General features: G+C 44.6%; 1 protein-coding gene across 8 annotated transcripts; it reads left to right on the top strand.

Moving 5' to 3' along the window:
- The first annotated feature begins 102206 nt into the window (after positions 1 to 102206).
- MEF2D (myocyte enhancer factor 2D) lies at positions 102207 to 277752 on the top strand. Of its 8 annotated transcripts, none has more exons than XM_069727734.1 (12): positions 102225 to 102465; positions 174061 to 174130; positions 234023 to 234248; positions 253779 to 253982; positions 266786 to 266923; positions 268858 to 269068; positions 269153 to 269209; positions 270928 to 271118; positions 271562 to 271582; positions 272101 to 272236; positions 274260 to 274413; positions 276631 to 277752. In XM_069727734.1, exons 3-12 carry the CDS (start codon positions 234195 to 234197, stop codon positions 276953 to 276955), a joined length of 1491 nt encoding a protein of 496 aa, XP_069583835.1. In that variant the 5' UTR covers positions 102225 to 102465; positions 174061 to 174130; positions 234023 to 234194; the 3' UTR covers positions 276956 to 277752. The 8 variants fall into 8 exon arrangements, with proteins under 8 accessions (XP_069583891.1, XP_069583835.1, XP_069583863.1 ...); XM_069727762.1 differs by lacking the exon at positions 266786 to 266923 and adding an exon at positions 267096 to 267230 and having other exon boundaries at positions 102280 to 102465; XM_069727744.1 differs by having other exon boundaries at positions 102280 to 102465; positions 272104 to 272236.
- The last annotated feature ends 10606 nt before the right edge of the window (positions 277753 to 288358 follow it).

Here is a 288358-nt window from a genome sequence, read left to right as displayed (position 1 = left end):
GGCAAGCGAGCTCCTGTAATGCATATTCTGCCAATTCAGGCAAGGTGTCTATTTTAGATGCCCAGTAATCAAAGGGGAATGACCTGTGAGGGAGAACATCAATAAGGGAGGAAAAGTAGTTCGGAACCATACTGGACAAATGCTGTCTCCTGTTACTTTGAATCGATGCAGCACTACCTGTCGTGTCAGCGGTCATTGTGAAATCACTCCACAACCTGGTCATAAAACCCCTCTGTCCAATGCCACTTCGGATTTGTGCACCTCTAACACCTCTGCCATGTTGCCCCCTACGGCTCGTGTGAGAACCATCACCGCCGCTGTGTGCTGGGAATGCCTGAACCAAATGGTCTACAAGAGTTGCTTGTTTGGTAGCCAATATTTGCTCATGGTTCTCATGTGGCATGATATTTTGTAATTTTCCTTCATATCGTGGATCCAGGAGGCAGGCCAAGCAGTAATCGTCAGCGGTCATCATTTTGATAATGCGGGGGTCCCTTTTTAGGATGCGCAAGGCATACTCAGCCATATGGGCCAATGTCCCTGGTGTCAATTCACTACTTGTGCTGGGTTGAGGAGCACTTTCATGCAAATCAACATCACTTTATTATGATGGAATATAGGCTGAACTGGATGGACAAATGTCTTTTTTTCGGCCTTACTAACTATGTTACTATGTTACTATATGTTACTTGTGTCCCGCAAAAACCTTGTACCCCATCATCCTCCTCCTCCTCCTCTTCGTCCGCCACCTTGTCCAGGAGAGTTCCCTGAGCAGACAATGGCTGACTGTCATCAAGGCTTCCCTCCTCCTCGGCTGCAGATGCCAGCTCCTTAATGTGCGTCAAACTTTGCAACAGCAGACGCATTAGTGGGATGCTCATGCTTATGATGGCGTTGTCTGCACTTACCAACCGTGTGCATTCCTCAAAACACTAAAGGACTTGACAGAGGCTTTGACCACTGCACACCAGACAACTCAATGTCTGCCATCCAACTGCCTGCCCGTGTATTATGTGTATCCTCCCACAAATTAATTACAGCACGCCTCTGTTCGCACAGCCTCTGAACCATGTGCAGTGTGGAGTTCCACAGTCGATTATTAGGCGGTGCTGGGGAAGATTCAGCGATCGCTGATGGTTCAGCATACGGCTGGAGTGTACGGGCGACTGGCGGATGTGCGAGCAAAGTCTTTGCACCTTCAGGAGCAGGGCTGGTAACCCCGGATGATTTTTCAGGAAGCACTGCACCACCAGGTTCAAGGTGTGAGTCAGGCAAGGTATGTGTTTAAGTTCTGAAAGGGCTATGGCAGCCATAAAATTCCTTCCGTTATCACTGACTACCTTGCCTGCCTCAAGATGTACACTGCCCAGCCATGACTGAGCTTCTTGCTGCAAGTACTCGGCCAGCACTTCCGCGTTGTGTCTGTTGTCGCCCAAACACTTCATTTCTAACACAACCTGCTGACGCTTACCACTAGCTGTTCGATAATGGGACACCTCGTGTGCAACACTGGCAGCTGCGGATGGAGTGGTCGTGCGACTGCGCTCTGTGGATGAGCTTTCGCTTCAGGAGGAGGAGGAGGTGTGGCGAACACCTACAGCCAACTGTTTCCTAGACCGTGGGCTAGGCAGAACTGTCCCACTATGGCTGTCCCCTGTGGACCCTGCATCCACCACATTAACCCAGTGTGCCGTGATGGACACGTAACATCCCTGGCCATGCCTACTGGTCCATGCATCTATTGTGAGGTGCACATTTCTACTGACTGATTGCCTCAGTGCATGGACAATGCGGTCTTTGACATGCTGGTGGAGGGCTGGGATGGCTTTTCTCGCAAAGAAGTGTCGACTGGGTAGATCATAGCGTGGTACTGTGTAGGCCATCAGGGCTTTGAAAGCTTCACTTTCAACCAACCGGTAGGGCATCATCTCTAATAAGATTAGTCTAGCAATGTGGGCGTTCAAACCCTGTGCACGTGGATGAGAGGATGAGTACTTTCTTTTCCTAACTAGAGTCTCTTGTAGGGTGAGCTGGACTGGAGAGGTGCATATGGTGGAACTAGTGGTGGTGGTGGTGGTGGACATGGCGGATTGAGAGAGGGTTGGTGATGGTATTCTCGATGTTGGCCGACATACAGTGTTTCCTACCAATAACCTTGTGATTCACTGACTGCATTGGCCTTGCGACGATACCTCCACATTTGCTGCTGGTGGTGTCCTAACCAGTGGGCTTACAGTGAGGGAAGCAATGTAGCGTTGCTAACTACCTTCATTCTGAGCAGGTGCACCAACGGTACGGGACGTTTGGTAGTTAGTCCAGGCTTGCAAGTGCATGCTGGTTAAATGTCTAAGCATGCACATTGTATTTAAATTTTGAAGATTCTTCCCTCTGCTAAAGGTCGTTGAGCATTTCTTACAGATAACTTTTGACTGATCATTCGGATCTTGGTTAAAAAATTGCCACACTGCACTCTTCCTACTATGGAATACCTTTTCAGGCATTGCACGCTGTGCTACTTTCACCGGATGGCCACGCTGTGCTAAAACTGTTTTTGTTTTCGACAAACATTTTTGGCCTGATACGGGCCTGCCAGATGACAGCTGTTGCGATGTAGATGGCTGCTGCGGATCATCCTCCTCCGCTTCTGAGCTACTGGCAGCGGCACCCTCTTCCCCCAATGGCTGCCAATCTGGGTCAACAACTGGGTCATCTATCACCTCCTCTTCAATGTCATGTGCACCTTCCTCTGTGTCACCGTGTAAGGTGCTATAGCGTTTGGGACGGGGCACCATAGTCTCATCAGGGTCAGATTCTGGCTCAGTACACTGCAAGGGCAATGTAGTGATCTGAGTCAATGGAACAGCATTATAATCTAGCTGTGGCTGTGCATCTGTGCACTCCATGTCCGATTCATCTTGCAATGGGCACTTAACAATTTCCCATTCTAACCCAGGCACGGTATGTGTAAAGAGCTCCATGGAGTAACCTGTAGTGTCGCTTGACGCATCCTTCACTTTTGGTTTGGGTGAAGGACACAAAGAAATGTCTTGTTCCTGAACGGGAGCATCCACTGATGACTCATTGCTTTTATATTTGCAACTTTCTGAAGAGGAAGTGAAAGAGCTAGAGGCTGAGTCAGCAAGGAAAGCCAAAACTTGTTCCAGCTGCTCCGGCTTTAAAAGCCATTTTCCTACTCCCAGATAAGGGAGCCTTCGAGGCCTTGTGTAGCCAGACGATGACGCTGGCTCAACACCTCCAGCCTTAGGTGCTATTGTGCTTTTGCCACTACCACCAGATGCACCACCACCACCATCAGTACCAGCTCGCAACCACCGCCCACGGCCTCTTCCACCTGACTTCCTCATTTTTTGGAAAATCTAACCAAAATAACAATCGTTATATGGTACTGTAAAACAAGGTAGAAGTTGTATATAAATGTGTTGAGATTTTAAATCTCCCTTTTTTTTTTGGAAACTGAACCAAAAATCAGGCCCTGTGCAAAAAACAACACAAAGTAAGTGGCTGAAAGTGGCTGGCTGATATACGACAAACTAACAGGACAGAAGTATATCCACTTTGTGAGAATTTGAATCTCCCCTTTTTTTGGGGGAGGCTGAACCACAACTTAGGCCCAGTGTATATAACAATGCTATCTAAGTGGCAGAAAGTGGCTGGCTGATATACAACAAACTAACAGGACAGAAGTATATCCGCCTTGTGAGAATTTGAATCTCACTTTTTTGGGGGGAGACTAAACCAAACCTCAGGCCCAGTGTATATAACAACGCAATGTAAGTGGCAGAAAGTGGCTGTGGCTGATATACCACAAACTAACAGGACTGAAATATATCCACTATGTGATCATTTGAATCTCACTTTTTTGTGGGGGACACTAAACCAAACCTCAGGCCCTGTGCATAAAACAACACAATGTAAGTGGCAGAAAGTGGCTGGAAGATATATGAAAAAACACAAGGACTGTAGTACAATTTCAATCTCCCTACAATGATCTCAGGACAAGTATGGCAGCAATAAAAAGGACTGCTGCACACAAAAGTGTGGACAAATAAACAAGATAACTGTGCAGAAAGGAGCAACAGGATTTTTGCTTTTAAAAAAGCAGTTGGTTTGCACAGCGGTGTGTAAACAGCAATGCAACTATCAGGGAGCCTTATAAGGCAGCCTAATAAGCTACAGAGCTGATGCACAAAAATGTAGCCTGCACTGTCCCTGCAAACAAATGGTGGTGTTGGACAGTGGAAATCGCTACAGCACAAGCCGTTTCGGGGCTTAATCTTCCCTCCCTAACTATATCCCTTCTTCTGATGCAGCTGCAGCAACCTCTCCCTATGCTAAGATCAGCAGAAGTAAGATGGCGACTGGCGTGCATGCCCCTTTATAGCCCCTGTGACGACGCAGAAAGCAAGCCAATCACTGTCATGCCCTTCTCTAAGATGGTGGGGACCGAGACCTATGTCATCACGATGCCCACACTCTGCGTCTTCCTTCATTGGCTGAAAATTGGCGCTGAAAGCGTCATACGAAACGCGACATTGGCGTGAAGATCGCTGACCTCATGGCCGATCCCACACTAGGATCGGGTTTCATGAAACCCGACTTTGCCGAAAATTTGAATTTGTCCGATCCGTTTCGCTCAACCCTTCATGGAACTTGAAGAGAAAATCTTATCTTTGTAGAAGGAGGAACCAAGCATACTTGGTTTTTAGGGATCAAAGTGAAACTCATCAACAGAGACTAAGTTTATCCTTTGGAGCATCCCCTTAATATTCTCAGAATGATGTGTGATTTCTAGGATGGATAACATTATTGATTCCATAGAATAATAGATAAAAGTGTGTTTTTTTAACAATCATACTAGTTCTCCGTGTGATTACATCTGTCACCCCGTTCCTTACACAACTCCCCTCCTACACACTCATGGAGGCGAGCTTTGATCTACCACCCAACATGATTTTTCTACAATTTTTCCGGAAGTGCAGATGCTAAATTTTCTAAGAACTAGAGAAACAAGCCAAGCAAGGTGCCATATTGTCAAGGTATTGTAGATATAGAGGAAAAGAATGTCAGTGACCTTTCAATCCTGCATAAGCAGTGAAAACAAAGTCTCGCCCCAGGATAGTTCCTCTTTATGGAGAGACAACCGTGTTTATCCAGTGAACACCAGCTACTGTTATGTGGTCAGAGGTCATTGTCATATGACTATTGAATAAAGTTATTTTGTGTTCTCTCCCACACATTCAGTAGTATTCGACCAGAGCCTAGAGAGGACATCTGGAGAAGATGCAACCCTACAAGTCTTGTAGGATGATGCTATCACCAATAACACCAGATTACCAGACAATACATACAGTGGCTTACGAAGGTATTCACCCCCTGAGCTTTTTACCTATTTTATTACATTACAACCAGTGTTTACATTTTTTTGTAATCCGATTTGTGTGTGATAGTCTAAGGGTATGTGCACACGTTGCGGGTTTCCTGCAGATTCGCAGCGTTTTTTTGCCTTGCGGATCTGCAAGTGATTTACAGTACAATGTAAATCAATAGGAAAAAAAAACACGCTGTGCTAATGGTGCGGAAAATTCCGTGCAGAAACGCTGCGGATTAAAAGAAGTAGCATGTCACTTCTTTTGTGATGATCTGCAGCGTTTTTGTACCCATTCCATTATAGAAATCCGCAGGGGTAAAAAACGCAGTAAATCCGCAGTAAATCTGCAGCAAATCCGCACAAAAAAACGCGTAAAATCCACACCTGTGTTTTCTGCCAAGAGATGCTAATCCGTAACGTGTGCACATAGCCTAAGTTAGTGAAGTGAAAAAATATAGGCATAAATTAAATTTATGCTATCAAATATAACTAAAAATTGGAATGTGCATATGTATTCACCCTTTGCGATGAAGCCCCTACAAATTTCTGGTACAAGCAATTCCCTTCATAAGTCCCATGCTTAGTGAAAGGACGTCCCCCTGTGTGCAATCTAAGTGTCACATGTCTGTCAGAATATACACTTTACCTTTTCTGAAAGGCCACAGAGACTGCAACACCATTAACAAGAGGCATCACTAACAAAACACCATGAAGACCAAGGAAATCTCCAAACACCACCATGAAGACCAAGGAGATCTCCAAACAACACCATGAAAACCAAGATCTCCAAACAACATCATGAAGACCAAGGGGATCTCCAAACACTACCATGAAGACCAAGGAAATCTCCAAATAACACCATGAAGACCAAGGAGATCTCCCAACACCACCATGAAGACCAAGTGGATTTCCAAACACCACTATGAAGACCAAGGAGGTCTCCAAACAAGTCAGGGACAAAGTTGTTGAGAAGTACAAGTCAGGGTTGGGTTATAAAAAAAAATCCCAATCTCTGATGATCCCCTGGAGCACCATCAAATCCATTATCATCAATTGGAAAGAACATCATACCACAACAAACCTGACAAGAGCGGGCCGCCCACCAAAACTCTCAGCCCGAGCAAGGAGGGCATTAATCCCCAACACCTCCGACTATCAACCACATTCGGATCCTTCAGACGGAACCTGAAAACCCATCTCTTCAGGAAAGCCTACAGCCTGCACTGACCCCGCTGCCTCCTCATCACTACCGGAGCTCCTGCAACCCTCAACCTATTGTCTCCTTCCCCACCATCATGTAGAATGTAAGCCCGCAAGGGCAGGGTCCTCGCCCGTCTGTATCAGTCTGTAATTGTTAGTTTGCTTACTGCAAGTGATACCTGTAATTTGTATGTAACCCCTTCTCATGTACAGCACCATGGAATCAATGGTGCTGTATAAATTAATAATAATAATCAGAGAGGCAGCTCAAGTACCAAAGGTAAACCTGGAGGCAGAGGAGTTGCTAGGGATTTGGTTCGGGGAAGGGGGAGGGGGGGCGAAAATTCTGAGTGGGCACCTAACCAGGTAACCTTGATTACAACTTGGTTATGCACCCTAATATTGGAGGAGAACCTCAGCAGATGACCAAGCTGTTGCTAAAAATAATCTCTTTATAAAGATCAACATGGATATTACCGCCATATGGTCAGTGGTAGATAGCAGTCCTACGGAACATATAAGAGATCACAGAACAGTTATAGATGGTGACTTACAGCTGACGTTCTTTCTGATGGAATCATTCATTTTCCCAATTTTTCCATTTGACCCAGACCGACATGACAACTTCTTCCAGCCAGGGCTCGGCTGCAGAGGATACAAAAAAGACATATTTCACTTCTCATATCTCAGCCCCATCATCATCTATTCCCAACCTGCACAAACTCCTCATCCTGCTTATTCTCCAAATACTGAGCCGCTGCTGCCGTATGTGTCCCTATTACTGCATCTGCTCTGTGGAACAGTGTGCCTCTAGATCAGGGATAGGTAATTAATTTTCCCGAGGGGCCACATGAGAGTCCGTGATGTGGAGGGCCGAACCAATAGGCTGAAATTAATTCTGCTCAATATTAAAATTGATATATTATAATTATTGTATTATTGATAATTATATTAATATTAATTTTATCACTTAATATTGAGCAGAATTAGGTATGCTGGCCCTTATATATCATTTTAACCCAAGTACAACCCCATCTGTATATTGTATGAACCCCAAATATACTGTAAGAGGCCAACACAGCTTCCCATATACTGCGTGAGGCCGACACAGCCTCCCTATATACTGCATGATGCCCACACAGCTTTCCCATATACAACATGAGGCCCACACAGCCTCCCCATATACTGCATGAGCCCCACACAGCTTTCCCATATACAGCATGAGGCCCACACAGCCTCCCTATATACTGCATGAGCCCCACCCAGCCTCCCTATATACAGCATGAGCCCCACACAGCCTCCCCATATATTGCATGAGTCCCACACAGCCTCCCTATATACTGCATGAGCCCCACCCAGCCTCCCTATATACACTGCATGAGCCCCACACAGCCTCCCTATATACTGCATGAGCCCACACAGCCTCCCTATATACTGCATGAGCCCCACACAGCTTCCCTATATACTGCATGAGCCCCACAGTCTCCCCATATACGGCATGAGCCCCACACAGCCTCCCCATATACTAAAAAAGAAGAGAATGTCCAGCTTCACCGAATCCGTAAAAAGAGTTTTCTTTATTCACAAACTTTAAACATGGAGGATACAGACTTCACCACAAACCATATGGGTAAGAATCTCAACGCGTTTCTGAAGACTAAAGCTCCCTTAATCATGACATTCCAAAAGACCCATGTATCCCACTTAAATAGCCATAAACCGAAAACACACAAAACCAAAAAAACAAACTGAAAACACACCGGTGGGGTAAATGATCGACCTACGGGACCCGTAGAAGCGCTGAGTGCGCAAAACGGCCGTCGTCCTGCTGTTCACTCCCCGCACCCTCACTTTTTACCTGCCGATTCCAAGAAAAATGTCTGTTACCTTGATATGGTAAAATAAAAGACACCAATTTCACTGCAAACTGGGTGAGTGCCACATTTCTCTTTTTATTTTCTATAGACCATATAGGATACTGCACACCCACCCTCCCCATAGGCAGGCCCCATAGTATATTGCACACACCCTCCCCATAGGCAAACAGTCAGACTCTATATAAGATAAAGAGCCCCATAAAAACAATAAATCCAATATTCACCTCTCTTCCTCCTGCTTCCACCGCTGCTCTGAGCGCCTGAACACCTCTGGACAGCGGGCGCCGAGCAGTGACATCATCACGCCTGCTGTTAGTGTTGGCGTCGGTGATGTCAGACGCTGACAGAGGGATGATGGGAGAGGGAGCGTTTTGCTCCTTCTGTCATCAATGCGCGGTCAGCTGTATCGGCATCTAGCCAATACAGCTGAACCTGCGATGACGGGCGGGGGGCCCACTGCTGGCACCGGGCCCCCCACTGCCTGCTCAAGGGCTCCATAGTGGCAGGGCAGCAGTGCAGGGAGAGCATCATGTACTCATTCACTTTATGCAGTTAATAGCCCTCTGTGTCTGTACTGCTACATATTTAGGCAGTTAACTGGTTCATGCAGCTTTACATGAACACCCGAGCCTTACACTATGGCTGGCCCGAATAACTATAGCATTTGTTACCATCCACCTCTCGTGTCTCCCCTTTTCCTCATAGTGTGTAAGCTTGCGAGCAGGGCCCTCATTCCTCCTGGTATCTGTTTTGAACTGTATTTCTGTTATGCTGTAATGTCTATTGTCTGTACAAGTCCCCTCTATAATTTGTAAAGCTCTGCGGAATATGATGGCGCTATATAAATAAAATTATTATTATTATTATTATCAATTCTCCTTGCTCTGCTGCAGAATGTAACTGTAACTGTGTAGCTCAGCGTGAGCCCCGTTAGAGCGCGGGGCACGGGGCCGCCGCCCCCCCTGCCTCCTCCCTGGTAGCTACGCTACTGCCTGGAGGAGCTGCAGATTTCCCAAGCAAAAGACTGGAGTATCTGTCCATACGAGCACAATAAACCGTATGATCCATAGAGATGGCCTATCTGGAAGAGTGGTCAGAAAAAAGCCATAACTTACAAAAAAAGTAAGGCTTGTTTCAAGTTTGCCAAAAGACATGTGAGACACTTCCCAAATGTATGGAGAAAGGTGCTGTGGTCAGATGAGACCAAAATGGAACTTTTTGTCCACAACTGTAAACGCTATGTCTGGCGCCAAACCAACACAGCTCATCACCCCAAGAACACCATCTCCACAGTGAAACATGGTGGTGGGATAATGCTGTGGGAATGTTGTTCAGCAGCAGGGGCAGGGATAATGGTCAAGGTCGAAGGGGAGGATGGATGGAGCGAAATACAGGGATATTCTTGAGCAAAATGTGTTTCAGTCTGTCAGTGATTTGAGACTAGGTCAGAGGTTCAACTTCCAACAACACAATGACCCAAAGCATACTGCTAAAGCAACACTCAAGTGGTTTAAGGTGAAACATGTAAAAGTTTTGGATTGGCCAAGTCACAGCCCAGGCCTTAATCCAATTGAGAACCTGTGGTCAGACTTGAAGATTGCTGTTCACCAGAGGAAATCATCTAACTTCAAGGAGCTGGAGCAGTTTTGCCTTGAGGAATGGCGAAAAATTCCAGTGGCAAGATGTGTAAGGTTGATAGAGACTAATCCAAAGAGACTTCCAGCTATAATTGCCTTAAAAGAGGCTCTAGAAAGTGCTGACTTTAGGGATGTGAATATTTATGTGCACTGAAGTGTACAGTTATTTTGTCCTATTTGTTGTTTACTTCACAGTCAAAAGAAAACCAAATGTGCCCAGTTGTCGGCATGCTCTTTACTCACGCAAACCCTCAAAAAACTGCATAATTCCAGGTTGTGAGGTAGCAAAACATTGCTCTGAGACACCCTCGTCAAACCTAAGCAAAACAGTTTATGCCAACTTTTATCTTCTTGGCCCTAGGACGTAAATACTGCTCTAGCTGAACTTGACGAGACCTCCTGGTCTCTGTTATCTTATTAGAACCTCATTAGAGGCTTTGGTGAACTACATACGTCCAGTACAGACCAAAAGTTTGAACACACTTTCTCATTTAAAGATTTTTCTGTATTTTCATGACTATGAAAATTGTACATTCACACTGAAGGTATCAAAACTATGAATTAACACATGTGGAATTATATACTTAACAAAAAAGTGTGAAACAGCTGAAAATATGTCTTATATTCTAGGTTCTTCAAAGTAGTCACCTTTTGCTTTGATGACTGCTTTGCACACTCTTGGCATTCTCTTGATGAGCTTCAAGAGGTAGTCACCGGAAATGGTTTTCACTTCACAGGTGTGACCTGTCAGGTTTAATAAGTGGGATTTCTTGCCTTATAAATGGGGTTGGGACCATCAGTTGTGTTGTGCAGAAGTCTGATAGCTGATAGTCCTACTGAATAGACTGTTAGAATTTGTATTACGGCAAGAAAAAAGCAGCTAAGTAAAGAAAAACAAGTGGCCATCATTACTTTAACAAATGAAGGTCAGTCAGTTTGAAAAATTGGGAGAACTTTGAAAGTGTCCCCAAGTGCAGTTGCAAAAACCATCAAGCGCTATAAAGAAACTAGCTCATATGAGGACCGCCCCTTGAAAGGAAGACCAAGAGTCACCTCTGCTTCTGAGGATAAGTTTATTTGAGTCACCAGCCTCAGAAATCGCAGGTTAACAGCAGCTCAGATTAGAGACCTGGTCTGTCATGATCCCAATGGCAGGGGATCACAAAAGGACAAGCACAAAAAACAAAACAAGCTCTAGGGTGATGGAAACTGAGCTGACCGCGATCCTGAACCTCAACACACAACTAGCTGTAGCCGGGGAACGTGCCTACGATGATTCCTAGACGTCTCGCGCCAGCCGAAGAACTAACTTTCCCTATTAGAAGAAACACAGACCTCTCTTGCCTCCAGAGAAACACCCCACAGAAATAGCAGCCCCCCACATGTAATGACGGTGAAATGAGAGGAAAGCACATACGTAGTTATGAAAATAGATTCAGCAAAATGAGGCCCGCTAAAGCTAGATAGCAGAGGATACAAAAGTGAACTGCGCGGTCAGCGAAAAACCCTACAAAAAACCATCCTGAAATTACTTGAACTCATGTTCCAACTCATGGAACATGAGGAGTAATATCAGCCCACTAGAGCAACCAGCAAAAAGGAATCACATATCTGCAAGCTGGACTAAGACAAAAATTAAGCAAAACGTGGAACAGGAAAATCAAAAACTTAGCTTGTCCTGAAGAATACAGAAGCGGGAAGCAGAGGTAACAAGACACACTGATTACATTGATAGCCGGCGAGGAAATGACAAGAAAGCCAGGTTAAATAGGAAACTCCCATATCCTGATAGAACAGGTGGACACCAGAGACAGCAGAGAACACAAGTCACCCAGTACCATCTGTAACCACCAGAGGGAGCCCAAAAACAGAATCCACAACAGTACCCCCCCCCCCTTGAGGAGGGGTCACCGAACCCTCACGAGAACCACCAGGGTGACCAGGATGAGCCCTATGAAATGCACGGACCAAATCAGCAGCATGAACATCAGAGGCAACCACCCAAGAATTATCCTCCTGACCATAACCCTTCCACTTGACCAAATACTGGAGTCTCCGTCTGGAAACACGAGAATCCAAGATCTTCTCCACAACATACTCCAATTCTCCCTCCACCAGCACAGGAGCAGGAGGCTCAAGTGAAGGAACAACAGGTACCTCATACCTCCGCAACAACGACCGATGGAACACATTATGAATAGCAAACGATGCCGGGAGATCCAAACGAAACGACACAGGGTTAAGAATTTCCAAGATCCTATAGGGACCGATAAACCGAGGCTTGAACTTAGGAGAAGAGACCTTCATAGGAACAAAACGAGAAGACAACCACACCAAGTCCCCAACACGAAGTCGAGGACCCACGCGGCGACGGCGATTAGCAAACTGCTGAGCCCTCTCCTGGGACAACTTCAAATTGTCCACCACATGACTCCAAATCTGATGCAACCTATCCACCACCATGTCCACTCCAGGACAATCAGAAGGCTCCACCTGACCAGAGGAAAAACGAGGATGAAACCCCGAATTACAAAAGAAAGGAGAAACCAAGGTAGCAGAACTAGCCCGATTATTAAGGGCAAATTCGGCAAGCGGCAAAAAGGTAACCCAGTCATCTTGATCAGCAGAAACAAAACACCTTAAATAAGTTTCCAAGGTCTGATTAGTTTGTTCCGTCTGGCCATTCGTCTGAGGATGGAATGCAGACGAAAAGGACAAATCAATGCCCATCTTAGCTTAGCACAGAACGTCCGCCAAAATCTAGACACAAACTGGGATCCCCTGTCAGAAACGATGTTCTCCGGAATCCCATGCAAACGAACCACGTTCTGAAAAAACAGAGGGACCAACTCAGAGGAGGAAGGTAACTTAGGCAAGGGTACCAGATGAACCATCTTAGAAAAGCGGTCACACACAACCCAGATGACGGACATTTTTTGAGAGACAGGGAGATCCGAAATAAAGTCCATGGAAATGTGCGTCCAAGGCCTCTTCGGGATAGGCAAAGGTGACAACAATCCACTGGCCCGAGAACAGCAAGGCTTAGCCCGAGCGCAAACTTCACAAGACTGCACAAAAGAACGCACATCCCTCGACAAGGAAGGCCACCAAAAAGACCTGGCCACCAAGTCTCTAGTACCAAATATTCCAGGATGACCTGCCAACGCAGAAGAATGGACCTCGGAGATGACTCTACTGGTCCAATTATCCGGAGCAAACAGTCTTTCAGGCGGACAACGATCAGGTTTATCCGCCTGAAACTCCTGCAAAGCACGTCGCAAGTCTGGGGAGACAGCCGACAAAATCACCCCATCCCTAAGGATACCAGTGGGCTCAGAATTTCCAGGGGAGTCAGGCACAAAACTCCTAGAAAGAGCATCCGCCTTCACATTCTTTGAACCTGGCAGGTATGAAACCACAAAATCGAATCGGGAGAAAAACAGTGACCAACGAGCCTGTCTAGGATTCAGACGCTTGGCAGACTCAAGGTAAATCAGATTTTTGTGATCAGTCAAGACCACCACACGATGTCTAGCACCCTCAAGCCAATGACGCCACTCCTCAAATGCCCACTTCATGGCCAAAAGCTCCCGATTACCAACATCATAATTCCGCTCAGTCGGCGAAAACTTTCTAGAAAAGAACGCACACGGCCTCATCACTGAGCAATCGGAGCTTCTCTGTGACAAAACCGCCCCCGCTCCAATCTCGGAAGCATCAACCTCAACCCGAAAAGGAAGCGAAACATCTGGCTGACGCAACACAGGAGCAGAAGAAAACCGGCGCTTAAGTTCCTGAAAGGCCTCCACAGCCGCAGGAGACCAATCAGCAACATCAGCACCCTTCTTAGTCAAATCCGTCAAAGGCTTAACAACACTAGAAAAATTAGTTATGAAACGACGATAAAAATGAGCAAAGCCCAAGAACTTCTGTAGACTCTTAAGAGATGTAGGCTGCGTCCAGTCACAAATAGCCTGAACCTTGACGGGATCCATCTCAATAGTAGAAGGGGAAAAAATATACCCCAAAAAAGAAATCTTCTGGACTCCAAAGAGACACTTTGAACCCTTTACAAACAAAGAATTGGCCCGCAGGACCTGAAACACCTTCCTGACCTGCTGAACATGGGACTCCCAGTCATCCGAAAAAACCAAAACATCATCCAAATACACAATCATAAATTTATCCAGATATTCACGGAAAATATCATGCATAAAGGACTGGAAGACAGAAGGAGCATTAGAAAGTCCAAAAGGCATCACCAAATACTCAAAATGGCCCTCAGGCGTATTAAATGCGGTTTTCCACTCATCACCCTGCTTTATCCGCACAAGATTATACGCACCCCGAAGATCAATCTTAGTGAACCATTTAGCCCCCTTAATGCGAGCGAACAAATCAGTCAACAATGGCAAAGGATACTGATATTTAACTGTAATCCTATTCAAAAGACGGTAATCTATACAAGGCCTCAAGGAACCATGTTTTTTGGCCACAAAAAAAAACCTGCTCCCAAAGGGGACGAAGATGGACGGATATGTCCCTTTTCCAAGGACTCCTTAACATAATCCCGCATAGCAGTATGCTCTAGCACTGACAGATTGAACAAACGACCTTTAGGAAATTTACTGCCAGGAATCAAATCTATAGCACAATCGCAATCCCTGTGAGGAGAAAGCGAATTGAGCTTAAGCTCCTCAAAAACATCCCGATAATCAGATAAAAATACTGGAACCTCAGAAGGAGTAGATGAAGCGATAGAAATCGGAGGTGCATCATCATGAACCCCCTGACATCCCCAGCTTAACACAGACATCGTTTTCCAGTCCAAGACTGGGTTATGAGTTTGTAACCATGGCAGACCAAGCACTAAGACATCATGTAAATTATACAGTACCAGGAAGCGAATCACCTCCTGATGAACGGGAGTCATACGCATGGTCACTTGTGTCCAGTACTGAGGTTTATTCATAGCCAAAGGTGTAGAGTCAATTCCTTTCAAAGGAATAGGGACTTCCAGAGTCTCCAGACTAAACCCACAGCGGTTGGCAAATGACCAATCCATAAGACTCAGGGCAGCGCCTGAATCCACATAGGCATCGACGGAAATGGCTGATAATGAACAAATCAGACAGAATGAACTTAGACTGTAAAGTACTAATGGCAACAGACTTATCAACCTTTTTTGTGCGTTTAGAGCATGCTGATATAACATGAGCTGAATCACCACAATAAAAACACAACCCATTTTTCCGCCTATAGTTTTGCTGTTCACTTCTGGACTGAATTCTATCACATTGCATTGTCTCAGGTGCCTGTTCAGAAGACACCGCCAAATGGTGCACAGGTTTGCGCTCCCGTAAACGCCGATCAATCTGAATAGCCATAGTCATAGACACATTCAGACCTGTAGGCGCAGGGAACCCCACCATGACATCTTTAATGGCCTCAGAAAGGCCATCTCTGAATCTTGCAGCCAGGGCGCACTCATTCCATTGAGTAAGCACCGACCATTTCCGAAATTTCTGACAATATATTTCTGCTTCATCTTGCCCCTGAAAGAGAGCCAATAAAGCTTTTTCAGCCTGAATCTCTAGGTTAGGTTCCTCATAGAGCAAACCCAATGCCAGAAAAAACGCATCCACATTGAGCAACGCAGGATCCCCTGGTGCCAATGCAAATGCCCAATTCTGAGGGTCACCCCGCAAGAAAGATATAACAATCTTGACTTGCTGAGCAGGGTCTCCAGAAGAGCGAGATTTCAAAGAAAGAAACAACTTGCAATTGTTCCTAAAATTCAGAAAACTAGATCTATCTCCAGAAAAAAACTCTGGGATAGGAATTCTAGGTTCAGACATAGGAGCATGTACAACAAAATCTTGTATATTTTGAACCTTAGCAGCAAGATTATTCAGGCTGGAAGCCAAACTCTGGACGTCCATGATAAGCAGCTGAGGTCAGAGCCATTCAAGGATTAAGAGGAGGTAAGACGCAGCCAGGCTGCAATTAAGGCTATGCAGCAAACTCTGAGGGAAAAAAAAAAAAAAAAAACTTGCTCAGACTACTTTTCCTCCTACTTCAGCCAATACGATTACCACTTTTTGGCCGGCTATACTGTCATGATCCCAATGGCAGGGGATCACAAAAGGACAAACACAAAAAACAAAACAAGCTCTAGGGTGATGGAAACTGAGCTGACCGCGATCCTGAACCTCAACACACAACTAGCTGTAGCCGGGGAACATGCCTACGATGATTCCTAGACGTCTCGCGCCAGCCGAAGAACTAACTTTCCCTATTAGAAGAAACACAGACCTCTCTTGCCTCCAGAGAAACACCCCACAGAAATAGCAGCCCCCCACATGTAATGACGGTGAAATGAGAGGAAAGCACATACGTAGTTATGAAAACAGATTCAGCAAAATGAGGCCCGCTAAAGCTAGATAGCAGAGGATACAAAAGTGAACTGCGCGGTCAGCGAAAAACCCTACAAAAAACCATCCTGAAATTACTTGAACTCATGTTCCAACTCATGGAACATGAGGAGTAATATCAGCCCACTAGAGCAACCAGCAAAAAGGAATCACATATCTGCAAGCTGGACTAAGACAAAAATTAAGCAAAACGTGGTACAGGAAAATCAAAAACTTAGCTTGTCCTGAAGAATACAGAAGCGGGAAGCAGAGGTAACAAGACACACTGATTACATTGATAGCCGGCGAGGAAATGACAAGAAAGCCAGGTTAAATAGGAAACTCCCATATCCTGATAGAACAGGTGGACACCAGAGACAGCAGAGAACACAAGTCACCCAGTACCATCTGTAACCACCAGAGGGAGCCCAAAAACAGAATCCACAACAGTACCCCCCCCCCCCTTGAGGAGGGGTCACCGAACCCTCACGAGAACCACCAGGGTGACCAGGATGAGCCCTATGAAATGCACGGACCAAATCAGCAGCATGAACATCAGAGGCAACCACCCAAGAATTATCCTCCTGACCATAACCCTTCCACTTGACCAAATACTGGAGTCTCCGTCTGGAAACACGAGAATCCAAGATCTTCTCCACAACATACTCCAATTCTCCCTCCACCAGCACAGGAGCAGGAGGCTCAAGTGAAGGAACAACAGGTACCTCATACCTCCGCAACAACGACCGATGGAACACATTATGAATAGCAAACGATGCCGGGAGATCCAAACGAAACGACACAGGGTTAAGAATTTCCAAGATCCTATAGGGACCGATAAACCGAGGCTTGAACTTAGGAGAAGAGACCTTCATAGGAACAAAACGAGAAGACAACCACACCAAGTCCCCAACACGAAGTCGAGGACCCACGCGGCGACGGCGATTAGCAAACTGCTGAGCCCTCTCCTGGGACAACTTCAAATTGTCCACCACATGACTCCAAATCTGATGCAACCTATCCACCACCATGTCCACTCCAGGACAATCAGAAGGCTCCACCTGACCAGAGGAAAAACGAGGATGAAACCCCGAATTACAAAAGAAAGGAGAAACCAAGGTAGCAGAACTAGCCCGATTATTAAGGGCAAATTCGGCAAGCGGCAAAAAGGTAACCCAGTCATCTTGATCAGCAGAAACAAAACACCTTAAATAAGTTTCCAAGGTCTGATTAGTTTGTTCCGTCTGGCCATTCGTCTGAGGATGGAATGCAGACGAAAAGGACAAATCAATGCCCATCTTAGCTTAGCACAGAACGTCCGCCAAAATCTAGACACAAACTGGGATCCCCTGTCAGAAACGATGTTCTCCGGAATCCCATGCAAACGAACCACGTTCTGAAAAAACAGAGGGACCAACTCAGAGGAGGAAGGTAACTTAGGCAAGGGTACCAGATGAACCATCTTAGAAAAGCGGTCACACACAACCCAGATGACGGACATTTTTTGAGAGACAGGGAGATCCGAAATAAAGTCCATGGAAATGTGCGTCCAAGGCCTCTTCGGGATAGGCAAAGGTGACAACAATCCACTGGCCCGAGAACAGCAAGGCTTAGCCCGAGCGCAAACTTCACAAGACTGCACAAAAGAACGCACATCCCTCGACAAGGAAGGCCACCAAAAAGACCTGGCCACCAAGTCTCTAGTACCAAATATTCCAGGATGACCTGCCAACGCAGAAGAATGGACCTCGGAGATGACTCTACTGGTCCAATTATCCGGAGCAAACAGTCTTTCAGGCGGACAACGATCAGGTTTATCCGCCTGAAACTCCTGCAAAGCACGTCGCAAGTCTGGGGAGACAGCCGACAAAATCACCCCATCCCTAAGGATACCAGTGGGCTCAGAATTTCCAGGGGAGTCAGGCACAAAACTCCTAGAAAGAGCATCCGCCTTCACATTCTTTGAACCTGGCAGGTATGAAACCACAAAATCGAATCGGGAGAAAAACAGTGACCAACGAGCCTGTCTAGGATTCAGACGCTTGGCAGACTCAAGGTAAATCAGATTTTTGTGATCAGTCAAGACCACCACACGATGTCTAGCACCCTCAAGCCAATGACGCCACTCCTCAAATGCCCACTTCATGGCCAAAAGCTCCCGATTACCAACATCATAATTCCGCTCAGTCGGCGAAAACTTTCTAGAAAAGAACGCACACGGCCTCATCACTGAGCAATCGGAGCTTCTCTGTGACAAAACCGCCCCCGCTCCAATCTCGGAAGCATCAACCTCAACCCGAAAAGGAAGCGAAACATCTGGCTGACGCAACACAGGAGCAGAAGAAAACCGGCGCTTAAGTTCCTGAAAGGCCTCCACAGCCGCAGGAGACCAATCAGCAACATCAGCACCCTTCTTAGTCAAATCCGTCAAAGGCTTAACAACACTAGAAAAATTAGTTATGAAACGACGATAAAAATGAGCAAAGCCCAAGAACTTCTGTAGACTCTTAAGAGATGTAGGCTGCGTCCAGTCACAAATAGCCTGAACCTTGACGGGATCCATCTCAATAGTAGAAGGGGAAAAAATATACCCCAAAAAAGAAATCTTCTGGACTCCAAAGAGACACTTTGAACCCTTTACAAACAAAGAATTGGCCCGCAGGACCTGAAACACCTTCCTGACCTGCTGAACATGGGACTCCCAGTCATCCGAAAAAACCAAAACATCATCCAAATACACAATCATAAATTTATCCAGATATTCACGGAAAATATCATGCATAAAGGACTGGAAGACAGAAGGAGCATTAGAAAGTCCAAAAGGCATCACCAAATACTCAAAATGGCCCTCAGGCGTATTAAATGCGGTTTTCCACTCATCACCCTGCTTTATCCGCACAAGATTATACGCACCCCGAAGATCAATCTTAGTGAACCATTTAGCCCCCTTAATGCGAGCGAACAAATCAGTCAACAATGGCAAAGGATACTGATATTTAACTGTAATCCTATTCAAAAGACGGTAATCTATACAAGGCCTCAAGGAACCATGTTTTTTGGCCACAAAAAAAAACCTGCTCCCAAAGGGGACGAAGATGGACGGATATGTCCCTTTTCCAAGGACTCCTTAACATAATCCCGCATAGCAGTATGCTCTAGCACTGACAGATTGAACAAACGACCTTTAGGAAATTTACTGCCAGGAATCAAATCTATAGCACAATCGCAATCCCTGTGAGGAGAAAGCGAATTGAGCTTAAGCTCCTCAAAAACATCCCGATAATCAGATAAAAATACTGGAACCTCAGAAGGAGTAGATGAAGCGATAGAAATCGGAGGTGCATCATCATGAACCCCCTGACATCCCCAGCTTAACACAGACATCGTTTTCCAGTCCAAGACTGGGTTATGAGTTTGTAACCATGGCAGACCAAGCACTAAGACATCATGTAAATTATACAGTACCAGGAAGCGAATCACCTCCTGATGAACGGGAGTCATACGCATGGTCACTTGTGTCCAGTACTGAGGTTTATTCATAGCCAAAGGTGTAGAGTCAATTCCTTTCAAAGGAATAGGGACTTCCAGAGTCTCCAGACTAAACCCACAGCGGTTGGCAAATGACCAATCCATAAGACTCAGGGCAGCGCCTGAATCCACATAGGCATCGACGGAAATGGCTGATAATGAACAAATCAGACAGAATGAACTTAGACTGTAAAGTACTAATGGCAACAGACTTATCAACCTTTTTTGTGCGTTTAGAGCATGCTGATATAACATGAGCTGAATCACCACAATAAAAACACAACCCATTTTTCCGCCTATAGTTTTGCCGTTCACTTCTGGACTGAATTCTATCACATTGCATTGTCTCAGGTGCCTGTTCAGAAGACACCGCCAAATGGTGCACAGGTTTGCGCTCCCGTAAACGCCGATCAATCTGAATAGCCATAGTCATAGACACATTCAGACCTGTAGGCGCAGGGAACCCCACCATGACATCTTTAATGGCCTCAGAAAGGCCATCTCTGAATCTTGCAGCCAGGGCGCACTCATTCCATTGACTAAGCACCGACCATTTCCGAAATTTCTGACAATATATTTCTGCTTCATCTTGCCCCTGAAAGAGAGCCAATAAAGCTTTTTCAGCCTGAATCTCTAGGTTAGGTTCCTCATAGAGCAAACCCAATGCCAGAAAAAACGCATCCACATTGAGCAACGCAGGATCCCCTGGTGCCAATGCAAATGCCCAATTCTGAGGGTCACCCCGCAAGAAAGATATAACAATCTTGACTTGCTGAGCAGGGTCTCCAGAAGAGCGAGATTTCAAAGAAAGAAACAACTTGCAATTGTTCCTAAAATTCAGAAAACTAGATCTATCTCCAGAAAAAAACTCTGGGATAGGAATTCTAGGTTCAGACATAGGAGCATGTACAACAAAATCTTGTATATTTTGAACCTTAGCAGCAAGATTATTCAGGCTGGAAGCCAAACTCTGGACGTCCATGATAAGCAGCTGAGGTCAGAGCCATTCAAGGATTAAGAGGAGGTAAGACGCAGCCAGGCTGCAATTAAGGCTATGCAGCAAACTCTGAGGGAAAAAAAAAAAAAAAAAACTTGCTCAGACTACTTTTCCTCCTACTTCAGCCAATACGATTACCACTTTTTGGCCGGCTATACTGTCATGATCCCAATGGCAGGGGATCACAAAAGGACAAACACAAAAAACAAAACAAGCTCTAGGGTGATGGAAACTGAGCTGACCGCGATCCTGAACCTCAACACACAACTAGCTGTAGCCGGGGAACATGCCTACGATGATTCCTAGACGTCTCGCGCCAGCCGAAGAACTAACTTTCCCTATTAGAAGAAACACAGACCTCTCTTGCCTCCAGAGAAACACCCCACAGAAATAGCAGCCCCCCACATGTAATGACGGTGAAATGAGAGGAAAGCACATACGTAGTTATGAAAACAGATTCAGCAAAATGAGGCCCGCTAAAGCTAGATAGCAGAGGATACAAAAGTGAACTGCGCGGTCAGCGAAAAACCCTACAAAAAACCATCCTGAAATTACTTGAACTCATGTTCCAACTCATGGAACATGAGGAGTAATATCAGCCCACTAGAGCAACCAGCAAAAAGGAATCACATATCTGCAAGCTGGACTAAGACAAAAATTAAGCAAAACGTGGAACAGGAAAATCAAAAACTTAGCTTGTCCTGAAGAATACAGAAGCGGGAAGCAGAGGTAACAAGACACATTGATTACATTGATAGCCGGCGAGGAAATGACAAGAAAGCCAGGTTAAATAGGAAACTCCCATATCTTGATAGAACAGGTGGACACCAGAGACAGCAGAGAACACAAGTCACCCAGTACCATCTGTAACCACCAGAGGGAGCCCAAAAACAGAATCCACAACACTGGTCAATGCCACTCAGAGTTCTAGCAGCAGACACATCTCTACAACAACTGTTAAGAGGAGACTTTGTGCAGCAGGCCTCCATGGTAAAATAGCTGCCAGAAAACCACTGCTAAGGACAGGCAACAAGCAGAAGAGACTTGTTTGGGCTAAAGAACACAAGGAATGGACATTAGACCAGTGGAAATCTGTGCTTTAGTCTGATGAGTCCAAATTTGAGATCTTTAGTTCCAACCACTGTGTCTTTGTGCGACGCAGAAAAGGTGAGCGGATGGACTCTACATGCCTGATTCCCACTGTGAAGCATGGAGGAGGAGGTGTGATGGTGTGGAGGTGCTTTGCTGGTGACACTGTTGGGGATTTATTCAAAATTGAAGGCATACTGAACCAGCATGGCTACCACAGCATCTTGCAGCGGCATGCTATTTATTTTTCAGCAGGACAATGACCCCAAACACACCTCCAGGCTGTGTAAGGGCTATTTGACCAAGAAGGAGAGTGATGGGGTGCTACACCAGATGACCTGGCCTCCACAGTCACCAGACCTGAACCCAATCAAGATGGTTTGGGGTGAGCTGGACCGCAGAGTGAAGGCAAAAGGGCCAACAAGTGCTAAGCATCTCTGGGAACTCCTTCAAGATTGTTGGAAGACCATTCCCAGTGACTACCTCTTGAAGCTCATCAAGAGAATGCTAAGAGTGTGCAGAGCAAATCAAAGCAAAAGGTGGCTACTTTGAAGAACCTAGAATATAAGACATAATTTCAGTTGTTTCACACTCTTATGTTAAGTATATAATTCCACATGTATTATTTCATGGTTTTGATGCCTTCAGTGTGAATGTACAATTTTCATAGTCATGAAAATACTGAAAAATCTTTAAATGAGAAGGTGTGTCCAAACTTTTGGTCTGTACTGTATGTAAAATATGCCATATTTTAAAACATTCTGAGTAACTTAAGGTGGTTGTCTAATTTAGACAACCCATATCCATGTTCAGTAGGGGATAAGGCTGTGATAGAATGGGGGTACTCCACTAGCAATTCACAATTTTCTATCATTGAGGGGTCAACTTCTTTCAGTCCTTTACTGTTAGTAGTAAACTGGGAGCTCTTAATAGGGTTTCCATGGACAGGTTTAGGAATAGCCATTCTTTCTATCCAGAACCCAGGAGCTGCTCTGGCTTTAAGCCCTATTGAGGTATATGAATATAGACAGGGCCTCCTGGGTAACATTCATGGAGTGGCTGCTAGCTGATAGAACAAGCTGGAAGAAAGAAGGGTCGACACATGGGGTCATTCACAGGAGATCAAAATCAGGGACAGAATCAGAAATCAGGATAATCATCAGTAATCAGGCTGAGGTAGCGAGAATCGAGTATAGACTATAACTGGCAACTGGTCTCGACATTTGTATCACCAGTGCTGCCCAGAGAATGAACACAGATCTGTAACTGCAGGGCTTACCACTAACCTTATTAATTTGGGAATGTCCCAACTTGCACCATTTATTTAAAGGGGAAACTCACATAAAAAGGTTCCCTTTGAAGAATTTGGACTTCCTAATAAATAGTGAACCTATAGGGGTAGCAAAGTTTTTATTGGCACCTGGGTAAAGTTGCCAACATTTCTGTAGGAATTTAAGTCCCACCCACAATCCCATTACCCTCCTCTGCGGTACCAAGTTGAGCCCGTAGTGCATTGTGAGTGTTAAGACAACAGTACATCACATTAAGTCACATGTCGGAAGGGATTGAGCAAAATTGTTTTCTGTTTAAAACAATAGCTAACAGAATTTTGAATGCAGCTCTGGAGGTGAATGGTGAAACTGGCATAAAATTACTGCAAAAATGTACAAAATGATTCTACATTTATGAAATGAGCGATTGCACATAAAGAAAAAAAAACTTCTCATCTCCGTCCTCCACTGTCATGTCTGCTGAGAGCACACAGGGAAATTACCTGTCGATACGATGATTGCATTTCTGCTGTAAACGTATTCTTAAGTGGTCGGCCTCCATAGCGATGGCATCCCCAAGACAGGACTGAGGAGGGAGGGCGATCCTCGCAGACATAAATAGGGTTAGAGGTGTCTATCGTGTGTGATAATAGGACGTCTTATGGACTGCTTTCCTGGAAAGACCAAGCGTGGCTGATCTCTGACTTACCGTAATATCAGAAGTCGGCTTCAATAACGCAAATTAGCTAGCAAGTCTGCGAGCTTAGTGTCATGCGTGCTAACCCTCTGTCTGCCACGTCTGAAAATCTGCCGCTCGCAGATCTGACATCTTTTTAAATTGTCTTGTATCTTTAAGAGAAAGGTATCCGAAATGACTGCACCATAATGATATAATAAATTAGTGCGGCTGGAGCTGTTGGTTATTGAGAGAAAAATGGCGCCATATGTGGTAGATATGGCGGGTGAGTTTGCTCTGGTTAATAAATTGTGTTAGCTCTGGCTAATAAAATGCACTTACTCTGGCTAATAATAAAGTGTGCTTGCTCTTACTAGTAGTATAGTGCACTTGTTCTGGTTAATAGTAAAGTGCACTTGCTTTAGCTATTAATAAAGGGCACTTGTTCCGGCTAATAAAGTGTGCTTGCTCTCATTAATAGTAATGTGCACTTGTTTTAGCTAATAATAAAGTGTGCTTCCTACAGCTAATAAAGTGTGCTTGCTTCAGCTAACATTAAAGTGTGCTTGCATCAGCTTTTAATAATGTGCACTTGCTCCGGCTATTCGTAAAGTGTGCTTGATCCTGTTGATAGTAAAGTGTGCTTTTTCTGGTTATTAGGAAAGTGTGCTTGCTACTTTTAATAGTAAAGTGTGCTTGCTCTGGCTATTAGTAAAGTGCACTTGCTCTGGTTAATAGTAAACTGTGCGTCCTGAGGTAAGTAATGAAGTGCAATTGGTTTAGCAATTAGTAAAATGTGCTTACTCTGGTTAATAGTAAAGTTCACTTGCTCTGGCTATTGGTAAAGTGTGCTTGCTCTGGCTATTGGTAAAGTGTGCTTGCTCCTTTTAATAGTACTTGATTTAGCTGTTAGTACAGTGCGCCTGCTTTGTTTAATAGAAAAGTGCACTTGCTGTAGCTATTAATAAAGTACGCTTGCACTGGTTAATAGTAAAGTGCAATTTTGTTCAGCTTTCAGCAATCTATGCTTGCTCCAGCTATTGGTAAAGTGCACTTGCTCCTGATATTAGTAAAGTGCACTTTCTCCAGCTATTAGTAAAGTGCACTTGCTCTTTCCATTAGTAAAGTGCACTTGCTCTGGCTATTAGTAAAGTGCACTTGCTCCTGCTATTAGTAAAGTGCACTTGCTCTGGCTATTAGTAAAGTGCACTTGCTCCTGCTATTAGTAAAGTGCACTTGCTCCGGCTATTAGTAAAGTGTGATTGCTCTGGCTATTAGTAAAGTGTGATTGCTCCTGCTATTAGTAAAGTGCACTTGCTCCTGCTATTAGTAAAGTGCACTTGCTCCTGCTATTAGTAAAGAGCACTTGCTCCTGCTATTAGTAAAGTGCACTTGCTCCAGCTGTTAGTAAAGTGCACTTGCTCCTGCTATTAGTAAAGTGCACTTGCTCCTGCTGTTAGTAAAGTGCACTTGCTCCGGCTATTAGTAAAGTGTGATTGCTCTGGCTATTAGTAAAGTGTGATTGCTCCTGCTATTAGTAAAGTGCACTTGCTCCTGCTATTAGTAAAGTGCACTTGCTCCTGCTATTAGTAAAGTGCACTTGCTCCTGCTATTAGTAAAGTGCACTTGCTCCAGCTGTTAGTAAAGTGCACTTGCTCCTGCTATTAGTAAAGTGCACTTGCTCCTGCTATTAGTAAAGTGCACTTGCTCCTGCTGTTAGTAAAGTGCACTTGCTCCTGCTGTTAGTAAAGTGCACTTGCTCAGGCTATTAGTAAAGTGCACTTGCTCCTGCTATTAGTAAAGTGCACTTGCTCCTGCTGTTAGTAAAGTGCACTTGCTCCTGCTGTTAGTAAAGTGCACTTGCTCCTGCTGTTAGTAAAGTGCACTTGCTCCGGCTATTTGTAAAGTGCACTTGCTCCTGCTGTTAGTAAAGTGCACTTGCTCTGGCTATTAGTAAAGTGCACTTGCTCCTGCTATTAGTAAAGTGCACTTGCTCCGGCTATTAGTAAAGTGCACTTGCTCCGGCTATTAGTAAAGTGCACTTGCTCCAGCTATTAGTAAAGTGCACTTGCTCCTGCTGTTAGTAAAGTGCACTTGCTCTGGCTATTAGTAAAGTGCACTTGCTCCAGCTATTAGTAAAGTGCACTTGCTCCTGCTGTTAGTAAAGTGCACTTGCTCCGGCTATTAGTAAAGTGCACTTGCTCCGGCTATTAGTAAAGTGCACTTGCTCCAGCTATCAGTAAAGTGCACTTGCTCCGGCTATCAGTAAAGTGCACTTGCTCCTGCTGTTAGTAAAGTGCACTTGCTCCTGCTATTAGTAAAGAGCACTTGCTCCTGCTGTTAGTAAAGTGCACTTGCTCCTGCTGTTAGTAAAGTGCACTTGCTCCTGCTGTTAGTAAAGTGCACTTGCTCCTGCTATTAGTAAAGAGCACTTGCTCCTGCTGTTAGTAAAGTGCACTTGCTCCTGCTGTTAGTAAAGTGCACTTGCTCCTGCTATTAGTAAAGAGCACTTGCTCCTGCTGTTAGTAAAGTGCACTTGCTCCTGCTGTTAGTAAAGTGCACTTGCTCTGGCCATTAGTAAAGTGCACTTGCTCCTGCTATTAGTAAAGTGCATTTGCTCCGGCTATTAGTAAAGTGTGATTGCTCTGGCTATTAGTAAAGTGTGATTGCTCCTGCTATTAGTAAAGTGCACTTTCTCCTGCTATTAGTAAAGTGCACTTGCTCCTGCTATTAGTAAAGTGCACTTGCTCCTGCTATTAGTAAAGTGCACTTGCTCCAGCTGTTAGTAAAGTGCACTTGCTCCTGCTATTAGTAAAGTGCACTTGCTCCTGCTGTTAGTAAAGTGCACTTGCTCCGCCTATCAGTAAAGTGCACTTGCTCCGGCTATCAGTAAAGTGCACTTGCTCCTGCTATTAGTAAAGTGCACTTGCTCCTGCTATTAGTAAAGTGCACTTGCTCCTGCTATTAGTAAAGTGCACTTGCTCCTGCTATTAGTAAAGTGCACTTGCTCCAGCTGTTAGTAAAGTGCACTTGCTCCTGCTATTAGTAAAGTGCACTTGCTCCTGCTATTAGTAAAGTGCACTTGCTCCTGCTGTTAGTAAAGTGCACTTGCTCAGGCTATTAGTAAAGTGCACTTGCTCCTGCTGTTAGTAAAGTGCACTTGCTCCTGCTGTTAGTAAAGTGCACTTGCTCCTGCTGTTAGTAAAGTGCACTTGCTCCTGCTGTTAGTAAAGTGCACTTGCTCCGGCTATTTGTAAAGTGCACTTGCTCCTGCTGTTAGTAAAGTGCACTTGCTCTGGCTATTAGTAAAGTGCACTTGCTCCTGCTATTAGTAAAGTGCACTTGCTCCTGCTATTAGTAAAGTGCACTTGCTCCTGCTATTAGTAAAGTGCACTTGCTCCTGGTATTAGTAAAGTGCACTTGCTCCAGCTATTAGTAAAGTGCACTTGCTCCTGCTGTTAGTAAAGTGCACTTGCTCCGGCTATTAGTAAAGTGCACTTGCTCCGGCTATTAGTAAAGTGCACTTGCTCCAGCTATCAGTAAAGTGCACTTGCTCTGGCTATCAGTAAAGTGCACTTGCTCCTGCTGTTAGTAAAGTGCACTTGCTCCTGCTATTAGTAAAGAGCACTTGCTCCTGCTGTTAGTAAAGTGCACTTGCTCCTGCTGTTAGTAAAGTGCACTTGCTCCGGCTATTAGTAAAGTGCACTTGCTCCGGCTGTTAGTAAAGTGCACTTGCTCCTGCTGTTAGTAAAGTGCACTTGCTCCGGCTATTAGTAAAGTGCACTTGCTCCGGCTATTAGTAAAGTGCACTTGCTACGGCTATCAGTAAAGTGCACTTGCTCCGGCTATCAGTAAAGTGCACTTGCTCCTGCTATTAGTAAAGTGTACTTGCTCCGGCTATTAGTAAAGAGCACTTGCTCCTGCTATTAGTAAAGTGCACTTGCTCCTGCTATTAGTAAAGTGCACTTGCTCCTGCTGTTAGTAAAGTGCACTTGCTCCTGCTATTAGTAAAGAGCACTTGCTCCTGCTGTTAGTAAAGTGCACTTGCTCCGGCTATTTGTAAAGTGCACTTGCTCCTGCTGTTAGTAAAGTGCACTTGCTCTGGCTATTAGTAAAGTGCACTTGCTCCTGCTATTAGTAAAGTGCACTTGCTCCTGCTATTAGTAAAGTGCACTTGCTCCTGCTATTAGTAAAGTGCACTTGCTCCTGCTATTAGTAAAGTGCACTTGCTCCAGCTATTAGTAAAGTGCACTTGCTCCTGCTGTTAGTAAAGTGCACTTGCTCCGGCTATTAGTAAAGTGCACTTGCTCCGGCTATTAGTAAAGTGCACTTGCTCCAGCTATCAGTAAAGTGCACTTGCTCCTGCTGTTAGTAAAGTGCACTTGCTCCTGCTGTTAGTAAAGTGCACTTGCTCCGGCTATTTGTAAAGTGCACTTGCTCCTGCTGTTAGTAAAGTGCACTTGCTCTGGCTATTAGTAAAGTGCACTTGCTCCTGCTATTAGTAAAGTGCACTTGCTCCTGCTATTAGTAAAGTGCACTTGCTCCTGCTATTAGTAAAGTGCACTTGCTCCTGGTATTAGTAAAGTGCACTTGCTCCAGCTATTAGTAAAGTGCACTTGCTCCTGCTGTTAGTAAAGTGCACTTGCTCCGGCTATTAGTAAAGTGCACTTGCTCCGGCTATTAGTAAAGTGCACTTGCTCCAGCTATCAGTAAAGTGCACTTGCTCTGGCTATCAGTAAAGTGCACTTGCTCCTGCTGTTAGTAAAGTGCACTTGCTCCTGCTATTAGTAAAGAGCACTTGCTCCTGCTGTTAGTAAAGTGCACTTGCTCCTGCTGTTAGTAAAGTGCACTTGCTCCGGCTATTAGTAAAGTGCACTTGCTCCGGCTGTTAGTAAAGTGCACTTGCTCCTGCTGTTAGTAAAGTGCACTTGCTCCGGCTATTAGTAAAGTGCACTTGCTCCGGCTATTAGTAAAGTGCACTTGCTACGGCTATCAGTAAAGTGCACTTGCTCCGGCTATCAGTAAAGTGCACTTGCTCCTGCTATTAGTAAAGTGTACTTGCTCCGGCTATTAGTAAAGAGCACTTGCTCCTGCTATTAGTAAAGTGCACTTGCTCCTGCTATTAGTAAAGTGCACTTGCTCCTGCTGTTAGTAAAGTGCACTTGCTCCTGCTATTAGTAAAGAGCACTTGCTCCTGCTGTTAGTAAAGTGCACTTGCTCCGGCTATTTGTAAAGTGCACTTGCTCCTGCTGTTAGTAAAGTGCACTTGCTCTGGCTATTAGTAAAGTGCACTTGCTCCTGCTATTAGTAAAGTGCACTTGCTCCTGCTATTAGTAAAGTGCACTTGCTCCTGCTATTAGTAAAGTGCACTTGCTCCTGCTATTAGTAAAGTGCACTTGCTCCAGCTATTAGTAAAGTGCACTTGCTCCTGCTGTTAGTAAAGTGCACTTGCTCCGGCTATTAGTAAAGTGCACTTGCTCCGGCTATTAGTAAAGTGCACTTGCTCCAGCTATCAGTAAAGTGCACTTGCTCTGGCTATCAGTAAAGTGCACTTGCTCCTGCTGTTAGTAAAGTGCACTTGCTCCTGCTATTAGTAAAGAGCACTTGCTCCTGCTGTTAGTAAAGTGCACTTGCTCCTGCTGTTAGTAAAGTGCACTTGCTCCGGCTATTAGTAAAGTGCACTTGCTCCGGCTGTTAGTAAAGTGCACTTGCTCCTGCTGTTAGTAAAGTGCACTTGCTCCGGCTATTAGTAAAGTGCACTTGCTCCGGCTATTAGTAAAGTGCACTTGCTACGGCTATCAGTAAAGTGCACTTGCTCCGGCTATCAGTAAAGTGCACTTGCTCCTGCTATTAGTAAAGTGTACTTGCTCCGGCTATTAGTAAAGAGCACTTGCTCCTGCTATTAGTAAAGTGCACTTGCTCCTGCTATTAGTAAAGTGCACTTGCTCCTGCTGTTAGTAAAGTGCACTTGCTCCTGCTATTAGTAAAGAGCACTTGCTCCTGCTGTTAGTAAAGTGCACTTGCTCCTGCTGTTAGTAAAGTGCACTTGCTCCGGCTATTAGTAAAGTGCACTTGCTCCTGCTATTAGTAAAGTGCACTTGCTCCGGCTGTTAGTAAAGTGCACTTGCTCCAGCTGTTAGTAAAGTGCACTTGCTCCAGCTATTAGTAAAGTGCACTTGCTCCGGCTATTAGTAACGTGCACTTGCTCCGGCTATTAGTAAAGTGCACTTGCTCCGGCTATTAGTAAAGTGCACTTGCTCCGGCTATTTGTAAAGTGCACTTGCTCCTGCTGTTAGTAAAGTGCACTTGCTCTGGCTATTAGTAAAGTACACTTGCTCCTGCTATTAGTAAAGTGCACTTGCTCCGGCTATCAGTAAAGTGCACTTGCTCCTGCTATTAGTAAAGTGCACTTGCTCCAGCTATTAGTAAAGTGCACTTGCTCCTGCTGTTAGTAAAGTGCACTTGCTCTGGCTATTAGTAAAGTGCACTTGCTCCAGCTATTAGTAAAGTGCACTTGCTCCTGCTGTTAGTAAAGTGCACTTGCTCCGGCTATTAGTAAAGTGCACTTGCTCCGGCTATTAGTAAAGTGCACTTGCTCCAGCTATCAGTAAAGTGCACTTGCTCCGGCTATCAGTAAAGTGCACTTGCTCCTGCTGTTAGTAAAGTGCACTTGCTCCTGCTATTAGTAAAGAGCACTTGCTCCTGCTGTTAGTAAAGTGCACTTGCTCCTGCTGTTAGTAAAGTGCACTTGCTCCTGCTGTTAGTAAAGTGCACTTGCTCCTGCTATTAGTAAAGAGCACTTGCTCCTGCTGTTAGTAAAGTGCACTTGCTCCTGCTGTTAGTAAAGTGCACTTGCTCCTGCTATTAGTAAAGAGCACTTGCTCCTGCTGTTAGTAAAGTGCACTTGCTCCTGCTGTTAGTAAAGTGCACTTGCTCTGGCCATTAGTAAAGTGCACTTGCTCCTGCTATTAGTAAAGTGCATTTGCTCCGGCTATTAGTAAAGTGTGATTGCTCTGGCTATTAGTAAAGTGTGATTGCTCCTGCTATTAGTAAAGTGCACTTTCTCCTGCTATTAGTAAAGTGCACTTGCTCCTGCTATTAGTAAAGTGCACTTGCTCCTGCTATTAGTAAAGTGCACTTGCTCCAGCTGTTAGTAAAGTGCACTTGCTCCTGCTATTAGTAAAGTGCACTTGCTCCTGCTGTTAGTAAAGTGCACTTGCTCCGCCTATCAGTAAAGTGCACTTGCTCCGGCTATCAGTAAAGTGCACTTGCTCCTGCTATTAGTAAAGTGCACTTGCTCCTGCTATTAGTAAAGTGCACTTGCTCCTGCTATTAGTAAAGTGCACTTGCTCCTGCTATTAGTAAAGTGCACTTGCTCCAGCTGTTAGTAAAGTGCACTTGCTCCTGCTATTAGTAAAGTGCACTTGCTCCTGCTATTAGTAAAGTGCACTTGCTCCTGCTGTTAGTAAAGTGCACTTGCTCAGGCTATTAGTAAAGTGCACTTGCTCCTGCTGTTAGTAAAGTGCACTTGCTCCTGCTGTTAGTAAAGTGCACTTGCTCCTGCTGTTAGTAAAGTGCACTTGCTCCTGCTGTTAGTAAAGTGCACTTGCTCCGGCTATTTGTAAAGTGCACTTGCTCCTGCTGTTAGTAAAGTGCACTTACTCTGGCTATTAGTAAAGTGCACTTGCTCCTGCTATTAGTAAAGTGCACTTGCTCCTGCTATTAGTAAAGTGCACTTGCTCCTGCTATTAGTAAAGTGCACTTGCTCCTGGTATTAGTAAAGTGCACTTGCTCCAGCTATTAGTAAAGTGCACTTGCTCCTGCTGTTAGTAAAGTGCACTTGCTCCGGCTATTAGTAAAGTGCACTTGCTCCGGCTATTAGTAAAGTGCACTTGCTCCAGCTATCAGTAAAGTGCACTTGCTCTGGCTATCAGTAAAGTGCACTTGCTCCTGCTGTTAGTAAAGTGCACTTGCTCCTGCTATTAGTAAAGAGCACTTGCTCCTGCTGTTAGTAAAGTGCACTTGCTCCTGCTGTTAGTAAAGTGCACTTGCTCCGGCTATTAGTAAAGTGCACTTGCTCCGGCTGTTAGTAAAGTGCACTTGCTCCTGCTGTTAGTAAAGTGCACTTGCTCCGGCTATTAGTAAAGTGCACTTGCTCCGGCTATTAGTAAAGTGCACTTGCTACGGCTATCAGTAAAGTGCACTTGCTCCGGCTATCAGTAAAGTGCACTTGCTCCTGCTATTAGTAAAGTGTACTTGCTCCGGCTATTAGTAAAGAGCACTTGCTCCTGCTATTAGTAAAGTGCACTTGCTCCTGCTATTAGTAAAGTGCACTTGCTCCTGCTGTTAGTAAAGTGCACTTGCTCCTGCTATTAGTAAAGAGCACTTGCTCCTGCTGTTAGTAAAGTGCACTTGCTCCGGCTATTTGTAAAGTGCACTTGCTCCTGCTGTTAGTAAAGTGCACTTGCTCTGGCTATTAGTAAAGTGCACTTGCTCCTGCTATTAGTAAAGTGCACTTGCTCCTGCTATTAGTAAAGTGCACTTGCTCCTGCTATTAGTAAAGTGCACTTGCTCCTGCTATTAGTAAAGTGCACTTGCTCCAGCTATTAGTAAAGTGCACTTGCTCCTGCTGTTAGTAAAGTGCACTTGCTCCGGCTATTAGTAAAGTGCACTTGCTCCGGCTATTAGTAAAGTGCACTTGCTCCAGCTATCAGTAAAGTGCACTTGCTCCTGCTGTTAGTAAAGTGCACTTGCTCCTGCTGTTAGTAAAGTGCACTTGCTCCGGCTATTTGTAAAGTGCACTTGCTCCTGCTGTTAGTAAAGTGCACTTGCTCTGGCTATTAGTAAAGTGCACTTGCTCCTGCTATTAGTAAAGTGCACTTGCTCCTGCTATTAGTAAAGTGCACTTGCTCCTGCTATTAGTAAAGTGCACTTGCTCCTGGTATTAGTAAAGTGCACTTGCTCCAGCTATTAGTAAAGTGCACTTGCTCCTGCTGTTAGTAAAGTGCACTTGCTCCGGCTATTAGTAAAGTGCACTTGCTCCGGCTATTAGTAAAGTGCACTTGCTCCAGCTATCAGTAAAGTGCACTTGCTCTGGCTATCAGTAAAGTGCACTTGCTCCTGCTGTTAGTAAAGTGCACTTGCTCCTGCTATTAGTAAAGAGCACTTGCTCCTGCTGTTAGTAAAGTGCACTTGCTCCTGCTGTTAGTAAAGTGCACTTGCTCCGGCTATTAGTAAAGTGCACTTGCTCCGGCTGTTAGTAAAGTGCACTTGCTCCTGCTGTTAGTAAAGTGCACTTGCTCCGGCTATTAGTAAAGTGCACTTGCTCCGGCTATTAGTAAAGTGCACTTGCTACGGCTATCAGTAAAGTGCACTTGCTCCGGCTATCAGTAAAGTGCACTTGCTCCTGCTATTAGTAAAGTGTACTTGCTCCGGCTATTAGTAAAGAGCACTTGCTCCTGCTATTAGTAAAGTGCACTTGCTCCTGCTATTAGTAAAGTGCACTTGCTCCTGCTGTTAGTAAAGTGCACTTGCTCCTGCTATTAGTAAAGAGCACTTGCTCCTGCTGTTAGTAAAGTGCACTTGCTCCGGCTATTTGTAAAGTGCACTTGCTCCTGCTGTTAGTAAAGTGCACTTGCTCTGGCTATTAGTAAAGTGCACTTGCTCCTGCTATTAGTAAAGTGCACTTGCTCCTGCTATTAGTAAAGTGCACTTGCTCCTGCTATTAGTAAAGTGCACTTGCTCCTGCTATTAGTAAAGTGCACTTGCTCCAGCTATTAGTAAAGTGCACTTGCTCCTGCTGTTAGTAAAGTGCACTTGCTCCGGCTATTAGTAAAGTGCACTTGCTCCGGCTTTTAGTAAAGTGCACTTGCTCCAGCTATCAGTAAAGTGCACTTGCTCTGGCTATCAGTAAAGTGCACTTGCTCCTGCTGTTAGTAAAGTGCACTTGCTCCTGCTATTAGTAAAGAGCACTTGCTCCTGCTGTTAGTAAAGTGCACTTGCTCCTGCTGTTAGTAAAGTGCACTTGCTCCGGCTATTAGTAAAGTGCACTTGCTCCAGCTGTTAGTAAAGTGCACTTGCTCCTGCTGTTAGTAAAGTGCACTTGCTCCGGCTATTAGTAAAGTGCACTTGCTCCGGCTATTAGTAAAGTGCACTTGCTACGGCTATCAGTAAAGTGCACTTGCTCCGGCTATCAGTAAAGTGCACTTGCTCCTGCTATTAGTAAAGTGTACTTGCTCCGGCTATTAGTAAAGAGCACTTGCTCCTGCTGTTAGTAAAGTGCACTTGCTCCTGCTATTAGTAAAGTGCACTTGCTCCTGCTGTTAGTAAAGTGCACTTGCTCCTGCTATTAGTAAAGAGCACTTGCTCCTGCTGTTAGTAAAGTGCACTTGCTCCTGCTGTTAGTAAAGTGCACTTGCTCCGGCTATTAGTAAAGTGCACTTGCTCCTGCTATTAGTAAAGTGCACTTGCTCCGGCTGTTAGTAAAGTGCACTTGCTCCAGCTGTTAGTAAAGTGCACTTGCTCCAGCTATTAGTAAAGTGCACTTGCTCCGGCTATTAGTAACGTGCACTTGCTCCGGCTATTAGTAAAGTGCACTTGCTCCGGCTATTAGTAAAGTGCACTTGCTCCGGCTATCAGTAAAGTGCACTTGCTCCTGCTGTTAGTAAAGTGCACTTGCTCCGGCTATTAGTAAAGTGCACTTGCTCCGGCTATTAGTAAAGTACACTTGCTCCGGCTATCAGTAAAGTGCACTTGCTCCGGCTATCAGTAAAGTGCACTTGCTCCTGCTATTAGTAAAGTGTGATTGCTCTAGTTAATAGCAAAGAGCGATTATAATAGTATAGAGAAAGTCTCTGGCCCACAGGGAGGCTGCTTGCTATGAAGGCTAATAGTAGAGCGGTTTCTTGCTTGGGGAATTGAAAAGTGTGCTTGCTCTGGCATACTTACTATGGCTAATAATAAAGAGTGTGTTTGCTGTGTCTAATAGTAGAGAGGGTGATTCCGATGCGTAATAGTTATGTGTGCTTCATAAAGCTAACAGTAGAAGAACGCTTGCTCCAGATATAACTAGAGAATTTGCTCTCTGACTGTGGTTAGATCAAGTGACTCCTCTAGTTAGCAGTAATGCGTGCTTGCTCTGGACACTAGTATTGTGCGCTTGCTCTAGGTAATAGCAGACTGCACTTGCCATGATAATAGTAGGGCAGACTGACTTATCCTAATAGTATAGGCTGTGCTTGCTCTGGCAAATATTACACACTGCCTGTTCTGGGTTAAAATGTGAAATGTGCTCGTCTGGCCAATATTGATACAAGGTGGTGCTCACCTCCTTAAAGTGTGGTTTAAGATATCAGATCTAATATGAAAGTTCAGGGTTAACTTCACTGCATTTAGAAGTTCTGCAGCAGCTGAGGTACCTGAAAACACCATATTGTATGATTGTAGCCCATATTATTGGCGACAGTTCCCTGACTCTCCAGTAGATGGTGGTGATGATCACATGGAGTGAGGACCAAAGTAAAGACAAGAATATCCTGCAATGTCTGTCCTGGCAAGTTACAATATGTAATGTCTACACAGACACCGGAGTTTTGTCCTACATCTGTAGCATAAGATTATTATATATTATATAGATAATTGGGGTACAGGATAATGACACTGACACTGGGGGTACAGGATAATGACACTGACACTGGGGGTACAGGATAATGACACTGACACTGGGGGTACAGGATAATGACACTGACACTGGGGGTACAGGATGATGACACTGACACTGGGGGTACAGGATAATGACACTGACACTTGGGGTGCAGGATAATGACACTGACACTTGGGGTACAGGATAATGACACTGATGCTTGGGGTACAGGATAATGACACTGACACTGGGGGTACAGGATAATGACACTGACACTTGGGGTGCAGGATAATGACACTGACACTTGGGGTACAGGATAATGACACTGACACTTGGGGTACAGGATAATGACACTGACACGGGGTACAGGATAATGACACTGACACTTGGAGTAAAGGATAATGGCACTGACACTTGGGGTACAGGATAATGACACTGACACTTGAGGTACAGGATAATGACACTGACACTTGGGGTACAGGATAATGACACTGACACTTGGAGTACAGGATAATGACACTGACACTTGGGGTACAGGATAATGGCACTTGGGGTACAGGATACTGACACTGACACTTGGGGTACAGGATAATGGCACTGACACTTGGGGTACAGGATAATGACACTGACACTTGGGGTACAGGATACTGACACTGACACTTGGGGTACAGGATAACGACACTGACACTTGGGGTACAGGATAATGGCACTGACACTTGGGGTACAGGATAATGACACTGACAATTGTGGTACAGGATAATGACACCGACACTTGGGGTACAGGATAAGGACACTTTGGGTACAGGATACTGACACTTGGGGTACAGGACAATGACACTGACACTTGGGGTACAGGATAATGACACTGACACTTGTGGTACAGGATAATGACACTGACACTTGGGGTACAGGATAATGGCACTGACACTTGGGGTGCAGGATAATGGCACTGACACTTGGGGTACAGGATAATGACACTGATACTTGGGGTACAGGATAATGACACTGACACTTGGGGTACAGGATAATGACACTGACACTTGGGGTACAGGATAATGACACTGACACTTGGGGTACAGGATAATGGCACTGACACTTGGCGTACAGGATAATGACACTGACACTTGGGGTACAGGATACTGACACTGACACTTGGCGTACAGGATAACGACAATGACACTTGGGGTACAGGATAACGACACTGACACTTGGGGTACAGGATAATGACACTGACACTTGTGGTACAGGATAATGACACTGACACTTGGGGTACAGGATAATGACACTGACACTTGGGGTACAGGATAATGACACTGACACTAGGGGTACAGGATGATGACACTGACACTTGGGGTACAGGATAATGACACTGACACTTGAGGTACAGGATAATGACACTGACACTTGGGGTACAGGATAATGGCACTGACACTTGGCGTACAGGATAATGACACTGACACTTGGGGTACAGGATACTGACACTGACACTTGGCGTACAGGATAACGACAATGACACTTGGGGTACAGGATAACGACACTGACACTTGGGGTACAGGATAATGACACTGACACTTGTGGTACAGGATAATGACACTGACACTTGGGGTACAGGACAATGACACTGACACTTGGGGTACAGGATAATGACACTGACACTTGGGGTACAGGATAATGGCACTGATACTTGGGGTACAGGATAATGACACAGACACTTGGGGTACAGGATAATGACACTGACACTTGGGGTACAGGATAATGACACTGACACTTGAGGTACAGGATAATGACACTGACACTTGGGGTACAGGATAATGACACTGACACTTGGGGTACAGGATAATGACACTGACACTTGTGGTACAGGATAATGACACTGACACTTGGGGTACAGGACAATGACACTGACACTTGGGGTACAGGATAATGACACTGACACTTGTGGTACAGGATAATGACACTGACACTTGGGGTACAGGACAATGACACTGACACTTGGGGTACAGGATAATGACACTGACACTTGGGGTACAGGATAATGGCACTGATACTTGGGGTACAGGATAATGACACTGACACTTGGGGTACAGGATAATGACACTGACACTTGGGGTACAGGATAATGACACTGACACTTGAGGTACAGGATAATGACACTGACACTTGGGGTACAGGATAATGACACTGACACTTGGGGTACAGGATAATGACACTGACACTTGGGGTACAGGATAATGACACTGACACTTGGGGTACAGGATAATGACACTGACACTTGGGGTACAGGATAATGACACTGACACTAGGGGTACAGGATGATGACACTGACACTTGGGGTACAGGATAATGACACTGACACTTGGAGTAAAGGATAATGACACTGACACTTGGGGTGCAGGATAATGGCACTGACACTTGGGGTACAGGATAATGACAGTGACACTTGGGGTACAGGATAATGGCACTTGGGGTACAGGATACTGACACTGACACTTGGGGTACAGGATAATGACACTGATACTTGGGGTAAAGGATGATGACACTGACACTTGGGGTACAGGATAATGACACTGATACTTGGGGTACAGGATGATGACACTGATACTTGGGGTACAGGATAATGACACTGACACTTGGGGTACAGGATAATGACACTGACACTTGGGGTACAGGATAATGGCACTTGGGGTACAGGATACTGACACTGACACTTGGGGTACAGGATAATGACACTGACACTTGGGGTACAGGATAATGGCACTGACACTTGGAGTAAAGGATAATGACACTGACACTTGGGGTGCAGGATAATGGCACTGACACTTGGGGTACAGGATAATGACACTGATACTTGGGGTACAGGATAATGACACTGACACTTGGGGTACAGGATAATGACACTGACACTTGGGGTACAGGATAATGACACTGACACTTGGGGTACAGGATAATGGCACTTGGGGTACAGGATACTGACACTGACACTTGGGGTACAGGATAATGGCACTGACACTTGGGGTACAGGATAACGACACTGACACTTGGGGTACAGGATAATGGCACTGACACTTGGGGTACAGGATAATGACACTGACACTTGTGGTACAGGATAATGACACTGACACTTGTGGTACAGGATAATGACACTGACACTTGGGGTACAGGACAATGACACTGACACTTGGGGTACAGGATAATGACACTGACACTTGGGGTACAGGATAATGGCACTGATACTTGGGGTACAGGATAATGACACTGACACTTGGGGTACAGGATAATGACACTGACACTTGGGGTACAGGATAATGACACTGACACTTGGGGTACAGGATAATGACTCTGACACTTGAGGTACAGGATAATGACACTGACACTTGGGGTACAGGATAATGACACTGACACTTGGGGTACAGGATAATGACACTGACACTTGGGGTACAGGATAATGACACTGACACTTGGGGTACAGGATAATGACACTGACACTTGGGGTACAGGATGATGACACTGACACTTGGGGTACAGGATAATGACACTGACACTTGGGGTACAGGATAATGGCACTGACACTTGGGGAACAGAATAATGACACTGACACTGGGGGTACAGGATAATGACACTGACACTTGGGGTACAGGATAATGACACTGACACTTGGGGTACAGGATAATGACACTGACACTTGGAGTAAAGGATAATGACACTGACACTTGGGGAACAGAATAATGACACTGACACTGGGGGTACAGGATAATGACACTGACACTTGGGGTACAGGATAATGACACTGACACTTGGGGTACAGGATAATGACACTGACACTTGGGGTACAGGATAATGACACTGACACTTGGGGTACAGGATAATGACACCGACACTTGGGGTACAGGATAATGACACTGACACTTGGGGTACAGGATAATGACACTGACACTTGGGGTACAGGATAATGGCACTGACACTTGGAGTAAAGGATAATGACACTGACACTTGGGGAACAGAATAATGACACTGACACTAGGGGTACAGGATAATGACACTGACACTTGGGGTACAGGATAATGACACTGACACTTGGGGTACAGGATAATGACACTGACACTTGGGGTACAAGATAATGGCACTGATACTTGGGGTACAGGATAATGACACTGACACTTGGGGTACAGGATAATGACATTGACACTTGGGGTACAGGATAATGGCACTGATACTTGGGGTACAGGATAATGACACTGACACTTGGGGTACAGGATAATGACACTGACACTTGGGGTACAGGATAATGACACTGACACTTGGGGTACAGGATAATGACACTGACACTTGAGGTACAGGATAATGACACTGACACTTGGGGTACAGGATAATGACACTGACACTTGGGGTACAGGATAATGACACTGACACTTGGGGTACAGGATAATGACACTGACACTTGGGGTACAGGATAATGGCACTGATACTTGGGGTACAGGATAATGACACAGACACTTGGGGTACAGGATAATGACACTGACACTTGGGGTACAGGATAATGACACTGACACTTGAGGTACAGGATAATGACACTGACACTTGGGGTACAGGATAATGACACTGACACTTGGGGTACAGGATAATGACACTGACACTTGTGGTACAGGATAATGACACTGACACTTGGGGTACAGGACAATGACACTGACACTTGGGGTACAGGATAATGACACTGACACTTGTGGTACAGGATAATGACACTGACACTTGGGGTACAGGACAATGACACTGACACTTGGGGTACAGGATAATGACACTGACACTTGGGGTACAGGATAATGGCACTGATACTTGGGGTACAGGATAATGACACTGACACTTGGGGTACAGGATAATGACACTGACACTTGGGGTACAGGATAATGACACTGACACTTGAGGTACAGGATAATGACACTGACACTTGGGGTACAGGATAATGACACTGACACTTGGGGTACAGGATAATGACACTGACACTTGGGGTACAGGATAATGACACTGACACTTGGGGTACAGGATAATGACACTGACACTTGGGGTACAGGATAATGACACTGACACTAGGGGTACAGGATGATGACACTGACACTTGGGGTACAGGATAATGACACTGACACTTGGAGTAAAGGATAATGACACTGACACTTGGGGTGCAGGATAATGGCACTGACACTTGGGGTACAGGATAATGACAGTGACACTTGGGGTACAGGATAATGGCACTTGGGGTACAGGATACTGACACTGACACTTGGGGTACAGGATAATGACACTGATACTTGGGGTAAAGGATGATGACACTGACACTTGGGGTACAGGATAATGACACTGATACTTGGGGTACAGGATGATGACACTGATACTTGGGGTACAGGATAATGACACTGACACTTGGGGTACAGGATAATGACACTGACACTTGGGGTACAGGATAATGGCACTTGGGGTACAGGATACTGACACTGACACTTGGGGTACAGGATAATGACACTGACACTTGGGGTACAGGATAATGGCACTGACACTTGGAGTAAAGGATAATGACACTGACACTTGGGGTGCAGGATAATGGCACTGACACTTGGGGTACAGGATAATGACACTGATACTTGGGGTACAGGATAATGACACTGACACTTGGGGTACAGGATAATGACACTGACACTTGGGGTACAGGATAATGACACTGACACTTGGGGTACAGGATAATGGCACTTGGGGTACAGGATACTGACACTGACACTTGGGGTACAGGATAATGGCACTGACACTTGGGGTACAGGATAACGACACTGACACTTGGGGTACAGGATAATGGCACTGACACTTGGGGTACAGGATAATGACACTGACACTTGTGGTACAGGATAATGACACTGACACTTGTGGTACAGGATAATGACACTGACACTTGGGGTACAGGACAATGACACTGACACTTGGGGTACAGGATAATGACACTGACACTTGGGGTACAGGATAATGGCACTGATACTTGGGGTACAGGATAATGACACTGACACTTGGGGTACAGGATAATGACACTGACACTTGGGGTACAGGATAATGACACTGACACTTGGGGTACAGGATAATGACTCTGACACTTGAGGTACAGGATAATGACACTGACACTTGGGGTACAGGATAATGACACTGACACTTGGGGTACAGGATAATGACACTGACACTTGGGGTACAGGATAATGACACTGACACTTGGGGTACAGGATAATGACACTGACACTTGGGGTACAGGATGATGACACTGACACTTGGGGTACAGGATAATGACACTGACACTTGGGGTACAGGATAATGGCACTGACACTTGGGGAACAGAATAATGACACTGACACTGGGGGTACAGGATAATGACACTGACACTTGGGGTACAGGATAATGACACTGACACTTGGGGTACAGGATAATGACACTGACACTTGGAGTAAAGGATAATGACACTGACACTTGGGGAACAGAATAATGACACTGACACTGGGGGTACAGGATAATGACACTGACACTTGGGGTACAGGATAATGACACTGACACTTGGGGTACAGGATAATGACACTGACACTTGGGGTACAGGATAATGACACTGACACTTGGGGTACAGGATAATGACACCGACACTTGGGGTACAGGATAATGACACTGACACTTGGGGTACAGGATAATGACACTGACACTTGGGGTACAGGATAATGGCACTGACACTTGGAGTAAAGGATAATGACACTGACACTTGGGGAACAGAATAATGACACTGACACTAGGAGTACAGGATAATGACACTGACACTTGGGGTACAGGATAATGACACTGACACTTGGGGTACAGGATAATGACACTGACACTTGGGGTACAAGATAATGGCACTGATACTTGGGGTACAGGATAATGACACTGACACTTGGGGTACAGGATAATGACATTGACACTTGGGGTACAGGATAATGGCACTGATACTTGGGGTACAGGATAATGACACTGACACTTGGGGTACAGGATAATGACACTGACACTTGGGGTACAGGATAATGACACTGACACTTGGGGTACAGGATAATGACACTGACACTTGAGGTACAGGATAATGACACTGACACTTGGGGTACAGGATAATGACACTGACACTTGGGGTACAGGATAATGACACTGACACTTGGGGTACAGGATAATGACACTGACACTTGGGGTACAGGATAATGACACTGACACTTGGGGTACAGGATAATGACACTGACACTTGGGGTACAGGATTATGACACTGACACTTGGGGTACAGGATAATGACACTGACACTTGGGGTACAGGATAATGACACTGACACTTGGGGTACAGGATAAAGACACTGACACTTGGGGTACAGGATAATGACACTGACACTTGGGGTACAGGATAATGGCACTGACACTTGGGGTACAGGATAATGGCACTGACACTTGGGGAAGAGAATAATGACACTGACACTGGGGTACAGGATAATGACACTGACACTTGGGGTACAGGATAATGACACTGAAACTTGGGGTACAGGATAATGACACTGACACTTGGGGTACAGGATAATGACACTGACACTTGGGGTACAGGATATTGACACTGACACTTGGGGTACAGGATGATGACACTGACACTTGGGGTACAGGATAATGACACTGACACTTGGGGTACAGGATGATGACACTGACACTTGGGGTACAGGATAATGACACTGACACTTGGGGTACAGGATAATGACACTGACACTTGGGGTACAGGATAATGACACTGACACTTGGGGTACAGGATAATGACACTGACACTTGGGGTACAGGATAATGGCACTGACACTTGGAGTAAAGGATAATGACACTGACACTTGGGGAACAGAATAATGACACTGACACTGGGGGTACAGGATAATGACACTGACACTGGGGGTACAGGATAATGACACTGACACTGGGGGTACAGGATAATGACACTGACACTTGGGGTACAGGATAATGACACTGACACTTGGGGTACAGGATAATGACACTGACACTTGGGGTACAGGATAATGACACTGACACTGGGGGTACAGGATAATGACACTGACACTGGGGGTACAGGATAATGACACTGACACTGGGGGTACAGGATAATGACACTGACACTGGGGGTACAGGATAATGACACTGACACTTGGGGTACAGGATAATGACACTGACACTTGGGGTACAGGATAATGACACTGACACTTGGGGTACAGGATAATGACACTGACACTTGGGGTACAGGATAATGACACTGACACTGGGGGTACAGGATAATGACACTGACACTTGGGGTACAGGATAATGACAATGACACTTGGGGTACAGGATAATGACACTGACACTGGGGGTACAGGATAATGACACTGACACTGGGGGTACAGGATAATGACACTGACACTTGGGGTACAGGATAATGACACTGACACTTGGGGTACAGGATAATGACACTGACACTTGGGGTACAGGATAATGACACTGACACTTGGGGTACAGGATAATGGCACTGATACTTGTGGAACAGAATAATGACACTGACACTGGGGGTACAGGATAATGACACTGACACTTGGGGTACAGGATAATGACACTGACACTTGGGGTACAGGATAATGACACTGACACTTGGGGTACAGGATAATGACACTGACACTTGGGGTACAGGATAATGGCACTGACACTTCTGATACAGGATAAGGACACTGACAATTGGGGTACAGGATAATGACACTGACACTTGTGATACAGGATAAGGACACTGACAATTGGGGTACAGGATAATGACACTGACACTTGGGGTACAGGATAATGGCACTGACACTTGGGGTATAGGATAATGACACTGACTCTTGGAGTAAAGGATAATGACACTGACACTTGGGGAACAGAATAATGACACTGACACTGGGGGTACAGGATAATGACACTGACACTTGGGGTACAGGATAATGACACTGACACTTGGCGTACAGGATAATGACACTGACACTTGGGGTACAGGATGATGACACTGACACTTGGGGTACAGGATAATGACACTGACACTTGGGGTACAGGATAATGACATTGACACTTGGGGTACAGGATAATGGCACTGATACTTGGGGTACAGGATAATGACACTGACACTTGGGGTACAGGATAATGACACTGACACTTGGGGTACAGGATAATGACACTGACACTTGGGGTATAGGATAATGACACTGACACTTGGGGTACAGGATAAGGACACCGACACTTGGGGTACAGGATAAGGACACTGACACTTGGGGTACAGGATAATGACACTGACACTTGGAGTACAGGATAATGACACTGACACTTGGGGTACAGGATAATGACACTGACACTTGGGGTACAGGATAATGGCACTGACACTTGGGGTACAGGATGATGACACTGACACTTGGGGTACAGGATAATGACACTGACACTTGGGGTACAGGATAATGGCACTGACACTTGGGGTACAGGATGATGACACTGACACTTGGGGTACAGGATAATGACACTGACACTTGGGGTACAGGATAATGACACTGACACTTGGGGTACAGGATAATGGCACTGACACTTGGGGTACAAGATGATGACACTGACACTTGGGGTACAGGATAATGACACTGACACTTGGGGTACAGGATAATGACACTGACACTTGAGGTACAGGATACTGACACTGACACTTGGGGTACAGGATAATGACACTGACACTTGGGGTACAGGATAATGACACTGACACTTGTGGTACAGGATAAGGACACTGACAATTGGGGTACTGGATAATGACACTGACACTTGGGGTACAGGATAATGACACTGACACTTGGGGTACAGGATAATGGCACTGACACTTGGGGTACAGGATAAGGACACTGACACTTGGGGTACAGGATAATGACACTTGGGGTATAGGATAATGACACTGACACTTGGGGTATAGGATAATGACACTGACACTTGTGGTACAGGATAATGACACCGACACTTGGGGTACAGGATAAGGACACCGACACTTGGGGTACAGGATAAGGACACTGACACTTGGGGTACAGGATAATGACACTGACACTTGGGGTACAGGATAATGACACTGACACTTGGAGTACAGGATAATGACACTGACACTTGGGGTGCAGGATAATGGCACTGACACTTGGGGTGCAGGATAATGGCACTGACACTTGGGGTACAGGATAATAACACTGACACTTGGGGTACAGGATACTGACACTGACACTTGGGGTACAGAATAATGACACTGACACTTGGGGTACAGGATAATGACACTGACACTTGTGATACAGGATAAGGACACTGACAATTGGGGTACAGGATAATGACACTGACACTTGGGGTACAGGATAATGACACTGACACTTGGGGTACAGGATAATGGCACTGACACTTGGGGTACAGGATAATGACACTGACACTTGGAGTAAAGGATAATGACACTGACACTTGGGGAACAGAATAATGACACTGACACTGGGGGTACAGGATAATGACACTGACACTTGGGGTACAGGATAATGACACTGACACTTGGCGTACAGGATAATGACACTGACACTTGGGGTACAGGATGATGACACTGACACTTGGGGTACAGGATAATGACACTGACACTTGGGGTACAGGATAATGACACTAACACTTAAGTTACAGGATACTGACACTGACACTTGGGGTACAGGATAATGACACTGACACTTGGGGTACAGGATAATGACATTGACACTTGGGGTACAGGATAATGGCACTGACACTTGGGGTACAGGATAACGACACTGACACTTGGGGTACAGGATAATGGCACTGACACTTGGGGTATAGGATAATGACACTGACACTTGGGGTACAGGATAAGGACACCGACACTTGGGGTACAGGATAAGGACACTGACACTTGGGGTACAGGATAATGACACTGACACTTGGGGTACAGGATAATGACACTGACACTTGGAGTACAGGATAATGACACTGACACTTGGGGTACAGGATAATGACACTGACACTTGGGGTACAGGATAATGGCACTGACACTTGGGGTACAGGATGATGACACTGACACTTGGGGTACAGGATAATGACACTGACACTTGGGGTACAGGATAATGGCACTGACACTTGGGGTACAGGATGATGACACTGACACTTGGGGTACAGGATAATGACACTGACACTTGGGGTACAGGATAATGACACTGACACTTGGGGTACAGGATAATGGCACTGACACTTGGGGTACAAGATGATGACACTGACACTTGGGGTACAGGACAATGACACTGACACTTGGGGTACAGGATAATGACACTGACACTTGTGGTACAGGATAAGGACACTGACAATTGGGGTACAGGATAATGACACTGACACTTGGGGTACAGGATAATGACACTGACACTTGGGGTACAGGATAATGGCACTGACACTTGGGGTACAGGATAAGGACACTGAAACTTGGGGTACAGGATAATGGCACTGACACTTGGGGTATAGGATAATGACACTGACACTTGTGGTACAGGATAATGACACCGACACTTGGGGTACAGGATAAGGACACCGACACTTGGGGTACAGGATAAGGACACTGACACTTGGGGTACAGGATAATGACACTGACACTTGGGGTACAGGATAATGACACTGACACTTGGAGTACAGGATAACGACACTGACACTTAGGGTGCAGGATAATGGCACTGATACTTGGGGTGCAGGATAATGACACTGACACTTGGGGTACAGGATAATGACACTGATACTTGGGGTACAGGATAATGACACTGACACTTGGGGTACAGGATAATGACACTGACACTTAGGGTGCAGGATAATGGCACTGACACTTGGGGTACAGGATAATGACACTGACACTTAGGGTGCAGGATAATGGCACTGACACTTGGGGTGCAGGATAATGGCACTGACACTTGGGGTACAGGATAATAACACTGACACTTGGGGTACAGGATAATGACACTGACACTTGGGGTACAGGATAATGACACTGACACTTAGGGTGCAGGATAATGGCACTGACACTTGGGGTACAGGATAATGACACTGACACTTAGGGTGCAGGATAATGGCACTGATACTTGGGGTGCAGGATAATGACACTGACACTTGGGGTACAGGATAATGACACTGATACTTGGGGTACAGGATAATGACACTGACACTTGGGGTACAGGATAATGACACTGACACTTGGGGTACAGGATAATGGCACTTGGGGTACAGGATAATGGCACTTGGGGTACAGGATACTGACACTGACACTTGGGGTACAGGATAATGGCACTGACACTTGGGGTACAGGATACTGACACTGACACTTGGGGTACAGGATAACGACACTGACACTTGGGGTACAGGATGATGGCACTGACACTTGGGGTACAGGATAATGACACTGACACTTGTGGTACAGGATAATGACACCGACACTTGGGGTACAGGATAAGGACACTTGGGGTACAGGATACTGACACTTGGGGTACAGGACAATGACACTGACACTTGGGGTACAGGATAATGACACTGACACTTGGGGTACAGGATAATGACACTGACACTTGGGGTACAGGATAATGGCACTGACACTTGGGGTACAGGATAATGACACTGACACTTGGGGTACAGGATAATGACACTGACACTTGGGGTACAGGATAATGGCACTTGGGGTACAGGATACTGACACTGACACTTGGGGTACAGGATAATGGCACTGACACTTGGGGTAGAGGATAATGGCACTTGGGGTACAGGATAATGGCACTGACACTTGGGGTACAGGATACTGACACTGACACTTGGGGTAAAGGATGACAGTGACAATTGGGGTACAGGATAATGACACTGACACTTGGGGTACAGGATAATGGCACTTGGGGTACAGGATACTGACACTGACACTTGGGGTACAGGATAATGGCACTGACACTTGGGGTACAGGATACTGACACTGACACTTGGGGTAAAGGATGACAGTGACAATTGGGGTACAGGATAATGACACTGACACTTGGGGTACAGGATAATGGCACTTGGGGTACAGGATACTGACACTGACACTTGGGGTACAGGATAATGACACTGACACTTGGGGTACAGGATAATGACACTGACACTTGGGGTACAGGATAATGACACTGACACTTGGGGTACAGGATAATGACACTGATACTTGGGGTACAGGATAATGACACTGACACTTGAGGTACAGGATAATGACACTGACACTTGGGGTACAGGATAATGACACTGACACTTGGGGTACAGGATAACGACACTGACACTTGAGGTACAGGATAATGACACTGACACTTGGGGTACAGGATAATGACACTGACATTTGGGGTACAGGATAATGACACTGACACTTGGGGTACAGGATAATGACACTGACACTTGGGGTACAGGATAATGACACTGACACTTGGGGTACAGGATAATGACACTGATACTTGGGGTACAGGATAATGACACTGACACTTGGGGTACAGGATAATGACAATGACACTTGGGGTACAGGATAATGACACTGATGCTTGGGGTACAGGATAATGACACTGACTCTTGGGGTACAGGATAATGACACTGACACTTGGGGTACAGGATAATGGCACTTGGGGTACAGGATACTGACACTGACACTTGGGGTACAGGATAATGACACTGACACTTGGGGTACAGGATAATGACACTGATGCTTGGGGTACAGGATAATGACACTGACACTTGGGGTACAGGATAATGACACTGACACTTGGGGTACAGGATAATGGCACTTGGGGTACAGGATACTGACACTGACACTTGGGGTACAGGATAATGACACTGACACTTGGGGTACAGGATAATGACACTGACACTTGGGGTACAGGATAATGGCACTTGGGGTACAGGATACTGACACTGACACTTGGGGTACAGGATAATGACACTGACACTTGGGGTACAGGATAATTACACTGACACTTGGGGTACAGGATAATGGCACTGACACTTGGGGTACAGGATAATGACACTGACACTTGGGGTACAGGATAACGACACTGACACTTGAGGTACAGGATAACGACACTGACACTTGGGGTACAGGATAATGACACTGACACTTGGGGTACAGGATAATGACACTGACACTTGTGGTACAGGATAATGACACTGACACTTGGGGTACAGGATAATGACACTGACACTTGGGGTACAGGATACTGACACTGACACTTGGCGTACAGGATAACGACAATGACACTTGGGGTACAGGATAACGACACTGACACTTGGGGTACAGGATAATGGCACTGACACTTGGGGTACAGGATAATGACACTGACACTTGGGGTACAGGATAATGACACTGACACTTGGGGTACAGGATAATGACACTGACACTTGAGGTACAGGATAATGACACTGACACTTGGGGTACAGGATAATGACACTGACACTTGGGGTACAGGATAATGACACTGACACTTGGGGTACAGGATAATGACACTGACACTTGGGGTACAGGATAATGACACTGACACTTGGGGTACAGGATAATGACACTGACACTTGGGGTACAGGATAATGACACTGACACTTGGGGTACAGGATAATGACACTGACACTTGGGGTACAGGATAATGACACTGACACTTGAGGTACAGGATACTGACACTGACACTTGGGGTACAGGATAATGACACTGACACTTGTGGTACAGGATAAGGACACTGACAATTGGGGTACAGGATAATGACACTGACACTTGGGGTACAGGATAATGACACTGACACTTGGGGTACAGGATAATGGCACTGACACTTGGGGTACAGGATAAGGACACTGAAACTTGGGGTACAGGATAATGACACTGACACTTGTGGTACAGGATAATGACACCGACACTTGGGGTACAGGATAAGGACACCGACACTTGGGGTACAGGATAAGGACACTGACACTTGGGGTACAGGATAATGACACTGACACTTGGGGTACAGGATAATGGCACTGACACTTGGAGTAAAGGATAATGACACTGACACTTGGGGTGCAGGATAATGGCACTGACACTTGGGGTACAGGATAATGACACTGATACTTGGGGTACAGGATAATGACACTGACACTTGGGGTACAGGATAATGACACTGACACTTGGGGTACAGGATAATGACACTGACACTTGGGGTACAGGATAATGGCACTTGGGGTACAGGATACTGACACTGACACTTGGGGTACAGGATAATGGCACTGACACTTGGGGTACAGGATAACGACACTGACACTTGGGGTACAGGATAATGGCACTGACACTTGGGGTACAGGATAATGACACTGACACTTGTGGTACAGGATAATGACACTGACACTTGTGGTACAGGATAATGACACTGACACTTGGGGTACAGGACAATGACACTGACACTTGGGGTACAGGATAATGACACTGACACTTGGGGTACAGGATAATGGCACTGATACTTGGGGTACAGGATAATGACACTGACACTTGGGGTACAGGATAATGACACTGACACTTGGGGTACAGGATAATGACACTGACACTTGGGGTACAGGATAATGACTCTGACACTTGAGGTACAGGATAATGACACTGACACTTGGGGTACAGGATAATGACACTGACACTTGGGGTACAGGATAATGACACTGACACTTGGGGTACAGGATAATGACACTGACACTTGGGGTACAGGATGATGACACTGACACTTGGGGTACAGGATAATGACACTGACACTTGGGGTACAGGATAATGGCACTGACACTTGGGGAACAGAATAATGACACTGACACTGGGGGTACAGGATAATGACACTGACACTTGGGGTACAGGATAATGACACTGACACTTGGGGTACAGGATAATGACACTGACACTTGGAGTAAAGGATAATGACACTGACACTTGGGGAACAGAATAATGACACTGACACTGGGGGTACAGGATAATGACACTGACACTTGGGGTACAGGATAATGACACTGACACTTGGGGTACAGGATAATGACACCGACACTTGGGGTACAGGATAATGACACTGACACTTGGGGTACAGGATAATGACACTGACACTTGGGGTACAGGATAATGGCACTGACACTTGGAGTAAAGGATAATGACACTGACACTTGGGGAACAGAATAATGACACTGACACTAGGGGTACAGGATAATGACACTGACACTTGGGGTACAGGATAATGACACTGACACTTGGGGTACAGGATAATGACACTGACACTTGGGGTACAAGATAATGGCACTGATACTTGGGGTACAGGATAATGACACTGACACTTGGGGTACAGGATAATGACATTGACACTTGGGGTACAGGATAATGGCACTGATACTTGGGGTACAGGATAATGACACTGACACTTGGGGTACAGGATAATGACACTGACACTTGGGGTACAGGATAATGACACTGACACTTGGGGTACAGGATAATGACACTGACACTTGAGGTACAGGATAATGACACTGACACTTGGGGTACAGGATAATGACACTGACACTTGGGGTACAGGATAATGACACTGACACTTGGGGTACAGGATAATGACACTGACACTTGGGGTACAGGATAATGACACTGACACTTGGGGTACAGGATTATGACACTGACACTTGGGGTACAGGATAATGACACTGACACTTGGGGTACAGGATAATGACACTGACACTTGGGGTACAGGATAATGACACTGACACTTGGGGTACAGGATAATGACACTGACACTTGGGGTACAGGATAATGGCACTGACACTTGGGGTACAGGATAATGGCACTGACACTTGGGGAAGAGAATAATGACACTGACACTGGGGTACAGGATAATGACACTGACACTTGGGGTACAGGATAATGACACTGAAACTTGGGGTACAGGATAATGACACTGACACTTGGGGTACAGGATAATGACACTGACACTTGGGGTACAGGATATTGACACTGACACTTGGGGTACAGGATGATGACACTGACACTTGGGGTACAGGATAATGACACTGACACTTGGGGTACAGGATAATGACACTGACACTTGGGGTACAGGATAATGACACTGACACTTGGGGTACAGGATAATGGCACTGACACTTGGAGTAAAGGATAATGACACTGACACTTGGGGAACAGAATAATGACACTGACACTGGGGGTACAGGATAATGACACTGACACTGGGGGTACAGGATAATGACACTGACACTGGGGGTACAGGATAATGACACTGACACTTGGGGTACAGGATAATGACACTGACACTTGGGGTACAGGATAATGACTCTGACACTTGAGGTACAGGATAATGACACTGACACTTGGGGTACAGGATAATGACACTGACACTTGGGGTACAGGATAATGACACTGACACTTGGGGTACAGGATAATGACACTGACACTTGGGGTACAGGATGATGACACTGACACTTGGGGTACAGGATAATGACACTGACACTTGGGGTACAGGATAATGGCACTGACACTTGGGGAACAGAATAATGACACTGACACTGGGGGTACAGGATAATGACACTGACACTTGGGGTACAGGATAATGACACTGACACTTGGGGTACAGGATAATGACACTGACACTTGGAGTAAAGGATAATGACACTGACACTTGGGGAACAGAATAATGACACTGACACTGGGGGTACAGGATAATGACACTGACACTTGGGGTACAGGATAATGACACTGACACTTGGGGTACAGGATAATGACACTGACACTTGGGGTACAGGATAATGACACTGACACTTGGGGTACAGGATAATGACACCGACACTTGGGGTACAGGATAATGACACTGACACTTGGGGTACAGGATAATGACACTGACACTTGGGGTACAGGATAATGGCACTGACACTTGGAGTAAAGGATAATGACACTGACACTTGGGGAACAGAATAATGACACTGACACTAGGGGTACAGGATAATGACACTGACACTTGGGGTACAGGATAATGACACTGACACTTGGGGTACAGGATAATGACACTGACACTTGGGGTACAAGATAATGGCACTGATACTTGGGGTACAGGATAATGACACTGACACTTGGGGTACAGGATAATGACATTGACACTTGGGGTACAGGATAATGGCACTGATACTTGGGGTACAGGATAATGACACTGACACTTGGGGTACAGGATAATGACACTGACACTTGGGGTACAGGATAATGACACTGACACTTGGGGTACAGGATAATGACACTGACACTTGGGGTACAGGATAATGACACTGACACTTGGGGTACAGGATAATGACACTGACACTTGGGGTACAGGATAATGACACTGACACTTGGGGTACAGGATAATGACACTGACACTTGGGGTACAGGATAATGACACTGACACTTGGGGTACAGGATAATGACACTGACACTTGGGGTACAGGATAATGACACTGACACTTGGGGTACAGGATAATGACACTGACACTTGGGGTACAGGATTATGACACTGACACTTGGGGTACAGGATAATGACACTGACACTTGGGGTACAGGATAATGACACTGACACTTGGGGTACAGGATAATGACACTGACACTTGGGGTACAGGATAATGACACTGACACTTGGGGTACAGGATAATGGCACTGACACTTGGGGTACAGGATAATGGCACTGACACTTGGGGAAGAGAATAATGACACTGACACTGGGGTACAGGATAATGACACTGACACTTGGGGTACAGGATAATGACACTGAAACTTGGGGTACAGGATAATGACACTGACACTTGGGGTACAGGATAATGACACTGACACTTGGGGTACAGGATATTGACACTGACACTTGGGGTACAGGATGATGACACTGACACTTGGGGTACAGGATAATGACACTGACACTTGGGGTACAGGATGATGACACTGACACTTGGGGTACAGGATAATGACACTGACACTTGGGGTACAGGATAATGACACTGACACTTGGGGTACAGGATAATGACACTGACACTTGGGGTACAGGATAATGACACTGACACTTGGGGTACAGGATAATGGCACTGACAATTGGGGTACAGGATAATGACACTGACACTTGGGGTACAGGATAATGACACTGACACTGGGGGTACAGGATAATGACACTGACACTGGGGGTACAGGATAATGACACTGACACTGGGGGTACAGGATAATGACACTGACACTGGGGGTACAGGATAATGACACTGACACTTGGGGTACAGGATAATGACACTGACACTTGGGGTACAGGATAATGACACTGACACTGGGGGTACAGGATAATGACACTGACACTTGGGGTACAGGATAATGACAATGACACTTGGGGTACAGGATAATGACACTGACACTTGGGGTACAGGATAATGACACTGACACTTGGGGTACAGGATAATGACACTGACACTTGGGGTACAGGATAATGACACTGACACTGGGGGTACAGGATAATGACACTGACACTGGGGGTACAGGATAATGACACTGACACTGGGGGTACAGGATAATGACACTGACACTGGGGGTACAGGATAATGACACTGACACTTGGGGTACAGGATAATGACACTGACACTTGGGGTACAGGATAATGACACTGACACTTGGGGTACAGGATAATGACACTGACACTTGGGGTACAGGATAATGACACTGACACTGGGGGTACAGGATAATGACACTGACACTTGGGGTACAGGATAATGACAATGACACTTGGGGTACAGGATAATGACACTGACACTGGGGGTACAGGATAATGACACTGACACTGGGGGTACAGGATAATGACACTGACACTTGGGGTACAGGATAATGACACTGACACTTGGGGTACAGGATAATGACACTGACACTTGGGGTACAGGATAATGACACTGACACTTGGGGTACAGGATAATGACACTGACACTTGGGGTACAGGATAATGGCACTGATACTTGTGGAACAGAATAATGACACTGACACTGGGGGTACAGGATAATGACACTGACACTTGGGGTACAGGATAATGACACTGACACTTGGGGTACAGGATAATGACACTGACACTTGGGGTACAGGATAATGACACTGACACTTGGGGTACAGGATAATGGCACTGACACTTCTGATACAGGATAAGGACACTGACAATTGGGGTACAGGATAATGACACTGACACTTGTGATACAGGATAAGGACACTGACAATTGGGGTACAGGATAATGACACTGACACTTGGGGTACAGGATAATGGCACTGACACTTGGGGTATAGGATAATGACACTGACACTTGGAGTAAAGGATAATGACACTGACACTTGGGGAACAGAATAATGACACTGACACTGGGGGTACAGGATAATGACACTGACACTTGGGGTACAGGATAATGACACTGACACTTGGCGTACAGGATAATAACACTGACACTTGGAGTACAGGATAATGACACTGACACTTGGGGTACAGGATAATGACACTGACACTTGGGGTACAGGATGATGACACTGACACTTGGGGTACAGGATAATGACACTGACACTTGGGGTACAGGATAATGACACTGACACTTGGGGTACAGGATGATGACACTGACACTTGGGGTACAGGATAATGACACTGACACTTGGGGTACAGGATAATGACATTGACACTTGGGGTACAGGATAATGGCACTGATACTTGGGGTACAGGATAATGACACTGACACTTGGGGTACAGGATAATGACACTGACACTTGGGGTACAGGATAATGACACTGACACTTGGGGTATAGGATAATGACACTGACACTTGGGGTACAGGATAAGGACACCGACACTTGGGGTACAGGATAAGGACACTGACACTTGGGGTACAGGATAATGACACTGACACTTGGAGTACAGGATAATGACACTGACACTTGGGGTACAGGATAATGACACTGACACTTGGGGTACAGGATAATGGCACTGACACTTGGGGTACAGGATGATGACACTGACACTTGGGGTACAGGATAATGACACTGACACTTGGGGTACAGGATAATGGCACTGACACTTGGGGTACAGGATGATGACACTGACACTTGGGGTACAGGATAATGACACTGACACTTGGGGTACAGGATAATGACACTGACACTTGGGGTACAGGATAATGGCACTGACACTTGGGGTACAAGATGATGACACTGACACTTGGGGTACAGGATAATGACACTGACACTTGGGGTACAGGATAATGACACTGACACTTGAGGTACAGGATACTGACACTGACACTTGGGGTACAGGATAATGACACTGACACTTGGGGTACAGGATAATGACACTGACACTTGTGGTACAGGATAAGGACACTGACAATTGGGGTACAGGATAATGACACTGACACTTGGGGTACAGGATAATGACACTGACACTTGGGGTACAGGATAATGGCACTGACACTTGGGGTACAGGATAAGGACACTGAAACTTGGGGTACAGGATAATGGCACTGACACTTGGGGTATAGGATAATGACACTGACACTTGTGGTACAGGATAATGACACCGACACTTGGGGTACAGGATAAGGACACTGACACTTGGGGTACAGGATAATGACACTGACACTTGGGGTACAGGATAATGACACTGACACTTGGAGTACAGGATAATGGCACTGACACTTGGGGTGCAGGATAATGGCACTGACACTTGGGGTACAGGATAATAACACTGACACTTGGGGTACAGGATACTGACACTGACACTTGGGGTACAGGATAATGACACTGACACTTGGGGTACAGGATAATGACACTGACACTTGTGATACAGGATAAGGACACTGACAATTGGGGTACAGGATAATGACACTGACACTTGGGGTACAGAATAATGACACTGACACTTGGGGTACAGGATAATGGCACTGACACTTGGGGTACAGGATAATGACACTGACACTTGGAGTAAAGGATAATGACACTGACACTTGGGGAACAGAATAATGACACTGACACTGGGGGTACAGGATAATGACACTGACACTTGGGGTACAGGATAATGACACTGACACTTGGCGTACAGGATAATGACACTGACACTTGGGGTACAGGATAATGACACTAACACTTAAGTTACAGGATACTGACACTGACACTTGGGGTACAGGATAATGACACTGACACTTGGGGTACAGGATAATGACATTGACACTTGGGGTACAGGATAATGGCACTGACACTTGGGGTACAGGATAACGACACTGACACTTGGGGTACAGGATAATGGCACTGACACTTGGGGTATAGGATAATGACACTGACACTTGGGGTACAGGATAAGGACACCGACACTTGGGGTACAGGATAAGGACACTGACACTTGGGGTACAGGATAATGACACTGACACTTGGGGTACAGGATAATGACACTGACACTTGGAGTACAGGATAATGACACTGACACTTGGGGTACAGGATAATGACACTGACACTTGGGGTACAGGATAATGGCACTGACACTTGGGGTACAGGATGATGACACTGACACTTGGGGTACAGGATAATGACACTGACACTTGGGGTACAGGATAATGGCACTGACACTTGGGGTACAGGATGATGACACTGACACTTGGGGTACAGGATAATGACACTGACACTTGGGGTACAGGATAATGACACTGACACTTGGGGTACAGGATAATGGCACTGACACTTGGGGTACAAGATGATGACACTGACACTTGGGGTACAGGACAATGACACTGACACTTGGGGTACAGGATAATGACACTGACACTTGTGGTACAGGATAAGGACACTGACAATTGGGGTACAGGATAATGACACTGACACTTGGGGTACAGGATAATGACACTGACACTTGGGGTACAGGATAATGGCACTGACACTTGGGGTACAGGATAAGGACACTGAAACTTGGGGTACAGGATAATGGCACTGACACTTGGGGTATAGGATAATGACACTGACACTTGTGGTACAGGATAATGACACCGACACTTGGGGTACAGGATAAGGACACCGACACTTGGGGTACAGGATAAGGACACTGACACTTGGGGTACAGGATAATGACACTGACACTTGGGGTACAGGATAATGACACTGACACTTGGAGTACAGGATAACGACACTGACACTTAGGGTGCAGGATAATGGCACTGATACTTGGGGTGCAGGATAGTGACACTGACACTTGGGGTACAGGATAATGACACTGATACTTGGGGTACAGGATAATGACACTGACACTTGGGGTACAGGATAATGACACTGACACTTAGGGTGCAGGATAATGGCACTGACACTTGGGGTACAGGATAATGACACTGACACTTAGGGTGCAGGATAATGGCACTGACACTTGGGGTGCAGGATAATGGCACTGACACTTGGGGTACAGGATAATAACACTGACACTTGGGGTACAGGATAATGACACTGACACTTGGGGTACAGGATAATGACACTGACACTTAGGGTGCAGGATAATGGCACTGACACTTGGGGTACAGGATAATGACACTGACACTTAGGGTGCAGGATAATGGCACTGATACTTGGGGTGCAGGATAATGACACTGACACTTGGGGTACAGGATAATGACACTGATACTTGGGGTACAGGATAATGACACTGACACTTGGGGTACAGGATAATGACACTGACACTTGGGGTACAGGATAATGGCACTTGGGGTACAGGATAATGGCACTTGGGGTACAGGATACTGACACTGACACTTGGGGTACAGGATAATGGCACTGACACTTGGGGTACAGGATACTGACACTGACACTTGGGGTACAGGATAACGACACTGACACTTGGGGTACAGGATAATGGCACTGACACTTGGGGTACAGGATAATGACACTGACACTTGTGGTACAGGATAATGACACCGACACTTGGGGTACAGGATAAGGACACTTGGGGTACAGGATACTGACACTTGGGGTACAGGACAATGACACTGACACTTGGGGTACAGGATAATGACACTGACACTTGGGGTACAGGATAATGACACTGACACTTGGGGTACAGGATAATGGCACTGACACTTGGGGTACAGGATAATGACACTGACACTTGGGGTACAGGATAATGACACTGACACTTGGGGTACAGGATAATGGCACTTGGGGTACAGGATACTGACACTGACACTTGGGGTACAGGATAATGGCACTGACACTTGGGGTAGAGGATAATGGCACTTGGGGTACAGGATAATGGCACTGACACTTGGGGTACAGGATACTGACACTGACACTTGGGGTACAGGATGACACTGACAATTGGGGTACAGGATAATGACACTGACACTTGGGGTACAGGATAATGGCACTTGGGGTACAGGATACTGACACTGACACTTGGGGTACAGGATAATGACACTGACACTTGGGGTACAGGATAATTACACTGACACTTGGGGTACAGGATAATGGCACTGACACTTGGGGTACAGGATAATGACACTGACACTTGGGGTACAGGATAACGACACTGACACTTGAGGTACAGGATAATGACACTGACACTTGGGGTACAGGATAATGACACTGACACTTGGGGTACAGGATAATGACACTGACACTTGGGGTACAGGATAATGACACTGACACTTGGGGTACAGGATAATGACACTGACACTTGGGGTACAGGATAATGACACTGACACTTGGGGTACAGGATAATGACACTGATACTTGGGGTACAGGATAATGACACTGACACTTGGGGTACAGGATAATGACAATGACACTTGGGGTACAGGATAATGACACTGATGCTTGGGGTACAGGATAATGACACTGACTCTTGGGGTACAGGATAATGACACTGACACTTGGGGTACAGGATAATGGCACTTGGGGTACAGGATACTGACACTGACACTTGGGGTACAGGATAATGACACTGACACTTGGGGTACAGGATAATGACACTGATGCTTGGGGTACAGGATAATGACACTGACACTTGGGGTACAGGATAATGACACTGACACTTGGGGTACAGGATAATGGCACTTGGGGTACAGGATACTGACACTGACACTTGGGGTACAGGATAATGACACTGACACTTGGGGTACAGGATAATGACACTGACACTTGGGGTACAGGATAATGGCACTTGGGGTACAGGATACTGACACTGACACTTGGGGTACAGGATAATGACACTGACACTTGGGGTACAGGATAATTACACTGACACTTGGGGTACAGGATAATGGCACTGACACTTGGGGTACAGGATAACGACACTGACACTTGAGGTACAGGATAACGACACTGACACTTGGGGTACAGGATAATGACACTGACACTTGGGGTACAGGATAATGACACTGACACTTGGGGTACAGGATAATGACACTGACACTTGGGGTACAGGATAATGACACTGACACTTGGGGTACAGGATACTGACACTGACACTTGGCGTACAGGATAACGACAATGACACTTGGGGTACAGGATAACGACACTGACACTTGGGGTACAGGATAATGGCACTGACACTTGGGGTACAGGATAATGACACTGACACTTGGGGTACAGGATAATGACACTGACACTTGGGGTACAGGATAATGACACTGACACTTGAGGTACAGGATAATGACACTGACACTTGGGGTACAGGATAATGACACTGACACTTGGGGTACAGGATAATGACACTGACACTTGGGGTACAGGATAATGACACTGACACTTGGGGTACAGGATAATGACACTGACACTTGGGGTACAGGATAATGACACTGACACTTGGGGTACAGGATAATGACACTGACACTTGGGGTACAGGATAATGACACTGACACTTGGGGTACAGGATAATGACACTGACACTTGAGGTACAGGATACTGACACTGACACTTGGGGTACAGGATAATGACACTGACACTTGTGGTACAGGATAAGGACACTGACAATTGGGGTACAGGATAATGACACTGACACTTGGGGTACAGGATAATGACACTGACACTTGGGGTACAGGATAATGGCACTGACACTTGGGGTACAGGATAAGGACACTGAAACTTGGGGTACAGGATAATGACACTGACACTTGTGGTACAGGATAATGACACCGACACTTGGGGTACAGGATAAGGACACCGACACTTGGGGTACAGGATAAGGACACTGACACTTGGGGTACAGGATAATGACACTGACACTTGGGGTACAGGATAATGACACTGACACTTGGAGTACAGGATAATGACACTGACACTTGGGGTGCAGGATAATGGCACTGACACTTGGGGTGCAGGATAATGGCACTGACACTTGGGGTACAGGATAATAACACTGACACTTGGGGTACAGGATAATGACACTGACACTTGGGGTACATGATAATGACACTGACACTTAGGGTGCAGGATAATGGCACTGACATTTGGGGTACAGGATAATGACACTGACACTTAGGGTGCAGGATAATGGCACTGATACTTGGGGTGCAGGATAATCACACTGACACTTGGGGTACAGGATAATGACACTGACACTTGGGGTACAGGATAATGACACTGACACTTGGGGTACAGGATAATGACACTGACACTTGGGGTACAGGATAATGGCACTTGGGGTACAGGATAATGGCACTTGGGGTACAGGATACTGACACTGACACTTGGGGTACAGGATAATGGCACTGACACTTGGGGTACAGGATAATGACACTGACACTTGGGGTACAGGATACTGACACTGACACTTGGGGTACAGGATAACGACACTGACACTTGGGGTACAGGATAATGGCACTGACACTTGGGGTACAGGATAATGACACTGACACTTGTGGTACAGGATAATGACACCGACACTTGGGGTACAGGATAAGGACACTTGGGGTACAGGATACTGACACTTGGGGTACAGGACAATGACACTGACACTTGGGGTACAGGATAATGACACTGACACTTGGGGTACAGGATAATGACACTGACACTTGGGGTACAGGATAATGGCACTGACACTTGGGGTACAGGATAATGACACTGACACTTGGGGTACAGGATAATGACACTGACACTTGGGGTACAGGATAATGGCACTTGGGGTACAGGATACTGACACTGACACTTGGGGTACAGGATAATGGCACTAACACTTGGGGTACAGGATAATGGCACTTGGGGTACAGGATAATGGCACTGACACTTGGGGTACAGGATACTGACACTGACACTTGGGGTACAGGATGACACTGACACTTGGGGTACAGGATAATGACACTGACACTTGGGGTACAGGATAATGGCACTTGGGGTACAGGATACTGACAATGACACTTGGGGTACAGGATAATGACACTGACACTTGGGGTACAGGATAATTACACTGACACTTGGGGTACAGGATAATGGCACTGACACTTGGGGTACAGGATAATGACACTGACACTTGGGGTACAGGATAACGACATTGACACTTGAGGTACAGGATAATGACACTGACACTTGGGGTACAGGATAATGACACTGACACTTGGGGTACAGGATAATGACACTGACACTTGGGGTACAGGATAATGACACTGACACTTGGGGTACAGGATAATGACACTGACACTTGGGGTACAGGATAATGACACTGACACTTGGGGTACAGGATAATGACACTGATACTTGGGGTACAGGATAATGACACTGACACTTGGGGTACAGGATAATGACACTGACACTTGGGGTACAGGATAATGACACTGACACTTGGGGTACAGGATAATGACACTGATGCTTGGGGTACAGGATAATGACACTGACTCTTGGGGTACAGGATAATGACACTGACACTTGGGGTACAGGATAATGGCACTTGGGGTACAGGATACTGACACTGACACTTGGGGTACAGGATAATGACACTGACACTTGGGGTACAGGATAATTACACTGACACTTGGGGTACAGGATAATGGCACTGACACTTGGGGTACAGGATACTGACACTGACACTTGGGGTACAGGATAACGACACTGACACTTGAGGTACAGGATAATGACACTGACACTTGGGGTACAGGATAATGACACTGACACTTGGGGTACAGGATAATGACACTGACACTTGGGGTACAGGATAATGACACTGACACTTGGGGTACAGGATAATGACACTGACACTTGGGGTACAGGATAATGGCACTTGGGGTACAGGATACTGACACTGACACTTGGGGTACAGGATAATGGCACTGACACTTGGGGTACAGGATAATGGCACTTGGGGTACAGGATAATGGCACTGACACTTGGGGTACAGGATACTGACACTGACACTTGGGGTACAGGATGACACTGACACTTGGGGTACAGGATAATGACACTGACACTTGGGGTACAGGATAATGGCACTTGGGGTACAGGATACTGACACTGACACTTGGGGTACAGGATAATGACACTGACACTTGGGGTACAGGATAATTACACTGACACTTGGGGTACAGGATAATGGCACTGACACTTGGGGTACAGGATAATGACACTGACACTTGGGGTGCAGGATAATGACACTGACACTTGGGGTACAGGATAATGACACTGACACTTGGGGTACAGGATAATGACACTGACACTTGGGGTACAGGATAATGACACTGACACTTGGGGTACAGGATAACGACACTGACACTTGGGGTACAGGATAATGACACTGACACTTGGGGTACAGGATAATGACACTGATACTTGGGGTACAGGATAATGACACTGACACTTGGGGTACAGGATAATGACACTGACACTTGGGGTACAGGATAATGACACTGATGCTTGGGGAACAGGATAATGACACTGACTCTTGGGGTACAGGATAATGACACTGACACTTGGGGTACAGGATAATGGCACTTGGGGTACAGGATACTGACACTGACACTTGGGGTACAGGATAATGACACTGACACTTGGGGTACAGGATAATGACACTGATGCTTGGGGTACAGGATAATGACACTGACACTTGGGGTACAGGATAATGGCACTTGGGGTACAGGATACTGACACTGACACTTGGGGTACAGGATAATGACACTGACACTTGGGGTACAGGATAATGGCACTTGGGGCACAGGATACTGACACTGACACTTGGGGTACAGGATAATGACACTGACACTTGGGGTACAGGATAATTACACTGACACTTGGGGTACAGGATAATGGCACTGACACTTGGGGTACAGGATAATTACACTGACACTTGGGGTACAGGATAACGACACTGACACTTGAGGTACAGGATAACGACACTGACACTTGGGGTACAGGATAATGACACTGACACTTGGGGTACAGGATAATGACACTGACACTTGGGGTACAGGATAATGACACTGACACTTGGGGTACAGGATAATGACACTGATACTTGGGGTACAGGATACTGACACTGACACTTGGCGTACAGGATAACGACAATGACACTTGGGGTACAGGATAACGACACTGACACTTGGGGTACAGGATAATGGCACTGACACTTGGGGTACAGGATAATGGCACTGACACTTGGGGTACAGGATAATGACACTGACACTTGGGGTACAGGATAACGACACTGACACTTGAGGTACAGGATAACGACACTGACACTTGGGGTACAGGATAATGACACTGACACTTGGGGTACAGGATAATGACACTGACACTTGGGGTACAGGATAATGACACTGACACTTGGGGTACAGGATAATGACACTGATACTTGGGGTACAGGATACTGACACTGACACTTGGCGTACAGGATAACGACAATGACACTTGGGGTACAGGATAACGACACTGACACTTGGGGTACAGGATAATGGCACTGACACTTGGGGTACAGGATAATGACACTGACACTTGGGGTACAGGATAATGACACTGACACTTGGGGTACAGGATAATGACACTGACACTTGAGGTACAGGATAATGACACTGACACTTGGGGTACAGGATAATGACACTGACACTTGGGGTACAGGATAATGACACTGACACTTGGGGTACAGGATAATGACACTGACACTTGGGGTACAGGATAATGACACTGACACTTGGAGTACAGGATAATGACACTGACACTTGGGGTACAGGATAATGACACTGACACTTGGGGTACAGGATAATGACACTGACACTTGGGGTACAGGATAATGACAATGATACTTGGGGTACAGGATAATGACACTGACACTTTGGGTACAGGATAATGACACTGACGCTTGGGGTACAGGATAATGACACTGACACTTGAGGTACAGGATAATGACACTGACACTTGGGGTACAGGATAATGACACTGACGCTTGGGGTACAGGATAATGACACTGACGCTTGGGGTACAGGATAATGACACTGACACTTGAGGTACAGGATAATGACACTGACACTTGGGGTACAGGATAATGACACTGACACTTGGGGTACAGGATAATGACACTGACACTTGGGGTACAGGATAATGACACTGACACTTGGGGTACAGGATAATGACACTGACACTTGGGGTACAGGATAATGACACTGACACTTGGGGTACAGGATAATGACACTGATACTTGGGGGACAGGATAATGACACTGACACTTGGGGTACAGGATAATGACACTGACACTTGGGGTACAGGATAATGACACTGACACTTGGGGTACAGGATAATGACACTGATACTTGGGGGACAGGATAATGACACTGACACTTGGGGTACAGGATAATGACATTGACACATGAGGTACAGGATAATGACACTGACACTTGGGGTACAGGATAATGACACTGATGCTTGGGGTACAGGATAATGATACTGACACTTGGGGTACAGGATAATGACACTGACACTGGGGGTACAGGATAATGACACTGACACTTGGGGTACAGGATAATGACACTGACACTTGGGGTACAGGATAATGACACTGATACTTGGGGGACAGGATAATGACACTGACACTTGGGGTACAGGATAATGGCACTGACACTTGAGGTACAGGATAATGACACTGACACTTGGGGTACAGGATAATGACACTGATGCTTGGGGTACAGGATAATGATACTGACACTTGGGGTACAGGATAATGACACTGACACTGGGGGTACAGGATAATGACACTGACACTTGGGGTACAGGATAATGACACTGACACTTGGGGTACAGGATAATGACACTGACACTTGGGGTACAGGATAATGACACTGATGCTTGGGGTACAGGATAATGACACTGACGCTTGGGGTACAGGATAATGGCACTGATACTTGGGGTACAGGATAATGACACTGACACTTGGGGTACAGGATAATGACACTGACACTTGGGGTACAGGATAATGACACTGACACTTGGGGTACAGGATAATGACACTGACACTTGGGGTGCAGGATAATGACACTGATACTTGGGGTATAGGATAATGACACTGATACTTGGGGTACAGGATAATGACACTGACACTTTGGGTACAGGATAATGACACTGACACTTGGGGTACAGGATAATGACACTGACACTTGGGGTACAGGATAATGACACTGATGCTTGGGGTACAGGATAATGATACTGACACTTGGGGTACAGGATAATGACACTGACACTTGGGGTACAGGATAAGGACACTGACACTTGGGGTATAGGGTAATGACGCTGACACTTGGGGTACAGGATAATGACACTGACACTTGGGGTACAGGATAATGACACTGACACTTGGGGTACAGGATAATGACACTGACACTTGGGGTACAGGATAATGGCACTTGGGGTACAGGATACTGACACTGACACTTGGGGTACAGGATAATGACACTGACACTTGAGGTACAGGATAATGACACTGACACTTGGGGTACAGGATAATGACACTGACACTTGGGGTACAGGATAATGACACTGACACTTGGGGTACAGGATACTGACACTGACACTTGGGGTACAGGATAATGACACTGACACTTGGGGTACAGGATAATGACACTGACACTTGTGGTACAGGATAAGGACACTGACAATTGGGGTACAGGATAATGACACTGACACTTGGGGTACAGGATAATGACACTGATACTTGGGGTACAGGATAATGGCACTGACACTTGGGGTACAGGATAAGGACACTGACACTTGGGGTACAGGATAATGGCACTGACACTTGGGGTATAGGATAATGACACTGACACTTGTGGAACAGGATAATGACACCGACACTTGGGGTACAGGATAAGGACACCGACACTTGGGGTACAGGATAAGGACACTGACACTTGGGGTACAGGATAATGACACTGACACTTGGGGTACAGGATAATGACACTGACACTTGGAGTACAGGATAATGACACTGACACTTGGGGTGCAGGATAATGGCACTGACACTTGGGGTGCAGGATAATGGCACTGACACTTGGGGTACAGGATAATGACACTGACACTTGGGGTGCAGGATAATGGCACTGACACTTGGGGTACAGGATAATGACACTGACACTTGGGGTACAGGATAATGACACTGACACTTGGGGTACAGGATAATGGCACTGACACTTGGGGTACAGGATAATGACACTGATACTTGGGGTACAGGATAATGACACTGACACTTGGGGTACAGGATACTGACACTGACACTTGGGGTACAGGATAATGGCACTGACACTTGGGGTACAGGATACTGACACTGACACTTGGGGTACAGGATAATGACACTGACACTTGGGGTACAGGATAATGACACTGACACTTGGGGTACAGGATAATGACACTGACACTTGGGGTACAGGATAATGGCACTGACACTTGGAGTAAAGGATAATGACACTGACACTTGGGGAACAGAATAATGACACTGACACTGGGGGTACAGGATAATGACACTGACACTTGGGGTACAGGATAATGACACTGACACTTGGGGTACAGGATATTGACACTGACACTTGGGGTACAGGATGATGACACTGACACTTGGGGTACAGGATAATGACACTGACACTTGGGGTACAGGATAATGACACTGACACTTGGGGTACAGGATAATGACACTGACACTTGGGGTACAGGATAATGACACTGACACTTGGGGTACAGGATAATGACACTGACACTTGGGGTACAGGATAATGACACTGACACTTGGGGTACAGGATAATGGCACTGACACTTGGAGTAAAGGATAATGACACTGACACTTGGGGAACAGAATAATGACACTGACACTGGGGGTACAGGATAATGACACTGACACTTGGGGTACAGGATAATGACACTGACACGTGGGGTACAGGATAATGACACTGACACTTGGGGTACAGGATAATGACACTGACACTTGGGGTACAGGATAATGACACTGACACTTGGGGTACAGGATAATGACACTGACACTTGGGGTACAGGATAATGACACTGACACTTGAAGTATAGGATAATGGCACTGACACTTGGAGTAAAGGATAATGACACTGACACTTGGGGAACAGAATAATGACACTGACACTGGGGGTACAGGATAATGACACTGACACTGGGGGTACAGGATAATTACACTGACACTGGGGGTACAGGATAATGACACTGACACTTGGGGTACAGGATAATGACACTGACACTTGGGGTACAGGATAATGACACTGACACTTGGGGTACAGGATAATGACACTGACACTTGGGGTACAGGATAATGACACTGACACTTGGGGTACAGGATAATGACACTGACACTTGGGGTACAGGATAATGGCACTGATACTTGGGGAACAGAATAATGACACTGACACTGGGGGTACAGGATAATGACACTGACACTTGGGGTACAGGATAATGACACTGACACTTGGCGTACAGGATAATGACACTGACACTTGGGGTACAGGATAATGACACTGACACTTGGGGTACAGGATAATGACACTGACACTTGGGGTACAGGATGATGACACTGACACTTGGGGTACAGGATAATGACACTGACACTTGGGGTACAGGATAATGACACTGACACTTGAGGTACAGGATACTGACACTGACACTTGGGGTACAGGATAATGACACTGACACTTGTGATACAGGATAAGGACACTGACAATTGGGGTACAGGATAATGACACTGACACTTGGGGTACAGGATAATGACACTGACACTTGGGGAACAGAATAATGACACTGACACTGGGGGTACAGGATAATGACACTGACACTTGGGGTACAGGATAATGACACTGACACTTGGCGTACAGGATAATGACACTGACACTTGGGGTACAGGATAATGACACTGACACTTGAGGTACAGGATACTGACACTGACACTTGGGGTACAGGATAATGACACTGACACTTGGGGTACAGGATAATGACACTGACACTTGTGATACAGGATAAGGACACTGACAATTGGGGTACAGGATAATGACACTGACACTTGGGGTACAGGATAATGACATTGACACTTGGGGTACAGGATAATGGCACTGACACTTGGGGTACAGGATAAGGACACTGACACTTGGGGTACAGGATAATGACACTGACACTTGGGGTACAGGATAATGACACTGACACTTGGGGTACAGGATAATGGCACTTGGGGAACAGGATACTGACACTGACACTTGGGGTACAGGATAATGGCACTGACACTTGGGGTACAGGATAATGGCACTTGGGGTACAGGATAATGGCACTGACACTTGGGGTACAGGATACTGACACTGACACTTGGGGTACAGGATGACACTGACACTTGGGGTACAGGATAATGACACTGACACTTGGGGTACAGGATAATGGCACTTGGGGTACAGGATACTGACACTGACACTTGGGGTACAGGATAATGACACTGACACTTGGGGTACAGGATAATTACACTGACACTTGGGGTACAGGATAATGGCACTGACACTTGGGGTACAGGATAATGACACTGACACTTGGGGTACAGGATAACGACATTGACACTTGAGGTACAGGATAATGACACTGACACTTGGGGTACAGGATAATGACACTGACACTTGGGGTACAGGATAATGACACTGACACTTGGGGTACAGGATAATGACACTGACACTTGGGGTACAGGATAACGACACTGACACTTGGGGTACAGGATAATGACACTGACACTTGGGGTACAGGATAATGACACTGATACTTGGGGTACAGGATAATGACACTGACACTTGGGGTACAGGATAATGACACTGACACTTGGGGTACAGGATAATGACACTGATGCTTGGGGAACAGGATAATGACACTGACTCTTGGGGTACAGGATAATGACACTGACACTTGGGGTACAGGATAATGGCACTTGGGGTACAGGATACTGACACTGACACTTGGGGTACAGGATAATGACACTGACACTTGGGGTACAGGATAATGACACTGATGCTTGGGGTACAGGATAATGACACTGACACTTGGGGTACAGGATAATGGCACTTGGGGTACAGGATACTGACACTGACACTTGGGGTACAGGATAATGACACTGACACTTGGGGTACAGGATAATGGCACTTGGGGCACAGGATACTGACACTGACACTTGGGGTACAGGATAATGACACTGACACTTGGGGTACAGGATAATTACACTGACACTTGGGGTACAGGATAATGGCACTGACACTTGGGGTACAGGATAATGACACTGACACTTGGGGTACAGGATAACGACACTGACACTTGAGGTACAGGATAACGACACTGACACTTGGGGTACAGGATAATGACACTGACACTTGGGGTACAGGATAATGACACTGACACTTGGGGTACAGGATAATGACACTGACACTTGGGGTACAGGATAATGACACTGATACTTGGGGTACAGGATACTGACACTGACACTTGGCGTACAGGATAACGACAATGACACTTGGGGTACAGGATAACGACACTGACACTTGGGGTACAGGATAATGGCACTGACACTTGGGGTACAGGATAATGGCACTGACACTTGGGGTACAGGATAATGACACTGTCACTTGGGGTACAGGATAACGACACTGACACTTGAGGTACAGGATAACGACACTGACACTTGGGGTACAGGATAATGACACTGACACTTGGGGTACAGGATAATGACACTGACACTTGGGGTACAGGATAATGACACTGACACTTGGGGTACAGGATAATGACACTGATACTTGGGGTACAGGATACTGACACTGACACTTGGCGTACAGGATAACGACAATGACACTTGGGGTACAGGATAACGACACTGACACTTGGGGTACAGGATAATGGCACTGACACTTGGGGTACAGGATAATGACACTGACACTTGGGGTACAGGATAATGACACTGACACTTGGGGTACAGGATAATGACACTGACACTTGAGGTACAGGATAATGACACTGACACTTGGGGTACAGGATAATGACACTGACACTTGGGGTACAGGATAATGACACTGACACTTGGGGTACAGGATAATGACACTGACACTTGGGGTACAGGATAATGACACTGACACTTGGGGTACAGGATAATGACACTGACACTTGGGGTACAGGATAATGACACTGACACTTGGGGTACAGGATAATGACACTGACACTTGGGGTACAGGATAATGACACTGACACTTGGGGTACAGGATAATGACACTGACACTTGGGGTACAGGATAATGACACTGACACTTGGGGTACAGGATAATGACACTGACGCTTGGGGTACAGGATAATGACACTGACACTTGGGGTACAGGATAATGACAATGATACTTGGGGTACAGGATAATGACACTGACGCTTTGGGTACAGGATAATGACACTGACGCTTGGGGTACAGGATAATGACACTGACACTTGAGGTACAGGATAATGACACTGAAACTTGGGGTACAGGATAATGACACTGACGCTTGGGGTACAGGATAATGACACTGACGCTTGGGGTACAGGATAATGACACTGACACTTGAGGTACAGGATAATGACACTGACACTTGGGGTACAGGATAATGACACTGACACTTGGGGTACAGGATAATGACACTGACACTTGGGGTACAGGATAATGACACTGACACTTGGGGTACAGGATAATGACACTGACACTTGAGGTACAGGATAATGACACTGACACTTGGGGTACAGGATAATGACACTGACACTTGGGGTACAGGATAATGACACTGACACTTGGGGTACAGGATAATGACACTGACACTTGGGGTACAGGATAATGACACTGACACTTGGGGTACAGGATAATGACACTGACACTTGGGGTACAGGATAATGACACTGATGCTTGGGGGACAGGATAATGACACTGACACTTGGGGTACAGGATAATGACATTGACACATGAGGTACAGGATAATGACACTGACACTTGGGGTACAGGATAATGACACTGATGCTTGGGGTACAGGATAATGATACTGACACTTGGGGTACAGGATAATGACACTGACACTTGGGGTACAGGATAATGGCACTGACACTTGAGGTACAGGATAATGACACTGACACTTGGGGTACAGGATAATGACACTGATGCTTGGGGTACAGGATAATGATACTGACACTTGGGGTACAGGATAATGACACTGACACTGGGGGTACAGGATAATGACACTGACACTTGGGGTACAGGATAATGACACTGACACTTGGGGTACAGGAAAATGACACTGACACTTGGGGTACAGGATAATGACACTGATGCTTGGGGTACAGGATAATGACACTGACCCTTGGGGTACAGGATAATGACACTGACACTTGGGGTACAGGATAATGACACTGACACTTGGGGTACAGGATAATGACACTGACACTTGGGGTACAGGATAATGACACTGACACTTGGGGTACAGGATAATGACACTGACACTTGGGGTGCAGGATAATGACACTGATACTTGGGGTATAGGATAATGACACTGATACTTGGGGTACAGGATAATGACACTGACACTTTGGGTACAGGATAATGACACTGACACTTGGGGTACAGGATAATGACACTGACACTTGGGGTACAGGATAATGACACTGATGCTTGGGGTACAGGATAATGATACTGACACTTGGGGTACAGGATAATGACACTGACACTTGGGGTACAGGATAATGACACTGACACTTGGGGTACAGGATAATGACACTGATGCTTGGGGTACAGGATAATGATACTGACACTTGGGGTACAGGATAATGACACTGACACTTGGGGTACAGGATAAGGACACTGACACTTGGGGTATAGGGTAATGACGCTGACACTTGGGGTACAGGATAATGACACTGACACTTGGGGTACAGGATAATGACACTGACACTTGGGGTACAGGATAATGACACTGACACTTGGGGTACAGGATAATGGCACTTGGGGTACAGGATACTGACACTGACACTTGGGGTACAGGATAATGACACTGACACTTGAGGTACAGGATAATGACACTGACACTTGGGGTACAGGATAATGACACTGACACTTGGGGTACAGGATAATGACACTGACACTTGGGGTACAGGATACTGACACTGACACTTGGGGTACAGGATAATGACACTGACACTTGGGGTACAGGATAATGACACTGACACTTGTGGTACAGGATAAGGACACTGACAATTGGGGTACAGGATAATGACACTGACACTTGGGGTACAGGATAATGACACTGATACTTGGGGTACAGGATAATGGCACTGACACTTGGGGTACAGGATAAGGACACTGACACTTGGGGTACAGGATAATGGCACTGACACTTGGGGTATAGGATAATGACACTGACACTTGTGGAACAGGATAATGACACCGACACTTGGGGTACAGGATAAGGACACCGACACTTGGGGTACAGGATAAGGACACTGACACTTGGGGTACAGGATAATGACACTGACACTTGGGGTACAGGATAATGACACTGACACTTGGAGTACAGGATAATGACACTGACACTTGGGGTGCAGGATAATGGCACTGACACTTGGGGTGCAGGATAATGGCACTGACACTTGGGGTACAGGATAATGACACTGACACTTGGGGTGCAGGATAATGGCACTGACACTTGGGGTACAGGATAATGACACTGACACTTGGGGTACAGGATAATGACACTGACACTTGGGGTACAGGATAATGGCACTGACACTTGGGGTACAGGATAATGACACTGATACTTGGGGTACAGGATAATGACACTGACACTTGGGGTACAGGATACTGACACTGACACTTGGGGTACAGGATAATGGCACTGACACTTGGGGTACAGGATACTGACACTGACACTTGGGGTACAGGATAATGACACTGACACTTGGGGTACAGGATAATGACACTGACACTTGGGGTACAGGATAATGACACTGACACTTGGGGTACAGGATAATGGCACTGACACTTGGAGTAAAGGATAATGACACTGACACTTGGGGAACAGAATAATGACACTGACACTGGGGGTACAGGATAATGACACTGACACTTGGGGTACAGGATAATGACACTGACACTTGGGGTACAGGATATTGACACTGACACTTGGGGTACAGGATGATGACACTGACACTTGGGGTACAGGATAATGACACTGACACTTGGGGTACAGGATAATGACACTGACACTTGGGGTACAGGATAATGACACTGACACTTGGGGTACAGGATAATGACACTGACACTTGGGGTACAGGATAATGACACTGACACTTGGGGTACAGGATAATGACACTGACACTTGGGGTACAGGATAATGGCACTGACACTTGGAGTAAAGGATAATGACACTGACACTTGGGGAACAGAATAATGACACTGACACTGGGGGTACAGGATAATGACACTGACACTTGGGGTACAGGATAATGACACTGACACGTGGGGTACAGGATAATGACACTGACACTTGGGGTACAGGATAATGACACTGACACTTGGGGTACAGGATAATGACACTGACACTTGGGGTACAGGATAATGACACTGACACTTGGGGTACAGGATAATGACACTGACACTTGAAGTATAGGATAATGGCACTGACACTTGGAGTAAAGGATAATGACACTGACACTTGGGGAACAGAATAATGACACTGACACTGGGGGTACAGGATAATGACACTGACACTGGGGGTACAGGATAATGACACTGACACTGGGGGTACAGGATAATGACACTGACACTTGGGGTACAGGATAATGACACTGACACTTGGGGTACAGGATAATGACACTGACACTTGGGGTACAGGATAATGACACTGACACTTGGGGTACAGGATAATGACACTGACACTTGGGGTACAGGATAATGACACTGACACTTGGGGTACAGGATAATGGCACTGATACTTGGGGAACAGAATAATGACACTGACACTGGGGGTACAGGATAATGACACTGACACTTGGGGTACAGGATAATGACACTGACACTTGGCGTACAGGATAATGACACTGACACTTGGGGTACAGGATAATGACACTGACACTTGGGGTACAGGATAATGACACTGACACTTGGGGTACAGGATGATGACACTGACACTTGGGGTACAGGATAATGACACTGACACTTGGGGTACAGGATAATGACACTGACACTTGAGGTACAGGATACTGACACTGACAATTGGGGTACAGGATAATGACACTGACACTTGTGATACAGGATAAGGACACTGACAATTGGGGTACAGGATAATGACACTGACACTTGGGGTACAGGATAATGACACTGACACTTGGGGAACAGAATAATGACACTGACACTGGGGGTACAGGATAATGACACTGACACTTGGGGTACAGGATAATGACACTGACACTTGGCGTACAGGATAATGACACTGACACTTGGGGTACAGGATAATGACACTGACACTTGAGGTACAGGATACTGACACTGACACTTGGGGTACAGGATAATGACACTGACACTTGGGGTACAGGATAATGACACTGACACTTGTGATACAGGATAAGGACACTGACAATTGGGGTACAGGATAATGACACTGACACTTGGGGTACAGGATAATGACATTGACACTTGGGGTACAGGATAATGGCACTGACACTTGGGGTACAGGATAAGGACACTGACACTTGGGGTACAGGATAATGGCACTGACACTTGGGGTATAGGATAATGACACTGACACTTGTGGTACAGGATAATGACACTGACACTTGGGGTACAGGATAAGGACACCGACACTTGGGGTACAGGATAAGGACACCGACACTTGGGGTACAGGATAATGACACTGACACTTGGGGTACAGGATAATGACACTGACACTTGGAGTACAGGATAATGACACTGACACTTGGGGTGCAGGATAATGGCACTGACACTTGGGGTGCAGGATAATGGCACTGACACTTGGGGTACAGGATAATGACACTGACACTTGGGGTACAGGATAATGACACTGACACTTGGGGTACAGGATAATGACACTGACACTTGGGGTACAGGATAATGACACTGACACTTGGGGTACAGGATAATGGCACTGACACTTGGGGTACAGGATGATGACACTGACACTTGGGGTACAGGATAATGACACTGACACTTGGGGTACAGGATAATGACACTGACACTTGAGGTACAGGATACTGACACTGACACTTGGGGTACAGGATAATGACACTGACACTTGGGGTACAGGATAATGACACTGACACTTGTGGTACAGGATAAGGACACTGACAATTGGGGTAGAGGATAATGACACTGACACTTGGGGTACAGGATAATGACACTGACACTTGGGGTACAGGATAATGGCACTGACACTTGGGGTACAGGATAAGGACACTGACACTTGGGGTACAGGATAATGGCACTGACACTTGGGGTATAGGATAATGACACCGACACTTGGGGTACAGGATAAGGACACCGACACTTGGGGTACAGGATAAGGACACTGACACTTGGGGTACAGGATAATGACACTGACACTTGGGGTACAGGATAATGACACTGACACTTGGAGTACAGGATAATGACACTGACACTTGGGGTGCAGGCTAATGGCACTGACACTTGGGGTGCAGGATAATGGCACTGACACTTGGGGTACAGGATAATAACACTGACACTTGGGGTACAGGATAATGACACTGACACTTGGGGTACAGGATAATGACACTGACACTTAGGGTGCAGGATAATGGCACTGACACTTGGGGTACAGGATAATGACACTGACACTTAGGGTGCAGGATAAGGACACTGACACTTGGGGTACAGGATAATGGCACTGACACTTGTGGTACAGGATAATGACACCGACACTTGGGGTACAGGATAAGGACACCGACACTTGGGGTACAGGATAATGACACTGACACTTGGGGTACAGGATAATGACACTGACACTTGGGGTACAGGATAATGGCACTGACACTTGGGGTACAGGATAAGGACACTGACACTTGGGGTACAGGATAATGGCACTGACACTTGTGGTACAGGATAATGACACCGACACTTGGGGTACAGGATAAGGACACCGACACTTGGGGTGCAGGATAATGGCACTGACACTTGGGGTACAGGATAATGACACTGACACTTAGGGTGCAGGATAATGGCACTGACAATTGGGGTACAGGATAATGACACTGACACTTGGGGTACAGGATAATGACACTGACACTTGGGGTACAGGATAATGGCACTGACACTTGGGGTGCAGGATAATGGCACTGACACTTGGCGTACAGGATAATGACACTGATACTTGGGGTACAGGATAATGACACTGACACTTGGGGTACAGGATAATGACACTGACACTTGGGGTACAGGATAATTACACTGACACTTGGGGTACAGGATAATGGCACTTGGGGTACAGGATACTGACACTGACACTTGGGGTACAGGATAATGGCACTGACACTTGGGGTACAGGATAATGACACTGACACTTGGGGTACAGGATACTGACACTGACACTTGGGGTACAGGATAACGACACTGACACTTGGGGTACAGGATAATGGCACTGACACTTGGGGTACAGGATAATGACACTGACACTTGTGGTACAGGATAATGACACCGACACTTGGGGTACAGGATAAGGACACTTGGGGTACAGGATACTGACACTTGGGGTACAGGACAATGACACTGACACTTGGGGTACAGGATAATGACACTGACACTTGGGGTACAGGATAATGACACTGACACTTGGGGTACAGGATAATGACACTGACACTTGGGGTACAGGAAAATGACACTGACACTTGGGGTACAGGATAATGACACTGACACTTGGGGTACAGGATAATGGCACTTGGGGTACAGGATACTGACACTGACACTTGGGGTACAGGATAATGGCACTGACACTTGGGGTACAGGATAATGACACTGACACTTGGGGTACAGGATAAGGACACTTGGGGTACAGGATACTGACACTTGGGGTACAGGACAATGACACTGACACTTGGGGTACAGGATAATGACACTGACACTTGGGGTACAGGATAATGGCACTGACACTTGGGGTACAGGATAATGACACTGACACTTGGGGTACAGGATAATGACACTGACACTTGGGGTACAGGATAATGACACTGACACTTGGGGTACAGGATAATGACACTGACACTTGGGGTACAGGATAATGACACTGACACTTGGGGTACAGGATAATGACACTGATACTTGTGGTACAGGATAATGACACTGACACTTGGGGTACAGGATAATGACACTGACACTTGGGGTACAGGATAATGACACTGATGCGTGGGGTACAGGATAATGACACTGACGCTTGGGGTACAGGATAATGACACTGACGCTTGGGGTACAGGATAATGACACTGACGCTTGGGGTACAGGATAATGACACTGACACTTGGGGTACAGGATAATGACACTGACACTTGAGGTACAGGATAATGACACTGACACTTGGGGTACAGGATAATGACACTGACACTTGGGGTACAGGATAATGACAATGACACTTGGGGTACAGGATAATGACACTGACACTTGGGGTACAGGATAATGACACTGACACTTGGGGTACAGGATAATGACACTGACACTTGGGGTACAGGATAATGACACTGACACTTGGGGGACAGGATAATGACACTGACACTTGGGGTACAGGATAATGACACTGACACTTGAGGTACAGGATAATGACACTGACACTTGGGGTACAGGATAATGATACTGACGCTTGGGGTACAGGATAATGATACTGACGCTTGGGGTACAGGATAATGACACTGACGCTTGAGGTACAGGATAATGACACTGACACTTGGGGTACAGGATAATGACACTGACACTTGGGGTACAGGATAATGACACTGACACTTGGGGTACAGGATAATGACACTGACACTTGAGGTACAGGATAATGACACTGACACTTGGGGTACAGGATAATGACACTGAAGCTTGGGGTACAGGATAATGACACTGACATTGGGGGTACAGGATAATGACACTGACACTTGGGGTACAGGATAATGACACTGACACTTGGGGTACAGGATAATGACACTGACACTTGGGGTACAGGATAATGACACTGACACTTGGGGTACAGGATAATGACACTGACACTTGGGGTACAGGATAATGACACTGACACTTGGGGTACAGGATAATGACACTGATACTTGGGGTATAGGATAATGACACTGATACTTGGGGTACAGGATAATGACACTGACACTTGGGGTACAGGATAATGACACTGACACTTGGGGTACAGGATAATGACACTGACACTTGGGGTACAGGATAATGACACTGATACTTGGGGTACAGGATAATGACACTGATGCTTGGGGTACAGGATAATGATACTGACACTTGGGGTACAGGATAATGACACTGACACTTGGGGTACAGGATAAGGACACTGACACTTGGGGTACAGGGTAATGACGCTGACACTTGGGGTACAGGATAATGACACTGACACTTGGGGTACAGGATAATGACACTGACACTTGGGGTACAGGATAATGACACTGACACTTGGGGTACAGGATAATGGCACTTGGGGTACAGGATACTGACACTGACACTTGGGGTACAGGATAATGACACTGACACTTGAGGTACAGGATAATGACACTGACACTTGGGGTACAGGATAATGACACTGACACTTGGGGTACAGGATAATGACACTGACACTTGGGGTACAGGATACTGACACTGACACTTGGGGTACAGGATAATGACACTGACACTTGTGGTACAGGATAAGGACACTGACAATTGGGGTACAGGATAATGACACTGACACTTGGGGTACAGGATAATGACACTGATACTTGGGGTACAGGATAATGGCACTGACACTTGGGGTACAGGATAAGGACACTGACACTTGGGGTACAGGATAATGGCACTGACACTTGGGGTATAGGATAATGACACTGACACTTGTGGAACAGGATAATGACACCGACACTTGGGGTACAGGATAATGACACTGACACTTGGGGTACAGGATAATGGCACTGACACTTGGGGTATAGGATAATGACACTGATACTTGGGGTACAGGATAATGACACTGACACTTGGGGTACAGGATAATGACACTGACACTTGGAGTACAGGATAATGACACTGACACTTGGGGTGCAGGATAATGGCACTGACACTTGGGGTGCAGGATAATGGCACTGACACTTGGGGTACAGGATAATGACACTGACACTTGGGGTGCAGGATATTGGCACTGACACTTGGGGTACAGGATAATGACACTGACACTTGGGGTACAGGATAATGACACTGACACTTGGGGTACAGGATAATGGCACTGACACTTGGGGTACAGGATAATGACACTGATACTTGGGGTACAGGATAATGACACTGACACTTGGGGTACAGGATAATGACACTGACGCTTGGGGTACAGGATAATGGCACTTGGGGTACAGGATACTGACACTGACACTTGGGGTACTGGATAATGGCACTGACACTTGGGGTACAGGATAATGACACTAACACTTGGGGTACAGGATACTGACACTGACACTTGGGGTACAGGATAACGACACTGACACTTGGGGTACAGGATAATGGCACTGACACTTGGGGTACAGGATAATGACACTGACACTTGTGGTACAGGATAATGACACCGACACTTGGGGTACAGGATAAGGACACTTGGGGTACAGGATACTGACACTTAGGGTACAGGACAATGACACTGACACTTGGGGTACAGGATAATGACACTGACATTTGGGGTACAGGATAATGACACTGACACTTGGGGTACAGGATAATGGCACTGACACTTGGGGTGCAGGATAATGGCACTGACACTTGGGGTACAGGATAATGACACTGATACTTGGGGTACAGGATAATGACACTGACACTTGGGGTACAGGATAATGACACTGACACTTGGGGTACAGGATAATGACACTGACACTTGGGGTATAGGATAATGGCACTGACACTTGGGGTACAGAATAATGACACTGACACTTGGGGTACAGGATACTGACACTGACACTTGGCGTACAGGATAACGACAATGACACTTGGGGTACAGGATAACGACACTGACACTTGGGGTATAGGATAATGGCACTGACACTTGGGGTACAGGATAATGACACTGACACTTGTGGTACAGGATAATGACACTGACACTTGGGGTACAGAACAATGACACTGACACTTGGGGTACAGGATAATGACACTGACACTTGGGGTACAGGATAATGGCACTGATACTTGGGGTACAGGATAATGACACTGACACTTGGGGTACAGGATAATGACACTGACACTTGGGGTACAGGATAATGACACTGACACTTGGGGTACAGGATAATGACACTGACACTTGAGGTACAGGATAATGACACTGACACTTGGGGTACAGGATAATGACACTGACACTTGGGGTACAGGATAATGACACTGACACTTGGGGTACAGGATAATGACACTGACACTTGGGGCACAGGATAATGACACTGACACTTGGGGTACAGGATAATGACACTGACACTTGGGGTACAGGATGATGACACTGACACTTGGGGTACAGGATAATGACACTGACACTTGGAGTAAAGGATAATGACACTGACACTTGGGGTGCAGGACAATGGCACTGACACTTGGGGTACAGGATAATGACAGTGACACTTGGGGTACAGGATAATGGCACTTGGGGTACAGGATACTGACACTGACACTTGGGGTACAGGATAATGACACTGATACTTGGGGTACAGGATGATGACACTGACACTTGGGGTACAGGATAATGACACTGATACTTGGGGTACAGGATGATGACACTGATACTTGGGGTACAGGATAATGACACTGACACTTGGGGTACAGGATAATGACACTGACACTTGGGGTACAGGATAATGGCACTTGGTTGCAGGATACTGACACTGACACTTGGGGTACAGGATAATGACACTGATACTTGGGGTACAGGATAATGACACTGACACTTGGAGTACAGGATAATGACACTGACACTTGGGGTACAGGATAATGACACTGACACTTGAGGTACAGGATAATGACACTGACACTTGGGGTACAGGATAATGGCACTTGGGGTACAGGATACTGACACTGACACTTGGGGTACAGGATAATGGCACTGACACTTGGGGTACAGGATAATGACACTGACACTTGGGGTACAGGATAATGACACTGACACTTGGGGTACAGGATAATGACACTGACACTTGGGGTACAGGATACTGACACTGACACTTGGGGTACAGGATAACGACACTGACACTTGGGGTACAGGATAATGGCACTGACACTTGGGGTACAGGATAATGACACTGACACTTGTGGTACAGGATAATGACACTGACACTTGGGGTACAGGACAATGACACTGACACTTGGGGTACAGGACAATGACACTGACACTTGGGGTACAGGATAATGGCACTGATACTTGGGGTACAGGATAATGACACTGACACTTGGGGTACAGGATAATGACACTGACACTTGGGGTACAGGATAATGACACTGACACTTGGGGTACAGGATAATGACACTGACACTTGAGGTACAGGATAATGACACTGACACTTGGGGTACAGGATAATGACACTGACACTTGGGGTACAGGATAATGACACTGACACTTGGGGTACAGGATAATGACACTGACACTTGGGGTACAGGATAACGACACTGACACTTGGGGTACAGGATAATGACACTGACACTTGGGGTACAGGATAATGACACTGACACTTGGGGTACAGGATGATGACACTGACACTTGGGGTACAGGATGATGACACTGACACTTGGGGTACAGGATAATGGCACTGACACTTGGAGTAAAGGATAATGACACTGACACTTGGGGAACAGAATAATGACACTGACACTGGGGGTACAGGATAATGACACTGACACTTGGGGTACAGGATAATGACACTGACACTTGGGGTACAGGATAATGACACTGACACTTGGGGTACAGGATAATGACACTGACACTTGGGGTACAGGATAATGGCACTGACACTTGGAGTAAAGGATAATGACACTGACACTTGGGGAACAGAATAATGACACTGACACTGGGGGTACAGGATAATGACACTGACACTTGGGGTACAGGATAATGACACTGACACTTGGGGTACAGGATAATGACACTAACACTTGGGGTACAGGATAATGACACTGACACTTGGGGTACAGGATATTGACACTGACACTTGGGGTACAGGATGATGACACTGACACTTGGGGTACAGGATAATGACACTGACACTTGGGGTACAGGATAATGACACTGACACTTGGGGTACAGGATAATGACACTGACACTTGGGGTACAGGATAATGACACTGACACTTGGGGTACAGGATAATGACACTGACACTTGGGGTACAGGATAATGGCACTGACACTTGGAGTAAAGGATAATGACACTGACACTTGGGGAACAGAATAATGACACTGACACTGGGGGTACAGGATAATGACACTGACACTTGGGGTACAGGATAATGACACTGACACTTGGGGTACAGGATAATGACACTGACACTTCGGGTACAGGATAATGACACTGACACTTGGGGTACAGGATAATGGCACTGACACTTGGAGTAAAGGATAATGACACTGACACTTGGGGAACAGAATAATGACACTGACACTGGGGGTACAGGATAATGACACTGACACTTGGGGTACAGGATAATGACACTGACACTGGGGGTACAGGATAATGACACTGACACTGGGGGTACAGGATAATGACACTGACACTTGGGGTACAGGATAATGACACTGACACTTGGGGTATAGGATAATGACACTGATACTTGGGGTACAGGATAATGACACTGACACTTGGGGTACAGGATAATGACACTGACACTTGGGGTACAGGATAATGACACTGACACTTGGGGTACAGGATAATGACACTGACACTTGGGGTACAGGATAATGACACTGACACTTGGGGTACAGGATAATGAAACTGACACTTGGAGTAAAGGATAATGACACTGACACTTGGGGAACAGAATAATGACACTGACACTGGGGGTACAGGATAATGACACTGACACTTGGGGTACAGGATAATGACACTGACACTTGGGGTACAGGATAATGACACTGACACTTGGGGTACAGGATAATGACACTGACACTTGGGGTACAGGATAATGACACTGACACTTGGAGTAAAGGATAATGACACTGACACTGGGGGTACAGGATAATGACACTGACACTTGAGGTACAGGATAATGACACTGACACTTGGGGTACAGGATAATGACACTGACACTTGGAGTAAAGGATAATGACACTGACACTTGGGGTGCAGGACAATGGCACTGACACTTGGGGTACAGGATAATGACAGTGACACTTGGGGTACAGGATAATGGCACTTGGGGTACAGGATACTGACACTGACACTTGGGGTACAGGATAATGACACTGATACTTGGGGTACAGGATGATGACACTGACACTTGGGGTACAGGATAATGACACTGATACTTGGGGTACAGGATGATGACACTGATACTTGGGGTACAGGATAATGACACTGACACTTGGGGTACAGGATAATGACACTGACACTTGGGGTACAGGATAATGGCACTTGGGTGCAGGATACTGACACTGACACTTGGGGTACAGGATAATGACACTGATACTTGGGGTACAGGATAATGACACTGACACTTGGAGTACAGGATAATGACACTGACACTTGGGGTACAGGATAATGACACTGACACTTGAGGTACAGGATAATGACACTGACACTTGGGGTACAGGATAATGGCACTTGGGGTACAGGATACTGACACTGACACTTGGGGTACAGGATAATGGCACTGACACTTGGGGTACAGGATAATGACACTGACACTTGGGGTACAGGATAATGACACTGACACTTGGGGTACAGGATAATGACACTGACACTTGGGGTACAGGATACTGACACTGACACTTGGGGTACAGGATAACGACACTGACACTTGGGGTACAGGATAATGGCACTGACACTTGGGGTACAGGATAATGACACTGACACTTGTGGTACAGGATAATGACACTGACACTTGGGGTACAGGACAATGACACTGACACTTGGGGTACAGGATAATGACACTGACACTTGGGGTACAGGATAATGGCACTGACACTTGGGGTACAGGATAATGACACTGACACTTGGGGTACAGGATAATGACACTGACACTTGGGGTACAGGATAATGACACTGACACTTGGGGTACAGGATAATGACACTGACACTTGAGGTACAGGATAATGACACTGACACTTGGGGTAGAGGATAATGACACTGACACTTGGGGTACAGGATAATGACACTGACACTTGGGGTACAGGATAATGACACTGACACTTGGGGTACAGGATAACGACACTGACACTTGGGGTACAGGATAATGACACTGACACTTGGGGTACAGGATAATGACACTGACACTTGGGGTACAGGATAATGGCACTGATACTTGGGGTACAGGATAATGACACTGACACTTGGGGTACAGGATAATGACACTGACACTTGGGGTACAGGATAATGACACTGACACTTGGGGTACAGGATAATGACACTGACACTTGAGGTACAGGATAATGACACTGACACTTGGGGTACAGGATAATGACACTGACACTTGGGGTACAGGATAATGACACTGACACTTGGGGTACAGGATAATGACACTGACACTTGGGGTACAGGATAACGACACTGACACTTGGGGTACAGGATAATGACACTGACACTTGGGGTACAGGATAATGACACTGACATTTGGGGTACAGGATAATGACACTGACACTTGGGGTACAGGATGATGACACTGACACTTGGGGTACAGGATAATGGCACTGACACTTGGAGTAAAGGATAATGACACTGACACTTGGGGAACAGAATAATGACACTGACACTGGGGGTACAGGATAATGACACTGACACTTGGGGTACAGGATAATGACACTGACACTTGGGGTACAGGATAATGACACTGACACTTGGGGTACAGGATAATGACACTGACACTTGGGGTACAGGATAATGACACTGACACTTGGGGTACAGGATAATGACACTGACACTTGGGGTACAGGATAATGACACTGACACTTGGGGTACAGGATAATGACACTGACACTTGGGGCACAGGATAATGACACTGACACTTGGGGTACAGGATAATGACACTGACACTTGGGGTACAGGATGATGACACTGACACTTGGGGTACAGGATAATGACACTGACACTTGGAGTAAAGGATAATGACACTGACACTTGGGGTGCAGGACAATGGCACTGACACTTGGGGTACAGGATAATGACAGTGACACTTGGGGTACAGGATAATGGCACTTGGGGTACAGGATACTGACACTGACACTTGGGGTACAGGATAATGACACTGATACTTGGGGTACAGGATGATGACACTGACACTTGGGGTACAGGATAATGACACTGATACTTGGGGTACAGGATGATGACACTGATACTTGGGGTACAGGATAATGACACTGACACTTGGGGTACAGGATAATGACACTGACACTTGGGGTACAGGATAATGGCACTTGGTTGCAGGATACTGACACTGACACTTGGGGTACAGGATAATGACACTGATACTTGGGGTACAGGATAATGACACTGACACTTGGAGTACAGGATAATGACACTGACACTTGGGGTACAGGATAATGACACTGACACTTGAGGTACAGGATAATGACACTGACACTTGGGGTACAGGATAATGGCACTTGGGGTACAGGATACTGACACTGACACTTGGGGTACAGGATAATGGCACTGACACTTGGGGTACAGGATAATGACACTGACACTTGGGGTACAGGATAATGACACTGACACTTGGGGTACAGGATAATGACACTGACACTTGGGGTACAGGATACTGACACTGACACTTGGGGTACAGGATAACGACACTGACACTTGGGGTACAGGATAATGGCACTGACACTTGGGGTACAGGATAATGACACTGACACTTGTGGTACAGGATAATGACACTGACACTTGGGGTACAGGACAATGACACTGACACTTGGGGTACAGGATAATGACACTGACACTTGGGGTACAGGATAATGGCACTGATACTTGGGGTACAGGATAATGACACTGACACTTGGGGTACAGGATAATGACACTGACACTTGGGGTACAGGATAATGACACTGACACTTGGGGTACAGGATAATGACACTGACACTTGAGGTACAGGATAATGACACTGACACTTGGGGTACAGGATAATGACACTGACACTTGGGGTACAGGATAATGACACTGACACTTGGGGTACAGGATAATGACACTGACACTTGGGGTACAGGATAACGACACTGACACTTGGGGTACAGGATAATGACACTGACACTTGGGGTACAGGATAATGACACTGACACTTGGGGTACAGGATGATGACACTGACACTTGGGGTACAGGATGATGACACTGACACTTGGGGTACAGGATAATGGCACTGACACTTGGAGTAAAGGATAATGACACTGACACTTGGGGAACAGAATAATGACACTGACACTGGGGGTACAGGATAATGACACTGACACTTGGGGTACAGGATAATGACACTGACACTTGGGGTACAGGATAATGACACTGACACTTGGGGTACAGGATAATGACACTGACACTTGGGGTACAGGATAATGGCACTGACACTTGGAGTAAAGGATAATGACACTGACACTTGGGGAACAGAATAATGACACTGACACTGGGGGTACAGGATAATGACACTGACACTTGGGGTACAGGATAATGACACTGACACTTGGGGTACAGGATAATGACACTAACACTTGGGGTACAGGATAATGACACTGACACTTGGGGTACAGGATATTGACACTGACACTTGGGGTACAGGATGATGACACTGACACTTGGGGTACAGGATAATGACACTGACACTTGGGGTACAGGATAATGACACTGACACTTGGGGTACAGGATAATGACACTGACACTTGGGGTACAGGATAATGACACTGACACTTGGGGTACAGGATAATGACACTGACACTTGGGGTACAGGATAATGGCACTGACACTTGGAGTAAAGGATAATGACACTGACACTTGGGGAACAGAATAATGACACTGACACTGGGGGTACAGGATAATGACACTGACACTTGGGGTACAGGATAATGACACTGACACTTGGGGTACAGGATAATGACACTGACACTTGGGGTACAGGATAATGACACTGACACTTGGGGTACAGGATAATGGCACTGACACTTGGAGTAAAGGATAATGACACTGACACTTGGGGAACAGAATAATGACACTGACACTGGGGGTACAGGATAATGACACTGACACTTGGGGTACAGGATAATGACACTGACACTGGGGGTACAGGATAATGACACTGACACTGGGGGTACAGGATAATGACACTGACACTTGGGGTACAGGATAATGACACTGACACTTGGGGTATAGGATAATGACACTGACACTTGGGGTACAGGATAATGACACTGACACTTGGGGTACAGGATAATGACACTGACACTTGGGGTACAGGATAATGACACTGACACTTGGGGTACAGGATAATGACACTGACACTTGGGGTACAGGATAATGACACTGACACTTGGGGTACAGGATAATGAAACTGACACTTGGAGTAAAGGATAATGACACTGACACTTGGGGAACAGAATAATGACACTGACACTGGGGGTACAGGATAATGACACTGACACTTGGGGTACAGGATAATGACACTGACACTTGGGGTACAGGATAATGACACTGACACTTGGGGTACAGGATAATGACACTGACACTTGGGGTACAGGATAATGACACTGACACTTGGAGTAAAGGATAATGACACTGACACTGGGGGTACAGGATAATGACACTGACACTTGAGGTACAGGATAATGACACTGACACTTGGGGTACAGGATAATGACACTGACACTTGGAGTAAAGGATAATGACACTGACACTTGGGGTGCAGGACAATGGCACTGACACTTGGGGTACAGGATAATGACAGTGACACTTGGGGTACAGGATAATGGCACTTGGGGTACAGGATACTGACACTGACACTTGGGGTACAGGATAATGACACTGATACTTGGGGTACAGGATGATGACACTGACACTTGGGGTACAGGATAATGACACTGATACTTGGGGTACAGGATGATGACACTGATACTTGGGGTACAGGATAATGACACTGACACTTGGGGTACAGGATAATGACACTGACACTTGGGGTACAGGATAATGGCACTTGGGTGCAGGATACTGACACTGACACTTGGGGTACAGGATAATGACACTGATACTTGGGGTACAGGATAATGACACTGACACTTGGAGTACAGGATAATGACACTGACAGTTGGGGTACAGGATAATGACACTGACACTTGAGGTACAGGATAATGACACTGACACTTGGGGTACAGGATAATGGCACTTGGGGTACAGGATACTGACACTGACACTTGGGGTACAGGATAATGACACTGACACTTGGAGTACAGGATAATGACACTGACACTTGGGGTACAGGATAATGACACTGACACTTGAGGTACAGGATAATGACACTGACACTTGGGGTACAGGATAATGGCACTTGGGGTACAGGATACTGACACTGACACTTGGGGTACAGGATAATGGCACTGACACTTGGGGTACAGGATAATGACACTGACACTTGGGGTACAGGATAATGACACTGACACTTGGGGTACAGGATAATGACACTGACACTTGGGGTACAGGATACTGACACTGACACTTGGGGTACAGGATAACGACACTGACACTTGGGGTACAGGATAATGGCACTGACACTTGGGGTACAGGATAATGACACTGACACTTGTGGTACAGGATAATGACACTGACACTTGGGGTACAGGACAATGACACTGACACTTGGGGTACAGGATACTGACACTGACACTTGGGGTACAGGATAATGGCACTGACACTTGGGGTACAGGATAATGACACTGACACTTGGGGTACAGGATAATGACACTGACACTTGGGGTACAGGATAATGACACTGACACTTGGGGTACAGGATACTGACACTGACACTTGGGGTACAGGATAACGACACTGACACTTGGGGTACAGGATAATGGCACTGACACTTGGGGTACAGGATAATGACACTGACACTTGTGGTACAGGATAATGACACTGACACTTGGGGTACAGGACAATGACACTGACACTTGGGGTACAGGATAATGACACTGACACTTGGGGTACAGGATAATGGCACTGACACTTGGGGTACAGGATAATGACACTGACACTTGGGGTACAGGATAATGACACTGACACTTGGGGTACAGGATAATGACACTGACACTTGGGGTACAGGATAATGACACTGACACTTGAGGTACAGGATAATGACACTGACACTTGGGGTACAGGATAATGACACTGACACTTGGGGTACAGGATAATGACACTGACACTTGGGGTACAGGATAATGACACTGACACTTGGGGTACAGGATAACGACACTGACACTTGGGGTACAGGATAATGACACTGACACTTGGGGTACAGGATAATGACACTGACACTTGGGGTACAGGATAATGGCACTGATACTTGGGGTACAGGATAATGACACTGACACTTGGGGTACAGGATAATGACACTGACACTTGGGGTACAGGATAATGACACTGACACTTGGGGTACAGGATAATGACACTGACACTTGAGGTACAGGATAATGACACTGACACTTGGGGTACAGGATAATGACACTGACACTTGGGGTACAGGATAATGACACTGACACTTGGGGTACAGGATAATGACACTGACACTTGGGGTACAGGATAACGACACTGACACTTGGGGTACAGGATAATGACACTGACACTTGGGGTACAGGATAATGACACTGACATTTGGGGTACAGGATAATGACACTGACACTTGGGGTACAGGATGATGACACTGACACTTGGGGTACAGGATAATGGCACTGACACTTGGAGTAAAGGATAATGACACTGACACTTGGGGAACAGAATAATGACACTGACACTGGGGGTACAGGATAATGACACTGACACTTGGGGTACAGGATAATGACACTGACACTTGGGGTACAGGATAATGACACTGACACTTGGGGTACAGGATAATGACACTGACACTTGGGGTACAGGATAATGACACTGACACTTGGGGTACAGGATAATGACACTGACACTTGGGGTACAGGATAATGACACTGACACTTGGGGTACAGGATAATGACACTGACACTTGGGGCACAGGATAATGACACTGACACTTGGGGTACAGGATAATGACACTGACACTTGGGGTACAGGATGATGACACTGACACTTGGGGTACAGGATAATGACACTGACACTTGGAGTAAAGGATAATGACACTGACACTTGGGGTGCAGGACAATGGCACTGACACTTGGGGTACAGGATAATGACAGTGACACTTGGGGTACAGGATAATGGCACTTGGGGTACAGGATACTGACACTGACACTTGGGGTACAGGATAATGACACTGATACTTGGGGTACAGGATGATGACACTGACACTTGGGGTACAGGATAATGACACTGATACTTGGGGTACAGGATGATGACACTGATACTTGGGGTACAGGATAATGACACTGACACTTGGGGTACAGGATAATGACACTGACACTTGGGGTACAGGATAATGGCACTTGGTTGCAGGATACTGACACTGACACTTGGGGTACAGGATAATGACACTGATACTTGGGGTACAGGATAATGACACTGACACTTGGAGTACAGGATAATGACACTGACACTTGGGGTACAGGATAATGACACTGACACTTGAGGTACAGGATAATGACACTGACACTTGGGGTACAGGATAATGGCACTTGGGGTACAGGATACTGACACTGACACTTGGGGTACAGGATAATGGCACTGACACTTGGGGTACAGGATAATGACACTGACACTTGGGGTACAGGATAATGACACTGACACTTGGGGTACAGGATAATGACACTGACACTTGGGGTACAGGATACTGACACTGACACTTGGGGTACAGGATAACGACACTGACACTTGGGGTACAGGATAATGGCACTGACACTTGGGGTACAGGATAATGACACTGACACTTGTGGTACAGGATAATGACACTGACACTTGGGGTACAGGACAATGACACTGACACTTGGGGTACAGGATAATGACACTGACACTTGGGGTACAGGATAATGGCACTGATACTTGGGGTACAGGATAATGACACTGACACTTGGGGTACAGGATAATGACACTGACACTTGGGGTACAGGATAATGACACTGACACTTGGGGTACAGGATAATGACACTGACACTTGAGGTACAGGATAATGACACTGACACTTGGGGTACAGGATAATGACACTGACACTTGGGGTACAGGATAATGACACTGACACTTGGGGTACAGGATAACGACACTGACACTTGGGGTACAGGATAACGACACTGACACTTGGGGTACAGGATAATGACACTGACACTTGGGGTACAGGATAATGACACTGACACTTGGGGTACAGGATGATGACACTGACACTTGGGGTACAGGATGATGACACTGACACTTGGGGTACAGGATAATGGCACTGACACTTGGAGTAAAGGATAATGACACTGACACTTGGGGAACAGAATAATGACACTGACACTGGGGGTACAGGATAATGACACTGACACTTGGGGTACAGGATAATGACACTGACACTTGGGGTACAGGATAATGACACTGACACTTGGGGTACAGGATAATGACACTGACACTTGGGGTACAGGATAATGGCACTGACACTTGGAGTAAAGGATAATGACACTGACACTTGGGGAACAGAATAATGACACTGACACTGGGGGTACAGGATAATGACACTGACACTTGGGGTACAGGATAATGACACTGACACTTGGGGTACAGGATAATGACACTAACACTTGGGGTACAGGATAATGACACTGACACTTGGGGTACAGGATATTGACACTGACACTTGGGGTACAGGATGATGACACTGACACTTGGGGTACAGGATAATGACACTGACACTTGGGGTACAGGATAATGACACTGACACTTGGGGTACAGGATAATGACACTGACACTTGGGGTACAGGATAATGACACTGACACTTGGGGTACAGGATAATGACACTGACACTTGGGGTACAGGATAATGGCACTGACACTTGGAGTAAAGGATAATGACACTGACACTTGGGGAACAGAATAATGACACTGACACTGGGGGTACAGGATAATGACACTGACACTTGGGGTACAGGATAATGACACTGACACTTGGGGTACAGGATAATGACACTGACACTTGGGGTACAGGATAATGACACTGACACTTGGGGTACAGGATAATGGCACTGACACTTGGAGTAAAGGATAATGACACTGACACTTGGGGAACAGAATAATGACACTGACACTGGGGGTACAGGATAATGACACTGACACTTGGGGTACAGGATAATGACACTGACACTGGGGGTACAGGATAATGACACTGACACTGGGGGTACAGGATAATGACACTGACACTTGGGGTACAGGATAATGACACTGACACTTGGGGTATAGGATAATGACACTGACACTTGGGGTACAGGATAATGACACTGACACTTGGGGTACAGGATAATGACACTGACACTTGGGGTACAGGATAATGACACTGACACTTGGGGTACAGGATAATGACACTGACACTTGGGGTACAGGATAATGACACTGACACTTGGGGTACAGGATAATGAAACTGACACTTGGAGTAAAGGATAATGACACTGACACTTGGGGAACAGAATAATGACACTGACACTGGGGGTACAGGATAATGACACTGACACTTGGGGTACAGGATAATGACACTGACACTTGGGGTACAGGATAATGACACTGACACTTGGGGTACAGGATAATGACACTGACACTTGGGGTACAGGATAATGACACTGACACTTGGAGTAAAGGATAATGACACTGACACTGGGGGTACAGGATAATGACACTGACACTTGAGGTACAGGATAATGACACTGACACTTGGGGTACAGGATAATGACACTGACACTTGGAGTAAAGGATAATGACACTGACACTTGGGGTGCAGGACAATGGCACTGACACTTGGGGTACAGGATAATGACAGTGACACTTGGGGTACAGGATAATGGCACTTGGGGTACAGGATACTGACACTGACACTTGGGGTACAGGATAATGACACTGATACTTGGGGTACAGGATGATGACACTGACACTTGGGGTACAGGATAATGACACTGATACTTGGGGTACAGGATGATGACACTGATACTTGGGGTACAGGATAATGACACTGACACTTGGGGTACAGGATAATGACACTGACACTTGGGGTACAGGATAATGGCACTTGGGTGCAGGATACTGACACTGACACTTGGGGTACAGGATAATGACACTGATACTTGGGGTACAGGATAATGACACTGACACTTGGAGTACAGGATAATGACACTGACAGTTGGGGTACAGGATAATGACACTGACACTTGAGGTACAGGATAATGACACTGACACTTGGGGTACAGGATAATGGCACTTGGGGTACAGGATACTGACACTGACACTTGGGGTACAGGATAATGGCACTTGGGGTACAGGATACTGACACTGACACTTGGGGTACAGGATAATGGCACTGACACTTGGGGTACAGGATAATGACACTGACACTTGGGGTACAGGATAATGACACTGACACTTGGGGTACAGGATAATGACACTGACACTTGGGGTACAGGATACTGACACTGACACTTGGGGTACAGGATAACGACACTGACACTTGGGGTACAGGATAATGGCACTGACACTTGGGGTACAGGATAATGACACTGACACTTGTGGTACAGGATAATGACACTGACACTTGGGGTACAGGACAATGACACTGACACTTGGGGTACAGGATAATGACACTGACACTTGGGGTACAGGATAATGGCACTGACACTTGGGGTACAGGATAATGACACTGACACTTGGGGTACAGGATAATGACACTGACACTTGGGGTACAGGATAATGACACTGACACTTGGGGTACAGGATAATGACACTGACACTTGAGGTACAGGATAATGACACTGACACTTGGGGTACAGGATAATGACACTGACACTTGGGGTACAGGATAATGACACTGACACTTGGGGTACAGGATAATGACACTGACACTTGGGGTACAGGATAACGACACTGACACTTGGGGTACAGGATAATGACACTGACACTTGGGGTACAGGATAATGACACTGACACTTGGGGTACAGGATAATGGCACTGATACTTGGGGTACAGGATAATGACACTGACACTTGGGGTACAGGATAATGACACTGACACTTGGGGTACAGGATAATGACACTGACACTTGGGGTACAGGATAATGACACTGACACTTGAGGTACAGGATAATGACACTGACACTTGGGGTACAGGATAATGACACTGACACTTGGGGTACAGGATAATGACACTGACACTTGGGGTACAGGATAATGACACTGACACTTGGGGTACAGGATAACGACACTGACACTTGGGGTACAGGATAATGACACTGACACTTGGGGTACAGGATAATGACACTGACACTTGGGGTACAGGATAATGACACTGACACTTGGGGTACAGGATAATCACACTGACACTTGGAGTAAAGGATAATGACACTGACACTTGGGGAACAGAATAATGACACTGACACTGGGGGTACAGGATAATGACACTGACACTTGGGGTACAGGATAATGACACTGACACTTGGGGTACAGGATAATGACACTGACACTTGGGGAACAGAATAATGACACTGACACTGGGGGTACAGGATAATGACACTGACACTTGGGGTACAGGATAATGGCACTGACACTTGGAGTAAAGGATAATGACACTGACACTTGGGGAACAGAATAATGACATTGACACTGGGGGTACAGGATAATGACACTGACACTTGGGGTACAGGATAATGACACTGACACTTGGGGTACAGGATAATGACACTGACACTTGGGGTACAGGATAATGGCACTGACACTTGGAGTAAAGGATAATGACACTGACACTTGGGGAACAGAATAATGACACTGACACTGGGGGTACAGGATAATGACACTGACACTTGGGGTACAGGATAATGACACTGACACTTGGGGTACAGGATAATGACACTAACACTTGGGGTACAGGATAATGACACTGACACTTGGGGTACAGGATATTGACACTGACACTTGGGGTACAGGATGATGACACTGACACTTGGGGTACAGGATAATGACACTGACACTTGGGGTACAGGATAATGACACTGACACTTGGGGTACAGGATAATGACACTGACACTTGGGGTACAGGATAATGACACTGACACTTGGGGTACAGGATAATGACACTGACACTTGGGGTACAGGATAATGACACTGACACTTGGGGTACAGGATAATGGCACTGACACTTGGAGTAAAGGATAATGACACTGACACTTGGGGAACAGAATAATGACACTGACACTGGGGGTACAGGATAATGACACTGACACTTGGGGTACAGGATAATGACACTGACACTTGGGGTACAGGATAATGACACTGACACTTGGGGTACAGGATAATGACACTGACACTTGGGGTACAGGATAATGACACTGACACTTGGGGTACAGGATAATGACACTGATACTTGGGGTACAGGATAATGGCACTGACACTTGGAGTAAAGGATAATGACACTGACACTTGGGGAACAGAATAATGACACTGACACTGGGGGTACAGGATAATGACACTGACACTTGGGGTACAGGATAATGACACTGACACTTGGGGTACAGGATAATGACACTGACACTTGGGGTACAGGATAATGACACTGACACTTGGGGTACAGGATAATGGCACTGACACTTGGAGTAAAGGATAATGACACTGACACTTGGGGAACAGAATAATGACACTGACACTGGGGGTACAGGATAATGACACTGACACTTGGGGTACAGGATAATGACACTGACACTGGGGGTACAGGATAATGACACTGACACTGGGGGTACAGGATAATGACACTGACACTTGGGGTACAGGATAATGACACTGACACTTGGGGTATAGGATAATGACACTGACACTTGGGGTACAGGATAATGACACTGACACTTGGGGTACAGGATAATGACACTGACACTTGGGGTACAGGATAATGACACTGACACTTGGGGTACAGGATAATGATACTGGGGGTACAGGATAATGACACTGACACTTGGGGTACAGGATAATGACACTGACACTTGGGGTACAGGATAATGACACTGACACTTGGGGTATAGGATAATGACACTGACACTTGGGGTACAGGATAATGACACTGACACTTGGGGTACAGGATAATGACACTGACACTTGGGGTACAGGATAATGACACTGACACTTGGGGTACAGGATAATGACACTGACACTTGGGGTACAGGATAATGACACTGACACTTGGGGTACAGGATAATGAAACTGACACTTGGAGTAAAGGATAATGACACTGACACTTGGGGAACAGAATAATGACACTGACACTGGGGGTACAGGATAATGACACTGACACTTGGGGTACAGGATAATGACACTGACACTTGGGGTACAGGATAATGACACTGACACTTGGGGTACAGGATAATGACACTGACACTTGGGGTACAGGATAATGACACTGACACTTGGAGTAAAGGATAATGACACTGACACTGGGGGTACAGGATAATGACACTGACATTCGGGGTACAGGCTGATGACCCGCCAGGGGCCCTCGGCTAGCGGCACATGACACAGCCGCTATGGGGCCCCTGTGAGGCGGGGGGGCCCGCCTGCTGCCAGCGCTGACTCCCCCGCCGGCGCCGCAATTAAATATGTCGGCGTCTGCTGGTACCAGCTGACGCTCCCTCTCCCATCATTCCCCGCTCTGCCTCTGACACTGCGGGTGCGCAGTGACGTCATCTCACTGTGTGCCAGGCAGTGCAGCCCCTGAGACAGGAGCAGGGAGCTGTTTTTTTTTTTTTACTATAAGGCTATGTGCACACGTTGCGGATTTCGTGCGGAGCTGCAGATCCGCAAGTGATCTACAGTACAATGTAAATTAATGAGAAAAAAAACGCAGTGCAGATGGTGCGGAAAATTCTGTGCGGAAGCACTGCAGATTAAAAAAAGTAGGATGTCACTTCTTTTTTGTGGATCAGCAGCATTTTTGTACCCATTCCATTATAGAAATCCGCAGGGGTAAAAAACGCAAGAAATCCGCACAAAATCCGCAGCAAATCCGCACAAAAAAAAAAGCTTCAAATCCGCACCTGAGTTTTCTGCCAAGAGATGGAGAATCCGTACAAAAAATTCCTGAGGCTAATCTGCAACGTGTGCACATAGCCTTACAGTGAGTACTGGACTGTGGGGCCATTCTCAGGGGGGAGATGCGGGCTGTGCTATATACGACATGGCTGTGCTATATACTACGTGGCTGTGCTATATACGACGTGGGCTGTGTTATACACTACGTGGCTGAGCTATATGCTACGTGGGCTGTGTTATATACTACGTTGGCTGTGCAATATATTATGTGGGCTGTGCTATATACCATGTGGGCTGTGTTATATACTATGTGGGCTGTGTTATATACTACGTGGGCTGTGTTATATACTACGTGGCTGTGATATATACTACGTGGGCTGTGTTATATACTACGTTGGCTGTGTTATATACTATGTGGCTGTGCTATATGCTACGTGGCTGTGATATACTACGTGGCTGTGCTATATGCTACGTGGGCTGTGTTATATACTGCGTGGCTGTGCTATATACTATGTGGCTGTGTTATATACTATGTGGCTGTGATATACTACGTGGCTGTGCTATATGCTACGTGGGCTGTGCTATATACTACGTGGGCTGTGTTATATACTACATGGCTGTGCTATATACTATGTGGCTGTGTTATATACTATGTGGCTGTGATATACTACGTGGCTGTGCTATATGCTACGTGGGCTGTGCTATATACTACGTGGGCTGTGTTATATACTACATGGCTGTGCTATATACTATGTGGGCTGTGTTATATGCTACGTGGCTGTGCTATATACTACAGGGGCTGTGTTTTATGCTACGTGGGTTGTGTTATATACTATGTGGGCTGTGTTATATGCTACGTGGCAGTGCTATATACTACGTGGCTGTGCTATATGCTACATGGCTGTGCTATATACTACGTGGGCTGTGTTTTATGCTACGTGGGTTGTGTTATATACTATGTGGGCTGTGTTATATGCTACGTGTTAGTGCTATATACTACGTGGCTGTGCTATATGCTACGTGGCTGTGCTATATACTACGTGGGCTGTGTTTTATGCTACGTGGGTTGTGTTATATACTATGTGGGCTGTGTTATATGCTACGTGGCAGTGCTATATACTACGTGGCTGTGCTATATGCTACATGGCTGTGCTATATGCTACCCATTTTGCACTTTTACAAATATTCTATGTTAATACTTTCTAATGTTTACTTTAAAAAGTTTTCCATTAAAACATTATTTAATGCATGCAGTTTTTTCTTTGCAGCAAGTTCAGCTAACAATAAAATGCCTACTGGAAACTGAAAAAGAGGGAGGAGGTCAAAATAATTGGCGTATAAGGGGTTGACTTATATAACGCCCCTCAGCTGTATGGTATTGTAGAATTTACAATAGCTATCACTCAGGTAAGAAGTGAATTATGGCATTGGACTATACCTATATTGCTCTGCTGTATCTGTGCACCATGAATCGTGGTATGTGTTAAAGACGGGGGGCCCATTGAGACCCTTTCGCCCGGGGCCCTCAGAAACCTGGAGCCGGCCCTGTCCGTACCACTGGCCGTGTCCCCAGGAGAACAGTTTCTTCTGACTCAGACAGAATGTGACTGCTGCAGCCAATCATTAGCTTTTGATTGGCTGCAGCAGTCTCGTCAGAAGAAGCTAGTACCCCATCAGTGAGATGCCCTCTGTCGGGGTGTATGGGCACAGGAGGGGTCGGAGCTGGCTCTGATCACTATGGGTGACTGACTAGGGTTGCCATGGCATCCTGCTGCTTGCAGGTTTCAATGCCCAGCGCATCTTACCCCCATGGTGTCGAATCTGATCTGCACGGGTTATTCCTTTTTTTGCAAAGATTTACATTAACTCCCACCTCCCACCCTCCTAAAATGAGCACAGCATAGTACAGCACAATATACCGTCCTGGGCTCCATTTATTACATCACTCTATGAGGATTTATCTTGTAGCAGTGTCCCTCCTTACTCACAGGCTGGCGGTGAAGGGGTTAAGGCGGAGGGATTCACAGTAACACGCCTCAACCGAGCCTTCAGTTGCGCAACCTAACCCCATGGCGCGCGGCCCGCCTCCATGCCTGATTGGCCGGCTGTCACTCGCTCCTCGCGTCGTGATTGGCTGCGCCGCCCTGTCAGTCTCAGGGTCGGTGTCAGTGCAGCAGCAGCAGCTCTTTACAGTAGAGTTTTTTTCGTGCTGGTAGAAGATTGTTACATTGTAGCAGAGGGAGGAAGCGGCGGCTCTGGACAGTGGGGGCTGCGGGCTGAGCTGCTGCTGCTCACGTCGGGGTTTTTTTTGGGGGGTAGAAGATTTTGAGACTCCCCTCCAAGAGGAGAAGAAGGGAGGGGAGAGCAACGTCCAGGAGCCTGGGAGCAGCAGGAAGGAAGCTCCTCCGGTGAGTGCACCTTGTATTTACCTCCATGCACATGCGCCCCCTCGTCACAGGCTCCTCCGGCTGTGCAGGGGTTAAAAGTGATCAGCTTATTGCTGAAATCAGTGCGCCCCCCCTCCCCCGTCCATGTGCCGAGTAAATATAGGTCAGGAGGAGGCTGCCGTCCTGGGGGCGAAAAGGAAGGGGGTCCCCGCCTGATGAGCTGTGGGTGCGGAAGGGTTACTGCATGAGACCGCCATCATCATCATCATCATCATCATTATTATTGTTTTGTTTTTTAGGGAGGGGGTCGTCCTCCGCGCCGAGGCCCTGCCTGAGAGGAGGGAGGGAGGGGTGCCCTTACTTCCTTTCCAGGGTCAGCGATGACATTTAGGGGGTCATGTGCCTGCGGGGATGGCTGGACGTAGTAAGGGGTTCGCTCCATAAGTCCTCGCTATGTTGGCATTGGGGGGCTTTTACCATGTGTTGTGGTGCATCCCCTCATCTGTGATGACCGGTGACATATGTCAGTGCGGTGTCATGTTATACTGCACCCCTGGAGTTTTATTCACATTTACTATGTGCAGGTGTGTGTGCTGGTATATACTGCGGAGCGTGAGGCTCATGGGCTCCTGTACGGTGCTGAGCGGGCATCATGACTGACTGCCTGTCACTGACACCCGACTGACTATCTATTATCTATCTATCCATCCATCTATCTATATACGGTACCTATTATCTATCTATATACCTATCTTTTATCTATCTATTATCTGTTATTATTTATATAGCACCATTGATTCCATGGTGCTGTACATGAAAAGGGGTTACATACAAATTAATATCTATCATATATCTATCATCTGTCATCCATCTACTATCTATCTATATACGGTACTATCTATCTATCTATGGTACCATCTATCTATCTGTCTATTATCTATCCATCTATTATCTATCTATCTACGGTACCATCTATCTATCTATCTATTATCTATCTATGTATCTATCTATCTATTATCTATCTACGGTACCATCTATCTATCTGTCTATTATCTATCCATCTATTATCTATCTATCTACGGTACCATCTATCTATCTATCTATTATCTATCTATGTATCTATCTATCTATTATCTATCTACGGTACCATCTATCTATCTGTCTATTATCTATCTATCTATCTATCTATCTATCTATCTATCTATCTATCTATGTATCTATCACACTTCTGCACATTTCTCTCATAGAACCTATCGCCCCCACTCTCTGTCCGTCCTTTACTAGTGAACACTTACGGGCCGGATTCATCCTTTTCGTTGTCTTGTCATACTTGCTGTCATTCTTCAGTCCAAATTTTTCAATGGGTTCGTGAATTTTGCGCAAAATGAAACCACTCATTTTTGTCTTTTAGCAAATTTTAAGAACAAATACCGAATACTCATAATTCATTAACATATTACTCACAAGCTAAAATTTCAAGTTTTTTTCAGAGGAAAAAAAAAAACAGATGAAGGAGTAGAAAAAAAAAGTAGCAACTTAAAAATAAAAGACTGGAGGTGCAAATGCAATACTTTGTTTCTTCTTCATGGGGCATTATTTATAAACCTTGCCCCTTGGTCATGGCTTCCTCCAGGTAGTGGCCCTCATACTTCTGCTTTGTGGGAGAGGTCAGGGGCCGGACTGTCACATATACAGCTTCAGGAGTGATGGATGGAGCTCTCTTCTCATCCAGGGTGATACATTCTGACTGTACTCCTTTCCCAAAGGTTTAACCTCTGCATCTCAACTTGAACTTGCTACCTCTGTGCCGCCTGCAGGAGAATATTCAGGCATTTCCTTTTGAAGAGTCAATAGATTGATCGGAGACCCCTCCTTTTAAAGGGCTTATTCTCATCTTCATAAATGGACATTATTTGGATAGAGCCTGTAAATTAATACAAGCAGTTTTGCAATGTACTGCTTATTTAAAATTTTCAGCTGTCCTTGAGATATTGGCACTTTTCCTTTGTTTATAGCTGGTGGCCTTAGAAACCGACCACTGGACAGCAGACCATGCTCAGTGCTTACAAGCTATTTCCTGATGAGCTTGTAAGCACTGTTTTGAAGCTTTCAAGATTGCTGGAGCCTGCTGTCACTAGCTTGAGCGTATTGCTTACATGTTAGCAGCGGTGGTTGGTCTCCTAGGCAACTAGCTGTAAGTGTAAGAAAAGTGTTTACCGTATATTTCAAAAACGGCTGCAAATTGTTATGGAAAAGTGCTTGTTTATAAGAAGATGAGAATAACCCCTTTAAGGGTAGAACCTCCAAATTCTCCAATCAGCTTGGATTTTTCCTTTAAATAATGTCCTCTGAAATGTAGAGACAGTCCAGGAATGTAAGACAAAAGAATGGTGTCTGCCAACATTTTTAATTTGACCCCTTTATAGAGGGTGAAAAATGCCAGCCTGTCCCTTTAAATCCAGTGGCACTGCTTTATCACGTCCTTCGTTTGTAAGAGCTGGCGATGCTGTAATGGTGTCTTGTAAGTGCTGCCGTCTCTGGCCATGGGTGCACTTACTTTTTTTTTTTTTTTTTTCTTTGCTTATTTACAGCTTAGTGATTTTCAGTTTCTCTGTAATTCTTCCGTATAAATCGCCTATAAATCAATCACATGTCAGCACTGGGAAACTTCCTATCCTCCAGTTCCCAGCATTCCTTCATGTCCCAGCATCCCTTGCGGCTCCAGCATCCTAATGGAACGGAGTCATAAACAACCAAGGACAGGCAAGAAGGCCACCTCCCCGCCAACACTACATAGAAGGACCTTGGGAAATGAGAGAAGGGTCAATATTCCGCTCTGCGGGTCGATATACACACGGATCATATGATACCAGTTTGATGGGCTGCTTAGCTCTCCGGTTCGCTCTCGTTAACCCTCACAGGGCCAGCCTGGCTCACTTGCACATGTGCAGATCGCGTCACTTGGAGGTACTGTAATATCTTCTGCTCTCATCCTAATACACCCACATTGGGCCCGTCCCCCAGGGGCTCGCAATCTAACTTCCCATTCTGCTAAACATAGTGCTTCATTACCACAGCCGTACCAATTATTGACCCACCTCCATCCACCTCTATATATATATATATATATATGTATGGGCAGATAAGAGTCAACCCGCTTCCTTGTGCTCTTCATGGCCCTACTGTGGTTGCAGTATCAGCTGATTGTCACACAGGTTTTCACCAAGGGCCCCCTTGGTGAAAACCTCACATGCTATCACCCATATTTTGGAAGACCTCACCAATGATATGTGATTTCCAACTTTAAATCCAGTGTAAAACTTGTATAGTGACAGTTAAATGCTCTTTTGGGGAGGATCTGTGATGTCATCGTAGAGGTCTGATGACGTCACTACAAGTTAAGGGGTTTATCCCATCAGGCCCATACACATATTGATAGATGGAGGTCCAAGCTCATTTTCTCCTATCAATATGTTCTAAGTGTCTCAGATGGGAAGACTCCTTTTTACTTGTAGTGATGTCATCAGACCTCTGTGATGATGTCATAGAGCTTCACCTAGGAGATCCCATAGAAATAAATAAAGTGATCTGCTCAAGCGTAGCCCTATCTGTCGATTCCTAGTTGTTGAGATAGATGCGGGTCCTATCCCATTTTATCTAATCCATATGTTACAAAAGTCCCCAATGAGATAATACTCTTTAACATGTCATGATGTCATCAGACCTGTGTTGATGATGTCATAATACTTACCCCAAATATCTATAGGACAATGACTAGAGAGCTGCACCTGTCAGGATAAGAGAGGTGGCTGCGCATGCGTGCCTCTCCCAGTCCAATAGATGTCCTGGCCGTGAGTCTATGACCTAATCGCACAGGTCCGGTGACTTGACTGCACGGTAAAGGGAGTTGTCCCTTCTTGATTGATAGTGGACTGGGAATGGCATCAGTCTCAAGAGCAGAGTGCCAGGGTTTGATATCAGGAAAGGTGGTTGGGCTTCCGCGACTTTCTCCAATCAGTTCTGTGGAAGATCCAAAATCTGCTGAGGCAGCGTTGGTCACTTGTAGATTGTCTGACCATGATGCCAATTATCGTAGCTGGAAAGAAGTTAGCGAATACATAACATCTTCCACAAGATGATGATTTTGGCTTAATTTGAATCCCCATTGTGCCCAGTATGTCACTATGCTACTCACTCCATCCTCCTAGCAAAGATTTTCTTTATGCATCCCAGTATGCTGCTGCTAACTGCAAGGGTTAATTAACTCTGAGCTCCCAGTCGGAGTCTTACAGTCGAGCCGAACACCCATGGGTGCAGAGTAAATCGCCCCTGGGAGGAGGCAACCTGGCATTGTTGATGAAAAGGATTCACTGTGCTCATAATTAATAGAGAGAGGGGAAAAAATACAAATTTGCAATTAGGTCTGCGATACCCCGTCATTACTGTTAACATGGTGAATGTGACTGCTGTGGGTGAAACTGAGTGGCAATTAGGTGTTTAATTTTATTTTCTAATCAGAACACGTTGACGAAGACTTGGGAGAAAAAAAAATATGATGTGTTGACTCATATAATTACATCTTATAGGTTGGGGAATCCTGGGCACAATTGTGAGATAATTATATGGGTAATATCCTGAGAATTCAAGATATAGAGAGTCTGTAGCATAGAGATTTACAGTATAATATGAGGGGTATATTTTGGGGTTCTTTCCTTATTTCTCCTGAAAGTATGCTGATACCTCATTGCTTTGTCATGGTATCACTTGTTTCAGACTCTATTGACATCGTCTACCGTATATACCGGGACTTCGTAGGCGTTATCTATATACTGGGACTCTATAGACCTCTTATATCTACCATGACTCTAGAGAGACATTGTCTTTATACCGGGACGCTATAGACATCTTGTATATACCGGGACTCTATAGACATCTTCTATGTACAAAGAATCTATAGACTGGGTTTATATACCGGGGCTTTGTGGATATCTCCTTTATACCGGGACTCTGTAGACCTCGTCTGTATACTGTGACCCTGTAAACGTCATCTATATACTGTGACCCTGTATACGTCATCTATATACCGGGACTCTGTAGACATTTGTCGTTACCGGGGCTGTGGAGTCAGTAAGCCAAACCTCCCGACTCCTCAATTTCCCTGACTACTCTGACTCCACCACTCTAACTCCACAGCTCTGCCTTACTACTGAGCATGTACATAAAGTGCAGCACAGATTCATCTCAACTAAAATCCCAGGTCTTTACATCAGGAACAGAACAGACATTTATTGGACATTTCATAACTTTCCCAAATTACAGCACATCCTGCACTGAACTACTGCACCCAATGTCTATATACTGTATATAATTGGCTAAGGGGTACTTCCGTTTGTTTGTCTGTAGCTAACTTCCGTAACGGAAATCCTGGGTCGCTGATTGGTCGAGGCCGGCCGGCCTTGACCAATCAGCGATATTGGGGCGGGAGTTAAACGTCGCTTCACTTTTTACTATTGACGCTGCCTATGCAGCCTCAATAGTAAAAAGATATAATGTTAAAAATAATAAAATAAAAAATCATTATATTCTCACCTTCTGTCGCCTCCGCAGCTTTCCCGCTCCTACCGATGCTCTCGGCAGCTTCCGTTCCCAGAGATGCATTGTGAAATTACCCAGATGACGTAGCGGTCTCGCGAGACCGCTACGTCATCTGGGTAATTTTGCAATGCATCACTGGGAACGGAAGCTGCCGGCCGCATCACGAGGAGCGGGGCGGCTTCGGTGGACGAAGGAAGGTGAGTATATAACAATTTTTTTATTTTAATTATTTTTTTCACAGGGATATGGTGCCCACACTGCTGTATACTACATGGGCTGTGCTGTATACTACGTGGGCTGTGCTGTATACTACGTGGGCTGTGCTGTATACTACGTGGGCTGTGCTGTATACTACGTGGGCTGTGCTGTATACTACGTGGGCTGTGCTGTATACTACGTGGGCAGTGTTGTATACTACGTGGGCTGTGCTATATACTACGTGGCTGCTATATACTATGCAGCCGGCCGCAATCAATCAGCGATATTGCCGCGGAATTTAAACACCGCTTCAGTGATTAGTCTGGTCGTGGTTGGCCGGGCACATCAGCGAAACGCAGTCCGGCCACGAATTGGTGCGGGATTTCAAGCACGTTTCGCTGATTGGTCGTGCCCGGCTGGCCATTTGCACCGATTGGCGCAGAATTTAACCCCCACTCACAGCGAGACGTACATACATATTCTAGAATACCCGATGCGTTAGAATCGGGCCACCATCTAGTATTACATATTTTAGGAGTCAGGGTCAGTCCATTTTATACTGGCACCAACATCGACCACGACTCCAACTCCATAGCCATGTTCTTTATACCGGGATTCTGTAGATGCCGTCTCTGTAGCGGGACCCTGTAGACGCCGTCTCTGTAGCGGGACCCTGTAGATGCCGCTTCTGTATTGGGACGCTGTAGACGCTGGCTCTGTACCGGGACGCTGTAGATGCCGGCTCTGTACCGGGACTTGAGCCCTCCACGAATCCATCATTCTACAGTGGTAAACTTCATTCACTCCCTTTTCCCAGCCATCTCCTCCTATATAGTGGGGCACTGTTGTATCCTCTTAACATCTCTAATCTATTTTGTTATATTGACATCCACATAAGTAGAAACCGTACATATAAATATGAGATGAACTTTGTTGTCCTCTTTGCTTGTAGCCACTGCTGTTTTGTAGCAGTCTGAGCTTGCCCGTCAGATTTAGAAGAGCTGTTATTTAGTGAGGACATGGGACATGTTACATTAGATCCTATGTAGAATCCGCATTTTTTTATTATTCAGGTGATCGCCAAGTCTAATCTTTTTGCATGTATATTCCTTCCCCCTACATTAGCAGAACACCAGGGGTGATGTTGGTGGGGAAATCTCCCCTGAGACCCCTCCTCTGTTACCAAGATACTTTTTCCCGTAGGTCGCAGTCTCTGGATAGTGTTGCTTAGAGATATTTCTAATAGGTGGCAATGTCTCCGCAGCCAGTGCACTTACTACAGTGGGAAATGGTTACCGCCATATGAATATCAGAAAATGGGTCACAGTAAGGATGCATAAATTGAGTAGGGGTCCTTGAAGGTGGACAAACCTTTTCATTTATATACCTATTTTTTTATTGTACTGTTAAATAATTTATTATTGTTAAATCTATTTTGCTGCCACAGTACTCTTTGGGGCAAAAGTGTCAAGACAGATGGTTGGGATGTACCCCTTAACTATGCATCCTGTTTTGTGCTCATGAGCTGCATTCACTATTCTGCTGGTGCAGTCATTGTGCACATACATTACATTACTGATTCTGTACTGATCCTGAGTTACATCCTGCATTATACCCCAGAGCTGCACTCACTATTCTGCTGGTGCAGTCACGGTGTACATACATTACATTACTGATCCTGTACTGATCCTGAGTTACATCCTGTATTATACCCCAGAGCTGCGCTCACTATTCTGCTGGAGCAGTCACTGTGTACATACATTACATTACTGATCCTGTACTGATCCTGAGTTACATCCTGTATTATACCCGAGAGCTGCACTCACTATTCTGCTGGAGCAGTCACTGTGTGCATACATTACATTACTGATCCTGTACTGATCCTGGGTTACATCCTGTATTATTCTCCAGAGCTGCACTCACTATTCTGCTGGTGCAGTCACTGTGTACATACATTACATTACTGATCCTGTACTGATCCTGGGTTACATCCTGTATTATACTGCAGAGCAGCGCTCACTATTCTGCTGGTGCAGTCACTGTGTACATACATTACATTACTGATCCTGAGTCACATTCTGTATTATCCTCCTGAGCTGCACTCACTATTCTGCTGGTGCAGTCACTGTGTACATACATTACATTACTTATCCTGGGTTACATCCTGTATTATACCCCAGAGCTGCACTCACTATTCTGCTGGTGCAGTCACTGTGTACATACATTACATTACTGATCCTGTACTGATTCTGAGTTACATCCTGTATTATACCCCAGAGCTGCACTCACTATTCTGCTGGTGCAGTCACTGTGTACATACATTACATTACTGATCCTGAGTTACATCCTGTATTATACTCCACAGCTGCACTCACTATTCTGCTGGTGCAGTCACTGTGTACATACATTACATTACTGATCCTGAGTTACATCCTGTATTATACTCCACAGCTGCACTCACTATTCTGCTGGTGCAGTCACTGTGTACATACATTACATTACTGATCCTGAGTTACATCCTGTATTATACTCCAGAGCTGCACTCACTATTCTGCTGGTGCAGTCAGTGTGTACATACATTACATTACTGATCCTGAGTCACATTCTGTATTATCCTCCTGAGCTGCACTCACTATTCTGCTGGTGCAGTCACTGTGTACATACATTGCATTACTGATCCTGTACTGATTCTGAGTTACATCCTGTATTATACTCCAGAGCTGCACTCACTATTCTGCTGGTGCAGTCATTGTGTACATACATTACATTACTGATCCTGAGTCACATTCTGTATTATCCTCCTGAGCTGCACTCACTATTCTGCTGGTGCAGTCACTGTGTACATACATTACATTACTGATCCTGAGTTACATCCTGTATTATACTCCACAGCTGCACTCACTATTCTGCTGGTGCAGTCACTGTGTACATACATTACATTACTGATCCTGAGTTACATCCTGTATTATACCTGAGAGCTGCACTCACTATTCTGCTGACAGAGCAGCCATCTATTGTAGACCAGATCAGGCCTCAGTTTGCTGCTTTTCAAAAATGATGGTGACCAGGAACCGCACAATGCTTCCCCACCTCTGTGAAACAAGCAGCCGAATGGAGAAATCTATTTTTGGCTGGTGGAAGTGGAAACTGTCCCACTGAGGAGGGAAGCGGTGACTGCAGTCTTTTTATTAAGCCCCGGCCTTCAGGCTTGCTACAGGCATAGCTAATCCGGTGGGCCAAGAAGCGGCAGACGCAGGCACCATACAATACCATCGGCTTCATTATATTAATTATCCCTGAAATAATCACCTCCCTCCGAGTTTCTCGCTTTCCACTCGGATCTCTTCTATCTGGGTCACGGCACCCGCTACTAATAAGCATTAATGGTGTCTCTCAGTGGGATGTTATAATCTAAAGTAAAGAAATATCTCTAGTAAGTGGAGGAGCCCTCTTCTGGCAAGCTGTATTACCGCTGCTACTGGGAAAGCTGGGTGACAACCAATATGGCTGCTACAGAAGCTATCAAAGCTGTTGTCAGTAAGCTTTTTTGGCCCCAATATGGAGAATTGGCCCAGTTTTTTCCCTAATACACCCCTAAACCGCATATCAACACTGAATCAGGTGGGTTTGCCTTACAGGAGTCTAGAAAAGCTGGGTGGAAACTAACTGCACTATTTTCTGGTGATTTATTCCTTTAAGAAAAGCAGTGGCCTACAGAAGCCGATCAGAATTCAGCTTACTAATTTTAAGCACAGGGTAGGAAATAAAACCTTTGATTTCATTGGTTGCTATCCTGTTAGCAGTAGCAGTTATCCCACTGCAACCAATAAAACTTCAGCTTTTATGTCACAGCCTGGAGTGGGAAAATGAAAGCATTGATTCCATTGGTCATTAACTACTTAAAGTTGTGCTATAGTTTCCGCAAATAAGTTTTGAAAATCAATCAAATTTGTTTGCTTATGGTCGTAGTCATGTGATAGGCATCACATGACCAAGACCTAAGGCGTTTTTTGGAAAACCATATCACTAAATAGAATTATGATTCATTTTTTTTCAAGGGAAAATGGATAATTAAAAAGTGTTTTTTCTTTTTTTTATTCTAAAATCTTATAGAGAAATACTTCAAATGTGAGAAAGACAATGTACAGATGTCTGCCACTTTAAAGTCATTCCTTATTTTTTTTTTTCTCCATTAATTTTCGAGCTGCACTTTATTGATGTCTGCTAAAGTCGGCAGGGGTAGCCGTTAGGGGCGCTTTCTGACCTTGGCGTCTTAATTAATGGGACGAATGGTTGTCGGGGACTGTCAATACCTGGGATACAGTCTGGTGGCTTTTAACATCAGTCTAACAAGAGATGTGCGATCAATACTTGTCAGCGAAAGAGACAATATGGCCACCGCCTCTGTAAATCAAGCTCTGGGCATTTGCCGCAATCTTTCTAACCGACGCCGGATAATTGGACATTCTGGATTAAAGGACTTTTTTAAAATATATATTTTTTTCTTTGAGCTACCAGTAAATGGAAAAGTGCAGGCGTGAAAGGATCGTCGAGGCCGTGGTGTAATCTGTTTGTTTACCGCTCGGCTCACGGGGTGTAGCCCCGCAGACTCTCCAACACACCCTGCTTCTTTTGTAAGATGACTTTGTATTAATTATTCCTACGTCTTAGTCACAATCTGCCGTGATTGTGGTGATTCATTTACTGCACTCACACACACCAAAACATGGCTCCTTCTGCGCAAAGTGACATGCAAGGGATTCTGGGTAAAGACACGAGTCCCAACATCACCGACATCAGGCAGAGCACTCAGCGATGGCGCCACCATGTAATATTTGTAATGTGCCACAAAATGATCTCAGGATCCATGTGTGGTCCCAAAATGGGAATCTAGGTCGCAATATGACAAAGTGGAGAATGTGAAGAAAGGCCGCTGGAGGGAATTATTCCCAGTGGGTCGTGGAGAGGTTGGGAAACACAGGGTGGAGGTGTGCCATGATTTATTCTAATCCTTACCGTTGTAACATGACTTTAATATGCAGAAATCAGCAGCTGTGACTGTAGGTGTGTGTGGGAGCCGCCGTGGCCTCCACACCTCTGCTTCTTGCCTCAGATCGGCTTCCACATCTCCACTTACCGTATGTCCAGGTCTCCATGATGGTGGCCATTGCAAATTAAGCCTGTCTTGCAGAGAAACTAACCAACTGAGTCTGCATTGGGCACCATGTCATTTTATTTTTTTACTATTTGATGTTACCAGACCCTACTAATGGAATAGGCCGTAACAAATAAAGATGGCCGCCCAGTTCATCTGTTTGGTCATTCTCTATAAATGAATGGTAATCTGCCTAGTGGCGTATCTGAGGTAAACTTTAGGCCTTTAACAGTCGTCACTCAGTTCGGCAACTAAAAATTTAAGCAAGTAGCCGAATAGTTGCCATGGGCACAAACTGGCAGGAATCCGTAAGTGGTGCCTTGCTACTTAGACCGCTCTTGCAGAGCCCTTCGTGTGACGCCAGTCTGACCCCGTCACATATTTCCATGACACGGCCTGGCAGCTATCAGCTAACAGGGAGCAGATTATCTGCCGCTCATCACTTTGACTGCCCGGGATTTAGGAAAGAGACTCTTCCACATATTCCCAGAGTGAGTCACAAACCTCACCAAAAGTCTGAAAAATACTGGATCTAGTCTGTCTAGTAATACCGCACCCAGACATAACTAGGTAGACATGGAAAATTGCTTTCTGGGCTACAGGATTCGGTGGCACCCAGCTTTTCCAGATCCCTAAATGTAGTGTTTGCGGGGTGAGCAGGCTTGCTTTTTGGGGCCTATGAAACAGATAGGAAGTTGAATGACCACTCTTATGGGAACAGCAATGGGGACAGTGTTGGGGTCCGCCTAGCATTCCGAGAAGCCAATTTAGTTCTTGCCTTTCTTCAGCTCGAGCACACACTCTTTTTGTAAGGTCACTTTTTTGAGGGGCATTGTGGTGTTATAACGAACGTCCACACCCGCCTGAGGCACTGGTGTACCTGCAGGATGATTTTAGCTCTAAAGACAGCATTGCACATTAGGTGTTAACAGGCTCGGTGATCTCGGCGTGCTGATTTTTGGCGTCCTTACCTGCCAGCTCCCCATGTCGAGAACAGCTGCTCCGTCAGCCGCCCAGTAACATCTTGTCCCCTCTATTACGTGACATCAGCAGGCCGTCTACCCGCTGAGTGCCAAGTCTGTCTACCTACCTTCTCCGCTAATTTCTCATTTTTGATAATTAACATCTGTATGGAGTGGCTGAGTCCCCCCAGCCCACAAGGCTCCTAAATTATTCATGGGAACCGTTCGTCTTCTTTGACCTTAAGGATTTTATGATGGAAGAAAATGCGTGGATCGTGAGACACATGCTGCGGGACAAGGAGAACCTGTGCCTTTCTGAGCAGTTCTGCAGCAGCTGAGGAAAATAATTGCAATAGTGGTAGCAGACATTATGCCGGACTTGTAGTCCTCCAAGTTTACCCAAGTCTAAGAAAATACTTAGTAAAGTCCTTGAGTAGTCAACTACGACCATTGCGTTTATGCAAAGGAAGCCACTACTGGGAAAGCTGGGTGACATCGACTATGGCTGCTTTTTTTGTTCCCTGGGGATACAAATATTTCACAGCAGCTAGTGCTATAAGCTGGGAATTGCCAAATTTGCCGTTAAACCGAAAGGTATTAACCGGTGATAATCCGAATGGCCAGTGTTGGCTATTTTTAGTTATGCAGTGTTATTACCGTATAGTTAGCAGAATGGTTATTCAGGGGTCTGGGAAAGAAGGGTGAGGGGGGGTCTCATCAGCTGAGTAGACGGCCAGCTATGCCGTGTCACAGAGCTTGTTATCTATAAATAAGCGCTTTTTTTCTGTTATTTTGAGCAGGATAGTGATTCATCGGCATGGGGGCGTCAAATTAATTCAGTGGTTGGGTGGGAATCTGCATGTGTTCTTGACGCTATGTGAAGGCAAAGTTTTCTGGAAAGACATAGTTTAAATGTGTCGTAGATAATCTTGCATGTCTCCAATCCTCCTCCCACCCAATGCGACTAAACATGGCTGCCCAGGCTAGTCATCCAGACAGATTCAGACTTGGAACTAATGGGGCAACCTTAAGGCTCCAAAAAGGAAGGGAAGCCATTACCACATTGGGCTTTTGACCTCAGCATATTCCTTCAGTGAGTGAAAGCTTAGCCCTATTAGCTGATCACTGGGGGTCCTATTCTGTTTTCAATTACAACTGGCCACCATGATGGCTATGAAGGCAATAAAGTGGAAGGAAAACCTAAATATGGGCTCAGTCCCAACACCCAACATTTATTATTCATTATTTATGTGAACCATATTGGGGGGAAAACTCAAAATGTCTTACAAAGGCTTATACTTGAAAGGGGAAAACTTGTGGGATTTTTAGGGCCGCTTTTCCCAATTTTTGACCTAAAGTCATTAAAAATGAGACTATCTTCTTCTGATCCTTGTTGAGTCATTATAAGTTGGAAGCAGCTGCTGACATCCTTGTAGCCTTCCAGGTGCATATTTGTATGAATTTCTGTTTTTTCTTTCTTTCCTATGACATAGCTATATATCTTTTGAAATTCTGAATCGCGTGGGGAACTGCCATTGAATTTATCGGGAGCTTCAGCTATTGGGATTGCATGTCCAAATAGCTATACGCAATCCTAAAATTAAAGTAAGTCATCAGCTGGATCAGTGTAAATATAGAAAGGAGAAATATATATTGGATCCTATAACTACATATATGGAATGCAGAAGCGCATTTTGAACCTCACAACTACATATATGGAACGTGGAAACGCATTTTGGAACTTATAACTACACAATATACGCTTTTTTTTTAATATAGTTTTATGGTCCAAAATACATTACCACCTTTCATATATGTGTACTTATGGGGTCTAAAATGTGTTTCTGCTTTCTAAGCTATATATTTTGGATCCCTTAACTACATTTTATATCTATATTGTGTAGTACTGGGGTCCAAAATGCATCTTTTCCTTTCATGTACCGTATATGTAGTTATGGGTTTCAAAATATTGTCTCCCTCTCCCTCGTGGCTGCTATATATATATATATATATATATATATATACATACATACATACATACATACATACATACATACATACATACATACATACATACACATACATATACATATATATATATATATATATATATATATATATATATATATATACACACATACACACATACACGCATACACACATACATATTGTAGAGTACCAGATGCGTTAAAACAGGCCATGCAGTATATAACACAGCCCAAATAGTATATAGCAGCCACACAGTACGTAGTATATAACACAGGCCATGCAGTATATAACAGTGGCCATGTAATATATAGCACAGGCCATGCAGTACATAGCACGGGCCATGCAGTACATAACACAGCCCACATAGTATCTAAAACTGGCCACGTAGTATATAGCAGCCACGTAGTATATAACGCAGCCCACGCGCTATATAACACTGCCCACGTAGTATATAGCAGTGTGGGCACATATCCGTGTTAAAAAAAAGATAATTAAAATTAAAAAATAGTTATATACTCACCCGCCGGGATCCAGCGAAGCTGTCCCTATGCGCGCGGCTGCCGCCATCTTCCGTTCCCAGGATGCACTGCGAAATTACCCAGATGACTTAGCGGTCTAATTTCGCAAAGCATCTCTGGGAACGGAAGCTGGCGGCAGCCGCGAGCGCATCGTCGGACTATGGAAGGTGAGAATAGCAGGTTTTTTGTTTGTTTATTATTTTTAACATTACATCTTTTTACTATTGATGCTGCATAGGTAGCATCAATAGTAAAAATTTGTGGACACACAGGGTTAATACCAGCGTTAACGGAGTGCGGTACCCGCGGCCCGTTACTGCTGGCATTAACCCTGTGTGCGCGGTGAGTGGAGGGGAGTATGCGGGCGCCGGGCACTGACTGCAGGGGAGTAGGGAGGGACCAATTGGACTGTGCCCGTTGCTAATTGGTCGCGGCAGCCATGACAGGCAGCTGGCGAGACCAATCAGCGACGCGGGATTTCTGTGACGGAAGTTGCCGACAGAAAGACAGACAGACGGAAGTACCCCTTAGACAAATATATATTTGTGTTACGTGTTGTGTTATGTCATTATATATATATATATATATATTTATTTTTTTAAATAAATAAAAAGACAGCCTGGAGGAGGGGAGGGAGGTTTTTTTCTTTGACTTTTGGCCTTGGAAACCCAACCCATGAAGCTCCCGGTGAACAGGGAGCCTTGCGCAGGCGTGTACTATGGAGGTCAGAGAATGAACTTCAATCCAATATTGCAGCCAGCATGCAGCCAGAGGGTAAGGAAAGGGTGAATCAAACACCCGAAAACCCCGCCTCCATGGCTGAAAATTGTTCCCTCCAAATTCAGGTGACAGAGTCCCTTTAAATCCTTGCCCCCCACCACTTAGTGTTATGGCTACTATATGTTTAAATAAGAGAAGTGGTGCGGTTTTGTGCCACCACCTCCTTGACCCAAAAAGTTTGATTCGTCGTGATTGGAAAGTTTTAATTATATTTTTTTTCTTTTTGCTCCTATAATACCTTGCATCTCTATTGCATCTGCGCCAGTGGTTTAGATAAGGCAAAATCTGTTTATTATATAGATGAATCGCAATCAGTATGATTGGGTAAACTCTCAGTTGGGTGACCGTGCTGCAGTAACCATATTGGTTGCCACCCTTTCTGTACATGAATATGTAGAATCCCACACATCCCAGATCAAGAGAAACGAGCAGGTTATGTCGTGTGCACAACTCTAATGAGAGGGCGATGCTTTCTCATCGTGTCGGTTTTATCCACCCTGATCATCGGGTGTAGTGTAAGTTAGGGTGCAGCCTGCTCCACTCCCCTGCACAGAGCTGACACATGATTATACTTCCTGCTGCTGCAAAGCACCTGTCTGCATGGAACAGGTGCGGGACCACCAGCCCACATCAATGAGGAGACCAAATGGCTATTGTTTGTCCTGGAACTTGATGACAGACTCGGCCTTACACACCTCAGCTGTAGCCTCATTCTGATGGGGGGTCTGCAGCTGCCACCACTAGAATACTGTTATACTGTCCCTCTATTGCTTCATACAGCAGCTATATTTCCATCAATAGGGGGCAGTATTATAGTAGTTATATTCTTGCACATAGGAGTATTATAATAGTTATATTCTTGCACATAGGGGCAGTATTATAGTAGTTATATTCTTGTACATAGGGGCAGTATTATAGTAGTTATATTCTTGTACATAGGGGGCAGTATTATAGTAGTTATATTCTTGTACACAGGGGCAGTATTATAGTAGTTATAGTCTTGTACAAAGGAGCAGTATTATAGTAGTTATATTTTTGTACATAGGGGCAGTATTATAGTAGTTGTATTCTTGTACATAGGAGCAGTTTTATAGTAGTTATATTCTTGTACATGGGGGCAGTATTATAGTAGTTATATTCTTGTACATAGGGGCAGTATTATAGTAGTTATATTCTTGTACATAGGGGGCAGTATTATAGTAGTTATATTCTTGTACACAGGGGCAGTATTATAGTAGTTATAGTCTTGTACAAAGGAGCAGTATTATAGTAGTTATATTTTTGTACATAGGGGCAGTATTATAGTAGTTGTATTCTTGTACATAGGAGCAGTTTTATAGTAGTAATATTCTTGTACATGGGGGCAGTATTATAGTAGTTATAGTCTTGTACATAGGGGCAGTATTATAGTAGTTTTTTTCTTGTACATAGAGGCAGTATTATTGTAGTTATATTCTTGTATATAGGAGCAGTATTATATGAGTTATATTCTTGTGCACAGGAGCAGTATTATAGTAGTTATATTCTTGTACATAGGGGGCAGTATTATAGTAGTCATATTCTTGTACATAGGGGCAGTATTATAGTAGTTATATTCTTGTACATAGGGGCAGTATTATAGTAGTTATATTCTTGTACATAGGGGGCAGTATTATAGTAGTTATATTCTTGTACATAGGGGCAGTATTATAGTAGTCATATTCTTGTACATAGGGGCAGTATTATAGTAGTTATATTCTTGTACATAGGGGCAGTATTATAGTAGTTATATTCTTGTACATAGGGGCAGTATTATAGTAGTTATATTCTTGTACATAGCTGCAGTATTATAGTAGTTATATTCTTGTACATGGGGGCAGTATTATAGTAGTTATATTCTTGTACATAGGGGGCAGTATTATAGTAGTTATATTCTTGTACATAGGGGCAGTATTATAGTAGTTATATTCTTGTACATAGGGGCAGTATTATAGTAGTTATATTCCTGTACATAGGGGCAGTATTATAGTAGTTATATTCTTGTACATAGGGGCAGTATTATAGTAGTTATATTCTTGTACATAGCTGCAGTATTATAGTAGTTATATTCTTGTACATAGGGGCAGTATTATAGTAGTTATATTCTTGTACATAGGGGCAGTATTATAGTAGTTATATTCTTGTACATAGGGGGCAGTATTATATTATATTCTTGTACATAGGGGGCAGTATTATAGTAGTTATATTCTTGTACACAGGGGCAGTATTATAGTAGTTATATTCTTGTACATGGGGCAGTATTATAGTAGTTATATTCTTGTACACAGGGGCAGTATTATAGTAGTTATATTCTTGTACATGGGGCAGTATTACAATAGTTATATTCTTGTACATAGGGGCAGTATTATAGTAGATTTGTAATAATTTCACCCCTACTGTCATAATGACTATAATACTTCCCCTTATGGTTACATATATAAATGACTGTGTAGCAGATTAGTTTTTCACTGTAATTGCCATTGAAGTGATGCTAGGTTTTTCATTGGGTTGTTAATGCAGTACTGTTTTCCTTCTATGCTGTTCACTTCAGTAGTATTGTAGGAGCGATTTATATACTACGAGATGGATTTGCTAGGTTGCCAGCATATATAGCCATTCTTTAATTGACTGTGCTGGTATATTGTGGTGGTTCCTGAAAGCTTTGTGATGTCACTATGAAAACAAGCGGCTTCATAGAGCCTGAGATACGAGTGATAAAAGCCAGCAATGTGCGTCTCAAATTTATTTTTCTCCCAACTCTATTGCTCAGGATTGCAGCTCGAGGCCAAAATATTGGGGGAATTTAAAGGTCTGCAGGATTAATTTGTTTCTTGATTTTAATTTTACCAGTAGACTCTCTTGTTCCATGCCAAGGGGAGGTGATGAGTCAGCTACCCCAGTTGCTAAATTTTGTCTCTGTACCTTATTTAAAAAGGGTAAAATAATACAATTAATTTCTTTGGACTGGAAGTTCATTGAGTGCTCGAATTTGGCCGATATCCATCTTCCCTGTAGAGAAAATTTGTGGTGACATTTTTGGGTGGTTTTTGATATGTGGGGGAACGTAAGTGAAACCACTCTTGGCAAACATCATCTTATATCACTTATAATAGTCTTGAAGGTAGAAGCCACCTAAAACTGATCATGTGATTAATAAAAGGCCACATTAATTAAGATCTTGAGTTTGGCCTTTTGCTAATTTCCCCAAATTTTATGAAATAACCATTTAAGAATTGAAAATCTCTGCGAGTCAGGTATTTTGTGAAGAGAAAACAAATATTTTTAGTGTGAGCTCATGACTTCCACTAATGTTATATTCAAGTATGTATCTGTGATCCTTCAGAAGATGATGTTTGATTTTGTCGTTCCTTGAGACACATTAGGCATCTGAAATCCAACTCGTCAAAAGTGGGACCTAGAATTGTCTGGCCACCATGTCACAATCGACCCATCGGCATTGTTGTGGATATGTTTAGATCTATCTCCCCTGTTTATGATGGTAGGGTGGAGATTGAACTGGTTGTAGATATTTGTTAGAATTTCTCCGTTGTCTTCAATGATTGGCTAGAAATTAAAGGGATTATGAATCTCTGTCTATGAAGATTGTATGGAGATTATTTGGGTTGTAGATATCTTGTGGTGGATATCCAATGACTATAATGACTGGATGAAGATTGAGTGGATTGTATATACCGTAATTGTCAGTGAATCTCCATTGTCTACAAATATTGGTCAGATATCATATAGGTTGTAGTTTGTTGTTGGGTCTGCGTTGATTAAGTTGGTTGTTTGAAGACTGAGTGGAATGTAGATATTTGTTGGTCGGTCTCTTGACTTCATTGATGTGGCTGGAGATTGGTTGGAATGTAGATATTTGGTGGTGGATCTACATCAGTTGGATTGGAGATATTTGGTAGGTCTGCATTGATCACGAAGGTTGTCTGTACATTGGTTGGATTGGAGATATTTGGTGGTGGGTCTGCGTTAATTGTGATAGTTGTCTGGAGATTGATTGTATTGTAGATATTTGGTGAATTTCATTTGTCTACATTGGTTGGGTGGTCATTTTAAGAGATGGCTTTTTCAATCTTGTCATTTACCTTTTACTTCAGCTATGTAGAGTTTGCCAGAATAAACATTTTTCTGGAGGTGATTTGGAGGAACCATGGTTATCTTTCTTGCTTGGGAAGTCTACAATAAGCCAAGCCCTTTTAGGTTACATCATACAGTCTAGAAGTAGACTCCTGTTTTATGAGCTATTGCAGACATGGCCTTCATACATTGAGTTGAGTAGAACCTTTTAACCCCTGGCGATATCTCTACATGTGGAGTCCTACGACCTTCTCCTCTCTCTCCAAACTCTTGAACATGTACACATTGCTCGTATGTTCTTTATAAATAATTCTACGCTTTTCAATAATTCAATCAGAGCAGAAGAGCTTTGGATCTTTAATAGCAGTAACATAATGTCTCTCGTCTGCCAGGGACGGTCAGTTAGGGCGCGGATGCATTTATCTTAAGTGCTCGATTCTCAAGGAGATCTGTATCCAGCAATTCTCTACTTTTCTGTGTATCTCTTCTGACCTTTCACAAAAAGAAAAAAAATCTATAATGAATCTTCTGCAGGTATTGATGACTTCTAGTAGATTGACATGAATGTTATTACCGGGTGTTTTATGAGGCTTTTGCGCTTCTGTAAAGTCTCTATCCAATGCAATAACATTTTCAAGCAGACACAGACGACAGGATAATCTTTATTGACTTATAATTTTACGAGCCTTCCTGGCTCTACCTTCACCTGATCAACGGCTAAAAAAAAGAAAAAGGATATTTCCACTTTTGAGCCATTGGCTCCCATTAAATGTTCATCTCCTGAACATCAAACTAGAAAAAAATCCTGAAAACTTAAGCTTTCTTAGTCGTTTTGCATGGTTTTTTTTTCTACTTCTGGATTGTAGTAGATGCTGGGAGACCACTAGTGGTGAGCGCAAGTTCTCATTACTCGAGTTTGCCGAGGGTGCTCGGGTATGCACCAGGTATCGTGGATGATTAACTAAGATGTTCGCGTCCTCATGGGCGCATGTTTCGCGGCTGTTAGACTGCTACAAAAAATGCAGGGATTGCCTGACAAACATGGGCAATGCCCACATGCATTTCTTTCTTAACAGCCGCAAAACATGCGGCCGCAGGGATGTGAACATCTCACCCAAGCACCCTCGGCAAACTTGAGTAACGAGCACTTGCGCTCATCAGCGGTGACCACCACTGATGGCCACCATGCTGACGCAATGGAATTGTAGAATTTGGAATATTCTACTTCTTCCACCTGTTTTTCTGTCATACTATTCTTTACGGGATTGTCCAAAAGAGATCTGCACTAAAAGGGGCAGAATTTTATACTAATAGGCCCCAAAATGGACATTTCTGAGCGATATCGTGTGCGTTTCTGGTAATTGAAGATGGGGCTTAAATGCTGATCAAATAGTAATTACATTTTCTGGGCTTAAAAGAGTTGTCTTAAGTGAGTAATTAATTCACTGAGATCCAGGCTGTGACGTGCCCTTTACTTTAATGGATAGGTGCTAGTGCCACCCCACTAGTTTAATTTTTGTGACTATTTTTTTCTTTAGTTGTTAAGGGGTAAAATACCTGTAGGGCAGTAGGTCCGTGCCATTGCTCCTTCTCCAATGGTTAGCAATGCAGGCCTAGCCTGTCCCAGGAGCTGCTCATAAACAATGTACATAGTTGTTAACCTGTTAAATAATTGTCAGAGAGTGGGTGTTTGCTATTGTGAGGAGGCTTTTGTAAGACTGGACCGGTAATGTATGGGTTAACCCCCCTGGTACTTTGGAGCCACCCTGAAATGGAAGGTGGAAAGCACAAAGCGCTGCAGCTGTTGAAAGTTTTCAGCATAATTACCAGGGGCCCGTCCTTGCCAAACCAGTTGCGTTACTTCACGGTCTGACTAAGCATTTTCTTTCCCCTTTGTGACAGTAAACGCTACTGTGACCGTCAATGTCGCCTTTAGGCGCTTCTCTTATATTTTTTAAATGTTTTTATTTGTATGACTTTTTTGAACCTCACTAACCGTGACCGTCTAGGAAACTACGCCAGGATGCCCATCTAAGGTTTAGTGAGTAAGAACTCACGCTATGTCGCGAGAGCCTTAAAAGAATAAAAACTGGGATTGATGGGCCATATGAGTCAATCCCAAGTTCTGGACATCGAAAGGGACTTATTTTTGTAAAGATGGGCGAAAATGGTCATTTTGGTGGTGGGGTGTACATGTTCTGAATTTTGCCTTATAAATATGTCAAAATAGCTCCCAAAATCAAATTTCAAGTTAATACCAAAGCTGTGACCCTTAAACATTATGGCCCACATAATGAGGAGTTGGTCTAATCAATGAGGAATGTTTGCGAATGCCCAAGAAAACTAGAGAACTGGAGAAAACCATGAGAACACGTAACTTAATGTTGATGTTACTTGAGCTGCATTGAAATCCAAGGTTCCAGGGGAAGCAGAGATGGGTAGATTCCAGGTTCCACTAGATTTAAGGAGGTCCATAGCCTAGTTGGGCAAGTGGGGCACGGGATTCCTCAATACACAGCTATTAGTTGCCAACCGTTCCGAATTTACTAAGATTGTTGCGATTGTTTTGGAAAATTTGGATATGTCTCAGACTGAAAAGAGGCAGGCTTTAAATTAATCCCACCAGAAAGTTTGATGTTCCACTCCATTTGTGCAGTCCACAGAGACACATTGATAAGTATTAGCACTGGATAGGGAAGCTTTGATGGGTGGCTATTGGCACACTTATAAATGCGGCTAAAAGGCTCGGGTGCAGGGCTCGTGCACAACTGCACACAACCATATAAATCAGACGAGTGCTATCCATGGTTTTGACCGTAATTCCCACCATGATGACCTACATGGCCAGCAATTGTGGTGGTATATGGCGCATCAGTATTTAGAATTTTTTCTTCCTGTTTTTGAGCATCAGACGAAATTCATCAATGTTGACCTGAAGTGGTCAGTTTTTGCTTTTCTTCCTTCTTCTCCCCTAATGTTCAGTTTGTTGTTTTTTAAATTTTAGTGCTAAATTGTATGGTCTTGCAAGGAGACAAATACACGCCCCTGAGGATCCTGTGAGCTACCTCCTCTTGGTATAGACCAGAAATAATGGCACTACATTAAAAGACCCAGATATCTGCATCTGGTTCAGATGAAAAAAAAAGTAGATTTGTGACCAGTAGGAAAAACTCTTCACTTTTGACCCAACGACACGTCCTCATTAACATTAATTGTGAACAGTTCAGTAGTCAGAGGATTGCTAGCTGCAGAGGCTCTCCATGCTGCATCTTGTGGTACTACGGCAGCTGCAGCACCTCATCTGACACGAGCCTTGCTAGGTTGGGGTGTTTAACAAGCAGTGCAGTGTATGTGGAGAGACATCTGTTTTCCTGTCACACGTATGCCTCTCGCACTCCCTCCGCCGCCTTCTCAGCAACAAAACATGTTTGTTCTTTAGCACTTACACAGAATGGGATCATTATCTGGGCCCGGCTATGACGGCTCCTTCTACTGTGAAAGCACCTGTGTGTGTTTTTTTTTTTCTTCTTTCCTTGATGTCTTAAAGGGCCAACGTAGTTTCACATGCTGCCATCAAATAGCCTACTCTCTTCCTTATGAGCAAGAAGGAACAGATAACTAGAATCTTATGAAATTGGTGAAAATAATATTACTAGCTCAACAGTCTCAATCACTATGGGGAGGGGCCTAATGTCAAAGCCCCTCCCCTTAATGTAACTGTCTGTAATGAGTATTTTTAATTTTGCAGGTACTGCCCCTTTAAGAGCATACTTTTTTCCCTTTTTTTGTCTCCCTACTTTGTTTCATGTTGTTCTCCAAATGCGATCTTAATTTTTTTTCATAGTGTTACAAAATTGATCAATTCCTTCCCATTTATCACATGTAGCCCCCTTAAAGAGGTAGGTGGTTCTTTATTGTTCTAGGACAGGTCCCTGAATGCTTTTAAAAATGAATGGAGAAATAAAGTGTGTACTTGCCTATTAAAGCCTCACTGCTTCTGTATAGTGCAGCTTGGTTCTTCAGAGCTTCATTTTCTGTTAGCTGGCCACCTGTGTACATTATGTTCTGGTTGTGCGGACATCGGCGCCTGCAGATCACTGGCCTCGCCGTGACACTTAGATCTGTACATGCTGTACTAATCATCAGGATATTTGATGGTTGCGACCAATAATTGCATGCAGTGGTGATGATTTGGTCACTGCTGCAGCAATCACATGACCATGAGATTGCAGCTTCTCCACAGTCACAGGGAGTAGGTAGGTAGCCGCAGCCAATCAGTGCCTTCAGTGACGAGGGGTTGGTCACTGTTGCTGTGGTCACATGACCATGAGATTGCAGCTTCTCCACAGTCACAGGAAGTAGGTAGGTGGCTGCAGCCAGTCAGTGCCTTCAGTGACGAGGGGTTGGTCACTGTTGCTGTGGTCACATGACCATGAGATTGCAGCTTCTCCACAGTCACAGGGAGTAGGTAGGTGGCTGCAGCCAGTCAGTGCCTTCAGTGACGAGGGGTTGGTCACTGTTGCTGTGGTCACATGACCATGAGATTGCAGCTTCTCCACAGTCACAGGAAGTAGGTAGGTGGCTGCAGCCAGTCAGTGCCTTCAGTGACGAGGGGTTGGTCACTGTTGCTGTGGTCACATGACCATGAGATTGCAGCTTCTCCACAGTCACAGGAAGTAGGTAGGTGGCTGCAGCCAGTCAGTGCCTTCAGTGACGAGGGGTTGGTCACTGTTGCTGTGGTCACATGACCATGAGATTGCAGCTTCTCCACAGTCACAGGGAGTAGGTAGGTGGCCACCGCCAATCAGTGCCTCCAGTGACGAGGGGTTGGTCACTGTTGCTGTGGTCACATGACCATGAGATTGCAGCTTCTCCACAGTCACAGGGAGTAGGTAGGTGGCCGCCGCCAATCAGTGCCTCCAGTGACGAGGGGTTGGTCACTGTTGCTGTGGTCACATGACCATGAGAAAACTCAGAGAATGGTGCTGAGGAAGAGCAGCAGGGAATTGGTAGGTGGCTGCAGCCAATCTGTGCCTGCAGTGGTGACAAGTTGGTCACTGCTGCAACGAGCACATAGACCCATGAGAAAGTTTGGAGAATGGCGCTGTGTAGGTGTGGCAGAGAATCGGTGGGTAAGAAAACTTTTTTACAGGTTTGCAGCAGGCTGGACTCTCTTGTAGAAATGTAAAAAGAGGCGGACAATTACTTTTAATTGAGGCATGAGACACACTAACCTCCAGTCTTGAGATCTAATTTATGTTTTTTTTTTTTTTAATGTTGCAATGAAGTGAAACCTTCCATCCAGGATGTAATTACATTCAGGAACATGGTGATTTCTTGTCAGACTTGTTCTGAATTCCCTTCCAAAATGTATCGCACCATCGTGTCATTCAGCATACAAGGCGTTGTTTCATGAAGGACCCAGACATGTGGATCATGCGGATAGCCGTCCTAAACTGGGTGACAACCAACATGGCTGTCTTTACAATGTCCAGTTTATCAACCCTTGCAGGCTTCTTTTTAAAGTTTTTGTTTTTCCCAATGCCATTAAACACCACCTTTTTTTCTGGACTATATGCAGTCGTTCCTGGGAGCGGCCATCCACATCGGAGGTATATTTAGGCACAGTGAATGAGCGACATATGAGAGGGAGAGAAGATTCAGCGTTGGGGGAGGACGAGAGGATGTTGGTTTTCTCGCAGGATTGTGTGTTGTGGTTTTGTTGCACACCAGTCTCTGGATGGCGTGGGCCGACAGTCACAAGCTTCACGCTTAAGGAAGGGTTTCTACAGCTCTGTGGTTTCTACTAAAAGTACAGAAGAGAACCAGCGACATAAACCTATATACAGTGGCATGTAAAAGTTTGGGCACCCCTGGTCAAAGTTACTGTTACTGTGATCAGTTAAGAAAGTTGAAGATGAAATGATCTCTAAAAGGCCTAAAGTTAAAGATGACACATTTCCTTTGTATTTTAGGCAAAAAAATAATAATATATTTTTATCTTTTACATTTTAAAATTACAAACAAGAAAATGGGCCAATGCAAAAGTTTACGCACCCTGCATAGTTAGTGCCTAGTTGCTCCTCATTTTGATAGTATCACAGCTTGTAAACACTTTTTTTAGCCAGCCACGAGCCTTCCAGTTCCTGTTTAGGGGACTTTCATATTCTTCCTTGGAAAATTCTTCCAGTTCTGTGAGATTCCTGGGTCGTCTTGCATCCTCTGCTATTTTGATGTCTAGCCACAAATTTTCATTGATGTTCAGATCAGGGGACTATGAGGGCCTTTGTAAATCCTTCAGTTTGCGCATTTTGAGGTTGTCTATTGTGGATTTTGATGTGTGTGTTTAGGATCATTATTAATTTGTAGAAACCATCCTCTTTTCAAATTGAATTTTTATTTTTACCGATGGTGTTATGTTTGCATCAAGAATTTGTTGACATTTCATTGCATCCTTTCTTCCCCCTACCCGTGAAATGTTCTCCTTACCTTTAGCTGCAAAGCATGATTGATCCACCACCATGCTTAATGGTTGGCGAGATGTTCTTTTCCTGAAATTCTGTGCCCTTTTTTCTCCACACATACCTTTGATCAATGTGGCCAAACAGTTCTATTCTAACCTCATTGGTCCACAGGACTTGTTTCCAAAATGCCTGAGACTTATTGAGATGATAATTTGCATACTTATGACACTGAATTTTATGGTGAGGACGCAGGAGAGGTTTTCTTCTGATGACTTCCATGAAGGACAGTAGAACAATGTACCACATCTCTAGAATCTGAGTTACCTCAATAGCAAACCTACAAGCATCTATCTCTGAAATTTTGCTTGGTCTTCCAGAACTTAACTTGACCTCCACTGTTAATAGTAACTGCCATTTCTTAATTTCATTTCAAACTGAGGGAAAGGAAATGTGAAAATGCTTTCTATCTTCTTATAGCTTTCTCCTGCTTTCTGGGCCTCTACCACCATTTTCAGAGTGCTAGGCAGCGGCTTAGAAGAATCCATGGCTGCAGTTTTTTGGCACGAGTAGAGGAGGCTGGGTTACTATAAAGCTGGCAAATTTGCTTCACCTGGCTTTTAATAACGATAATGGTGAACAAGCCATAACCCTAACAGGGTAATTAAGGTCTGAAAGCTTGATCAAAGTTATCTGAGCCCACAAATCTAGGCTTTTTAGAGATCATTTCATCTTCAACTTGCGTAACTGCTCACCATAGCAGTAATTTTAACCATATATTTTAGTGGGTATAAATGCCACTGTTTTGAATCTGGTAATACTTTTCTGGTTTTCCTGCGACTCTCTCTGTTCCTGAACTATGGCCCCCTCTTCCCTACAAATAATTCTGCTGTATTTGTACAACTGGGTGTGGCCATCAACTTTTTTGTGATTGTCTTCTTGTGTACCACGCCCAGTTGGCTTAAACAAATAGATTTATTCACATGGAAGAGGAAGTCATATCTCGGGAACGGCGAGACACAGGAACTAAATAAATACCAAGCTGAATTCAGAAGAATGTAGGAATTTACACCAGATAAAACACATTTATGGCAAGCGATGAGTCCTCTTTAAAGGGGTCCTCTGTCAAATAACATTATTTATCCACATACATTTATTATCTGTGGGTTGCAAAGTGCTGAGATTACACTGCCTCGCTACTGCGCCATGCGCAATACATTCTCATGATCAGTCCCAAAATGTAAGTTTGCGATTATTTGATCTCACAGCATTTCTGGTTTTTGTATGTATAGATTCATTTTTTGTGCTGCATACAAAGGGCGCCACTTACTCGGCATATGGAGAACAGGTGCTGTAAAAGGCTTCACAGCTGAGAAGTGTGCGTCTCTTGCATCATCCCCCTCCTTCGTCCAGTAGGTAGCCTGTCGTCTTCTTCCTTTTTAGGATCAGGGGAGAGTGGTCTGACTCGGGCCCCCTGTTCTCCTGATAAGAGCAGCTCCTTAAAGCTGGATCGTGGGAATCCAGTCCTCTGCTCTCTGCTTTCACAGGCTCCAAGATGTTGTCGCGTCTCTGGGAAGGTTATTCCCGGGGCCATGGGGCATCTCGATGGCATTTTTCTCACGTTAATCCATTCTGGTGAAACCCTGGTCCTCCCACTGTGGAGAGATGGGTATGAGCTATGGAGAAGCAAGTATCACTGAAAGCGAGCGAGAGATGTATCGAATGGACCCTTTTATAAGTCCTAATCCAGGTTGTGACATGGTGCACCCCAGTATTGTGAAGTTTAGGCAGTCTTTAGCCCCCAACAAACTAATTTGACCTACATTATTGACTCTCTTTAACTCCATGAACTAAGTAAAAATTTATATTGTGGTGTTTTATGCCTCACTGACATTATGGATGTGTTGCTTATCTGTATGCTGAAGTTGAACGCTTTTTTCCTTTTTTGTTTTTATGCGATCCTGTAGTTGAAAGGGTTAAATCCGTGCTTCTCTCTTTCCAATCCTGGATCTGGACATGTCCAATTTGTTCTCAAATAGCAATATCTGTGAATCTTGGATTGTTTCAGTTCCTTTGGGACCGGTTCGAAAATATGTTACCGCGTCCTGAGCTTGACCTCGAAAAGTCCAAAAACGAAACAATGAATCGCAATAAGTCATTTCATACATGCTCAGCTGGATAAAGAATGTGTGTAACCATGGTCATTTTGTACACACTAACATTTTGCAGGGTCAGACCTCTGTAGAGGTTGCAATGGTCGAAATAAATGGTCTCCATCCAAAATCGGGTTCCTCATAGCTAAAACGCCCAAAATTTAAAGGCCAAAAAGGGGAAAAGAATGTTTGTCGGGGCCTGAATCACTCTTTTTTTTTTTTTTTTTTTTTTTAATCCCTTACTGTGATATTTACTAATTTTTTGTGACAGTGAATGAAGGATGAGGATTTCTATATAATTTTTGTTAGCCCTTTATGTACCACAGGTCTATGGTAATGAGCATGCTCTGCGCCTTTTGTCATGGCCCAGAAGAAATGCTTTATATCTCTTGTCACTGCATTTATTTCACTTTAATTCTTTGTGCCTCTTGTCACTGCCCACGAGGAATGCTTTGTGTCTCTTGTCACTGCACAGGATGAATGCTTGGTGCCTTTTGTCACTGACCAAGAGGAATGCTTTTCGCTTTTTGTTACCACTTATGAGGAATGGGTTGCACCCCTTGTCACCGCCCACGAGGGATATCATGCGCCTCTTCTCACCGCCCAAAGCTAATTCTTTGTTACCTTTGTTCACCACCCTTGAGAAATGCTTTCCATCTCTTTTCAACACCCAGGAGGAATGCTTTGCGCTACTTGTCACCACCCACAAGGAATTCTTTGCTTCACTTGTTCCCACTCATGAGTAATGAGTTGCGCCTTCTTTGTCACCACCCCCAAAGAATTCTTTGTCACTTCTCACAAACGATGTTAACGGGTCAACATTTACTAACATATAAATCTTGCATCACAGGGCAGTTTTAGCCTGACCTCTAAAGGCACAAGAAGGAATCCTTTTTGTGCAGATTAGCATAAATTCAGCTCATTTTATGGTCCAGTTTGTGGAACTAGAAATATCAGGACTATTAGGTGAGGGCACTTTTGTTTCTTTTGACAAAACCCTGACAGGCCAGACAACCATAATTTGTCAGTTTTTACAGCTTAATCTTGGACTGAAGAAGCCAGACTTTGTCTTGTACTTTGATGGTTTTCTAGCTATGGGGCAACTGGGTTTTCCTCTGTTCACTGCTATCTTAAAAATGTTGTTTAGTCACATATCCTTTGGTTTTTGACTTCGTCTTAAAGAGGCCTTCCAGGAAAAAAAATATTCTATGTTGTATCTGATTCTGGGAAAGCTGTGCTGTGTAATAACCTGTGCTGCAATTAAAGCTCCCCAAGGGCTTATAACCCAGAAGCCCAAAGGGCTGTAGTCAAATTCATATATGGAAATTGGTTGGTTGCTCTATATAACTGGTCAAATTTGCAGTATAGAAGTCTGACAAAGATGGTTAGGACTGTACTAGTTGTCACTAAGCCTTTCACTTCATTCAGAGTTACAGAAACCTAATTACTCCACTTATGCATGTTTAGTCCTTTGGGTCCTTAGATTTCGCTCTTTAGGCCCTTAGATTGGGTGAATATATGATTAGTTGGGATCTTCTCCATATAATATGTATTTTGTATTACAGCTCCTTAGTGGGCATTGTCAAACGGCATCGACATTAATAATGGATCAACTAATAATATAGCTGCAGACTATGCTGCCTGAGTGCTATATCTAAGGAGTAAATAATTCACAGTTTGGGTTCTGCTATGATCCATTTCCTCCTCCCCAATGACCGACTGAGGCTAATGACCTCAGAAAGTACCCTTGAACTTTATACACCGTATATTGATCATGGTGCACCTGTGCCCCTCGCAATTTCCCACGCATGTATCTGGTAGTACCTTAGTACCGTGTGCAGCCATCTATGTCCGAGGGCACGGGAGTGGTGAAGCTGTGAACTTATGTTCCAAATATCACTAAAGCTTTGTTTCCACACACACACACACACACACACACCACACCACACCACACCCTCACACTCACACTCACACTCACACACATATATATATAATATATGCAGAAGCCGGCTCAGCAAGGAGACAGATGAAACGGGCAGCACGGTGGCGCAGTGGTTAGCACAGCAGCCTTGCAGCGCTGGGGTCCTGGGTTCTAATCCCACCCAGGACAACATCTGCAAAGAGTTTGTATGTTCTCTCCGTGTTTGCGTGGGTTTCCTCCGGGCACTCCGGTTTCCTCCCACATTCCAAAGACATACTGATAGGGATTCTAGATTGTGAGCCCCATCGGGGACAGTGATGATAATGTGTGCAAAACTGTAAAGCGCTGCGGAATATGTTAGCGCTATATAAAAATAAAGATTATTAACCCCTTCCCGACCCATGACGCCACGTAGGCGTCATGAAAGTCGATGCCATTCCGACCCATGACGCCTATGCGGCGTCATGGAAAGATCGCGTCCCTGCAGATCGGGTGAAAGGGTTAACTCCCATTTCACCCGATCTGCAGGGACAGGGGGAGTGGTAGTTTAGCCCAGGGGTGGTGGCTTCACCCCCTCGTGGCTACGATCGCTCTGATTGGCTGTTGAAAGTGAAACTGCCAATCAGAGCGATTTGTAATATTTCACCTATTATAACGGGTGAAATATTACAATCCAGCCATGGCCGATGCTGAAATATCATCGGCCATGGCTGGAAATACTAGTGTGCCCCCACCCCACCGATCGCCCCCCCAGCCCTCCGATCTGGCCGGTACACTGCTCCGGCTCCCCTCCGTCCAGTGCTCCGCTCCCCCCCGTGCTCTTGTCCGCTCCCCCCGTGCTCCAATCACCCCCCCTGCACTCCGATCCACCCCCCTCGGTGCTCCGTTCCACCCCCCCGTGCTCCATTCCAGCCCCCCCGTGCTCCGTTCCACGCCCCCCGTGCTCCGTTCCACCCCTCCCGCACTCCGATTCCCCCCCCGTGCTCCGATCCCCCCCCCCCGTGGTCCCCCCCACCCCATCATACTTACCGATCCAGCCGGGGTCCCGTCCGTCTTCTCCCTGGGCGCCGCCATCTTCCAAAATGGCGGGCGCATGCGCAGTGCGCCCGCCGAATCTGCCGGCCGGCAGATTCGTTCCAAAGTGCATTTTGATCACTGAGATAGATTATATCTCAGTGATCAAAATAAAAAAAATAATAAATGACCCCCCCCCCCTTTGTCACCCCCATAGGTAGGGACAATAAAAAAAATAAAGAAATTTTTTTTTTTCCACTAATGTTAGAATATCGTTAGGGGTAGGGTTAGGGCTAGGGGTAGGGTTAGGGGTAGGGTTAGGGTTAGGGGTAGGGTTAGGGTTAGGGGTAGGGTTAGGGTTAGGGGTAGGGTTAGGGCAAGGGTTAGGGTTTCGGTATGTGCACATGTATTCTGGTCCTCTGCGGATTTTTCCGCTGCGGATTTGATAAATCCGCAGTGCTAAACCGCTGCGGATTTATGGCGGATTTACCGCGGTTTTTCTGCGCATTTCACTGCGGTTTTACAACTGCGATTTTCTATTTGAGCAGTTGTAAAACCGCTGCGGAATCCGCACAAAGAAGTGACATGCTGCGGAATGTAAACCGCTGCGTTTCCGTGCAGTTTTTCCGCAGCATGGGCACAGCGATTTTTGTTTCCCGTAGGTTTACATTGAACTGTAAACTCATGGGAAACTGCTGCGGATCCGCAGCGTTTTCCGCAGCGTGTGCACATACCTTTAGAATTAGGCTATGTGCACACGGTGCGGATTTGGCTGCGGATCCGCAGCAGTGTTCAATCAGGTTTACAGTACCATGTAAACATATGAAAAACCAAATCCGCTGTGCCCATGGTGCGGAAAATACCGCGCGGAAACGCTGCGTTGTATTTTCCGCAGCATGTCAATTCTTTGTGCGGATTCCGCAGCGTTTTACACCTGTTCCTCAATAGGAATCCGCAGGTGAAATCCGCACAAAAAACACTGGAAATCCGCGGAAAATCCGCAGGTAAATCGCAGTGCCTTTTACCCGCGGAATTTTCAAAAATGGTGCGAAAATATCTCACACGAATCCGCAACGTGGGCACATAGCCTTAGGGTTAGGGTTGGAATTAGGGTTGTGGTTATGGTTAGGGGTGTGTTGGGGTTAGGGTTGTGGTTAGGGGTGTGTTGCGGTTAGGGTTGTGTTTAGGGTTATGGCTACAGTTGGGATTAGGGTTAGGGGTGTGTTGGGGTTAGTGTTGGAGGTAGAATTGAGGGGTTACCACTGTTTAGGCACATCAGGGGTCTCCAAACGCAACATGGCGCCACCATTGATTCCAGCCAATCTCGTATTCAAAAAGTCAAATGGTGCTCCCTCACTTCCGAGCCCTGACGTGTGCCCAAACAGTGGTTTACCCCCACATATGGGGTACCAGCATACTCAGGACAAACTGCGCAACAATTACTGGGGTCCAATTTCTCCTGTTACCCTTGAGAAAATAATAAATTGCTTGCTAAAACATCATTTTTGAGGAAAGAAAAATGATTTTTTATTTTCACGGCTCTGCGTTGTAAACGTCTGTGAAGCACTTGGGGGTTCAAAGTGCTCACCACATATCTAGATAAGTTCCTTGGGTCTAATTTCTAAAATGGGGTCACTTGTGGGGGTTTCTACTGTTTAGGCACACCAGGGGCTCTGCAAACGCAACGTGACACCCGCAGACCATTCCATCAAAGTCTGCATTTCAAAACGTCACTACTTCAATTCCAAGCCCCGGCATGTGCCCAAACAGTGGTTTACCCCCACATATGGGGTATCAGCGTACTCAGGAGAAACTGGACAACAACTTTTGGGGTCCAATTTCTTCTGTAACCCTTGGGAAAATAAAAAATTCTGGGCTAAATAATTATTTTTGAGGAAAGAAAACGTATTTATTATTTTCACGGCTCTGCATTATAAACTTCTATGAAGCACTTGGGGGTTCAAAGTGCTCACCACACATCTAGATAAGTTCCTTTGGGGGTCTAGTTTCCAAAATGGGGTCACTTGTGGGGGGTTTCTACTGTTAAGCCACATCAGGGGCTCTCCAAACGTGACATGGTGTCCGCTAATGATTGGAGCTAATTTTCCATTTAACCCCTTACCGGCATCGGACGTACTATACCGTCCGATGCCGGCTCCCCTGCTTTGATGCAGGGCTCCGCGGTGAGCCCGCACCAAAGCCGGGACATGTCAGCTGTTTTGAACAGCTGACATGTGCCCGTAATAGGCGCGGGCAGAATCGCGATCTGCCCGCACCTATTAACTAGTTAAATGCCGCTGTCAAACGCAGACAGCGGCATTTAACTACCGCTTCCGGCCGGGCGGCCGGAAATGACGTCATCGCCGACCCCCGTCACATGTCCGGGGGTCGGCGATGCGTCTCCATTGTAGCCATAGAGGTCCTTGAGACCTCTATGGTTGCTGATTGCCCGTCGCTGTGAGCGCCACCCTGTGGTCGGCGCTCACAGCACACGTGCAATTCTGCTACATAGCAGCGATCAGCAGATCGCTGCTATGTAGCAGAGCCGATCGGCTTGTGCCTGCTTCTAGCCTCTCATGGAGGCTATTGAAGCATGGCAAAAGTTAAAAAAAAAAGTTTAAAAAAATGTGAAAAAAATAAAAAAAACATAAAAGTTTAAATCACCCCCCTTTCGCCCCAATCAAAATAAATCAATAAAAAAAATATCAAATCTACGCCTATTTGGTATCGCCGCGCTCAGAATTGCCCGATCTATCAAATAAAAAAAAGTATTAACCTGATCGCTAAACAGCGTAGCGGGAAAAAAACTCGAAACGCCAGAATTACGTTTTTTTGGTCGCCGCGACATTGCATTAAAATGCAATAACGGGCGATCAAAAGAACGTATCTGCACCGAAATGCTATCATTAAAAACGTCATCTCGGCACGCAAAAAATAAGCCCTCAACCGACCCCAGATCACGAAAAATGGAGACGCTACGAGTATCGGAAAATGGCGCAATTTTTTTTTTTTTTAGCAAATTTTTTTTCACCACTTAGATAAAAAATAACCTAGTCATGTTTGGTGTCTATGAACTCGTAATGACCTGGAGAATCATAATGGCAGGTCATTTTTAGCATTTAGTGAACCTAGCAAAAAAGCCAAACAAAAAACCAATGTGGGATTGCACTTTTTTTGCAATTTCACCGCACTTGGAATTTTTTTCCCGTTTTCTAGTACACGACATGCTAAAACCAATGATGTCGTTCAAAAGTACAACTCGTCCCGCAAAAAATAAGCCCTCACATGGCCAAATTGACGGAAAAATAAAAAAGTTATGGCTCTGGGAAGGAGGGGAGCGAAAAACAAACACGGAAAAACGAAAAATCCCCTGGTCATGAAGGGGTTAAAAAGCCAAATGGCGTGCCATCCCTTCCAAGCCCTGCCGTGCGCCCAAACAGTGGTTTACCCCCACATATTGGGTATCTGCGTACTCAGGACAAACAGGACAACAATATTTGGGGTCCAATTTCTCCTATTATCCTTGGCAAAATAGGAAATTCCAGGCTAAAAAATCATTTTTGAGGAAAGAAAAATTATTTTTTATTTTCATGGCTCTGCGTTATAAACTTCTGTGAAGCACCTGGGGGTTTAAAGTGCTCAATATGCATCTAGATAAGTTCCTTGGGGGGTCTAGTTTCCAAAATGGGGTCACTTGTGGGGGAGCGCCAATGTTTAGGCACACAGGAGCTCTCCAAACGCGACATGGTGTCCGCTAACGATGGAAATAATTTTTCATTCAAAAAGTCAAATGGCGCTCCTTCCCTTCCGAGCCTTACCATGTGCCCAAACAGTGGTTTACCCCCACATGTGAGGTATTGGTGTACTCAGGAGAAATTGCCCAACACATTTTAGGATCCATTTTATCCTGTTGCCCATGTGAAAATGAAAAAATTGAGGCTAAAAGAATTTTTTTGTGAAAAAAAAAGTACTTTTTCATTTTTACGGATTAATTTGTGAAGCACCTGGGGGTTCAAAGTGCTCACTATGCATCTAGATAAGTTCCTTGGGGCGTCTAGTTTCCAAAATGGGGTCACTTGTGGGGGAGCTCCAATTTTTAGGCACACGGGGGCTCTCCAAACGTGACATGGTGTCCGCTAAAGAGTGGAGCCAATTTTTGATTCAAAAAGTCAAATGGCGCTCCTTCCCTTCCAAGCCCTGCCGTGCGCCCAAACAGTGGTTTACCCCCACATATGAGGTATCAGCGTACTCAGGACAAATTGGACAACAACTTTCGTGGTTCAGTTTCTCCTTTTACCATTGGGAAAATAAAAAAATTGTTGCTAAAAGATAATTTTTGTGACTAAAAAGTTAAATGTTCATTTTTTCCTTCCATGTTGCTTCTGCTGCTGTGAAGCACCTGAAGGGTTAATAAACTTCTTGAATGTGGTTTTGAGTACCTTGAGGGGTGCAGTTTTTAGAATGGTGTCACTTTTGGGTATTTTCAGCCATATAGACCCCTCAAACTGACTTCAAATGTGAGGTGGTCCCTAAAAAAAATGGTTTTGTAAATTTCGTTGTAAAAATGACAAATCGCTGGTCAAATTTTAACCCTTATAACTTCCTAACAAAAAAAAATTTTGTTTCCAAAATTGTGCTGATGTAAAGTAAACATGTGGGAAATGTTATTTATTAACTATTTTGTGTCACATATCTCTCTGGTTTAACAGAATAAAAATTCAAAATGTGAAAATTGCGAAATTTTCAAAATTTTCGCCAAATTTCCGTTTTTATCACAAATAAACGCAGAATTTATTGACCTAAATTTACCACTAACATGAAGCCCAATATGTCACGAAAAAACAATCTCAGAACCGCTAGGATCCGTTGAAGCGTTCCTGAGTTATTACCTCATAAAGGGACACTGGTCAGAATTGCAAAAAACGGCAAGGTCTTTAAGGTCAAAATAGGCTGGGTCATGAAGGGGTTAAAGATTATTATAATGTGCCCCTGGGGAATCTGCCGCTCCGCACTGCACATCATGTCATGTGCCGCTAAAACGAGAGAATGCAGCTCAGCAACTTGTAAGTGCATACTGCTGAGAGAGTAGATGCTCCTTATATTAGTGGGGGGTACAAGTGAACACATGGCACAGCAGATATTTTCGGTTTATGAGTATTTTTTTTTCCATAAAAGTTTCTACACATATTAGGTTTTCATTTTCTGTAGAGAAATCTCTTTATTGTAATTGGAAACTGTCAGTAAGCTGCCTGTGACTGATCAGCTATTGCTCATTGGAGCACAGCAGCACAGACTATTTCAGGAAAGGAGAGTGCTGATCTTCTGGGATGGTAGAAGGCCGCGTTACTCCAGCCCAGTGAGTAGAAGGAGGTGTCCTATACTATCATTAGCCGCATCCATGTATCATAGAGCGTAATCCCAGTTCTGGGAGTGCAGATATTTATAAAGCTCCATTGGCCGGAGACCGTACCATATTTCTTTCCCGTCATAGAGGGAGGACTGTCTCGAATTTCTCGAGTGGCTACACCTGGCAGGCCTATGAGCGAGGAGAGGGCAGCATGTCTCCTTTCTGTCGTCCGCTTGCCAGTTCACGGATCAATGTAGACAGGTGTTTGGGGTCTCTCTGGGTGGCAGCGGGCTGCAATTTTAACGGTTATCACCTTGGCACATACATGGGCAAGCCTGGACCACTCAACCGGTTTGGCCCTGTGTTTACAGTAGCGGTTGACACCGACTTTAATTTACGGTGTATTTTTAACTATGTTTGTGAGATATAAAAGTGAATAAAAATGTAAAAATATCAAAACAAACAAGACTTATTCCCGGAAATAGACGCCACTGCTGACAAAGTTCACACAGTCCTATTTTTCTGAAGATTCCTCATTAGGATGGACTGTATGGTCACCCCTGACAACGGAATGTCTCTTGTGCCGGTGATTCATAGTGTTCTACAGGCTATGACTAATCTCACATCCTTTGGAGACTCGGCACTGTTTTCTCAAGACCATAGCCACAAGGTACGAAGCAAGTGGGCCGGAGACCATCGGCCGCTGTTCATATAAATATGCTGATAATGGTTCATCCAAAAGAAGTGGGCTCTTGAAAGCCTCTGCTGGGAAAGTTGAGCTAGTGGTTCTATTGCTGACTTGCCAGTCCACAGAGCAGTGGATCTTCTCCCCCAACTCCTTACAAACATCACTCTTTTTTTTTTTTTTTTGGCTATAAGGAAGTCTGTCATGCGTTTCTTGTTAGTGTTGGTGATTGACCTTACAGAGGAGCGGTGTTTTTGTCAAACTCCACTATATGAATAAAAGTAGTGGGACACCTCCACATTACACCTAAAAGGGCTTTTCTGACCTCCCATTCTACATCCATAGGCAGTAACATGGGGTCAGTCCCTACTTTGCATCCATAACAGTCTTCACTCTTCTGGGAAGACTTTCTACAAGATTTTGGAGGAGTCTGTGGGAATTTTTGACCACTTGTGAGGTCAGACATTGGTGTTAAAGGAGAGGGTTTTACTCACAATCTCCAGTTTAGGTGTTGAATGGGTTTTAGGTCTGGCCTCTGTGCTGTAAAGTATGTTATTTCACACCAAACTCCCCTCACCATGGCTTTATGGTCCTTGTGCATCAGGTACAGTCATGGGAGACCGAATAGAGCCTTCTCCAAACCATTCCCACAAAGTAGTTCAGAATGTTTTAGATTTCCCATCACTTGGGCTAAGGTCGAGGTTTATTTCTTAAAAACAAGCCCATAGCATTATCTCTCCTTCACCAAACTGTGGCTGCAATGGAGTCAGACGGGTAACATTCTCCTGGCATCACCAAACCAGATTCGTCCATCAGAAAAGTGTAATTTTCACTCCACTGAACAAGTTTCCTACAGAATCCATTGGTTGCGGCTATACCCCACTCCATCCGATGCTTGGCATTGTGCCTGGTGATTTATGTCTGCATTCAGCTGATCAACCATCAAACTAGAATGAACCATTCATTATTAACTTTTGAAAGTCAGACTTCATGTCTAAGGGGCTAGAGTTTATACACCTTTGACAATGGAACTAAAGCCTGAAATAATTGACTAAGAGGTATATTCCAAAACCTTTGTCCATACGTTGTATTTTGCCCCCATGACTGGCATTTTGTAATCGATTTACTGGGTGTAGTGAGGTCTGACGTGGCATTCTGCTCATTTAAAACTGTGAATGTGTAATACTTACTTTGGGGAAAATAAGTATTTGGTACACTGCCGATTTTGCAAGTTTTCCCATCTACAAAGTCTGTAATTTTTATCGTAGGTACACCTCCACTGTGAGAGACAGAATCTAAAAATAAAGTAATAAAAAAACAGAAAATCGCATTGTATAATTTTTACATAATTAAATTGCATTTTATTGCATGAAATGAGTATTTGACCACCTACAACCAGCAAGAAGTCTGGCTCACACAGACCTGTTAGTTTTCTTTAAGAAGCCCTCCTCTTCTGCACTCATTACCTGTATTAATTTCACCTGTTTGAACTCGTTACCTGTATAAAAGACAACTGTCCACACAATCACTCTCCAACCTCTCCACCATGGCCAAGACCAAAGAGCTGTTTAAGGACACCAGGGACAAAATTGTAGACCTACACAAGGCCGAGATGAGCTAGAGGACAATAGGCAAGCAGCTTGGTGATAAGGAAACAACTGTTGGCACAATTATTAGGAAATGGATGAAACCTAAGATGACTGTCAATCTTCTTCGGTCTGGGGCAAGAATCTCGCTTTGAGGGTTAAGGATGATTCTAAGAGAGGTCACGAATCAGCCCAGAACTACTCAGGAGGACCAGGTCAGTAGCCTGAATAGACATGGGACCACAGTCTCAAACATTACTGTTAGTAACACACTACGCTGTCATAAATTAAAATCCTGCAGGGAACGCTAAGTAGGGGACTCAACACCAGCACATGTCAGATGAGACCAAAATAGAACTCCACTCGCTGTGTTTGGAGGAAGAAGGATGAGTACAACCCCAAGAACACCATCTCAACCATGACGCTGATGCATAGTGGGGGAAACATCATAATTTGGGGGTGCTTTTCTGCAAAGAGGGCAGGACAACTGCATCTTATTGAAGGGAGGAAGGATGGGGTCATGTATTGCAAGATTCTGGCTAATAACCCCCTTCACTCAGGGCATTGAAGTTGGGTCGTGGCTGGGTCTTCCAGCATGACAATGACCCGAAAGACACAGCCAGAGCAACTAAGGAGCGGCACCGTAAGAAGCATTTTGTGGTCCTGGAGTGGCCTAGCCAGTCTCCAGATCTGAACCCAATAGAAAATCTTTGGAGGGAGCTGAAACTCAATGTTGCCCAGTGACCGCTACAAAAGATTTGGAGAAGATCTGTATGGAGGAGGGGGCCAAAATCCCTGCTGCAGTGTGTGCAAACCTGGTCAAGAACTACAGGAAACGTCTGACATCTGTAATTGCAAACAACGGTTTCTGCATCAAATACTAAAAAGCAAATTAATTATGTAAAAATCATTATAAATTTTCTGGATTATTTTTTCAGGTTTTGTTTCTCACAGGTGAATCTTACCTATGATATAAATTACAGACCTCTCCATTCTTTGTCGGTGGGAAAATTTGCAAAATCGGCAGTATATAAAATGCTTATTTTCCCCCGTGTAGTTGTCACTAGTTCCCCAATCTCTCCACTGTGATCAGTAGAGGCCAGTCACAAAGGGTAGACCTCCCTTTATTGTCCCAGAATGCCATTATAAGGCGTTTCACAAGGACTTGCCTTAACTAAAAATCCCCATTATCCAAAAGACCAAATGTTGATGACGATTCCTGGACAACCTTGAAGACCTCAACATTTTAACTCAACCTCCTGTCTAAGAATTATTCAAGACACAGAAGCGCCAACTTCTTATGCAGTGTTCCTTTAAGAGCTGTCCAGCTCTTATGAAACTCTGAATACCTGAACGCTGTATCAGCAAGATACCCGCTGCAAAAACTTGTAGCTCGTGACTATAGGACAAGGGCCCGTTTGTAAAGATGGCAATTTACATGGACTTTTGGAGCTGCTACACTCCCAGAATTTTCATGATTTTTTTTTTTTTTTTTTTAAAGGCACATACAGTGCCTTATTACTTTTTTTTTGATCTGCTGCTGTAATGTCATTGTACATACAGAAGGAAAGGGTTAAAGTTTTCAGTTTGGGTGAATTTTCTTGGAAAATAGAAAATCTGTCAGGGAGTGTCTTTGGGTTATGAACGTCTTTAGGTTATTGACTGCACTCACATCAAGAGCTGAAATCTGAATTCTGATGGTTTCTTTTTGCTGCATGGCACACAAAAATGATCAGTTATGTTGTTTAAAAAAATCTGATGCATAGTAACGCAAGGCTATTTATGATCTCCAATAACTACCGTAAGTCCCTGAGGATTTGAGGAAAGTTTGTAAATTCAACTTTGGATGTGATTGGAGTATGAGAGTTGCTATTTCTTTTTGTATCAGGATTTTGGAATAAATATCCTGTACTAGATGTACCGTATGTCTTCATAGAAAATCTTACCCGGCCCCTTGGGTACGCACAGAACCTTTCATTGCCTTTCTTTGGGGATCCTGAAATGCGTTGTTCTCGCTTTGCACAACCATCAGATGCTTTGAGATTTTACACATAGCGTTGCATTATTAATAGTCTGTTTTGTTCTCTGTCCCAGCGACTGTGATGCTCCTTTGACTTAATTAATCTGGATATGTGGAACTCATTTTATGGAATTCATTTTAATATATGAGACCAGAAAGTACCAGCAAGAATTATGGAGCCCATAATGCTACAAGTACCTGAACCTGAAGAATTCTGACCAAATGAATCAAAAAATTCATGTGTGAGAAACTCCTCTCAGAAGGCAATGTTCATATTTAATTTCCCATTGCATGACCTATAAGTCTCCTTACATTGGCATGTCACTCTCCAGGGAAAATTACATGTCACCAATAAGGACATAGACACCATAGATTAGTGGTAGACCGTTTAAAGTGCAGACCACAAAGGGAAACATTGACTAAAAAATGAGAGATGCCACGCCAAGCCAACGAGCTTCATACCAATATTCTTCCGTGGTGGAGATAGAGGGTGTGAAGACCTAAATAGACTTCGGACCACACTAACCTTCCAGTGATAACCACACGAAGACCTATCGCCTGTTTTAATCCAATTTTCTCATGGAAATCTGTTGTTGAGATGGAGGATGTAGGCGACCATTGGCCTCTAGTGAATACATCATAACAACCTGGATACCCAACACGTGTTATACTCTAGTTTTCTTCTGGGGATCTTCTATGGCGGAAGATAAAAATATCTAAATGGACTTCAGACCACCCCACGCTTCCAGCAATAAACACCTAACAAACATTTTAGGCCGGATTCAGACAGGTGTATTTCTTGGTCCGTATATGAATCGTAATGTCACGGATTTTCGGACCCCAGCTAACAGCTTCATGTGTCTAAGTTATGGATCAGTCCGGGCATTAGTCCACTTTTTTTTGGGGAAGTACTGAGATAGAGGCTGCGAATATCTAAGTAGCCTTCAGACCACCGTAGGTTTCCAATGACCTCATCCTTTTTTCTGGAGAAGTGAAGTCTTGATTAGGTTTCCACCATCCTTGCCACAAGGAATTAGACCAGCATAAATTAGACCACCCCAACCAATAGGGTGGCACTACAAAGCATAATCTCTTGGCATGTCTTGTTTGGGATGCGGATGTGGCCTTCGACATTGAACATCGCATTGAGGAATTGAAGGCTGAAGTCTTCTAAAAGCTTGGAAAGGCAAAACCAAGATGCCATGACTTTCTGTGAGTGTGGCCCCACCTCATGGACCACCATAACATTTATGACCACAGTCACCATATATCAAGGAATTGAATGATCTTTTTTGGGTTCTCTGGTTTCCTTCCTCTTTTAACAACCAACACCTTAGTTTTGGCTTCATGAACAGACTATGCTGATCCTTATCTCACCTATTAATGGTGATTCTGACAGATTTTCTTCTTCTTTATGGTCACATTTAAATCCAGGAAAACAAGATATATCTTTAAGCCTGACAGCTATCTCGACCACAGGCCCCGTCCTTTAAACCTACTTAGGGCGAGGTGAGATGATTTAGATCTGTTGGCTTTCAGATGAGAGGAAAAAAACAGCTCCGTAGCTGAGCAATCACTGAACCGGGCCAGAATGCATTGGTTGTAGTTGCATCTTAGGCTGCTTTCACACATCAGGTTTTTTGTTTCAGGCTAAATTCGGCTCTCGGGAGAAAAACCGGAAAAAATAAACCGGATCCGGTTTTTCCCCCCATTGACTTGTATTAGTGCCGGATTGTCCCGGATGGCCCAGCGTTCCTTCAGGTTTGATGCTGGATCCGGCGTACACTCGTTTCCGGCGCCTGGAAAAAACATCTACTGTAACGCTTTTTGTCTCCGGCAAAAAAGCCTGAAGCGCCGCTTCCGGCTGTTTGCTAGAATGTAAGCCTATGGGAGCCGGATGCAGAAAATGGCGGATCCGGCGGCCTGATCCATTTTTTTAAACTGAGCATGCTCCAATTTTTTTTTATCCAATAATCTAGATAGGCTAGCCGGATCCGTAAAAAAAACGGATCCGTCGCATCAGTTTTTCACAATCTGCGCCGGATCCGGTTTTTCCAACATTCGCCGGATTTAGCCTGAAACAAAAAACCTGATGTGTGAAAGTAGCCTTTAGGTGATTCTTTTTTTTTTTTTTTTCTTCTTTTTTTTTTTTTACTGTCTGGTTGCTTCCTGAATCCTTGTTTTTTTTTTTTTTTTTGTTCATATAGATATTTAAGAGGACTCGTCTTGTATAGGAGTGGATTATCCTCTTGTGTGAAGAGTCATCTGAGAAGGTTGTTCCAGGATTACAAAAACATGGTTCCTTTTTTCCAGTACCAGCGCCACTCCTGTCCATGTGTAGGGCCCGGTATTGCTGCTCAGCTCCATTGAAATAGATGGGGCTGAGCTGCAATACCTCTCAAAGCCAGTGATTAGATGGGGTGCTGTTTTAGGGATAAAAGTTAGACTTGTTTATCCTATAATAAACTTTTACATAATGGACTCAAATAACAGGTGAGGTGTGCAGTATGCCAATTACCGTATATAGGTGCAGATGGCGCTACAAGGGTCTTTATGCTATCTATGTTCCATCCTGCCATAGTGCTGGTCAAGTATCTATCTTGGGGTCCACCAAAATGTGTATGTGGATGCAGCAATCAGCGCTTACTTGCGAGCAGGGTGTAGTGGCCACATCGCTGACCTCATCCTTGAGACTCATCTAAGCCCCTATACACTTCTGGTTTCTTTTCTTATACTGGGACCCTCACCCTAAATGCACAAAGCCATTAATAACCCTAATGTAATAGTTTCACAGATTTCGAGATGGTCACAGGAGGTAGACGGAGACTTTTTTTTTAACAGTTCACAGGGAGAAAAATCACAACAACGCAAGGTATTTCAAAAGGGAGAGATGTGTGCTGAACTTTGGGCAAGTAGCGAACTTCTTGGATGGCATGGAAATGCTGCAACATTCACCCACTTTTAGTGGCCATCTTCTGCATATATGACAAATATTACCTTTTTCTTTGAGTGCTGACTGACGTCTTATAATTACTGGCAACTAATCTCTTTTTACTTTTTTTTCCAAGAAAGAACTTCCTTGTGTGTCTGACATAGGAAGTTCTTTAAAGAAGCATTTTATTGTTTTCGGGTCACCACACAGTTACCCTCCAGGGAGGTGGCAGCTTTGTGTAAAACTCATGTAATTGCTTAAATAACAATTTTGTCATAATATCAGTACTGAAGTAGTCCTTGACGATGGGACAATTTTGCCCAGTGTTAATTATTTTGGTGTGGGTACTGGCGGTACTAATTCCTCCATAAAGTTGGGGAGGCATTGACTATTTTAGCCAGTTTTGGTTGGAACGGTTTTTGTGGTGGATCATATACCATAGACATTGAGTTGTTAGAAGACCCTACTAAAATTGACCTATCTCATGATAATGAGTGATGAAATGATCTGTAGTCAGTCATTAGAACCTCCTGACCATGGTTGGTTTTCTTTGGGTGTTTTTGCCATTCTTAGAAAATCGGTGCATAATCTCCCAAGGGGCTATTCTGTCAAATAAGATACAGTATAAGTAGCTTAATTAACGAAAGGCGTCCATCAGCTCTACTTCTGGCCTGTGCTCTACATAGGAGAGAGCTTCCTGTGACCAGTGCTATGTGTGAAGGGGGTTGGCTAATGGCTCTTTCCCCTACCTAAGCCAGTGTCTGTTTATCATCTGTGACAGAGTAGGGGGCTGGCTTAGATATTGAAATGAGAAGTCAGCCCCCTCCATACACTGCACTGATGATTTGTGTCTTCCACAAGGCCTGGAACGAACCAAATATAAATTTTTTTTATTTTTCCCAAAAATGTATTAGCATGTTTTGTACAGTAAAATCCATCCCTTCCTGCGGGACGGCGTTAGATATATCACACGTATATATGCATCATCCAGCAAAGTGTGGGTCTTAAGCAAATAGTCTACATTAGAACCTGCGAAGAAGCTACCCAGACACATGAAAGGCTTGTAGAAACAGCTATTGTCACCTTCTGAATGTTCCCCGTCAGAATGTTTTCTTCTTTGTTGATTATGCTTTACACCTCAAAATCCTTAAAATTGATTGGGTACTCGGCATAATCTAAAAAGACCAGCTAACCAAAGAGGCTTCTAAAATACCGGTGGTCATGGAAATTAAATTATCAGAACATTTTTACCAAAATTGGCAAAACTCTCCAACAAGTGTCAGTTGTCTATGGCCAGGTGCCAAGTAATTATTTCTAATGGTTAAGTCTAACTAGGTGAGTCCAAATTTTTTAAATGGCTTAAAGGGAATCTGTCACCGCATATAAGCTGCGGCCACCGCCATCAGGGGCTTATCTACAGCATTCTGTAATGCTGTAAATAAGCCCCCGATGTAACCTGAAAGATAAGAAAAACAACTTAGATTATACTCACTTGGGGAGTGGTCCGGTGTGTTCCAGTCCGATGGGTGTCGCAGGTCCGGGTCTGGTGCCTCCCATCTTCATGGGATGACGTCCTCTTCCTTGGTTCTGTCGCGGCTCCTGCGCAAGTGTACTGATTTGCCATGTTGAGTGCAGATCGAAGTACTGCAGTGCTCAGGCGCCGGGAAAGGTCTGAGAAGCCCAGCGCCTGCGCACTGCAGTACTTTACTCTGCCCCCAACAGGGCAAATCAGTAAGCCCGCACAGGAGCCGCTACAGAAGCAAGGAAGAGGGCGTCATCGCATGAAGATCGGAGGCACCGCACTCGGACCTGCAAAGCTCATTGGACCCGGACCGCATCGGACCGCCTTTGGGTGAGCCAAATCTAACTTGTTTTTCTTATGTTTCAGGATACATCGGGGGCTTATCTACAGCATTACAGAATGCTATGGATACGCCCCAAATGGTGGTGGCGACAGCTTATATGCAAAAAATGAGGTGACAGATTCCCTTTACGAAAAATGATGAGGGGAAATCATTAAAGTAGCCTCCAAAGACGCCTTAGGACTTGTGCCATAATGAAACCTCACTCTTTCTCCATAGAAATGCAGCCATTAATTTTTTAATTTTTATTGGACTTAATATCTCCTCCATTCTCTGATCTCTTTCCCTGACAGATTATCGAAAATCTTGTTCTGCATTTGGTCAACATTTCTCCTTGTTTAGTTTCTTATTTCCTCCATATTTACTGCCTGCTGCGGCATCATCATAACAGAAGGAGGGCCAATTTAATCTAGCATATGGTGGGTCTTTTCTGAGGTTCCTAGTTAAGTTAGTCTTCTACTAGCTTTGGTGGACTTTTTACAAAGTTCTAGCTTAGGTTGGTCTTCCACCAGTTACAGTGAACTTTCTACCAGGTTCCCATTAATTTTGGTCTTTTAACTACTTTAGAGAGTCTTCCACGTCCATGTTCTGATGGGTGTGTCTAAAATTGGCTTTGGGGTCTTTCTAGGTTTAATTAAGGTGTGTACTGGACTAGCTTTGGTGGGTCTTCTACCAGTTTTTGAGAGTCTTCTCAGTCTTCTCCCATGTTCTAATAGGTATGTCACCAATTTGCCTTGGTGGCTGTTTTACGAGGTTCAATTTAGGTGGGTTTTCTACCAGCTTCGTTCAATTACCAGATTTATTGGGTCTTTTATGAGCTTTGGTGGATCCTTTACCAGCTTTGCGGGATCTGGTTCATTGCTCTCATCTAGCTCCACTAGACAGGAGCCCTGTGAACTGACTTTTACTTGACTGCATCCCTGTCTCTTTTGATTATCCGGCGTGGCGCAATGTCATTGTTAAGGCAGGTTGAGTCTTCAGATATCTTTTTGTGGGTCTGTTACCACGTTGCACTTTAGGTGAATGTTCTACCAGTTTTAGTAGGTTAATAATCAGCATTGGTATTTCTATTTCCAGCTCTGGTGTTTCCTTACCTGTGTTATAACTTGTGGTAAGTCGTCTTCAAGTCGCTTTGGTGGGTCTTCTCCCAGCCTTGGTGTTTTCCCCCTACATTCTAACTTATGGCTCACTTCCATGTGCGACTAAATTGGACGACTGCAATCCAATTAAATCCTCCTACGAGAGGATCGAAGCACAGAGCAGTCATACTCTGCTCCTGCTCGCAGCAGAGCAGGAGCCGAGTGTCATTAGTATGGATGTGATTCGCTAGTGGTACCCTGGCCTTAGGTGTGTCTTGAGCCTTAAGGCCACTTCACATTTAGCGACGCTGCAGCGATACCGACAACGATCCGGATCGCTGCAGCGTCGCTGTTTGGTCGCTGGAGAGCTGTCACACAGACCGCTCTCCAGCGACCAACGATGCCGGTAACCAGGGTAAACATCGGGTAACTAAGCGCAGGGCCGCGCTTAGTAACCCGATGTTTACCCTGGTTACCATGCTAAAAGTAAAAAAAAACAAACGCTACATACTTACCTACAGCCGTCTGTCCTCCAGCGCTGCGCTCTGCTTCTCTGCTCTCCTCCTGTACTGTCTGGGAGCCGGAAAGCAGAGCGGTGACGTCACCGCTCTGCTTTCCGGCTCACAGCCAGTACAGGAGGAGTGCAGAGCACAGCGCTGGAGGACAGACAGCGGTAGGTAAGTATGTAGCGTTTGTTTTTTTTTACTTTTAGCATGGTAACCAGGGTAAACATCGGGTTACTAAGCGCGGCCCTGCGCTTAGTTACCCGATGTTTACCCTGGTTACCAGTGAAGACATTGCTTGATCGGTGTCACACACGCCGATCCAGCGATGTCTCCAGGGAGTCCAGCGACGAAATAAAGTTCTGGACTTTAAGGTACTGTCACACTAGACGATATCGCTAGCGATCCGTGACGTTGCAGCGTCCTCGCTAGCGATATCGTCCAGTGTGACAGGCAGCAGCGATCAGGCCCCTGCTGGGAGATCGCTGGTCGGGGAAGAAAGTCCAGAACTTTATTTCGTCGCTGGACTCCCCGCAGACATCGCTGAATCGGCGTGTGTGACACCGATTCAGCGATGTCTTCACTGGTAACCAGGGTAAACATCGGGTAACTAAGCGCAGGGCCGCGCTTAGTAACCCGATGTTTACCCTGGTTACCATCGTAAAAAAACAAACAGTACATACTTACATTCAGCTGTCTGTCCCTTGCCGTCTGTTTGCTGCACTGACTGCTGGCCGCAAAGTGAAAGTGAAAGCACAGCACAGCGGTGAGTCACACAGCGGTGACTCACCGCTGTGGCTGTGCTCTGCTTTCACTTTGCGGCCAGCAGTCAGTGCAGCAAACAGACGGCAAGGGACAGACAGCTGAATGTAAGTATGTACTGTTTGTTTTTTTACGATGGTAACCAGGGTAAACATCGGGTTACTAAGCGCGGCCCTGCGCTTAGTTACCCGATGTTTACCCTGGTTACCGGGGACCTCGGGATCGTTGGTCGCTGGAGAGCGGTCTGTGTGACAGCTCTCCAGCGACCAAACAGCGACGCTGCAGCGATCCGGATCGTTGTCGGTATCGCTGCAGCGTCGCTTAGTGTGACGGTACCTTTATTCAGCGACCAACGATCTCCCAGCAGGGGCCTGATCGTTGGTCGCTGTCACACATAACGATTTCATTAGCGATATCGTTGCTACGTCACAAATAGCAACGATATCGTTAACAATATCGTTATGTGTGAAGGTACCTTAAACCTTAAGTTAATCTTAACTTAAGGTACTGTCACACTAGACGATATCGCTAGCGATCCGTGACGTTGCAGCGTCCTCGCTAGCGATATCGTCCAGTGTGACAGGCAGCAGCGATCAGGCCCCTGCTGGGAGATCGCTGGTCGGGGAAGAAAGTCCAGAACTTTATTTCGTCGCTGGACTCCCCGCAGACATCGCTGAATCGGCGTGTGTGACACCGATTCAGCGATGTCTTCACTGGTAACCAGGGTAAACATCGGGTAACTAAGCGCAGGGCCGCGCTTAGTAACCCGCTGTTTACCCTGGTTACCAGCGTAAAAAAACAAACAGTACATACTTACATTCAGCTGTCTGTCCCTTGCCGTCTGGTTCCTGCCTTGACTGCTGGCCATAAAGTGAAAGCAGAGCACAGCCACAGCGGTGAGTCACCGCTGTGTGACTCACCGCTGTGCTGTGCTTTCACTTTCACTTTGCGGCCAGCAGTCAGTGCAGGAACCAGACGGCAAGGGACAGACAGCTGAATGTAAGTATGTACTGTTTGTTTTTTTACGCTGGTAACCAGGGTAAACATCGGGTTACTAAGCGCGGCCCTGCGCTTAGTTACCCGATGTTTACCCTGGTTACCGGGGACCTCGGGATCGTTGGTCGCTGGAGAGCTGTCTGTGTGACAGCTCTCCAGCGACCAAACAGCGACGCTGCAGCGATCCGGATCGTTGTCGGTATCGCTGCAGCGTCGCTAAGTGTGACGGTACCTTTAGCCTTAACCTTAACTTAGGTGTATCTTCTAACCTTGATGTTTTATATTGTACTTTCTAACTTAGGCAGGCCTTCAGCTTGCTTTGGTGGGTCTCCTCCCAATCTTGGTGTTTTCCCCTCTACATTCTATCTTCGGTGTGCCTTCAGCCAGCTTTGGTAGGTCTTCTCCCAGCTTACGTTCTGGCTGAAAGTCCGCCTAAGCTAGTTTTGGTAGGTTTTCTCCCAGCTTACGTTCTAACTTAGGCGGCCCTTCAGCCAGTTTTGGTGGTTCTCCCAGCTTACGTTCTAACAGATGTGCCTTCAGCCAGCTTTGGCAGATCTTCTTCCAGTTTACGTTCTAACTTAAGCGGGCCTTCAGCCATCTTTGGTGGGTCTTCTCCCAGCTTTACGTTCTTGGAGGAGGTCTTACGGTATTTTAAGGGCTCTTCAAATCAACTAATGCTTTTGATCTAGCAAATATTACTATGTATTAGACTCACTATGTAATTGGCACGGAAGATGGGCTTTCCCAGCATGCTTCGTTCTTGTTCCCAAATGCGCAATATTATTAAAAGTTGTTAGGACTTCTGCCATAGAACATAAAAACAGTTTATAAAGCCTTTACTTTAACCCGCCGGCTGCTTAACCACATGAATAATGAATGACAATAAATTGTTTTTCTTTTTTTCTTTTTTTTTTTTTCTGCTCCCTTTAAATTTTCATTTATTGATGAAGGCGGGAACAGCCCGGAGACTATCTGCCTCACAAATATAATGACATATTGTAAAATAAAATGCCGGTCTTGGGACATTTTGTATCCTCCCCCAGGATGTGCATGTTTGCCTCTTGAGGTTACGCTATAGGTTTACCTCCGTGAATACATATGCTTACATATGCTGTAGACATATTTTCCTTTTTATAACTTTTAAAATGTAAAAGATGAAAATATTTTTTTTTTTTGCCTAAAATACAAAGGAAATGTGTCATCTTTAACTTTAGGCCTTTTAGAGATCATTTCACCTTCAACTTGCTTATCTGTTCATAATATCAGTAATTTTGACAGGGGGTGTCCAAACTTTTACTTACCACTATATCTGTGAACTATGTATATATTAAAGGGTTTGTCTACAATTACAATGACCCATTTAAAAAGTTTGAAATGGTTGTAAAAAATTTGCAATTGACCGCCGCCAATTTTCATTGTGAGATAAAAATAACCTGACTTCATAAGAAAGTGGACTTTTATGGATGCAGCAATACCGATAGGCACATGGACCACTGTGCCCGCAGACTGCACACCTTAAATGGGATTGAGAGTGGCATTTAAGGGGTTGACAGAAGCGAGTGGAGCTCGGCTCTGATCACTGCTGTTAGGGGCACATCCAGCATCTACCGAGAGTGATGCAGCTTCAGCTCCTGAGCCCTCATCATACATGGGAATCTGATATTAGTGTTACCAGTACATTCAATGTCAGTCAGCGATTCAAAATAATCTCTTGTCTTTTAGTTTACTGCTGGTCACCTAGAATCCCGACCACCTCTGCAGTCTATTAGCGGTGGCTGCTGTACTAGACATGAAGCTTGGCAAGCAGAAAACCAAGAGGCAGTGGAGCAGTGCGCTCCTGAAGAAATAAGATTTCACAACCCCTTTTAAAGGCGCCATAAGGGAATTTTGAGTCAGTAAAGAAGGTCCTCATTTCTTGGCCAGAGTGAACAAGTCGACAGCCCCTTTAAATTAGCATATTGCCTTGGCACATTAGAATGTCAGCCAGGTTCATTTGTGAACATTCTCCCTCTCATACTTTTTAAAAATGAACCACCCCCTTACGTTTCAGCTGCTTTTTTCTCATCGTGCTCGAAACGGTGCCAGTAACCAAACACATCAACAGAGGCCGTAACTTCTCGAGAAGATTGGTTAGGTGCCCACTCATGGATGCCCACCAGTGACTGCTGTTCTTAGGGGAAGACATGGTGAACTGAGGCCACCTGCGGTCTCCGTTTTTGAAAAGGTGACATGGGTGATTATGATAAGGGGTGCTAAGAACTGCATCGGGGAGCGGTTTTCCACTTGAGTTTTTGATGTGTGTGAAAAGTAATTGGTGCAGACTCATGATTGTTACCATGGAAAATCTTTGACATAAAAAGAGTTAATGAGCCGCGAGGAGACAGGAAAAAAAACACCCTTGCACCGTGTCACATGGGCATCCTTTTGTTTTCCTAACTGTGCGCAGTGACAGGGCACTGCGTGCTATCAGCTACCAGGCTTTGATGTGGCAAGCCGCAGCTATTTGGAGTACAGTATAATCTATTGCAATGACACACAGGCACTTTTGTTTCCCAGTCAGACGAGGTTGTCATAGATTAGAGGAGGTCCCAAAAACCGTTTTTCTGAAAAACTTCGGCCCGGTCTAGATGGTAACTTTCACTACCCAAACTAATGTTGGTTACTGCTGACTTTTTGGTGTGACATAGTCCTACAACCAAATTCTTGGCACTCCCTTCCTTTGGAGGTTTACTCAAGCAGGGTGCCTTATAGGAGCTTGGACCTTTTTGAGGAATTGCTCTTTAGTCTTATTGATTTAACGGGGTTGCACCATAAAATGTATGCGTGGGATAAGTGAAAAATGTATGATCATTGCTGGTTCCAACCAAAAATCTGGAGAACGGGCATCCCTAGAGAGCATGCCCGACCACTGTGGCATTTAATATCCATAGTGGTGGTCGCACATGCTCTCTAGTGCTCCTTTATATCAGTAGACTTTCTGTACCCCTCCTACATTCTTGTCTTCTTCAGCAGTTGGACCCCCAGTGATCAGAAATATATCATCCCGATGAGCAAATTAATTAGAAGGAACCCGGGTCCAGTGGCCACATCGGTAGTCCTTGGCAGTCAGACCCTGACTCCCGCTAACTAGGCCTGGTGCACAGTCATCTATGTGTTGTGCTGCAACTATATGGTGGAACTCCAAAGGTCCATTTGCAGCATACAAAGTCTCCAGTATCATAAATAGCAAATTGGGGAGCATTGGTGTCAGAGGACTTCACTAACTCTTTGCCATTTTCAACAAACTGGCGGTCTTATCCCGATGGCAGACTCGTTTTTAACTCGTTTTTGCATACCTAATTAGGTCAACATGGTGGCATTGAGGAGGGCATTTCTTTCAGTTGTAGGCAGTTTACACACTGGCGAACACGCAGAACTTGTCCTCTCCATCGTCCGCGGGTTAATGATTACTCTGCTCCCTGTGCTGTTTCCGCAGGTATCTCAGCTTAGGGTTGCTATGTACAAGAGAAATTAGCTGGGAACACAATCTGGTAATTATTTCCGTTAAATACGGATCGAGTGCTTACTTTCTTAATTAGCAGTGTGCCCGAACTTTTAACCCGTCAGTATTGAGGCTCTTAGTGTGAGCAGCAAACACTTCACTGCTGAAGCGAAGCTGAACAACATGGCCGCCGTCACGGGCGTAGCGTAGATCTATCTGCTTACCTCCAACCTTTGATCAATTGCAAAAAGGTTTTGGCCGAGATACATGTCTTCTACATATCCCCGGATGTACAGGAGGCAGGAGCACAGACTATAGGTGAATTCTGACATATTTAGGGTCCTCTTGCTAGCTGAGGTCCATAGGATCCCCCCTTACAGCCAGTTTGATCCTCTTTATGTCGCCATATTGACCTGAACCTTAGATTTTGGAATTGAGGGTCCTGCTCCTGATTTCTTGCTTCCCTGTATGGCACTGTATGGAGGTGCAGGTATTCTCATTGTGGCTTCGGACCTCCACTACAATCGCCGACTCCCTTTTTTTTTTTTTTTTTTTTTTTTTTTTTTTTGCTGTTTTGCATGGTTGTCTTTATCACCCCCATAATTTTACACGTTCAGACTTGTATCCCCCGCATCCTCACTCGTCAAACATCTGCCAGTTTCACTTCCCTCTGTACAGAAAGGAAGTTGGACAGTTAAATCGAAAGTGGCGGCTCTTAACGGTCACAGTGTCAGGGTCCGGGACTATGATGTCCCACGGTATTTTTGGGGTGCTGCATACATCACGCACACCGAGGGTTAAGACGTAACCAAGAAATGATTTCTCAATAGTTCCTCCATCGCCTTCTCCGGTTTTGGCAGTATTGATTCTTTGTGTACTCCAAATTTTCCAGTGCACAGATAACCAAAATCTCAAATCTTTAGTTTTATCTTGGCCATAATTGGGATACCGTATATAGCTGGCACCATTGTGGAGCAGGCTGTGTGAATAGCTTTGTTTTAGCTTGGGCTTTGTTTTCACTGTTGTGGGGGGGTTATGTCTGTAACTAATGTGGGTGGACTGTGGTTGGCACTGATGTGGTGGGCTGTTTTCTAAAGAAAATGATTGGAATTACTGGTTTCACTGTGGCTGGCATGGTTTGGATAGCTCTGTGGCTTATGCCTGTTCTGTCACTGGCTCCAGTTAGCTAGTCTGTGGCTGATGTGAATATGCCAGTTCTGTCACTGGCACCCTCTGGCCAGTGCTATAGCAGGCGCCCTCTGGCCAGTGCTGTGGCAGGCGCCCTCTGGCCAGTGTTGTGGCAGGCGCCCTGTTGGCCAGTGCTGTGGCAGGCGCCCTCTGGCCAGTGCTGTGGCTGGCGCCCTCTAGCCAGTTCTCTGGCTGGCGCCCTTTGGCCAGTGCTCTGGCTGACGCCCTTTGGCCAGTGTTGTGTCCTACACCATTCATGGGTACTTTCTCACCACAGTAAATTGCAGTGACACGGGGCTTAGTCTGTGCGGAGCTGTGTTGTAATGGCATTGCATATAATGCATATACTATATAATCTATTTATCTGAAGGTGTCGGTGTGTGATCAGCAGAAGAACTAGTCCTAGCACATAAGCAATCAGGTGTTTCGGCGCCTCCCTTCTTTCTCAGCTCCTTTCTTGGTCTTCCATGTCTCTTTCTACCACTTGTCACTTGGCGTCTCGTTATTTCTTGCTCCTTTCTTCCTTGTTTCCTCTCGTCTCATACAGTTTTTTTTACCATTCCCCTTTGTTCTTTCATTATTTTCTTTTTCCTCCCTCATCTTCTTCACCAAGTTACCGTAGCTTGTATTTTTCCGTTTCTTGTTCCCAAGGTTTCTTTTTCCTCTTCTGCTGCTTCTTAAAGGAAACAGGATGTGATGTAAAATGATGGTACGTTAATACATAAACAAGTATCTGCCATTACTCTTGGTGATGGATCCTGTGGTTTGGATCCACGCTCCTGACAGAACTCATCGATCGGCGTGGATAAGACTTGGACCTGTAACCTCAACCCATCATCTCTCAATGGATTAATAATGTCCACCTGTTTATTGTAAAAAAGTTTTTTCCTAATCTTCGACCTGTAGTTCTCTTCTTCTTTTAAATAAATGTTTTCATAAGTTAACCTTTATCAATCACACCGTTACAATTGTGATTGGTCTTGCTGTTACTTGCCTTGCTTGCGGTTTGACATAATGGATTGGACTAGATAAAAAGAAAAAAGACTTGATCAATTTGTCAGTTTTTTCAGCGATTGCATAAGTTTGTATGTCCATTGCAGTTTCAGGTCAGGCATCATCAACCTCTTCTATGACGAAAACCGGTTCCTGGTAAAGTAGATCACAACCATGGTCGCCCCCTCAAAAGCTCCCACAGCCACTTTCTTAGACTTCAGAATGGCGTATAGGCTCTTTAACACAGGCCAATTGTCCTCTGCATGATCCTCTGTAACTGTGCAGTAAATATTATCTGACCATGTCTTCCAGCATTTCTAGGCCTACTGGCCATTTAGGAGTCTGGGAGGTCAGGTTGGGTGGTCTTCGCCACCCTCTCTGCAGTCAATCATGAGTGGAAACTGAATTGTAATATATCTTTGTGTGCTGCCACCATACACTTAGAGGTTTGTAAATGTGGCTGTCTCACACTGTTTATCTCCACCATTCCCCTTCCTTGTCTTATCTTATCTCCTGCCCTGACACCCAATAGTGTGAATTCAGGCAATGGCTCCTCACTTTGTTTAGTCTCCTAGGAAGACAGGTTATGGCTCTTATCCAAGTGAGCCATGATGTTGATTTGTCAGTGTTCCAATTTAAAGAGGTCTTCTACTACTTTCCTAACCTATAAAGGTACCGTCACACTCAACGACGCTGCAGCGATATAGACAACGAGCCGACCTAAACTAGATCGCTGGAGCGTCGCTGTTTAGGTCGCTGTAGAGACGTCAAACACAGCAACTCCAGAACGATGCAGGAGCGATCCAGTGACGTAACGGCGACTCACTTCTCGTTCTCGCTGGTTGTTAGCTCCATGTCAAACAGCCGGAGTGTACCGATCTGACACACATCTAGGGGCCCTATGCTCGTTGCTGGCGTCGTTGCTTTTGATGTCAAACATGACGATACACGCTGACCTGGCGACAAAATAAAGTTCTGGACTTCTAGCTCCGACCAGCGATACAGCGGGATCCAGATCGCTGCTGCGTGTCAAACACAACAAGATCGCTATCCAGGACGCTGCAACGTCACGGATTGTTGTCGTTCTCTTTGCAAAGTTGCTGAGTGTGACGGTACCTTAAGTCATCAATATGAGATTGGTGGGGTGTGCACCAAACACCCCCACCGGTCAGCCACTATACAGTTGGCAGAGCTGTGCTGCTCTTCTCCACAGCTGATACCTTGAGCAGCTGACTGGTGGAGGTGGCGCATAAGTAATCAATAAACTGTACAAGTAGTAGAGAACACCTATAAGCCAGGCCCACTTACATTTGACCCTACTGTAAACATCCTACTACCACAACCGGTCTGGTACATGGGGCAGGCCCGATTTTATAGTAAGCCATGATACCGATGACCCACCTTAACTAAAAGACCAAGAAAAGGGGCATTAGGTGCAGCTGGCCTCCTGTGCTCCTCCCATTTGTGAGTTTGTCCAAGACGGATCATACAAAATCCTGACACAGTTTTAGAAACTGGAAGCTGTGCTTGAGCAAACTCGGCTAATAGGAACTTTCTTGAGTCACATGGTACAAATACTCAGCTAATAGGAACTTTCTTGAAAGTCACATGGTACAAATACTGGTAGTGTTGATTTATTTTTTGTCCAATTTGGTGATTGGGATGACTTTTGGGGTAATTTAATGGGTACCGTAGCATACTTTTGATATGGCATCCAACAAATGAAAAAAAAGAAGCCTGTCGTGGTGATGTTTCCCTTTAAAGCGATGCATTCTTGACCTCTGCTCTATTCCAAGCCCCTCCTGAGCATGTGGGGCGGGGAAGGACTGGTGACGGGCCCTCAGCATTTGGATCCTCATCTTCCAGGAAACTGGTGATAAATGCCTCAAGCTGGAATAGCCCTTTAATTCGTGAGTTTCTCCTAAGACCAATAATAACCTTCAGTAAAGGACGGCATTTTCCAGGTGTCGTTATGTGTAAAGCAAACCGTCTTCTCTTCACCATTAATTGAGAAGCGCACACAGGAACAACTTAGGAGCCATTAAAGGTGCGGAAATCAATCTAGCTGAGGAGACAATTTTTATATCCGTGATCCGAGGTTTGTTTAACATGATCCTCCGAGCAGTGAGATATCACCTTCTACCCGTGTGTCACAGCCTGTGCTCCAAGCAACGGGAGCCAAGAAGTCTATAAGGGGCCGATGTGAGCAACGTCCCCACAATCGCAAACAGCATAATCTGACCTAACCAATTGGCAATTCCCTCTCAGTCCCAAAAAAATATTAAGAAACTATAATATAACATATTGTAAAGTAATACAATTAAAAAAACAATATAATCTAAGAGTATGATCGATTTGATTAAAAATCATTTTGATGGTCTTTTGTTGCATTCTTGCCAGTTCATTTTTGCTGATTTATAGGGCCTCTTAAAATTACAAGTCCATATCTTGCCAGCAAGCCCGAGGGGGTGTAGTATGAAACAAGGATTCCTAGCTAAGCACTGCTCCTGCGGATCCTGAACTTGGCATAACATAGTGTATCAGTGTTTTCCAGAGTGTTGCTTTGATTGTCTATCTGTCTGTTCACTTACCATTTCGGGGAGACCTTAACTCAGTGCGTACTGACTTTTAGGGCTATATAGCAGCTGCAGAGGTAATCTATCGAAACGTATAGAATTGATTAAATATGGGAATCTGTTCTCGGTAATGTCAGATTATGTGGTAAATGGTCCCATCCTCTTTTTGCAGATTTCACGCTATGTGCTTGGCTCTTTTGGTAAGTGAGCCATGTATCAGCATTTGTCGCTTATTTGCATACATGCTTCCTCATGTATAGTAAGGCTTTTGCAGGCATTTGTGTCTTACTAGACCTAAAATTTATGAAAGGGTTGGACATTGAACAACAGCTTCCATACCTCACCCACACACGATACTTCTACCCAAATGGCTGTTCTTTGCCCACCACAAAAGTTGGCATAATGGGGTATTATCAGCTTACACAATTATGGTATATCCATAGGATATCCCGTATATAATAGATGAGCGTTTCATCAACGGGGATTGGAACTGTCTCGAGAACGGGGTCCTGATATGTTCCACTGTCAGTGTAGAGGTATTCCCATTCATTTGTATGGAAACTCAGACACCGCTTTCAGTGGAGAGGTGGTCTATCGGGACTCGATCCACAACATGGCTGCGGTACCTATTGATGAGACCCTCATCTACTATCTATTTTAATGGGACATTCTGTGGATAAACCATAATTGCACAAGGTGTAGCAGGTTCATCAAAGTCTTGGAAGAATATGTCAGCCAGTTGGTGGACCAGGAGTTGTCCATAGACTTGAGATGAAAGTAACATGTTTAGCCTACTGTAGTGTTTCTAACAACTTGACAGAAATACAAGACTATACACATTAAGGTACCGTTACACTAAACGACTTACCAATGATCACGACCAGCGATACGACCTGGCTGTGATCGTTGGTAAGTCGTTGTGTGGTTGTGTGGTCGCTGGGGAGCTGTCACACAGACAGCTCTCTCCAGCGACCAACGATCAGGGGAATGACTTCGGCATCGTTGAAACTGTCTTCAACGATGCCGAAGTCCCCGGGTAACCAGGGTAAATATCGGGTTACTAAGTGCAGGGCCGCGCTTAGTAATCCGATATTCACCCTGGTTACCATTTGAAAAAGTTAAAAAAACAAAAAAACAACAGTACATACTCACAGTCCGTTGTGTCACGTCCCCCGGCGTCAGCTGTTTTTTTTTTTTTTTTACTTTTACAATGGTAACCAGGGTAAATATCGGGTTACTAAGCGCGGCCCTGCGCTTAGTAACCCGATATTTACCCTGGTTACCCGGGGACTTCGGCATCGTTGAAGACAGTTTCAACGATGCTGAAGTCGTTGGTCGCTGGAGAGAGCGGTCTGTGTGACAGCTCCCCAGCGACCACACAACGACTTACCAACGATCACGGCCAGGTCGTATCGCTGGTCGTGATTGTTGGTAAGTCGTTTAGTGTAACGGTACCTTAACTGTGTCAGCGCCGGTCGTAAAGCAGAGCACAGCGGTGATGTCACCGCTGTGCTCTGCTTTACGGCCGGCCGGCGCTGACAGTCAGTGCGGGAAGCTGACGCCGGGGGACGTGACAGACAACGGAATGTGAGTATGTACTGTTGTGTTTTTTTTTTTTTTTAACTTTTACCATGGTAACCAGGGTAAATATCGGGTTACTAAGCGCGGCCTTGCGCTTAGTAACCCAATATTTACCCTGGTTACCCGGGGACTTCGGCATCGTTGAAGAAAGTTTCAACGATGCCGAAGTTTTTCCCCTGATCGTTGGTCGCTGGACAGAGCTGTCTGTGTGACAGCTCCCCAGCGACCACACAATGACTTACCAACGATCACGGCCAGGTCGTATCGCTGGTCGTGATCGTTGGTAAGTCGTTTAGTGTAACGGTACCTTTAGACAAAAGTCTGCCGAACCCATGATGTGTGTAAGGGTCTCCCAACTTTCCACCGACACATGATTTCAATGATCAAAAGGATCCAGGCTTTGGATTTCCAGTGGAGTTGGCACCGATGGCTGTGAGCCAAATGATATTTTGTGCATGCGAGTTTTAAGTGTCCTACAGAATTTTATTTAGCTCAGGGATGTCAAACTCAAATATACAGCGGGACAAAGTTAAAAACTTGGACAAAGTCGCAGCCAACCTTGATATTTATAAAAAATATATATCTACAATTGAGGAAGTTTTTCCTTATCATCAAATATAACAATTAATTTTTTTTACATGGAAACAAACTTAAAGGGGTTGTCCCATAAACAAAGTACATTTTAAATAATAGATCTTAGAATAAAATATTGTAATACTTTAATATGTTACGTAAGAGCAGTAAAAAGCATATTGCTCAATGGCCTAATTTAAATATGTAATAAAGGATAAAAAAATTGAATAATACAGATAAGGTATGATGCCAACAAAAGTGCCCCCAACCACAGTATGATCTCCCCAGATTGAATTCCTCCACAGTACCCTCCACACGCATGGTATGATGACACTGCTGTACCTTTCCTTCAATCACCCCTGACAAAGAATGGTGACCCCATCACCGTATGATTTTTCCATCCCCACACAGCTCTCCGTACAAAATAATGGGCACAAAAAAGCGCTTCATAGAGTATAATGGGCCCCACGTAGTTGTCCATACAATTTAACGGGGCCCCAGCATTGCCTTCAATACAGTATAACGGCCACACATATTGCTCAGTACAGTATAATGGGCCCACATAATGCTCCATACAGTATAATGGTCTCACATAGTGCTCCATACAGTATTATGGGGATCACATAGTGCTCCATACAGTATAATGGGCATCATATAGTGCTTCACAGAGGCGTAGCTAGGGTTTCAACTTAGGGGGGGCGAAACATCTGAGTGGGCCCCTAACCAGCTAACCCTGATTACAGCTACGGTTGCGCACTCTAATTATGACTATAGTGGAACCTCAGAATATGACCGCACTGTTATTGAAAATAAATCTATATACAAAAACGAACATCGACTTTACCGCCATATTGTGACCATATGCAACTTTGATGGTCACAATACTCTGAGTGCCCACTTAATATTTAATAATGTCCCCTAAGTTCCCCCATGTACTGCTCCATTATGCACAGTATGGTGAGCTCAAAGCTTCCATATACAGTCTAAGGCTCCCACAGCTCCCCTATACCCAGTATGATGATTCTATAACTCCCTGATACACCATATGATGTTCCCACTGGTCCCCTATAGATAGTATGAGCCCAATGCTCCCCTATACACAGTATAATGCTGACAGAACTCCACTATAGAAAGTATAATGTCCCCCAGAGCTCCCCTATATGCAGTGTAATGGGCCAACAGCTCCCATATGCACAATATGCCTTCACAGTTCCCTATACACAGTATGATGGGCCTGCAGCTCCTGTCAAACAGTATGATGTCCCCCACAGTTCCCTATACACAGTATGATGGGCCCGCAGCTCCCTCATACACAGTATGATGTGTGCACAGCTCCCTTATACACAGTATGATGGGCCCACAGCTCCCTTATACACAGTATGATGGGCCCACAGCTCCCTTATACACAGTATGATGGGCCCACAGCTCCCTTATACACAGTATGATGGGCCCACAGCTCCCTTATACACAGTATGATGGGCCCACAGCTCCCTGATACACAGTATGATGGGCCCGCAGCTCCCTTATACACAGTATGATGGGCCTGCAGCTCCCTTATACACAGTATGATGGGCCCGCAGCTCCCTTATGCACAGTGTGATGGGCCCGCAGCTCCCTTATACACAGTATGATGGGCCCGCAGCTCCCTTATACACAGTATGATGGGCCTGCAGCTCCCTTATACACAGTATGATGTGTGCACAACTCCCTTATACACAAGATGATGGACTCACAGCTCCCTTATACACAGTATGATGGGCCTGCAGCTCCCTTATACACAATATGATGGGCCCGCAGCTCCTTTATACACAGTATGATGGGCCCGCAGCTCCCTTATACACAGTATGATAGGCCCGCAGCTCCCTTATACACAGTATGATGGGCCTGCAGCTCCCTTATACACAGTATGATGGGCCCGCAGCTCCCTTATACACAGTATGATGGACCCGCAGCTCCCTTATACACAGTGTGATGGGTCCGCAGCTTCCTTATACACAGTGTGATGGACTCACAGCTCCCTGTCATGATTTGGATGTCCCGGTCATTTACTCATCCTCCGGCTTATTTACTATTTTGTGGCACTGCTGCAGTGCCGCTGCTCAAACTTATGAGCGCAGCTTCTGACTGGCCAGAAGTTAGACGTTATGTCACAAGTGCTCAATGTAAGACTATGAGGCTATGTGCACTTGTTGCGGATTCGTGTGCGGAATTACCGTAGATTTCCTGTGTTTTTTGTGCAGATTTCACATGCATTTTTACACCTGTGGATTCCTATACAGGTAGGTGTAAAACGCTGCAGAATCCGCAAAAAGAATTGACATGCTGTGGAAAATACAACGCAGCATTTCTGCACGGTATTTTCTGCACCATGGGCACTGCAGATTTGGTTTTCCGTAGGATTACATGGTACTGTAAACCAGACGGAAAACTGCTGCGAATCCACAGTGGCCCATCCGCAACGTGTGCACATTGCCCGAGAGTGAGAAAGAGGCCAGAATGAGGCTCCCACAGACTCACAATGATTAGTGACCTCTGTGCTGCTCCATGAAACACTGGAGCTGCGGACAGGCCACAAACTGCAGGAGACGGAGCCGAGCGGAGACAAAAACAGATGAAAGCGCCAGAAGGCGAGTATCAGACAGGGGGCAGGGGACGTGGATTTTCAGCACCGCTACAGCAACGAAATAAAAATAATGCTGGAGAGAGTGGTGCTGTAAGGCCATGTTCACACAGTGCGTTTTTTACCGCGGAACCGCGGCGGTTTTGCCGCTGTGGTTCCGCAGCTGTTTTCCATGCAGGGTACAGTACACTGTACCCTATGGAAAACAGGACACACTGTGCACATGGTCCGGAAATTGTAAAAAAAAAGACGCGCTGAATAGCTCCCGGAAAAAAGAAGGAGCATGTCAATTCTTTTTCCGGAGCCGCAGCGGTTCTGCACCCATAGACCTCCATTGTGAGGTCCAAACCGCAGTAAAACCCGCAGATCAAAAATATATCTGCGGGTTTTACTGCGGTTTGATGTGCAGAACCGCTGCAGCAGGAAGTGCGGGGAGCGGGCGGAAGTGCGTGGGCGGAGTGTGGCTGCCCCCCCCCGTGTTCCGATCCCGCCCCCCCGTGCTCCGATGCCCCCCCCCAGTGCTCTGATGCCCCCCCCGTGCCCTAATCTCCCCCCTTATACTCACCCGGCGTCCCGGTGTCCGTCCGGCCGTCTTCTCCCTGGGCGCCGCCATCTTGCAAAATGGCGGGCGCATGCGCAGTGCGCCCGCCGAATCTGCCGGCCGGCAGATTCGTTCCAAAGTGCATTTTGATCACTGAGATATAACCTATCTCAGTGATCAAAATAAAAAAATAGTAAATGACACCCCCCCCCCCCTTTGTCACCCCCATAGGTAGGGACAATAAAAAAAATAAAGAATTTTTTTTTTTTTTTTTCACTAAGGTTAGAATAGGGGTAGGGGTAGGGTTAGGGTTAGGGGTAGGGTTAGGGGTAGGGTTAGGGGTAGGGTTAGGGTTAGGGGTAGGGTTAGGGGTAGGGTTAGGGTTAGGGGTAGGGTTAGGGGTAGGGTTAGGGTTAGGGTTAGGGTTAGGGGTAGGGGTAGGGTTAGGGTTAGGGGTAGGGTTAGGGGTAGGGTTAGGGGTAGGGTTAGGGTTAGGGTTAGGGGTAGGGTTAGGGGTAGGGTTAGGGTTAGGGGTAGGGTTAGGGGTAGGGTTAGGGGTAGGGTTAGGGGTAGGGTTAGGGGTAGGGTTAGGGTTAGGGGTAGGGTTAGGGTATTTTCAGCCATTTTAACCCTAAAAAAATTCCTAGAAAACACACAGACTCTGGCTAGAAAACTGCATCAAAAAAACGCATCAAAAAACGCATCAAAAAACGCATCAAAAACGGACCAAAAAAGGACCAAAAAAAGGACCTGCGTTTTCTGCCAAGAGCTGCAGTTTTTTAAAAAACAGTCAGGAAAAAAAAAGGATGGAAATCCTGAACGTGTGAACATACCCTTAATGTGATGCAGGTCTTGGTTCCTGTATGCGGGCTCCTTATACTAATACTCATAAAAGACTTAGGTGGTGCGTATCAAAAGCCCCCTACCCCCCATCTCCAGCCTCCCCAGACAGCAAATATTACATGTGATGGAGCACATATAATATCATAATAAAACATTATAATATTCAGCCCCCAGTGCCCTGTCCCCCCTCCCCCACTTCAGCCCCAATACCGCCATTATTTCACATCCACCCCTCAGTGCCCTGTCCCACCTCACCCACCTTCTGCCCTCACAACACACCCATGGTCTCACATTCACCCCCCAGTGCCCTGTCTCCCCTCCCCCACAATACCCCCATCATCTCACATTCACCCCCCTGTACCCTGTCCCCTCTCACTCACTTTTAGCCCCCACAATACCCTAACGGTGTCACAGTGGCATAACTGAATTTAATAAACCTAATACGTTCCATCCCCACTTACTGATAAAGTTTGCACTGCAGGCAGGACCAGGAAGTAAGTGAAATGCAGGTGGGCACTAGGACCCAGCGTGCCTGAGTCAATCCTAGGTGCACAGAGTGGAGAAAAACTGCAGCCAGGAAAAGTTTCAGGATCAGGTCAGACGGGCGAAACCATTCACTGCAGGAGGGGAGACTGCAGCCGGCCACTGTGCTAGCAGCGTGCAGACATCAGACGGGAGCAGACATTATACTGCTCTGCTCCTATGCGGTGTTCTGCTGCCTCGTCACAGAAGTGGCCCTGCCCTGGCTCCCAGTGGACCCCTTCATGTGACAGGGCCCGGTGCGATGGCCCCCTCTGCCCCCCCAGTAGCTACGCTACTGGTGCTTCATACAGTATAATAGACCCACATAAAAAAATACTCCTCTCTGAACGTTCCCCTGCTGCTTCGGTCTCTTTGTGCTCTCTTCAGATCCTTTTACACACCTCGAAACATTGGGCGCCATGTAATGACGTCATTGCACCTGCTGCGCCTAGAAGTCAGACGCAGACAGGGAATGATGGGAGAAGGAGTGTCATCTGACGCTCCCTCCTCCATTATTGATTTCAGCTGTATCAGCATCTACTTGCCGATATAGTTTAAAGTGGTTGAAAGTGCCATGCCCGGGTGTAAGATTCCCCCCAGCGTTGTGCACCAAGTAAACTCTGGGGACCCACCTTGGGTTGTGAGCCAAATATACTCCGGGGATCTGTGAGGCGTTGGGGGCCAAATATACTCACCTTTCGGGCCAGAGTTTGACATATGTGATCCAACAGTATCCAAAACAAGTGTTGATCACTGACGAATTACCTGGGAAATCCAACTTGGTGGAACTTTTATGCCGCTTAGGTTGGATAGGACTTTATTACTATAGGCTTTTCATCACTTACCATATTTTAGGACAACACAATGGAGAAAACAATGATTTCAGAAAGGAATAATAATATAGGAACTTTATTTCAAAGAGTTTTATGCCAACTCGGTTGAAGAGCCTGTGAAGGAAAGTGTCAAGATAGGAACTGTGAGAAGTAGTTCGTTTAGAAGAGATGATGAAACCTTTAGGCAATTTGTCAGAAGATGAAGCAAGGAGATGGACAAGCTCATCAATGGTCCTGGCCTATGTCGTCTACAATATCTGCTACACTGATATGGTTGCTGATTCTGAACATGACAAATGAGAGCCGACTCTCTAGATAAAAATCCCATTATTCTCTTACTTAAATCTTGGGATGTCAAATATCTGTTCAGAAGTTTGGTAGGACAGAACAATACTATGTTTCCTGTCAAGGTTGGTGAAAAGCCGAGACTTGGAACTTTTGGAGTTCTTCCCCTCCTTTCTTGGTTTGTAAATGCCATTCTGTACCAATACAAGGAGTGCCCCTTGACTTGTTAAACAGCTTAAGGTCTTGAAGACTCATCGTGGATGAGCGGGCCGCGCCGTGGGCTCTGCATTCCCCATCGATTATCGCCTCAGCTCAGAACAATATTACACAACTGAAAAGAGAAAACCTTTCACTTGGAAACAAGAACATTGCTCTGTCAGGCACGAGAGGCCCAGGCTCATCCATTGTTTAATAATTTAATTCACTTAACAGGCTCTATCGGATTTTATTTTTTACTTGATTGGGCAAACAGGATTTTGAAACCCATGGGTGGTGCCACGAAAGAGAATTTAGGAGGAGGGAATGAGCATAGGAAAGCTGGCAGAGCACTGGGGAATAGAAGAGAATGGAGTGCACTACCGAGCTTATACTGAAGCTTCAGCTGTATAGCCCCCTATTCTCCAACCTCTGCATCTTCACACCAGGGCTACTGGCGGTTAAACAGGAAAGCTACGCACAATTCACATTGACATCAATGATACAGTTATGTTTTCTTAAGACAGAAATTAGTTTTCCTATTTTGAATGTCTCCCATCATCAATAAGGAAGGACCACAGATTTAATATTTTTTTTCTAGCATGATGAAAGCTCTCTAGTATAATGTTGGTTTGATTTAACAGCAACTATAATACTACAATTAAGAGCACACCCTGCGCTCGAATGCATAAGAAGAATTCCCTGTTTTTTCCCTTATGGATTTTTTTTTATGAAATTATAGTTGCCATACGTTTTAGCCACACAAGAGTGCTGGACTTCACTTTTCTTGTTGCTGTTGGAAATTTCTGTGCACCTGATCTCCCAGTGAGCTGACTAATCTACCCTTCCATGTGCTATAATACTGCCTACTACGTATAAGAATATCACTACTATAATACTGTCCCTATATACAAGAATGTAACACTATAAAACTGCTCCTATGTAGAAGAATATAACTACTATAATACTGCCCCTATGTAGAAGAATATAACTACTATAATACTGCCCCTATGTAGAAGAATATAACTACTATAATACTGCCCCTATGTAGAAGAATATAACTACTATAATACTACCCCTATGTACAAGAATATAACTGCTATAATACTACCCCTATGTACGAGAATATAACAACTATAATACTGCTCCTATGTATAAGAATATAACTACTATAATACTGCTCCTGTGTACAAGAATATAACTACTATAACTGTTCCTGTGTACAAGAATATAACTACTATAATACTGCTCCTATGTACAAGAATATAACTACTATAATACTGCTCCTATGTACAAGAATATAACTACTATAATACTGCTCCTATGTACAAGAATATAACTACTATAATACTGCTCCTATGTACAAGAATATAACTACTATAATACTGCTCCTATGTACAAGAATATTACTACAATAATACTGCTCCTATGTACAAGAATATTACTACAATAATACTGCTCCTATGTACAAGAATATAACTACTATAATACTGCTCCTATGTACAAGAATATAACTACTATAATACTGCTCCTATGTACAAGAATATTACTACAATAATACTGCTCCTATGTACAAGAATATTACTACAATAATACTGCTCCTATGTACAAGAATATAACTACTATAATACTGCTCCTATGTACAAGAATATAACTACTATAATACTGCTCCTATGTACAAGAATATAACTACTATAATACTGCTCCTATGTACAAGAATATTACTACAATAATACTGCTCCTATGTACAAGAATATTACTACAATAATACTGCTCCTATGTACAAGAATATAACTACTATAATACTGCTCCTATGTACAAGAATATAACTACTATAATACTGCTCCTATGTACAAGAATATAACTACTATAATACTGCTCCTATGTACAAGAATATAACTACTATAATACTGCCCCTATGTACAAGAATATAACTACTATAATACTGCCCCTATGTACAAGAATATAACTACTATAATACTGCCCCTATGTACAAGAATATAACTACTATAATACTGCTCCTATGTACAAGAATATAACTACTATAATACTGCTCCTATGTACAAGAATATAACTACTATAATACTGCCCGCCACTGCCCTCTTTTTTAGGTGGTCGGCTGATATACAAACTTACTTCTCATCCCTCATATCCTCCCTGTCCCACAACCCTAAACAGCTTTTCAACACTTTCAATTCTCTACTCCGTCCCCCCGCACCTCCTCCTTCCCCCCTCATTTCTGCTGATGACTTCGCCTCTTTCTTTAAACAGAAGATCGATACGATCAGAGAAAGCTTTGGCCCACAGCGCCCACTGCCCCTCTAAGCTGCTCAACCCTGCTCCTCCAAAACCAGCTTCTCCACCATGACAGAAGATCAGCTCTCCACCCTCCTCTCAAGATCACACCTCACCACCTGCACGCTTGACCCGCTCCCATCCCACCTCATCCCTAACCTTTCCACGGTCTTCATCCCAACCCTAACGCACCTCTTCAACCTCTCACTCACAACAGGTGTCTTTCCCTCATCCTTCAAGCATGCCAAGATCACACCCATCCTCAAAAAGCCCTCCCTCGACCCATCCTCTGTGTCTAGCTATCGCCCGATATCTCTTCTCCCTTATGCCTCCAAATTGCTGGAGCAACACGTCCATCTTGAACTGTCCTCCCACTTCTCCTCCTGCTCCCTCTTTGATCGGTTACAATCAGGCTTCCGTTCCCATCACTCAACTGAAACTGCCCTAACTAAAGTCACCAATGACCTACTAACTGCCAGGAGCAAGCGACACTACTCTGTCCTCCTTCTCCTGGACTTGTCTTCTGCCTTTGACACTGTAGACCACTCCCTTTTGCTACAAATCCTCTCATCCCTTGGCATCACAGACTTGGCCCTTTCCTGGATCTCGTCATATCTGACAGACCGAACATTCAGTGTTTCCCTCCCCCACACCACCTCCTCACTTCGCCCCTTGTCAGTCGGTGTTCCTCAAGGCTCTGTTCTAGGACCCCTACTCTTCTCCATCTACACTTTCGGCCTGGGACCGCTCATAGAATCCCACGGTATGCAGTACCATCTCTACGCTGACGACACGCAGATCTACCTCTCCGGACCTGACCTCTCCTCCTTGCTTACCAAAATCCCGCACTGTCTGTCTGCCATTTCAGCCTTCTTTTCTGCTCGCTTTCTACAACTGAACATGGACAAAACAGAATTCATCATCTTTCCCCCATCTCACTCTACCCCTCCACCAGACCTATCCATCAATGTCAATGGCTGCTCACTATCCCCAGTCCCACACGCCCGGTGCCTCGGGGTGATCCTCGACTCTGCCCTCTCTTTCAAGCCACATATCCAAGCCCTTGCCTCCTCCTGTCGTCTCAAACTCAAAAATATTTCCCGGATCCGTGCTTTCCTTGACCGCAACACTGCAAAAACGCTAGTGCATGCCCTTATCATCTCCCGCCTCGACTACTGCAACCTCCTACTCTCTGGACTCCCCTCTAGCACTCTGGCACCACTCCAATCCATCCTACACTCTGCTGCCCGACTAATCCACCTGTCCCCCCGCTATTCCCCAGCCTCTCCCCTGTGTCAAGCCCTTCACTGGCTTCCTATCGCCCAGAGACTCCAGTTCAAAACCCTCACACTGACATACAAAGCCATCCACAACCTGTCTCCTCCATACATCTGTGACATGGTCTCCCGGTACCTACCTACACGCGACCTCCGGTCCTCCCAAGACCTCCTTCTCTACTCCCCTCTCATCTCTTCTTCCCATAACCGCATCCAAGACTTCTCCCGTGCTTCCCCCATACTCTGGAACTCTCTACCCCAACACATCAGACTTGCGCCTACCATAGAAACCTTCAAAAAGAACCTGAAGACTCATCTCTTCCGACAAGCCTACAGCCTGCAGTGATCCTCAACCTACTGAACAGCCGCACAGCCAGCTCTTCCCTCTCCTAGTGTATCCTCACCCACCCCCTGCAGACTGTGAGCCCTCGCGGGCAGGGTCCTCCCTCCTTATGTACTCGTGTGCCTTGTTATCTGCTCATGTTTAATGTATTTGTCTATATTTGCCCCGTATTCACATGTAAAGCGCCATGGAATAAATGGCGCTATAAAAATGTATAATAATAATAAAATAATAATAATATCTCCTTTTGCTTAGACAGCAGCGGAAAGGAGTTACCTGATGATAATCCTATCAGACTGAATAGGATAATTATTGTCTATGCTCCTCTGTGGCGTGAGAAGATGAGCTCTGATGACCTGCGTGTAAAACTCATCTCTCTTATTCACAGTTAGTCGATAGATGTGTGGAGTTTTATGTATATTCTGCCCTTGGTGGCGAATCTTATCCTGTGTTACGAGCTGCCTTCCAGACTATGGGGGTCATATTTGTCTTTGGAATATCAGTATATTGGAATCTAAAATAAAGTACCCCCATAAAAGTTCCATGACACAATGTTTGGTATAATCCACCCTGTGTTTTCTTCACTTTACGTGAGTAATCCGAGCCAAGACCCCGGTATTCTCCGAGTCTCCATACAAAGATTGTATAACACAGTTTGAGTCATAGAGCCATCTGCTTTGACTTTTGTCAGAATGAGTAACCGTGCTGTGTAGACGCCAGTGCCTACCATTGCTTACCAACCAGTATAAACACTCTCTGCGGCCTTATGTCACTGAGATCTCGTCCCAGGTCTTGTCCCATAATCAGTAATGGAGGATGTAGAAGTGAGAGGATTGAATTGGATGTTCTCTATGGTTATCTGTCTTTAGCCTGGACCTTCCCTAAAGTACGACCAGCTCTGCCCTTGCCTATAGTAGCCTCACCCATCCCTGTAGATTGTGAGCCCTCACGGGCAGGGTCCGCTTTCCTTCTGTACCAGTTATAACTTGCGTTTTTTAAAGATTACTGTGCTTGTTTTTTTTATTATGTATACCCCTCCTCACATGCAAAGCGCCATGGAATAAATGCCACTATAATAATAAATAATAAAAATAAAGGAAATATTTAATCAGAAAATGACCCATTGTTTAAATCAGGGTTTCGTGTTTAAATGTTCTTCTCTGTATCACCGTCTTTATTAAAAATAAAAATGAGAAATGTTGTAAATCTCACACCGGCCACTAAGGTGTTTTTTTTCTTTCTTTCTTTTTTTAACGCTCTTCCTGTGCTTTTAGTAAACAACCACACGTACATTAGTTTCAATGGTCAGGCTCCACCCCTAAAATTCGTGTTTAATCATCTAATGAGCATGTGCAAAGTTGATTGTGAAGGCAGGGGGAGGCTGCATCATAATTTTTTGTGATTGGTGGATTCTTATCAGCTGCGTATTCATGTTTTCTTTACTAGTGTATTACTGAATCTCCTGATCAGGAAACTGTTTAAGGGTATGTGCACACGTTCAGGTTTGTTCGTGTTTTTTTCGCTATAAAAACGCATTAAAAGCGCATACATATGCATCCTATCATTTAGAATGCATTCTGCAATTTTTGTGCACATGATGCGTTTTTTTCCGCGAAAAAACGCATCGCAGTAAAAAAAAAAGCATCATGTTCATTAATTTTGCGGATTTTTCGCGTTTTTCCCGCTATTTAATGCATTGGGAAAAAACGCAAAAAAAAAACCTCACAAAACACGTGAAAAAAATGCTTGCGGATTTCTGGCAGAAATGTCCGGTTTTTGTCAGGTAATTTCTATTTCTATGTGCACATAGCCTTAAACTGTTCCTGAAAGTTATCCGTTTTGGTGCCGTGATTTTGCCATACTTACGTGGGAAAATTTTTCTTTTTAGTTCTAATCCTGATTCTGGTATCATAGACTTCAGTTATGTCTCCTGACCATACTTCTCATATATGCTAGAATACTTTTACGTGAGAACAAATTGATTCCTACGACTCTAGACATCAAATATCACCTAGAGGATTGTAGAGGTTTCTGTAAAAGTCCAAAAAGTTGAACAAACTTGGGACTTCATGAAGGATGTATCTTTATAGTAATTGTTGAGGGCCCCATGTTTTCCTCATACTACCATTGTCTAACATTCCTTTTGGTTGCAACGTGCCAAAATCGTTGACCATTTTGTGCGTTCTTGCTTTTGAGCAGTCCAAACAAGGTCAACATTTCTTGACTTGTCTTGGCTTAACTTGACTTAACTTTAGATGTGTTCCCTCACATGTTCTGTTTTTGGGCCAATAGAACAGCCAAGGAGACCTAATCTATCGAGATTCTTAATTTCCCAGTATGTGTGCTATGATTATTTCTTGGCGACATTGGCCAAAATATTGACGTGTCAATGGCCAGTTTTAGTTGAGTGTTGGTAGGTAGCTTACTTACGTTTGCTGGCTTTCAGGGTTAATACTGATAAGTAGTAAGGATTCGTTATCGAAAAGGAGTGTCACTTCTGAAATCGATATTTTGCACTTATTATTTAGAATTGAACGCTCATGCTTTCCTGCCCTGTAATGCAGATGACGCAAGATCCCACCATGACATTTCTCCATGCCTCCTCTTTCATCGTGACATTGTGTGAGACCTTTAATGGTTCAGGGGCCATGTCTAATAATGTGTAGCAATGTCCGTATTAACAGCATTTCATGGTGTCCCCAGGTCAGGAATATTTGGCATTGTTCTCGTAAGCTTCTTTTTTGTTGCCAATTAAACCATATCTCCACACGCTCGCCTCTTGCTTTGTAAACCCCATAGCGATTTGTAACACAGCTGACTCTATATGTTTCTTCTCTTCCAGATATTCCTTGTGGACTTTTTTTTTTTGCTTCCCTTGAATGATGAGCAAAGATCTTGGGAGGAAGCTCCAGGTAACTTTCGAACCATCTCTCGTTAATAATGGCTTTTTGTTATGTCTTTGTATGATGTCGCAGGGAAACGGGGCGCTAGAAAGGGTATCATTAGGACTTGTTATGTTTACTGCTAAACAGGTGACAACTGTAGCTGAAGACGCTACCAGCTGATAAATACTCTCGAAAGTCCAGAAATGGTGCAGGAGACACCTGTTTTCTTCAGTTATAGTGGCTGTAACCTCCTACCGGACATGGACACTCATTTCCCCATCATCAGAGGCAGTCAGATAGTCGTAGACTAAAATGGTAGCTTTAGGCTTTGGAGTACGGTATGTTGGATCAAGTTCAGAACTTCTAACAATCTTACGATGGCCCATGGAAGATCTGGGATGTGGACAACCATTGTGTTCCCACTGAAGCTCCTCTTACTATGGGAACCACTCTTGGTTGTTGACGCCACTTGGCTAATTAAGGACTAGATAATGCAGGTGAAGGAACCAATAGGGGTTGATTTTTACCTTTATTTATTTTTTTAAGTATTAAAAAAATTCGCAACGTCTTAGTCCACTGTGTAGAACCAAAAGTGTTTGTTTTTAAGGCTCTCCTTGTTTTTCCTATGTGATTGTTGCTAATTTTATTTGCACGGTTGTTCTTCTTGGCTCCTTGGATTATTCCAGGACTGCATTGGGGAGTTCAGTTATGTCGATGTTCACCATCTCTTGGACTTAGAACAACATGACTGTCTTCTGAAACAGCACCACCCCTGACCATGGGTTATGCCTGTTATTGCAGCTCTGTCCCATTCAAGTTCTTGGATCTAAACTTCAAGTTATGCGTTACATGCAGATTTATGGGGAGTCTGCTTAGTCTTGGAACCATGCTTAAATAGCTATTCCAGTGCACTAGGTTGTAAATGGAGTACCTGCAGTTCCATATTAGCCCCCCATTATGACAGGTGATATCATAGGATGTCATGCCAGAGGACACTTCATCTCTGTGTCGTCTGTGCTGTTCTGGAGTTACTAGATAAGCAGTTGTCTATTTTGTTGGTCAGTCCATTTGAAGGAAGTTGCTGGTGGAAGTCAGACTTTGGCTGATCTGAATGCAGCTTTAGTATAGGAGATTTTCAATATTTTTTTTTTTTCGTCCGCTTTCTCCCCTCTCAACCGTCTGGCCCAATTACATCAATCTGAAGCTCTTGTGGATTATTCCTCAACCAGAACATTACGTTCTATTCCACATGTGCCTCCCTGCGTCCATAACAGTGCCAGCCCCACAACAGCTGAGATCCCCCTCCTCCTTCTTGTTTCCAGCAAATGAATCTGTTCACCATTAATGCACATTGCTCTCTTTGTTGCTGCCACTGCTGCATGCTGCAATATGCACATATGCACACAGGTCATAAGCCTCGAAGGTTGCCAGTAGCCCGCTGGTCAGCTGCTGTATAGAGTATGCAGTGCATTTGCTGTTGCAGTGAGCCCAGCAGCCGATTTGACTTGGAGAAGAGGGGTCACACCAGGACATGTATCTAGGTCTATGGCCAGAACAACACAGATGATTTACGCCCTGCTCCTCCATGTAGCAGTGATGCATTGAAACATTGGGTGTCGTGGATCAATAATGTATTATGTTTTGGGGTTCAAAATGTTGATAAAAAGTATAAAGCACAGGTTTTTGAAAATCATGCATATGTATATGAGCTCCTTTGCATTGGCAAAACATTAGGTTTCTCCTGTATAATACCTCAGAGCTGCACTCATTATTCTGCCGATGCAGTCCTTGTGTACATACATTACGTTACTGATCCTGAGTTACCTCCTGTATTATACTCCAGAGCTGCACTCACTATCCTGCTGGTGCAGTCACTGTGTACATACATTACATTACTGATCCTGTACTGATCCTGAGTTACCTCCTGTATTATACCCCAGAGCTGCACTCACTATTCTGCCGATGCTGTCATTGTGTACATACATTACATTACTGGTCCTGAGTTACATCCTGTATTATACCTCAGAGTAGCACTCACTATTCTGCTGGTGCAGTCACTGTGTACATACATTACATTACTGATCCTGAGTTACATCCTGTATTATACTCCAGAGCTGCACTCACTATTCTGCTGGTGCAGTCACTGTGTACATACATTACATTACTGATCCTGTACTGGTCCTGAGTTACATCCTGTATTATACCTCAGAGTAGCACTCACTATTCTGCCGATGCTGTCATTGTGTACATACATTACATTACTGATCCTGTACTGGTCCTGAGTTACCTCCTGTATTATACCCCAGAGCTGTACTCACTATTCTGCTGGTGCAGTCACTGTGTACATACATTACATTACTGATCCTGTACTGATCCTGAGTTACCTCCTGTATTATACCCCAGAGCTGCACTCACTATTCTGCCGATGCTGTCATTGTGTACATACATTACATTACTGGTCCTGAGTTACATCCTGTATTATACCTCAGAGTAGCACTCACTATTCTGCTGGTGCAGTCACTGTGTACATACATTACATTACTGATCCTGTACTGATCCTGAGTTACATCCTGTATTATACTCCAGAGCTGCACTCACTATTCTGCTGGTGCAGTCACTGTGTACATACATTACATTACTGATCCTGTACTGATCCCGAGTTACATCCTGTATTATACCTCAGAGTAGCACTCACTATTCTGCTGGTGCAGTCACTGTGTACATACATTACATTACTGATCCTGTACTGATCCTGAGTTACATCCTGTATTATACTCCAGAGCTGCACTCACTATTCTGCTGGTGCAGTCACTGTGTACATACATTACATTACTGATCCTGTACTGGTCCTGAGTTACATCCTGTATTATACCTCAGAGTAGCACTCACTATTCTGCCGATGCTGTCATTGTGTACATACATTACATTACTGATCCTGTACTGGTCCTGAGTTACCTCCTGTATTATACCCCAGAGCTGTACTCACTATTCTGCTGGTGCAGTCACTGTGTACATACATTACATTACTGATCCTGTACTGATCCTGAGTTACCTCCTGTATTATACCCCAGAGCTGCACTCACTATTCTGCCGATGCTGTCATTGTGTACATACATTACATTACTGGTCCTGAGTTACATCCTGTATTATACCTCAGAGTAGCACTCACTATTCTGCTGGTGCAGTCACTGTGTACATACATTACATTACTGATCCTGTACTGATCCTGAGTTACATCCTGTATTATACTCCAGAGCTGCACTCACTATTCTGCTGGTGCAGTCACTGTGTACATACATTACATTACTGATCCTGTACTGGTCCTGAGTTACATCCTGTATTATACCTCAGAGTAGCACTCACTATTCTGCCGATGCTGTCATTGTGTACATACATTACATTACTGATCCTGTACTGGTCCTGAGTTACCTCCTGTATTATACCCCAGAGCTGTACTCACTATTCTGCTGGTGCAGTCACTGTGTACATACATTACTGATCCTGTACTGGTCCTGAGTTACCTCCTGTATTATACCCCAGAGCTGTACTCACTATTCTGCTGGTGCAGTCACTGTGTACATACATTACATTACTGATCCTGAATGACATCCTCTATTATACTTCGGAGCTGCATACACAACACTGCAGGCTTCAGAGCTGAAATCAGGAAGCATTAATTATATAGTGTGTGCACAGACCTTGCTCTGGTGATTTTGTATTCTAGGTGTTGTGGCCCTGTACAATATCTGATTCTTTATCTCAGAGGTATTAGATCTGGCCTGGGGACAGTTGCTGAGGAGAGAGCGATATTCAGGCTGGAGTAGGATCCCCAGTCCCTACAGTGCAGCGCCTGCGGCCTGACACACGCATACAATGCACACACTGCCCCTTGGCCACGAACAATAGAAGCTGTCAGCTTTGGGGGCTATTAATTAAATACTCTTGTGGTTATAAGATCGGAAAATGACATTGTGGTGAGGAGATAGTGTTCACTGCGTAGTTGTGTGGCAACGTGAGGCTCATGTCTTGACTTGGGCACCCCATCTTAAAGGGACTGTATACCATTTACTGTATGGCTGTAAACAAGTCTGTTGTTCCTTGGTGACAACCATTGCTTTCCGATAGGGGTCGTTTAGTTACAAAATGATGTACAGGAGCGGCAATCTTACAGCAGCTGTCAACGTTTGGTTTGGCGCCCGTGTAAGGGGATAATTAGAGAACTGGATCTTTTTCTGATGGTAGTTATAGTAGTTACAATATGTTTTAGCCCCCCACCCATTATTTTATACAGTCACTCGTGACCACAGCGTTTTCTACCTCTCAGACAGAGACCGTCACAAGTACGGTCCGCGTACCTAAGCGGTGACAATCGAAAACGAGTCGGGAAACCATTTCTTACTTCCAGTCATTTGAAAACGATGAGAAAAAATACTGATGTGGTTTCACGTGGGAGATGGGGTGACAGACTCACTCATGTCTCGCTACTATTGAGTCTCCCACGACTTCTTCATGGACTGTAGTCACCGAGGACTCTGTAAGATCAGCTCCTTTCATCAGAGGTGATTAATTCTGATTGGTGCTGCTTCTCGCTGCTGGATCTCAGCTGATATGACATTGATAGCTTCCTGTAAAAGCTGTATATAACTTTTTTTTGTAAGAATTCTGTGTTGCAGGTGACACGCGTTTTGGGTCACAGAATGGATTGTACAACTGACCTCCATCTTCTGTGGAAATTTATTGCTTTAAGGCCCCCTAATCACATCCGCCTAACGTTGGCCAACAATTTAATGTGTATGAACGTCTCTCCTGACTTTCCATCCAACAGATGATGTTGGGGGAGAGGAAGGATCCAGCATGTCAAATGTCCACCAGCCAATGTTTTTGTTTTCTGGGAGATAAGCTGCCGCCAGAATGGTTTGGCAATGTATCTCTCAAGGAGTCCTCATTCTAGTGTATGGGAAACTGTGTAGAGAAACCTGTCTGCCAAATGATCGTTTGGCCAGAAGACAGTTATCAAATGTGTGTGGTGGGCTAAAGTCCCATATCCTGTACCGTTTCAGTCAGAGAAAGGGTTAACCTCATTTACCACATGCATGTCCCCTCTCTGTGTCTATTCATTGTCTTTAACACCTAGATACAGTCTCTGGTCACTGTATCTGAGGCTTTATCAGGTTCTATTTGCAGCACTGGTCAATGTACTCCATCAGGACAACAAGTGCTTGTTTATATAAAATGACCTGTAGACACCCCATGTGTTGGACAGTTGTATCCCACCCCCCTAGCTAAGAGATAAATGGTAAAGGTTTAGATAAAGTAATCTTCTTCTTGCCATTTACAATTTGATTTGTCCATTTTTGAACTTCCCATGTTGGGAGCATGATGTAGAGCAGAGCTCCTCCACTGGATGAGGATTACATATGTAGACTCCATTCTGAACATCTCCATTGACCATAATGTGAATTCACTTCACTCTAACTGGAAGGCGCTTGTTTCTGAACCTCCGAGGTGGATGAGGATATAAGGTTCCTCCACCCACTAACTCAAGACTACATGTGTAGGCTTCATTCTGAAGCCCTCCATGGACTATAATGACATTTTTTCCCAACTATTCATATAAACTTTACATATCCTGATATTTTTTTGCCAAATTGGTTGTCTAGGTTAGATTTCATTTGTCCTCAACAATGTAGATATTTTTTCCAAGAAGGTCATACTTCACTAGACCTCATAAGTTGAACTACTTGGAGTATTGTGTGATTTCTCGATCACCCATGAATGAGAAGATAATTTTTTTTATGGCCGTGATAAAATTGATTAAGTTCAATCTCTTGGTCCATAGGAAGTCAGAATGAAACCCTCAAGGACCCATTTGCCTTGCCTCAATTATTTTTCAAGGTCCTTAAATACGTTGGAGCAGTTTTTGATCTAAGGGGACTTTTTTATCTGTTATTGAAGATGTAAAGGTACCGTCTCATTAAGCGACACTGCAGCGATTTAGACAACGATCCCGATCGCTGCAGCGTCGCTGTGTGGTCGCTGGAGAGCTGTCACACAGACAGCTCTCCAGCGACCAACTATGCGAAGTCCCCTGGTAACCAGGGTAAACATCGGGTTACTAAGCACAGGGCCGTGCTTAGTAACCCGATGTTTACCCTGGTTACCAATGCTAATGTAAAAAAAAACAAACACTACATACTTACATTCCGGTGTCTGTCCCCCGTCGCTGTGCTTTCCTGCACTGACTGTGACCGCTGTAATCTGCTTTACGGCCGGCCGGCGCTGACAGTGCAGGGAAGCAGAACACCGAGGGACGCGACAGACACCGGAATGTAAGTATGAAGTGTTTTTTTTTTTTTTACATTTACACTGGTAACCAGGGTAAACATCGGGTTACTAAGCGCGGCCCTGCGCTTAGTAACCCGATGTTTACCCTGGTTACCAGTGAAGACATCGTTGGATCGGCGTCACACACGCCGATTCAGCGATGTCTGCGGGAGATCCAGCGACGAAATAAAGTTCTGGACTTTCTGCTCCGACCAACGATGTCACAGCAGGATCCAGATCGCTGCTGCGTGTCAAACACAACGATATCGCTATCCAGGACGCTGCAACGTCACGGATCGCTAGCGATATCGTTGTGAAGTTGGTCAGTGTGAAGGTACCTTTAGGCCACCTTAACATTCTAGACCAGTGGTGGGCAATTAATTTTTCCAAGGGGCCACATGAGAGACCGTGACTGTTGTGTAGGGTGGAACCAATAGGCTGACATTAATTCTGATCAATATTAATAACGATATATTATAATTATATTATTGATATTTTATTAATATTAATTGTATCGTTTTATATTGAGCAGAATTAAATATGCTGACATCCCCCTATTTATCGTTTGAACCCTAGTCTTGCCCCTTCTGTATATCGTATGAACCCCCCACAGCCCCTTATATGTGTCTTGAGCCCCACACTGCCTCCCCCATATGCGTCATGAGCCCAACACAGCCTCTCTATATACAGCATGGGCCCCACACAGACTTCCTATATACATTGCATGAGCCCCACACAGCCTCCCTATATACACTGCATGAGCCCCACACAGCCTCCCCATATACTGCATGAGTCCCAAACAGCCTCCCTATATACACTGCATGAGCCCCAAACAGCCTCCCTATATACAGTATGAGCCCCACACAGCCTCCATATATACACTGCATGATCCCCACGCAGCCTCCCTATATACACTGCATAAGCCCCACACAGGTTCCCCTATATACCCTGCATGAGCCCCACACAGCCTTCCCATATACACTGCATGAGCCCCACACAGCCTTCCCATATACTGCATGAGCCCCACACAGCCTCCCCATATACACTGCATGAGCCCCACACAGCCTTCCCATATACTGCATGAGCCCCACACAACCTCCCCATATACACTGCATGAGCCCCACACAGCCTACCTATATATACTGCATGAGCCCCACAGCCTCCCTATATACTGCATGAACCAAACACAGCCTCCCCTATATACTGCATGAGCCACACACCGCCTCCCCATATACTGCATGAGCCCCACACAGCCTCCCTATATAAATAATAATAATAATCTTTAATTTTATATAGTGCTAACATATTCCACAGCGCTTTACAGTTTGCACACATTATCATCACTGTCCCCGATGGCTCACAATCTAAAATTCCCTATCAGTATGTATTTGAAATGTGGGAGGAAACCGGAGTGCCCGGAGGAAACCCACGCAAACACGGAGAGAACATACAAACTTTTTGCAGATGTTGTCCTTGGTGGGGTTTGAACCCAGGACTTACGCGCTGCAAGGCTGCTGTGCTATCCACTGCGCCACCGTGCTGCCCCAATATACACTGCATGAACCCCACACAGCTTCCCTATATACAGCATGAACCCCACACAGCTTCCCTATATATTGCATGAGCCCCACACAGCCTCCCTATATATATTGCATGAGCCCCACACAGCCTCCCCATACACTGCTTGAGCCCAACACGGCCTCCCTATATACATTGCATGAGTCCCACACAGCCTACCCATATACACTGCACAAGCCCCACACAGCTTCCCCTATATACCCTGCATGAGCCCCACACAGCCTCCCCATATACTGCATGAGCCCCACACAGCCTCCCCATATACAGCATGAGCCCCACACAGCCTCCCCATATACACTGCATGAGCCCCACACAGCCTCCCTATATATACTGCATGAGCCCCACACAGCCTCCCTATATACACTGCATGAGCCCCACACAGCCTCCCTATATATACAGCATGAGCCCCACACAGCCTCCCTATATACACTGCATGAGCCCCACACAGCCTCCCTATATACACTGCATGAGCCCCACACAGCCTCCTATATATACAGCATGAGCCCCACACAGCCTCCCTATATAAACTGCATGAGCCCCACACAGCCTCCCTATATACACTGCATGAGCCCCACACAGCCTCCCTATATATACAGCATGAGCTCCACACAGCCTTCCCATATACACTGCATGAGCCCCACATAGCCTCCCCATATACAGCATGAGCCCCACACAGCCTCCCCATATACACTGCATGAACCCCACACAGCCTCCCTATATATACTGCATGAGCCCCACACAGCCTCCCTATATACACTGCATGAGCCCCACACAGCCTCCCTATATATACAGCATGAGTCCTACACAGCCTCCCTATATACACTGCATGAGCCCCACATAGCCTCCCTATATACACTGCATGAGCCCCACACAGCCTCCCCATATACACTGCATGAGCCCCACACAGCCTCCCTATATACACTGCATGAGCCCCACATAGCCTCCCTATATATACAGCATGAGCCCCACACAACCTTTCCATATACACTGCATGAGCCCCACATAGCCTCCCCATATACACTACATGAGCCCCACACAGCCTCCCCATATACACTGCATGAGCCCCACACAGCCTCCCCATATACACTGCATGAGCCCCACACAGCCTCCCTATATATACTGCATGAGCCCCACACAGCCTCCCTATATACACTGCATGAGCCCCACACAGCCTCCCTATATATACAGCATGAGCCCCACACAGCCTCCCTATATACACTGCATGAGCCCCACACAGCCTCCCTATATATACAGCATGAGCCCCACACAGCCTCCCTATATACACTGCATGAGCCCCACATAGCCTCCCTATATACACTGCATGAGCCCCACACAGCCTCCCTATATACACTGCATGAGCCCCACACAGCCTCCCTATATATACAGCATGAGCCCCACACAGCCTTCCCATATACACTGCATGAGCCCCACATAGCCTCCCCATATACACTGCATGAGCCCCACACAGCCTCCCCATATACACTGCATGAGCCCCACACAGCCTCCCCATATACACTGCATGAGCCCCACACAGCCTCCCTATATATACTGCATGAGCCCCACACAGCCTCCCTATATACACTGCATGAGCCCCACACAGCCTCCCTATATATACAGCATGAGCCCCACACAGCCTCCCTATATACACTGCATGAGCCCCACACAGCCTCCCTATATATACAGCATGAGCCCCACACAGCCTCCCTATATACACTGCATGAGCCCCACACAGCCTCCCTATATACACTGCATGAGCCCCACACAGCCTCCCTATATACACTGCATGAGCCCCACATAGCCTCCCTATATATACAGCATGAGCCCCACACAGCCTTCCCATATACACTGCATGAGCCCCACATAGCCTCCCCATATACAGCATGATCCCCACACAGCCTCCCCATATACACTGCATGAGCCCCACACAGCCTCCCCATATACACTGCATGAGCCCCACACAGCCTCCCTATATATACTGCATGAGCCCCACACAGCCTCCCTATATACACTGCATGAGCCCCACACAGCCTCCCTATATATACAGCATGAGCCCCACACAGCCTCCCTATATACACTGCATGAGCCCCACACAGCCTCCCCATATACACTGCATGAGCCCCACACAGCCTCCCTATATATACTGCATGAGCCCCACACAGCCTCCCTATATACACTGCATGAGCCCCACACAGCCTCCCTATATATACAGCATGAGCCCCACACAGCCTCCCTATATACACTGCATGAGCCCCACACAGCCTCCCTATATATACAGCATGAGCCCCACACAGCCTCCCTATATACACTGCATGAGCCCCACACAGCCTCCCTATATATACAGCATGAGCCCCACACAGCCTCCCTATATACACTGCATGAGCCCCACACAGCCTCCCTATATACACTGCATGAGCCCCACACAGCCTCCCTATATACACTGCATGAGCCCCACATAGCCTCCCTATATATACAGCATGAGCCCCACACAGCCTTCCCATATACACTGCATGAGCCCCACATAGCCTCCCCATATACAGCATGATCCCCACACAGCCTCCCCATATACACTGCATGAGCCCCACACAGCCTCCCTATATATACTGCATGAGCCCCACACAGCCTCCCTATATATACTGCATGAGCCCCACACAGCCTCCCTATATACACTGCATGAGCCCCACACAGCCTCCCTATATATACAGCATGAGCCCCACATAGCCTCCCTATATATACAGCATGATCCCCACACAGCCTCCCCATATACACTGCATGAGCCCCACACAGCCTCCCTATATATACTGCATGAGCCCCACACAGCCTCCCTATATATACTGCATGAGCCCCACACAGCCTCCCTATATACACTGCATGAGCCCCACACAGCCTCCCTATATATACAGCATGAGCCCCACACAGCCTCCCTATATATACAGCATGAGCCCCACACAGCCTCCCTATATATACACAGCATGAGCCCCACACAGCCTCCCTATATATACAGCATGAGCCCCACACAGCCTCCCTATATACACTGCATGAGCCCCACACAGCCTCCCTATATATACAGCATGAGCCCCACACAGCCTCCCTATATATACAGCATGAGCCCCACACAGCCTCCCTATATATACACAGCATGAGCCCCACACAGCCTTCCCATATACAATGCATGAGCCCCACATAGCCTCCCCATATACACTGCATGAGCCCCCACAGCTTCCCCCATGTGCATCATGTCGCTCCCATATGCAGAACCGTGTCACGCCCATGTGCAGCACCATGTCACCCCCTTATACTTCCCATGCCCACTCAAACAGCCCATACACATGAGAAAAAAGAAAAGACCACCACATACTCACCTCGGTCCCATTCCTTGGCACTAGGCTTCTCTCTTGGCAGGCACAGTACTGTATAAAGACTGTGCCTCTGACTGCTTAGCCCCTATGGGAAAATTAGAAGGAAACACTGTGCAGTGCCCAATTCCCCCCTCCCACTGTTCCCCAGGTGATGGAGTAATCTGGGATGCCCAGCTGACCAACGGGAAGAAAGAGGAAGGGGCGTCTGGCCACACCCACAAGGGTTAAATTCATGTGCCCGGGGTCAGTACCTTTTTCTCCCCGTCTGACCCCAGCAGAAGTGTAGAGAGGGGCAAAGGTTCGTAACTGCTCATTGGCTGCCCGCTTGTCGGTCGCAGACAGGGCCTTCGGCTGTGGGCCCCTTGCGAAACGTAATTGCCCCTCTCTGCTTGCTAAATTAATAAACTGTGACCGACCTGTTAAACCCATCTAGGCCTGTTTGTGCTGTCTTTACGGGCTTGGTGGGAGGGAGAAAGGCACTGTTTACAACACACGAGTCTTACGGATAGTCTTGTCTCCGGTGCGCAGACTCTCCAGACAGAGCGCAGTGTATGAAACAGCTGACGTGATGACATCATTTCATCACGACAGCTGTTTCACACACTGATTGGGGAGGAAGTGGCCAGCAGCCCCTCCTCTGCCAAAGGAGTCAGCGGTGCAGCGCAGAGCAGCAGATGGAAATAGCGAGTGTGCGGGCACCGTGCGACCCGTGGACCTCAGATTTCCAGCCCCACGGCTGCCTTATAGTCCCTCTATGCACAGTATGATCCCCCACGTAGCCTCCCTATATACAGTATCAGCCCCCACATAGCTTCCCTATATACAGGATGAACCTCCACATAGCTCTTATATACAGTGTGAGTCCACACACAGCCCCCTATATACAGTATAAGCCCCAATAGCCCCTTCTATATACAGTATGAATCTCTACATACAGTATGAGCCCTCACATAGCCCAGTATGTACAGAATCAGAGCCCACATAGTCCCCTAGATACAGTATTAACCTTCATTCAGCCCCCTATACAGTATGTCTTTACATAGCCTCTCTATATACAGTATAAACCCCCATATAGCCCCCTATATAAAGCATGATCCCCCATACAGCTCCCTATTTACAGCATGAGCCCCCACCTAGTCTATGAGCTCTCACATAAGCCACCTACATTCAGTATGATGCTTCACAAAGCCCCCTGTATAAATGTACACATCCCATACACATAAAAACCACCAAAAACGAAGTCACTACGACTTTGCTCCTGTTCCCTGGGCAATCTGCTCCAGTTTCTGGTGCACTCACTCGCTGCACAGTAGCGCTTCTCAAGGACTTAACCCCTTTATGACCGCAGCGTTTTTGTTTTTTGCTTCCCTTCTTCCCAGAGCCATAACTTTTTTTATTTTTCGGTCAATATGGCCATGTGAGGGCTTTTTTTTTGCGAGACAAGTTGTACTTTTGAATGACCCCGTTGGTTTTAGCATGTCATGTACTCGAAAATGGGGGAAAAAAATTCCAAGTGCGGTGAAATTGCAAAAAAAAAGTGCAATCCCACACTTTTTTTTTGTTTGTTTTTTTGCTAGGTTCACTAAATGCTAAAAGTGGCCTGCTATTATGATTCTTCAGGTAATTACGAGTTCATAGACACCAAACATGTCTAGGTTATTTTTTATCTAAGTGGTGAAAAAAAATCCAAAGTTTGCTTAAAAAGAAAAGAAAAAAAAGTTGTGCCATTTTCAGATACCTGTAGCGTTTCCATTTTTTGTGATCTGGGGTCGGGTGAAGGCTTATTTTTTGCGCGCCGAGCTGACTTTTATTAATGATACCATTTTGGTGCAGATACGTTCTTTTGATTGCCCTTTATTGAATTTTAATTCAATGTCGCGGTGACCAAAAAAAGTAATCTGGCGGTTTGACTTCTTTAATCACTACGCCGTTTAGCGATCAGCTTAATCCTTTTTTTTTTATTGATAGATCGGTCGATTCTGAACACGGCGATACCAAATATGTGTAGGTTTGATTTTTTTTTCTTGTTTTATTTTGAATGGGGCGAAAGGGGGGTGATTTAAATTATATATATATATATATATATATATATATATATATATATATATATATATATATATATATATATATATATATATTTTTTTTAATTTTAGCATGCTTCAATAGCCTCCATGGGAGGCTAGAAGATGCCACAACTTGATCGGCTATGCTATATAGAGGCGATGCCCAGATCGCCCCTATGTAGCTGAATTACTGCATTGATATGAGCGCCGACCACATTGTGGCTCTAATAGCAATCCGGCATCAACAACCATAGAGGTCTCATGGAGACCTCTGGTGGTTATGTCGACGCATGGATGACCCCCAATCACGTGATGGGGGTCACTGGTGTGCGCATTTCCGGACGGAAGCGCTTGTTAAATGCCGCAGTCAGAGTTTGACGGTGGCATTTAACTAGTTAATAGGCGTGGGCGAATCCCGATTCCGCCTGCGACTATTGCGGGCACATGTCAGCTGTTCAAAACAGCTGACATGTCCCCGCTTTGATGCGGGCTCACCGCCGGAGCCCACATTGAAGCGGGGGGTCTGCCCTCGGACGAAATAGCAGAAAGGGGTTAAAGATTTGCCCCAATCCAAAAAGATTTTGGAGGACTATCGTCATGTAGAATGCTTCTCACAACCTGACAGGGGCCTAATGTCTCAGCTGGTTAGCCCCCTTCCCTTACGTCAACCCCCCCCCCCTTATGGAATAAAACATTAAAGAGACAGTAAACGTCTTTTTTATTGATTCTTGCAGTCTCCTATGAGGACCCCCTATGGGTTACAGGCTTGTTTTCAATGACTAGAAATATCCTTATATGTGTCATACATTTTGCAATATTGGAAAGGTTGTTTTTTTTTTTTTTTTAAAGAAAAAAAAAAAAAGAGGCTCCCACACCATTGTCCTTCACGCCAATCGATCATACAGTTCCATGGCTGTCTGCTCATTATAAAGGGTATTCGGTAACATTTAGTGGCACGAAGCAGTAGTAAGATAATCCATCACCAGCGCACCTTCAAAGCCAATCATGACATGACACCGCCCCACCAACATGACTGCAGTTGAGTATGTAGACAGCTGAAGGGCAGCATTCGCCACCAGGCAGGACTTGTAAAGTCATTACTAAACACCGGGACGTGAATTAACAAGTATTCCCCTTTTTAAAAATAAATTCTATCCTTTTTTGGGGGAATCTGGGTGAGAAGCCGTGTGGCCATCACCCCCCTTTTTGGAGCCCTGAAGGACAGGTATTACTAAGGAGAATCTGGAATAGGAGACATATTGGCTGTTTCCCAGAATTCCTGATGCTGAATAGTGTTTTTTTTTTTTAATTAGAAATGTCATTATATTTTGGTGACAAAAATAATCATGTCCAATATTTTCCCAGTTCACCATGTCATCGTATCAGTAGGTCATCCCCATCCTCCACAATACTGTGTAATTCCCACCCAGGCTTGATTTGCAAGATTTCCAAAAACATCCTGGTGGGGTAATTAGCTGCAGACTAATTTGGCCCTAGCATATGTGGGATGGCAGGAGGGTGGGGAAGTCAATGGTGTGGCTGAGTGCTGCCTTGATTCAGCTCGGAGTAAGTACTACCTCCCACGCCACAGCTCCAAATTTGGGGTCTCGGAGGGGGTAACTAAAAAAATTACCTATTGCAGATCTTCTAATTGTTAGTTAAAGACTTCTTCTACCGGGGAGGGACCAGTTAAAGTCACACTGGAAAGGAAATAAACTCAGCGGCTTTCTTTTCAACAGCTGTTTTTAAGGCAGGAGGCATCCCCTTCCCTCCCCCTCAAACCATACCCTCCTCTCGCACTCACACATTCAGGCAGCCCCCCTCCCCTCCTTACATCTGTCACTGCCCTTTACCCGCTGACGGCAGAGGTCCTCTCTGTCACTCAGGACAAGCCGTGTGAGTGAGTGAGTGAGTGTGGTGGGGGGGACCTTCCACACTGTTTAGTGACAAACTGGGGATACTACTTCTTCACTGGTCTTGGTGGCTTCAAGAGACGGAGACCGAAAGGCCACTTCTTCTCCTACTCCGCACTCCCCTTTTTCGCTCCTGTCTCCGGGGCCACTTCCCGAAGGAAGCGGGCCAGGAAAGACAGTCATCGTGGCTCCATGCTTGTAAGTACATCCTGCTTTTTTTCTCCCTCTTCTACAGCCAGCACAATCTGCAGGCTTAAGGGGTCTCGTCATTATCACTAGCTGAAAAGATTGTACACGCGCTCCTTATAAGGCATGCCTTATGGTATACAGTTCAGGAGCCTATGCTTGCCGACAAGGCCTCTTGTTTTATGCCCCCTCTGGTCACCCAGCTTTGGCTTAAAGCGAGTCCCCCGTCTCCTCTGGATAGTGGGGGGTTGACGAAGGAAGACAGCCCAGGAAACGCAACGTCTTGTTTATAATCCTCGAGAACCATGTTTCCTTGTTGTAACGGAGACCATATCCTGGACTCAACTTCCCGAATCTTGAAAACTGTATTTCCTTCTCTCCCCACCATCACGACCACCACCACCATGTCATCCAGGACGTAGAATTACATGATTGTCCTTTTTTGATTATATCATGGATGTTCCTCATTCAGGAAACCCATGTAGGTGAGCTTTGTGCTCCAGTCACTGGTCCCTATTATCGAGGACCATGTTCCATCACAACAGCCCCAGTTGGGAGGTTACTCCTCTGTTGCGAAGCATTGGATATGCTCCCTAATATATACACATCCCCACATGTGGTTTGTTTGCTCAACCTGTGTGACATCCAGGGAAATGAGACCTGGATGTAGGAGTTGAGGTGTTCTCATGTGCCGTGTGATGGAAGATGATGTGCCAAGGCTTGGTCAAGTGGTTTTGTCAAAGTGTTAAGAGATGAAAAAAAATTTCCATTCCGACAAAAGAGGAACTTGTATGTAAATATCTGGATAGGCCAGCGGGTTTAGTTTCCATAATCTCATGCGCGTGTTTGATGGTAGACAGCCTTGGTATGTTTCTTGTAAAAGTTTGTCAATTTTTACATAAGTATTGTTTACTCACAAAACCGCATAACTCAATGTTATGCCTCAGCTTTTTATTTTTTTTGTGAAAAATAACAGAGCTTTGATGTCTAAAATGAAGGTATCGCTCAGGGACAGGGCAGTGTGGTTATGGCCCAGATTTAGTTAATGCTCAAGTTTTTGGATAATTTTCAGTTTGATGAGCACCAGATGGAGGAGATGTGAGGTCATACAGCACTCAACCAAGTTACAAATAAGTCACACTTGTGGTCATATGTAAGTTGTTTTTTCAGTCCAGTTTACAAAAAAGGATACAAAAAGCAAGTGTCTGATTGGTTACAGAATTGGCAATATTGGTATTTCTTTTTATTACTTTATGTATTTTTAGTGAGTTTTTGTAGACCTGTATTTACAAAAAAAGAGGCTAAAAATAGACAAATTAGACCATGTTGTTGACCATAATAGCATAGTGATTTTTCTTGTGTATGAATTATACAGACAACTTTTTGTTTTTGTGGTTTTTTCTTTTGGCATAATTTATATGTCTGGACAATGTGATGTCCCATACTTTTACCTAAAGTGACAGAGCCTAGTTTTTGGGACTCAAGAGAGGGTCACGGTCCCAACTTGGGTGATTGTGCACAGGTAACAGTATGCACACCTTTGGTATATACAGTGAGCTTGTATTTTTGAATTGTAACGGAAATGTTTTTTTTCGCTGACTTATTCAGGGACTGTTTTGAATGGACTATAGTTTTATTAGTGGAAATTACTGGTTTGAAAAAAGCAAAGTGGTTGTACAATTGGGTGATTGGTGGAAAAGTAATAGATTCAAAAGGGTTCTTCACTAGTCATCACAGGAAAACATTAGGTCTCACTTTGATATGGCCTGTCCAGTATGCCTGTTGGATCTCCATTGCTTGCCTCCTAGGCAGATATAATTGAGTCACGGTTGAGTAAGACTTATGCAGATGTTTCCATTGGGTCTCCACTTGCAATTCTTTGCAATTATGTCCATTGGGTCTTAGTTGGTTGCTTCATCTTGGTTCCTCATTGAATATGTCTTTTGTCATGTCATTTACTCTCTTGGGTCTGTATTGATTCCTTTCTATGCTAATACTTCTTTCATTTTCACTGGATATGTCCCATGTAGTTGCAGCAGTCTGGTCTCTCTGTTCTCTGTCTTTATTGGGGTCTTCTTTGCCAATATTTCAGTTGGCTCTTCATTGGTTTTGTTCAATATAGATAGTTTGCTTTTGTTGTCATTAGTTCAGTCCTATGTAGACTCTTTCCTTGGCTCTTCATTAGTTTTACCCTATGGACATACATCAGTTGGGTCTATATTTCTTTCAACACAGATATTTGATTTGTGTCGTTGTTAATTTCATCCCAAGCACATACTTCGTTTGAGTCTATATTGGGTACTTCTTATGAAGTTATCTCAGTTGGGTCTTAATTAGTATCATTCCATGCACATACTTTGGTTTATTCTATTCTGGGTACTATACATGCAGATAATTCAGTTGTGTTTTGATTGGTTTCATCACATTCACATACTTAGGTTCGGAAACTTTTGGATCCTTCCTATGCAGATACTTTGGTTACGTCTATGTCTATATCATCCCATTCACATACTTTGGTTGTGTCTCTTGGGTCCTTCCTATGCAGATACTTTGGTTGGGTTATCTTTGTTAATCCCATGCACATACCATACTTTTACATGTGGATCTTCACTAGTGATGAGCGAGTATACTCGTTGCTCGGGTTTTCCTGAGCATGCGAGCATGCTCGGGTGGTCTCCTGAGTATTTGTGACTGCTCGGAGATTTAGTTTTTGTTGAGACAGCTGCATGATTTCCAGCTACTAGCCAGCCTGAGTACATGTGGGGGTTGCCTGGTTGCTAGGGAATCCCCACATGTAATCAAGCTGTCTAGTAGCCGCAAATCATGTAGCTGTGGCAAGGAAGACAAAATCTCCGAGCAGTCACAAATACTCGGGGAAAACCTGAGCAACGAGTACAGTCGCTCATCACTCTTCACTTTTATCCTATGTAGATACTTTAGCTGGGTCTTCATTAGTTACATCCCATGTAGATACTCTGGTTGAGTCTTCTTTGGGTACTTTTTATGCAGATATAATAGTTTAGTCTTCATTCGTTTCATGCTATGTAGACACTTTAGTTGGGTCTTCATTGGTTTCATCCCATTCACATTCTTTGGTACGGTCTATATTGGGTATTCCTATGTAGATACTTAGGTTAGGTCTTCAGAAGTTTCATGCTATGTAGATATTTTAGGTGGGTCTTCATTGGTTTCTTGCCATGCACGTTCCTTTCGTCATCTTGCATAGATGCTTTGCTTGGGTCTCTATTGGATATTTCCTATGTTGAATTCAATAGTTTGGGTTTTCATTGATTTCATTCCTCCATGCATCTACTTTTTTGTGTCCTCATCAGTTTCTTCTTATGCAGATGCTTTTCTTGGATTCATATTGTGTACTTTGTATTCCGAAACTTCACTTGGGTCCCATTTACATTTGTTGGTTGGGTCTATATTGATTACTTCCCATGTAGATACTTTGGTTTAGTCTCCATAAGTTTCATGCTATGTAGATATTTTAGTTGGGTCTTCGTTGGTTTCTTTCCATGCATGTTGTTTCGTTGCGTACTTGGCGGTTTCATCTTGTATAGCTGGTTCGCTTGAATATAAATTTGTTACTTCCTATCCTGATACTTTAATTGGGTCTTTATTGGTTTTGTCCCATGCACATACTTTGTATGGGTCTGTATTGGGTATTTACTGTGTAGATGCGTCGGTTTGGTCGATAAATGTTTCATTTCTACTTAGATTCTTCAGGTATGTCTTCATTGGTTTCATCCCATCTACATATTTCAAATGGGTCTTCATTGGATCCTAGCTATTGATAACTCAGTTGGGTCTTCATTGGTTTTGTCCCATGCACATACGGTCTGTATTGGATATTTATTATGTAGATGCTTCTGTTTGGTAGTTATAGGTTTCCTGCTGTATAAATACTTATATTGGATCTTCATTGGTTTTGTCCCATTCACATACTTCGGGTGGGTCTACATTGGGTCCTAGCTATTGATACCTCAGTTGGGTTTTTATTAATTTGGTCCCATACAGAATAATATGTAAGTAGATATGTTTGTTGGGTTTCTGTTCAGTATATCTTTTACTGTTACGTCACTTGGGTCTTTTATCATTTATTGGGTAACTTTTGGGTTCACCAGCACCTGCTATTATGAACCCATGGTGAGTATTGTTGGTATCTGTAAAGTATTGGTAGATAATTGGCAACAACTATGCCCATTTAAGTTCCATAGTATGTGCTGTAAAAGTCTGATCATACCCTCACCCCCAGTGTTCTGTTATGGTATTCTCCTGCCCTCCCCCCACACTTTTGCAGAGGAAGCGGTGCTGAGCGAGGTCTTAGTGCATGTATACAGCATGCATCTTAGTTCCTTTTTTCTGCTTCTGGTGTAAAACACAAGTCATCAACTCTTTGCATTTTTTTTATTTGTTTTTAGAAACCGGTATATCTCCGCACAAATCTAGTCAATCAACCCACTACTACCACCACCACCAATGCATTGGTATAATGTTCGTTTAAGGCCGCATGCATCTATTGAATGTTGCTGATTATTAAAGCAGATGGACATAGAAATAAAGTTTATTACAAAGCTGTCCTTAAAGTGATAACCTCCTGTAGGGCCTCATATATCTAACAGGTGGTTCAGAGTTCAGCTTTCGTTTTATTCTGGACTTGAATAATGAGACAAGGGCTATGGTTGCTAAACAGTTGTGGAGAACCTCTTTAAATAATGGAGACAGTGGTGGTCCAGAGCAGTTGCTGGATTAATGGACCCGTTATCTGAGCACAGTGACCGTTATTGTCCAATATGAGGTCAATTGTGTTTACTTGCAAAATGCTTGTGAAGTTACTCATAGGCCAACTGCCATGTTGCTGAGAAAGTCCATCCCGTATCTCATGTCACTTCTGAGGCTACCCTACCTAGCTACACTGAAAATAACGCTATCATTATAGAAAAGTGCATCCAGTCCCCATAAAGAGAGATGTTTCCAAGATGGCAGATGAAACCTGTACCAATTTTTTTTTTAGAATGTGGCAAAATTAGGTGGTAAAGACTCAGTGATTCTCGTGACGCTGGGCGTTGGTTTTGCTGTTGATGTATTGTAAAAAAAATGAAATGACTTTTGTTAGCTCGATGGATAGAAATGACAGGTGAAGGGTTAATCCATCCAGGGTGTTAAATAGACTGGTTTTGTGTTTTCGTATAGATGTACGAGCGGGCGACAGTCGGCAGCTGAGAGGCAGCTGTCTAGTCATATCTCAACGGCTGCCCAGCCCTGTGCTGGCACGAGCTGTGAAAAGAGGCACTGTGTGAATGGGATGTGTGCAGTGGGTGAAGTTTTCTTTCCTCCCCCTCTCCCTCCTTGATGATTGGAGAGCTTTTCACTTGGGCCCAAATGGCCCCCAGCATCTGGTAAAATTGCTTTATTATGCATCTGCTCATTGTCATCTCCACAGCTCTAGATCCAGCATAGAGGACAAGGTGACCTTCACAAGGTCATGGAGCCATCTCCCTGGGTATGAGAAGTAGGCTTCAAGGAACACTTCATTTAATAATGTGACTGTGAAGCCAAGTGTCCCGACCAGCAATTGACCTTGTAGGAGGCATTATTCCTGAATTTTCCGGGCACAATTCGCAGGCTTGTCATGTATATTCTACAGATGGGAAGTTTTAAGTCACACTCTAGCCAGGAGGACACCACTAAGCATAGGGGACATTTACATGTTCTGCATCCCACACAGCCACCCCGGCAAAACTTGGGACCACACGTGGACATCTGTTACGTGACAGCAATTGTTAGGTATGGGACCCAAAAACATTTCTTGCGTGCGGCAAATTTACTGCTGCAATTTTGCTGTAAACGATCTTAACTAAATTTCAAATATGTCACATGGCATGGCATAGAAGTATATGGCAAGTGAGTCTTTCCAAAGTTGCCATGTAGCCCAAAAATTACAGTGAAAAATGGTGTTTTCCTCAATTGCCGTGCCAAAATAATTGGTAACTTAAAAATCTGTTATAACAAAATGTGATGGAGATTGGTGGATATCTTGAAACAAGTGGCTTTTTGGAGATGTGTATAGATTCATCAAAGTGTTGCCCTGGTGGTCAAATTATTATGGAAATTAGCAATCACAGCAGTCTTCACTTGGTACGGTATCCATTTCTGAAAAAGCTGGGTGTCATCCAATTTTTGTGAGATGAAAACAACATGGCTGCCGTCACCACATTATCTCGGACACATTCGAGTGCGGACATTGGCCGTAGTCTGTCTACGTTTTCCTTATTAAACATAACCCCTCGTTCAGATGTGGAATCGGGTTTTGCCTTCATGCCAATCACATCTCCTTGCCTGGTGCGGCAAAAAAACAAGGCCCCGGCTTCTCCTCACAGCCAATATTTTTTTTTCTTTTTTCTGGCTGGATGAGCAGGAGATGCTGAGGCAGCAAGTCAATCAGAGCCTCTCCTTGTCTGTGCGACTGAAAACATATCACATGGCTGCCAGCCCTGCTCCACTGTGCAGCTCTTTTCCCAGTGTCAGCAGCGGCACCCCTCTATGCAGGAGCTGATGCCACAGTTTACCTAGACATAGGCCATGACTTTGCTTAAAAACAAACACAATTATTTAATTGGACCACCTTACCTAAAAATTAGCCACCCTCCATTAACTATGTCCTTGAGCCTTCCTCTCAGGTTAGGGAAATTTTTTAATTTTTTTCTGTCAATCTGAGTGACAACCAATATGGCTGAAGCCTAGTGATCGGTTTTCTATTAAGAAGCCTGGGTACGGCAATGGCTTCTCTTACGTAACATGTGAACAAATGGGTGCCATTAAAGAAGTGTGCCTTTCAGGAGTATGGGAAAGCTGAGTACAGTTTTATAATAATAGTCAATTATTGATATGTAAAAAAAAAAAAAAAAACTCGATCCCAGAAGTCAGCCATTGTCTGCCACTAACAGAGAAAATGGACTCCTGTGATCGTCATCTTGGAGAGACCACCTCAGAGCAGAACTAAAGTACTCATTTGGTCATTGGTATTGATAGTGCAGCTGTTATCTCTGACGTGGCGCTTGTTAACTCCTTAGCTGAATAATCATTCTAAGGCTGCGGTCACACTATCAGTATTTGGTCAGTATTTTACATCAGTATTTGTAGCCAAAACCAGGAGTGGAACAAACAGAGGGAAAGTATAATAGAAACACATGCACCACTTCTGCATTTATCACCCACTCCTGGTTTTGGCTTACAAATACTGATGTAAAATACTGACCGAATACTGCTAGTGTGATGGCAGCCTAATTTTTTTTTTTTTTACAGTGTTATTCAACTCATTCAGTAACCATCACTGGTTTCTGTGCGGGTAGCCCTACATGACAAGTAAATGTGCAGTAAAAGGATGACACAAGGGTAATCCTATGGACACTGACTTTTTTGTTTTTTGCCGCTTCTGGGCATTCATCAAACGTATATATATTAAAAAAAAAAAAAATCTCACAAAAATGAACATAAAACAGACAGCTGTGTATATTAGAAGGAAAGAAGAAAAAAAGGACTTTTATATATCATAATAATATAAAAGTATTATAAGAAGAACATCTCAGTTGAAAAAAGAAATACGGTACTTTTAAAAAAGTAATTTAAAAATCTAAAAAAATAAACTCTGAATTATCAATACAAAAATCAAAATCAAACCCGTGTATATCCATAGATGTCTGCATATGAACTTTCTGTCATGGAGGATTCTTTGACCTGTTGTATCCCAGAAGCCATTTTGTTTCCAGCCTCCAGGAGGGCCCTTATTAAATATTTAGGCCTCCGATGTGCGTTGGGCCCAACGTGCTATGCGAGTGTCACCGGCAGGTTTGGTGCTTGTTTTGCTCATTTCGAGAGGTAAATGAGTTTCATAGCCCGGAAATGTTGGACCCTCATTGATATTAACCCCGTAGGTTTTACATCTCTGCCCTGATACATTTTGTGCCCTGGCCCTGAGCTGCAGAGCGGCGCGTCTAGATCTTCGGTTTATATCAGCTATCTGCAGAAATCTAGGTCACGAACATAATTTCTCCCCTCTGGGAGGTTGCCAGAATCAGACCTCAATTTTTCTTTGTAGTCTCGGTAGGATTTTCCTTAGATTGTACCTTCTCCTCACAGGAAGCTAATTGAGATGAGCGATGGAGACTGTGATTGAAACACCTGGCGGTAGGAGGCGATATCATTGACCTCCATTTTTCCTTCTCCTGTGCTTTCCTTTACCATTTAGCCCAATCTGTGGTAACAAACACTAAGATTTTTTATTGGGCCCCTTTGAATCCATCCTTGAGTCCTTTAAGAAAGCCTGGTTGCTATAGAAACTATGCTTAACAACCAGCATATACAGTACAGACCAAAAGTTTGGACACACCTTCTCATTTAAAGATTTTTCTGTAGTTTCATGACTATGAAAACTGTAAATTCACACTGAAGGCATCAAAACTATGAATTAACACATGTGGAATTACACACTTAACAAAAAAGTGTGAAACAACTGAAAATATGTCTTTTATTCTAGGTTCTTCAAAGTAGCCACTTTTTGCTTTGATGACTGCTTTGCACACTCTTGGCATTCTCTTGATGAGCTTCAAGAGGTAGTCACCGGGAATGGTTTTCACTTCACAGGTGTGCCCTGTCAGGTTTAATAAGTGTGATTTCTTGCCTTATAAATGGGGTTGGGACCATCCATTGTGTTGTGCAGAAGTCTGGTGGATACACAGTATTATGGCAAGAAAAAAGCAGCTAAGTAAAGAAAAACGAGTGGCCATCATTACTTTAAGAAATTAAGGTCAGTCAGTTCGAAAAATTGGGAGAACTTTGAAAGTGTCCCCAAGTGCAGTGGCAAAAACCATCAAGTGCTACAAAGAAACTGGCTCACATGAGGACCGCCCCAGGAAAGGAAGACCAAGAGTCACCTCTGCTTCTGAGGATAAGTTTATCCGAGTCACCAGCCTCAGAAATCGCAGGTTAACAGCAGCTCAGAAGAGAGACCAGGTCAATGCCACATAGAGTTCTAGCAGCAGACACAACTCTACAACAACTGTTAAGAGGAGACTTTGTGCAGCAGGCCTTCATGGTAAAATAGCTGCTAGGAAACCACTGCTAAGGACAGGCAACAAGCAGAAGAGACTTGTTTGGGCTAAAGAACACAAGGAATGGACATTAGACCAGTGGAAATCTGTGCTTTGGTCTGATGAGTCCAAATTTGAGATATTTGGTTCCAACCACCATGTCTTTGTGCGACGCAGAAAACGTGAACGGATGGACTCTACATGTCTGGTTCTCACCATAAAGCATGGAGGAGGAGGTGTGATGGTGTGGGGGTGCTTTGCTGGTGACACTGTTGGGGATTTATTCAAAATTGAAGACATACTGAACCAGCATGGCTACCACATCATCTTGCAGTGGCATGCTATTCCATCCGGTTTGCGTTTAGTTGGACCATCATTTATTTTTCAACAGGACAATGACCCCAAACACACCTCCAGGCTGTGTAAGGGCTATTTGACCAAGAAGGAGAGTGATTGGGTGCTATGCCAGATGACTTGGCCTCCACAGTCACCAGACCAGAACCCAATCGAGATGGTTTGGGGTGAACTGGACCGCAGAGTGAAGGCAAAAGGGCCAACAAGTGCTAAGCATCTCTGGGAACTCCTTCAAGATTGTTGGAAGACCATTCCCGGTGACTACCTCTTGAAGCTCATCAAGAGAATGCCAAAAAATGTATTTGGTCCAGTAAGGCCCAGCATAGGTATAACTTTCAAATTCAATTAGTCTTTCTGCATGACTAATGGAATGACAAGTATAAGACTCAGGAAAGACATCATGGCTGCCGTTCACGTCATTCTTGTGTAATGTTGTGTTGTGATTTTTTTCTAATACAATGAGTAACAGAATGTTTTTTTCTTTTTTTTTCTCCGTTTACGTTCCCTGAAGAAACAATAGATTTTCTCCTAGATATGTGTGGGTACAGAGTCGTCATCCCGATGCATTGCATTTAAGCGAAAAAAAAAACCCGTAAATCGCACGTAAACAGTGGGGGCGACGCATGATTAAGCTTTCGGCCTTCGTCGTACTGCTGTTATCTGGGACTGCATCTGTTTTTAAGAGGTGAAGTTAAGAAAGAATGGAATAATTTGAAGAAATCCCTCGGCAGCCCAATGCACCATTTATAAAGGGTTGGCGGGAGGTGTCTCACCCTTTGTCAGCTGGGCAAGCAGGGTGATTTTAATGGAGTCTAGTGTCTGTCGGGGTCTGTTACTGAAAAAGTTGGGAGATGACCAATATGGCTGCCATTTCAGCCCCTCTAAGGAGTAGAAGGACAAACTTGGTTATTCAGGGGAGGTAATTTATGTGACGACACTGGGAAAGCTGGGTGACAAACTTTATGCTGGATATTACCGTAATTGTCACCCAGCTTTCCCAATGTCATCACATATCAGTTGTCACCAAGCTTTCCCAGTGACTCCACATATCAGTTGTATCTCAGCTTTCCCAGTGTAACCACATATTAGTGGTCACCCAGCTCTCCCATTATCGCAACATATTAGTTGTCACGCGGCTTTCCCAGTGTTTCCACATATTGGTTGTCACCCGGCGTTCCCAGTGTCCCACATATTGGTTGTAACCCAGCTTTCCCAGTGACTCCACATATTGGCTGTCACCCGACTTTCCCAGTGTCTTCACATATTGGTTGTCGCTCTGCTTTCCCAGTGTCTCCACATATTGGTTGTCACCCAGCTTTCCTAGTATCTCTACATATTGGTTGTCACCCGACTTTCCCAGTGTCTTCACATATTGGTTGTCGCTCTGCTTTCCCAGTGTCTCCACATATTGGTTGTCACCCGGCTTTCCTAGTATCTCTACATATTGGTTGTCACCCGGCTTTCCCAGTGTCTCCAGATATTGGTTGTCGCTCTGCTTTCCCAGTGTCTCCACATATTGGTTGTCACCCAGCTTTCCTAGTATCTCTACATATTGGTTGTCACCCGACTTTCCCAGTGTCTCCACATATTGGTTGTCGCTCTGCTTTCCCAGTGTCTCCACATATTGGTTGTCACCCGGCTTTCCCAGGGTCTCCACAAATTGGTTGTAACCCGGCTTTCCCAGTGTCTCCACATATTGGTTGTCACCCGGCTTTCCCAGTGTCTCCACATATTGGTTGTCACCCGGCTTTCCCAGTGTCTCCACATATTGGTTGTCGCCCTGCTTTCCCAGTGTCTCCACATATTGGTTGTCACCCGGCTTTCCTAGTATCTCTACATATTGGTTGTCACCCGACTTTCCCAGTGTCTCCACATATTGGTTGTCACCCAGCTTTCTTAGTATCTCTACATATTGGTTGTCACCTGGCTTTCCCAGTGTCTCCACATATTGGTTGTCACCCGGCTTTCCCAGTGTCTCCACATATTGGTTGTCACCCGGCTTTCCTAGTATCTCTACATATTGGTTGTCACCCGACTTTCCCAGTGTCTCCACATATTGGTTGTCGCCCTGCTTTCCCAGTGTCTCCACATATTGGTTGTCGCCCTGCTTTCCCAGTGTCTCCACATATTGGTTGTCGCCCTGCTTTCCCAGTGTCTCCACATATTGGTTGTCACCCAGCTTTCTTAGTATCTCTACATATTGGTTGTCACCTGGCTTTCCCAGTGTCTCCACATATTGGTTGTCACCCGGCTTTCCCAGTGTCTCCACATATTGGTTGTCACCCGGCTTTCCTAGTATCTCTACATATTGGTTGTCACCCGACTTTCCCAGTGTCTCCACATATTGGTTGTCGCCCTGCTTTCCCAGTGTCTCCACATATTGGTTGTCGCTCTGCTTTCCCAGTGTCTCCACATATTGGTTGTCGCCCTGCTTTCCCAGTGTCTCCACATATTGGTTGTCGCCCTGCTTTCCCAGTGTCTCCACATATTGGTTGTCGCCCTGCTTTCCCAGTGTCTCCACATATTGGTTGTCGCCCTGCTTTCCCAGTGTCTCCACATATTGGTTGTCGCCCTGCTTTCCCAGTGTCTCCACATATTGGTTGTCGCCCTGCTTTCCCAGTGTCTCCACATATTGGTTGTGGCCTTCTTTCCCAGTGTCTCCACATATTGGTTGTCGCTCTGCTTTCCCAGTGTCTCCACATATTGGTTGTCGCCCTGCTTTCCCAGTGTCTCCACATATTGGTTGTCGCTCTGCTTTCCCAGTGTCTCCACATATTGGTTGTCACCCGGCTTTCCCAGTGTCTCCATATATTGTTTGTCATTCATCACTAGAATGGACCATAGATGATCTTTTTGATCGGAATATTTTGAGGCATTAATGAAACATCATGAGTGCGCATGGTTTACACTTGTGGTCAGTGGTGATCCCGCCCTTGTCAGCAGGGTGACATGGACCCGACAATATCTACAGAGGAATCTCTTGGCCCGTCATTCGACATTCCTGCCACCTACACGTCATTGCTCATCAAGCGCTAAAGGTCTCTTTCACGAGACATGAGAGGAACAGGTGAGGCGCTCTGTCGCCGTCACCACTGTTTGCATCTGCCGCCATGGTAACAGCTGCAGATGTCCCTGCGGTGGCCATAATTGGGACAAGCATTACAATCCCAGACCTCTGCACAAAATGTACTTCAGCGTTCAGCTGGGTCAGGGCTTCCTTTCTTTCATTTCTAGCCGGTCCACACTCGCTTTTCTCCTCTGAGGAAATTGTTGTTTCATTACCGAAAGCACGAAAAAGCCGCCTCGCCAATTAATGATGGTGTCAGCACCTTATTACAAGGACTATTAATTAAATTGTCCAGAGATGTACCTCCCCGCTGTTCTACCTTAGACGTTTAATTCCACTGTGGTTTGTTGCTCCACCGATATTTTGTTGGGAATCCTTGCATGAAGCCACCCTAAAGGGGTAGGGCAATGACGGACATTTTTATAAGGGTAATCAAAAAATTTAGTCTGTAGTCAGTGATGAACCAACAACACTGAGGGGCATACTTGCTCAGGGAGAGAGAGTAATTTTAAACCCCTCCTTTATTGCTCCATTTTCACATTTTGTAGACCGCCATCTCCAACTATGCCGATTCTGAAAAACAATGATGGAGCCGATCGATGGTTTGAGATTTTTTTGATGGCTACATATGACACTGTTGTTCTTTATGCTTATGTGGTATTTTTCATAGCAACAAGTGTGAAAGTGAGGAAATCCTACATCACCCGCCCCCAAAATGCACCGCTACTAAGGGGCATGTAAGACCTGGTGCCTTATGGAGACCACATAGGGGGACGGCAATAACATACAGGTGAATATTTAGGGAACAAAATTTGGTGGGGCTCAGAAGCTTCAATCTCTTCTGCCGTTAGTAATTTTAACATTTTTCTCAAGAATCTATTGGTTTGTGCACACAGTTCTTTGATAAGTCTTTTGGGTCCGTTCTGAAAAACATTTCACAAGAGGATCAAAAGACCCATCCTATTCATTCCTACTGTAAAACCACTTTGACGCTCATATGTTCAGTTGTTTGAGCAAATTTTTTTTCCCCCGCTTTAGGTTTTGAAAAGAAAGCTCAGGTCACTTCATTGAAGCTTCTGTTGATGGACAATGCTCCAAATTTGCCATTCTGTAATCAAAAGGCTGCAAATAACGCTTGAAAAATGTCAAAATTGCTCCAGGAAACAAAAAACTTCTCCAAAAACTCTCCAAATAAGGAAGCAGTTTCTACTAGAAAACTAGTCTTATTTGGCCACCTAAAAAAAAAAAAAAAACAAAAAACCCAAAGGGTATGTGCACACTGACTTTTTGGTGCAGAAACTGAGTGGAAACTCCCAAGATTTTGAGGAGGATCTGCTTTTTCCACATGTAAAAACTGCTTTTAAATAACGTGATTTTTGGTGTCCTTTTGTAAAAACTCTTTTTTATGCTGCCTGTCATGATGAGTTTTTTGCCACTTTTTTTGCTGATTTAGATGAGATTTTTTTTATTCCAATATGGGATATATATAACAATATGTTGTGTTTATGTCATTGTTTCCGCTGCAAAAAAACTCTAAAAGCCGGATAAAAAATGCGCAAAAAAACTTGCATTTTGTGTTTGTTTTTTTATTTTTTTATTTACAAGCTGCAGCAAAAAATTTGACATTTGCACTATAGATGCGCTTCCTTGTTCAAATGATTGGGAAGCTTGTTGTAAGCAGATTTGAAGCCTTTTTTTTTTTGTGGATTTAGGCGTGTTTTCTGAATAATAAGTGTCAAAAATGTCAGTGTGAACATACCCTAAGAGAAGGTAAAGTTTGAGCACCAAGCCTAACAAATATGCAATATGCCTTTTCAGAGGTCTCCAGTACCACCCATTGGACGTGATAGTAATCCTATAAGTTAATACCGACCCTTTTAAGAGCCTTGCCATATGACGTAGGGGAAAGCTAAACCAGAAACTCCACTTGCAGACACATGTTTCGGGGTTATTCCCACCTCATCAGTGCAAAGTAGAAGTGGTCAGCGGGGTTAGATGCTATATAATTATATTGTAGTCTGGCATTAAACATTTCAATGTGTTCATATTATTTTTTACTAATAATGATAATCCTAGGGGCTTGTAGAGGGTTGACATGTCGGGGGCGGCAATGCCCCATGCTGGGGTGGGCTCCCCAGAGGTTTGCTGCTCCTTCCTGCTGTCTTTCCTCTGCCTTTCCCACCTCTTGGAGCATCAAGGAGTCCAAGACCTTGGAGCTGTTGCATGGTGATAGTTGCCATGGTGACGGGTTCACTGTATCCATGTGCTGAGCATGTCGGTATCACTTTGTGTCTGGCTCTAAGTGAAGCACGATAACAGGAGAATGGGGGATGACAGGAAATGCGCGCAGCCACCGCTGACAGCCGCAACGTTATTTGTGTCATTAATCTGTGCAATATAGGTGGCGTGGTGTCACCCTGACGTAATGGAGGGGCCATGTATGTGCACATGTGGTCGTAGTATGTGTTTTTTTTTATAGCCCTATATATATATATATATATATATATATATATATATATATATATATATATATATATATATTTTGTTTGGGTTGTTCATGGCAACACATCAAACTTCAGCTATTGGCTGATAATGAAATGAAAGCAAAGACGTGGTTGACTGTCTATAGCACTTCAGATTTACAGTCTACCACTGGTCCTTTTGGCCTCTGTCGGGCCATTATTGCATAGAGTCTGGCGTAGTAGCCGCCACCTCACACATACACCCGAGTGGTTACTCATTGGCTTTTTCCGCCAGAGGAAGTTGGAGCTGATGGGCCTAGTGGACCGCTTATCGTCAGGGAAGATTTATCGAGTGTATTTCCTGACATGTTGTCTGTGTACTACCTTGACAGATGCCAAAACCATACTTCTGTGACCTCTGTCGGGTAAAGGGGGCCGTATGGATGCACTTGATGTATATACCAGGCCCAAAAGGGATGAAAGGGCTAATGTGGGTCAGGGGATATGACGGGCACTCTGGGTCAGGGGATATGCCGGGCACTCTGGGTCAGGGGATATGCCGGGCACTCTGGTTCAGGGGATATGCCGGGCACTCTGGGTCAGGGGATATGACGGGCACTCTGGGTCAGGGGATATGACGGGCACTCTGGGTCAGGGGATATGACGGGCACTCTGGGTCAGGGGATATGACGGGCACTCTGGGTCAGGGGATATGACGGGCACTCTGGGTCAGGGGATATGACGGGCACTCTGGGTCAGGGGATATGACGGGCACTCTGGGTCAGGGGATATGACGGGCACTCTGGGTCAGGGGATATGACGGGCACTCTGGGTCAGGGGATATGACGGGCACTCTGGGTCAGGGGATATGACGGGCACTCTGGGTCAGGGGATATGACGGGCACTCTGGGTCAGGGGATATGACGGGCACTCTGGGTCAGGGGATATGACGGGCACTCTGGGTCAGGGGATATGACGGGCACTCTGGGTCAGGGGATATGACGGGCACTCTGGGTCAGGGGATATGACGGGCACTCTGGGTCAGGGGATATGACGGGCACTCTGGGTCAGGGGATATGACGGGCACTCTGGGTCAGGGGATATGACGGGCACTCTGGGTCAGGGGATATGACGGGCACTCTGGGTCAGGGGATATGACGGGCACTCTGGGTCAGGGGATATGACGGGCACTCTGGGTCAGGGGATATGACGGGCACTCCGGGTCAGGGGATATACTGGGCGCATATTTACTTTTTTTATGGACATGTTTTCGATGAAGCGCGCTTGGCATCCGCTTGTCAATATTGCTCTGGTTGCTCTGGGCACAAGCGCACATGAAGTTTTAGTTTTTTTGGCTGGAATTTATAAGCATTTTCTGACTGGACTAAAGGGGAAGAAGGAACGCTCATAAATGAGGACCTGAAGAGTTACACTGTGCTGCACTTCGACGTGGAAGTTGTACTGTGCTTCTGACATTATGGCAGTGCCTTCTGTCGAATTCAGAGGAATTTGAGAATCCATGACACTTGACGGTGGCCATGGGGGGTGGGGGGGGGGCGAGGTGGCACTTTCAATTATTAATGCTTCCACTATGAAATATTGTGAATTATGGCTTCCTATGGTCCTGGTGTTACTGTGGGGGCGGGGTGGGGGGCTATCATGTCTCAGCATACACAAAACAAAAAAAGCCAGCGGAAGACTCGATATCCTTAGGTTCCCAGCACTTGATTGAGTTGACAGGAACCTGAAACGTAGCGCGCTTCCTGCCTGGGGGAGCCATATTCCCTGTCATTAACAGGAGAGCTCGTTACACCACGCAGGACACAAGTCTTTTACATGGCATACGTGCTGCCTGGGTAAGCCGCAGTGTTCTGTGAAGTGAGCCACTGCGCTGAAAGGCATCACTGCCTGCAAACCATTATATACTATTTTTTTCTTAATTATTGTTTTAGTTTTTTTATTTATTTTTTGTTGTTCTATTAATATTTTTTATTATTATTATTTTTCTAATGACTTTTGGGTTGGTGGAGGACACACTGAGGCTTGATTCTTATTTGTTATGGCCATAAAAATGGCCACTAAAAGGCATCACAACCATCAAACCTGCTGTCAGTGAAAAGGCATCCTTAATGTACCGTATTAACGTATTTTAGCAGAAGATATGACAGTAGTAATAGTTCTTTATCTCAGCATCCCGTGTAGCATAGTAAGAAGGTTACATCTGTGTGTGTGTATATATATATATATATATATATATATATATATATATATATATATATATATATATATATATATATATATATATATATATATACACACAGTGGGGCAAAAAAGTATTTAGTCAGTCAGCAATAGTGCAAGTTCCACCACTTAAAAAGATGAAAGGCGTCTGTAATTTACATCATAGGTAGACCTCAACTATGGGAGACAAACTGAGAAAAAAAATTCCAGAAAATCACATTGTCTGTTTTTTTTTAACATTTTATTTGCATATTATGGTGGAAAATAAGTATTTGGTCAGAAACAAAATTTCATCTCAATACTTTGTAATATATCCTTTGTTGGCAATGACAGAGGTCAAACGTTTTCTGTAAGTCTTCACAAGGTTGCCACACACTGTTGTTGGCCCATTCCTCCATGCAGATCTCCTCTAGAGCAGTGATGTTTTTGGCTTTTCGCTTGGCAACACGGACTTTCAACTCCCTCCAAAGGTTTTCTATAGGGTTGAGATCTGGAGACTGGCTAGGCCACTCCAGGACCTTGAAATGCTTCTTACGAAGCCACTCCTTCGTTGCCCTGGCGGTGTGCTTTGGATCATTGTCATGTTGAAAGACCCAGCCACGTTTCATCTTCAATGCCCTTGCTGATGGAAGGAGGTTTGCACTCAAAATCTCACGATACATGGCCCCATTCATTCTTTCATGTACCCGGATCAGTCGTCCTGGCCCCTTTGCAGAGAAACAGCCCCAAAGCATGATGTTTCCACCACCATGCTTTACAGTAGGTATGGTGTTTGATGGATGCAACTCAGTATTCTTTTTCCTCCAAACACGACAAGTTGTTTTTCTACCAAACAGTTCCAGTTTGGTTTCATCAGACCACAGGACATTCTCCCAAAACTCCTCTGGATCATCCAAATGCTCTCTAGCAAACTTCAGACGGGCCCGGACATGTACTGGCTTAAGCAGTGGGACACGTCTGGCACTGCAGGATCTGAGTCCATGGTGGCGTAGTGTGTTACTTAGGGTAGGCCTTGTTACATTGGTCCCAGCTCTCTGCAGTTCATTCACTAGGTCCCCCCGCGTGGTTCTGGGATTTTTGCTCACCATTCTTGTGATCATTCTGACCCCACGGGGTGGGATTTTGCGTGGAGCCCCAGATCGAGGGAGATTATCAGTGGTCTTGTATGTCTTCCATTTTCTAATTATTGCTCCCACTGTTGATTTCTTCACTCCAAGCTGGTTGGCTATTGCAGATTCAGTCTTCCCAGCCTGGTGCAGGGCTACAATTTTGTTTCTGGTGTCCTTTGACAGCTCTTTGGTCTTCACCATAGTGGAGTTTGGAGTCAGACTGTTTGAGGGTGTGCACAGGTGTCTTTTTATACTGATAACAAGTTTAAACAGGTGCCATTACTACAGGTAATGAGTGGAGGAAAGAGGAGACTCTTAAAGAAGAAGTTACAGGTCTGTGAGAGCCAGAAATCTTGATTGTTTGTTTCTGACCAAATACTTATTTTCCACCATAATATGCAAATAAAATGATAAATAAACAGACAATGTGATTTTCTGGATTTTTTTTTCTCAGTTTGTCTCCCATAGTTGAGGTCTACCTATGATGTAAATTACAGACGCCTCTCATCTTTTTAAGTGGTGGAAATTGCACTATTGCTGACTGACTAAATACTTTTTTGCCCCACTGTGTATATATATATATATGTATATATATATATATATATATATATATATATATATATATATATATATATATATACACACACATATACATATACACATATACATATACATATACACATATATATATATATATATATATATATATTATTTTATTTTTTATACATTTTTAGTTTATTTATTTTTGGACTTTTTTTATACTACTTTTTATCAAACATTATTTGTAGTCTCTTTATTTTTTATAACTTGTTTTTTTTTTACTGTTATTATAGAAAAAAATATTTGTAGTTTTCTTTCTTTTTTTCTATAACTTTTTCTAAAATTCCCCTACTTATCAAAAATTATATTTATATTTTTTTGTGCTGTAACTTAAATTTTTTTTTTTTTACACATTTTTATTCATTTATATGTTCGATAAGTTGATTTTTTTCCCCCTTTTATATTTATTTTTTTCCCTGTCCGTTTCCCTTTTTTTTTTAACAGCAGATAGTGAGTACTAGGATGTAAGAAGAATTAAAAAAAAAAAAAAAAAAAAAAAAAGCTTCTTTTGGTAGAGCCACTAAAACACAAAACCAAATGACTTCTGTTTCCCTTATTTTAGCAGTTGAGTGTTTTTTTTGTGTGTGTGTTTATTCTGTGACTACTACTCTCAGCAGCTCTCCGATTCCCTCAGTAGCCCCACATTAAGGGGTATGAATAATTCATGTCTCATTTGGCGGTGGAACTTTTTGGGAGGCTGGCTCGTCGGTGGGAACATGGTGTGCTGGTGAAGGATGAACTGGAACACTTTTAATAACTGGAATCCAGCTCGGGGCTCGGCAGCTCCCATCCTGCGCTCGCCACGACAGGGCTTTCATTTTTGCTGCTGTTTGAAGTGGCCTGTAGTGTTTTCATGGTGTCTTTTAGAACTGATGTGTAATCTGTAATAAGCTGACCTTTGAAGTGGGAAGTGTATTGGCAGAGGAGGTGGGCTTAGGTGCCACCGACGACTTGAGCAGTACAGGGTGGGTGCATGGAGGTGTCAGGAGGATGATAGGGCTGTAGAACATAGGGAGAAGAATTAGTTCTGCTGGGACCCTCTTATATTTTCACTACCATATGGTTAGTTCCATTGATAAAAGCGATGCCTTTTATATTACATAGGACTGCTGGTAAAACGACTAGTAGTTTATTTATTTATTTTTTAAATTCTTAATCTAACCCCAATTTTTACAAAATATTATTATTATTATTATTATTATTCCAGCGCAAAATAGTCACTGACACACTCAGCCCTGCTACATCTTACGTATACAGTGTATAAGAGCCCATAGTTATTGTTTATTATGGTGAGAATGTATATAATATGCCTGGTAATGATATCATGGAGTATATAGATGCCCCCCACCCCATTCCCATTAGTAGCTGTGCAGCTGCAGAGCATTATGGGACATTCCCAGAGGCTTCAGACCATTTTATGCAGATTAGTGCATGTTAATGAGGTGCCCACGGCCTAGTTCAGGGGGAGGTGAGAAGACAGGAGGAAGTAGTTTGTCTCCTCCAATATTTCTCTATAGTGTGATGAGAGGTGCAATGTTAACCCCTCCGTCATGTCACTACCTTCCCTCCTTATTTATGTTCTTGTGTAGACGGGTTATGCAATGCAAATTTGTTTAAAACCATTTTGGTTGGGTTGGGGTTCTACCTCCTAATCACTGAGCTAATGTACAATCTGTAATGCGTTGTAGATCCCCTCACTAGGGTTGAGCAAAACGGGTCGTTCATTTTCAAAAGTCGCCGACTTTTGGCAAAGTCGGGTTTCATGAAACCCGATCCGACCCCTGTGCGGGGTCGGCCATGCGGTACGCGACTTTCGCGCCAAAGTCGCGTTTCAATGACGCGAAAAGCGCCATTTCTCAGCCAATGAAGGTAAACGCAGAGTGTGGGCAGCGTGATGACATAGGTCCTGGTCCCCACCATCTTAGAGAAGGGCATTGCAGTGATTGGCTTGCTGTCCGCGGCGTCACAGGGGCTATAAAGGGGAGTTCCCGCCGACCGCCATGTTACTGCTGCTGATCTGAGCCTAGGGAGAGGTTGCTGCCGCTTCGTCAGAAGCAGGGATAGCGTTAGGCAGGGTCCATTAACCACCAAACCGCTTGTGCTGTAGCGATTTCCACTGCCCAACACCACCTTCGGTGTGCAGGGACAGTGGAAGCTACATTTTTTTTTTTTTCCTCAGCGCTGTAGCTCATTGGGCTGCCCTAGAAGGCTCCCTGATAGCTGCATTGCTGTGTGTACGCCGCTGTGCAAACCAACTGCTTTTTTCAAAGCACAAATCCTCTTGTTCCTTCCTTTCTGCACAGCTATCTTGTTTGTTTGTCCACACTTTTTATTTAATTTGTGCATCAGTCCACTCCTTATTGCTGCCTGCCATACCTGGCTGAGATTACTGCAGGGAGATAGTAATTGTTGGACACTCCCTGTTTTTTTTTTTTTTTTTGTGGGAGATTAAGATTGACATTTCTGCTAGAGTGCCATCCCTGTCTGTGTCATCTCTCACTCAGTGGGCCATAGAAAGCCTATTTATTTTTTTGCTTGATTTGGGTTATAAAATCTACCTGAAAAAATCACTACATCATTCAGTGGGAGAAAAATATTGGCCTCAGGGCTTGTGTGCCACTCTTAACTCCTGTGTGCATCATCACTCACTCAGTGGGCCATAGAAAGCCTATTTATTTTTTTGCTTTATTTGGGTTCTAAATTCTACCTGAAAAAATCAATAAATCAATCAGTGGGAGATTAATATTGGCCTTTGGGCTTGTGTGCCAGTCCTAAGCGTGCCATCTCTCTCTCTGATAGTGGGCCATAGAAAGCCTATTTATTTATTTTTTTTTTTTATTGGGTTTATAAATTTTCCCTGGAAAAAAAAAAAAAAGTGGGAGATTAATATTGGCCTCTGGGCTTGTGTGCCAGTCCTGAGCGTGCCATCTCTCTCACAAATAGTGGGCCATAGAAAGCCTATTTATTTATTTTTTTTTGGTTTTATAAATTCTCCCTTAAAAAAAAAAAGGGAGATTAAGATTGGCCTTTGGGCTTGTGTGCCAGTCCTAAGCGTGCCATCTCTCTCTGTCTCTCAGATAGTGGGCCATAGAAAGCCTATTTATTATTTTTTTTATTGGGTTTATAAATTTTCCCTGGAACAAAAAAAAAAAAGTGGGAGATAAATATTGGCCTCTGGGCTTGTGTGCCACTCCTGACTCCTGTGTGCGTCATCTCTCACTCAGTGGGCCATAGAAAGCCTTTTTTTGTTTTATTTGTTTTCTAAATTCTCCCTGAAAAAATCATTTTATTTTATTTGGTTTCTAAATTCTTCCTGAAAAAATCATTTTATTCTATTTTTTTTTTCCTAAAGTCTCCCTGAAAAAAAAACAAAAAAAACACAAATCAGTGGGAGATTAATATTGCCCTTTCTGCTTGTGTGCCAGTCTTGACTCCTGGGTGTGCCATCTCTCTCTCTCTTTCCAATTGTGGGCCATAGAAAGCCTATTATTTTTTTTAGCTTGATTTGGGTTCCAAAATTTACCTGAAAAAATCACTACATCAATCAGTGGGAGATAAATATTGGCCTCTGGGCTTGTGTGCCACTCCTGACTCCTGTGTGCGTCATCTCTCACTCAGTGGGCCATAGAAAGCCTTTTTTTGTTTTATTTGTTTTCTAAATTCTCCCTGAAAAAATCATTTTATTTGGTTTCTAAATTCTTCCGGAAAAAAATCATTTTATTCTATTTTTTTTTTTCCTAAAGTCTCCCTGAAAAAACAAAAACAAATCAGTGGGAGATTAATATTGCCCTTTCTGCTTGTGTGCCAGTCTTGACTCCTGGGTGTGCCATCTCTCTCTCTCTCTCCAATTGTGGGCCATAGAAAGCCTATTATTTTTTTAGCTTGATTTGGGTTCCAAAATCTACCTGAAAAAATCACTACATCAATCAGTGGGAGATAAATATTGGCCTCTGGGCTTGTGTGCCACTCCTGACTCCTGTGTGCGTCATCTCTCACTCAGTGGGCCATAGAAAGCCTTTTTTTGTTTTATTTGTTTTCTAAATTCTCCCTGAAAAAATCATTTTATTTTCTTTGGTTTCTAAATTCTTCCTGAAAAAATCATTTTATTCTATTTTTTTTTTTTCCTAAAGTCTCCCTGAAAAAAAAAAAAAAAAATCAAATCAGTGGGAGATTAATATTTACATTTGTGCTTCAGTGACAGTCCTGCGTGTGTGGCATCTCTCTCATTTGTTGCCACCAACAACAGAGTGTGTAACATTGTGCCTGATTTTCGTTGTGGTCTCACTCACCTGTAAAGGGGTAGCTAAATCATACTGAAGTTATAGCTCACCGTGTAATTTGTGTGACAGCAACAAATACCGTTAGTTTGTTTACGTTTTTAAAACAATGAGGAAGTATGGTGGAAGAGGTCGTGGCCGGGGGCGTTCATTGTCAGCTGGTAATGAGGGTAGTGGTAGTGGTGGAGCATCAGCTGGTCGTGGGAAAAAAAATATTGCACCTAAGTCTGGAGCTGTGGAGCCAGGTTCGTCGTCTGGCTACACAAGGCCTCGAACGCTCCCTTTTCTGGGAGTAGGAAAACCGCTTTTAAAGCCGGAGCAGCAAGAGCAAGTTTTGGCTTATCTTGTTGACTCAGCCTCTAGCTCTTTTGCCTCCTCTCGTGAAACTGGTAAATGTCAAAGCAGCGCGTCGTTAGTGGATGTTCACGGTCAGGGACAAGTCGCTTCCTTGTCCTCTTCAGCAAAAACAACAACAGAGAAGAATGCAGCAGGCGACACAACGGGTTACTCCATGGAGCTCTTTACACATACCGTCCCTGGCTTAGAAAGTGAAGCAGTTAACAGTCCATGCCCATTACAAGTTGAATCTGACATGGAGTGCACTGATGCACAGCCACAGCCAGACTACTATCCTGGTCCTTTGACTCAGACCACAACATTGCCATCGCAGGGTGCTGATCAAGAATCAGACCCTGATGAGACTATGTTGCCCCATCACGAACGCTATACCACCGACCGACACGGTGACACAGACGAAGTTGCACACGAGCTACAAGAAGAGGTAATAGATGACCCAGTTCTTGACCCCGATTGGCAGCCATTGGGGGAACAGGGTGCAGGCGGCAGCAGTTCTGAAGCGGAGGAGGAGGGGCCGCAGCAGGCATCAACATCGCAACAGGTTCCATCTGCCGGGCCCGTATCTTGCCCAAAACGCGTGGCAAAGCTAAAACCTGTTGGAGGACAGCGTGGCCATCCGGTTAAAGCTCAGTCTGCAATGCCTGAAAAGGTATCCGATGCTAGAAAGAGTGCAGTCTGGCATTTTTTTTAAACAACATCCAATTGATCAGCGCAAAGTCATCTGTCAAAAATGTTCAACTACCTTAAGCAGAGGACAGAATCTGAAAAGTCTCAATACAAGTTGCATGCATAGACATTTAACCACCATGCATTTGCAAGCCTGGACTAACTACCAAACGTCCCTTAAGGTTGTAGCACCCTCGGCCAATGAAGCTAGTCAGCAACGCAACATCCCTTCCGGCAGTGTAGGGCCACCATTTTCCGCACCACCTGCAGTATCTGTACAGGTTTCTTTGCCAGGCCAAAGCCGTCAGGGTCAGGGAATCACCAGTTTCGTAGTAGGAAACACTGCATCTAGGGCACCGGTGGCAACAATACCATCTCCCACCGTCTCTCAGTCTGCCATGTCCACCGGCACCCCCGCTAGTTCCACGATCTCCAGCTCTCCAGTCCAGCTCACCCTACATGAGACTATGGTTAGAAAAAGGAAGTACTTAGCCTCGCATCCGCGTACACAGGGTTTGAACGCACACATAGCTAGACTAATCTCGTTAGAGATGATGCCCTACCGGTTAGTTGAAAGCGAAGCTTTCAAAGCCCTGATGGACTACGCTGTACCACGCTATGAGCTACCCAGTCGACACTTTTTTTCCAGAAAAGCCATCCCAGCCCTCCACCAGCATGTTAAAGAGCGCATCGTCCATGCACTCAGGCAATCTGTGAGCACAAAGGTGCACCTGACAACAGATGCATGGACCAGTAGGCATGGCCAGGGACGTTACGTGTCCATCAAGGCACACTGGGTAAATGTGGTGGATGCAGGGTCCACAGGGGACAGCAAGTTTGGGACAGTTCTGCCTAGCCCACGGTCTAGGAAACAATTGGCTGTAGCCGTTCGCACCCCCTCCTCCTCCTCTTCGTCCTCCTGCAGAAGCGAGAGCTCGTCCACAGACCGCAGTCGCACAACCACTCCATCCGCAGCTGCCACTGTTGCACACCAGGTCTCCCATTATGGGGCAGCTACTGGCAAACGTCAGCAGGCTGTATTGGCTATGAAGTGTTTGGGCGACAACAGACACACCGCGGAAGTTCTGTCCGAGTTCTTGCAGAAAGAAACGCAGTCGTGGCTGGGCACTATAGATCTTGAGGCAGGCAAGGTAGTGAGTGATAACGGAAGGAATTTCATGGCTGCCATCTCCCTTTCCCAACTGAAACACATTCCTTGCCTGGCTCACACCTTAAACCTGGTGGTGCAGTGCTTCCTGAAAAGTTATCCGGGGTTATCCGACCTGCTCCTCAAAGTGCGTGGACTTTGCTCACATATCCGCCGTTCGCCCGTACACTCCAGCCGTATGCAGACCTATCAGCGTTCTTTGAACCTTCCCCAGCATCGCCTAATCATAGACGTTGCAACAAGGTGGAACTCAACACTGCACATGCTTCAGAGACTGTGTGAACAGAGGCGGGCTGTTATGTTTTTGTGGGAGGATACACATACACGGGCAGGCAGTAGGATGGCAGACATGGAGTTGTCAGGTGTGCAGTGGTCGAAGATTCAAGACATGTGTCAAGTCCTTCAGTGTTTTGAGGAATGCACACGGCTGGTTAGTGCAGACAACGCCATAATAAGCATGAGCATCCCCCTAATGCGTCTGCTGATGCAAAGTTTGACGCACATAAAGGATCAGGCGTCTGCAGCTGAGGAAGAGGAAAGCCTTGATGACAGTCAGCCATTGTCTGGCCAGGGCAGTGTACAGGACGAGGTAGCGGGCGAAGAGGAGGAGGAGGACGAGGAGGATGATGGGGATGATTATATTTTTAATGAGGAAGCTTTTCCGGGGCCACTGGAAATTGGTGGCGCGGCAAGGCCGGGTTCTGGTTTTTTGAGGGACACAAGTGACGTGGATTTGCCTGAAACTGCCCCTCAACCAAGCACAACCGCAGATTTGAGAACTGGAACTTTGGCCCACATGGCGGATTATGCCTTACGTATCCTCAAAAGGGACACACGCATAACTAAAATGATGAATGATGACGATTACTGGTTGGCCTGCCTCCTTGATCCTCGCTATAATGGCAAATTGCAAAATATAATGCCACATGAGAACTTGGAACTAATATTAGCAACCAAACAATCAACTCTTGTTGACCGTTTGCTTCTGGCATTCCCTGCACACAGCGCCCGTGATCATTCTCACACGAGCTGCAGGGGCCAGCAGACCAGAGGAGTTAGAGGGGCAGAAATCAGAAGTGGCGTTGGCCAGAGGGGTTTTCTGACCAGGTTGTGGAGTGATTTTGCTATGACCGCAGACAGGACAGGTACTGCAGCATCAATTCAAAGTGACAGGAGACAACATTTGTCCAGTATGGTTACAAACTATTTTTCATCCCTTATCGATGTTCTCCCTCAACCGTCATTCCCATTTGATTACTGGGCATCAAAATTAGACACCTGGCCAGAATTGGCAGAATATGCATTGCAGGAGCTTGCTTGCCCGGCAGCTAGTGTCCTATCAGAAAGAGTATTCAGTGCTGCAGGTTCAATACTAACAGAAAAAAGGACTCGTCTGGCTACCCAAAATGTAGATGATCTAACCTTCATTAAAATGAACCACAACTGGATTTCGAAATCTTTTGCCCCACCTTGCCCGGCTGACACCTAGCTTTCCTATGAAAAGGTCTTGCCTGTGGACTATTCTGAATGCCTTTTCCAATCTCGTAATTTTCTGCACCTGATTGTCCAGCATACGACATGTTTACACCTCACTAAATGGCCAAACTCCCCACACGGGGCCGTGGTATCGACACTTGGCGACAGCACCCGTGAGAGTGCAGTTTGTCTGAAGAGGTGGGTGAGCCCGCTTTTGGTCGACGGCACTGCCACTGGGTCACTCCTAGTACAATAAAGTGTCTCTGGCGGTGGTGGTGCGCACCCAACGTCAGACACACCGTTGTAATATGAGGGGCCCTGGGCCTGTACCGCCGGCCACAAGACAGTTTCCCCCCCACCCCAGCTCAAACAGTGCTCTACCACTTGCAAAATTATCTCACAGCTCCACCAATGTTTAGTCTATGCGCTGACATCCTTCAATGCCTGCCACTGACAATACCATTGTATTGACATTTTTGTTATGTTAGGCCTTCGATGCCTGTCTGTGGTCACTCCTTCCACTAGGCCTCCACTGACCACACCACTGCTGCCCGTGTACCCCTGTAACCAATTTAAAATTGCCTACAGCCATGTGTTATTATTTTAGGCCTTCGATGCCTGTCTGCGGTCACTCCTTCCACTAGGCCTCCACTGACCACACCACTGCTGCCCGTGTACCCCTGGAACCAATTTAAAATTGCCTACAGCCATGTGTTATTATTTTAGGCCTTCGATGCCTGTCTGCGGTTACTCCTTCCACTAGGCCTCCACTGACCACACCACTGCTGCCCGTGTACCCCTGTAACCAATTTAAAATTGCCTACAGCCATGTGTTATTATTTTAGGCCTTCGATGCCTGTCTGCGGTCACTCCTTCCACTAGGCCTCCACTGACCACACCACTGCTGCCCGTGTACCCCTGGAACCAACATCAGAAAATATAAAAATAAGTATTTTGCTTATAAAAAAGAAAATACTGGAGAGATATCAAATGCAGACATTTTAACATTAAAAACAAACACATACAACAAAAATCTGGTACAGTACTAAAAATGGCCACTAGCTACAATAACTTTCTCCTGCAAGTAGTTAACTGAAAGGTTTTTTCAATTTTAAACACAGATATGGCATCCACCGAGTGTTGTCCTGTCGCGTCTTCTTTATATTATTGCCAAGAAGATGCAAAACAATGAAAATAATAAAATCATTATTTACCAAAAAAATAGAGTAAGTCAAAACCACATTGCAAATAAACATTCATTACAAATAAAGAAGCAGGTATATACTCACCCTCGGACGCGCCCTGCTTCTTTCCGACAGCCTTCCTTCCTAAGAATCAGCCCTTCCGTGGTGTAGAGAGATGGTGTGTTCCACTCCAAGGTGTTCCCCAGGTTGCCTTTCCTGAGCTTCGATCTTCCGGCTCTCGTTTAGTAGTTGTTGGAAACTACGCTGCATTAGGCCTACAAATTGGGTATGGGGTGTAGAGAGATGGTGTGTTCCACTGTAGAGAGATGGTGTGTTCCACTCCAAGGTGTTCCCCAGGTTTCCTCTCCATTGCTTCGATCTTCCGGCTCTCGTTTAGTAGTTGTTGGAAACTACGCTGCATTAGGCCTACAAATTGGGTATGGGGTGTAGAGAGATGGTGTGTTCCACTGTAGAGAGATGGTGTGTTCCACTCCAAGGTGTTCCCCAGGTTTCCTCGCCAATGCTTCGATCATCATGCTCTCGTTTAGTAGTTGTTGGAAACTACGCTGCATTAGGCCTACAAATTGGGTATGGGGTGTAGAGAGATGGTGTGTTCCACTCCAAGGTGTTCTCCAGGTTGCCTTTCCTGAACTTCTATCTTCAGGCTCTCATTAAATTGTGGTTAAACGGAACAACTGCATTTGGCGTACTAGTTGGTTTGGGGCCTACTATCGGTGTCTGCCGCTCCTTGCTGTTCTCCTGGTTTCCTGTCCTGAAATTCCGTTTTCAGGCGCTCGTTAAGTAGTTGTTAATGTTAGACTGCATTTGGCCTACTAGTTGGGTTGGGGCCTACTATCGGTGTCTGCCACTCCTTGCTGTTCTCCTCCACTGAACAAAGCTGTGCCGCCTGTTTACTACTGTTGCCAATTTTGAACTGCATTTCGACTACTTACTGATTTGGGCCTACTCTCTGTGTCAGCCTCTCATTCCAGTTGTCCTCCACTGCAATGCCCCCTGATTAGTCCTGTGTTACCAATTTTGAACTGCATTTAGCCCACTTTATTCTTTGGGCCTATATCTGTGTTTCCTCCTCATCCTGCCCATTGCCCAGCCAGTGATAGATGAGTCTGCTGGTACATTGACCCATAACGCAACATTTCCCGTGCACGCTACACTGCAAGATTGTGACCCTGCTGAAAGTCAGGTCCCCCTTCCCGCATACCATACCACCTTACACGGGGACAAACAGGAAGGTGCACATGAAAGTGCAGGTTCCTTCATCAGGTGGGGGGAGGAATACTAGTTGGCGACGTCACTGGCACAGGGCCTCTCATGGTACGCAAAAGTGTTGCTGCCGGTGGGAGACGCCCCCGCCGTGCAAACACACCGCTGTACTTTGAGGGGCCCTGTGCCAGTGCCAATGCCAACGAGTGGGCCCCCCTTGCTTGCTCAGGTTCACAGCACTTGCAAAGTTGAAATACTTACCTCTCCCTGCTCCACTGCCGTGACGTGGTCCAGATTTCCTGGGCCCACTAATTACTTGAACCAGCCCTACCCACCACAACTTTAGCCAAATGACCCCCAATTTCAAATGCCTTCCAATTATTATAAGGTAAATTACGCTTGACAAGCTTCATTAAGAAGAATGGATGGTTTTGACATTAAAATGGGCACTCTAGGTGTTTTCCTGGCCCCCAGTCACTGCCGACTATGCTGCCCCATTGACTTGCATTGGGTTTCGTGTTTCGGTCGATCCCGACTTTACGTCATAATCGGGCGATTTCACTCGACCCGACTTTTGAGATAGTCGGGTTTCGCGAAACCTGGCTCGACTCTAAAAAGGTCAAGGTCGCTCAACTCGGCCCTCACACCTCCCCATATTTTTTTCTCATTACTTTATTGGATAAATCATTGACAAAATTCAGATGTGCCTTGGTAGTAATCAGTGCTCTTACCCACTGAGCCAGTGTTCAATTTCTCCCTTTCAATTAAAAAAAATAAATCATAACTTCTGCCCCAATAGGTACCTACAATCATACACTCTCATTTCCTTCATATATAATTTCTCGGGTACAGCACTGGGATATCCGGTTCTTGTAACCTTTTGTAATGATTTACCCTTCTTTTTCATTTTTTGGGTTTCTTCTCCTTAACTCTGTGAAATGTGGGACCATAGTGTTATTAAAAACCTCTTTCTTATCTCACTGCATTGTGGGATCAATATTAGGAAGTGTTATATTCATTAAACTGTTTAGTCTTCTGTGCTCTTACCCACTGAGTCAATGTTTTTTTCTCTCTACAATTCTTTGTCATCTTTAAAAAAAAAAATAAAAAAATAAACAATAAACCCTCGACCCCCAAAGGAATTTTACAATCGATCATCACTCACCTCCTTCACCTAGAATTTCTCAGATAAAACGGAGGTATTATCTGTTTTGCCCACTGAGTCAAACTCTGCACATCCCAGTATTCCTTTTAAGCTTTAATTAAGCATCCTTCCGTCCCTGACTTTCCGGAGACATGCCGGAATGAGGCCCGCTCATGGCTGCCATTCGTGTCGTCCGTCCGGTCCAGACCGGAGCGCGGTGACAGCACTTATCGTGTCAATTGTGCATGTAGAACTCACAATGGGAATTGACAGACGGGCGGCCTTGTAATTGGCCTGATCTGAAAGACAAGACCCTTATGGCGTACGGAAATCAGCCGGGTGAATAGGGAGCTCAGTGGGGCTGCGATCATTGCCAGTAGTCTCATGTCAGGAGGAGCGGGTGGCTTTTTTTTGTGTTTCGTGCTCCATCTCCATCCCCCACCCTGACATTCCGTCGCTTTGAAGAGGAACGTTCATCCGCCAGAATTTTCTCTTATTGCAAACATTGACATTTGCTGTCATTGCCTTTTTAACTTTCCTGTCTTTGGATCTCCTTTTTCTAGTGTCTCCTGTTCTTCTAAGTTCCACTGTTCTACTTCCCATAGCAACAAGAATTTAAAATCCGCTTCCTTAGTAGCCGTTGCTAAGGGTGGAGGGCCATAGTAACAGAGCTGGTAGCCGTAAACAGTGGGAACTGACCAGGAGATCCGTATAGACAGTGCCTTAACATCAGGGCTTAGACTGGGTGGGCGCCCTATTAGCCGAGGTGTCAGTCTGGCTCCTCTGCGCCTGGTGACGACCTTGGTATTTAACAAAACTGATGTCACATCCTCATCCTGTCTGAGCAGAGAAATTTTCCACCTTGTAGAAAAATCAGGACTTAGATCTCAGACTTCTTCCTGGCTGCTGTCTTTCCGCTTGTGTTTGGCACACATGCTGGCGCCATTGATGCCCGGCATGCCTTACTCTGGGGATGTTAGTGGGAAAAATAGTGACAAGTGGCACAAAGGTCACCGTCGTCCTCTAACCTTTATCCTCATTCTGGTTGCATTTCAGGAATTTATACTATTCTCCATCAGTGTGTTGATTGGGCCAATCAATTAGAGGCAATAACATTAAGCCCCACCCACATGACCTCTGACAGCTCTACACTGAATGGTCATGTGACAAATTTCTGCCAAGAAACAGGAAGTCTAAGATGGGTGGGGCTTAACACTCTGCTGTAGGAGCCATTCGTTAGGGGCGTGAGAAGTCATGTGACTGATTTCCATGATCTCCAGAAAGTCCAGCAGAAATGGCTTCGCCGGTAAGTGTAGGCTCCTGGTGGGATGGAGGCCGTTTGGAGGTGTCACCGACTGTAGCAGTTTCTTAACATGTTTACAGTCCCACCTGACTGACGATTGGAAGGATCCATCTCTGATGTCTCTCTGAATCTGCATACTCCAGGTATGTTAGGATCAGGGGGAGTAGATTCCTATCGTTAATTTTGTGAATTTGGCTTACAAGTCAGGATATTGCAGGATATTGAAAGACAGGATCTGTGTGCAATAACTATGGGATCTGATTCATGGTTAACAGGATTCATTTTTTCTCTTTTAACTATTTTTCTCAAGTTTCATATGACTAGCTGTAGCTGTCAAGTTAAATGCATTTCATTGTTCTCTGTTATCAGCCATTGTCAGTAATGCTGAGAGATCTACAGTGGGCTAGAGAATACTTTAATCTCACTTATGTATAGTTCTGGGAAATGACTTACATACAGATATATGTGACTGAAATCAGCTGCTGTACTTTTATATCCTTCAAAGCAAACACAAATCACTTAGTACATGTATATGACACTGCTTATCTACGGCTGTTATTAAGTGTCACCTTGAGTTACGCTCCAGAGCTGCACTCACTATTCTGCTGGTGCAGTCACTGTGTACATACATTACATCACATTACTGATCCTGTACTGATCCTTAGTTACATCCTGTATTATACCCCAGAGCTGCACTCACTATTCACTGTGTACATACATTACATTAATGATCCTGAGTTACATCATGTATTATACTCCAGAGCTGCACTCACTATTCTGCTGGTGGAGTCACTGTGTACATACATTACATTACTGATCCTGTACTGATCCTTAGTTACATCCTGTATTATACCCCAGAGCTGCACTCACTATTCACTGTGTACATACATTACATTAATGATCCTGAGTTACATCATGTATTATACTCCAGAGCTGCACTCACTATTCTGCTGGTGGAGTCACTGTGTACATACATTACATTACTGATCCTGTACTGATCCTTAGTTACATCCTGTATTATACTCCAGAGCTGCACTCACTATTCTGCTGGTGCAGTCACTGTGTACATACATTACTGATCCTGAGTTGCATCCTATATTATACTGCAGAGCTGTATTCAGGATTAGTAATGTAATGTATTTATGCATTAACTGCACTAGCAGAACAGTGAGTGCAGCTCGGGAGTATCATACCATATGTATCTCAGGATCAGTAATGTAATGTATGTACACAGTGAATTTACCTGCAGAATAGTGAGTGCATTTCTGGAGTATAATACAGGATGTAACGCAGGATTAGTACATGATCAGAAATGTAATGTATGTACACAGTGACTGCACCAGCAGAATAGTGAGTGCAGCTCTGGGATATAATACAGGATGTAACACAGGATTAGTACATGATCAGAAATGTAATGTATGTCCACAGTGACTGCACCAGCAGAATAGTGAGTGCAGCTCTGGGATATAATGCAGGATATAACTCAGGATCAGTACAGGATCAGTAATGTATGTACACAGTGACTGCACCGGCAGAATAGTGAGTGCTGCTCTGGAGTATAATACAGGATGTTACTCAGGATCTGTAATGTATGTACACAGTGACTGCACCAGCAGAATAGTGAGTGCAGCTCTGGGATATAATACAGGATGTAACACAGGATTAGTACATGATCAGAAATGTAATGTATGTCCACAGTGACTGCACCAGCAGAATAGTGAGTGCTGCTCTGGAGTATAATACAGGATGTTACTCAGGATCAGTAATGTACGTACACAGTGACTGCACCAGCAGAATAGTGAGTGCTGCTCTGGAGTATAATACAGGATGTTACTCAGGATCAGTAATGTATGTACACAGTGACTGCACCAGCAGAATAGTGAGTGCAGCTCTGGAGTATAATACAGGATATAACTCCGGATCAGTAATGTAATATGTGTACACAGTGACTGCACCAGCAGAATAGTGAGTGCAGCTCTGGAGTATAATACAGGATGTAACTCAGGATCAGTACAGGATCAGTAATGTAATGAATGTACACAGTGACTGCACCAGCAGAATAGTGAGTGCTGCTCTGGAGTATAGTACAGGATGTAACCCAGTAATGTAATGTAATGTACGTACACAGTGACTGCACCAGCAGAATAGTGAGTACAGCACTGGAGTATAATACAGGATGTAACTCAGGATCAGTAATGTACCGTAATGCATGTACACAGTGACTGCACCAGCAGAACAGTGAGTGCAGCTCTGGAGTATAATACAGGATGTAACTCAGCATCATTATAAGATTAGTGATGTATCTGTAAAGTGATTCGCAGTTCAAGAATCTGTTAATTATTATTATTGCTACCCTTGGACCCAAGCGCTGACCCCGACTGTTTGCATTCTTTTGTCTACCAACATAATGGGCATCCCAGGTGGTTTATTGCTATATGGCCATTATATTTCTGTATGCTGCAGATATATGGAGATCCGTAGTATTCAGTGATTTATGCACGTTGTCTCTGTTATCAGCGGTACATTGTTGGAAATGTAGCTCGGTGACACTCACAGTTCCATGACAGATGATTGTATGTCATCCACCAGATAAGTAGGAGCAGGTCCATCTCCACATTATTTGTGATAGCCATTTGCAGGCTGATGCTGGATATTACTCTCATGTCATAGGGCAGGGGATGCACAGCATTTTTTTTGTTCCAAAGGCCACATTGCCACATTGAATCAATCCTAAGGGCCACAATTTTTTTTAAAGGGAATCTGTCACCCTAAATATCGTTTATGAGCTAAGGCCACCGGCATGAGGGGCTTATCTACAGCATTACAGAATGCTGTAGATAAGCCCCCGATGTAGCCTGAAAGGTAAGAAAAACAGGTTATATCATACTCACCAGGGGCGTTCCGGTCCGATGGGCGTCGTGGTCCAGGTCCGGCGTCTCCCATCTTCTTACGATGACGTCCTCTTCTTGTCTGCCTGCCTCGGCTCCGGTGCAGGCGTACTTTGCCCTGTTGAGGGCAGAGCAAAGTACTGCAGTGCGCAGGTGCTGGACCTCTGACCTGTCCCGGCGCCTGCGCAGTGCAGTGCTTTGCTCTGCCCTCAACAGGGCAAAGTACGCCTGCACCGGGAGAAGAAGAGGACGATATCGTATGAAGACAAGAGGTGCCAGACCGCGACGCCCATCGGAGCGGACCGCAGCGGGACCGCCACTGGGTGAGTATAATATAACCTCTTTTTCTCATCGTTCAGGTTTCATCGGGGGCTTATCTACAGCATTACAGAATGTTGTAGATAAGCCCCTGATGCTGTTGGCCTTAGCTCATATACGATTTTTGGGGCGACAGATTCCCTTTAAAGAGATACATAAATGAATACATTATAAGAACCACCATTAGTACATTAAGACAACACCGAACCAAATTTTTAGTATTTGAACAGGATTTGTAGAGTTTCTCCTCTCAAAAACTCAGTGTGAACACAAGTTAACTTAAAAAGAGTTATTTAGAGTAGAAACTTGCTAAAGCCTACTTTTAAACTTACATATGTAAGTTTTATCATCGCCATGAAACACGTTATGGATTCCTACATGTGTACATGATCAGAACCACTGTTGGCACATGAGTGCAGCACTATAACCACCATCATTAAATTAGTGCAGCACCAGAACCACCATAAACACATGAATTACCGTAAATGCCAGAAGCACAGTCAGTACATAAATGCAGCACCAGAACCACCTTGAGTACATGAATGCAGCTGCAAAACCACCGTGAGATCATGAATGCAGTGAAAGAACCTCCATTTGTACGTGTTTGCAGCAGCAACCCTAACCCCCCACACTGCCTTTTTCCAAAATTTCATACCTACATTGCCCCCTCTATAATACCATCTCACACACTGCCCATCTCCAAAATGCTCCACCATACTGCCTCTCACACACTGTCCTTCTCCAAATTATCCCCCAACTTTGCCCATCTGTATAATATTTCCCCGACACTGCCCCTCTTTATAATCTCCCCAGCGCAACCCCTGTTCCCCCACAAACTAACTGTTTCCATATCTCCCCCAAACTGCACTTTTCCAGGTCCCCCAACCCCACTGCCCCTTGTTATACTAAACCCCCTTTCACAATCTCCCCTATTGCCCCATAATGTCCCCCTTAATGCCCCATGTTGGCAATAATGTTCCAAATTGCCCTATAATTTTCCCCATAATGTCCCAAATTGCTGCATTATGTGCCCTTGCAGTAACACTAACCTTTCCTCCCCTGGCCCGTCATCTAAAATGACATGACACTTCATATTCGGCTCCTTGATGAAGCGCTTACTAGTGCCTGATGTCTCATGTGCAGGCCTGTCTTAGGCCGATTTCACACGTCAGTGGCTCCGGTACGTGAGGTGACAGTTTCCTCACGTACCGGAGCCACTGACACACGTAGACACAGTGAAATCAATGCATCTGTGCGGATGTCATTGATTTTTTTGCGGACCGTGTCTCCGTGTGCCAAACACGGAGACATGTCAGTGTTCGTGGGAGCGCACGGATTACACGGACCCATTAAAGTCAATGGGTCCGTGTAAAACACGTACCGCACACGGATGTTGTCCGTGTGCCGTGCAGGAGACAGCGCTACTGTAAGCGCTGTCCCCCCCCCCCACTGGTGCTGAAGCTGCGATTCATATCTTCCCTGCATCAGCGTTTGCTGTAGACAAGATATGAATAATCGTGTTTAAAATAAAGATCCATGACCCCACCCCCCTCCCACCCCCTGTGCGCCCCCCCGCTGTTATTAATATACTCACCCGGCTCCCTCGCTGGCTGGCGCTGCTTCCTGTCATGGCCGCACCTTCTACTGTATGAGCGGTCACGTGGGGCCACCCATTACAATCATGTATATGCGGCTCCACCGCCCATAGGGGTGGAGCCGCATATTCATTACTGTGCACAGGGGGTGGGAGGGGGCAGATTACTGGCAACTTTATTTTATAAACAAAAAAAAAAAAAACAAAAAAAAGATTATTCATTCCTTCTTTCCAGCAAACGTTCTGGAGAGAAGGGATGAATACCGGGTTCAGCACCGCACGCAGGGGACAGCGCTTAACTCTAGCGCTGTCTCCTGCACGGTCCGTGTGGTCCTCAGTCAGCACACGGGCGGCACACGGCTGCCGCACGTGTGCCACACTGATGTTCAACGTAAGCACACGGACACGGATAATTCCGGTACCGGAATTATCTGGACGTGTGAGACTGGCCTTATGGGAAGATTTGGTCTCATGGTTATCCCTGGTTACGCACATATTCATGTAGCTGAATCAAAGTGGAGGTGTGGATGTAAGGCTGGATGTTCTTAGGACCTTAGAAGCTACCAGTAGAACTGCTATACCAGACACCGCCCTTCTAGACAGTAAAATAACTTTTCTGAATCCTGGACTAACCTTCTAATGAGTTATTTCATTAACTTTTTTGTTGGTCGGTGATGAATGTTTGATGATTGAACTTGTCTATTTATGCCCCTTTTTTCACATGTAAAGCGCCATGGAATAAATGGCGCTATAAAAATGAATAATAATAATTAGCAGGGGATCAAGTGGTTGGCACCCCCATGGGTCATGAAATTGTGAATGCGTTGTTCTGCGCATGCGTAACCAGTTCTCCTTTCACTGCCTATGCGCATGTGAACTACCACTGCATTCACACTGGTGGGGAGGGTGGACAGTTTTTTTCTCCCCCCTGACCTATCTACATAGATCAAATAACAGTTGTGGTCAAAGAGAATTTCTCAATCGCCCCATTTGGGAAATCGTACATCTCCGGCCCAAAAGGTGGGCCTGGCCCATAGCTGTGTCCCCAAGATCGCTAGACATTCATTATCTTGTCACTAGAGTACAGGAGGATAGCAGTGGATGGAGGGGTTCCTAGATGCCATCACTTAGGTGTAAGATGGCCCATACATAGGGGGGAAAAAGCCCCTTTTCTCGATCAGTGGGTCGCCTTGTATTCATCTGGTGAATAGGAATTGTGGTGTGTGTTAAGACAAAGTGTCTCACATAACATTTACTGGCTCATGGTGGAAGTGAAAGAAGCTCTTTTTTGGCCTTTATAACTTGGGCCCTGTGGTCTCCGCTCGGTCAAGATCCTGGGTTAGTTTAATAAAGACGGCGTACAACTCTGGCCCAGCCGCGAAGTCAAACCTTACCCCCTCCTAAGGTAATAAACTGCCCATAGTCAGGCTGCAGGGCTCCAGAATTCCCTTTACTCCTCACGACAGTATTAAAATATCTGGAAAATAAACATTTGGGTTTCAGGAACCTTATAAAACACACAAGAAAGGGGGGAGTCCTTCTGGGGGAGAGACGGGTCTCCTCCTGTGCCGGACTGCACCCTGGCAAAGACCAGTCTACATCAAGGGTCAGGTAGTAAATCTGCGTGCCCCTGCAATGTTTGCTGTCATCACAGTCTCATTTTTTAGCATTTAGTTATGACTTTTTTTTTATTTACTTGTTTGTGTTTTAGATCTTAATGTTTTTATTTTAGTTTTATTATTATTTTTTAATATAGAAAAAAAAGAGACTACCAGAAGAGCCAAATCGTCAATAAGAAAAATCATTGAGTTTTGTAAATGTTCTTCTAATATCTTTCCAATTCTGCTAATTTACACAAAAATTACTGTCTATATCATTTTCTATAATAAATTATCCAAAAAGGGGTCCAATATTTATATCGTGCCTCGGTCAACTTGAAGTGTAAACTTCAAGGCTCTAAAAAGTTTACTCAGATCGCTATTTTAATATATTTTAATATTGGGTTTGGGAAAAATATTTTTCAAAGTGAATATTTTTCTTATTTTGAGACATCTTGTCCATTGATTATTTCTATTTTTTTAAATAGAAACGGGCACATTCCTGTAAATATAGGGCAAAAAGTAAAAAAGCAAGTCAATAAAAAAATATATAAAAACCGTGCCTTTCTTTAAAATATTCTCCTGTTTGCTGTCGGCAATATTTTTTTTTCTCTTCATTTTCTTCTTGTTATCCTTGCCAAATAAAATTGCCAGAACAGCGGGGCAGGTCCTTTTATCAAATATTTGTTACTATACGCAAATAAAAAGAAAAATCTGCATTTTGACCTTTGACGGGTTGATGAGGACATAAAAATCTGTTTGAAAATGGTAATTTTGTACATTAAACATTTGTGCTTTTCTAGATGTTTTTAGCAAAATGTACAGACTCTGCCCAGGGTAGTTTATTTTGTAAAGGGAAATCCATCCAGTTACTGAGTTACTTAGGTAGGTCGTAGGATTTTTTCTTTTTTATCTCCATACATATGTATATATAGTTACATACCCCCTCGGGGGTGGGAGGAATGAAAAAAAGGAAAACAAAATGTGTGTGTGTGTGTGTGTGTGTGTGTGTGTGTGTGTGTGTGTGTGTGTGTGTGTGTGTGTGTATATATATATATATATATATATATATATATATATATATATATATATATATATATATATTGACAATGATGACTCCAGAATTCGCGGCAGACTGTGCCTGTCGCTGATTGGTCGAGGCAACCTTTATGACATCATCGTCGCCATGGCAACCATTATGACATCTACGTCAATACTGTGCCCGTCGCTGATCGGTCGAGGCCGCCAGGCCTCGACCAATCAGAGACGCGGGATTTCCAGGACAGACAGAAAAACCCTTAGACAATATATATACGATCAGAGACGCGGGATTTCCAGGACAGACAGAAAAACCCTTAGACAATATATATATATATATATATATATATATATATATATATATATATATATATATATATATATATATATATATATATATATATATATATATATATATTGTCTAAGGGTTTTTCTGTCTGTCCTGGAAATCCCGCGTCTCTGATCGGTCGAGGCCGCCAGGCCTCGACCAATCAGCGACGGGCACAGTATTGACGTAGATGTCATAATGGTTGCCATGGCATACATGACTGTATGTCTTGGATTAGTATTAAAGGGAACCTGCCCCCCACGAAAATCGCGGGTGAGGTAAGCCCACCGGCATCAGGGGCTTATCTACAGCATTCTGTAATGCTGTAGATAAGCCCCCGATGATTCCTGAAAATGGAGAAAAAGAAGTTATATTATACTCACCCAGGGGCGGTCCCGCTGCGGTCCGGTCGGATGGGCGTCTCTGGTCCGCTGCGGCGCCTCCTATCTTCATTCCAAGACGTCCTCTTCTGATCTTCAGCCACAGCTCCGGCGCAGGCGTACTTTGTCTGCCCTGTTGAGGGCAGAGCAAAGTTCTGCAGTGCGCAGGCGCCGGGCCTCTCTGACCTTTCCGGCGCCTGCGCACTGCAGTACTTTGTTCTGCCCTCAACAGGGCAGACAAAGTACGCCTGCGCTGGAGCTGTGGCTGAAGATCAGAAGAGGACGTCTTGGAATGAAGATAGGAGGCGCCGCAGCGGACCATAGACGCCCATCCGACCGGACCGCAGCGGGACCGCCCCTGGGTGAGTATAATCTAACGTCTTTTTCTCCTCTTTCAGGTAACATCGGGGGCTTATCTACAGCATTACAGAATGCTGTAGATAAGCCCCTGATGCCTGTGGGCTTACCTCACCCGTGATTTTCGGGGTGACAGGTTCCCTTTAAATGCCAATATCTAATGTGTGGCTTGTGCTTTGTGAGATGCACGATGCTCCTGAGTCCTGATGCCTAGTGCGGCTTCCTCATCACTTGCCTATTTTGAGCCTTGTGTCATGGGGATTTTGTTACTCGGCTCCAAGGGATGTAGCTAATTAGAGAAAGGAAGTAGATTTGAGAAAGGGAAGTGCTAAGAACACAGAGGTGTAAGGTTCAGTAGGAGTACAAGGATGTGGTAGGATGTACAGTAAGTGCGCTGCCTCAAAACACAAACCCGCCAAGAACTGTGCGGTGACCCTATTTGTCGTCACCCAGATTCCTGAATTACAAATCTTCTTAATTAGACATTTCAGCCATTACTGTATCACCCTGTACTTTTTCTTTGGGAAACCTAGATAAAATTAGTGGCCACAATTCTTTTTTCTTGCTACATTTTATGTCAGTTGAAAATTTTATTTTTAAAATTGTTTACCGCCCCTTTAAGATCTTCTCCAGGAATATACAAAAAATGAACACATATAATAAAAAAAAAAGCACCACCCCTGTCTTCAGGTTGTCTGTGGTATTGAAACTCTGTTCTGTTAAAAGTAAATTGAGCTTAGCCACAATACCAAGCACAACCTGTGAACAGGAGTGGCGCTATTTTAAAATAATAATACTTTTCTAAACCTGGAGAAACCCCTCTTATCTCGATTAGATGCTTAGAATAAAGCACTCTGTCGAAAATGTCATCGTTTTTTTCTCTCACAGGTAGTGTTTTTTCCCTTCCTTGCTAAAGATAGATCGTTAGATTTTTAATTAGCAGATGGAGCAACACCGACATAATTTCACGTGGTTAAGTCGTGAATGGGTGTTCTTGTGAATTGCAGCACTTGCATGGAGGGCCACGCGCTAATGCGCGACTTGCACTCCTCTATCATCAGGAGATCATACATATTAATACAACCCAGCTTTACTCCACGGGTAACAGGCTGAGGGAATGAAGTAAAAAATGTTCCACTCTCTATAGTTGTCCTTTACTCAGAAAATCTGGAAATACTTAATAACATATAGTATAGTCAGTCTTTTATGTTTTCAATTTTGGTGTAAGGTTAATTTGAAGGAGGAAAGGACAAGTTGTATAACATAAAGCTGTCACTTGTATAGAATGTAGACTGGCCACCATGGACAATAAGATTCTAGCTACACTTACGTACAAGAATACTACTATAATACTGCTCCTATGTACAAGGATATAACTACTATAATACTGCTCCTATGTACAAGAATATAACTACTATAATACTGTCCCTATATACAAGATTATCACTACTATAATACTGCTCCTATGCACAAGAATATAACTACTATAATACTGCTCCTATGTACAAGAATATAACTACTATAATACTGCCCCCTATGTACATGAATATAACAACTATAATACTGCTCCTATGTACAAAAATATAACTACTACTAGATGGTGGCCCAATTCTATATAACTACTATAATACTGCTCCCTATGTACATGAATATAACTACGATAATACTGCCCCAATGTACAAGAACATAACTACTGTAATACTGCCCCTATGTACAAGAACATAACTACTATAATACTACTCCTATGTACAAGAATATAACTACTATAATACTACTCCTATGTACAAGAATAGAACTACTATAATTCTGCTCCTATTTACAAGAATATAACTACTGTAATACTGCTCCTATGTACAAGAATATAACTACTATAATACTGCTCCTATGTACAAGAATAGAACTACTATAATTCTGCTCCTATTTACAAGAATATAACTACTGTAATACTGCTCCTATGCCCAGGAATGTAACTACTATAATACTGCTCCTATGTACAAGAATATAACTACTATAATACTGCTCCTATGTACAAGAATATAACTACTATAATACTGCTCCTATGTACAAGAATATAACTACTATAATACTGCCCCTATGTATAAGAATATAACTACTATAATACTGCTCCCTATGGGCAAGAATATAACTACTATAATACTGCCCCTATGTACAAGAAAATAACTACTATAATACTGCTCCTATGTACAAGAATATAACTACTATAATACTGCCCCTATGTACAAGAATACAACTACTATAATACTGCTCTCCATGTACAAGAATATAACTACTGTAATACTGCTCCTATGTGCAAGAATATAACTGCTATAATACTACTCCCTATGTACAAGAATATAACTACTATAATACTGCCCCTATGTACAAGAGTACAACTACTATAATACTGCCTCTGTGTACAAGAATATAACTACTACTAGATTGTGGCCCGATTCTAACGCATCGGGTATTCTAGAATATGCATGTCCCCGTAGTATATGGACAATGATGATTCCAGAATTCGCGGCAGACTGTGGCAACCATTATGACATCATCGTAGCTGTGCCCGTTGCTGATTGGTCGAGGGCTGGCGGCCTCGACCAATCAGAGACGCGGGATGTCTACGTCCTTTATGACATCATCGTCGCTGTGCCCGTCGCTGATTGGTCGAGGGCTGGCGGCCTCGACCAATCAGAGACGCGGGATTTCTACGTCGATACTGTGCCCGTCGCTGATTGGTCGAGGCCTGGCGGCATCGACCAATCAGGGACGTGGGATTTCCAGGACAGACAGACAGACGGAAAAACCCTTAGACAATTATATATATAGATAATACTGCTCCTATGTACAAGAATATAACTACTATAATACTGTCCCTATGTACAAGAATATAACTACTATAATACTGCCCCTATGTACAAGAATACAACTACTATAATACTGCTCCTATGTACAAGAATATAACTACTATAATACTGTCCCTATGTACAAGAATATAACTACTATAATACTGCCTCTATGTACAAGAATATAACTACTATAATACTGCCTCTGTGTACAAGAATATAACTACTATAATACTGCTGGTATGTACAAGATTATATTGACTATAATGCTGCCACATGCCATATCCTGTACTCCTGAGGAGTGTCCTCCCCAATAAGTGGTTATGCTGTTTCCACACAGCAGCGGTAGTTTCCCCTCCATGTTACATTTCTCTCTGCTCCCAGCTGCTTTTCCAAAACACATTTCGGGAATCTGACCTGTTCCAACTTTTTTTTTCTCTCCCTTGCTCTCAGGCTTTTCCTGGCCTGAGAATCTTACAGTGGAAAAGCTATTTTTATACCGAGCCTTGGCTATTTTTGGGACAACAAGTGTAAAATTCCTCCTCTCAAAAACAATGGCGTGCGCAGCAAAAAAAAAAAAAACAATTTGCAGAGACGGCGGGGCCTTTGTCGTTCCTTGGCTGCCCTTGCCGCGCACACACATCTCACACTCGGGGTCCTGTGCTGCGCCATCTTAACGCTGTGACTCATGCGTTTTGCACAGGATAACAAAGTCGGCTTCCTGTTTTTCATGTACGAGTGCAATGGAGAGGTTCAGCTGTGGACCATGTCAGGGTAAACCAAATGTTATTGTATTTATTTTTTTTTAATCATTTTTTTTTTATTTTCAGCAAGTATGATCAAAAAGATACAACCTTTTTTTGCACTTATCTGGCCACTAGGGAGAGAGATTTTTTTAAATTTAGATTAGATGATTGTTTTTTATATATAGCAAGTGGCCTTAAATAGTTTTAAATAGCCTGTGATTTAATAATTGTCACTTTTTGGTAAATTAAAAAAAAATAGTGCAAAGAAAAAAATATTACTTTTTTTTTTTTTTTTTAGAAATATGGAGATTATTCCATATATTTCATTGCGTCGTAGATGGTAGTGATGGCTCTTATCGGAGATGAAAGGATGGATTGTTAAGGGAACCAGGGGCCTGATGTACTGTGGACCCAGCAGAATCGGCACTAGCCCGGGCTGCATCTTCCAGCACTTTCTGCCCCCATCAGCATATTGTAGGGGGAGATAATAAGACAGATAATACATGATTGATTCTAAACCATTAGACCGCTTTGGGGAGAGTTTCTGCTGCTGAACAATGTCGGTGGATTTCAGGATATTATCCCCAAGGGGATGTGATTTAACAAGGCTGAACTCTGTCTGATGGGAAACATGCCTTTCACATGCTCTTTCTCTCTCTTCTCTCTCTCCCCTCATCTGTAGAACTGAAGGCGGCGAAAACCCCTGCGAACATCTGGAGCCCGTGGACAAGTAACATGAACTGAAGGGAGACGAGCGCGGGGGACTGTTTGCAATTGTAAAGAGAGGGGGGATCAAAGACGGGAACCCATTCTCCGCAAGGTCTTCGCTTGGACAGTGAGGATTTACAGGCATCATGGGCAGGAAAAAGATTCAGATCCAGAGGATCACCGATGAGCGGAACAGACAGGTCGGTAGCAGCAGGAGTTTTGGTGCTCCAAGTGGCACCGCAGCTAAAGCTCCTAACATATTTTACGCTATAGGTTTGTCACTCGCAGGAGCTCACAAGCTATTCTGTGTAGTTGGGTCTTAAATAGTAATTGTCATAGTTTTATTGTTCTGTTCTTTTGTTATTTGTCAGGCACATTACTTTTTATCTGTAGAAATCAGAAGTGAAATTAGTTGGCCACCACTTAGACCCCTTAATAGACACTCTGAAAAATGGCTGCTGTCTTGTGTGTGTGTGTTGTAATGGACTAAATCATATCTAACTTGCTCTTAGTCACGTCAATTTTCCTCAGATTGGACCAGTATGTTGATGTGCTTGAGTACTGTAAAAAAAAATTCTGCCCTTATGTATAAGAATATAACTACTATAATACTGCTCCTATGTACAAAAATATAACTACTATAATACTGCCCCATATGTATAAGAATATAACTACTATAATACTGCCTTCTATATACAAGAATATAACTACTATAATACTGCTTCTATGTACAAGAATATAACTACTAAATACTGCTCCTATGTACAAAAATATAGCTACTATAATACTGTCTCCTATATACAAGAATATAACTACTATAATACTGCCCCTATGTACAAGAATATAACTCCTATAATACTTCTCCTATGTACAAGAATAGAACTACTAAATACTGCTCCTATGTACAAAAATATAGCTACTATAATACTGTCTCCTATATACAAGAATATAACTACTATAATACTGCCCCTATGTACAAGAATATAACTACTATAATACGGCCCCTGTATAGAAGAATAGAACTACTATAATACTGCTCCCTATGTACAATAATATAACTACTATAATACTGCTCCCTGTGTACAAGAATACAACTACTATAATACTGCTTCCTATGTACAAGAATATAACTGCTATAATGCTGCCCCTATGTACAAGAATATAACTACTATAATACTGCCCCTTTGTACAAGATTGACTACTATAATACTGCCCCTTTGTACTAGAATATGACTACTATAATACTGCCCCTATGTACATGAATATAACTACAATAATACTGCCCCAATGTACAAGAACATAACTACTGTAATACTGCTCCTATGTACAAGAATATAACTACTGTAATACTGCTCCTATGTACAAGAATATAACTACTATAATTCTGTCTCTATGTACAAGAATATAAGTACTATAATACTGCCCCTTTGTACAAGAATATAACTACTATAATACTGCCCCCTATGTACAAGAATATAACTAATATAATACTGCCTCCTATGTACAAGAATATAACTACTATAATACGGCCCCTATGTACAAGAATATAACTACTATAATACTGCTCCCAGTGTACAAGAATACAACAACTATAATACTGCCCCCTATGTACAAGAATATAACTCCTATAATACTGCTCCTATGTACAAGAATATAACTACTATAATACGGCCCCTATGTACAAGAATATAACTACTATAATACTGCTCCTATGTACAAGAATATAACTACTATAATACTGCCCCTATGTACAAACAAGAATATAACTCCTATAATACTGCTCCTATGTACAAGAATATAACTACTATAATACTGCCCCTATGTACAAGAATATAACTACTATAATACTGCCCCTATGTACAAGAATATAACTACTATAATACTGCCCCTATGTACAAGAATATAACTACTATAATACGGCCCCTATATAGAAGAATATAACTACTATAATACTGCTCCCTATGTACAAGAATATAACTACTGTTATACTGCTCCTATGTACAAGAATATAACTGCTATAATGCTGCCCCTATGTACAAGAATATAACTACTGTTATACTGCTCCTATGTACAAGAATATAACTGCTATAATGCTGCCCCTATGTACAAGAATATAACTACTATAATACTGCCCCTTTGTACAAGATTGACTACTATAATACTGCCCCTTTGTACTAGAATATAACTACTATAATACTGCCCCAATGTACAAGAACATAACTACTGTAATACTGCTCCTATATACAAGACTATAACTACTGTAATACTGCTCCTATGTACAAGAATATAACTACTATAATGATGTCCCTATGTACAAGAATATAAGTACTATAATACTGCCCCTTTGTACACGAATATAACTACTATAATACTGCCCCCTATGTACAAGAATATAACTACTATAATTCTGCCCCTATGTACAAGAATATAACTATTATAATACTGCTCCCTGTGTACAAGAATATAACTATTATAATACTGCTCCCAGTGTACAAGAATACAACAACTATAATACTGCCCCCTATGTACAAGAATATAACTACTATATTACTGCCCCCTATGTACAAGAATATAACTACTACTAGGTGGTGGCCCGATTCTAACGCATCGGGTATTCTAGAATATGCATGTCCACGTAGTATATTGCCCAGCCACGTAGTATATTGCCCAGCCAGATAGTATATTGCCCAGCCACGTAGTATATTGCCCAGCCACGTAGTATATTGCCCAGCCACGTAGTATATTGCCCAGACACGTAGTATATTGCCCAGCCACGTAGTATATTGCCCAGACACGTAGTATATTACCCAGTCACGTGGTATATTGCCCAGCCACGTAGTATATTGCCCAGCCATGTAGTATATTGCCCAGCTACGTATGTAACAAGTTAAAAAACAAAGAAGAAACATATACTCAACCTCCGAAGGCCCCTTGTAGTCCTGTCTCCTGTGTGCGGTGCACACGGCAGCTTCCGGTCCCAGGGTTGGTATGAGCGCAGGACCTGTGATGACGTCGCGGTCACATGACCGTGACGTCATGGCAGGTCCTTGTTGCATAGCATCTTTTGAATCGGAACCTGCCGCTTGCACTGCCGAGGACACTGCGCACGTCGGAGGGTGAGAATAACCTTTTTTTATTATTAATATTATTATTATTTTTAACATTAGATCGTTTTACTATTGATGCTGCATACGCATCATCAATAGTAAAAAGTTGGTCACACAGGGTTAATAGGTGCGTAACCGGAGTGCGTTACACCGCAGTCCGGTAACGCTGGCATTAACCCTGTGTGAGGGCTGACTGGATGACTGGAGGGGAGTATGGAGTGGGCACTGACTGCGCGGAGGAAGGAGTGGCTATATTGCCGCCGGACTGTGGCCGTCGATGATTGGTCGTGGCAAAACGCCCATGACCATTGCCACGACCAATCAGTGACTTGGATTCCATGACAGACAGAAGCTGCGACCAATGAATATCCATGACAGAAGGACAAACAGAAAGACGGAAGTGACCCTTAGACAATTGTATAGTAGATAATACTGCCCTTATGTACAAGAATATAACTACTATAAGGCCATGTTCACACAGTGCGTTTTTTACTGCGGAACCGCAGCGGTATTGCCGCTGCGGTTCCGCAGCAGTTTTCCATGCAGGGTACATAACAATGTAACCCTATGGAAAACAGTCACTGCTGTGCACATGGTCCGTAATTTCGTTTAAAAAGCCGCGCAGAATAGCTGCGGCAAAAAAGAAGGAGCATGTCACTTCTTTTTCCTGAACCGCAGCGGTTCTGCACCCATAGACCTCCATTGTGAGGTCAAAATCGCAGTAAAACCCGCAGATCAAAAATATATCTGCGGCTTTTACTGCGATTTGATGTGCAGAACCGCTGCAGCAGGAAGTGCGGGGGAGCGGGCGGAAGTGCGTGGGCGGAGTGTGGCTGCCCCCCCGTGCTCCGATCCTGCCCCCCCGGTGCTCCGATGCCCCCCCCCGTGCTCCGATGCCCCCCCCGTGCCCTAATCTCCCCCCCTTATACTTACCCGGCGTCCCGGTGTCCGTCCGGCCGTCTTCTCCCTGGGCGCCGCCATCTTGCAAAATGGCGGGCGCATGCGCAGTGCGCCCGCCGAATCTGCCGGCCGGCAGATTCGCTCCAAAGTGCATTTTGATCACTGAGATATAACCTATCTCAGTGATCAAAATAAAAAAATAGTAAATGACACCCCCCCCACTTTGTCACCCCCATTGGTAGGGACAATAAAAAAATTAAGAATTTTTTTTTCTTTTTTTCACTAAGGTTAGAATAGGGGTAGGGTTAGGGGTAGGGTTAGGGGTAGGGTTAGGGGTAGGGTTAGGGTTAGGGTATTTTCAGCCATTTTAGCCCTAAAAAGCTTCCTAGGAAACACACAGTCTCTGCATAGAAAACTGCATAAAAAAAGGATAAAAAAACGCATCAAAAAACGCATCAAAAAAGGACCAAAAAAAGGACCTGCGTTTTCTGCCAAGAGCTGCAGTTTTTTAAAAAAACTGTCCTGAAAAAAAAAGGATGGAAATCCTGAACGTGTGAACATACCCTAATACTGTAATCATTGTTGGTAACATGCTGTTTAACTGTTGCTGTGCATTATGGAAAGACTTGACTATCCCTTTAAGTCTCTCTGTGACGAGCCCAGGGGGTTGAGGCTTTAGAAAGCCAGAGTTAAAAAGGCAAACCGTATCAGTGTAGATTGTTTGTCCGGGGACTACAATAGGTTCAAGATGTCCTGCGTTGTGATTCTCTGAAATATAAACGTCCAAATTCTGTTTACAAGACGTAATTATGCCGCCATATGGTTTCTGGCCGATATTTGTTTGATGTCACATAATACGCTGGATGACTTTCAGGTATGTTGAGTAACAACGTTACCATCCGGCAAACAGAATCGTGCGAGTTCAGCCCACCACTGGGAAGCCATGATAAAAATGACTGTTTATTTTGCCAATTGTCACAGCAAATGCAGTGCAATATCCAAATCCTGAGCAACATCCCTGACTGGCTGCAACTTCTTCCTCTCCCTATTGAATGACATGAACAGTCGCTTGAGCTGAGTGTGCATTTTTTGGGGGGAGTTATGAAAAGTTACTGTTTAGCTTATAGCTATCTGCGTTCTATAGTCATCTCTAGATTGTAAAGGTGGTGCTATTGCTTTGGCCACTAGGCGGAGAAAATCCTGTTATCGCCCTTCCACATGAGTCAGCTGGGACCCCGCAGATGGCAGGATAGGGAAATGCCCTGTTGTAATGAATCGTAGGCCACTTATTGGCACAATCACTCCATTCACTGACTATGGAACTACAAAAGGTAGCCAAGTTCAGTGTCTGCCTCCTGCAGTCCCACAGACGATAGTCAGCGGTCGTGCACATGTGCAGTCACTGCTTTACTCCAGCGTTCCGTACCCTTCTTTGTAGTCCATAGGAGGCCATAGTGGTTTGACTCCCACCGATCTGCCAGTTATCACTTATCCACCTAGTCCCGCCGCTTTCTCCTGCATAGCCATGGACAATATTGGAGCTGTAGTACGCATGCGCTGTCACTACTTTTCCCGACGGGTCATCACAACTCCCTGTTTTCAGCTTTTACTAGGTCCCAGTGGCCCTTGTGATGTTTATTAATGGGGGTCCGACCACCGCTAGAACCTCCAGGACACTGAGCATTGTGATGTGTGATATCAGAATAGTCGTGACGGTGCATTTGTTATTGGGAGAATAGGAGAACGCAGCTATACTACCTAGTCTGATAGGCGAGTGCCTGCTGATCGCTGGGGTCCGGCCCCTGAGCACTCCTTTTGTACAAGGGCCGCGTTCTGATGACAGCCCGTGCCCTCGTTATGGTAACAGTCACCGGTGGCTTCCTTTTGGTCACAGTCACCTGGGCTGTAACAGGAGTCACCTCTATAGGGGAACCAATGTAAGAAGAGGTGGAGGAGCAGATTAAGGCTTTGGGTCGGCGGATCACTGTGGGGGGGCGTGAAGGCGCCTGTGAATTTTTCTAGAAATGGCAAAAGAAAGCCTCGGTGAGCGAACAGTGTTACGGTGCAGCCGCCCACATGGTGTACAATGTATACAATTGTTTTGGAAAGATAAAAGCCCCCGGCAGTTGTCCTTGTCACCGCTGCTTAGCTATTAACGCTGAACTCGCTCTCATCGTGCCTGTGGCTGTGAGACACGATGCCTGCCCCCCTGTTATAGCTGACTAGTCTCCTGACAAGCGGCAGTCTACGCGGCTCATTCCTGCAGCGTGGGAAATAGCGGGACTGAGAAGCTGGAAGCCGGAGCCAGCCAATCACAAAGCCCTTTTCAGCGCTGGCATTGGATTGGTTCTTTAGGTGGCCATATAGTGAGGGTATGTGTGCCCTTTAGCTTAGCTGTAATAGGATAGCACACAGATGCCGTAACCCTTACCCTTCTATACCTGTGCCCTCCAGCATTGCCGCTGTAATACGGAGCCGTGGCGGTCCTGCCAATACAAGGCCTTGATGAACACCGCTAACAAGCGACATCTTTGTCCCAATATGTCGCCCTCCAGCTTCAGCAGAATGATGATTGGCGACTGCATTTTCCAGCTCCATGGTCACAGCACCAAGCAGCTGTCAGCGTGAAGGCTAGCTCTCTGACAGGAGGCCACATGCCAGACACTGTCTCCTACCGTCGAGCTAGGGCCGCTTTGTACCTCGCTCTCATCAGCGTGAGCACACGGCCGTCTTTTGTCCCAGAGATGCAGCAGAGCGTTTGGAAAGTTGGGGTCAGGAGACTGCCAAGGTCCTTGTCGTACGCACAGATGCCAGGAAGCGTGGGAGAATCGGACCGCTTCACCAGGAAATCTGACTTCCTGCCGCTCCTCAGTTCTGCATCTTGGAGCCTCCTTTCATTCATGGCAGATGCAGCTTATTAATATGTTGGATCAGCCCAGCAGAATCCACCCCTGTAGCTGTGCCCAAAGACATGGCTGACCAATGTGCATGCTGTGCAGTACTTCTCCCACTAAAATCCATTTTTTTCCTTGAACAAACTTGTGTAATCTGAGCAGAGAAAAAAATGCTAAAAAAAAGTTCACTAATTAAATATTAAAAGGGTTTTCTGAAGCCTTTGCATAAAAATCATGGGTCCCCTAGCTCACGCACATGTGTTGTTTTACATGTCCCCTGCCTCCAGTATTCATGTCATTTTCTATTTGCTTTTGCATGATATTGTCCCTGAGAGCAACACATCACAGTGGTTTGTATGTGCCAGATACCCACAATGCATTGCACCATGGTGGTTTGTATGTGCCAGATACCCACAATGCATTGCACCATGGTGGTTTGTATGTGCCAGATACCCACAATGCATTGCACCATGGTGGTTTGTATGTGCCAGATACCCACAATGCATTGCACCATGGTGGTTTGTATGTGCCAGATACCCACAATGCATTGCACCATGGTGGTTTGTATGTGCCTTATACCCATGATGCATTGCACCACAGTGGTTTGTATGCGCCTTATACCCACAATGCATTGCACCATGGTGGTTTGTATGCGCCTTATACCCATGATGCATTGCACCACAGTGGTTTTTATGCGCCTTATACCCACAATGCATTGCACTATGGTGGTTTGTATGCGCCTTATACCCATGATGCATTGCACCACAGTGGTTTGTATGCGCCTTATACCCACAATGCATTGCACCATGGTGGTTTGTATGTGCCTTATACCCATGATGCATTGCACCACAGTGGTTTTTATGCGCCTTATACCCACAATGCATTGCACTATGGTGGTTTGTATGCGCCTTATACCCATGATGCATTGCACCACAGTGGTTTGTATGCGCCTTATACCCACAATGCATTGCACCATGGTGGTTTGTATGTGCCTTATACCCATGATGCATTGCACCACAGTGGTTTGTATGTGCCTTATACCCACAATGCATTGCACCATGGTGGTTTGTATGTGCCTTATACCCATGATGCATTGCACCACAGTGGTTTGTATGTGCCTTATACCCACGATGCATTGCACCATGGTGGTTTGTATGTGCCTTATACCCATGATGCATTGCACCACAGTGTTTTGTATGCGCCTTATACCCACGATGCATTGCACCATGGTGGTTTGTATGTGCCTTATACCCATGATGCATTGCACCACAGTGTTTTGTATGCGCCTTATACCCACGATGCATTGCATCACAGTGGTTTGTATGCATGAAGCATACCGTTTGTGTTTCTGGTCTTCTCCTATCGGGCATCAGTAATGAGCATGTATAGGAAGAAGACGAAGGCAGTATGGGCAATAGATTGGGTCAGCATCCTCGAGAAATCGAACAGGGACAGGCCTGAATATTTTTGGCAGTGCACTTTAATTTAAAAATGTCGTCTTTTTGCAGGTGTAAGGGGTTGATCATTAGATGATTGGTTATTGAAAATCTCTTTTAATATCAAAATGAGAAATATTGCAAAAATGGCACAGAAGTAAGGGCAAATAAAAGAAAATGATAAAAGTAAAAAAAAAAAAGACCTGAAACATGAATAATGACAATTAGTTGGTGTGAAGTGGTCGGTAGTCTGTAGCCTCCTGGCCTCAGAGGCTTGTCTTTTGGCTAGCTGACCTGGCGACACATCATCGTTTTGGGCATGAGAAGCGTGATATTGCACCAAGACAGCTAATAGGAATGGGAGCCACGGATGGTGGGGGGCAGGAGGCCGCTCTCAGGGGTCTCTATCCAAGGCTACAGGTTACAACCCCATTATGTGAATTCATTTTCATCAACTCGAATGACCATAATAAAAAAGCAAAATAAATGTATATAACCCCAACCCCAGAATATGAAATATACTATAATACCACCAGATGTCATCTGAACTAAAAAAATTCATATTATTAATGTTGGGTTTATGCCCAGGTTTCCTGGGTCTTCCGGAGGTGTACTGTGCCCACTCAGCGAGAATGTGAGGCCATTACAATGAAGTGTTAATGATTCAGTAATCCTTCCTAATAAGCGGCTCAGCAGGACAGCCCCCTCCCCAGGAGATTGTATGGCAGGAGACATTAATTAGCCTAGGCCTGGATAGTGTAATCAGATACTGTGAATTACTGAGGTGCTGTTATCAGCCTGTGGGTGCCTGCCCTGCAGTGTCACCAGGGATCTGTCTGGGGCTCTGCCATCACTTGTCACTATGAAGAATGCCCATAGATGGCATGGAGGAGGATAAGATGCTGAGTGGCTATGTATGAGGAAAGAAGCCGACCCTGGAGAGTGATGGTCCTATATAATACCCCTCCACCTATCTGATGCTGGGTTTCCTCCTGCCATCTCCTTACTTAAATTACATGTGTGATACTGTCTGCTGAGCTAGTGTATCTAATCCTATCCTGTGTGATACTGTCTGCTGAGCCGTGTATCTAATCCTATCCTGTGTGATACTGGCTGCTGAGCCGTGTATCTAATCCTATCCTGTGTGATACTGTCTACTGAGCTGTGTATCTAATCCTATCCTGTGTGATACTGTCTGCTGAGCTGTGTATCTAATCCTATCCTGTGTGATACTGTCTGCTGAGCCATGTATCTAATCCTATCCTGGGTGATACTGTCTGCTGATCCGTATATCTAATCCTCTCCTGTGTGATACTGTCTGCTGAGCCGTGTATCTAATCCTATCCTGTGTGATACTGTCTGCTGATCCGTATATCTAATCCTCTCCTGTGTGATACTGTCTGCTGAGCCGTGTATCTAATCCTATCCTGTGTGATACTGTCTGCTGAGCCGTGTATCTAATCCTATCCTGTGTGATACTGTCTGCTGATCCGTATATCTAATCCTATCCTGTGTGATACTGTTTGCTGAGCCGTGTATCTAATCCTATCCTGTGTGATACTGTCTGCTGAGCCATGTATCTAATCCTATCCTGTGTGATACTGTCTGCTGAGCCGTGTATCTATTCCTATCCTGTGTGATACTGTCTGCTGAGCCATGTATCTAATCCTATCCTGTGTGATACTGTCTGCTGAGCCGTATATCTAATCCTATCCTGTGTGATACTGTCTGCTGAGCCATGTATCTAATCTAATCCTATCCTGTGATACTTTCTGCTGAGCCGTATATCTAATCCTATCCTGTGTCATACTATCTGCAGAGCCGTGTATCTAATCTTATCCTGTGTGATACTGTCTGCTGAGCTGTGTATATAATCCTATCCTGTGTGATACGGTCTGCTGAGCCGTGTATCTAATCCTATCCTGTGTGATACTGTCTGCAGAGCCGTGTATCTAATCCTATCCTGTGTGATACTATCTGCAGAGCCGTGTATCTAATCCAATTCTGTGTTATACTGTCTGCTGAGCCGTGTATATAATCTTATTCTGTTATACTGTCTACTGAGCTGTGTATCTAATCCTATCCTGTGTGATACTGTCTTCTGGGCCATGTATCTAATCCTATCCTGTGTGATACTGTCTGCTGAGCTGTGTATCTAATCCTATCCTGTGTGATACTGGTTGTTGAGCTGTGTATCTAATCTTATTCTGTGTGATACTGGCTGCTGACCTAAGCTTATCACGTGGAAACCACTCAGCATTACTTATTGATACCGCGTTAGCAGGGTAATTAACATTGTGGGCCGGTGGGGCGACCTCTGGGTGTGATGAGGGTGATGGCTCGGAGTGATGAGGGTGATGGCTCGGAGTGATGAGGGTGATGGCTCGGAGTGATGAGGGTGATGGCTCGGAGTGATGAGGGTGATGGCTCGGAGTGATGAGGGTGATGGCTCGGAGTGATGAGGGTGATGGCTCGGAGTGATGAGGGTGATGGCTCGGAGTGATGAGGGTGATGGCTCGGAGTGATGAGGGTGATGGCTCGGAGTGATGAGGCTGATGGCTCGGAGTGATGAGGCTGATGGCTCGGAGTGATGAGGCTGATGGCTCGGAGTGATGAGGGTGATGACTCGGAGTGATGAGGGTGATGGCTCGGAGTGATGAGGCTGATGGCTCGGAGTGATGAGATGGAGATGGCTCGGAGTGATGAGATGGAGATGGCTCGGAGTGATGAGATGGAGATGGCTCGGAGCGATGAACGTTATGGCTCGAAGCGATGAACATTATGGCTCGGAATGATTAGGGTGATGGCTTGAAATGATGAGAGGGTGATGGCTCAGAATGATGAAGGTGATGAGATTACAGAGCAAATCCTATGTTTGGGGAAAGGTTGCTAATACCAATGAGGTCACATCCAGGGTTGAGGGACAGTGGTAGATCCCTAACAGTGACTCATCTATACCCATCAGCCTACTAGAGACCCATTTTTTCTTAAAATGGGTCTAAACGTCACCCATAACCATTGGCTTTTTAATGGAATTCGCTCCAGGAAATCCATCACCCTCTTCAGTCTGTCAAAGAATTAGTCCATGGCTCATAGGAGTCCACGTGTGAGTCTAGACTAGGGTCTGGACTGGCAGGCCTTCTCCTGAGACCTGCCATCAGTGCTTTCAGGCAGGCTCCTACCTTGAGATTAACTCCAGACACCAGTAAGGCTCTCAGATACCGTGTATTTGACAAGTGATGGGTTCAGATACTGACAGACATGTAGAAGCTGTGTGCTTGGCATAGCGAGGCCTTGATGCTGCAAGTCGCCCCCGCCATCTCTTTGGTCATCAGCAACTGTGACATGATGAAATTAATATATACAGAAGCCAGAAGTAAAACTAAGCACAGACCAGGACCTGCCGTCCGACCATTCTCAATGATGAACAAGCCTTGCCTACCTGACTGCTTTCCGCCAAAGCTCTTTGTGTCATGAGACCCTTTCTGACACTTTTTCTGGACCCTCGTGGTCCTATGAGCATTTTTGTTCATATAAAGGACCTTTATGGAATTAGACGGTAAAGCCTTTCCCTTGCCATAAACCCTAGATGTTTGCCGACTCCCTCACGATGGTCGCCGTAGGGTGCTGCAGCTCTGGAGGTTCATAGATCTCTGCCGCCGTGGCTGTCTTTTAGTTTGTAAGCAGATTGTTGCGGTGCTTGTGTGCACAAGATGTTCGCTGTTCAGAGCGTTACCGTGGCAACTGTCACATCACATAACACTCGGGTGAAGGATGAATTATAGGGCATGTTCCTCGTGAGCGCACACGTGACCACTGTCAGACCGCGCAACGCAAAGACCCCACTGTGAGCGGGCATTGCGCTTTGCTGTTCGCTTTCTTCCATACTTGCTTATAAAATAGGTTATTTGCGTTGCCTTCTGTTTCATACAGAGTCCAGCTAAAATTCCAACACTCTAAGGTTGGAGGAAATAACTCCTTTAAATTTTAAAGGGGTTGTCCCATATAAAAGCTATATAACCTTTTCTTGTAATAGATGATAAAAGTATAATTGGAAGGCATCCAGGTCCTCAGATTCCCCACTGATCTCGTAAAAGTACCTTGTGTGAATGGAGCAGTAGTGCGCATATGCAGCAGTAAATGAAGAAGCGGTTGCACATGCTCAATACAGCTTCGTTCACATGAGACTTTGGGACCACGTTCTTGTGATCAGTACAGGTTTCAATGGCTGGGCCACCAGCGTTCATGTACTGGTCATGTATCCTTTGGATAGGTATATCTTGGTTATGGGACAACCTTTTTTTTTATTACTAGAACTAAGTCCGGGATCTCCGTTGTCAAAGGCAGAGGGTGAAAATGAAAATGTTTTGCATTAATTAAACAGTCATTGAGCGCAGAGCGGATTGGAGCAAGCAGGTTCTCAAACACCAGACCGGGAGATGGGGACTTCAAGTGTAAAGATGAAAGTTAAAAGGCCTATCACACATCGCATCAGGCCGCAAAGCAAAGAGCTCTGTATATAGGGATTCAATTAGGCATCCTCTCCACTCAAGCCATAATTAATCTACCAGCTGAGCAATGTGCACGCCAGTCTCAATCCATGTACAGTGCCGACATTTTCTTTCTTCATGTCCTGCATAGTTCTGCAACAGGAACCTTTTCCATTTAAATGTCCATGCTGGTCCATTTTTGGTCTGTCATAAACCATGCCACAAGCAAAGGAAAATGTATGGCATTTCAGTGCAAGCAGAACAAAGTGACCCGTTCTTAACTAAGGCTGGGTTCACATTAGCATTTGGGGACTTTGTGGAGGGCTGCATACGTCCTCTGCTAAGCTCCGCCTACTTCTGCATTCGTTCTGCGTACCTATCTTTAACATTGGGTACGCAGGACATGCAGATGTATGCGGATGCGTCGTTTTGACGCACCCGCCGTCCGCACAAAACTCATCTTGTTGCTTTCGCTCTAACAGATGATATCATAATGTGTCCACCTCCCACTTTATGGCCAAGCATTCCTTTTCTACGATGGAATAATTCTTGCCACATGACCACAGCTTCCTGCTCAGGTAGAGTTGTAGGCATGTGGGAAGGGCATATCCTGCCCGTGTATCTCCTGAAAAAGGACTGCTCCTAAATCGACTTCTGAGGTGTCTGTCGGGAGTACAAATTCCTTCTAAAAGTCGGGGTCAACCAGAATTGGCTGCTTACACAGACATACTTTCAGTTCTTGAAAGGCTGTCTCCCTCTCTGAAGTCCATTTTGCCATAGGTGATTTTGTACACTTAAGGAGGTTTGTCAGAGGTGCGGCCATTATGGCAAAGTTCAGACTGAAACTCCTGTAGTACCCCACGATTCCCAGAAAGTATCTAACTTGGTTCCTTGAAAGTAGTCTCTGCCAGTTTTGGATTGCATTTACTTTATTGATCTGGGGTTTGATCTCTCCCCTACCTACTCAATATCGTAGGTATATTGTCTCTTCTTTCCCTGTGGCATTTTTTTTTTTTTTAGGATTTATCAAACCCTGTCTTCCTAAGAACATCAAACACTGCCTGGACTTCCCCATGCAATATAGATTACAATAAATTCAATACAATAAAGATTACAATATAGTCCAGGTATTCCGCAGCCTAATTCTTATGGGGTGAGAAGATCCAGTCCATGGCTCTCTGGAAGGTGGCCGTGGCTCCCTGCAGTCCAAACAGCATCTAGATGTATTGGAAGCATCTGTCGAGCGTAGCAAATGCCGTCTTCTCCTTGGCTTCATGTGACATGGGGATTTGCCAATAACTCTTAGTTAAATCCAAGGTGGTTATGTACCTCGGATACGCGTTAAACTTGGAGACGTCATTCAGCTTCCTATAATCGTTACAGAACCTTCATTCGCCATCGAGTTTTGGAACCAAGACTGTCAGGCTAGATCAACCGCTATTGGATTCCTCAATGACTCCAAGATTCAACATACACCTTACTACTTTGGAGATCATCTCTCTCTCCGGGCCTTGGGAATTCGATAGGGATTCAGGTTCCCCCGCACATGGGTTCTGTCAGAACCTTGTGTTCTATGACCCTTGTACACCCCGGCAAATCTGAGAACAGGTCCCTGTTCTGCTGCAGCAACTCCAACACTGCTGTTTTTAGGTCTTCAACAGATTCTTCGCTATTGCAACTCCTTCAATATCTTCTTCTGCCTTGACCAGCAAAAAAGGAATTTCAGCAGTTTCCCTGTCTTGCCACAGCTCAATAAGATTGACGTGGTACACTTGGTATGGGTTTCGTCTTCCTAGTTGATGAACCTTGTAGTTAACTTCACAAAGTTTCTCCACCAAATTATAAGGGTCCTGCCATTTGGCCATGAACTTACTCTCCACTGTGGGAGTAAGTACGAGGACTCTGTCCCTGGAGCTTAACTGCCTCACCCTTTCTGACGGGTTGTAGACCCTAACTTAAGCCTCTTGTTCCTGGAGGACATATCCTTTTATAATAGGCATCACCTACAATAGGCAATCCGATGCGGTTCGGTCTGATGAGTGTCGCAGGTCCAAGTCCGGCGCATCCCATCTTCTTGCGCCGCCGCCATTTTGTTTGCTTCATGGCTCCCCTGCATCACGCTCCCGCGCAGGCGTACTTCTCTGCCCTGTGTCAAACAAACAGACTCCATTTTACCCTGTGACCACACCCAAGGATGGGGTCTGTGTCAGGCAGACCCACCTATCTCTCAGGCTGCCTGTAAAATCTGGCCCAGATTCACCAAACAAGCTTCCTAGAACTATGTGCACTAGAGCAATAATCCAGGTTTACATTACAGAGGACAACCACCTCTGTATACATAGCTCCCATCAACAATGTGTCTGCTAGCCACCTTACAATAGGAATATTTATATTATTGTACATAAGAGCAGTATTATAGTAGCTATATTCTTGTACATGGGGCAGCATTATAGTAGTTATATTGTTGTGCTTAGTGGCAGTATTATAGTAGTTATATTCTTGTACATAGGATCATTATTATAGTAGTTATATTATTGTACATAGGAGCAGTATTATAGTAGTTATATTTTTGTACATAGGGCAGCATTATAGTAGTTATAGTCTTGTACATTGGAGCAGTATTATAGTAGTTATATTTTTGTACATAGGGCAGCATTATAGTAGTTATATTCTTGTACATAGGAGCAGTATTATAGTAGTTATATTATTGTACATAGGAGCAGTATTATAGTAGTTATATTCTTGTACATGGGGCAGTATTATCTACTATATAATTGTCTAAGGCCATGTTCACACAGTGCGTTTTTTACTGCGGAACCGCAGCGTTTTTGCCGCTGCGGTTCCGCAGCTGTTTTCCATGCAGGGTACAGTACAATGTACCCTATGGAAAACAGGAACCGCTGTGCACATGATCCTGAATTTAAAAAAAAAAGCCGCGCTGAATAGCTGCGGGAAAAAAGAAAGAGCATGTCAATTCTTTTTTCGGAGCCGCAGCGGTTCTGCACCCATAGACCTCCATTGTGAGGTCAAACCCGCAGTAAAACCCGCAGATCAAAAATATATCTGCGGGTTTTATTGCGGTTTGTGGTGCCGAACCGCTGCAGCAGGAAGTGCGGGGAAGCGGGCGGAAGTGCGTGGGCGGAGTGTGGCTGCCCCGATCCCACCCCCATGCTCCGATGCCCCCCCTCCGTGCTCCGATGCCCCCCCGTGCTCCCATGCCCCCCCCTGTGCCCTAATCTCCCCCCCTTATACTTACCCGGCCTCCCGATGTCCGTCCGGCCGTCTTCTTCCTGGGCGCCGCCATCTTGCAAAATGGCGGGCGCATGCGCAGTGCGCCCGCCGAATCTGCCGGCCGGCAGATTCGTTCCAAAGTGCATTTTGATCACTGAGATAGGTTATATCTCAGTGATCAAAATAAAAAAATAGTAAATGACACCCCCCCCTTTGTCACCCCCATAGGTAGGGACAATAAAAAAATTAAGATTTTTTTTTTTTTCCCCACTAAGGTTAGAATAGGGGTAGGGGTAGGGTTAGGGGTAGGGGTAGGGTTAGGGTTAGGGGTAGGGTTAGGGTATTTTCAGCCATTTTAACCCTAAAAAACTTCCTAGAAAACACACAGACTCTGCATAGAAAACTGCATAAAAAAAAAAGGATCAAAAAAACGCACCAAAAAAGCACAAAAAAAGGACCAAAAAAAGGACCTGCGTTTTCTGCCAAGAGCTGTGGTTTCAGTCCTGAAAAAAAAAGGATGGAAATCAGGAACGTGTGAACATACCCTAAGGGGTACTTCCCTCTGTCTGTCTGTCCCGGAAATTCTGCGTTGCTGATCGGCCTATGCAGCATCAATAGTAAAAACATATGTTAAAAATAATAATAATAATAATAATAAAAAAAATTCGGGATATTCTCACCTTCCGTCGCCTCCGCAGCAGCTTTTCCTGCAGCTCGCGATGCTCTGGTCCCACCACTTCGCTGATTGGTTGCGGCCAGCCGGCGCGACCAATCAGCGACATTGGCACGGGATTTAAATTACGCTTCGCTGATTGGTCACGGCCAGCCGGCGTGAACAATCAGTGACATTGGTGCGGGATTTAAATGGCCAATTTGGCGCCGGACTGTGCCCGTCGCTGACAGTCCGACCGAGAATTAGTCCCTACCTAGTCCCCAGCCGTCAGTGCCTGCTCCATAATCCCCTCCAGTCAGGGCTCACAAAGGGTTAATGGCAGCGTTAACGGACCGCGTTATGCCGCGGTGTAACGCACTCCGTTAACGCTGCTATTAACCCTGTGTGACCAACTTTTTACTATTGATAGAGCTATCTGCACAAAAGCTGTTCTACCCTGTATGCACATATGGATTTTTCCTCTCTGAACCCTGTTCACACAGGTTATATACAGATGATCAGGTTTTTAAATACATTAGATAGGGATTGCATACATTAGTTAGGACTGCTCTGATAAGGGTATACCGTGAAGTTTGGTAGAGCAGCTTAGTATACATTTTTTGCAAAAAACGTATTAACCAAATACCCTGTTTTTTACATCTTTTACTAGCACTTGCGGATTACTGCAACATTTTTTCAAACTGAGTGTTTTTGGTTTTACTATTCTCTTTTGTGTCTTCAGGTTTCTTGGTGGTGTGTGAACATGATCATACAGACTTGTTCACTGTGCAAGTAGCCCATGTGTTCCTGTTTCCATACTATTGATGCTGCCTATGCATCAGTAGTACAAAGATATAATGTTAAAAATAATAATAATAATAATAATAAAAAAATCTTTATATACTCACCCTCCGTCGGCCCCTCGGATCCAGCCAAGGCCTTTCCCGCTCCTCGCGATGCTCCGGTGACTGGTCCATGCATTGCGGTCTTGCGAAATGATGACGTAGCTGTCTCGCGAGACCGCTATGTCATCATCTCGCGAGACCACAATGGACTCTTGGGACCGGAGCGTCGCGAGGAGCATCGGTAAATGCCTCTGCTGGATCCGGGGGGCCGACGGAGGGCGAGTATATAATGATTTTTTATTTTAATTCTTTTTTTTAACAGGGATATGGTGCCCACATTGCTATATTCTACGTGGGCTGTGTTATATACTGAATGGGCTGTGGTATATACAACATCTCTGTGCTATATACTGTGTGGGCTGTGCTATATACTATGTGGGCTGTGCTATATACTATGTGGGCTGTGCTATATACTACGTGGCTGTGATATATATTACGTAGCTGGGCAATATACTACATCGCTGTGCTATATACCGTACTACGTGGCCTGTGTTATATACTGCATGGGCAGTGTTATATACTACGTCTCTGTGCTATATACTACGTGGCTGTGCAATATATTACATGTCTATGCTATATACTATGTGGCTGCTATATACATACATACATACATACATACATACATACATACATACATACATATTCTAGAATACCCAATGCGTTAGAATCGGGCCACCATCTAGTAGCACTTATATTCTTGTACATAGTGGCGATATTATAGTAGTTATATTCTTGTACATAGGGGCAGTATTATAGTAGTTATATTCTTGTACATAGGAGCAGTATTATAGTAGTTATATTCTTGTACATAGTGGCAGTATTATAGTAGTTATATTCTTGTACATAGGAGCAGTATTATACAGTGGGGGAAAAAATTATTTCGGCAGCTACCAATTGTGCAGGTTCTCCCACTTAAAAAGATGAGTGGCCTGTAATTGACACCATAGGTAGACCACAACTGTGAGAGTCAAAATGAGCAAACAAATCCAGAAAATCACCTTGTCTGATTTGGCAAGATTTATTTTGCAAATTATGGTGGAAAATAACTATTGATCACCTAAAAACATGCAAGATTTCAGGCTCTCACAGACTTGTAACTTTTTTTTAAGAGGCTCCTCTGTCCTCCACTGAGTACCTGTAGTAATGGCACCTGTTTGACGTTATCAGTATAAAAGACACATGTCCACAACCTCAAACAGTCACACTCTAAAATCCACTATGGTGAAGACCAAAGAGCTGTCAAAGGACACCAGAAACAAAATTTTAGCCCTGCACCAGGCTGGGAAGATTGAATTTGCAATAGGCAAGCAGCTTGGTGTGATGAAATCAACTGTGAGAGCAATAATAACAAAATGGAAGACATACAAGACCACTGATAATCTCCCGCGATCTGGGGCTGCACGCAAGATCTCACCCCGTGGAGTCAAAATGATCTCAAGAACGGTGAGCAAAAATCCCAGAACCACACGGGGGGACCTAGTAAATGACCTGCATAGAGCTGGGACCACCGTAACAAAAGCTACCATCATTAACACACTACGCCGCCAGGGACTCAGATCCTGCAGTGCCAGATGTGTCCCCCTGCCTAAGCCAGTACATGTCTTGGTCTCTCTGAAGTTTGCTAGAAAGCATTTGAGTTATCCAGAAGAGTATTTGGGAGAATGTCATATGGTCTGATTAAACCAAAGTAGAACTGTTTGGTAGAAACAATATTCATCGTGTTTGGAGGAGGCAGAATACTGAATTGCATCCAAAGCACACCATACCTACTGTGAAGCATGGGGGTGGCAACATCATGCTTTGGGGCTGTTTCTCTGCAACGGGACCAGGATGACTGATCCGTGTACATATTCTTGTATATTGGGCAGTATTATAGTAGTATAGTAGTTATATTATTATACATATGAGCAGTATTATAGTGGTTATATCCTTGTACATAGTGGCAGTATTATAGTAATTATATTCTTGTACATAGTGGCAGTATTATAGTAGTTATAGCCTTGTACATAGTGGCAGTATTATAGTAGTTATATCCTTGTACATAGTGGCAGTATTATGTGGGATGGAGGCTTCACATGATCTCTGACACGGCTAACACTTTATCTTCCTCCACAGGTGACGTTCACAAAGCGTAAGTTTGGCTTGATGAAGAAGGCCTATGAGCTCAGTGTCCTGTGTGACTGTGAGATAGCTCTCATCATCTTCAACCACTCAAACAAACTGTTCCAGTATGCCAGCACCGACATGGACAAAGTTCTTCTGAAATACACAGAGTACAATGAACCCCACGAAAGTCGGACTAATGCAGACATTATAGAGGTGAGCACACCATCCCTATACCAAATCACACGTTCAACAGTTGAAACGAGAAGTTTCCATACACTATATAAAAAGACAGACTTGAATGTTTTTCTCAATATCTGACATGAAATCCGAATAAACCTTTCCCGTTTTAGGGCAATTAGGATTACCATAATTATTAAAATTTGCCAAATCCCAGAATGATGAAAGAGAGAGAATGTTTTAAAGGGAAGGTGCCACCAGTTTTCTTGCATTTTGTGTTTTTTTGTGAAATTAAGCTTAAAATAGTAATTAAAATGTATCAATGCAATGTTTGCACTGTTTGCAAACATTTCTATATGAAAAATATTATATATTTTTTTTTACAAATATACATATTTACCACTAGGGGGAGCATTTTCCATTTTAGACCTCAAGCTGCTATAGTAAGATTTACAAGCTTTACTGTTAGCAGCAAAATTGGGGCAGTAACTGCTGACATCACCATTTCCCTCCCCTTTTGGGTGGTCTAATATCCCTGGGGCAGAATGAAGAGCAGCATCACAGGGCAGCACCATTTTGTGTGTGACTGCCCTGTGACCTGTTACCAGCAGTTACTGCATCAGAGGCACAGCTTGTTTACAGAGGAGCAGAACACATTGGGCTCAGCAGCATTTTTTGTGAATAACATTCTTGCCATCCCCCTTCCCCCACCTTAATCCCTGTCCTGTCAGCTGCCCTGCTTTCTCTCTCCAGGTGTCCCCTCCCTCTCTGCAGGCTGTGAGTGCAGCTTACCAGAGATCACAGGGACTGTGTGTGAGGGGGAGGCAGAGACACAGCAGGTGAAGCACACAGGGCAGCTTGTGAGGAGCAGAGGGTGTCTGCCTGGAGTACAGAGGAGCAGTGAGCGCTTCTTCTGTCCTGCGATAGAGAGTAAGTGGAGCTCGGCAGATAGCACAGGGCTATAATAAAATGGCAGCTAGTCACACCTACACCAGAGTCACACCTACAGCTAGTCACACCTACCCACAGAGGCGTGCCCAGCTCACTGCTGATGCTGCTGCTATGTTACAGATAGGGTCAGCGCTAGGTCTATTATCTCCTATGTCCATGGGGTGCCGTAATCTGACACTGATAGTGCCCTGCTACTGCTGCAAAACCAAGGTGTCAGCCCCCAGTGCATTCTTTAAACTCATATAACACATGAAATCTGTTTCACTTGCATTTCAAACTTGCTTATAGCAGCATGTTATGCTACATTACAGTGATTTATTAATGACCTACAAACACGGTACCTTCCCTTTAAGGCATTTTTATTACTTACTGCAAAGTCAAAAGTTTACATACGTTTCATTAGTATTTGGTACCATTGCCCTTAAACTGAATTATTTGGGTCACACGTTTGGGATATCTTTCCACAAGCTTTGGGCCCATTCCTCCTGACAAAACTGGTGTAACTGATCAAGGTTTGTAGGTCGCCTTGCTCACACTGGCCTTTTCAGCTTTGCCCGTAAATTTTAGTAGGACTGAGATCAGTGCTTTGTGATGGCAACTCCAAAAAATAGATTCCAAAACGGAAAGGTCAGAGAGACGTCTTGTAATGAAGATGTGGGGCGCCACAGCGGACCGGAGACACCCATCCGACCTAACCAGCAGCGGGACCGCCCCTGGGTCAGTATAATCTAACGTCTTTTTCTCCTCTTTCAGGTAACATCGGGGGCTTATCTACAGCATTACAGAATGCTGTAGATAAGCCCCTGATGCCGGTGGGCTTACCTCACCCGCGATTTTCGGGGTGACAGGTTCCCTTTAAGCCACTTTGTTACGATTTTGGCAGTATGCTTTGGGTCATTGTCTATTTGGGTGACCCATTACTGCTCAAGCTTTAACTTCCTGGCTGATGTCTTGAGAAGTTGCTTCAGTGTTGCCACATAATCTTCTTTTCTCATGATGCCATCTATTTTGTGAAGTGCACCAGTCCCTCCTGCATCAAAACAACCCCACAACATGATACTGCCACCCCCATGTTTCACAGTTGGGGTGGTGTTCTTAGGCTTCCAAGTTTCTCCCTTTTTCCTCCAAACGTAACGATGGTCATTATGCCCAAAAAGTTCCATTTTTGTTTCATCAGACCACAGAACAGGTCTCCAAAAATTAAGGTCTTAGTTCCTGTGTGCATTTGCAAACATTAATCTGGCTTTTTTATGTTTCTTTTGGAGTAATGGCTTTTTCCTGGCAGAGTGGCCTTGCAGCCCATGTTGATACAGTACCCGTTTCACTGTGGATATTGACACAATTTCACCAGCTTCCTCCATCATCTTCACAAGGTGTTTTGCTTTTGTCCTTGGGTTGATATGCAAATGGCGGAGCAAAGCACGTTCTTCTTTGGGACACAGAACCCGTCTCCTTCCTGCGCGGTATGATGGCTGGACATTCCCATCTTGTTTGTACTTGCATATAATTGTTAGTACAAATGAATGAGGAACCTTCAGGTATCTTGACATTGAACCTAAGGATGAGCCAGACTTGTGCAAGTCCACAATTCTCTTCCCGATATCTTGGCTGATTTCTTGAGACTTTCCCATGATGCTACACAAAGAAGCAGTGTGTTTCAGGTGTGCATTAAAATTCATTCACAGGTGAGTCTTTAATTAATTCTGATGCTGCCAAGAAACCTATCAGAAGCTTCCAAACACAATACAGCATCATATGGGCAGTCTAGAATTGTTTAAAGGCATAGTAATCTTTGTGTGTGTAAACCTTTGACTTTGCAGTAAGTAATAAAAATGCCTTAAAACATTCTCTCGCTCATTATTCTGGAATTTGGCAAATATTAATAATTATGGTAATCCTAATTGACCTAAAACGGGAAAGGTTTATCCTGATTTCATGTCAGAGATTGAGAAAAACATGCAGATGTGTCTTTATATATAGTGTATGGAAACTTCTGGTTTCAACTGTATGTCTTAATGGGACATTGACTCTATCCTAAAGTTACTCTTATGTGTTGGAAGAATATGTTCTACTGTTCCATGTCATCAGCCATGTCATGCTTCGGAAAGGCAGACAATAGTGTCTCCATTGGCTCACTTATTACTTATTCCTGATAGTATTGGCTTGTCTTATATTACGTTGCCATAAAGGAACAGTTCCTTCTAAAGTGATATTATTGTCTTAAAACGTGATGTGATCCATTGTTTTGGGCACAGATTGAGCGGCAGGTTATCAGAGTCCGCCTGTGACCCAGGAACTGTGTCTAGTTACATCATGTAGGAAATTCCAGGGACGTTCCGCCGGTCAGGAGATGGTTAATCATTTGCAACATATTGCTTTATGGTCTGCAGTGCCCTTTGTCCCATGGCGTCACTTGGCGAGAACAATATTTTTCATGAGGTGATAGATAAGCCTGAATTTAGACTGCACCAGGCGCCCCCAAAGTGGCCATTTTGTATCTAATCGCCTCAGCCTTTTAGAGCCCCCCCCCCCGGGGCTATGGAGGCCGCTATGTAAGTGGTAAGGCTGTTATTGTAAAGATACAGAGCGGTGGGGCCTTATCTGACTGATAAGCAGGCGATTACCACCGTGTCCTGTGGGGGAACATGGCGGCCTCCTGCCTTATATAGGAAGAAGGGAAATCGCCCACTAATCTGTGTTACCAGGGCACAAGCCACAGTTTATTACTTTGCATATTTATGTCTAAAGAAGGTTATTGACTAAAACGTTATAATGAAGCGAAGGCTCCAAAATGGAGGGCGACTCTCTATAAAGGAGAAGAGTTGAGTTTAATCAGTCTTTTGTAATGGAAGCAGCAGTAAGACTTCTAACCGTCCGATGCAAAACAGTAACACAAACCGCTCTACCTGTTTGCAACTACCTTACTGTGTCCAAGAATATACAGCTCTGGCAAAAACTAAGAGCCCACCACATCAAAACCCTGTCATGGCCAGCCCAATCTCCAGACCTGAACCCCATTGAAAACCTCTGGAATGTAATCAAGAGGATGATGGATAGTCACAAGCCATCAAGCAAAGACAAACGGCTTACATTTTTGCACCAGAAGCAGTGTGAAAGACTGGTGGAAAGTATGCCAAGACGCATGAACGCTGTGATTAAAAATCATGGTTATTCCACAAAATATTGATTTCTGAACTCTTACTGAGTTAAAACAATTTACATTTTACTAAACAATATACATATAATGAGAAAAATCAGACAAATTGAACATTTTGCAGTGGTCTCTTAATTTTTGCCAGAGTTGTATTTACATCGGAAGAGCAGAGAGAGGCCAAAGGTTTACAGGAAGACCTCAGCATGTCTGACTCACTGGAGAAGAATATATCAGACTGGTCTTCTAGATAAGAAAGGAGGAACATAAGACTGAGAATAATATATCAGTCCCTGGTTAAAATTCATTAAGCGTTCAACTGTGTAACGCGCAGTATTGTAGTTATATTCATATACAGGGCAGTATTATAATAGTTATATTTTTATACATAGGGGCAGTATTATAGTATTTATATTCATGTATATAGGAGGCAATATTATAGTAGTTATATTCATGTATATAGGAGGCAGTATTATAGTAGTTATATTCTTGTACATAAGGGCAGTATTATAGTATATTCTTGTACATAGGGGGCAGTACTATAGTAGATACATTCTTCTTCATATAGGTCAGTATTATAGTAGTAATATTCTTGTACATAGGGGCAGTATTATAGTAGTTATATTCTTGTACTTAGGGGGCAGTGTTAAAATAGTTATATTCTTGTATATAGGGGCAGTATTATAGTAGATACATTCTTCATATGGGTCAGTATTATAGTAGTTTTATTCTTGTGTAAAGGGGCAGTATTATAGTAGTTATATTCTTGTACATAGGAGCTGTATTTTAGTAGTTATAGCCTTGTACATAGAGGGCAGTATTATAGCAGTTATATTCTTGTACATAGAAGTATTATAGTAATTATATTCTTGTACATAGGAGCAGTATTATAGTAGTTATATTCTTGTACATAGGGGCAGTATTATAGTAGTTATATTCTTGTACATAGGAGCAGTATTATAGTAGTTATATTCTTGTACATAGGGGCAGTATTATAGTAGTTATATTGTACATAGGGGCAGTATTATAGTAGTTATATTCTTGTACATAGGAGCAGTATTATAGTAGTTATATTCTTGTACATAGGAGCAGTATTATAGTAGTTATATTCTTATACATAGGAGCAGTATTATAGTAGTTTTATTTTTGTAAATAGGGGCACTATTATAGTAGTTATATTCTTGTACATAGGGGCAGTATTATAGTAGTTATATTCTTGTACATAGGAGCAGTATTATAGTAGTTATATTCTTGTACATAGGGGCAGTATTATATTAGTTATATTTTTGTACATAGGGGCAGTATTATAGTAGTTACATTCTTGTACATGGGGAGCAGTATTATAGTAGTTATATTCTTGTACATAGGAGCAGTATTATAGTAGTTATATTCTTATACATAGGAGCAGTATTATAGTAGTTTTATTTTTGTAAATAGGGGCACTATTATAGTAGTTATATTCTTGTACATAGGAGTAGTATTATAGTAGTTATATTCTTGTACATAGGGGCATTATTATAGTAGTTATATTCTTGTACATAGGGGCAGTATTATAGTAGTTATATTCTTGTACATAGAAACAGTATTATAGTAGATATATTCTTGTACATAGGGGCAGTATTATAGTAGTTACATTCTTGTACATGGGGAGCAGTATTATAGTAGTTATATTCTTGTACATAGGAGCAGTATTATAGTAGTTATATTCTTATACATAGGAGCAGTATTATGGTAGTTTTATTTTTGTAAATAGGGGCACTATTATAGTAGTTATATTCTTGTACATAGGAGTAGTATTATAGTAGTTATATTCTTGTACATAGGGGCATTATTATAGTAGTTATATTCTTGTACATAGGGGCAGTATTATAGTAGTTATATTCTTGTACATAGAAACAGTATTATAGTAGTTATATTCTTGTACATAGGGGCAGTATTATAGTAGTTATATTCTTGTACATAGGAGCAGTATTATAGTAGTTATATTCTTGTACATTGGAGCAGTATTACAGTAGTTATATTCTTGTACACAGGGGCAGTATTATAGTAGTTATATTCTTGTACATAGGAGCAGTATTATAGTAGTTATATTCTTGTACATAGGGGCAGTATTAGGCTGTGTGCACACGATGCAGATTTAGTGCAGATTTAGTGCAGATCTGCAGCGATTTTTCTGCGCAGAAACGCTGCAGATCTGCACTGTGATTTACAGTACAATGTAAATCAATGTGAAAAAAAAAAGCTGTGCACATGGTGCAGAAAAATCTGCGCAGAAGCGCTGCAGATTTCAAAGAAGTGCATGTCACTTCTTTTGTGCAGATCTGCAGCGTTTCTGTTACCCCTCCATTAATAGAAATCCGCATTGGTAAAAACTGCAGAAAATCTGCGTAAAATCCACACAAAAGCGCACTAAAACCGCATAAAAACCGCAGCAAATCTGCAGCTGCGGATTCTGCCAGGAGATGCGGAGTTTGTGCAGGAAATTCTGCACCTCTTTTCTTACGTGTGCACATAGCCTTATAGTAGTTATATTCTTGTACATAGGAGAGCAGTATTATAGAAGTTAAATTCTTGTACATAGGAGCAGAATTATCGTAGTTATATTCTTGTAGATAAGGGGCAGTATTATAGTAGTTATATATATATATATATATATATATATATATATATATATATATATTTGCACATGGGAGGAGTATATATATGTGTCAGATATATATGTGTCAGCATTTTTCTATCTAGAGCTCTTGCTTATAACAAAGGCTGAACAGAGATGGGTCTTTTAGTGAGTGGCAGAAAGAGTGAGTGGTTTCATATTCAACAAAAATATTGCTGGAACTTGTGCTAGAAGAGGTGAAAACCCATCCAGATATTCTTCCTTCAGGCCGTGACACTTCATGGTTGAGATTGCATGCAGGAGTCTCAGGGTTAAGTCGGTTCTTAAAGCTGGTTATCTAGTGGGCTGATCCACATTTACCCTTGCAGTCCCATCATCTGGCAGCGGATCAGTGGGGTTGTCTGTGCACGCGTGTAATCACCGCCAACCCCCCACCATCACTTTTCCACAGCCGGCACCAGTATATAAAGCAGCCCTTTGCTCTGCTCCCTCACCAGTAATTGCCTCCTACAATTCTTCTTACTCACTGCATTTTCAATGTCTCATTATATACATATGGCAGCCTTCGCTTTCCTGCTGTAAGATTAAAGGGAGCAGGCGCTTATTACTTGGGGAGGGCGGATTCCATCTCATATTTAAATATTGCTAATGCCGACACTCTCAGAAGGCCCTGAAATGATCAAACATTACATTTAGCGCTATTAGTCGGAGCTGTGGGCGGGATATTGTTTGCTGGCTGCGCTTGTTTATAGGGAAATATCAGCACCCCTCAGAGATTTCATGTAGAGGTATGGAGCATGTCTGTGCCATCGCTTGTAATCCCCTACTTTGTCGGGATTGCCAATCCACTGTGCAGCTACTGTCTAACTACTGTAGGTGACAATGGAGCTTGGTGACCTGCAAAGTACTTCACGCAGTTAGGCAAACTGAGTAGGCACGTCAACTCAACACTTCAAGAAAGCCACTAACCCAGATCTCTGGAGTCTCCGGAGATCCAGGTGTATGTTGTGTTGCAAATTGGCGTGTACTCTTACCGGAAAGGCAGGATCGCTGCTGACCTCACCCCATGGATCTACTGCAACATTGAGCACCTGAGAGTTGCGATATTGAAGTTATGGCTTTTGACCAAGTGCCTCTTCTAAAGTGGTTTACTTGCTTTTCCACCAGTGGGCTTTATTTTACCTTTGACACCTACTCTTATAAGATTAATAGAGTGTAAAAGAGTGTTTAGGCGAGATTCTCAGCTGGCGAAAAGAGGGTGCCACTGTTTAATTAGCACCCTCCTTCTCTTCCTCGGCACATTCCTGCTCCATCTGAATTTATGAAGAGCTCCCAGTTAAAATGTCAGATCCGAAGATGAAGACATGCAGATGGATGGATGACTGACGAGCAAGTGTGAAAGAGAGGTGTGGGGGTGTGCTGCTGAGGGGAGCGGGAGGCGGCGGGGGGGTTTGCTTGTGGAGTAGCGGTAGTATCTTTTCCGCAAATCTCGGCACCTGGAGTGAGTTTCCGTAGAGAGTCCATCCGTTGAGTATTATTTTCTCATTTCCTTTTCCCAAAGATCTCATCATTATCCAAAATAATTAGCATAAAATTAAGCCTTTTTGGCTAATTATCTGTCTCTCTAGATTTAGGTAGTCCATCTGTGGTATCAGGTGAAGGCCTCCATTTCTTCAGGATTGAACAGAAAACTTATTAGAAAATAAACCCATGATGGATTGACCTAAAAAGTGACCCATAGATCTTATGCTTCTTGGAATTTTCTTTAGAAATTTTGAGTCCCATCACTTTTTGACGCTTCAGGACTTCTTTTGACAATGGTGTCTTCTTGCCTAATTACTATGGTTAAGTGCTGTGATGAGGACAACACATACAGGAATTCACCGAAAAGCTTGGTTGTTGGCTTCTTGGGATTCTTTACATGGGACCAAAAATAATCATTTTTGCTGCCATCAATCCGTAATGGGTCTGAATGATCATTTCGGTCTATCAGCCTGATGGATTTGTTATATTATCGATTGAAACTTGTTATTGCAGTCTAATACCAGTATTTGTGGTCCTCTGCTAATTTCTAGTAATTGACCGCTTGGTGGGTATCTTTGGTGACCTCAGAGAGCTTGTGATATCCCCGGATGTAAATTTTAAGCGCTGATATTTCGGTTTCTACAGCCTTGGACATTAATGATTTGGGTTTTTTCAGAACGGTCTAGGCCTCATTTCTGCTTTGTGATGAAACGTTTTGAATGTCATTATTTGACCTTTCTCAGGTCACTTTAAAGGCAGGAGGATCTCCGCTCTCCCCTGGCAGTGGCAGGTTTAATTCCAGCGATCCGCTGCCAGTGACAAAGGTGGAATCATCTTCTATTCATTTCTTTTTCATGAGAAGTGGCCTTATCACTCTGTATGCAACCGGCTTGAATCACTGCACAGGAGCAGCATCAGACTGATCTGGAGAATCCAACCATCACTCTCCGATGACCTGCTCTCATGTGTGATTCAGGCATCCTGAAGAAGGCCCTTCATACAAGCAGGACCTGAACTTCTGAGCCCATGGGAGGAGTGTATTGAGTCCTCCCATTTTACTTCTCAGATTCCTGCTAAGATGTCTATCTCTGTGACCCTTGACTTTTTGCCTTTCCATAGATTTTCATCTATTTTTTTTTTAACCCTTTTCTAAATCCCCCCTCCCTCCCCCCATTGGTTTATTAAGTTAAGACTTTGTGTGTTCCCGTCCCGCCTCAGAGCAGCGCTGCACAGGCCGCTCTCTTCTGAGGTTTTCAGGCCATTTCTAAGTCACTAGGTACCATTAATAAAATTTGTGGTTAACCAGCACCCCCATCCCCCCCATTTTTTTTAAACTGTCAATGTCTCACACAGATGTTGTGGGAAATATATTAATCATAGCGCCCGCTGATTTCTTACTCATCAGCACAATTTGGTCACAGTGGCCTGGGCAGCAGCGATAACAAATCATCATCACTGGCCTACCTTTCATCTGGAGAAATAATTTAATTTTAGACAAGTTAACACATAAATATCACTATAAGTTGGAAATAATGATGGGATTTACTCAGTGTAGTCATTTACTACAGCAACTACAAATCCGAGATGTCTGCTGGGACCTCTCTTACAGCATACAGCATGCTCCATAAAATGTGTGTACATGCCAGCAGAATAGTGAGTGCAGCTCTGCTGTATAATGCAGGATATAACTCACGATCAGCACAGGATCTGTAATGTATGTACACTGTGACTGCACCAGCAGAATAGTGAGTGCAGCTCTGGAGTATAATACAGGATGTAACTCAGGATCAGTACAGGATCAGTAGTGTATGTACACTGTGACTGCACCAGCAGAATAGTGAGTGCAGCTCTGGAGTATAATACAGGATGTAACTCAGGATCAGTACAGGATCAGTAATGTAATGTATGTACACAGTGACTGCACCAGCAGAATAGTGAGTGCAGCTCTGGGGTATTATACAGGATGTAACTGAGGATCAGTACAGGATCAGTAATGTAATGTATGTACACAGTGACTGCACCAGCAGAATAGTGAGTGCAGCTCTGGGGTATTATACAGGATGTGACTGAGGATCAGTACAGGATCAGTAATGTAATGTGTGTACACAGTGACTGCACCAGCAGAATAGTGAGTGCAGCTCTGGGGTATTATACAGGATGTAACTGAGGATCAGTACAGGATCAGTAATGTAATGTATGTACAGTGACTGCACCAGCAGAATAGTGAATACAGCTCTGTAGTATAATACAGGAGGTAACTCAGGATCAGTACAGGATCAGTAATGTAATGTATATACAGAGTGACTGCACCAGCAGAATAGTGAGTGCAGCTCTGGAGTATAATACAGGATGTAGCTCAGGATCAGTACAGGACTAGTAATGTAATGTGTTTATAAATGCCTTTTGATACTTCGCACATAAGTAGTGGTGCACAGCCGTTCAGGTGATGTACCCTGTAACATTTTGCTCTGTGAGTTCCCACTATTCTCTGTGGTTTAGTAACTGCTGGCACCTGCTTAGACTCTAGTCTTGGTAGTTCAGCAGTCAGTGAGTGCACGTGGGGCTGCCGGCTAAGCACATGGAGGTGACTTGTCACCTGAGAGTCTTCCTTAGCGTTGTTCTTCTGCCTTCAGCAGATGTCCTGAGTCCATATGGCCGGCGTGCTTGGTGTGCGCTTATGCGGCTGAAATTAGAAAATCTGTTCACTTTGCAGTCTGCTGTGAATCTCGGCTGTTGTGATTGTTCAGAGCCTATATATAGCCAGTGTCTGGATACCTCCTGCCCCTTTAAGTCCTTCACAGTGGGAAAGGTCAGGCACAAGAAGGGCATCCTCTTTCCTTAGGAAATATAATCTCCAGGTAAAGCTCTGGCCTTGTCACAGACGGTCTACAGACGAGTGATGATGGACACGTTTGTATGGGGTTTTTGGACTTGCAGCACAACTGGAGAAAAAATGTCATGATGTGTTCATCAGAAACTTTTCACTTTGAGGCTGAGTACATCCTGCCCCGATGGCCAGACACAAAGCAGGATCTTGGTATCCTAAGTGCATATGAGGCGAGCTGAGCACCCGCTCATAAAATCCTAAATGCATTTAATCGCCATTTGCACTCTGCTTAAATGCTGGGTCACAAGCAACAGGAAACCATTAGAAGATTTTCAGAGATTCCGTGCCTGCCATTTAAGGTTGGCATCGCCAGAGCAACCTATAAATCTTATCCTGTAGAGCCCCCTACATGCCAGGAGGAGAACGTGGTGCCGCAGTCTGTTCCCGTAAGGACAAGGATGTATCGACTCCATGCGGCGGCCTGTTCTGTGTCTGTCGTGGTGGCACGGACCCTGGCATCTCTCATATGCACCAAGTATACTAAAGTAAGCATATATGTTTGTGTGCCCTGCTCCTTTGTGGCAATCAGACCGGGGCCGTCTTCACTTCTGTGTCCTCATCTCTGGCGCCTATTGTCATGATGTCGCGAGAAGTCTAATGACATGGCTTCATGTAACGTCCTCACAGGGGGCAGAAGCAACAACTGCCTCGTCCCGGCCGCCATGTAGGTCCGGACTGGGCACCACACCAGGGCAGAAGGGGATGGTGTCTGCGTTGTACCGACGGCACATTTTTGTGAAGTACCCTCCATCTATGGACACCAGAGTTACTCCTCTTTCTTCTGGGAAAGCTGATGGACAAATAATATGGCTGCCATATTTGTCTAGTTTTACTTGCTCAATAGATGGCACCTTTTATTTGTACTCAAATTTAACTTTCAAAAAAAGTTTCCCATTGATTTCATTATTGAAAGCATCCATTGTGCCCGGGGGGCTCCAGACAGGCTCCTTGTGACTACCATTTATTATAAGCCACCTCTGCATGTAAAAATAACCAAACTTACAGAATAGAAGAACTCGACAGCTGCAATTTTTTTTTCCAGTCAAGAAGCGGTGCAAGATTTCATTAGATTCTGTATATTGTCCCATCCAAGACGCTGTGCAGAAGCGGTGCCGAGACGGGTGGAAAGTAGTTTTTATTCTTCGGCGTCTGTCACTGGTGTTGTATGAGACGAGGTCCTAATTCATCCGTTATGTAGAGGAGAAGCGATGGAGCAGAACTGGCCAGAGGGGCCTAGACCTGTGGAGACGCCGCCATTCAGCCCTCAGACAGTCCCATATTGATGGTATAATGGTTTGTGTAACTGCGGCATGTGATTATGTGTGTATTAGTAGATGTTTCTGTACAATAAAGCTTGTTGAAACAGCCAGAAGATGGATATTTAGGTCACAACTTTCAGACGCTGGGGGAAGTAGGAGATTATGTGGCAGTATTATGTATGTCATGTGGCCAGGCCAGAGCACAAGGCACGATGTCCTGTGAGATTCCTCCGTTTAGGCATTTGGTAATCCAGAAAGTCAGATCCAATGAAACATTTTTTCCCTATACTATTACTGTATGACACTTATGTATAACACAGCGGTATAATGTGAGCACATGTAGTCTACAAAATGGCCGCCTCGAACGGAAATAATGGGTCCTTCTCCTTCCCTGCTGTCCCAGTGCGCGCAAAAAGGTTGAGAGCTGAATTTTCCTGGTTGTGATTTCAGACATTAAGAAAGAAAGGTTTTAACGGGTGTGACAGCCCCGAACCAGACGGGGATGACTCCATTGACCAGAGCCCTCTCATGGAAGACAAATATCGCAAAGCCAGCGAGGACTTGGATATTCTATTCAAACGCTATGGCGTAAGTACCCGGCCACTGACAACCGCTCTTCATCTCTCTTCTTCTTCTCTCTCTTTTTTTTTTTTTCCTCCCCATTTTGTTTGTTCTTTATTTCTACCGCCCCCGGGAAAAAAAAATGGCTATAAAAAAATTATAAAAATTCCCAAACCCCTCGCCCAATCCGGAAAAGCAGGCGCTGAACAAGAAGCACAGGGAGTACGAGAGCCCGGACGCAGACGAGGTGTTTGCGCTGACTCCACAGACGGAGGAGAAATATAAAAAGATTGACGAGGAGTTTGATAAAATGATGCAAAGTTATAGACTCGCAGTGAGTACCGTGGGGGAGGGAGCCACAGGCCAAAGCAGCACTGCACGTTCTGAGCGCCTGCGCTAACCAACATGGCCGCTGTGTCGACACCTACAACTTCCAGTTAGGCAGGAGCCAAAGTCGTGTCCCTTTCCTTCATAGTTGGAGGGAATGATAAGCCTGACTCCTCCCACCACGTGACTCCTGCCACCACTTGATCCCTCCCACCAAGTGACTCCAAGTGACTCCTCCCACCGGACTGCAGTTCACACATTCCACATTCCATCCATATCACAGTCTCGGGAGGTGAGGAAGATGGGACATGGGCTGTGTGATGGGACCCTCACGCTAGAGACCTATTGTCTCATTGAAATCCTGCGACTGAAATTTGGGGGGAGTAAGGCACTGGTGGAGTTAGGTTTTAATGTTTTTGGTTGCCATAGAAACCATTACAGCTATTCCTGCATGGTAACATTAGCCAGTAGGAGAACTCTACACTGCTAGGATGCTTCAAGCCATAGGTGTCAACCATCTTGTTGACATGTTGGGTAATGTATGCCGAGGTTATTGGGTGGTAATCAGTGACCCCTATTTCAACCACATTCTTCCCTCAAGTGCCAGGACTGTATGTCTTTGGCCACCCAAAACCCCTCAATAGAACAAATCCGATGACAATATGGAGAAATGTTGCCTCCAAAAATATAAAAAATCCTTCATTCATACAAGCACATGCATGACAGTCAATTTGGCCACCATTACAACTTCCGTACAAGACCCCCTTGTAGGGGGCAAGGCTGGGAACCTGCAGTGCTGCTTCATGTAAATCTAGACCCTGACCCTCCATCTCTGGGAAGGGTCAAAAGCACACAGATCCGAAACCCCATCCTGGAGCTGAGGGGTACTGGGCTGGTGGGGTGTGCGCTTGCATGGCTCTGCTTAACTGGCCTTGGTTACCTCACATAAGGAATATATACACAGGTTTGAGCCTGGACGTGGCAGAGTCGGCCATTTTGCCAGCTTGGCCAATATTCGGTTTATTGCTACATTGAGAATCTGCAGGAAATACTGATTGGGCTCCAAAATGGCCATGTTCTGTTATGTGTCGCAGATTACTGAGCCTTAATCCACCAGACTAATGAGGTAGGAGAAATAGGGGTCATGAACAAAATTGCTTCCATCCAATCCCTTTTATTAACAGATCCCTGAACCTTTAACCAATGTGTCCTAATATTGTGTGTGGCTTTATTTTTCCGACATCTGAAAGTCCCTAACTGGCTTCCATCCCTTCCATTGATTAACCCCTTAACCATAGAGCAGGAAGTGTCACCATCTTGAATTGTTTTCTGAAGGGATATGATGTAATAGCAGCCTGCTATTCAATGTCTGCCATGTTCTCTCTACTCCTAACGCATGACTTTTCTACCCTTGCTGTGGGATGTGATGATGATGCTGGATGAGGGTGTAGATGAGGTCTCTGGATGCCCGGTGTACCGCTCCTTGTGTTGTACATGATTCATTACACTTATTGACCTGTAAACCACTTGGCAATCCATGAGGTGTGGTCATTGGTTGCTTTGGGTTTCGGCACCACTTTCTGCAATCAGTTGTTGCTCTTGATTTCGCCTCTAATCTGGCTTTATGTCATCAGTCTGCAGTTCCCGCACCGAATTTCGCTATGCCAGTTACTGTTCCTGTGACTAACCAGAATGCACTGCAGTTCAGCAACCCAGGGGGGTCACTGGTGACACAGTCACTGATGACGGCCTCACTCACAGACCCCAGGCTCCTATCACCGCAGCCGCAATCTCTGCAGAGGAACACGGTGTCTCCAGTGCTACCTCAGAGGCCAGCCAGTGCAGGTGAGTGTATGCCAGGGCCGAAATGCAGTGTCAGTGTGCCATCTGCCTCGGCTGCATGTGACTGACCCACTCTCATATTTGCAGGAGCGATGCTTGGGGGAGACCTTAACAATTCTAATGGAACCTGTCCAAGCCCTGTAGGTGAGTGTGGCGCTGCCGATCCCGCACCGTTCTGGGTGGTTTTACCCAGCTAATAACAGGACATGGTGTGTGCAGTGTGTTCTGCCCATTTCCCCCAGTGACAGGGTAGTGTCTGACTTCCTGTTGTTCTGGGATCTTTCTTGGGTGGTCCTGACGAGCTGTGAACACAAACTCACTCTATTTTCTATTTCCCTGACTCGTGAAACTGAATACCAGCCGGTCCTTGCAGGTTAGACATGCTTCCTGAGCTGTGGTGCACCCTGTTACAGGAAACCTGGCAAAATAAAATGGAAAGGACCGTTTTTCAAACTCTTGCTCCAATGTTGAGATATTATCGTCTTCAGTTGCGGGCCCAAGGCCTGAGGCTGCACTACTGAGTGATTCCGATAAATCTGATTTCTATTCATTGCCAGTGAAGGGTTTTTATCGAGACTGTGTGTGTGGATACACCTGTCACCAATTCTTCATGACAGCACTGAAGCTGACACTCGTCAGAATGAGCAATGGTTTGTATGAGAATTACTCAGTAGTGCAGCCTCAGGCTTGGGGGCTGAAATTTCAAGAGATCAGGACGTGGTACTAAAAATTGGTTTTCAGTCTCTGTTGACTAAAGGGACTGTTTAATGTGCGCATGTGTTTAGAAGGGAAGCTCAGCATACGTGTGCAGTAATTACCTGTTTGAAAGTGGTTGTTTGTCCAGATATTAAATGGTTATTTCTGAATCCCCGATTTTCACCAGACGGACATGACACATAATTGGGACGCCGCTTTGATTAACGTGATATCATTAACAGTATTAGATTTGGTGCAGACCTAGGATCCCCTCTCCCTGGTACAGATGCCACTCCACTTTCACGGTGCTGTCTCAGGCACTCAAGTCTTCGCTCCCCTTAATTGTAGTGGACACGAGTACGCAGGTGACCCCCTCACGGGTGCCATGTGAATTTCCACTGCTTGTGCATAAGATGGGAGAAAAATTTTAAAAGAAGTAAAAAAATAAATAACTACCCGGCTGTAGCGTCAGCAGCCTGGCATCGTTATGGATTCGCAGTGATCTTACCATTGTGTCACCATTAGAAGCGATTGTATAGGACAGCATTGGGCTTTATTGTTCAGGTCCAGTACCGTTTACAAGATCTGTGCTTGCTGGAATGAAACTATCCAGATTGCCTACGCCAATACATTGTCACAGAGTGCGGCATATTATTGGGGCAGTGAGTCAGGGGTCTTACAGCGATCACTCTCCAGCCATGTTGAGTACAATCCTGACATATTGCGGAGGCAGCGGTGATGCTGGAGCCGGACCATCAGCTGTTGCAGATTGTGGCCGGGCTGGTTCTGTGAATGTCACCATTGACGTCACCCAGCATTCCTTGCATTCTTCCTGCCCGCTGCAGGAAACTGGAGTATGGCTTGTGCCGGAGGACCCTGAGGGGATGGCCCCTCTGCCTCCGCCTCATCTGGGCTTCTCTATTAAGCAGCCACTTGGAGCTGATTAAATCCTTATGGATTGCTCAAGGGTTATATAGGCTGCCCCTCCCCTGTCCACACTGTCAATAAAGTTATTGGGAAAAAAAAAACTCCTGGCTTGTCGCCATTACTAGCACACTGTATCATGTTCTTGCATTTATGGAGGCGGACATTTTGACTGGTGTTATCAAAAGTTAAACAATAAAAGCCTTCGTTAAAACTTAAGCTTTTTTTTTTCAATTTTGTAGGAAACGGTTACATAAGCGCTCGAGCCTCTCCTGGCCTCATATCGATATCGAATGGGAACACCCTGGGGAAAGTCATCCCAGCCAAATCCCCTACACCGCCATCCCAGAACAATCAGCTCGGAGCCAACAGCCGCAAACCAGACCTGCGCGTCATCACCTCACAAGGCGGCAAGGGGTTAATGCATCATTTGGTGAGTAATGGGATCGCAGTGACTAGCTTGTCAGGAAAAGGGGAAGAAATGTGCCGTCCTCCTGGGCCCCAAACGTCTCCCCCCACATCCTATATACCTTATTAGTATTTGGGAAAGTCAAAGAAACGGAAACGCAGAGGAAAACTAGAATTGTCAGTGATGTGGAGTTCCCCTTTAATTTTAAGGACAGTTGCGAGTATGCTTGAAATTCGTAGGGTGCTGTTTTCAGGACTCCTGGAAAGGATGGGAGAGTGTATAAAGTCATTGACACCATTCCTTCACTAATAGGGCAAGGTAGACGGGGAAAATCTAGTGCCGACGTCCCCCTTTACATGTCTGGTTAGAATGATTGTGGCCGCCTCCTCTGTACGTGCTCAGTTGTGTGAAGCATCCCTCTAACCAGCCACGTTTCTCTCTTTCTATCCTCTGCTTTTTGCCCCCAGGCGGAGGATCAGCTGGAAATGGTGAGTGTCCTTGCTTGCTGTGCTCTTCACTATTGGATGCTTTTACCTTTCTATAAGTAGTGACTGCTAGAACGGCGCCCCTAGTGGCCAGAGGTTGTATGGTAGGTTTTTCATGCCTCAGTAGCCATGAGATTCCCATGCCAGTGTCCAGGTCATCATGATTACGTACAGTTTTTCCATTACTGGCTGTCACATGGTTTCTGAATCGTGTCATGTCTGGAGGAAACAACCCTCCCTGCCGCCTTCACAGCAAGGATGTGTGACCTGACCCCGAACATCCAGAGGCATGAAAGGCTTATTGTCTGACCTTCTGGGGGAAGGAAACCTCTCTGCCCCGACCCTTTTTTCGGGTGGGCAGGAGGTCTGTGTGTTGTGTGCAGCTCGGACAGCCCCTCCTGCATGGTGTGGACGATGAGGGAAGTCCTTCTTCCCAATTATTATTATTATTATTCATTTTTATAGCTCCATTTATTCCATGGCGCTTTACATGTGAAATGAATCATGTCTTTTCTTCCCAGCAGAACGCACAGAGGCTAGGAGGAGTCTCCCAGGCAGCTCACTCCTTAACCACACCGGTTGTCTCAGTGGCGACCCCCAGTTTACTGTCACATCATGGACTGCCTTTCTCTGCCATGTCCACAGCGTACAACACAGGTTTGTCTGATATCTGTACATATCGCCAACGTATCGCACAGGGAGGGTCTGTAGTCTGCCTCTGGAGGACCTGTGCATTACACAGACAAACCACTGATATCAATGGACACTGTGTAATACTCCAGTTGTCCTGCGGAGGCACTGCAGGGACACCTATCACTTTCTACCAGCTTTGCCCAGATTACAGCTGATCACCGGGGGTCCCAGCAGGGGACACTTTATGATCCGTTTATTATTAGAAACCCTTTTAATATTTAGTGATTGGCCAAAGTGGAAGCTCCACTTTATCCTGTTGTTTTACCATGTGATCATGTAGATGTGGTTCATGTATGCCAAAGCCACTAACCGGGGCACTTCCTGAAAAGTAGTTAAAGGGGTTGTGCCGAAAACCATGGCTTAGTGTCACAGCTGTCCATTGGTCTTATCTAGTATTGCATTTCAGCTTCATTATAGTGAACAAGGCTGAGCTCCAATACCGCGCACAACCAGTAGACCAGGGTGGGGCTGTTATTTAAAGGGCTCCTGTCAGTAGGCCTCCAATAGAGGCTGTAGGTGGCAAATAGCTGCTGTCGTACACCGCACTGCCGTCACTCACGTGCCTGTATTGACAGCTTGTTTCGTCATTAAAGGGAACCGGACAGACTTGATTTGTGCAAGATCTCCTCTTCACACGCGAATGGCAGTGTGTACACCCAGCAGAGCAAGGGAGGGTGCTACTGTATCTGCAGAAAGTCACGTTATCCCTCCACTTCACAGACCCAGCTTTCCCGAGATGCAGAGGGCAGCGAATATCAGGCAGATAAAAGCCGAGAAAAAGGGGCATGAAGTGTCATAGAGCGCCCTCTGCTGGTCGGCTCATTATGAAATGTCATGGCTCTGCCTAGAGCGTCCTCTGCTGGTTGGCTTCTCTATGAAATGTCATAGAGCTGCCTAGAGCGTCCTCTGCTGGTTGGCTTCTCTATAAAATGTCATAGAGCTTCCTAGAGCGTCCTCTGCTGGTTGGCTTCTCTATAAAATGTCATAGAGCTTCCTAGAGCGTCCTCTGCTGGTTGGCTTCTCTATAAAATGTCATAGAGCTTCCTAGAGCGTCCTCTGCTGGTTGGCTTCTCTATAAAATGTCATAGAGCTTCCTAGAGCGTCCTCTGCTGGTTGGCTTCTCTATAAAATGTCATAGAGCTTCCTAGAGCGTCCTCTGCTGGTTGGCTTCTCTATGAAATGTCCTAGAGCTGCCTAGAGCGTCCTCTGCTGTTTGGCTCCTCTTTGAAATATCATAGAGTTCCCTCTGCTGGTTGACTCTTTTATGAAATGTCATAGAGCTGCCTAGAGCGTTCTCTGCTTGTCGTCTCTTGTATGACGTATATCATATCGCTGCATAGAGTGTCATCTGCTGGTTTGCTCCTGTGAGACATGTCATAGAGCTGTATAGAGCTCCCTCTGCTGGTCGGCTCATATATGATACATTGGGAGCAGGGTGTCCGGTGTGACCTTCCTGTTGCACATGTGTCTTGCTGTTACAGATGAGAGAGCCAACACGTGTTTCTGTCTCCAGCCATGTCCTGTATGAGGCTGCTCGCTTTTACTTTCTCCATCTCCCCAGTTGCCATCCGGAGAATCTATTTCTTATTGATACGTGAGAGCAGATAAAATGACAATACTAAGAATTGGAGAGAGGGAAAAAAGCGAACCTCAGCACCTTTTTAAAGATCTCTTTATGATGTCCGTGAATAGAAACTTGCCTACGTTTAGAGAGTCTTGAAACTTCCCCGATCTGACTGAGTGAGCAGCAAGGGGGTCATAGGAGATTTTCAGTCCCTGACAGCAAGCAGTGCGGCAGTGGGGCTGAAATTTGCTTAAGCCAGAAAACTAGGTTTCAGAATGACTACATAAAAGTAGAAAGCTGTCATTACAAAGAAGAGAATGTTCCTCATGGGCGGAGTCACATCCATTAGGGCAGCGTCTGCCCATGTTTCATAGCGCCCCCTGGAGACTTGGATCTGACCTGCTCTTAATCCTTTTCTTGCAGATTACCAGCTGACCAGTGCAGACTTATCTTCACTCTCCACGTTCAGCTCTCCCGGAGCCTTGTCACTAGGCAATGTGTCCGCCTGGCAGCAACAGCAGCAGCAGCAACATCACCAAGCGCAGCAGATGGTGCCGGTGTCGCTAAGTAATCTGGTGTACGTATCTGTTCCATTCTGCCCCCTACAGATGGTTTATGGCGGAGACAGATAGATGGAGGATGGTGGTCAGGAATGAGTAGAGCAGTGGTCCATGATCTGCTGATCCCTGCAGAGTTAATGTCTCGGATGTCTGCACATCATCCAGACATGACTATACACCCGTGGGGTCTCCTCACTCCTCAGAGGTGTTATGGTGGATGAGGGGGTTAATCTGCTCTTCAGCGCCTCCCATAGGGTATCAGAGTGAATGGACACCAGCAGTAGGTGCCTTTAATTGGCATTTAGTAAATGTCACCTCTTGCCCTTTCGGAGCTCTGGAGTCTCGTCTGCCAAGGTCTGTGTCTGCTGCCCAGGGAGGGGCCCGGGCGAATCGGGAGGGGCACAGATGACTACACGTCTCTTCTGGTTCTGCCAGTTTTATGTGTTCATAAAGAGGGCTAAATCCTCCTGTCGCTCACTCTAATCATCTACCATGTAACGCCAGTCACTTTGCTGCAGAAATCACATTTTCTACAAATTCTGTATCCTGTGCGAATACATTGTAGCAAACCCTCTGCCATGTTTATTTCATGTGACTATCTAGACTGTATACAACAGTAGCAAACCCTCAGCTGTGAGGATAAGGGACTATTACACCATTTTCTAAAATATCATTACAGGGTAGAAGTTTCTTTTTTACTGATACAGAGCTCCAAATCTCATGCAGAGATAGTTATGCAATAAAATTCTGACTTCATGCAGAGACCACTAAAGGGAGCGCTGGGGTGGTCCACATATTGCTTGTACATTGAAGCCAACACTAAAGCCGTATTCATTAAAGGGGTATACCCATCTCCAAGATTCTGTCTCAATGTGTAGTAGATGTAGTAATAATAATATTAGTAAATTCCTCCAATTAGAAATTTAGTATAGTTATTCTGATTCACTATGTCGTTTATCTGTAGGGCATTGCAGCTTAGGTATCCATGGTGATGACAACTCATATAGCGAATGTTGGTTATACAGCTCTTAGTGGTCGTAACCATGGCTACCTAAGCTACTACAATGCCATACATGAGGTAAGCGACACAGCGAATTAGAAGAACTGTACTAAATTTCTAATTGGAGATGTTTGCTAATATTATTATTACACCTACTACATATTGAGATAGAATCTTGGGAGATGGGAATACACATTTTAAGCTCCCTCTAGTGGTGGCCACCTGCACCAATAATAAAACCATACCCAGTGAGCTCCCTCTGGTGGTGGCTGCCTGCACCCATAATAAAACCATACCCAGTGAGCTCCCTCTGGTGGTGGCTGTCTGCACCAATAATAAATCCATACTCGGTGAGCTCCCTCTGGTGGTGGCTGCCTGCACCCATAATAAAACCATACCCAGTGAGCTCCCTCTGGTGGTGGCTGTCTGCACTAATAATAAATCCATACTCGGTGAGCTCCCTCTGGTGGTGGCTGTCTGCACCAATAATAAAACCATATCCAGTGAGCTCCCTCTGGTGGTGGCTGCCTGCACCAATAATAAAACCATACCCAGTGAGCTCCCTCTGGTGGTGGCTGCCTGCACCCATAATAAAACCATACCCAGTGAGCTCCCTCTGGTGGTGGCTGTCTGCACCAATAATAAATCCATACTCGGTGAGCTCCCTCTGGTGGTGGCTGCCTGCACCCATAATAAAACCATACCCAGTGAGCTCCCTCTGGTGGTGGCTGTCTGCACTAATAATAAATCCATACTCGGTGAGCTCCCTCTGGTGGTGGCCGCCTGCACCAATAATAAAACCATATCCAGTGAGCTCCCTCTGGTGTTGGCTGCCTGCACCCATAATAAAACCATACCCAGTGAGCTCCCTCTGGTGGTGGCTGTCTGCACCAATAATAAATCCATACTCGGTGAGCTCCCTCTGGTGGTGGCCGCCTGCACCAATAATAAAACCATACCCAGTGAGCTCCCTCTAGTGGTGGCTGCATGCAGTCAGAATTCTAAACTGTCTTTTTGGATTTGGAGCTGTGTATTAGAAAATGGACCTCCTACCACTATATTAAAAGTAAGTGTCCCAAATTTTAACCTTGAAAATGATTGATAGTAAAAAGGTGGCACTAGGTTTCCCTCAAACTTATTGAGTAGTTATACAGAACATGTCACCACCTCTGGGAACGTTTAATGACATAATCTTAATATTTATTCTTCTCTCCCCCTCTCCTTCCTTATACAGATCCAGTGGACATCTTCCACACACTGCCACGCTGACAGTCAACACCAACCCCAACATAAACATCAAGAAGGAACCTCCATCTCCCAACCGTGAGCGGAGCACAGGCACCCCTTTGACGTCCTTCCCCCACCAGCCCCGACACGAAGCTACCGGCCGCTCCCCTGTCGACAGCCTCAGCAGCAATGCAAGCTCTTTTGAAGGCAATGACCGAGAGGATATAAGGGTCGACTACACCTCGTCACTCGGGCTGCTCAGACCCACAGGCGACACGGAGGGCGAGAGCCCATCTGTAAAACGCATGCGACTTGACGCATGGGTAACATAACTGGTTCGGTGAATCCCCCTCCCCCTACCTCGTTCTTACGTCTGCAGCCATAGGATGAGGTGCCGACTGGGAGGGGGTGGGCAGACAGGAGCTAGTCACCAGTGAGGTTTATGCTGAAGGTGGGAACCTATCATTAACTGCCTGAGATATAGCTTTAGTATTTGGTAGGTATTCTTCCTAGTTCAGTGCTTCAGGCAATGTCTGCAGAGGACGTGGGACTCCATGGCTGCACTACAATCCTCCGCTCTGTACGACTCCGGCCAACTGCTCACCTTCTTGTCTCGTTGACCACAGCTGCTAAAGTCAATCTCGCCACTGCCCTCCATCCTCACTGATATTAGTCCCCTGTCCTCTGCCTCACCCTGCTCGCTACTGCAGCAGCTTTCACTATCTATTACCAGGTTGCTTGAAAGGGAAGCTGCAGACTCTGAATTTTTTTTTTTCTTTTGGTTTGGTTTCGGCTTTGATGAAACGGTTAAGTCCAAAGTGTCCGCCTGGCAGAGCAGCCCTCATTCACAAACTGGAAATTGAATTCCTAGCTGCTTCACAGACCTTTAATGGCTTTTACAAATTAACCATCGGCATATAATCGGGATGCTCACCATGGAGAGCCACCTTCCTCCCCATCCTCCACCCACCATGGACGCTCCCGCCTGTCTCCAATGAGTGACTCCACCGTCCAGAGATCAAGCTACTTCGACATATCTAAAAACTGTGACTGCACCGTCAGCCTCCCCCCACCGTCACCTCCGCAAGCCATGGAGCTCTAGCATAATGCAGACAATGCCTTTTTAAAAGAGAAAAGAAAAAAAATTTACAAAAAAAGAAATATATATAATATATACATATATATATATTTATTCTTTTAGATGCGGTTTTCTTATTTTGGAGGAAAGAGCTCAGCATATGATTTCACTTCTCAAAAGACAGGGATTCCCGCGTCGCTGCGGTCACATGATGGGCACAAATGGGATTTTTATGTACTACAAGGCAGTTCAACCACATGGTAGAGAAAAAGGCCCATCCATCCTCTCGCCCATTATCAATTCGGAAGTGAAATCATATTGATCTTTTATATTCTAAGCTGTTTTCTGGTTGGCGGAAAGGCTTGGAAACAAAGGATAATTTACTAAGGGGTCCACATACATCCATAGTAGCCCGCTCGTTGCCCAGTCAGTAACAGGACATTTGGCAGACACTGCCACCTATGGGAAGTGTTGAAGATTTCTGCTGCTCTCTTATTACAGTCTGATCCTAATTTTTGGGGAGCTCAGTACATTTTTGAAAATGTAAAAATAAAAATTAGAAAATTTTGTAAAAGTTCTTGTTTCCCGCCTCTCCTCCATAATCACCATTATATATGACCCTTAGTACATTTTAACCCTTTTTTTTTTTTTAATGATTTGGTAAGGAAATTCGAATTATACGAAGAACAAAAAAGAATATTCATCCCGCGGCAACCCTCTGTCTGCTTCTCTGAGCAGCTTCTTCCTCTACCTCCTTTTTTGCTGCAAGTAGGCCTCTAGCATCACAGGATGTGTCGTCTGGGATCCGAACAGCGCCTCAGACAACACATTTTATGATTTCAGAGGGCAAGTCTGCATCGGAAAATGAAAGAAGAGGTGTCTCTTGCAGTGGAGGAATAAAGAAGTGGGAGCCTGAGGGTGAGATGAGTAATTTTCTAAATATTTTTCACCCCATGGCAAGTATTGGAATTGGCAGTAATCACAAAAAACCTTCAAATTTAAGAAAAACCAAATTTTGGTTAACATTTTTGGGCGAATTGCATTTTTCTCTAGAACCTCATTTCTAGTACTTCACCGTAGTAATAATAATGCTCTCTTTTTTGGTCACATTGTTTGTAATACGTTTTTACATACTTATTCAAAAATACCAACACAAATGTAAAAAATAATAGCAGCAAAACCTCTCGATCTATGATTTTGGCACAGCAGGCTACTATGGCGTAGAGTGGACGTTAGAGGAAATTATTGGGCCCTTGGTAACTCAATTAGGTTCTTAGAGAACTGTTTTTAGGGTTTTTTTTCACACTGTAAATGAAAACTCATTAATTTTCAAGACAAGGAAAAAAAATGACAATCTTAAAAAATATATATATATATATATTCCCCGCACCCTGTTTTTATCTGTATAAATATTTGTTTCTGATTTTTAATATTATTTCTTGTGCTCATTTGTGCTGTTGACAGTTACATTGTGAATATTTTTTTTTATATTCGTAAATTTTTTGCGTTCTGTAGTGTAGTTTATTATTGTTCGGTTTTATTATTTTTTTTTCTTTAATTTTTTTTTTTCTTCCCTCATTTTATTAAGGGGTGTGGCAAAAACTTGCACGACACAAAACAATTACAAGTTAAATGCTGCAGTTTTTAGAAGAGTGAAAAAATATGAAAAAAAGGAAAAAAAAAGCATATTTATTCTCAAAATGCTAAAAAAAGGTGTAAAATGCATGAAGTAATATTTACAAAAAAAAAACACCAAAAACATTTAAAAAAAAGTCAAAAAAATGTAACCTCAACAAAATTGTAGCGTTTAAAATTTAAACAAAAAAAAAAAAAAAGCTAATATATTGTGTTTGGCTGGTTTGCTTTTATTTTGTTTTTAATGTTTTTTTTCATTAGGTTTTTTTTGGACATTGAAATATAATTGTGTATATTTTCATATAAGAAGTATGCACTGATATGTTTAAAATGATATCTTGCTTTTTAAAAGTGTGGTTACTTACCAAAGTGTCTGTCTATGCTTTTCCCTTCAGTATCCTGACCATTGGGCCTTCGATATCTACCACTGAGATGCTTTGGGTGCATTGGGGGAGGGACGCTTTTGGAGTGTTACTCCACATCCTGCTCCCTTTTCAGTATGTAGTATATTTCTCCATACTCTATCATTCTTCAGTCATTCATCTCGCTGCCATCAAAAGGCATAAAATTCCTTAAGAAACTTACATAATATAATTTCCTTTTTCAAGAATACTTAAGCATTAGCCAAAAATGGTCTAAGTGGACGAGGAAGACGCTAAGGTTGTACATGAATTCCCTACACCTTCAATGGAACATGCCACCATTTTGTGCGGGTGGATTCTATATAAATCCAATCGGAAACACCATTGATGGTTGGGTGTCTTATTATTGCTACTGTATCAGTAGCGTACTGCCTTGGGCATGTGGCCGTCATCGAAATCAAAAGACGCTTGTACTATGTGGTGGATAGTTAGCTCTTCAGCCACAACTTCAGAAATTCAGCCCCCTGGAGAATAATTCTTTTGTGACCTATGGTCCCGAAAAGTGGTCAACGTTCATTGTCTGTTGAAGTGTTATTCCTGCGACTCACACTTCCGCACCAGGCGAGCAGGGCCAGTGACCTCGTGTCTGTTCATGTATCAGTAGATCTGAGGTCACTGTTCACCTGCTGATGCGGAAATGAGTAGAACGGGAAGAACCCTTTAAGCTCATGGCTGGTCAACACTGACAATCCATTTTTTACCAGATTTTTTAAATCTTATTGCTGGTTAGACTTCGATTTAGTCAGGATTTTTTTGTTGTTGTTAGGCTACAGTTTACACAAATTGTGGTAACAAAAGTCTCCACATGGAAGTCAACTATGGCTGTTTTAAGTAACATAGTGGCCTTTTTTGAGGAAAAAAAAGGGAACAAAAACATTAGAACCCTTTTTGTAATCCTGGAAAACCCGTTAGTGAGTTTTTCAGAAACGTATGGCTAGAGTAACTTAGATAGAGCGTGGTGATATGGCTTCACAGGACGGATCCTAAACTTGTTTGCCTTGAGGAAACATTGAAGTTGTCCCAAACGAAATCTCTACGATTGTTTGATCCGATGTCACGTCGTCGCCCCTGCCTAAGAAACCAGCTAATGAAACATCTTTTGTTTAAACTTATGATGGGCACAGCCATTTCAGGCACTTAAATCTTATTTGCTTCATTGTCATAAAAATGTATCAGTTATCACAGTGCCGTAGACTTGACATACAAAATGGCCTTTTCTTCCATTCATAGTAGACGTGTGCTTTTTGATCAGTCATATAGTAAATTTGGAACTCCCCAAATTCTGTAGAAAAAGCCACTTAATACATAGAAAGATCTGAAATATTGGGCGAACATACCAATATGACACTCATCAATAAGGGTTGATGAAATGTAATGTGTTACAGGTAATTATAAATAGTCCTAAATCGGGATTTCGAAGCAAATGGTAGAGAGGATTATCCCAAAAATCTGAATATTGAAATATTCCCAAAGGCAATTTCACATTTCCCTCATATGTTCAGGCTCCTTTGACATTTTCACACCATCATAAATACAAAATCATCATCTTTTGGGTCAAATCCCTTAAGATATCAAAATGGGAAGATATACAGATTATTTCCATCTCTATCAACAGCCAGGGTCCCGAGACACTGCATAGGGTTCTTGGAAGATATCCATGACCCCAATCTTCTTGAAGAAGCTAGATATGGGGATGATAAAGGAAAAAAAGTCAACATATCTTGGCCAAAGCTTAGCTCATTGAGAATTCTGAAAGGTTTTACACAATCCCTTAACAAGCTTGGGGAGAAATAGTTGTTTCACTGCATCTGTAAAATTTTTGAGGTCTTCTCTCAAGACTGTAATTTACTTACTGTAAATGTGGTTTGGTCAAAGATGGTGGACGATTTTATACCTTATAGGGTTCTTCTACCAGGGACAGATGAAAGCTGTCACCCTCCTTTTTAGTGTTGTTGATATTCTAGATTTTCCCTCATAGCAGGAAAATAAAACAAAAATGACCATGATGAAATTTTCTATACACGAGGTACATGACCATTGCGCACCTTCATACTCAACCTTGACCAATGCATCTCATGGGGGTGGTAGGTTCTGTGTTACTCGACAAAATATATTAATACTAGACTCCTCGACTCATGTCATTTTTGGTTGTGGATAAAATATGGTCATAGCTTGGTGAGGTGTAGGAGATGGGTTAAGTGCCTTCTAAAATTGTCCTGGCATCTAATGGAGAAACGATGCACAGAAGTTGGTGGAGAAGTCAGCATTTCCAGCTTCTGAGAGGGGCAGGGCAGCCGTCACAACCATTGTCTCATATGAGGCTCCATTTCGAACAGTCACCTCAGATTCACTCTTCATGTTTACCTCATGACATCCTGAAGACATAATTTCCTCCAACTCGTGGTGAAAAAATAAAGGGTTGCAAGTCCTGACACTCTGTGGAAGACCAACTCAAGAACCAATGGTCAAGGGAAAAGATTTCTGGTTTGTGGAGGAACCATTAAAACCAAACTGGTTACGGGTTAGAAAGAAGATGGTCCCTTCTATGTCTTCATCCTCATGATCTTGCCAGATATTGCACGGTACTCGCATATGTACATTTATTTATGATCCATGCTAAGTGTACCCATAAAATACAATGGTTTTGCACCACATCGATGTCGACATCTAGCAGAATCATGGAGGTAGCCATATTATAGACTAAATTCTAATAAACCATGGAAATGGTTAACAACTGGAAAATTGTGGACAATTCTGTTCACGGAAAAGCTCTGTCTATTTTCTTGTATTTATTTCAGTTGTCAATAAAACTTAACCTTCCCTTAGTCATATAAAATGACAGCCTCCATCTCAAAAGACCACTGATGATTATTCATGAAAATTGCCCTGTTACCCCCACATGAAAGCCTTTTTGTGAACATTTGACATGAAAGCCTTTTTGAGAACATTTGTTGAGGGAGTTTTATTAAAAGGAGGCTGAAACATAGAATTCAGGGATGTGTCACTTTTCAAAGTGCTGCTGTAGTTTAGTAACTATAAAGGATTTACAGTAGGTACAGAATGTATTCAGACCCCTTTAAATTTTTCACTGTTTCATTGCAGCCATTTGGTAAATTCAAAAAAGTTATTTTTTTTCTCATTAATGTACACTCTGCACCCCATCTTGACTGAAAAAAACAAATGTAGAAATGTTTGCACATTTATTAAACAAGATAAAATGAATAAGTACTCAGACCCTTTGCTCAGACATTCATATTTAAGTCACATGCTGTACTTTTTTGTGATCCTCCTTGAGATGGTGCTACTACTGCATTGGAGTGGAGCTGTGTTTAAATAAACTGATAGGACTTGATTTGGAAAGGCACACACCTGTCTATATAAGACCTCACAGCTCACAGTGCATGTCAGACCAAATGAGAATCATGAGGTCAAAGGAACTGGCCAAGAAGCTCAGAGACAGAATTGTGGTAAGGCACAGATCTGGCCAAGGTTACAAAAGAATTTCTGCAGTACTCAAGGTTCCTAAGAGCACAGTGGCCTCCATAATCCTTAAATGGAAGAAGCTTGGGACCACCAGAAGTCTTCCTAGACCTGGCTGTCCAGCCAAACTGAGCAATCGTGGGAGAAGAGCCTTGGTGAGAGAGGTAAAGAAGAATCCCAAGATCACTGCGGCTGAGCTCCAGAGATGCAGTAGGGAGATGGGAGAAAGCTCCACAAAGCCAACTATCACTGCAGCCCTCCACCAGTCAGGCCTTTATGGCAGAGTGGCCTGACAGAAGCCTCTCCTCAGTGCAAGACATGAAAGCCCACATAGAGTTGCTAAAAAACACGTGAAGGACTCCCAGACTATGCGAAATAAGATTCTCTGGTCTGATGAGACGAAGATAGACCTTTTAGGTGATACTTCTAAGCGGTATGTGTGGAGAAAACCAGGTACTGCTCATCACCTGCCTAATACAATCCCAACAGTGAAACATGTTGGTGGCAGCATCATGCAATGGGGGTGTTTTTCAGCTGCAGGGACAGGACGATTGGTTGCCATTGAAGGAAACATGAATGCGGCCAAGTACAGAGATATCCTTGATGAAAACCTCTTCCAGAGTGCTCTGAACCTCAGACTTGGCCGAAGGTTCACCTTCCAACAAGACAATGACCCTAAGCACACAGCTAAAATAACAAATGACTGGCTTCAGAACAACTCTGTGACCATTCTTGACTGGCCCAGCCAGAGCCCTGACCTAAACCTAATTGAGCATCTCTGGAGAGACCTGAAAATGGCTGTCCACCAACGTTCACCATCCAATCAGACGGAACATGAGAGGATCTGCAAGGAAGAATGGCAGAGGATCCCCAAATCCAGGTGTGAAAAACTTGTTGCATCATTCCCAAGAAGACTCCTGTCTCTACTAGCTCAAAAGGGTGCTTCTACTCAATACTGAGAAAAGGGTCTGAATACTTATGACCATGTGATATTTCAGTTTTTCTTTTTTAATAAATGCAAACATTTCTACATTTGTTTTTTTTTCAGTCAAATGGGGTGCAGAGTGTACATTAATTAGAAAGACTTTTTTTCAGTTTACCAAATGGCTGCAATGAAACAAAGAATTAAAAATTTAAAGGGGTCTGAATACTTTCCATACCCACTGGATTACTAAGATTAACATTGCCAGACCAGTCCATCAACGCCCCCTCCTGTGATGAGTAGCTCATTTTCTATGGACTACAAAGACTCCAATGAGATCCTGGTGTGGGCGGGGTTAGCTGTAGTGTGGGTGGGGGCAGCTTTCTCAGCTCTGCTTCATTCCAAATCAAAAAGCTCTGATTGTGTGAGAATGGCTGCACCCAGTAAACTAAGCGATACATCGTTGGATTCAGCTTCTCTTTACCTAAATTGTGCTGCTCTCAGATTAGGTAGCAAAAATCTCCCGACAGATTCCATTTAACAGTGTTAGGCTTAGGCTACATGAAGATTTTTGTGGATAACCAAACCCTTCTTCAAAGAAGACCTGTCACTTGCCATATTTTTTTTACCTGGTATAAATGCTCTTGTTTTCTTGAATTTGGTGTTGACTCTTTTCTTTCTTCATCTCTTTATTCCCAATATATTGACCTCTTACCTCTTTACACAGGGGAAAGAGGTACAGGAGTATAAGAAACATCAATTTTAGGACAACACCAGGTAAAAAAAAAAAGCATATTTATGGCAAGTGACAGGTTATTTTTAAAGGGGAGTTCCATATTATTATATTTAGATAAACCATACAAATGGGTTTTGTAACCCGGGTGTCCAAACCCAATGTTTTTTCCTGGTTGGTTAGCTCGTACATGACAAATCACCATGGTTGACCCATGTAGACCTAGTCGGCAGTGGGAAGTAGGACCTTTCTATGAAGTCCAATTTTGATTTACCTTCACCGTTAAGTACTTACACCCGGGATGATTCCAGTATGAATCACGTTCATATTATTATAGCCACTATTTCCTCTATCTGTACACTAAATTTTACGCCCGTAGTGTTTTTTTCTCAGTGGTCCACCACATCTCCATCATTATCACGTCACCTTCCACATCCACACGTAAGCAAGACCTGACCAATTGTATATAACTAGTCCTGAAATGTTAGCAAATGGTTACAGTACAGGGAGATGTTTTTTGTCGTATTGATATGAGATGAAATTCTATTTTTGTCAGAGTATATTGTAATAACAAACTGAATATAAACCTGATGGTAACTGTACAGCTTCTTATTGTTATTTTTTGTTGTTGACTCGCCCCCTATCGCAGCCCTGTCCCTTCCTTCCTTTTCTCCTGCCTTTTCTGATTTTTCTCAAATTTAGCTGATTTTTTTGTAGATTCGTAGAAAATATATTCTAAACATGTAACTACTATGTCTAACGAAGCAATAGATGATAGGACTGATATTCCGTGTCAAGCTGATATGTAGTGTAAATATTAGATGCGGTCAGTTTTAACAACCGGTGTGGAAATGTAGTAGGTAGCTCGGTGCCAAAATAAGATTACCATAAAATAATGTTCTTTTTTAATTTTTTAAGATGGCTGATCAGTGGTAAACGTAATGGTCAAAAGGAATTTTTTAAGGATGGTTCAGAAAAAAAATTAGTGTTGTCCTTGGTAAGTGGCAAGGAAACTAAACACCATTTTTCTATTTTGTCCTCCTCCCCTCTTTTTTTCGAGAGGACATTAGTGGATGATCAGATGTATATAATCGATTGCCACATATGTGGCTGCCTACATAACAATTGGATAATGGCATCACATAAGCCAGTCTACCCCATATAGCAGGGTGACCACTAAAATCGCCATGTGGGTACAATTCTGACTTTGAAAAAGTTGGGTGGCTACCTATCGATAGCCAAAACGGTCTCCATTTCTCTCTAGCCGCCCCAGCTCCACATTAAGGTCTAAGTAATTATATAAAAGCCCCTCTCACAGAAACAGATTTTTTAATTTTTTTTTTTAAGCATCCTCTCTCCCTCCTAAGATGGCGGCCCGTAAGGCACCACTGAGCCCCTCACCACCACCCCTCCTGAATTTTTCTTTGTGCTGGATGGTGATGCAGTATTGTATATTCTATTATCAGAGACATCCACAAGGAGATAAATGAGTTTTGTTGGAAAACTCTCACTATATTTGTTGTAAAAAAAAAAAAAAAAAAAATCAAAAAGTTTATTATTAAAAGAAAAAAAAAGAGAAAAAAAAGTCACGTTTCTGATCTGGCGTCCGTGTCTTTCATTTCTATTTCTGCTCTGTCTTCCTGTGTAATCTGCAGTTCCGGGGCCCAGTTATTCATTACAATCCTACGACCCTAATGTGATACACAAGGCCCCTAAAGCTCAGCAGTAGTGATGAATGAATCCGATGAAAATTTGATCTGCTCGAAATTGGTCTGTAAATCCTTTTCACAATTTGCTGAGAATGTGTTATGCTCTCGGGTCTCTCCAGACCCCAGAGCATAACAAAAGCAGGATATTAAAAATACCTGGCCAGGCACTCACCGGTCCAGCCGCATCCCAGCAACTATGGCTCCTCGGCACTTCACTAGGCCTCAAAGCATCATGACATAGCGCGACACCTAGTAGGCCTCATGCGATAGAATTCTGCCTGAATAACGCATGTCTTGATAGGCCTCACACAACATCATGTTCGTGCGACAATGACATTTAGAGATCTAGTGAATTTTATTTTTTTACCCCTCCCAGATCCTTTGAATCCAGCATAATGGCCCTCAGCTGGTCAGTCTTTTTGATTCTCGTGAGGCGAATCACCCAAAATTCATATCTTGCTCAGGTATAAATTATATAACAACTGTAGTTTCCCACTTTAAACAATTACATCCGTTATGCCAGCATTGTACCACCCTTGAATATTAACCACACCCCCATAGCACTGCCCCGCCCACGCAGGGCTTGGTTTTGGCAGTATAAGTTGTATTTGTTTTAAATGCAACTATTTGATGTTTTATACAGTGTAAAAAATATTTTTTTCAGGGCAGAAAAAACAGCCTCCAACATTTTTTGGGGATTTGCTTTTTTTTAATGACTAAGTATGTGGAATAGGTCTGATGTTCAGTATGATTACAACGAAGTTGTATAGTATATTTTTCATTATTTATTACTTTTCTCATTTATTTTGGTGGTACCTTGATCTGATAGCCGTCAGTCTTATTTTTTTTCTGTAATAAATTTACTTATTTGACAAATGGGATGAATAAAAGTAACTTCTGAAATTGATAAAAAAAATTTTTTTACCGTTTATGGAAAATAAGATTTTTTTTTTTTTTAGCCTAGGCTGTTAGAGAAATGGCGATACCAATTATGTGGCATTGTGTGTCCCCTGGCTACCCCAGAAATTGTGTTATAGAAGTAGTGTAGGGGGGCTTCCGCTTACATTACACAGTCAGTATTGACCGCAGCATCTAAAATTTAATAGATTGGATCATAGTCGCCTCTTATCTTATCCTGGCCTTTGTATCATTAGAAGGTCAAAATTATGTGCACCCCCTTCTATTAGGCAGATTTTGCCCCACATCCACATTTCCATATTATCAAGCATATAGTTAGATATTGGTTGCGGGGCAAGCTGAATGATACCCAAATGCAGTTCTACTAGACTCCACAACAAACGTTACCCAGCAACACATGTTAAGCTTTCAGAGTGCTGCAAAATTAGCGAGTCTGGAAAGCTACAATTTGGGCCATTTTGGAAATCTCTTACCCCAAGGTAAACTCCCAAAACATGAATTCGGCTGACCAGAGTAATAGATAATTAATGTTACAATAATAATATGGATAGAGAAAAAAAGGTTAAATTGTGAATAAACTACTGTGTTTATAACGGGTAATCAAAATTTAAGGATATTTCTTGTGAAAAGTGCAATAATAGTTTAACCACAAGAGGGAGCTTCAAGCCTGCACATAACACATCAACCCTGATACCTGTAGCGGAGACACGTTTACATATGGCATAAAAAAATGTAAAGAAGTATTCCTGTGTATTGAGTGTAAATTAACCAATTTGTATAGACAAAGGAAGAAATTCTGTCATTAGAGCTCAGAAATCTCATTACTAGTACTGAGGAC

Source organism: Ranitomeya imitator, chromosome 1 (assembly GCF_032444005.1).
Source record: "Ranitomeya imitator isolate aRanImi1 chromosome 1, aRanImi1.pri, whole genome shotgun sequence".
In the NCBI taxonomy this organism is placed as follows: Eukaryota; Metazoa; Chordata; class Amphibia; order Anura; family Dendrobatidae; genus Ranitomeya; species Ranitomeya imitator.
This window is presented reverse-complemented; position numbering and strand designations above follow the sequence as displayed.

Excerpts from the sequence above, each read along its gene's own strand:
- MEF2D (XM_069727734.1), top strand. The coding sequence starts at position 234,195 with ATGGGCAGGAAAAAGATTCAGATCCAGAGGATCACCGATGAGCGGAAC. Across the intron at positions 269,210-270,927 it reads AACCTGTCCAAGCCCTGTAG|GAAACGGTTACATAAGCGCT; the intron begins GTGAGTGTGGCG and ends TCAATTTTGTAG. Across the intron at positions 274,414-276,630 it reads GTGTCGCTAAGTAATCTGGT|ATCCAGTGGACATCTTCCAC; the intron begins GTACGTATCTGT and ends TTCCTTATACAG.